This window comes from Brienomyrus brachyistius, chromosome 1 (assembly GCF_023856365.1).
Source record: "Brienomyrus brachyistius isolate T26 chromosome 1, BBRACH_0.4, whole genome shotgun sequence".
Lineage (NCBI taxonomy): Eukaryota > Metazoa > Chordata > Actinopteri > Osteoglossiformes > Mormyridae > Brienomyrus > Brienomyrus brachyistius.
Window position 1 is genome coordinate 27,933,960 of NC_064533.1, and position 284,467 is coordinate 28,218,426.

A 284,467-nucleotide genomic window follows, 5' to 3' on the forward strand; every position below is an offset into this window, starting at 1 on the left:
TCTTCCTGTGTTTACGTGGGCTTTCTCTAGGCACTTCTGTTTTCCTTCTGCGTTCCTGAAGTTAGGTGAATTGGCGCCTCTAAAATGCCCCTAGGGTGTCCCTTGTGATGGGTTGCAATCCTGAGTGTTGCTTTGCTGCTTTGGGTTGGTGCCAAACTCATCACACGTAAGTGGCTACCGGGGACGGTTTAATGCATGGATTTACCTGGGTTTCAACCCAGGAGCCTCTGCTGAAAAGGGGCCTCAAATCAGCATGTTTAATAACATTTTAAACTATACCACTGTATGGCAAGGTGAGGCAAGTTTATTTACAGAAGAGCTTTCATAGGCTGCAGTCATTCAATTCGCTTTACCTATAAGAAAAATACAGAGAAAATCAAATTCAGATTAAAAATATATGAGAATAGAAATTCAAAGCATGATTAAAACATAAGTAAATCGATAGATTTAAAAGAGAAAAATATTAAATGTGGAAATAAAAAGTCACTATGTTTGGGGGGGGGGGGTTAGGGGGGATGGGCTCTGACAGCTCAAACAGTCCAGGGGGCTCTGAGAATGTTGAGATGGATATCACACAGAAAAAACGTCATTCTTCCATGTCACACAGGAAGCTATAGGAAGGGAGTTGGGGGGTTTTGCAATAGGAATGCTATATGCTATAGGAAGGGAGTTGGGGGGTTTTGCCATAGGAATGCTATATGCTATAGGAAGGGAGTTGGGGGGTTTTGCCATAGGAATGCTATATGCTATAGGAAGGGAGTTGGGTGTTTTGTTCACATCCTGGGAATGTGCTATAAGGTGTCATTAACAAGAAAGTCATGTTTATGAGAAGCATCAAGCAAACACTGGTTCTCCAGTGTCTATGCCATCTATTACATATGACCTGCAGATGGTTTGTGTCTGGATTTTCAATGTGATAATGTGAGAATGATGAGGTAGGGCTGCATTACATCTTGGGACAGTGAGTCGGTTTGACTGTCATTGTTCTAATTAATTGGTTCCAAATGTGGACTTTTATTCAGACAGTAACCCCAGACCACACCTCATTATTGTTGGACTAGAAACATCTGGTTTGAAAGGCTGGGTTTGTCTTTCAGTTTCATTCTTGCCCCTGACCTGCTTATGTCCACCAAAGTTCCTTGGTCAAAATGGCACAGAGCTGAAACACGCAAACCTGTTTTTCTCAGTTTAATAATGTTCCTGTACTGCCAGTGGGAAATCCAGAGAGGCTATAAGAAACCAAGCTGAAATCCTGAAAAACATGCAAAATGAAGAATGAGAAACAGATAACGTTCACAGTTCTAAGTACTGTAAGGCAAAGAAAAAAATCACTGATTTCAAAACAAACAGTTAAAAACATTTTCAAGGCTGGCCGATCTACACAAATTGGCTGTTCGGCTCCAAAGATGAACCATGCACACCTTGAGGATTAAGTTAGATCTGCCGATTTATTCATGCGTCTGAGAACAACGCATTAAAATCTGCTGCTGCACAAAAATGGGCTCCTGGAGAGAGCCTTTCTGTCTGCTTTCTATGGCTCCGGCAGGTTCTAATTTTGCATGCTTAAGGTGTAGATGGGGAACAAAATATTAAGCATCTCCGCAAATCATTTTTAGTTCTGATTCGCTGTATTTTGGATTAAGCTCTACCTCAGCGCAACCGTTTTGCTCCCAAAGCAAGTAAAAACCTTAAGCCATCCTTGTCCATCATGATTCACTTGAGTTACTCTTACATTTTATATGACCTTGGATCAATCTGAGAACTTCATTGGGTCACTAATTCAATAGTTCTTAACACTGATTACTCAATGTGTGAATGTCCATGCAATATTCACCTTGAAGTAGTAGAAAGATGATGGTTTTTTTCTGGATAAAATTGTTTCCTTTTTATTAAAATGTAGGTAAAATTTGATCATATCTGAATATTTCAATAGAGCGCCTACAGAAATCCTGGAATAAGCAAGCACTGCATAAAACACTGCATTAAACACTGGATTTAGAAATACCACTCTTTACATGGGTTACAGCCATGACAGTGGCACAGGAAAGTTCAGCTGGACCTTGGCTCCATGAGAGTAGCAGTGTCAAAAACAGAGCAAATGGCAGGATAGTAGGTGGCCAGTGACTGAGCCTTGATGTACACCCAAGTGAATATGAAACACTGGGTCCCTGAGAAAAACACACACACACACACACACACACACACACACACACACACACAGACACACACACACAAACACAGACAAATCTGGAAAGAAAAAGATGCCAGTAAATATTACGAGATTCCATGATCCCTTCTTGTAAAACATCATCAAAGGGAGATTAAAAGATAATAAATAATGGATCCTTAATGAGCAGTTTTTTAAGCAGACATACTTAAGTAGACAAAGGCTTCACTTAAGAACAGAGAAACTATTGTTTACTTACTTACTTACTTACTTACTTCCTAATGTTTAGTGCCAAAATTACACTGATAAAAAATTAAATGTAGGACTATGACAAATGGGATGTGCTTGTGTGTGTGTGTGTGTGTGTGTGTGTCTGTGTGTGTGTCAGTGGATGAGAGAAAATAAGGCTCAGTGTGAGCAGTGCAGATGCCATTAATACAAGAAGAGAAGTGGTTGTGAGAATGAGGTTGAGACATATTAGGGGTGCATTTGCTAAACAGTTAAATGAGGTTGTTTAGAAGTATTAGTAAGCTGCTGTCGGATGGATGATGGATGGATGGATGTCATCTTTGGGGAAGGATGTAAGGTCTGATGGGTGGTTATGGCTGAGCTGAGCTATGCTGCCTCATAAAGCCAAAACAAAAAACTACGCCAATACTGCAACTGAGGGTTAGGGTGTTTCGCCTTTGTTTTATTGTGGATTTTGTATTTACTGACATTTTTACACTCTGTTATTCTAAGATATTCTGCAGTGTGTTTCATTTACTCTTCTTTTTGAGTTATTGGAACAAGATCAAAGCTAATGGGACCTCTTAATCAATTTACAATTAGTACAATCCTGCCATCTAGTGTTGACAATTTGAAACTGTAATTCAATCCATTACAGGGCACACACAAGCGGAAATAAACACTGTGGGCAATTTAGAGATGGCAGGTAACCTAACTGCAAACTCAATACACAAATACAGAGGAGGCAGGGTACTGTACAGATGGGCGTGGGGTAACAGTGATGCCCACCGTGCCACCGTGCCACCCCATGTTATGTGTGCGAGATTGATTCAATGACGTTTTTTTAAGATTTTATTTGGCTTTAGCATCTGTGAAAATATAATAATAATAATAATAATAATAATAATAATTTCAGGTCCCACACCTCTGGGACCAGCGTTTGAGTCTCTGCAGGGATTCCATGTGTGGAGTTTGCATGTCTCCCCATGTCATCGTGGGGTTTCCTCCGGGTACTCCGGTTTCCCCTCACAGTCCAAAAACATGCTGAGCTTAATTGGAGTTACCAAAGGTGTACATGTTTGAGTGAGTGGTGCCTAGAGTGTGCCCTAAAATGGGTTGGAGCCCCATCATGGGTTGTTGTCTGCCTTGTGCCCATAGCCTCTGGGACCTCTGGATGTCCAGCGACTCTGAATAGGACAGTTTCAGAAAATGGAATAATAATCCATCCATCCATCCATTCATCCATCCATCTATTTTCCAAACCACTTATCCTATTGGGTCGCGGGGGGTCTGGAGCCTATCCTGGAAGCAATGGGCACGAGGCAGGGAACAACCCAGGATGGGGGGCCAGCCCATCGCAGGACACACTCACACACCATTCATTCACACATGCACACCTACGGGCAATTTAGCAACTCCAGTTAGCCTCAGCATGTTTTTGGACTGTGGGGGGAAACCGGAGTACCCGGAGGAAACCCCATGACGACATGGAGAGAACATGCAAACTCCACACACATGTGACCCAGGCGGAGACTCGAACCCGGTGTGAGGCAACAGTGCTAATCACTGCACCACCATGCCGCCCCCAATAATAATAATTAATAATAATAATAACAATAATAATACTGTGATGGGCTGGCCCCCCATCCTGGGTTGTTCCCTGCCTCGTGCCCATTGCTTCCGGGATAGGCTCCGGACCCCCCGCGACCCAGTAGGATAAGCAGTTTGGAAAATGGATGGATGGATGGATAGATAATAATAATAGACAATGTGCTTCAAAAGTTTGGGTACCTTCCAACACTACCTCCTAGCTAGCATTAGCATATAAAAATAATTAATATCAAATATAAAAAGCTATATTACTAACAATAACAACAATAATATTACAATAATAATCATCTTCATATTTTGAGTGGTGAAGGAATTTCAGGAATATTCTTCAAGAGAACTGAAATTCAGCCACTTAGATTAAACTTGGGAACAGAACACAAATTCATAGACCAATAGAGGGCAAGGTGCTTGACAACTGAAGGTACAAATCTGCCTGGAGTCCTGGAATCTCAAGGAGAAATATTACATTTTTCTTTGCTGAAACACTGAGGCAGCTGCCAATGAATAGGCTTGTTTGACCTTTTTTGTGTTGTCTGAACTTGTTCACTGTGTTTACCTACTGTGGTGACGAACCATAAAACTGTCTCATCACTCCCGATTAACCCTGTCATTTCAGACCTGTTGTAATATAGTTTAAGGTGGTTTTAAAGCATATGTTTGTTTTAACTGTCACAAGGTTTTTTTCCTGTTTATCTTAAGTTGTACTAAAATTGCAATTGTCTTATACCAATTTAAATTTTGTTTGCTAGTGTTAGTTTTTTGTTTGGCCGCATTCCCAGTAACTCACAAGTAAAGCTTTCCTCAGCACGTGATAATAGATTTCTGTTTGTACTGTAATAAAGTGCATGATGTTTATATATGCATCTCCCATACAGAGAAGCTCTGCAGTCAGGGATCATGTGACCAATGTTATTTACAAGCAATAACAGTTTGAGGTAATTTCGAAATTCAGGGAAACAGAAGAACACAAAGCACTTTTGTTGCGTTTTTACAATCACGTCACCACTCGCTTTCAAATGGTATGAATCTTGGCATTAAGTAGAAAACTAACATGCATCTAAAACCAAAGAGGTTTAACCAAAAAGGTCCGTTTTCACATTTTTGCATGTAAAACGTATGGAAATCAATATGCAAGAATAAGAAAATAACAGTTGGAAGAGAAGAGAATAAGTCTATTCCAGATGGAGGAAGGCGTGGCAGTTATTGGTTTGTTCCACTAAACACTCGTTTCCACTGATTTGTGTAAAATTCACAGGCTTCTGGCTTGGAAAAGCCGAAATTGGTGCCTGGGTGGCTGATGATTTTTTTATTCATATCATTGAACTAAGACAAAAAGAAGTCGCACTTTGCTTCAGTACAATTTTATTAGATGTCTTCCAATCATTGGCATGTTTTTACAGAATAAAATACATACACGTAAGTCCCTGGTCTGCGGTTAAATGCCAAAATCATGTGATTAGATTTGCAAGACACATTTATCCAAAGTGATACAGACTTGCGAAAGCAGCCGCATTTGTCTTGGGTCTGTTCATCGAGAAGTTGAAGCCATGCAACATTCCATTACACCAGCTTGCTAGGATTTGCACTGCGGTTTATAAATATAATTCATAAAATCCAGATTCTATTTCACAAATTAATCAAAAAGCATTATTCAATAATATCTTTTATATTGGTGTAAACATATATAACAAAAATGAATATTAAGCCATCCAATTGCCTGTGATGTACACGTAATATTATTCAACTTTGCTCACTGATAGGGATGGATGCCGATCCGCTGCTGAACAGTAGGGGGCGATGAGCACTACGTAAGCCAAAAGTAACCTTGGTTTCCTTACAGCTGGCAACGAGTCTTGCCAACAGAATGTGGCCGGTGGCCATTAATTGCCCCAGACAGGGGGTGAAACTGCCTTCCCCTACGCTGGAGAGGAGACAAAAGGGTTAGCAAATTGCTTATTATCTCTCTGATGGCAAAAGCGGATGAGCCTGAGGATGACAGCAGCCTGTGGGGGGGGTGGGGGGGGGTTCTTGTTTCCTGTTGGCACCACGTCTACCTGCTCGGGGAAAGAGGTGCTTCCCCTTCAGTGCAGAGCAAATTTCCAAAACTCACTCAGTCGGGCGTTTTCATCAGGAACTAAAACTCACTCAGTCCTCATCCAACAAAGAGCTTTCGTTGAGTTTCCAGAAGTCTTCAGAAATGTTCCCGACAAGATTTCCTTGGATGGACTGAGAATGGAAATTTGCTTTTCAGCTGGTGACGCCAGTCCCTTAGTCTCTATATTGTTCTCCAAAGAAATCTAGAACCATGTGAAGCATCTGCCCACACTTCCTGTGCATCATTTGCACAAAAGCGGGACCTAGAGAATGACCACAGAACTGAATCAGAACATCTGTGACTGAAAACAAGAATTTATGGTCGGATTGCCATTTGGAAATTGCTGCTATCGAAGGCCAGTGTCAGCTGTGACACATGCTGAGGGATCTGTAACGGTACGGCCATTTCTCGCGGGAGACATTAGGGACGATGATTGTTCTGCATGGCTGTATAACATCCAAAGAATATGAGGCTACTTTGCATGACGAGGAGCACTCATGTCGTATACAAACCGCTGAATAAATTCACAAGTGGTTCATGAACATCAGAATGAAGTCAAATGACTTCCATGGCCTCCCCAGTGAGCAGATTGTCATGCCCGGCTCGTACGATCCTCGTCTGTGCCTGATTATCCACGTGTGCTTCCCTGATCGTACCCAGCTGTACCTTGTTGTTTTGCTCTGTCTTGTGTATTTCAGTCCCTGTTTTGGCTTAGTTCATTGTCTGTCATTGATGTTAGTCGATGTCTGGTGTTTCCTGCTCCCCGTTCCTGATTAAACCCTCGTTTTTTTCCCGATCCTGCCTGCCTGCCTGCTTCTCTGCCCGCTCGCCGTAACTGATCGTAACACAGATCTAAATAAACTTTATTTTAGCTTGTCTTCTCTTCATGTGGAGCTTGTTCTTCTTGAAGAATGGGGCAATAACCCACTATCCACAGGTTTCATAAAGGACTGAAGGTGTTCTGAAGGAAGTGGGTGGTCCTAATCTTTATTGGATTCATGTGATTGAATTGGATTACATTTTTTTAAAAAAGACAGATACCACAAAGCATTTTTTTTCCAATTACGTGAAGGAAAACTCTTTAGACAAAACTAGGAAGCCACTTCTACAACTGCAAGCACGTTATAAAGTACAACTGACTTCACCTTGTCATGTAGGAAGCACCATCGATACACAACTCTAGCCACTACAGTCAAACATAAGGAGATGGCAGCATGCAGCCTAAGTTTTCTTATTTTTGTACAAACCTTACATATTTTGTACAGACACTGCTTTGTACAGTATCATCTACTGCATTGTGCAACACAATAAAAACAACATATATCAATATATATACAGTTTATATATATAGCCATTATTTCAACAACCATATGTTGTCAAAAAACTGTAAGTACTCTCTCATAATAAAACTGTATAGTAATTATACAGTTTGTATTTCATGCAAAATTTGTGCCCTATCTGAGGACAAACTACTATACATTTGGCACAAAATATAACATATCTACAGGGTGATACATTAATGACCTTTCTCAAGACTTGTCTTAATGGTTCTCACATCTGCGTCATCTAAAATATCTGCCTTGTAGGGATAAAGACTCAACAAATGGCTGGATAATATATCTGCGACCCAGGAATCCACTCTGTGCTGCTGCTTCGCTGGACGAATACCCATAACTCTCTCTCCTTGCCTCTGCCGGCACCTGTACAAATACAGGCACTTGGCATGTATCGCGTAATAAAATATTTTACTGTAGAGCTACAGAATGTGATGCAGCTTCAGGGGCAATGGAGTGGCTATGATTCGAAAGGCTTACTGAAGAGGAATAGATCTGATAAAGAAAAAAGGATAAAGTGACGTTTTGACTGACTCCGCATCTGTCTGCGAATCGAAAAATGATGAGCAGTGTATCACTAAATCAGTACTGAGCAGAGATGGATGTTTGTTCCATTCCTGCATGCTTCACTGAATGTTCATTATTGATTCAAACTAACAAACAAACAAACAAACAAACGTTTTCATCGTTAAAACGATTTTTTAAATAATTCATAAAACTTGTCTGTTTTGATATACAGTAATATTATGCCATCACTGTACCTCCAGTCAGCAGTTTTATCGGCCAAAATCCAACAGGACCTCCTGGATACTCCTACTGTATATGCATGCCCCCAAAAATACAGGCAACTTTATTCCATGGTTGCTTCATACCAAATATAGAAACAAGTATGATGTAACAGCACTCCTACGCCTAAACTTTCAACTTCCTTCCAGTGTTATTCTGCCCCCTTGTGGGCCCATGACTCCTAACGGCTCTCAGGAAACAAATGCAGTTAAATGGAAAAAAAAAACACCTCTCTGATCACACACATAAGCGCGTCTCCTGTAGGTCTGAAAGCCTCCTACATGTCCTCCTTTCCCTTTCGTACTCCCCTGGTAAAGAGTCACCCCCCCCACCCAGAGAAGGAACCAAAGAAAATCTAGGGCAGCTCAGCTAAACACAGTCATCAGCCCCCCCAAACCATACCCCCCCCCCCAAAAAAAAAAAAGAAAAGAAAAAAGATGTCACTGCTTGGCTCAAGTTCCTGCACCTGTGAACTTATACACTTACACACCGTTTAAAGATAAATGCAGAAAAAACAAGTAAAAATGTAAAATTTTCCCTGAACCACAATAACTACAAATTTAAATAATAATAATAATAATAATAATAATAACAATAATAAATAAAAAACATTTTCTTTAGTGTGTTGATCTTCTTTAATGAAATAGTTTAGGAACCACATACAATTAAATTATAACATTATAGCATTTCAAAGCCCAGTTCCTATACTGCATACCCCCTCATAAAAAAATAAAAAAACAACGATTTCTCACAAAGTAATGCCCTTACTTTACTCCATCCATCCATCCATCCATTTTCCAAACTGCTTATCCTACTGGGTCGCGGGGGGTCCGGAGCCTATCCCGTAAGGCAGGGAACAACCCAGGAAGGGGGGCCAGCCTATCGCAGGGCACACTCACACACCATTCACTCACACATGCACTCCTACAGGCAATTTAGCAAATCCAATTAGCCTCAGCATGTTTTTGGACTGTGGGGGGAAACCGGAGTACCCGGAGGAAACCCCGCGATGACATGGGGAGAACATGCAAACTCCACACACATGTAACCCTGGTGGAGACTCGAACCTGGGTCCCAGCGGTGTGAGACAACAGTGCTAACCACTGCACCACCACGTTCCTGTCAATGTCACATGGGATGTCCTCTCCCATGGGAAATACCTCGTTCAATGGATTATCCATCCATGGACTGCTACGCAACCAGCATGCAACACCTTCAATACAGACATTTGGCTTCAAGGAGAGTAGACATGGAAGAACTGCACCATCACCATTACATGTGGATAATGTGGCCCTCATGGACAGTGACAACAGCAGTGGATAGTGACATGTCAAATAAGGACAAACCGGACTGCCCTCTTCTGGTAAAATTGATATTTCATGCAGAGCTTCAAGAAGTCTGAAGAGTCTCTCTGTGTCCTAAAGTCCGACTTTTGGTATTCGGACATCAGTATTGGCAATAGCTGCACACGTGGCGATGGTGGGGTCCCTTTGACCCAGCACTGTAACAGTGACCCCCTGAGCAGTGATGGTTCCCATACGTCTCTATGCTTTAGGCTAGTGGCATTCAAACATTTTTTGACAGGGCCCCCCTAGGGCTGATATATCTGTCCTGATTCCACCCCCACCCCCACATACACACACACACACTTAGTGACCCCAAACAAACCTCAGAGCTCAATGGGAAGGATGTGCCTGTTTTGCTGCACATGGCTTATAAAAGTCAAAGGAATTTTTTGACTCCAAATCTCTCTCTTTTTAGTATTCCTGGTTCCGATTTCACTCCGGTTTCCCCCCACAGTCCAAAAACATGCTGAGGCTAATTGGAGTTGCTAAATTGCCCGTAGGAATGCATGTGGGTGTGAATGGTGTGTGAGTGTGCCCTGCGATGGGCTGGCCCCCCGTCCTGGGTTGTTCCCTGCCTCGTGCCCATTGCTTCCGGGATAGGCTCCGGACCCCCCGCGATCCAGTAGGATAAGCGGTTTGGAAAATGGATGGATGGATGGATGGGGTTCCGATTTCCCCTCACCTGCACACCCCCATAATTCCTTCACACAGAATTTCTCTGCTTTAGGGAGATAGAAACTTCATCCACATAAAATCCTTCCCCTTCCAAGGCCCATAACTCATAAAGAACAAAGATATTCATGAAGAAAATTATAGGTTGGATGAATGTGTCATACACAAGACTAGTAATTACAGTGACTAACCCTTACCTACACTCAGAGGCTTGCCTCCCTACTAACCTCAGGAACGTCAGAGAGCTGCTGACGATTGCAAAACTGCCCCATCTGCCCCAGTAGGCAAAACTGACCCTAAGCCATGCCTCCCTGTTTGACCACATGCACCTTGAAAAGCCTGTTTTGGGGAGGGGGGGGCAGTCGGCAGTCTGACCCATAACAATTTTGTGTTGGATTCCAAGCTACTTCTACAAAGAAAATAACCCAGGGTGGTGAAGATCGCAAGAACGATTGACCGTGGGGGGCAGACTTGGCGACGATAAAAGTTGCTTGTCAATGCCAGTGACAGTGTGGATGGTGGCGGCTATGGTGGCGGAGGCAGTGACGTTCTAAGGGGACCCCCACTTCACCCCAGGAACACATTTTTATCTTTTCTTCCCCCCACAATTCAAAAACTGTTTATAACTGTGTTTAAGGCCTCAATGTATTGTGACCAGTGAGCGCATTTTTAAATGGCTCCTGATCTACAATTATCGCTGCCTCTGACATTGCCACAACCATATCTACAATGACAGCCTCCAGTTCAGCGTCGAAGAGTTTTCACTGCAAAGTGAATACTGTAAGTAAAGCAATACCAAAGGTTCCACCCACCCATTTTCTGTAACTGCTTATCCTATTGAGGGTGGCAGGGAGCCTATCCCAGAGACTGCGGGCAGAAGGCAAGGAACAACCCAGGGCAAGACATCAGTCCATCGCAGGGCACACTCACACGTCATTCACACACACGCCATTCACACACACGCCATTCACACACACGCCATTCACTCACACGCCATTCACACACACGCCATTCACTCACACGCCATTCACACACACGCCATTCACTCACACGCCATTCACTCACACGCCATTCACTCACACGCCATTCACACACACGCCATTCACTCACACGCCATTCACTCACACGCCATTCACTCACACGCCATTCACACACACGCCATTCACTCACACGCCATTCACTCACACGCCATTCACTCACACGCCATTCACTCACACGCCATTCACTCACACGCCATTCACTCACACGCCATTCACACACACGCCATTCACACACACGCCATTCACTCACACGCCATTCACTCACACGCCATTCACTCACACGCCATTCACACACACGCCATTCACTCACACGCCATTCACTCACACGCCATTCACTCACACGCCATTCACACACACGCCATTCACTCACACGCCATTCACTCACACGCCATTCACTCACACCCCATTCACTCACACCCCATTCACACACACGCCATTCACTCACACGCCATTCACTCACACGCCATTCACTCACACGCCATTCACACACACGCCATTCACTCACACGCCATTCACACACATGCAATTCACTTACACATGCACACCTATGAGCAATTTGGCAACCCCAATTAGCCTCAGGGTGGTTTTGAAGTGGAAAATAGATGGAGAAAACCTACAGTACAACAACACGGGGAGAGCATGCAAACTCCACACAAACGGAGCTATGGTGGAGACTCAAACCCTGCTGCTTGGGTGAGAGGCAACAGCGCAAACCACTGCAGCACCATGCCACCTCGATGCTACCATCTTGGTATATTTGAATAATGTAAGTGCAGGAACCGAGGATCAAGCAACATTACTGTAGCTACGCAGTTTACAAACTGGCTTTGATTTTGTGCAACAGTGATTAAACTTCAAACATGATGACAGACAATCTAGCTTGAAAAAATATGAAAAATATACGGCAAAAAAAAATGTAACTGACCGTACCTGGTAGCAAATGTTGTATACTTAGTCTAAACATCCTTTGATCATGGACAGCTTGTGACTGATAAAATGGTCTGTTGTCGCCCAAATGTCATTAGGAAGTTCAGTTCTATTTGAACGTCCTCCCAGGTCCTCCAGCCAGGGTGCCTCTGCCACAACCTCTTTCTCACTCTCTCACTCTCATACCATAGAGAGATACTTGTCTTTGACCTCCTTGATCAATTCTTTTTGATAAACTATTGAGGTCTGTTATGGATGGATGAGAACTGGTTACTGAGTTAGAGTTCGTGCATATGTGACCTCACGTAGACACTGATTGTATCTGTATTTATGAGTATCATTTTTATATGAGCTGCCTCTGAACATTTTCAGTATGTTTTAAACAGTTTCCCAATGAGCTTTTAACAGTTTTGAAACATTTTACGAAAAATTATTTGTATTGAGTAAAAAGTAATTAGAAAATGGTAATACATTTCAAAGTGGAGACAATGTTTAAGTGGTTCCTAGTTTCACAGAATATGTTCTAGCAATCGGGATGTAATTCAATCACAAGAAAACGGTTTTCTCTGGAAATATTTGGAATAGTATTAATAGTGTGTAATGATAATGTTTCAGGAAACAAAAATTTTCACAAAAACAAGCATGGGAGCAAACAGGAACTCGTGACTTAGCTGAAATGACAACCACTATTGTACCATTTAAAAGAAAGTTGTGCTTCGACAAAATCTAAAGCACAGTGGGGAATATTGCAGTATTTTCAAATTATTACGGTCTTAAAACCAGGGGTGGGTTAGTTGTTTTTAAGGCTCCAATCAAAAAGTGACTCCGGGGCTCTTCACACATCCATAGCCCCCCCAGCGTAACGACAGTTTATGGCCAAGCGGGAGCCCAACCTCGGGGGGGGGGGGGTTGGGGGGGGGGGCACACAAATGCATGACTTGGGTGGTGGCAAACATCAACGTTGACTAAATGAAGATCTAGGGGCCAAGCACGCAATGGCAGTGTCGTGACAAATAAGCAAATGATAGGAAGTGCTGATAACTGCAACGACAAAAAGATTCATCAGTAGAATTCCTGCAGCAGAATGTCTAAATCAACTTAAACTCACACTTAACTTCAGATTGAAAAATACTGAGCAGTCAGACAGAGTGTTTTGCACTGTTAACAACCTGCAGCAACAACACTATTTCACCTAGAGTAAGTATGACTCCAGAAACAGGTGCCAGACTATCGTTTCATTTCGATCTTTATCTCACAGCCACAGGATGCCCACATCACCCTGTAGAATGTCCCAGCTGCCTCGTGGATTGGTGACGGTAGAAAAATGAGCCTAGTTAGCTGTAGCTGTTTTTCACACATTCGCTTTTCATGTTACTAAGAAAAATTCAAGTTTTTGCATTTTTAGTTTTTTCATTGCAGTCACAGATTTTTTACTAAATTGAGTTTCCCCTTAAGATGACCAGGAAACTGGTCCCCATAAGGAAAACAAATGGATATTATTCACGTTGTGGGGACATTTGATTGTGGGGACACAAGGTAAGGTATACCTGGACTGACTACACACACACACACATATACACACACACACACACACACACACACACACACACACACGCACACACACACACACAGTACTGGCAATTTATAGATGCCAGTTTATCTAGCAGCATGATTCTGAGTGTGGGAGGAAACCTACACAACATAGGAAGAATGTATGTCTTCCTCAAAAGCTCACTGACAACTCTTTAAATTGTGATAGTTTTTATACACTCACTGGCCACTTTATTAGGTACACCTTTCTACTACCAAGATGCACCCCATTTTGCCTTCAGAACTGCCTTAATTCTTCATGGAATACATTCAAAAAGGTGTTTAAAACATTCCTTAGAGACTTTAGTTCATGATGACATGATAGCATCACACAGTTGCTGAATGATGCACTTCTCCCGTTCCACCACATCCCATAGCTGCTCTATTAGATTGATCTGGTGACTGTGGAGGCCATTTGAATACAGTGAACACATTGTCATGTTAAAGAAACCAGTCTGAGATGATATGAGCTTTATGACATGGTGTGTTATCCTGCTGCAAGTAGCCATTAGAAGCTGGGGTCACTGTGGTCATAAAGGGATGGACATAGTCAGCAATAATACTCTGGTAGGCATTTAAACGATGCTGAATTGGTACATAGGGGCCCACAGGGTGCCAAGAAAATGTCACCCACACCATTATACCACAACCATCAGCCTGAATTGTTGATACAAAGCAGGATGGATCCATGTTTTCATGTTATTTGAGTCAAATTCTGACCCGACCATCTGAGTGTCACAGCAGAAATCGAGACTCCATTCTGGTCTGACCTCTGCCATCAACAAGGCACTTTCTCCCGAGCCGCTGCTCACTGGATGTTTTTTCATGCACAGAGATGACTGTGCGTGAAAATCCCGGTAGATCAGCAGTTTCGGAGACACTCACACCAGCCTGTCTAGCAGTGAGGTGGGGGAAGGTGGAGGTTAAATTCTGCTTCAGTATGTGGGCATGAGCCTGCATTCAATCAGAGACATTTACTAGACCTTTCCTGAAACTTCGTGCTGCGGCGGTAAGCTTGGAGTTAAGCTTGGGAACCACCCCTTAAAGGACACCGACTATGCAACCCTGGGAATTTCACCCAGGGAAATATTTGATAAAGTAAGTAAACTCAAAAGGCACTGAGATCCCTTATACCAGGCAGCGAGAGACGTGTTTCCATTCACAGCCTTTTATTAACAAATCAACAAACACAATCCTCAATAAAAAAAATTAATTAAAGCTGGTGCACACTGGATGAAAGATTGATCAGTCAGGTGGAGGATGGCATCCCTGAACAAAACACTACAATTCCAGTGCGCACACACATGCAAATCCTGTGCCGGACAACTGCACACAACACAACGTCCAGCCACATTAACAGCGAGAGATGTGTTTCCATTCACAGCCTTTTATTAACAAATCAACAAACACAATCCTCAATAAAAAAAATTAATTCAAAGCTGGTGCACACTGGATGAAAGATTGATCAGTCAGGTGGAGGATGGCATCCCTGAACAAAACACTACAATTCCAGTGCGCACACACATGCAAATCCTGTGCCGGACAACTGCACACAACACAACGTCCAGCCACATTAACATTCCCCTACTCCTTGGGCTCTCAGCTTCAATTTAACAAATAACACGTACACCATCAGAGGGACCACCCTCACATATCTTACAGCCAGTCACCTCTAACCACTGGTCATCAGCAGCACAAGGAATCAGGGGCCTCCCACTAGTGGTGTACAGTTCCAAAACAGAGAAAAACCCCAATCTCAAAACACAAATAAAAATACAAAACCCCACTCCATACAATTAACACTGGAATAACCCGTTAAAAGGATGAAATGCAGTCAGCAGATCCACTTGTTCACAGTACAGCAAAGAGGCAAAGCAGCAGCAGTGGCAGTAGCTGTAGAGCAGGCTGGCAAACCAAACAGCAGCTGTACTAGTAGGGCAGGCAAAGCAGCTGTGGTAGTAGAGCAGGCAAAGCAGCCGTGGTAGTAGAGCAGGCAAAGCAGCCGTGGTAGTAGAGAGCAGGCAAAGCAGCCGTGGTAGTAGAGCAGGCAAAGCAGCCGTGGTAGTAGAGAGCAGGCAAAGCAGCCGTGGTAGTAGAACAGGCAAAGCAGCGTGGTAGTAGAGAGCAAGCAAAGCAGCTGTGGTAGTAGAGAGCAAGCAAAGCAGCTGTGGTAGTAGAGAGCAGGCAAAGCAGCTGTGGTAGTAGAGCAGGCAAAGCAGCCGTGGTAGTAGAGAGCAGGCAAAGCAGCCGTGGTAGTAGAGAGCAGGCAAAGCAGCCGTGGTAATAGAGAGCAGGCAAAGCAGCCGTGGTAGTAGAGAGCAGGCAAAGCAGCTGTGGTAGTAGAGCAGGCAAAGCAGCCGTGGTAGTAGAGAGCAGGCAAAGCAGCCGTGGTAGTAGCGAGCAGGCAAAGCAGCCGTGGTAGTAGAGCAGGCAAAGCAGCCGTGGTAGTAGAGAGCAGGCAAAGCAGCCGTGGTAGTAGAGCAGGCAAAGCAGCTGTGGTAGTAGAACAGGCAAAGCAGCGTGGTAGTAGAGAGCAGGCAAAGCAGCTGTGGTAGTAGAGCAGGCAAAGCAGCCGTGGTAGTAGAGAGCAGGCAAAGCAGCCGTGGTAGTAGAGAGCAGGCAAAGCAGCCGTGGTAGTATAGCAGGCAAAGCAGCCGTGGTAGTAGAGAGCATGGCAAAGCAGCTGTGGTAGTAGAGAGCAGGCAAAGCAGCCGTGGTAGTAGCGAGCAGGCAAAGCAGCCGTGGTAGTAGAGCAGGCAAAGCAGCCGTGGTAGTAGAGAGCAGGCAAAGCAGCCGTGGTAGTAGAGCAGGCAAAGCAGCTGTGGTAGTAGAACAGGCAAAGCAGCGTGGTAGTAGAGAGCAGGCAAAGCAGCTGTGGTAGTAGAGCAGGCAAAGCAGCCGTGGTAGTAGAGAGCAGGCAAAGCAGCCGTGGTAGTAGAGAGCAGGCAAAGCAGCCGTGGTAGTATAGCAGGCAAAGCAGCCGTGGTAGTAGAACAGGCAAAGCAGCGTGGTAGTAGAGAGCAGGCAAAGCAGCCGTGGTAGTAGAGAGCAGGCAAAGCAGCCGTGGGAGTAGAGCAGGCAAAGCAGCCGTGGTAGTAGAGCAGGCAAAGCAGCTGTGGTAGTAGAGAGCAGGCAAAGCAGCCGTGGTAGTCGAGAGCAGGCAAAGCAGCCGTGGTAGTAGAGAGCAGGCAAAGCAGCCGTGGTAGTAGAGAGCAGGCAAAGCAGCCGTGGGAGTAGAGCAGGCAAAGCAGCCGTGGTAGTAGAGCAGGCAAAGCAGCCGTGGTAGTAGCGCAGGCAAAGCAGCCGTGGGAGTAGAGCAGGCAAAGCAGCCGTGGTAGTAGAGAGCAGGCAAAGCAGCCGTGGTAGTAGAGAGCAGGCAAAGCAGCCGTGGTAGTAGAGAGCAGGCAAAGCAGCCGTGGTAGTAGAGCAGGCAAAGCAGCCGTGGTAGTAGAGCAGGCAAAGCAGCCGTGGGAGTAGAGCAGGCAAAGCAGCCGTGGTAGTAGAGAGCAGGCAAAGCAGCCGTGGTAGTAGAGCAGGCAAAGCAGCCGTGGGAGTAGAGCAGGCAAAGCAGCCGTGGGAGTAGAGCAGGCAAAGCAGCCGTGGTAGTAGAGCAGGCAAAGCAGCCGTGGGAGTAGAGCAGGGAAAGCAGCAATAACTAACGCCGTTTCAGGATTTCCCCCCAACCAAACAGATAAACACCACCTCAAATCTGAATTTCCAACTGTCGCTTACAAGACAGTAGCTTCCAACGAGTCCATTTTACGTGGACCTGTGACCATAGCGGAATTCGGGTGACCGCAAGGGCAACATGCCAGCGTCAGGTGCCCCAGCCAAACGCTACCGACTTCTACGGGGCGCCGACCTCTAATTACAGCAATCGTACGGAAATTTAAAGGGACAACTGCCTAAAATGGACTATTCTGTGTGTAAGAATAGGAGCAAATAGTTGATAAGATCCCAGCAGGGTGTCCACCAGGAATGACAAGCAAATGTGTTTTGGGTCAGACATATAGATAAAATAAGCATTTTACCTCCACTGTATAGAAATGAATAAAATAAGTAGAAGTGTCGATTTATCCAGATATTTTTTAGAACACAATACAGCAGATTATACTTTTAATAGAAATAAAACATTATGCATATTAGAACAGATGCTTAGATTCATGATAAATCCTTTTAATAATATAGAATGATTTACGATGTACTTCACAACAACCCCTACTGCCTATATGGCCCTGAATCTTTGCCTGTAGTAATATTACTAATGACATAATAACAAAAAAATAACAATATAATATAATATAATATAATAGCACTTTTCCTTGACATATGGGGTAGTATTACAGACCATAGAAACTATGGGAGTCTTTTTTTACTGTGGTATTTCACCAGTACATAAAAGACCGCATCACTCTTGTAGAAAGGAGGGTTGCCGCAGTACTGTAGCTTTAGTGCTCCTAAGGCTGAGGGTCAGAATCCTGACTCCTGAGTCCTGCCTCTCAACTCTGAATGTAGAGTTTACATTTTCTTGCTATTTTGCAAAGACACTTCCAAGGCCGAAACGTAAACCACTCTTGCAAATCTAACTGAAGGAAATCCAAATAAGCATGTTGTGCTGCTCAACTCAACCTGCTAACCCACTCAGCCAACTCTGCTGAAGGCCTATCAAGGTGATAATCCTGTCTCTCTGATTCAGTTGGGTTTGGTTTCATTGCACAAGATCATGATGCTATAAATCATTTAACTCAGTGGTGTTTCTCTAATCTGTGCTGTCTAATATCGATGTGCAACTCAACATGATAAGATAGAGGAAACTGCAAAATGTGAAATGTGAAACACAGAAATTTTAGTAACTAATAAATGTTTAAAATATATGTACAGCGCTGGTCTGGAGGGTCCCAGGTGTGTTTACGATAACCTCTCACATCATACCTTGCAGCAATCTCACAGTGATCTTTGTATCTTGTGTTTCTCGTATCTTTTGCGCCATTTTAGTACCGTAAACTGTATTAAAATCCAAAATATCTCGCTCACCAAGGGGCCAAAAAAAATTCAAGTGTTTTTTCCAGATTACGGAGGGCCTGTGGTTAGGGAAGTGCACTTGTATTTGAAATATTGCTGGTTTGAATCCCCAACCAGCAAGGCACCACTGAGGTACCCTGAGCAAGGTACCACCTCCAAGCACTGCTCTCCGGGTGCTGAATTAGCTGCCCCCTGCCATGTCACATTGTCACATATGGGTTAAATGCAGAGGACACATTTCGTTGTTGTGCACTGTGTGCTGTGGTGTGTTAACAATGACCACTGATCACCTAATTCTAATGTACATGGGTCCATTGGGCACTTTTTTTATAATGCCTGATGACTGAAGCATAGATTTACAGGATAAGAGTTGGCCTGTGTACTTCATGGGGAAGTTGACCAGGTTGTATAAACATAGATTAGGCAGGTTGGTGAAGTCTGATATTTCAGGTTCACGTTAATCATATCACTTATTGCGCACGGCACTGACGGACGCACATGATCGTCGGCATCAGATTGGTTTCACACGTCAAGTGCTTCAATATGTGCCTGAGTTTTTTGCATATGTGTTATAGTGAAATGTCACGGGTCTTTTGAAACCCGACTTAAATTATCAGTTGTTTAAAAAATTCTGGAAAAAAAAATCCATGCAAGTGATGTTCATATTGACACACAGTGATAATAAAATCAAAAGGCATTATTGTAGTTGGGAGTATTTCCAGTAAAGCAGGTGATATGACCTTTCGACTTGTACTGTAACGTGAGTGTGACATCCGGTGGCACTTCTGTTCTTTGGTTTCCACATCCTGTTACAGGGCTACTGGCTGTTATCAATCTGAGCATCTCACGCAGCTTAGCAGCCCAGACAGCCGTACAATTAGAAACCCCCTCCCACGAAGAGGCGACTCAAACAGAGAACGGCGGAGGAAGTGAGACTTTGGTGCCTGTATCGCATCTGCCTGCGTGTGGCATGTATGCGAGCGCCTGTGAGTGAGCACGGTGCAGAGCTGACAGCCCTGGAGGTGAGAATCGCCTACTTCCTCCTAAAAAGCGTCAAGTGAGGAGGTGAAGGACGGAGTCAGCTTGAGCCACATGCAGAGAGGAGAAGCAGGGGGACGAGTACGTACACCGACATCGGCGTCCCACTGTCTGAACACCTTCGGGACCATGAATCTGGGCAGCACCATGAAGTCTGGGACACTTGAGGGTGAGTCAGGAGACACAGGACCGCAATGCTTAAGAGTCCATGCAGTCATGCGACATGTATGGATATCGCCTGCATTCACAAATGTGTTTCACAAGATGATTTTAATGATGATGATGATGATGAGGGTCAGCATATTAATGCATTACTTCAAAAAAAAGTAACAGAAATTCCTAAAGGATTTCTGTTGAGCAAATATTAAACAACATGAATATTATTTAAATCAAATATGTTCCTTTTATTTCACCACTTGTGAAACTTTTAACCGTATATTAGTAAATTTATTTTATTTAGATAATTCTTTTATTTGACTTTATAGGCCAAAAAATTGTTAAAATTATTTCATAAATGTATTCATTTTAAAAGGCAGACTAATGACATTTTCAAGCATGTATTAATAATGTACATGACCATTAAAATTATGAAACTAAAATTTTAGTGGCGCGCTCAAGAAATCAGGGTTGCGAGGAGCCGATCCACACGTTGGGATTTGTATCAGCAGCATTAAAGGGAAGGTTAGCCCATTGTCATTGTGCACTTACCTTTAAAAGAAAAAAAGGGAGTTGCGCATTTCCCTCACTGCTTATTTGAACTTCGTAATGACCTGCAGGTTTCTTTGCCTTGCGGTGAGAAGTGACGGAAGCTCTGTGTGGTGCAGATTAGCAAGTAAGATGGTACTGATGCGATCAAAGGGCTCCTCGTAGACTGATATGTAGGGAAACCGCAAGCTTGCAGCAACGACGAATGAAAGATGCGAACAAAAGTGTCATGAGCGTGACTGCAGACACGGCTTTCGTGATTGGCGATGGAAAAACATGCCGTTTGACGCTGGTTAAGAAAGACGTGTTATTTCTGGGGCAATGTCAGATGGAATATATGATACGTACGTGCAAAAGAAAATTCCAAGGAAAATGCTTTTTATCGCCGTTTATCTGACTAGTGTATATTCATTTAGTAGAAAACATACAATTTAACATTATAATATATGCAAATGAATAGAAACATTAAAAAAAATTCTTCTGTTCTCCAAAAAATGACATATATCACTAATTGACTGGGTGAACACCGCTTCAGTTCCCAAACCTCTCCCCAAACCCACCTCACACAACACTCAGTTTCTGAGGGTAAGGTAGTACATTTTTATTGATATAATGAAAAAAGTGCTGGCCTGCTTTACTTCTGTTCTTGGTAAGGCTCTTTGAAGTAAGTGAGCAGAATATGTGGAACAGCGACAGTTCAGGGTTTTGCAGAAGCAGGTAGAATGTCTGAAGGTTTTGTGGGAAACCACACTCATTCTGACCTGTTTTAGATGGTGGTTCCTTAGATGGTGCTTCGTCAACGCTAATATTATCTTAACGATACGTGCAACCATAATGAAATGGCATAAAATGGCATAGTGCATGACGGAACACAAAAAATTAGCACTTTTCAACAACAATATTCAATTACAAATATTAATCATAGTTATGTCTGCAAGGATACCGGCATTGATTGGAGATGCAGAAGAATGAGAGGCACACAGTATGCAGACGACTCTGTTATTGTCAGTCTGCTCCAGGATAATGAGAAAAGCCACGATCCAGTCCTGGATGACTTTGTTAAATGGTGTGATGAGTCCTACCTTCAATTAAACATGTCTAAGACAAAAGATATGTCAATTGACTTCAGAACATGCACCCAGAGGAGGTCTCATCCATTAAGGGTCAGATGGTGGAATGTGTTCAATCCTATAAATATCTTAGAACCATTATTGATTCAAAATTAAAATTTGAAGCAAACTCTGAAGTTGTGCGCAAAAAAAGGTCTCCATAGACACTCATGTCTAAGAAGGTTTTCTCACTTCCACATTGATAAGACTATTATGACTTTATTTTATCGTGCTTTTATAGAATCTATTTTACCCTTTTCCATGATGTCATGTTTTGGACATTTATCTGTAAAGAACATAAACTCACTCAGTAAGATTGGTGAGCCAGAGCTGAATACAGCATCCCTGCACACCAGACAGTTACAGCGGTTGGCTGGTCCAGTTCTTCTTGACATCTCACACCATCTGCACAGTGAGTTTCAGTTTCTTCCCTCTGGATGAAGGTTAATGGTCCCAAAATGTAGAACGAAAAGATTTAAAGACAGCTTTGTTCCAGCAGCCATCACTCTGATAAATAGATCGTAGCGTTTTTTCATCTGTTTTGTTGTCAGTTGTTCCTGTGTTGACGTGTGTATGTAGGATGTATGACATGACTACGCCCCAAATCTACCTACAGGTACAAATAAAGTAACCTGAACACAGTGTATCAGTATCTTTACAGCCCTGCTTCTGCTTTAGATATGTATTTTCCCAATGAATAATTTACAAAATTTTACCCAAAATAATCGGTGTTGGGGAAAAGCATGTTGATACAGTAGTTAGCACTGTTGCCCCCCCACCTCTGGGGCCAGCGTTTGAGTCTCAGCCAAGAGTTTGCATGTTCTCCCTGTGTTGTCGTGGGGTTCCCTCTGGGTTTCCCCTCATAGTCCGAAAACATACTGAGGTTAATTGGAGTTCCCAGATTGCCCATAGGGGTGAATGGTGTGTGATTTGTGCCCTGTGATTGGTTGGTGGCCCATTCTTAGTTATTTCCTGCCTTATGCCCATACATCGCCTCCATGATACTCTTGACCCCACCCCTACATGACCCTGAATAGGACAAACTGTTGCAGAAAATGGAAGGGTGCATGGATAATTTATATTACTGTATGTACTCAGTATTAACAACTCAATATTTAAAAAGTGCTGTTAATCATTGTAGTATGTGGACATTAATACTACAGCTTACATGATTAATAAATATTCAGGTTCAGGGGTAGATTTATTTTCAACATTGTTTGCACCAAGTCAGCCCCAAACTGCCCCACCCATGCATGATAATTACACAGTATCAGTGGGCACATGTGCCTACTGTACCATCCATACTCAAATCTGTGCCCTCGCGTTCAGGCTAGTAATAAATAAAACCTGAGCTATTTCCTTGCAGAAGTAAGGCAGGAGACACTGGACTTCACTGTGAAGAGCACGGCACCTGTAGGCCACGCCAACCAACGCACCCCAAGGAACATCACATACTGCTGCAGACCGCTGGCTTCCCAAAGCTCTGCATCTACAGATGCTTCCAAAATCCCTGGGGGTCACACAGATGTCGTCAAACTGGCAGGGACTCCCCAAGGTTCAGACATGGGAACATCCTCAGCACACTAACTGTGGCACATTTTCTTATGTTATTTATTCTATTCTGCTGTCATTTTAAGCATTATTATGTATAATTATTACATTATTATATGTGATTCTCACTTTCAAAGAGCGCTACCTCATTTCATTGTGCATGCATACAATGACATTAATAAGGTTGACTTTAATTTTCCTGCAAGAATGTTAACACCTAGCATGACACTGTCAGTCTAAGATTTAGAGGCATTATCTGAAAGCGAGTCGCAAATTTTAGCAAACATATCTCCAGAAAGGAAGCATTTCCTTTGTTAAAAGGAAGTTGCTGAATACAAAATTTCAGTTACGCAATCAATATATAACATGAAATCTGACAATTATGCTGGCCTCATATCCGGACCAGAAGGCTAATGACATTCAAAGATATCAAGTCTTCAGTAAAATGTATTTGTACTCTAGAAGGAATATTAACTCATAAATATATGTGCATCTTTCTCAAGATGTCTGCAAAACAAGCAAACAAAAAAAAAACAGTTTTTCACTGATTCCCAGATAACAATGAGTATGTTCTGTAATCTCGTCGTAACACCAACTGGACAAACAGTTAGTAATTGTGCTTGTAAGGAGAGACATAGAAATGTTTCTAATGCTTCTCCTATGCTGTTGGTGGTTCAGATGTGTCCAGAGGTGTGGGTGACATCTCGACTACATCAGCAAGGCAAAAGAACCCAGGTTTTGTCCTTAGGAAAAACCTTCCTGTGACCCAAAAACCAGGTGAATCTGCACCAAAGGTCTACAGTCCTCAATCATCTCAGACTCCAAACTCTTGGAATGGAGAGACCACTCAGGTTAGACCCCCTAAGCAAAAAAAAAATGTTTTTCTGTATCTTAAGGTAGTTCTTAGACATGATGAAATATTTAGGTACCAATGTGACTTTTTTGTCAGTTCTTCATGCTTAATTTTAACTGAGTCTGTAAAAAAATGAGTTATGGGCTAAATGTAATCGCAAAATATCTCAAGTTGTATTGGTATATTGTGACTCAATTACTTACTATGTATTCTTTCATTATAATAATTTGAAATTATGCTAGCTCATGGTCACCACCTAGTGGTTGAGAATTTTCATAATAACGGTCAAAATGCCTGCAAAGAAAAACACAAGCTATGGTAGAGCATTTTCCTCACCTGTATGACATGAAGCTATCAGAGGGACAGATTCATTGTTTGGTATAGTGAGTGTGAAATCACAATTCAAAAGATGCTGAAGATCTGTGTTGGCTTGAATGGACTGGCATCGTTTTCAGGAATAACTGCACATATCATGTCGATTTGTACAATGACTTTGGCAAAGGCCAATTTTTGGCCCGCTATGAATTTTTCTGACGAAGAAAACACAAAATATATGTGCAAGAGTTCTGCCTTGGTATAAAAACATTTTTATATGCAAGTAATAGACCAGGAAACTTTAAAGTTACATCTCCTAAAATATGCCGTGGTCTAATACTAATATTCTCTGAGAAGTTGGAGATTGAGAGTCATCTCAATCATATATTTTCATGTAAAAAGACAAAGAAAAAAAATTGAATTTACTTTCGCTGACTTCTTATTTATATTAACAGGAAATCTTACAAAAACCCGAGAAATATATAATGAAACAGGGAAATGCAGAATATCAGGTACCAGGCCACTATATCACTCCAGTCCGGTGAGTTCTCAGGTGAGATCAAATCAATATACATGTGATTTCCATCCATATTATTGTCATCTTTGTGGCATAAATATAATTTTTTAGCCTATTAAACTAGCCATACTGTGCATATCCTGTCTATATTTGGGTACCTTAAAGCAAAATTATGCCTATAATAAACCACAAATGACCAAATTAAACACTGAATTCAAATTTTCTTTTGCATCCTACACTCTCAAGTGAGAAACTATATCTTCAGAAAAATTAATTATGAATTATTCATCATGGTTATATGGCTTCTGTGGAATCTAAAAAACTTTCATTTTATACTGTATTTATTATTATGTGTGAATGGTTGTGTCACACTTCGCCGGGATCGCTGGGTGAGCGGGGGATCGCTCAGGCAGGGCGATCGGGAAAGGAGCAGGCAGACAGGCGGAGTATGGGGTAAATGGGGATTTATGAAATAAAGGACTAGGGAACATCTGACAAAGACTAACGTCAATGACGGACAAGGGAAACCGGGGAGACCAGGACTTAAATACACAGGACTGATCAAAGTAACTAGACACAGCTGGGTACAATCGGGAAAGAACACGTGGGTAATCAGGGGAGCATGGCACACACGAGGAGCGGACGGGCCGGGCATCACAGGTTGCTGTGCTACTCCATATTGCCCCTTGGAGATAAATAAAGTGATTTGAATCGAAGTGAATTGAACTGAATTTCTCATAGGTCATATTTTAACATACACTATATGGACAAAAGCATTGGGACATATGGTCATTACTCCCACAAAAATATTATTAACTTTTAGGGACCCCTGAATTGTGATTGGGGGGTTAAGGGTCATTCTGAGGTTAAGGGTCATTTGAGGTGGAGCACCATCCTGGGGGCTTCAGGATGCCCTTTATGAAGCAAAGACACTTAGACTGCATGCTCTACAGAAGTGAATTTCTCTGCAATGTCTATATCATGTTTAGCAAGTCCAGTCTTAAGGCTATACTGGAGGTAATGCAACATTCAGCAATCTAATTGGCTGAAGGTTTTCCTTATACTTTAATTTTGCACTCATGGTGTGTTTGTTACAAGGCAGAACAATAAAACCAGGCAGCAATGGGGCTAAGGTCACACTGCAAGTATGAGTGTGTGTGTGTGTGTGTTGATTATGTTTATATTACATTTTGTAGATCAAATGTTCCCCACAATGTAATAAAAACCTGTTATTTTTACATTGTGGGGACCATTTTTCAGGTCCCCACAAAGTCAAGTCAAGTAGGTTTTTATTGTCATTTTAACCATACACACAGTATATAGAGAAATGAGGTAACGTTCCTCCAGGACCATGGTGCAACACAGAGCAGGACAAAGACAGAGCAACATCATAAGTGCAGACAGGACAGCATAACAGTGCAGACTGACAAGACAAGACAAGATACAGTGCAAATTAACGGTGGTATCAGTCTGGATACAGTATTTGAGTCACTGTATGGTAGCAGCGAGGGTTATTCACAGCAAAGGCCTGTGAATGCAATCGAAAAACTAAAAATACCAAAAGTCTCGTATTTTGTTTGGCTGTTTATGATTAAGTTTAGGGCTGGGTAGGGGTTAAGTTTGTCGTGTTAGGATTAGAGATTTCTCCATAGAAATGAATGGATAGTCCCCACAAAGATATAATTACAAACCCGTGTGTGTGTATGTGGAATAGGTTTATATTACACTGTGAGGACCAAAAGTAATTAGATAAATTAGTTATAAAGTATCATTGCAAGGTCACAAAATATAGCTTAGTAGAGCTAATCAACTGATTGACAATTTTTACGGGAGTCTGTGGAGTGATAGTTTATAGACAGTTAAAATTCAGTTTTGTCCACCTTTGATGAAAACAAAGTTATTATATACAGCTAAATTTATTACATATTAAATAATGCATTAATATGTTTCATTTGAACCAAATAATACATAAACTGAAGTACAGTAAAAGTAGCATATTAGCCAAAGCAGAGCTATAAAAAGATTGTGTAATGCTGATGCTAAGAATGTACAGTAATGTAGAACTATTTGTGCTGTTCAGTAAACAGAGAGCGGCACCTGAAATGGAGTCTTCACAGCGTCACGTTGCAGATCGGTCCCCCATGGAATTCTACCCATATGCCTACAGAGATACCCTGCAGCTGTCCCTCCCCTTCTCAAACATGCCCAACCCACCTGTGGCCATCCCATACCCATATCTGTACCCGCACTTTCTGCCTTACCTCCAGCTACAGCCCTTCTTACAAAGGTAAATGTATTTTGTAAATCAATAGAATCACAGGGTCTGAATTAAATTGCGTTTCAATCCAAATCTGGACTGGAGTCCGCCGGTTGAATACTCCTGACCTAGACTGTCTGCACCAAAGACCATATCAAACAAGCAAACCTTTTGAGTACATTGCTGGCTGACATCTCAGAAGCTGAGGTCTACGTCACAGAGACAGAGACCTAAACTTATTTCCTGTTTACACTGTTTTTATTTTGTCATTTTAAAAACATTACTAAGACTTTTTCAGATTTTTTTTTTATTTAAAGAAGGTTGTATTTTTTATGTTTGTGTTGCCGTAACAGTTACCGGTCCTTAAACAGATGGATGAAGGAAGAATCACCAAGTCCTGTAGTCAGAGGGAGAAAGAATGGGAACATTACTCATTCAGCTTTGGAAAGAGATGTGTGCTGTGCCAAAGCTCAGCCCCAGAAGAGGGGCGGTCTAACAGAGCTCAGAAATGAGAAAAGGGGGGCATATTTGGAGAGTAAACTGCATGGCTTTTGCCAGAAGCCCCGTGTGAATGAAGAGAGCAGTGCTGGTCCCCCTTACTCATCAAGTCATGACCTCCACAAAGAAGAAGAAATTGACCTCAGGCCCTGGTTTGCTCATTCAATGCAAGGCATGGAGTCTTACAGTACAATATCTTTAAATGAAATATTAATATGTTTACTTGAGAGCAAATAATCTTTGATTGCTTAGGAAATTGCATTGCTGTTACTTAAGAATCTTTAGGCTCTTTTCAGACTTCATCTGTGAAATCTTAATCTTATTTCATATTGTTAATATTTTTTTTCCTGAAATGGAGAGCAGTCCGAGCTGCTTTCCCATTTTTGTACATATAGATGTGTTTTTCCACATATAGCTGGGTGTATTTTGAGAGGGGGTGGGTTGAGTGGTTCAGTGGGCTAAGCCTCTGTGCCTGTGACAGGAAGGTTGTTGGTTAAGTCCCTGGCCTTGCAGAACACTCACATGTCCATGGGCCCTTAAGCAAGGCCATTAACTCCCAGTTCCTAGGGTACCACACATCGGCTCCCCTTCATGCTGTAACTCCCATGCTACAGAGACAGTTCTGTTCCAGAGAGAGAAAATCTTTCACCAAATTTTGCCACCTCTTTTTTCACTGTGTGTTTTAAAAGGAGACCCAGTGAGACTATCTGCTCACCCCTGGGCTACGGAGATCAGTCTTATTTCTAATACGATAAGACAGCAGCATCCAACAAGGAGTCACGTTTTGCCGAGGAAAAAGCGAAGTGCAGGCTTTCCAAATAACCACAGTGGCAGCAGGTGTGTATGATGTTTCTGAGGTATAGAATAACTCATGATCCGTTTCATGATTTTGCTATAATTTTGAATATATTCATCTCTGTTAGCTCACAAAAGAAGACGAGAAAATGTTTTTCATTACAAAATGAAGCAGTTGTGTTAGAGAAAGCAGGAGAGGAAATCAGGGGGAAAAGAACAGAGTCACATTGCTTGGATTACAGTCAGAAAGGAAAGAATGAGATTCACTGGAATAGAAAACAAGCAGCGTCTTCCAAAATTCATGAGTCTCCCCAAATGCCTACATCTACAATGGAAAATCATGGGCCAACTGCGACACCAAACCACTGGCGACCCCCTCTGAAGCAAGAAAGACCACCATCAAGGTCCTTCCCTAATGAGCTGATCCATGCTGGTCATTTTGATATAGTCGATACTGAGACACCTCCTCCGAGAGAAATTTGCAGCAATATTCAGGTACAAAGAGCTCAAGAGTATGTTCTGCAGCCTGAAGCACCTGGATGTGCCACTAGGGGAATAAGAGGTACAAGCTGTCAGTGTCAAGGTCCAGATTCTAATGGAAGCTTGGTAACATCTCAAGATTCCAAGCCTGGTGGAATAAGACGGGCTGAAGAATGGAATCAGACAAAAACTTGGGTTCCACAAAGAAATAGGGGTAAGCATACCTTTCTGCTTTTTGAAGGGACATCTATACTTCCAGGGGTAAAATCTTACCCTGTGCTGCTTGCAAATTCTGCCTGTGTTGTGTGGGTTTCCTTTGGGTACTCTGGTTTACTTTTGCAATCCAGAGAAACGGGCAAATTGGCAGTTATCCTCCGCCTTGTCTTACACACACAATGGAAGAGTGATACTTTATACATCCATCGAGAAACTGGGAATATCTAAGATTGCTCTCTGTGAGACACAGCTATACACCGATAAGTCAAAACATTCTGAGCACCCCGACGTGAAGCGAATAATGTTAACTAGAATGTTGTGGGTGTGTGTCAATCTGAGATATACATGTATTAGACGGTATGCTAAATTTCGACACTTGTAGTGGACAAGCTGAGTGCAGGAGAAATGGACAGGGATAAAGATCTGAGCGACTTCGACAAATGTCACATCATTAAGGCTAGATGACTGGGTCAGAGCATTTCTGAAATAGAACGGCTTGTGGTGAGTACCTACTGAGAGAAAAACCATGAATCGATGAGCGGCTAAGACTCATCAATGCGAGATGCAAACAAAAGCTATCCCAAGAGAATTTGTGGCACAAATGGCAGATGATTTTAATGATGGCCACAGGAATACTGTGTTACGACACACAGGCCATCGGGTCCTGCTGCGTATTGGAGTGAGTAGCCAGAAGCCAGTCAGAGTGTATATGCTAACCCCTGTCTGGTACGTTCAAAAGTGCCTACAGTGGTCATGCACGCATCAGAGCTATACCTTTAAGTGACAGGAGAAAGTTGCCTAGTTTGGTGAATCCCATATTCTGTTGTATCATGTGAATGGCCAGGTGTGAAGCATTGCACAAGTGTGAGCAGCGGTTACACACTCTCATGTGCAGCAGGGCTCAATGGCCTGTGTGTCGTAAGGGAGTACTGCCAAAACGGTCATTAAAATTATCTTCCATTTATCCTATCACAGTAGCCCTTTTGTTTGGTCATACCACACAGGATAGCCTTTGCTCACGTCTCGCATCAACAAGTTTTGGCCGCCCAACACCCTGTTGGTAGGTTGGAGTTTATTCCAATCCTGACCACTCAGCAGGTACTCACTCAGCAGGTACTCACTCAGAAGGTATTCACTCAGAAGGTATTCACTCAGCAGGTACTCACTCAGAAGGTACTCACTCAGAAGGTACTCACTCAGCAGGTACTCACTCAGAAGGTACTCACACAGAAGGTATTCACTCAGAAGGTATTCACTCAGCAGGTACTCACTCAGAAGGTACTCACTCAGCAGGTACTCACTCAGAAGATACTCACTCAGCAGGTACACACTCAGAAGGTACTCACTCAGCAGGTACTCACTCAGCAGGTACTCACTCAGAAGGTACTCACTCAGAAGGTATTCACTCAGAAGGTACTCACTCAGAAGGTACTCACTCAGAAGGTACTCACTCAGCAGGTACTCACTCAGAAGGTACTCACACAGAAGGTATTCACTCAGAAGGTATTCACTCAGCAGGTACTCACTCAGAAGGTACTCACTCAGCAGGTACTCACTCAGAAGATACTCACTCAGCAGGTACACACTCAGAAGGTACTCACTCAGCAGGTACTCACTCAGCAGGTACTCACTCAGAAGGTACTCACTCAGCAGGTACTCACTCAGAAGGTACTCACTCAGCAGGTATTTACTTTGAGCACCCCGCAATCTTTGCTGTTTTGGAGATTCTCTGACCCCGTTGTCCGGTCATATTGATCTGGCCCTTGTTAGACTCATTCGGGTCTTTATCCCTGTCCATTTCCTCTGCAATCAATATGTCGAGTACGAGTACCACGGGTCAGCTTACCGTCTAACATATCTCAGTCCTTGACATGTACCATTTTAACGAGATAGTCGACATTATTCATTTCATGTGGGGGTGGTCATAATATTTTGACTTATTGGTCTGTATACAGGTGTGAACAAATTTGGGGATCACAGCACAAAGTCAGCCAGCATCCAGCTCCCCTGAAGCGGTTGGGATTAAGGCCCTTGCTCAAGGGGCCATCAGTAACCTTACTCTGCCAACCACAGGATTTGAACCCATAACCTTCAAACCACAATCAGTCCTAACCCCCAGAGCCCCACATACCATCCTTAATTTGCTTGTTTTTTTTTGCTTGTTGCTTCGCATAAGCTACATTACCCTATACTGGATAAGCTTTTAGAACTTGCATACTTCTTTCCCAGGTCTGTGTGAGCAATCTTCAGATCAAAACCTTTCTAAGGACAGTAATCCAAGAAGAGAAAGACTTATTATAAAACCATGGGCTCCTGCTTTGGTAAGACATTGTTAAAGGCAATTGTGAATGATATGGAGTAAATTATAGAATACCAGTAAGCATTTTCGAATTCGACACAGATACATGACATGGTACAGTATTACTGATTTATTGTTTGGCTCTGATTTTACATAACTAGGTCAATAGACAGAAACCAGATATTATAAATCTCTCTCGCTTTAAGGACAGAGAATTACCAGGGGAAATTTCTCGCTCTCAAACTCAAAACAAAAGCATATGGCAGGATATCCATAAAAAGGACAGAATTTCTACCCTCTTCGATATCAGCCAAATCTGTTCTGAGAAAGAAGGTAAAAATACTCTACTTTGAGCTCTTATATGGAATTTAGGGTAAAACCTTTTAAAATGAATTCTATACCCAGGGCCATCAGATGAGATTTTAAGAATGTTCAGAATATATTTTCAATTCTCTCATAGACAGTGGTAAAATCTCTGGTTCAAGCTCTCAGGCAGTAAGTGATCCCAGCTTCCACGGTGAGGATGGACCTAAATATCTCACCTTGGATCGTGGAGCTATATTCCGGCCAAAATGGCACGGTATTGAGAGTGTTCTGGAGACCTACATAAAGTACATGGAAGGTAACCTAACACACTGATAACATAATTACGTATTTATATAAAATAATAGACATTGAAAAATCATATAAAAAATCATAATTCACATCCCTCACTAGAGCTGTCAGTTACAAGGTCCTGTTCTGTATCCAATACTTATTCTTAATGATTTAATTTTGGCTCATAACAATATACCGAGAGTTTTATATGTTTGATGTATATTTTATATGTTCGATATATCATGTGTGCAGCAGCAATGTGAGAAATTATGTCTTCTATATTTTAAAAGAAAAGAAAATCGAAGAAATGGCTCTTCGAGAACAACTCAAACAGTCAAAGGCGATAAACGAACAATTGAATCAGACAGTACGACGTTTGAGAATTCAGCTGCAGGTGACAATTCGCTTAATTCTGTTGGTCGATATCCAAGAACGTGAATGGGCCTGATTTTTATCTTAGTTGATTCAGCATATGTTTTATACGTAAATTAAAATAAAGTGTAAACATTATTTGTTGATGTGCAATCATTTGTCATTTAAGCAGTTTCCACTAATTGCATTTATGAAAACATTTTAACTGTAAGAGTCTGAATGTAACTTTTCTTTCATAATATATTTTATAAATATTTCTCTATTGTTCTGGGTTCATAAAAGAGCAAAACAATGGGTAACACTTCAATGAGGGGACACAAATACTTAATAATAACTCAGTTACTACTGAAGTACAAATCATGAACAGATCATGATATATAACAAATATAGTCAGGATGAAAGATGTGTTGATTCATGAATGATGAATGCGCACAAGATCAGATATGTTATTCATTACTTGTTCGTTAAGTAAAGTGTTGCTAAAAATGCATTGTCAGTTAGCTCTAATAGGCAAGAGATAGCTGTGTGCATCTCAAGCTTTCTGATAGAATGGAGAATGAGGCAAAGTCTTGCTAACATCACCTGACAAAGACTCCTGTGTTTTATAGGAACTGGAAGCAAGTAAAGCGCAGCTGGTGAGAGATCAAATGCTCCAAGAAGCCGCACTCAGCTGTCTGCAGAAGTGCCTGGTCTTTGCAGTCTAGCTGCCAGAAATCATTGTGGGGAAGAGAAGCAGCTCCATTTCACTGCATTTACAGGGGAAATTAAGCTTCATAGTATAAGATTATTATCAATTGTAAAAGGAGCTGTTTTTAAAAAAACAATGTTTATGACATTAAATACACAGTTAATGAATGACTTTTATTGGTTTGTAATGAAGTGGTCTATAAAATGCCATCTTTAAAAACAGTTACGAGCTAGAGGTGTCAGTGGTATGCCTGGTTTGTGCTGTGGTTTTATACATGCACCAGTACTGGCTGATAGTAGCTTAAGAAGCTCGGTGTCGGTTGGTGTTCAAGTCTGATTGTTTGATGAAAAATACAGGAACTGGATGAGAAGCAGACAAACTATTGATCATGGCTGCCCTGCCAGTCAATAACTGTGGTGCGGCCGTGAGATGGGAGATTGTAGTAAAACAGACTGTACAGCATAAATAATACATGTTTATCAAGGCAGATGATGTTATATATGACATCTGATGAACCATGAGGGTAACTCTGCGATTGTAATACAATTATGAGGAAATACTTCTGCAAAAATGAAAACCATGAGAAAAAAAACGCTCTTGGTGCAGAACACAAACCATAAATAAACCAAAAAGGAGCCTAGATTTTGGTTTTAGGTGACGTAAATTATAGCAACCTAAATAAATAGATAAATGTGTCTAAAATTAATGTAATGCAACAGGGTAGTATAGTCAAAAGGTAACAAATTACTGAAATGTAAATTATGGATCCTTTATCGTGATCAGGTTGCCATGACTTTAATTAAATCTAACTTGCTATTTTGACTGTAACAATTCAGGTTAAGTACACATTTCCCAAGGGCAGGCAAAGACTCTCCAAAGACTTGAACCAGCAACCGTTTGGTTTTACTTAAGGACAAATCTATGTTCTCAGCTGCTGTTTGGCTCTTGTGACACCTAGTGAACAGAGGCCGGACCCTGGAATGCGGGCGAATGGGACTTTAATAGGGAAGGCGGTACACAAATAATCCAGGGGAGAATCCAAAAGAGTGGTCGAGAGGAAGGCAGGAGGTCGGGAGCCGGGGAAGTCACTCCTACGAACAGAGACGACACAGGGGAGACAATGAGGATGGGTCTGGAGGGCAGGCGAGACAGGCAGGGCAGGCAGGCGAGACAGGCAAGGCAGGGCAGGGCAGGGCAGGGCAGGGCAGGGCAGGGCAGGGCAGGGCAGGGCAGGCGAGACAGGCACAAGACAAAAGAACACTCAGTAAGGCTCATATACATGGCAACAATGCTTCGCAGTTCTGCTTTAAGTAGCGGAGTGATTAGTCGACGATTAGTTGCAGCTGCCCTGCCCTGCCCCTCTGGGTGTGACTGCTCTCTGGCCTAATTTTTGATTATAAAACCTTGCAAAAGGTTAGCTGTTGTTAAATTGTCCTTAACATCAGGCTTGGGTGCCCCCTCCACAAAAATCCCACACATGACCCCGAACCTATTCATACAAACAGCTTTTTCTTTCTGTTTATGCCTAAAGCATTACATTTCAGTTCTTGGTCAGTAAATCCTCTGAACAAAACAGGAAAATCATTACGTCTATTATACTATTATGCCAAACAACGGCAAATTCAAACGCAGATGGATCAAGTCTGGATGGATCAAGATTATTTCTTCTTTTTTTGTTGATGAACTTAGAAATAGAATCAAATAGAATTTCTGTATCGTTTTTGTGCATGCACAACACGTCCCACAAAGCCATAAAATAGAATAACATAAAAACAAATGAAAATAAAACAGGAAATTTTACATACATTATATAATATAGATTAATATATGGTATTAATAAGGGATATTAAGAATTAGTGATGCACTAAAAACACTCATGCAAAGACCATAAAAAATAAAATTTACCATCCCAGCCAGATTTAATTTCTACATTTTACACCTATTTCCCTCAAATTACTTTAAACATATAAATTATGCATACAGCCATTGGCCTCATACAACCTTGTCTTCCACATTTCCACATCCTTGAGCATTTCAGTGCCAAATGTAAAGTGGGGGGGCGGGGGGTCCAATGCCCAATCTGAGACCATGGAGCTCTCTCAGAAATGGATGGTGTGCTCCTTCGAGGTAAAGAGCAGGTGTGCCTTTAGTGAAGGAGATTAAGTGCCTTGGGAAGTGATGAGGTAAGAGGGAATGTGAGTTTGACAGGGGGGTCAGTTTGGTTTCCAGTTTCAAATTGAACTCTCACATGCATTGGGAGGCGTACAGTGAAATTCTAATGCTAAAGTTACAGGGGAGGGGACAGACAGCAGTGTAATACAGGACAGACAGCAGTGTAATACAGGACAGACAGCAGTGTAATACAGGACAGACAGCAGTATAATACAGGACAGACAGCAGTGTAATACAGGACAGACAGCAGTGTAATACAGGACAAGACAGTGCAAGACAAACAGTAGAATGAGCAAACAATAAATAAATATGCCCAACAAGGGAAAAGAAATATACAACAATATAGCAAAATGAACATTGGTAAAATGCAGTGTTTGGTGTTTTAACAGTGTGTGATACAGTGCATTGGGGGTATAGATGCAAGCCACCTGTTGTTAAGCAACCTGACCGGCGTGGCACATAGTGATGCACCGGCAGCTGTAGCTTTGTGGCCAGGTGTAGCCGTCAGACAGGGCGCATTGTTCACTGGTCTATCTAGATTCATATCCGCACTTATAGTCCTCAGCTGGGGTGACTGAGGGGTAAATTTCCAAAATTCACTCAGTCCATTTGCTCTTGTTTTTGAGATGAGATCGCCAACGACCTAGTCACGCTTCCTTATCATATGGGCACCAAAACTCACTCAGTCCTCATGTAATCCATGTTACAAGCTCCAGTCTAAGCTTGGAGCCCGACAGAAAGGAAAGGAGAGAGGAGGCAAGAACCAGACACAACCCCTGAAGCACTTACGGCACGTAACACCCCCCCCCCCCCCCCCCCACACACACACACACACACACAAGAGTGAACCCAGGAGGCGTACACAATTATAAACAGAAGTCACATAAGCGAAAATCCAAATAAACAAAAGAACAGGAGGAAAAAAATAGAAAACTACAATGGTGTTCAGTTCTGGAGAGGCCATCTGCCACAAGGTTACTGACACCTTTTGTATGCTTGATCTCTCAGTTAAAATACTGCACGATTAAAGCCCAGCGCATGAGAGGCTGGTTAGTGTTACACATGAGAGCTAAGAAAACCAAGAGGTTATGGTCGGCATACAGAACCACCTGTAGAGCACAATCACCCACATACACCTCGAAGTGTTGTAATGCTAACACATGGGCTAGGTCTTCTTTCTCAATAGCACTATATGCCAGCTCGTGCTTTGCAAACCTTTTAGAGAAGTAGCAGACAAGGCGATGAAGGCCATGACTGTCCTCTTGCAGGAGGATGGCACCGGCACCTGCTCCACTGGCATCCACTTCTAACTCGAACGGCCTGGTGAAATCCGGGGCAGCTAACATGCGGGAACTATTTTGCAACAGCTTAACAGGCTGACATGCTGAGGACCAAACAAATGCTGTGCCCTTACAAAGCAACTGGGTATAGGGCACCACAATATCTGAAACGGCAGAAGGATCGGTAATAGCCGACCATCCCAAGGAAGCGCTTCAGTTCCCGCGGCATTTGTGGAACTGGGAATGAGACAATAGCTTGGAATTTTATGTCCAGGGGCTTGACCACACCACGACCTACCAGTTTTCCTACTGTAAGTAGCTGCCCGTACCTTGTCCAGACTCACGTTTTTCCAAATTACGGACCAATGAGGCTTTTCGTAACCAAGAAAACTTAAACTTAAAACAAGAAAACTTGTTTTAGCAACCGCTTCCTATGAATCCGAATAGATTACCACATCGTCCAGGTAAGCCTCACAATTCTGGACATCACCTAGTACTTTATGCATTAGCCACTGAAAAGTGGCTAGGGCATTACATATCCCAAAGGGAATAATGGTATATCGTAGAAAAACATCAGGTGTAGTGAAAGCGGAAATCTCCAAAGCACGAGGAGTCAATGGAACCTGCTAATAATCCATTAACAGGTCCAATTTGGTTACAAACTTGACAGACCCGATGTGATCATTCCTGTCTTCCATGCGAAGGAATGGAAAGGCATCCGGCTTGGTTACTGCATTTACCTTTTGGTAGTCCGTGCATAAACGAAACATGCCATCAGGCTTGGGGACAAGCAGCCATGGAGAACTCCAGGGACTACAACTGGGGACAGTCCGGCTGGTTTTTAACAAGTAATTGGTCTCTTGTCACATCAGGGCCGCTTAAGCGGGCTGATGTAATAGGGATACTGCTTGATGGGGCCATGATCACCAACATCTGTGTCATGTTCCCCAATAGGAGTTCGCGAAGGGGTGTCTGTGAACAGAGACCGAAATCTTCTTACTAGGGACATAATGTCAGCTTGGGTTCTCCGAGGTAAGTGACTGAGCCAGCTCGAAAGGGTTTGAAGAGCGAGCACAAGTCATTGTCTTCCGGCGGGTACTTACTGATAGACACAAGCCCTATAGGAGTAGGGAGCGGAGCAGAGACGAGCAAGGGGTGTGAGACCAAGTGATCGAGGTAGGGCTTTAACATGTTTATATGAAAAATACAAGTTTTCCATCTGCGGTTTGGGGTCTCTATTACATAGTTGGTAGGGCTTAGTTTGGACTGTATGATATATGGACCTGAGAATCGAGCACGAATGGAGGAACCGGGCAACGGGAGAAGGACAAGGACCCATTTACCAGCCTAGAAACATCGTTCCTTTGAGGTTTTATCAAACTGAGCCTTCCTCTTTTCCTTTTCACAGGCGGTGCAGATGAAGCAGACATAGGAGGAGGCGCCACCGGACAAAGGTAGTGGAGCCGGAGTGAACACAGTCCTATGCGTCAACACGAACTCATCGGCAGGGCTGGTGGTTTCAGCTAGAGCAGTGACCTTCTGCTCGTTCAATATACGACAACATACTGTAGTCGGGAACACAATTCTTGAACTCTTTTAATAGCAACAGCTCCTTGAGCTGATCAAAGTCAAATACACCACTCTTCAAACAGCAATGATTTCTTCCGAGCAAATTCCATATAGGTTTGGTTGGCGGATTTACCAAGCTTCCGGAAATTTTGCCGGTAAACTTTGCGAACTAATTCATACGCCCTTAAGACAGTAGCCTTTACGATATTGTAATGCTCTGCAAACTACCTGTGCCCTACCCACTAACTTGCACTGCAACGGCAGTGAGCAAAGGTGCCTGGGCCAGTTCAGCGTCGTAGATATATGCTCGAAAATAGAAAAGTAAGTATCCACCTAATTCTCCCGAAGTCCGATGGTGGCTAACATCAAAACCAATTTCCTGGGAGACTAACTTAAGGGAGAACGGGGGCAAGATCTAGGAGCGTCTGGGGCACCAGCCCGGTCACGGGCGGACAGGGGAACGTACCCTGCGTGGAAGGGGTACAGGCTTTTGTTCACCCATGGTCGACTTCTTTAAGGCGACCTCCTTCTCAGCCTCGACCTCTACTGCCTGGAGACAGAGTAGCTGAACCTGATACTCCTGCCTCTTTATCTCCAGTTCGAGCTCCCTAAGCTGAATCGTAAGAAGGAATTCCTCCCTGGGCGAGCGAGGATCACCGAGATCCATGCGGGGTCCCAACCCCAGATTATCGCCGCTGGCATCCGCTGCAAAGAGACATCCGGACTGAGCTGGATGCAACATTCGGAGAACCACCAAACTCAGGTAGGATACCTTGCTGAATTAATTCGTCCAGAAGGACCTGTTTTATAGTTCGCTTGGAAGCCTCAGCGGGGACCAAAATATTAAATAATTCTGCTATCGTTAGCTGGTCATCCTTACGGCACCTATCGTATTGCTCCAGTGTGGGAGGGTAAAATCAACAAGATCGAACTGGGCCATGACCACACACTACCACAACACCCTCCCACACAAAAAAAAAATCTGCCAGACAGACATGCGAAAAAAAGGAATGGATGAGCCCCCAATTTCTGTTACGAGCTCCAGTCTAGGGTTAGAGCCCCGCAGAAAGGAAATGGTAATGTGAGGACCAGACAAACAGGGAACGGAAATAGGGAACACAAGTAACAAAGGGGTCTTTTTTTTGTAATTATTTATATTTTATTCACACTGCACAGACACTTCACAACACACCAGGTGCACCAGGACTTTGGGAGTTACCCACTTCAAAAAAAAGAAATAAAACAACTAACAAACACATCCAAAAACTAATTTAAACCTAAGTGCAATGAAAACAAGTGGAAACGAAACAACAATACTAATCTCCCTAAGCAAACAAACAATAAATCAACACGTCCAGCAGAACAAAAAAAAATCAGTCAGCCCCTATGCACCAATTTACAAAGAGACACAGCAAACACACAGTCCGAGGCAACAGTGTCGGAGGGGAGCAAAAGCGTAGTTAATAAAAAGGCGGGAGATCAAACCAGAAAAGCAGTCAAACCGAAGAAAAGGTACAGAGAAGGGCGAGACGAAAATCAGAAAACCAAAAAAAAAAAAAAACTGTCATACACGATAAATCAAACCAAGAAATCAATCCACAATAATCTAAAGAATGAGCAGAGCTCCAGGGGTGAGGAACAGCGGCCTTTTCTCTTTGGGAACCGGAAATCAGGACCAGCGCCGAAGACAAACGTGGTGTATCCGGAATCGCGCCGAAGACCCAGCCGGCAAGTGGAGACTGGAGGCAGGAACCAGACACAACTCCTGAAGCACTTACGGCACGTGACACCTCCCCCACACACGAGACACTTACGGTCCATAACATCCTAGAACAACTTTTGTTACATTTCCAAAACACAGAAATTTTCTCAAAAACATATCCTGTAGGCTGAGTGTGTTTTGGAAATTTGCTGTTTAGCTACATGAAGAAAAGGTTGCAAGTATAAATAGCTGAAATGAGGTTTATCCACAGGGTTGCTGAGTTCACAGTCACACTACCAGACAGGGTGAGGGGTTTGAGGCTCCGGGGTGACCTCAAAATGGAGTTTCTGCCCCTTCAAATGAAGATGAGTTAGCTCTCAAGGCACATCCTTCTGAGTAGACGCTGAGGAACATTCTGGAAGGATTACATTTCCCTGCTGGCCTGGGAACCTTTGGTATTGCTTTCCAGAATCATCCTGACCACTGACCACAGTGTTTGAACAAGCAAGGCTTCCTGTATAACAATGAGAGGCTCCCGAAAATTACATTATACCAGCATCAAATGACCAATGTAACTTCATTTAAGCATGATTATTTGTAATTTCTAGCTCAGCTCTCAGTGTGATACTTAAAAATAATCACACTGCATTGTGCCTTAGAAGTGGTTTACATTATTGAAATCCATCCATTAACAATAATGCAATACTCCTTTGACCTGCATACCATTAGTCTCACTCAGGATGAGAAATACTGTCATCTAAAGGCACAATATCTTCCAGCTAAACTACCTCCACAGGTCAATGTGAAAAAGCCAAAGTTAATTTGTGTTTCAGTCAAGTGAACTGACATAACCTCTGTGTGATTTGTTTTTATATCCCTGTCTGTTGTATTTGGAGGTTATTCATCCTGGAGACTAACCGAAACACCCTCCTCTGCCAGCACTGAGCTGTTTTTGCATCCAATGTCACATGCCAAGCCTAGTCACTCTTCACTTCGTCTTGGGCGCATTTCACTAATTACGAGTACATATAAATGACTGATTCTCTTTTCCTCATTTGCTTCTTTTTATTCCGGTTATGTCCTGAATCAATCACAAATGAAACAATATTATTATACTTCTGATGAAATATGCACTTGATTCTCAAAATGAGGTGGTCTCTCTTTTATTCTCCAGTGCTCACCCATGGTCAGTGTTGATGAGTTAATGACCACTCATGTCTCTCAGTGTGCTGTGTGCAGCCTTGCTTCACTGATTATTTCTTTTACAATGGTGGGAGGTCTATGTTTCACTGGCTCTTCAAAAGGAGCTCTGAAGTATAATAAGAATGTCACGCTTGTCGTTGTAGGTTATTACAGTACATGTATGACTATGTTCAAGCCTAAGAGCATAAATGTCTTTTATGTGTCTGCTGTTTGAATGTTATGCTGAGGATCCAGTTAACCAGGAACTCCATTATACTCCATTATTATTAAAAATGTAGTTACCCCACACTCATACCCATGTATTGTTATAGACTTCACTTTAATTTTCTATGGAATCACAATGCTGAAGCAGTTTTAAACACTCTAATACCTAAATATCAAGCTGGTAATGTCCTACATGGTACACTTTTAAGAAGCAGGACATAGACTGTTAAATAACTCTGACTGAAAACCTCAGGCCTGTGTTCTTTCCCTTCTAATCTTCTCCCTTCATCTCTTTGGATAGTTCAGTCAAAACTTGCTAGTAAGCTGAAGTCATCACCTTAATCCTGGCCATTGTACCATGAACCACCTGCAGTATGTGTTTTCAGAGAATCGGGAGCCGAACAGCTTATGGGAGTATATGTCACTCCTAATTGCTCTGGCAGTGGCTATATCTAGAAAGATTTGCTTTGTGAGTGTGTTTGCTGTTTTAAATGCTGAACATCGGCAGTCAGGATCACAGACCATTCAAGCCATCTGGAACCATTCATTCAGTGCATGGTTACAGCAATAGGTTTCATACCGGTACACTAAAGTGGTTTGTTTTTTACCTCGAATTTCAATTGCCTGGGTAAAAAAAAAAAATGTATATTGGTCTGTGCACTTGATGCGCAGATTCTGTTTAGAAAAATTTCATCCTCCAAATCAAACCAATGCCATTAAGATGAACTGCTGATTAAAATGACATTTTCTGTGATAATGTGTTTGCATGGGTATCGTGCAATAGAAAAAAAATCTTTGTATTCTAAAGCAGACAATGCATGTCTAATCCAAATTTGAAAACAAGTATCTAAACAGTGCTAGCGAATAAGTGTATCCATCCTGGAAATTACAGAATCCCACTTACTAAAAAACAGTAACTGATGGATGGTCTGAAAAAACTAATAGCAAGGCTACTGTTGAATGGTTGAATTTTCAGTAGAAAACTGCTGTGAAAGTCTTTACCAGAACAAAGAACAGATATATCTATGTCTTGTTGTCATGTTTTTTGGATAGAACACATTCAAGATGGAAAGTGAGAACGATAACCAAGATAAATTATTCTGGGTGAATAAGAGCACAACCTATGTTAATGCAAACACCAGTTCTTCATAATCGCTCTTCTAGTTCGGTGTCATGATTGGACTGGAGCTGATCCCGGGCTACCACATGTCACCAGGCAGGGGGTGTCCTGGGTGGATGCAAGTGCATCATGGGAAACCTGTTTGCCAGAGCGCATGTTCTCCATCCATCCATCCATCCATCCATTTTCCAAACCGCTTATCCTACTGGGTCGCGGGGGGGGCATGTTCTCCTACTACTAAAAGAAACCTCTGCAAACACAAGGAAAATCTCCACGTGCACATGAAGCCACAACCCAGGAAGAGTGAGTTTACTGTCCCTGAGTTTACTGTGTGAAGATTCATAAATATTAATAAGATTATTATGAAATGGAATCAGTGGAAGTGAGTTACATATAAGAAAGTCTTTATTACATCCAGAATATTGGTTTCGCTCATTTTACGCTTGCTGTCTGGTTACTGACCATTACTAGGTGGGTTGTCTTCCCGATTCAGGCTGACTGCCTTTTTTCTCATTTCTAGGTCATCCTTGGCATGTGGAGCATGATTACTAGTGAAGATCCAAAATAATAAGGTCCACAACATTATTGTGAGCCAGAATCTGGTGATGGTTCTAGAGGGAAGTATATTATTGATGAAAATCAGTTTAGTCAGGTTCTGCGCATGTGTCCATGTGTTTGCTTCTGTGTTAGAGTACCAGTGATGAAATAGGATAGTGTTCTAAGCTAATTTATCAAAACCAATTTGTATAGTAATAATAAAAAAGACGGACCTCCTTACAGTGTATGTCAAACTCATAATTAATAGCATAAATGAAGTGAAATAAAGTGGTCCACAAAGAATACACCCTTAAGGGACATAAGTTACCAGTGGTGGTGCAGTGGTTAGCACTGTCGCCTCATACCTCTGGGACCCGGGTTTGAGTCTCCGCTTGAGTCACAAGTATGTTGAGTTTGCTTGTTCTCCCCATGTCATTGTGGGGTTTCCTCCGGGTACTCCGGTTTCCCCCCATAGTCCAAAAACATGCTGAGGCTAATTGGAGTTGCTAAATTGCCCATAGGTGTGCATGCGTGAGTGAATGGTGTGTGAGTGTGCCCTGCGATGGGCTGGGCCCCCATCCTGGGTTGTTCCCTGCCTCGTGCCCATTGCTTCTGGGATAGGCTCCGGACCCCCCGCGACCCAGTAGGATAAGCGGTTTGGAAAATGGATGGATCACAATGCAAGAAAAAATAAAAGAGTTTAATTATTGACTTAAAGTCTGTTTGGCCAATAAGATTTGTAAACTGTCTTAGGTAACCAGAAATGAGATAATCACAAAAAAATGTTTACTTAAAAATTATTCTTTCTAATTTATTCCTTCTAAAGTAGAAAGGACCAGGCGACCATTGTTTGTAAGTAACCAGAATGATATTTATTATTTGTTGTTTATTTACTAATTTTATCCACATCATCATCATCTTCACTGAGTAAATGGGGAATATCAAATTTGAGATAAAATCCATGATATATATGTGTGTGTGTTTGTCATTTCAATTTAATTCATCTCAAAATATAATTTTAGCATAGATTTTAATGTTTATTGTATGTAGAGACTGGGGATTTAAACATTATTGCTATGTATATAATAATTTAATATTCATACCGTCAAAATACATAAACTACCTTACGCAGAAAAATCTCACTAGATAAATGTATAACACCTACGCAAGTAGCATTTATTTGCCAGGATTCTAAACTAAAATTGTTGAATTAAAAATGGTAAAATATGGACATGAGAAAAAAAAATCACAGTAGAATAGAGTATCCTGTTCAAATACACCTATGGTTCACATACGATGACCGGGTCAGTCTTCACTACGCAGATTGGTGAAGGAAAGGGGTGAGAATTCATATCCTGATCCTTTGTAGAATTTGTTCTGAAACTCAACCCTGGAAAAACAAAGAGAAGAAATGTGGGAAAACATCAGATAAAACTGGATTAATGGTTAAGTCTGCCTGAATGTACCCTCTATATGTAAGAAACATTTATTTAAGACGATCAGGCTATTTTATAGGAAATGGTGCTGTTTTTCATTCAATAGCTACTAAAGGAGCACTTTAAAGGTATGTTTACGTTTATCTTCTTTTTAACTTTATTCATGACACTTTTGTTTCAGAAACAAAATCTGAATATACTGATGGATAAGATCATTTCAAATAGCCAAAATCCTCCTTAAGACAAAAATAAAGTATTTTTCCATAGTCAGTACATCTGTTGGTCCATTGCTCAGTTTTAATACGGTTATATCTGTCTGTGGTGTTCCAGAGCCTGTTCCTTTAGGCACTGCTTTACAGAAAAATCCATTTCAGGCAAACTTCCAAAGGGCAATCTGCAGTCACCCATTCACTTGATCTGCATGTAGCAGGAAATTAGAGTACAACATGAGCAAAGTGGCCTCAGTGAGCTCGGCCCAGATTCAGACGGGCCGCCCCGGAGGTGTGAGGTCACCGTGCTGACCCACCAAGCTGGAATCACAGCACATTACAGAGTAGACCTTAACTGCAAGTCACTGCAAACCCAAAACAAACTTCTGACTACCCAGTATAATAAAAATGATCAACTTATTCATTAAAAGAAAGGAATATTTGGAATGCCATTCACCGGAATTCTGTATAAACAATATTAAGGGCAAGACTATTCAACTCAAAAATAAATAAAATAAAACGTATTAAATATAGCTTTTTTTACATCACCAGAACTTCAGTAAATAAGCTATTTAAGTTCATTGCAATTTTTTTTATTATTAATTAAACTAATATGAATAATTAATATTATTCATGTAAATAATATACCTAATTAAATTAGAATAAGGCTGAATCACTGTGTAGGACTGTAGGAGCATTTAATGTCTGTATACTTATTCTGACTTTTTCCTGCTAGCTAAATGCTATTTTCGTTACCTTCAAAGCATTAGCTATACTCAGCAATCTTTGTAGCTATTTATCACAGTGCTTTGCATTGCATTAACCTCATCTGAACCAGGAAAATTTAATCTATTAATTACCAAACGTACACAGTATACTCCACAGAAAGCATGCATTATTTTTTTATAATGGGTTGTTTAAATAAATCCCTGGCTCCACATGTGATCACGTATGCCACACCCCCCCAGCATTGAATGGATGCAGGTGCATACCAGTGCAAGCGAAGGGCGTGGAGGAAAGCTGAGAGACCTTCCATGATCAGTAGGATGACGACAGTGAGGATGGAAAACCCAGCAAAGAGGACTACCACCAGGACTGGGCCTAGTTCAGAGGTGATGGTTAAAGCCGAACGTAGAACCATGTTCCACAGCACCTCTGAGAGCTCTGTGTGTAGAACCATGCGAGAACATTGAAATTACAAGTTCTGGTTATGTAAGCACATGTACATGTATGGGTCTAAATTTATTAACAAAGATTTCATAATCTTACTTTTAGTACATAACTATACTATTCCAAAAGATGACCATGAATTCATTAAAAAGCCCTTAGGTTTAATATGGGCCTAAGTGCAAATCAGGGTCTTGGTGGAAATTTCAAGACCTTATTACACAGATAATATATGACATGTATCCAGAGCAGCAGTATGGAAGCCCTGTGATTGCAAGGAACTTCTGTCAAAGCGCTAAGACTCTAACTAGCGGAAATACATCAGGTGCTCCAGGCCCGATCCGTGTATTGGGGTCATTCTTTTGTTCTCATTTGGTGGTATCATTTGGTGGTATCTTCAGCTGATAGCTATCCTCTATCTTCTTTGTTTGGTCATTTTTCTGAAGGACAGGTGGGTCATTACAGTGTCCTTATTTGACGAAGATACTTTTAGGGACCATTTAGAGCTACCCACTACTGCAGAACTACATCATATTTTATATATATATATATATATATATATATATATATATATATATATATATATATATATATCTGATGAGGTTAGAGGGATAATAAAACAAGGAACTAGTATATGAACTATGACTCAGTCAGAAATGTTAATACTGCGTTTATTAAAAGCCCTCCTGGGGGAGAAGGTGGCTGGCAGCCTCGATGGAGTCCACGATAATCACTCGCTGTCTCCAAGGTCAGGATGACATTGACAGCTCGGACGAATGTGCCTCATGCTTCTTCTTATTAGAGACCGAATTAAACCGAAAGTTAATTGTAAGTTAAATTTAAACTCTTGATTAATGATCAGATTCTCTTCTTACATGTTTGCTTGAATAATGAATGTGACTACTAAGCTTTTACTTACGACCAGTACATGAAGAAAGAATAAATCTCAAATTCATATAGCGCTTAAAAAAACAATACTTCATAGAATTATATTTACAATTACTTATTAAGCAGAGACATTTATCCAAATCAACATACGACCGAGAGAGCAGGGTCAGCTTCATTAAGTAAATATTTTAAATTGCTTTATATTGAATTTGCAATTTAAAAAGGCATATAAAGAGTGAATTACCTAATCTTCTTTAAATGGGTTGTTAGAAGCTACACAGTAGGGTTAGGCTTACCAGCATGAGCCAGACTGAGAGCCCACAGACGCAAGTAGGATGCAGTGTTGGAGATACAGCCCAGGCAGAACTCAATGGTGTGGATGGCCTGGTACACGAGGACGTCCCCCATGCTGACCTGCAGAACCACACTGCTCAGGCTTCTGCAGCCAATGCCTTCACTGCACAGAACAGCATTCTCAAGGGTCTATATTATATGCATTAACACCATATACATATGAATATGCATACATGCTCTTTTTCTCCAAATGGTTATCCAAGGACATTTCTGCTTCCAGCCACTCCACTTTGTGTCAATTTTAATAGATATCTTCACCCACAGGAGACAAAGGACAAACATTTTCTGAAGTCACCAAAGCTGCAACCCTAGCACACCTATCCATGACGGCACATCATGACCAGGGTAACTAGACTTTATGTTTTAGCTAAAAGATCATGTTAATGATTACAGTTAAGGTTTGTTTTAATTGTAATAGTCTCACATGAAGGTCTGTTCTGATTATTGTGTTGGTGTGACATAAAAAAATATGTTTAACCATCTCATATGGATGGAATATAGACTCACTGTTTCTTTCATTGTAAGAAAAATTATGGAAGCTTTTACCTTTTTGCTACAAAATTTGTTTACAATTTGTAGGCAAAAACATCCATCCATCCATCCATTTTCCAAACCGCTTATCCTATTGGGTCATGGGGGGTCTGGAGCCTATCCCAGAAGCAAAGGACAGGAGGCAGGGAACAACCCAGGATGGGGGGCCAGCCCATCGCAGGGCACACTTACACACCATTCACTCTCACACACACACCTACGGGCAATTTAGGAACTCCAATTAGCCTCAGCATGTTTTTGGATTGTAGGGGGAAACCGGAGTACCCGGAGGAAACCCCACGACGACATGGGGAGAACATGCAAACTCCACACACATGTAACCCAAGCGGAGACTTGAACACGGGTCCCAGAGGTGTGAGGCAATAGTGCTAACCACTGCACCACCATGCCACCCCCTGTCACAAAACACAAAAGTTAAATTTGTGTTTAAGTCAAATCCAAAATTTAAAGAGCATTTCAATAGTCGGCTGATGCCTCTGAGGGAATGTCTCAACAGTAGTTAACATAAAAGAAGTGCAGAACATTCAGAACTGAAAATCAGATCAATGACGTGTGGCTCAGTGCAGTTACTAAATATTCCACAGCACTTGTTAAAAGAGCAGGGGGACAAAGTCCTTTCCAGGAAACCATGCGTAGTTAAACAGCCCTCATTTACACTGGCATGTAACTGCCCCTCTATTTTCCAACCACTTACAGTACACAGCTCTGGGCCACGTGTGGTTGTTTTGAATAAGTATGTGTCTATTCCGCATTACTATCAGCTATACTTTGTAAGTCCATAAAGAAATATACATACATGAATCTTTTTGGTATTCTTAATAAGACTACATACTATATACCAGGGGTGCCCAAAACGTCGAACGCGATCTGCTGGTCGATCGCAAAGGTAGTCTGGGTAGATCGCATGGCATAAAAAAAGAGGATGGACGACGCGATCAACCGCGCCAGCTGCTGCGAAACCCCAGCAAGCGGCCGAGTCGCCTCCAATTAGCCTCCAATTTAGTTCTACTAAACTTAAGAAAGGGTATAAAAATGAATGGGGGAGCTGGACCAAGTAAGAAGCCAAAAACCTGCCATCTCCATACGGAATGGAAGGAGGAGTTTTTTCAATGTCATATTCGAAGTGCATTTCCCTCATCTGTCAGTCTACCGTTGCTGTTCCGAAGACGGGAAATGTGGAGCGGCGTTTTCGGACTGTTCATAAAAACTACATTAACTTCCCTCCGAAAACCGAGCTGAGAAAGAGAAAGGTGAAGGAACTAAAATCCTAAAAATACTTTAATTTTCCCAAAGGGAAATTAATAAGAAGAATAGTAATAATTATTATTATAATTATTATTTTTATGAATAATAATTATAAAGAATACTCAATATTTTTATACATAAATATATGTTTTGCATTTTTATAGTAGGTAGATCATTTTGACTTGGTGATTTATAAGTAGCTCACAAGCTGACGAAGTGAGGGAGCCCTGCTATACACAATACAAATAATACATGTACTGTAATGATGTGTTTCCTACCTGGGGTATTAAATGGCAGATTCCGGGCCAAAACATAATGCAATCCAGACCTCACACTCACCCTGTCTTGCATACCAGGTCTATTAAATTATACCAAGGGAGACCCCCTATGGTCAGACAAATTGACCACCCCCCCCCCCCCCCAAAAAAAAAAACAAAAAAACAACTGAGGACCCCTATCTATAATATATACTATACATATGTACCATATTATTGTATCATCCCATTAAAAATGGTCTGGTCTTTATTAGCAAATTCTATTTATATTATTTTTTTATTTAATGTAGCAGAAAGGGATGAAAAGGGGAGAGAACACTGGTTGATCCACAGGACTTGTAACGGGAATGACTGACAGGCGTGCGTACAAGACAGAAAGAGCTTTTATGTCTCTGAACCTATAAGCCTAATGGACAAGTTTATTCTGTACAATGACTAGGAACGGATATAATAAGCTAGTGTGATGATTTGAAGCTAAAATTAGGACTGGAGAAAATATCCTACCTCCTCCAGGTGGTTATTATTGGATGTGAAGGTATTCGCTTCGGCAGCACATTGGTCATTCTGGGAACCGGAATATCCAGAATTCCGGAACACCTCCAGAGGGACCTTGTTTGTTAAAACCTTTAGCTGAAAAACCAGTAGCATTTGCATTTTGAAGATTAGAATACAGTGGTACAAGATTTGCCTAATCAGGGAACAATTTACAAATATAAAGTATCTCATAACATATCTGCATAATGTTACCCAATAAACTGTACATTTTTATTTTCATTTTGTCTATAATTGAATAAGCTGGCCTGGTTAACTATTATCTATAAACATTCAGGTATATTTTTGATTCGTTTAATATATTTGTCGCATGACTATTTCACTGATTGGTTGATTGATGCTTCTATCGCAACTCTGGACTAGAGGCAATGTTGACCTGTTGTTTTGCAGTCTTCTGCTCTCTGTAGATGACGAGGGGCTTCACCAGCAGGAGCCAGGGCACCATGAGAAAAGCCAAGACCACCAGAAAGATCTGAACAGCTTTCTGTAGGATAAAAGTCTTGAAGTGAAGAATCAGGGAGCAACTTCCAATATAGGAGTGCAATCTGAATAATATACATACTCTCCCCGGGGATAAGCCTATAAGCTCTCCATATGCTGACATAATGATGTTCACTTAGCCCACTACAAACTCGTAGGTGTTTTAATATAGAGAATCTAAAAGTGTAATATATAATTAAGGATTGATATGACTGGTAGACAAGTATGCGTTTGTGATACAAAGCAACTCATGTGGCAATTTTTTTGTCATAACAGCTAAAATGTACATAAACGCGTATTTGAGCTGGTACAAGAAACTGCATGCATATCACTTTATACGGTGAATGAGTCATATTGTATCAGTTACGTCAATCCCTCAGATCTGAATGCAAAATATACAATCTCTCAGATTTAAATGAATAAAATAATTCAAAGTAAGTTATTTATTTGCCAGAAGTCAACTTATTCCTGAATATATCTTCACAGCCATTAGGTCAGTACTATACTATTCTGGTATCACTACCCTGGTGAGGTAATGTAGGGTAACATACACGATAACAAATTAAATAATTCAGGTAAGTAGTTTTATTTGCCTGAACTTGTTCCCTTAAATATCATCACTGCCGTTAGATCAGTACTGTATGTCAGCTGCACAACACAGAGGGCAGACGACAAGACTAATTTGTTCTGCTTATGCTGGGATAAAGTGTTAAGGAGAAACAAAAAGGTTCTCATGCACAACGTACCTGACAATGGAAAAGCATGGGGCTGCCCGGTCCGTCGTAGGCAAAGAGCATCATGTTGATGAAGAGGATCAGGATGCTGGGTGCCGTGTCTGGCTGGAACACCACGCACCACTTAAAGAAGATGAGCACCACCAGATAGCCAAAGAGAGAGAGCAGGAAGACCAGCTCGGGAACGAACTGCAGGAGGATGCTCTTAGCATTCCTGAAATGTCTGCAATTAAGAACCTTCATATCAAATACTGAATGGTTAAATGAGAAATAATACTAATATATATATATATATATATATATATATATATATATATATATATATATATATATATATATTGTCTTTTGCTTTACTCCAAATCTGGAACAACATTAATTCATGTCAAAGTTCATCATGCAATGATTATGAATATGCTTTTATGATCAAATAGCATGGGATAAAGGAACAAAGACTGTCAAGGATAAATTCAGCACACAAGGTGGAGGAAGATATGCCAAAATGGATATTTAAAAGGGCACAGCTTGAATTGATTGCTCTCAAATGACAGTGCTGCCGACATGCAGTATCCATTCATAGACAAGACATGGGACACATAAAGCTTACCTGCCAGTATGGAAAACAAACAGGGAAAATACCCTGAGCTAAATGCCAAGGCCACTGGGGTGGCAAGTTATTTGGATTTATTGAAGACCGTTAAAGTTAATGGTCAATCATTTGGAAATTTTAAATGGCACAGGTGTCAGCTACTATGTTACTAATACAATTAACATAATCATCTCAATGTTTGCAATTTTAAGAATTATAGCTACCTACTAATATAACATGTTTCTCGCTGAAAAAAACCCTTCATTAACCCTTCATTGGGATTAGGGATTTCCAACCCATGGTCTATAGACCGGAGATTGCATACTAGCCCATCCCACGACACAGAATCGCACTCTACGGAAAATTTAGAGCGACCAATCCTTCCAAACTGCACATCTATGGTCTGTGGGAGGAAACTTGAAGACATATCAGCACACAGGGTTATGGAGGATAAACACAAGTGAACTCCCCCATGTGAGTCAATAACATAGTGTGCCATTTACTGCTTTATCCTATAACAGCACAGCACACTGACACATGCCTCCACCCTCTCCCGACCTCCTGCTCTCCCCCTGCACGTCCCCCTTTCCCATTTCACTCCTCAACAGCACAGCCAGTGCGTATGAGCAAGCAAATCAACCCCAGCTCTTACAGCGTGCACGCGCAATGGACATCAGACTATATTTTACAAGGATCGCAAACCATCCCAAAGAAACCACAGGTAGAGGTTGCAAATAGTAAACAGGCTGTGCGGCCCTTCATTTATCAGTTAATAAGCTAGATTGATGCTGTTTGCAATAACATTAGCGGTATCATATAATATTAAACAGTCCAGCTATCAATGCAAATACACCTCCGTGTGCTAGCTGGAGATAAACTGATCCATTTCCACACTGATGATAAAGGTGATTTGGTGTCAGTGGCAGTGCAGTCCTGCATGAATGCTTGGTACTTTATCTGCCTGTTTTCAATGGTGTATAAGGGTGTGTCCATAGACATATGTGACCCATCACCACGAAATGAGTCTTATGGGTGCAGTTCTACCAGTGCGACTTAAGACTCATTTTGTGGCAATGGGTCACATACATACTTTACCCACACAGGACATGGGAAATCATGTAAACGCAGTAAAGAACCATAGAAGGGCACGACCACAACCCTAACCCCCACCGTATACACTATACATGCATATTTCATGAGCATTTGTCCAGTACAAGGTCATCGTGAAGCTGAATCGTAACCAAAGAAGCATAAGCTATGAGGCAGTGGACACCCTGTGCGGGATGCCGCTCCATAACAGGGGAGGGACGTGCACAATGATGCTCTAAGCGCAAATCAGAGATACTGGTTTTACCTGAAGATGTCAGGTTGTAGTGACACTCACTGAGCCGCCATGCTGCCCAAGTACGATCACTCCACAGGTCATTATCAAGCCCTTTACTTATTCATGAACTCAGTTGAAAATGTCTATATATTTGATAATACAGCATCATAATAAATGTTATAATATCATGAAATAATAATATATTAGAAATGAAAGATAAAAAAAACAACAAATATTGACTTAGTTAATAATAACAACAGACGCTTTATTGATCCACGTGAGGAAATTGTCTTTATGCCTCCCTCTACAGGGCTTGCTGTTCATGGAGTAAGCAGTCTGTGAAGGGGGTTGAGGGCTTTGCTTAAGAAGGTGCAGCCACGCTGAGGCTGGGTTTGGACCAGTGACCTTCTGATTGCAAGAACACAGGCTTACCCCACTGGGCCACACACCGCCCACAGAAAGGCGGTGTTGATGATGGCATAGAACATTAAAGTCTTATCAAACTTTACAAAAGCTGTCAGGAGTTTTTTTCCTATTCATATTATTCCATCCATCCATCCATTCATCCATCCATCTACTCAACCCCTTTATCAGGAGTCTGGAGCCTATCCTAGTTCACACAGGGCTGGGGTACAATCTGGAGCATACAGACACATCCTCCCACACTACAGAAAATTTACAGATGACAACTAGCCTAGCTGCTTATCCTTGGTCTAGAGGAGGAAACTGGAGGAAACTCACAATGCAGAGCGAGCACACAAACTCCACACACAAAGAGGGGAGAAATAATGTGAGGCTCCATGAACGTAAAGTGTGACAACGGCATTCTGCTCCGTAACAGGTATACTTACATGTAATTTAGAAGACTGAGTGTGACCCCAAAGAGCATATGAACCACACCTAGTATGACCGACATCTTCATCTTGTAAGAATTCAGAAATGATAGCTTGTTTGTTGCTATACTCCAAATCTAGAACAACATTAATTCATGTCAAAGATAAAAAATATATACTTTGTCATAAAAATTAAGAGTGTTAGTGTTAGGGACAAACATGAACAAACCTGAACTTGAAGCTACAGTTGATTCAACCACTAATGAACTTATATCTCAATAGAAGACAACACAGAAGCAACATGTAGATCTACAGCCATCCCTTAAACGAAAATTTTGTCCACTTTATCATTCACTGGAATATTATTTCACCGACTACAAAACTGAAAAGACAGAGAACATTAATAGCTGCAGGCTGCGATCTCAAATGGATTTTCATTTCAGGGTATCTCACTAGACAAATCTTTGCTTGTGTACTTTGCTTCTGCATTATTATTTAATTTATACAGTATTTATGCATAACTGCAGTTGTGACGAGCATAATGAGAAACATGCCCCTCTAAGGCTCTTCTTGAACAAGTACGACAGCAGGTATCCAGTCGTAGAAAGGCCTGTATTGGCACTGTGCTTAATATATGTAGTTTTACTAAAAAAAATAATTGTCCAGACCAACTGAAATTGTTCAGTGAGCAGTTCTCATCACAGTTAGAATTGCAGAAATCTAATTAGCATCTGTAGACTGAGAAGTCAATGTGTTACCTACAGCTCAAAGGAATCAAATGATTTCTTAGAATGCCTGCCTCCAAGAGAAGGCTTTCTTCTAACCAACCTTTTCAATTCAATTTATTTTTTGATTGCATCCTTCTCAGCACAGTTGCCTCAGACTGCTAATCTCTCCGCTGTCTCGGGACTAAGGCAATGCTTCTATATTCGTGTTTATTAATAGGCAATTGACTCATAGCTAGTGTAACACAGCAGGGAACATATGACAGATCTGGTTATGGAGGGCAGCCTAGCGTAATAAAATGATGAAAAAACACTTGCTGGGTCAATTTGATAAAAAAAAATATATGGTGAACTTTCTATTTATTTATTTACATATTTGCCTTTTAGCTCACAAATAGCCAGTTACATACATACATACATTCATACAGTACATACATACATACACACAGCCGTGGAAAAAATTTAGACCACAGCAAAAATTTTTGTTTCACTCATTTCTCAATTTATGGTCATGTGTCTGTGAATAATAATAATAATAATAATAATAATAATAGTAATAATTGTGTGTGTCTGTATATATATATATATATATATATATATATATATATATATATATATATATATATATATTTATTTTGGTTCTTCTGTTTCTCATTAATGAAGGGCTTCTTCCCTGCTTTATGGGACTTCAGCCCTGCTTCTACCATAGGAGCCTGATACGATCCTGTCCTAGCCGTGCACTTCACACACTTAATGTTTCCCATTCCTTTTGAAGGTCACTTAATGTCATCCTACGATTCATGAGAAGCTGTCGGATAAGTTGACGGTCACCTCTGGCATTAGACAGTCGCTTCTGCCCTTTACCTGGCTGGTTTCTGGTCGTTCCCAGTGTCTCCTGCTTCACCTTTGTCTTGTGTACTGCTGTCCTAGAAATTGTTTTTCATTTCTGCACTTGGAAGTGACCTGCTCAGTGTACCCTTCCGCCAGCAAAACCACAATTAAACCAGGATTTAAAAATGCAGATTTGATTAAAAATGGTGGTCTCTTAATTTATCGCACAGCTATGTGTACACACACGCGCACACACACATGCACACACACACACACATGCATAGATATATACACATATCTATATAGTGATTTTTTTAAGTAGACAGTTCCACACTTTCGTCTCTCTCTGCTATCATGCTCTTTCAGTTGCTGCTTAAATGATCATAATTATTATATATTGCTGTAACGTTTGGGCAAAACAGCCTTGTATTTTTGGTATTACAATAAATGTGCTTTTCCAGTACTGGCTAAAAATGCAAGCAAATTAACTTCTTTCTGGTGTGCAGACCCAGCTTCCAGGTAAATCCAAAGCAATGATAACTTAGAAAAGGAAACAAAAACCCTTATTTTTCATATCTAAGGAAGGACGAGGGGTAAAGAAAAGGAGACTCCTCCCACAAACCGGGTCTATGCCAAAGGGGTAGGGGGTCCCGGAGTAAACCCCAGGCACCTGAGGGTCCAGCTGGAGATGTTCACAGTGAAGCAGCGTCTCGTTCCTAAGTAATCAATGACAAAAAATGCAAGTGTGTGTTGCTGCAGTCTAATGAATGACATGACATCCCAATTTATTCATCCTTATTTGCAAGGCTAAAATTTCATTAGGGCAGCCTACAGAAGCAAGCTTCTCTAAATTTAAATAATTGGCTAAACACATTTAGTCTCTAGATACTTTCCTAGTGCGTACTTTTCCCCATGTATAAAACTTATATTTAAATGCTTTATTAGCTTAATAGCTCTTAAAGTAATCCATACTAGGTCAGGATAAGATTACAGTTCAATATTCAGTTAATTAACAAAACTAGTAAGTACCGCAGCACTATGTCTTTGGATATACACTATGTGGCCAAAAGATTGTATCCACCCAAATTAATACAAAATAACTGCATAATTAAGCCACACCCATTGCTAACACAAATGTGCACACAGTATCACAATCTCCCGCAACAAAGAATAGCAGCAGAGTGGGTGGCTGTACAGAAGAGCTTAGTGACTTCCCACTTGGCACCATCATAGGACACCATCTTTCCAACAAGTCAGTTTGCCGCATTTCTGCCTGGTAGAGCTGCCCTGGTTAGCTGCAAGAGAAGTGACTGTGAATGTCAAAATGTATGGGAGCGAGTTCAGATACAACGTGGCCAGCCACAAGCTCACAGGCAGGCAATATCAACAGCCAACCTGAATGGCAGCAAATCACACCAGTGATGTTCCAGCATCTAATGCAATGTCTTCCCAGAAGAGTAAAGGCTATTATACCAACAAAGGGCTGACCAACTTCATACTAATACCCTTGGATTCAGAATGAGGTGTTGGATAAGCTGGTGTCCACATACATTTGGCCATATAGTGTACATATATAGGCCAGGTTACTCCAATGGACGTATGATCATAAATAGCACGCAACTCACGTCCATGGTCCAGAGGGTTCAAACATAGCATTGACCCTCCAGGCTGAGCCGAAGATGTTCAAGGACTTTGAAAAGCAGTCATTATAGATGAGACCAGTGTAGATCGAGAAGATTCCCATGAGCAAAACAATGTACCGCCCATTGACAAGGACACTGATTAGCTGAAAGGAAGATGAGGTATAAAAAAAGCATTATACATATTCACGTGTTACAATGATGGTCATTTGGTCAATTAACAGTGTTTGAGTTTTGCCCCTCCTCCCCAGTGAATAATTAAGGTAACACAAGAAGTTTGTGAGGTAATGAGTTCGCCCTAATATATATTTTTGCACAAAGAAAACAGAAATGTTCATATGTGCTTTCTTTGAAAAATGAATGAATAAGTTAGACAAAGTATCCAAAGGAAGATTGTACAGTCACATTTGCAAGGGTTAGGCAACGGAGAATCCCTATGAATGTGAAAATATGTGAATAATGCTTGGATCTCATTAAAAATGCACTAATTAACAGCACTGAAAAGATTCTTATAAATGATAGATTCCACAGTCATAAAGACATCTAACATGTTAGTGAGGCTGGTTAGCCAAAACAAAGATTTGTGGTGTACCCAAGCCAACATCCATAGATCTCATCCATCCATCTATTTTCTGTAACCGCTTATCCTATTCAGGGTCGCTTGCTGTGTCAACCTAAGTGCTGAAATTAGCATTAACAAAAGTTATATTTACAGTTAGTAAGATTTTATGATATTAACATGCATCTAAAAGCACCTTTGAGGTAGTTCTGTGCTCCTGTATCCAGGAAAGACACAATGTAGCTGGGTCACGTGTGTTCTGAAGCATAAGGGCACAAGCCAGGTAACAACCCAGGATATGGTGCCAACCCACCATTGGGCACGCTCACCCGCCATTCACAATGTGCTACCTCCAATTCACTTTAGCATGTTTTTAGACTGTGTAGGAAAACCGGAGCATCCAGCGGGAACCCCATGATGACACGGGGAGAACATGTAAACTCCGCACGCATGGAACCCTGGTGGAGACTCAAACCCAGGTTCCAGAGGTGTGAGGCAACAGTGCTAACATTCCTTTTCAACCAAAATAACTCCCATAACATCAAACTACCACCACCAGCCTGCAAGTTTGGCACATGGCGCAATGGTGTCATTTGCACTGCAAGCTAGTCCTTCCATCAGCAGAGGCAGGTAATTCAGGTTTGTTTCAACCAGCCAGTTGACTGTAAAGAGTCAAATTCACAGGGTATTCAACTGGTGGGTTGAAAGAAAATCATGGTCTGGATTTGTACTCTTTGGACCAGAACTACCGACCTCTGTCCATTGACATTTTTTCTCCCAGTCCCCCTATGTTCAATGTTTTCATTCCTTAGTCCAGTATACTGTATGATCAGTTTGTTGTTGTTTTTTTTTCTTACTTAAATAAAAGGGGGGGGGCCTCAGGTGATAATCAGCTACCTTACCCCATTCATAAAAAACCGTCTTGCTGGACTTAGGAAACCCACAGAGCACAGAGGGAACGCACAGCTTTTGATACACTACCTCATTGTTCAGTTCTTTAAACTTCTCCTCTTGGAAGATTATCCACATGGCCAATACAGCCATGAGGAGGCCATGACCACAGTCCCCAAACATGACAGCGAACAGGAAGGGGAACGTCACTATGGTGTACGGAGCTTCATAAGAGAGCGAGGGAGTCATTAACAGACCCCCACAGTAACCAATTCAAAAGAAATCAAAGGCTATTGCAACAGACAAATCAATGACAAATTACTGAAGCTGATAGCTGTTTTATAAATTTTAACACAATTTTAGAAATTCTTTAAAATTCATTATGTTTAATATTTAGAAATGAATACAGATACAAAACTCAGTACAACCCAAAAACAATAATCTCACAGTAAATACATTAATGATCTGTATTTAAAGCATGAAGAATGGTCACCTGGGTTGATCTCTTGGTAATCTCCCACGCCATAGGCATTGATGATGCTCTGAAAGCCTGCAGTGAAAGTGTTCACCCTGTTAAATGTAGGTGGGGTTTGCTGGGTGTGTATTCTGTTCAAGACTGGATGCAAACTGGATCCACTCTGCTTCTGTGTGAGCAGAAAATATGAACATGAATACAGACACACTCAAAACGGTACAATAGGGGGATGCACAAGACTGGAACTGACAATTTCATAGTAGTACAAGGAAGCTATTAATATGGATTCATATTTTAATCAGTTCTTTGTTGAAAATAATAAAATAATAATTTGTTTCATTTTTGTAGTCTATTAAAAATGTGCCATAAAAGCAATATAAACAGAATTTAGATTTACTTTACATTCTGTTTTGTATTTTTATGTGACCAAGATGAGCACAAAATCACAGTTTCTGCATAACAGTATGCTCACTGACCTACAAGTACATTTTTTTGCACAATCCCACTGTCACGATCGGTATGGCAGCGAGCGGCGATCGTGCGGGCAAGCAGGCAGGAACGGGCAGACAAGCCGTAATCAGGGCAAACACGGGGTTTATTCAGGAAACCGGGGATCAGGAAACATCAGACACTGACTGACATCAATGACGGACAAGGGAATATATTACCTAGTATATAAGGCTACAGACATAATTATGTGCTCAATACAGCATAACTTACCGATGCTTCGATTAATGCAGCCTGTACTTTGTTGAGGTCTGACACTGCACACCAGATCTCAGCCACAATTAACCTCTGAGTGATATCTGTGTTGCAGAGGTTCAGCGTGTAATAAATGGCCTTCATCTTCTTGACCTTAGTCCTCCATTCCTCTAGATGTGCTGCCACTGCAGTAAGGAGACTCTCCTTGTACTCTTCTGTCCTCTTTAAGACCTTTAGCAATAAAGGAGATACAAACACACAAACAACACAATGATGCTATTTAGTCATTGAATACACAGAAATTCATAAAAATAAAAGCATTTTCTGCTGGTAGCATTTAGTTTATCAAGTGTATTCTGGGATTACCTAGCTATGGATGATTAAAAGTATGTACTGTACTGTATATCATCAGTCCTAGAACTTTTCAAAAGGGTAACGAAGGAAGCATTTCCATTTCTAAGCAATACCTTCACATGAAAGGTGAGATTATGGAAACATGAAATGGGAGACACCAGTAATACTTAATATTCACTTGCAGTCAAACATTGATTTGTTTAAGTAGAAGTAGTCTAATGAAACTGCTGAAACTTGATACCTTGTTACATTGACCATTCTTATATATTCTTGACCAAGAATGCTATGGAAACAAAACAAAAGAGTGGCTCTGTGAGCACCTTGAGTTAGCATTTAGCACTATGGAAACTTGCCATTTGAAGATCTTCTATGCGTGTGTTGACATTGTTCCTCATGTCCTTTCGAGCATTTGCCGTGTTTGGACATGGATACATACTGGCATGAAACCTGCTCAAAAATGAAGGTTCAGAAGGCAGAAAATACATCATGTTACTGAAGTGTTACTCTTGACTTCCACATCACCCCTACTGTTCAACTCCCCATCACTAACCAGTTTGGATTATCCACATTATTTAAGGACAACGACAGATGACAATTTAAGCATATCTGACCCCTCATCGCCGTTGCTTCCTGATGATTTAGCTACGTCTGGAAGATCAAAGCACATCTGGCGAGTTTTTCTCGGTTTTCTTGTTACTTACCCATCACATATCTTTTTTATTTTTCCTTTAGCCTGGTCTCCCTGCACAAACACGATAAAGACGTCTTTCTTGACCAAATCCTCCTTGAAATGGAAAGAAAAATAAAAACATAGATATAGTAACTTGAATAAAATACAATTTCAGGCAATAATCAGGTACCAGAATTTTTTTTTTTAAGTGATTAATTTATTTTCATGTTCTAGGTGATGCCTTTGAGACTGAGGGCACAGTTAAACCAAAATCTGTATTGTTTAAATCCTGCTTTTTGGATCCCTGTGACTTAAAAATTAATTTCTATTTAAGTTTAGATTGAAGTTCTGTCCATTTGGTAGTTACTCCTTTATTCAACTTCGTTAAGAAAAGTGGTGTATTAAATATATGCTCCCGTTATTCCTTTTTTTAAATTTTGTTTCACATAACTGACCTTGAGTTTTACTAACTGCTCTATTCTTCACAGACATAATTTCAGTTAAATGCTTTTTCTGAGAGCTCAAATGAACAAAAGATTATTGAAACATATCTAAGTAGAATGGAAAGAACCCTTATTAAGAACAAAAACCAGAAACATCTCCTGGGATGGGGAAACTGGGGATACTGGAGTCCCATCCTGGTGCTGTAAGTCTGTTATTTTGAGGGTCCACCACCTATAGGAGGAGCCACACTGTAAAGGTTTGGTGCATCGTGGAGACAGAGGCCTTGGCAGACTGATTACCCGGCTAAGGTCACCTCTGTGCTGGGAAAGGAGCTTGAGGGAATGCTTAGGCTCACCTTAACACACAGGCTATGGAACAAATCTCCTGTAGAGTGGCAGGACTCCATCCACTCTGGAGTTGCCCCTGAAGTGTAAGAGATGTCTCACAAGTGGAATTTCACTCATATCTCCCCAATTAGGTGCTTGTATACCAGCGTTGCCTCTAAACTTCGAGTTTGGGGACAGGCTCTGACTCTATGGACTCTATCAATTGAGAGTATTCAACCTTTCTTAGAGACCATGGAGGGGTGTTAGAAGGTGTCCCTGTTGGGGACTCCATAGTTCTCCTGGGGGATCTGAACTCTCACTTGGGTAACGACAGTGAAACCTGGAAGGCTGTGATTGGAAGGAATGGTCTGCCCAATCTCTGTGACGCTCTGTTATTGTATTTCTGTGCTAACTAAAGCTTGTCCTTAACAAACACCATGATCAAGCATAAGGGTGTTTAGCACACCCAAGCTGGGCGAGCAGTTGTGTAGTTGTATCATCAGATCTGCGACCATAAGACTTGGACACTTGGGTAAAATGAGGAGCTGAGCTGCCAACTGGTCACCCTCTAGTGATGAGTCAGATCAGATGGTGGGGGAAAATGTCAGACAGACCTGGTAGACAGGGTATGCAGGGGGTATTCGGCAGAGGCCCCTGTCTGAAGGATTTTCAGTTCACACCTCCAACAAAACTTCTCTTCCATTCCACGGGAGGCTGGAGACACTGAGCATGAATAGACAGCGTTTTGGCATCCATTGCTGAGGTAGCTGTGCAGAGTTGCGGCCAAAAGATTGTCAGGGCACGCTGCAGTGGCAACCCCCAAACCCGGTGGCAAAAGTTCTTCAGACTGAAGAAGGCAGCCTTCTGAGCTTGGTTAGCTTGTAAGGTTTCCAGAAGCTGCGGACAAGTAGAGGCAGGCCAAGCGGGGTGCAGCTTTGACAGTTGCAGAAGTAAAAACTCAGGTGTGGGACAAATTTTCTGAATCCATGGACTGTCACACTGTTTATAACAGGAATGGTGGGAAGAGTGCTTTGTGGACCTCATGGATCCCACTGGTACACCTTCTTTGGAGGAACTCGAATGGGACGCCTCGCCCATCAGTGGGGCTGAGGTTACTGAGATATTCAGAATATTGCTAAGCCTGGTTAGGGACCATTTTCCAGGCCTCCATTGCTGAGGTGGCAGTAAGGTTGTTGATGCCTATTGCAGTTGCAGTCCCCAGACCCAGTGGTGGGCACCAGTGGTAAACCAATGCTCTTTACAGCAGGGATGGATAGCTGTTAACCTCACTGGGGATACAGCCAGTTGGTGGGAGGAATATTTTGAGTATCTCCTATATCCCACTGATATGCCTTCCTAGTAGAGTTTGAATAATATTAATCGATACTTTGTTGATCCCTGTGAGGAAATCATCTTCACGCCTCCCTCATCTTGCTCTTTTTTTTGTAGAGTAAGCTGTCCGCGAAGGTCGGCCACCTGTAGCGGCGCCCTGGGAGGTTAAGGGTCTTGCTCAAGGAGCCACAGACGTGCTAAGGCTGGGTTTGAACCAGCGACCTTCTGATCACAGGCACACAGGCTTAGCCCACAGAGCCAGACTGAAGTAGTGAAACACCTACCGGGGGTAAGTCAGACTCGTTCCCAGCAGATGCTGGACTGTGCCAGGGCTGCCCTTCACTGCCAACTCTGTTTATAGACATAATTTCTAGGTGTAGCCAAGGGGTGGAGGGGATCCGGATTGGGGGCTTCAGGATCACATCTTTGCTTTTTGCAGATGCAGGTTGAGGCCATAGTTCTTGATCAGATAAGGGTGGATTTGCTGCCTCAAGCGGAGGAGTTTACTGTAAGTATCTCAGGGTCTTGTTGACAGACAGATTGGTGCAATTTACTGGTCAATATATGTTCATACCCTAACCTATGATAATGAGTCTCGGCTCAGCCTTAGAAATAGGGTGAGGAACTCAGACATTCAGGAGGTGCTCAAAGTAGAGCCACTACTCCTCCACATCAAAAGGGACCAGTTGATGTGGTTTGGGCATCTATCTAGGATGCCTCCTGGATGGCTCCCTGGGAAGGTGCTTTCGAGCATGTCCAACAGGGAGTAGCCCACGGGGCAGGTCCAGGACATGCTGGAGACATATCTTATGGCTGGCCTGGGAATGCCTTGGTATCCTACAAGTGGAGCTGGAGTAGGTGGCTGGTGAGAGTGAGGTCTGGGCATCCCTGCTTAGACTGCTGCCCCCGTGACCCAACCCCAGATAAACGGCAGAAAATGGATGGATAGATGGATGTATGCTTAAGGCTCTAGTAAAGTTGTGGGATTGAATCCCTCTTCCCAGATTTCATTGTTAGTGATCTGGAACGTAGCCAGGTTGTAAAAGTACAAGTGCGAAATTTGCATCAGCTGCCTGATCAGCGACATGAGTATTAATACATAACACTTAGAAAACATTTTTTGAATTGGTTTCTGTATTACAAACCGCTAAAGGACAATTACTGTAACAAATGTGGTGGTCGGAAGTAATGTGTTTTGGGACTGTTTATCATCAAAAAATCCAAACGACTATGACCTTTAAATTTAATAGGAAACACCAAAACAAAACAAAAAAAAAAAGGAAAAAAGGATTTCTCCTTAATAAAGCCGCAGTATTACGAGCTCTAAAACATCAAAGCCGTGCCAAACACAGCAATTAAATCCTTCTTACTATCATGGGGGATTCTCCAGGGGGCTGGATCTCAGCATGTCGCAGGACAAAATTCCCATGAAACACCCGCCACAAGACCTTCTCAAAGGCAGGAATGCGCTCCTGCCTGATGACTCCAGCCACAAACCTCGCAGGGAAATTAAAAGGAAAGATTAGATAGATAGAAAGGAAAGATAGAGACTGATATAACACAATGAAATCTTTCCTCGGCATATAGTTAGACACAACCAACATACGTGGGAGCTTTTATACTAAAGATGTGCTTTAAAAGACACCACTGGGCAAATAAATTACTGACGGTTAGTCTTTCTGTTAATTTTTGCACTGAATTTGGTCCAAACTCTCTTTTGGAGCTTCGAGTGGTATGAACAGCAGCAGCCAATCCCTGCCTGCTGCCTAAGGCCAGCCCCCTGTCTGAGACAAGGATAGGATGGCTCACTAAGCTGGTACCCTGTTAGAAGATGGCGCCCAAGGCAGCCACCCATATCACATAAAGGGTGGACTGGCGGTAAGCATAAAACCAGTTTGACGGAGGATGCAGTATATGGTAATTAGGGAACATGACACCCCAGATAAAGTGAGTGTTATAGTTCAGCTGTCTTTATGATTTCCAGCAGCCACCATATCTGTCTAATACGTCTACATTTTGGAATTTCAATAATGGCACGGGCATTGTACCGTAATCAAACATGTGAAGAAGAACTCTGGAAGACTTTGTGAGCTGTGAAGACCACATTATTGGCCAAATGGCGAGAGGTGCATTATTTACCTAAGGTTCAGGGGACCGCTGGTACTGCAGCTTCTGGTACAGCGGCTGGTCACCCTGGGGTAGGTAGTTATGGAGTCCTCCAATGGGAGGTCAGAACAGGAGAGCCGGGACTGAGCCTGAAGTACAGCGGGGAGTGAGGAAGTAGGGAATGACACAATCCAGGCGAAAATTTCTGTTCATCTTGCGAGATCATAGATTGATTTTTCACAACCCCAGTTTCTCATAATTTTCAACTCCAGCGTCAGCTATATCTTCCATTTCTAATCTTTTGCGGTACATTTTTAGCGGTGCAGCAGATAAAAGGTCCCCCCTTAAACAGTGTCCAGCTGCGCCACTTTGCAAACGTTGTTTAGGCTATTTAAACCGGTATTGCAATATAAGAAAAAATCATATCATAACAATAATAAAAAACTGTTTTCGGTATGAAGCGGTATACCGCCCAACACTAGGGCATCATTTGGAAGATCCTTTCTTGTAATGCAACTACCTAACACTGAAATGTTGTCCCTAATTGAGGCACTTGAACATTAACAATCTATACACTGAAAATGGGGGGGGGGCGGCATGGTGGTGTAATGGTTAGCACTGTTGCCTCACACATCTGGGTGTTCCCTGCCTAGTGCCCATTGCATCCGGGATAGGCTCCGGACCCCCTGCGACCCAGTAGGATAAGCGGTTTGGAAAATGGTTTGGAAAATGGATGGATGGCTACACTCAGAATGGATCTCAGGGATAATCACTACATATCTTCCATCAAAACAGAACTTCTTGTGTTTAATGTGTGACCGTGTTTCTGAATGTATGCACATCAATGTGTGCATGCACTGGTGTGAATGCATTTCATGTGTGCGTGCATTTCATGTGCCTGCAAAATGCTGCCCTACAGTTCACTGGCATTTCCCCTAAAATATCACTTGCCTGATGCCTTGATTGAAAAACTGGGATTTCTTTCATTTAATCCTGGAAATAATCAAAGTTTTGGCATGGGCTAAGCCATTCCAGCATTTCACCATGAATCATCGGAAAAAAGTCCAATTTACTGATGAGACCAAGTTTGAGACTTTGGGCCGTAAAATGTAATGAAATTGAAGACCGAGAAAGTCAAACATTCGGTAACAACACAAGATTCTCTTTGTAACAGTCTCAAATCATGCGGGGGTCACATGGATCATCAGGTTTTGTACAGCTCGATGACACTCTGTCATTTAAGCAAAAGGGAGCATATCAAATAGTAAGAAATTCTATTCTACTATTCAACTAATATATTCTAATATATTATTCAACTAATCAAATTGTTAGGCTGATGATATAATTTGTAATGAACAATTTCACATTTAATTAGAATAGTAATTCATATTTAATTATAAAAGAATGCAGTGAAAATTTTTCACTAGTGGCCTGAGACCCCACTGTGCCTAATTAGATAACCGTATTTCAAATAGATGGAATATGGGGTAAATTCTCACTGCAGTACTGCAAAACATTCAAGCTGTTGAAAATGATTGCTAATCGACTGGTTTACCTCATCAAAGAATTCCTCAGTCATGTGCAGGAGATAGTTCATTTCCATGAGGTCCATGACGTTGTTTCGGAGAACCTCATGGTTTGAATTGATCTCTTTTAGCTCCTTTTCTAGCTTAGTAAAAATTGTCTACATCAAAAAAAATATATATACAGAATCAGCATTATTTTGAAGACAACTTTTATGTAAATAGTGAGGCCATAGGAAGGTTTAATTCGGGATTAAATCAGACTGATGGATGAACTGAACAATCACAGAATCTGTCCTCAGTTTGCCCATCATAGTCTGGTTCAAGTCAAGCACAAAAAATGACAAGCACAGGCTACAACAAATAGTCATGTCTGCGGAACGGATCGTTGGAACGGATCACCTGCCCTTCACCCTCCAGGAGCCGTACCCATCCTGAGTTAGGAAGCAAGCAGAGAAAATCACCACAGACTCCACACTAATGGGTCACAACCTCTCTGAATGTCCCCTTCCGACAGACTCTGCAGATCACTGTGCACCAAAAGATCTGCAACCCCCACTGTAACCCCCACATTCCCCCTGTTACGCCTCAGATTCAGTGTACAGTAACTGCCTTCTGCCATCACTACGTCAATAACTTACTGTATTTATTATATCTTTTTTACATATTGCACTTTTTGTCCTTTGTATACTGTTTCTACTACAACATTCTATGCAGTGACATGCACTTCTGCATTTTTATACATTATCATTCACACATACATATTGTATATATCAAACTGTATGTGACTCTTGTCTTGTCTTAACTGTGTACGTATGGTAGATACTGTAAGAATGATCATCACTGACAATCTCCTGTGTGTGTCAACAAACTTGGCCAATAATCCTGATTCTGATCATGTGTAACCTGCGCAATGTCACTCTATTGGGGATCTGGAAGGACCCCAACTGTCCCTCATCTAATCGCTTACTGTGTTCATAGCCCCGTAATGACCCTGAATGCATTACAAAGAGCAAGCAAGATCGGAGATGGATCGTTGGAATACAGAGAATGGGGTTCTCAAGCAGGTAGAAATGGCCTTAGAGAAGTGTTTTAGTAACTAGGATAAATATATCAGGCCCATTTTAGACATCATCCTTGTAACTTAATATCTTGTATATTGTAGTTTATATTGATATTTTGATATTTTTCTTCTAAAATGTGTATTTACTTATGAGAATATCTCATTTGAAATGAGCAACAGCAAGTTAAGAGCAGGATGTCAGAGTGGATTGATGTTCACTGTATTGATGTCCCTCCGCAGAGAGATAGACCAGAGAAAGGGCTCATTTTAAAATCATAACCAAGGGGGAAGAGTCTCACCAGATACCCCATGATTAATATGATGGCTTCATAATGCAAGATGTACATTATCCACATTCTGGAAGACACTTTAAGCACAATTCCTATTCTAAGATGAAGTCCTTATTCTGAAGTACTCCAATAACAAACCTCGAATACATTAGTTAAAAATTAAATCCAAACACAGCTTCTTCATTAGCGAATGAGATAACATTATGGATTGTTTTGTAAAAATGCAGAAATACAAATATATCTTGAATTGATGAATGAATTGATTTACTGTGTTCCTTATTCTACAAATATTAGCATGACGAAAGATTCTCATGCTTCAAGGGCTGTTGTTTGGAAATGTGTGTAACTTGATTTTTGACATCCTGCTTTGGCGTAACTTGGGAGAATATAGAAACCCTCAGATCTCCCATCAAATGCCAACCATGAATTTGGTATAGGTCGTCTTCCAGGAAAGCCTGCCCACATTTCATCCTGGATAGTGTGATTCCACTTAAATGAGTCCATCTGCCTCACATTTGCAGTCCCATTATAGAAAATCCTTTCCACATTTCAGCCTGCATTGCACGCTTCCACCTAAATGGATACATCTCTCGTGATTTGACTGCGTTACAGTGGCAGCAGATTAGCTACACTCAATTACCTGGGATGCAGCAGGGCAATTGGAGAGACACCTTGGACAGAGCTGTTCTTCATTAGTGGGAAGTTTGAGAGCGTATGCGAATCATCGTGGAAGTAGGACAGAGTTGGCGCGCCATCTACGGCAATCAAACCTTTAAGTCAGAACTCTTACCTCCAGCTCTACTATATCCCTTGGGCCAGGAACTCTGTCACTCTGCAATGCTTCAGCAACAAAAATGTTGGTCTTTTTCATTTCCTTTCTTAGAAACCCTATGCAAATTAAAAAAAAAAAACAATAAATAAAAAATTTATTTAAAAATATCATAATTTTAAAGACAACCAAATGACCCTGTCCCCATTAAACGGTTCCTTAATTTGGTGAATTAATACAAAGTGATAGCTGTACGGTAACGCGGTAGAGAACTCATGGAGAGGTTTGATTGATGTTCAAGAATACTCTAAAAAGAATAGTCAAACAGTAACTTGGAGAAATATATCCATCTTACAACAATTTCACTTGGACTGGGATAGGTGGTGGTGCTGGGGGGGGGGGGCTATAGACTATCATGGGCAGCATGGGCAGGGGTTACACAATTGACTTGATGCCAGTCCCTCAAGGTCATACATGTATATTATGGGCAATGTGGAGACACTGCTTAGCCAAACTGCATGTTTCTAGACTGAAGGAAACCAAAGGAGAAAACCAAAGGGTCACGAGGAGACTCCGGAAAGACAGGACTCGATACCTCAAATGTGGAGGAATGAGACAAGAGCATTCTCCAATCAGCTCCTAATGCGCATCATTATAGCCAAACAGCGCAGTGTGAGAGTGTAATCTGTCCTCTTAACGGTCCCAGAGAAATCAGCGTCAAAAAGAGGGCATTAGAGTAAAGCCTGATCAGCTCGTTCTTTGTGCTTTACAGCTTCTGAGAGAAAATGCCGGGAAACAACCAATCATTTCAGAGCCACAAATGCTACCACTGCAGATAAAAGACAAAATGCCTTCAGCTGTTTGATTCCATGAGCTTCCGTGACTTTTGATCTTCTTCTAGCTTACAGCAGTACACACAATTACTCCCAAGTTCAACAATTGCACCAGCGGATTTTTGTGTAATGTTGTGACTGTAGTTCATTAAGATACACAGAATCGGCATTATTGTTTCTTGGTGGTGGCTTGGTCTTAGAGGCTGATTAACTGGAAAATGCATAGCAACACATTATACTACTATGTTAGGGATCTTGCCCAGAAAGAATGAATTAAAAATAAAAAAAAACGATTGTAGAAATACACATTGTCCAGTGATCTTATGAATGATCTCCATTGAAAGCGACAAAACTAGGTATTTAACGCATACTCATGTGCTACATCTGTGACTCTCACCGGAATAAGCATTTAGAAGATGGATGGATGGATGGATGCATGGAAATTCTATGCAAAAAAAAAGTACTCACTGATTATTCTTTCCATATCTTCACATTTTTTTACTTCATTTACAAATCGTCTCTGATAAGAGGTTTTACCAGGATTTAACTGCAAAAAAGAAAAAATAATCCATCTCATAACAGCATATTACAGTATTTTTAGGCTGAATATAAATGGACATTAATAGTTGTTTTCTTTGCCAGAGAGAGTACAGATTTGCATTTTGTATTCTGTAAAGGTATCATAACACTAAAGTGATACCACAGAGAAATTCTTTTGATGGTGTGTCGACTATTTCTGGTGGGCACCATGATGCAACATGATTACAACAAATGTGACCCCCCCCCCCAAAAAAAAAGAAAAAAGTATATAGTAGTAATAAATAACTGTGGAAACAAATTTTGGAATTTCACTTACGAGTGACAGCTACCATAATTACCATAATTACATTTATCACCATATTTACATGAATAAACGAGCATATTGTCATAGTATTGCATTATAGGATATGTGACCATTTTAACTTTGAGTATAAAATATAACAAATCGTTATAATTTAAATAAAACATGAAGTGCAATGAAATTAACAAATAAAAATCAAATTACAAATAAAAAATTTCAAACTTTTGACCAAAATGTTCATATTAGCAAGTATGTATGGATCATATACAGTGGATGCATTTGTTGCTCCTACTGTATGCAGGTCATATCTAAACAAAAAAGGATCACGTAGTTGTACAATAGACAACAACAATGGCCATGATGACGATGAAGGCGATAATAACAATAATAATAAAGGTTTAATCATTATCGTGACTTCTGGACAACAGGCCTACTCACATCTTTAAATTGCACAAGTCCCAGATGTCCAAGCTCATTGATGCAGTCGTGCGCTGACTCCGTTTGGAAGAATAACTGCACCAGACACATCTCTTCACTGCGGAAACAGGAACTCATTCTGCTGCTGTTCACGCCAAACACAGCAGGCTCTTCTTTTAACAACTTAACAGCAGATTAGCAGAGACTCAGCACTGGTGCACCATCAAAGCAATGACCTCATGAATGAAAAAATAGTTACTGTATGCAGTGTCTCACATATTTATATCGGATCAGATACTTGAATATGATTCATTGGCTTCCTGTGAGATGCCCGTTAATTAATTGTGTCAGAGGGCTCATCACTCAGGAAATCAATTAACAGTGTGTGACAATGGATCAATATGCCTTTGGTACTATCTACTTCATACAGGAGGTCACCCAGCACTTAAAAAGGGCGCACAAGCCTGAATTTGATGAATGGCATACATTCAAATCATATTCAAAAATGTTATATGAATTTTTATATTATACAATCAGGTAATTTGTTTTATTAACAATTAGTTTTAAGGACTAACATATAGTAAACATTGATTTCTTTTTATTTTACTTTTTTAATAATTATACATTCTGTCCCTGTTAATTATTGCCTCATATGATCACTCATTTATATGCTGTAGAAGTTGAAATTCCCACATTTAAAATGCTTTCGTTCCCTGCAGCACATGATGATTTGGACATAACACGGAAAAATATGAATATCTGAACTTAAAAATGTGATTAATAAAATTTCGGTTTTATTACACAATATACATATACTTGTAGTGCCCTCTAGTGGTGGAAATAATCCATATCATTTTCAAATTATTAAAAAGTATTTTATTTATTTCGAAGCATGGAGCACGGGAAACAGAACGAGGCCATTATTTCTGGCTACTTTCTTATTTTTGTTTCCGTTTTATTCATTTTTTAACACAAATCCATGACTTTGATGTCCATCACAGCAAGATGCATATTCACATTCAGTAATCCTGTAGTAAAAACATAAATTTATTGAAATATATTTATAAGTGGTACATTAACAACAATGGACTTAATGAGGCCTATTTAATCAAGTGCATTTTTATTTTAAGTGCGTCATTTAAGTATGTAATTTGTGTATATTTCCCGATTATAGCAGAAAGGTCTAGGTTAATATTTTAAGACGTACGTTCTTGTTCTAACAAATAATGCAATGAGCCTTACCCCCAGTTTTCAATAAATCTACATATCACTTTCAATGTTTTTGCTTTGTTGATAAGAAGCTCGAACAAAAGTAAGAATTGCCTCACTCTCCCAGCCGATGTGTTTTGAATGAAGTCACCCGATTATGCAGGAATTTCATGGAATTGCTTCAGTTCCATCATGCCCCCCCTTAACATTTTTTATTTTTTTGTGTGTGTCAGCAAACATAACAAGGTACTGAGGCCAGGCGTGCTGCTAGCGATTTTGAGCTCTATGAAAGTGTATCATTTTGGGGCCCCTACCCAGACCAATCCAATTACGTTTCTAAATTTTTAGGGGCCCAGACTGACAGGGGCCCTAGGAATATTTCTAACTCCCCCCCCCCCCCCTTTTACAGTGCCCATGCTGGAGGCCAACGCCCATACTTCCAGAAGATGCTCTCTTTCTCTCTACCGGAGCCTGAAAAAATATATAATTTGTTCTCTCCTGATAGAAAATCAAATGGAAACTCATAGTAAAATGAGTACCAATGAAGTACCGTCGTCCCTTCATGTTAGCAGTGTAGTGATGTTATTAGTCTAGCTAAAGACCAAGCATATATCGCCGCAACCGTGAGACCAATGCCGAGTGGGAGGCTCAATGTCGAGCAGGAGGGGTTTATAACGAGGAGTAGGGGGGTTTATTACCGCGGTTAGGGGCTGGGGTTATTACCCCGCCCACTCGGCATTGCCCCTCCCATCCGATATTCGGCTTCTGGCTGCGACAATTTGCCTCTCCTGAGATCCGATACTTGATCATTTGAGAATATAACACTGTAAAACAACTGATCATATGCGTGATTAATGATCAATTTCAATTAATAAAAACAGTTATTTACCTAAGCTAGTATTAAAACTTTGAAATTGTGGGTATTTTTACTGAAGCGTAAAGAAAAAAAAAACAGTTTGTTACAGCAAGTCCAATTGGCAGGGCGCCTGATACTATAATGCTGCCAGGGGACGGTAATCTCTGTCTCTCTCTCCCTCTTTCTTTCTCTCTCCCTCCCCCCCCTCTCTCTGTCTCTACATGTTGGTTTAATAGTTTAAGTAAGGCAGACTTACGAAGTTCGATTAGCTAACGACATATATTCCAAAGTTTTTACTACTACTCATAATAATAATAATAATAATAATAATAATAATAATAATCGAGTTGTCGTTATTGCATAATAAGCTAAAGGAAGAAATATTGTATATTTATTTGATTGCTAGTACACAGTATAGTGCGATGTACGTTTAGGAAACTGTACAGTAATTTCAAGATTATTTTAATCATTATTCTGCTTTAACAGAGTCGTATACAACTGCAGTGACATTACGTGGTGCTAAGGTAACCAAACTTTGCATCGTCGCTGTTTAGACGGCCCTTCAGGGGCTTGCTCCCCATCCCTCACCCCCCCGCCAGAATAAGATACTGAGTACTCTGTCTTGTGGTTTATTCTGGAGCACCGAACGCCGGCTGCATCCTCGTTCCCTTTTCTATGGTTTTTTTTCTTTCAAAGAAACAAGAAAGGAAGAACTGAAGAAAATCCCATTGTGTTTCCAGGCAGGAGGAGGCATGGAGAGGGCAGGGTGGGAGAGGAGATCGGGGACGTCGCTGGCGGGGTGCTTTTAAGATCCTGGGAGGCGTAGCGAGCACAGCAGTCTGGTGGCCGGGCTTAAAGCAGAGAGGTGCCTGTCTTGCTTGCACGGTTCAAACGTCTCCTTTCCGCACCTGGACTGATGCATCTCTCTGCTCCGGTGCCTCCAGGAGCCCGTGGCGTCCAGCGCTGCACCTTCTCCGCATTTCTCTTCCTATAGTCCTACATTTATTTTACGTCACATTTTGATTTCAGTCAAAGAAGTTGGTAAACAGTTGCCTTGCCTGTTTTATTTGTTATTTTTCCCCCTTGCATAATGTTGAGGAGCTTGGTTCCAGCCAGGAGCGCTGGTCTTTTGACTGGCTGCCGTCACGTTGGACTCATGGTCTTCATGGTCATTGCGCTGCTACCGGAGCTCAGAGCATCGCATACTCGGGATAGGGGGAACTACACAGGTGTGTGGGCTGTTATTGTTTCTTTACCATGTATTTAACATCGATGCTGTTCATTATTCAGCTCAGTCCTTAATTATTTTGTGCGATATTTCACTGCCAGACGTTTTTATAGTCGCACTCCGATTTCTCCCATACTTCTGAAGAACTAAGCAAAGCGTCAGAAAGATCACGAATCGAGTGATCAGCATTATTGTTTCAATTAACTCATTATTTACCGGCAGTGGCGTGTTTACTGTTATATAGTCTAGCGGTGCGGGTTGGTGGTTTTTTTGTAGGTGTAAATGAAATAGTGCTTTGCCAAGCATTGCCGAGTAACTGCTGTATTCCAATACGAGCCTATACAGTTCTTTCTTATCCATCGTGTTTCTAACTAATCTCTTACTTGGTAACGATCGAGTCCCCATCGAGGCTGACTGTTTTAAAAGGGGAAATTCTGCACGAACAGGCAACATTTCACTTTTGGGAAGCATTATAATAAACCGTGAACAATTATCACGTATTGTAGGAAAGGCAGGCTACTACACATATTTATCCCTTCATCGAAGGTTGCTGTTTCATTTCTGGTGTGGCCATACCGGACAATAGCATCAAATAAGTTAAAATGTTCATTTCTCATTCAAAAAACATCGTGAATAATGCAATATTCCCAAAGACCTTGCTCCCGGCTAGGACAGTCTTAATAAAAACAATTCTTAATAAGTTCACGGTACAGTATTTCCCCCATAATTCTGGTTCATTGCTTGCGTTGGGTTTCATAAATTGTATTTGATTTTGTATAAGTCACTAAGTGGATCCGGTACACTGCAGTTATGTATTAGGCTACAGACGATCCTACTGAACTAAGACGTCACATTACCGTTTAAATGTCATAATAACGTAATAATATTAATTTTACAGCAATTTCATTTAACGCTTCTCTTGCGTTTATACACAATGCCGTACAAGTTCATAATTATTACTGCACAGCGTTTATTTGTTCACTTATTAAATTCTTTTAATTTCACAATCTTCCTTTGCCTGTATATGTGGTGTACTGCAGACAAGCAAGTGTAGAAATGGAATACGATATTGGTAGTTTAAATTCTCAAATAGTTTGCATGGCCGTAGTTCTCTGAAATGTTTTGATGCTGTATTTGCTTAAAATATAACAACATTCCACTGCGAAGATGGAAAAAGGAAACATCACGAAAGCTTGTACTCTACAGTATGTACTTTGGGAATTCATATACAGTCATGTCAAGAGAGTAGTTTGGTTTCATGTATTACTTCAAAAAGTCAAAAACAAGTATAGTGCTGGAACCTGACTTTGTCTTTCCATTTTCATTATTCATATACATTATGTTTCAATAGTCCATACCTTTAAATAGTAAGATGTCAAAAATCAAAGTATAAGATTTGAGAGTCTGCACCTTTCCCGGTAAACAGTGTATCTCTGCTTCTGCTGATGAGGACGATTTGTGGATAATATAAAATATGTTTATGATGTACATTGCTCAATGAATAAAATGCTTTGCATAAAATAGATCAGTTAATGTAGCTTGTCCATTGCTTATATATTGTGTTCTTCATTTAGGTAATCCAAGGACTGTTGTAAACTATCCTAAATGTCTATTCCTGGGGAGTTGCTTATGAATTCAAGCCCCACATTTCAATGTTTCTCCAATGAATCACATTGTCTATTTTTGCTTAATATATTGCCATGCTGAATAGGATATTCCTTCTCATTCCTTTTGTAATAAGGACTGTTTGAAAGACTTTTTAGCGCTGACATCACCTCATTTTCTCATTTTTCGATCTGCGGCTTTCTTAATCAGCTGCATGACTCATTCCATGCATCGCCATTGTTGCCTGTGTGTTAAGGTCTTACGGTCAGAGATAATTAGCTGCCTTTGCAGGTGCAGTCAGTCATCTCTACATGGCTGTGGTTAGCGAAGTTATATGCTTTCCAAAGAGCTGTTAGCAATTTGAAACCCAGTGCACAACAAATGTGAAAAGGTGTAGAAATATGAGTTTTTAAAAATGTTTTAATTATTTAGTTAGCAGATGCTTTGATCCCAAGAGAAAGCAGGGGTCAGCTGGTCCCTGGAGAAACTGAGGGTTAAGGACCTTGATTAGCAGTGGAATCACTGGGGTTTTGTACCGGAAACCTGAGGATCCTAATCCACTGAGCATCAAAGTGCCATTTCAGGTTCTAGTGACTCTGCATGTAACATATGGGGATGTTTTTTCTCATCAGATAAACTTGTTTGGGAAATCATAACTTATTTACTTTTTTTCCTATTGTCATAAACAATAAACTGCATATTAATTAGATATGTTTAGCTATACATACATATATAATTGTGTGGAATGTAAGAAACACATCTTCCATATTCCCAGATCAGGCATTTTAGTCAAGGAATGGAGTCAAGGAAACTTGTCCATCAAATACTGCTAAAGATGGACGTGCATGGAATTAGAAATGCTTTAAAAAACTGGCTTAATACAAATACAGGCCATTTTGCAGCTACTTGACTCAGATGAAGGCATTTCTGGTATACCTGTAAAGAAAAGTATTCACTTAATTCTTTTTGGTGAATTATTCCACATCTGCCGATGTTCTATGCATTTTATGTAATAAAAACCAGTTAAAATGACATGCAAAATGATGAGATATAATAAAAGTTTTACTCAAGCGTGTATTGCAAATATGACTCACCATATGTCTGAATAGGTCCCCAGTACAAGCCCTTGACAGGGAGCAATAATCTTCCCATGCATATTTAGCCCTGTCACCCAAGAGCACACTTCCGCTCTTTGGGTCATTTTTAATGGCCAGTATCCAAATTTTTTCATCGTTACAATGCAGTTCCCCATATTACAGTATCTATTACCTTCCAACCAAGTTACACAGAAATGTCTGCCTCCCGCCTATGTTATGGTAAGATCCTTTGTAATGCAAATGTGTATAAATATAAGATCATCTTTAACTGTCATAATAATACAGAAGTGTGATATTCATAGTAAAGCCTTGAAATCTACAGCTATAAAAATCAAACCTACCTACTACTTAGAGAAAATTATGCACCGCCAATATGTACTTATAATCAATTCAAAACCTCTCCTAAAACTACCCCAGTATTTTCAGTCTTCACCCAATATTCTAATTTATAGCACACAATGTCTAACTAATCAATATCTCATCGAGTTATTTGACTAATGAGGTTAATTAAGTGAGCCGGTTGCTGAAATTGAACAGATTTCTAAATGGAGCTCGTCTAGCTATCCAGTAAGATTTCAGTAACTTTTGGAAGACCAGAAGAAAGTCTTCTTAGCTTTGTCTTACTCTTAATTTGCACGTCCTCATCTTAATTTTTTTTTCTAAGCAAATTATCACATGCTATCCAGTCAAATAGGTTTAAATATTTTCTGTGACTCGCCAAGACTTTTGCTTGCTGCCCATAATTTGATATATATATATATATATATATATATATATATATATATATATATATTTATAGACACACACACACCGGGTTCATAAAAATGACTCACACTTTTAAATGTCTTCACAACTGCTATACAATTCATTGTGCCTGGCCACCAACCTACCACATACCTACCATACACAGATGTATAATACAAAAGGGTCATGCCATTTCTCCAGGGGAAAAGCTGGCCAAAATAACAAACAGAATCCCCAAACTGCCTCCACCCAACACACACTACACTTACCTACCAAAGGAAAGAGAAGAACTACCCCATCTCCCTGACTGCTCCAAAACAGGAACAAAAGAGGCATCCAAATGAAATGGTACCGTCCCCCTTCCAGCAGTGGTGGGCGAAAAGAATACAAACAATATTGGCAAATATGTCCCCCGTGTTTCCAGTGCGACAAACACAATCAACCACACAAAAAGACAGCATCACAATAGAGGAATATCACAATAGCACAATAGCACAGCACAGAAATATCTCTCTCCTCTCTTCTCTTCGGACTCCTCTTGCTGACCTTTATAACCTCCCTGGAAAAAAAAAGTCCACCTGACGTCATAGTGCCCCCTATAGAACATGAGAGTAACTATATATATATATATATAGATCGCATGTACATTTTGTCTATAAGACTATATATGGTAGGACGTTCTTATCCTCCTTCTAGGTATCAGACTGATTCTTACGGTGGCTAATGTAAGAACCTTTGGTGAGGGCCCGGTGCTCGGTCAGGTACGCCAGGGAATGTAAGAACCTTTGGTGAGGGCCCGGTGCTCGGTCAGGTACGCCAGGGAATGTAAGAACCTTTGGTGAGGGCCCGGTGCTCGGTCAGGTACGCCAGGGAATGTAAGAACCTTTGGTGAGGGCCCGGTGCTCGGTCAGGTACGCCAGGGAATGTAAGAACCTTTGGTGAGGGCCCGGTGCTCGGTCAGGTACGCCAGGGAATGTAAGAACCTTTGGTGAGGGCCCGGTGCTCGGTCAGGTACGCCAGGGAATGTAAGAACCTTTGGTGAGGGCCCGGTGCTCGGTCAGGTACGCCAGGGAATGTAAGAACCTTTGGTGAGGGCCCGGTGCTCGGTCAGGTACGCCAGGGAGCCGCTCCGACAGCTATGTCCTTTTTTTCATCAGTGAGCTACAGCTGGACCTACCATTCGGGCCAAAATGGCGCCGTGGGGAAAGCGAGTGGGAATGAGGTTTTGGAATAAGAGAGACGGACTTAAATGTTGCCTGCTCTCCGTCATCGCGGGCAATGTAAGGTCCCTGGCGTAGGAAACAGATGAGCGCTCTGCGATCGCCAGGAGCCGTGTTCAGGCACTGGCCTCGTGTGTTTTATGGAACCTTGGCTGGAAGCTGACGTTCTCATTTCCGCGGCGGCACTAGACCATTTTCATATTGTGCTGACAGAAATGCAAGAAGTAGCAGATGGTGTCGACTGGGAGATATTATTGTAAAGGCCCAGGTATGTGATCAAAATATTGAGGTATTAACTGTGGGATCATGGCCACATTCCCTGCAGCTACTGGTTTCACATGCCGTTGGTCTTGATAAGTACGCTGGTTATGTTCTACTGGTCTGTATTAGCCAGTAATTCACTGTACTGTGGGGAAAACCATCAGTAAAAGGCAGGAAAGGTTACTGAACGAATATCTCAGGTGGCTGACTCAGATACATGGTTGACTCTGTACACCCTGGCCCAATGGCAGTATTAGACATCTTTGCCGTTATTGCCCTTCCCCATCGTGATGCTATATCCATGACGCACTTTTAACTACTGACTCCTCTAGGGCCAGATGTAGCTTTTCAGGGCCCCTAGGCTCAGTTATACTTGAAAGTCCCCTCTGCAAAGAAAACTGATTATCATTTCGCTACCTCAACAATGCAGGTAAATTGGGAACCCTAGGGAGCTGCGTATTCTGCCTATAGTCAGAGCCGCCAACCATGTATATGAAATTTATATTTTTTTGATGATTTTGTCTGGGCCCCCTTGTGCCGACTGGGCCCAACACAGCAGCCTAGTTTGCCAATATCTGGATCCAGCCTGGATCAAGCAGGCCCACATTCATTCCTGCAGACTATAATTGGACAGCATTCTGAATTACTACCAATTTAATCAAGGAGCAGCCTATGAGAAACTATGCATGCAACAATCAGCAGCCCTACATGTCCATCGATCCATGCCTGTTTTTTCATGTTCATAGTATTTCCCTTATCCTTATACCAGGTGGTCTTTCTATAAATGCCAATATCTTGTTGAAGCAACCAACTAGCATCTCAGTTGCACACCAAGGAAGACAAATACCAACAGGAAAGGTAGATCCTACAGCCAGTTGCAGAACAGGTCATCTATCTATCCATCCTCTAACCACTTATCCCAGTCAGTACTGAGGGAACCTTTATGAGAAGCACACATTTACACTTAATGGGAAGGGTAGAGACACCAGTTCACCTAACTACATGTCTTTGGTAGAAGCTAGAGGACATGTGATACAGAGGCATGCAGACTCCACGCCCAGCAAGCAGAGGCAGGATTCAAGCTCCCTACGCTGGAGATATGATGTAGCAGTGCTACCCACTGTGCTGCTTTGCCATGCAAGACATCATGATGTCTTGTGTGTGATCTCTGTTGTCAAAGCTGATTCATAACAAGACAACTTTTTTGACTCAAATCTGGAGGGAGACTCATCAGCAACTTGGAATATTGTGATCGAACTAACAGCTGAAAATGAAGAGGATCTGAAGAAACTTATAAGGAAGGTTAAATAACGGAGTAAAGAGATGGGACTGAATGTGAGGGAAAGGCTATGACTGCAGAAACTGTGACATTTAGTGCTGATGATAAAGGTTTAGAGCTTATAGAAAGATTTTGGCTCCTTCGAACAATCAACAACAACAAGGGATCCAGCAGACAAGAAAAACTATGCAGGCTGCAATATAGGACTTTGAGATAAAGCTTTACAAGTGATAAATCTCCATAAAAAAATACCAGAATTGTTTAGGATACAGTATTTCTGTAGCTGCAGGGGTGACAACTGGGGAATGAAAAACAGACAGAAAGAATATTGATACTTTTGAACTTTGATGCTGGTGATTTTAAGAAAACCTTTGGCCTCAAGGAATACTAACAAGTGCATTTTTAAGCTGACGTGCAAATGAGAAGATCTGAGGATTTTATATGAAGAGCCAGCACTGGAAAAAGCAGAAGAGGACGACCAAAACCGCAATGGATGGACTGAATCATCAAAACATCGTTCACTATCTGCTTATACACCAAGTTGGCTGCATTTAAGATTTATAATTTTTTTCTGTATTGGTCCCAGAATGTCAGCAAACAGCCATATTAAATCTTGAGATATATTATTGGTATATTATTGATATTGGAATTGTTTAAATTTGGAATTAGTTAAAGCAGTAAATAATATAGTGTAGTGAAAGTAATAGTCATTAGTCACCAATCCTGGATTAGGGAAGTGGAGAAAGACCAAGTAATGAGAGAAACAGATTAATGGATGAAATAAACTGATGTAGGAAAAACCTTTTATTTCACTACTGTTTATTTTAGTAAAAAGTAATAAATGAAATAAACCATGGCAATATTTAGTTCTACAATCAGTAGCTGGATCTTGAATAATTCTTCAACTATATATAATCCTGCCAAGTTTCATTCCAATATGGATTCTGTCCCTGGTAATTTGTACAATAATCTAATACTAAAAATATTTCACTATAATTAAGGGTTCCATTCCGTGGGGACTATCCATCCATTAACCGCTTATCCAGTACAGGCACACAAGGAGCCTGGAGCCTATCCCGGGAAACAAAATCCAGAACGCTCCCTGGACTGTTAACCCATCACAGGGGACTCAGTCCAGTTTGCATAATTGCATGAGTTTGGAATGCCGGGGAAAAAAAGCCCAAATGTAGGAGAACATTCAAACTCAAGGCACACATTTTCTGGCTCCCATAATACAGTAATTATGGTAATTAAAAAAACTGCTTCCCAATGAAATGGTTGGTAACTGGTTTGTAAAATCACTAGGGTACATTATATGCAAACAATTGGGATGCCTCTTAGTGTATGTTGGTTGTGAACTACACCTCTCTGTGTTAGTGGTTGACAACAATGTAGAAGTGAATTATGAAGAGCTATCAGTTATTTTATGTATGATAGAAATATTTGTTGCAGGCCAATTCCAAGGATGATTCTTTGTAAATGACTGTCATCTTTGAGTGCGTTGTTGACCTTTGTAAGATATTTCATATGGTGGCTCACGATTATTGTATTTTCATGCTCTTAATGATTTGTGTGTCAAATATTAATTTGACTGTGATAAGCTCGTAGTTAAGTGTATCCATACAAGGGTTGTGTAGTTTCAGCTAATTTTCATAGCAGTATCTCATACTGAGCTTCAGAATTTTCATTTCTTTATATCAAAAATAGTACATGGATCAGACGTGCCACTAGAGATTTTGGTCCACATGAAAGAATATGATACTGGGCCACCAACCTAGACCAATCAAATTATACTCCAATTTTTTAGAACCCCTGTCTTTCAGGGACACTTGAGATGAGATGAGATGCCAATACATTTCAGGGCAAGTCAGAACTGAAAATTACAGCCTTATATTGATTTATTATCAAATCCGATTCCTATGGTGAAAATAGGATTTTGATGGACTTTATTAAAGTCTGTGTAAGCCCTTAGTGAGGCACTGTCTCCTTCTTTTGTTAGAACCTTACAAAGGTCTTATTTTAAAATACTTTTTGCCTTGATTTGTGAGATAGTTGACATTTGAAACTGGACCCGGTATTAATAAGCCAAGAAAGCCAGACTTTATTTTACCACTGTACTGCATGGCAATTCAGTGCATCTGTATATCCAAACCTTTTTGTTTCGTCTTGCCATAATGGCAGGAAGAGGGGATCACAATAGTTAGACCAATCATACATAACCAGTAAATATATTACTGTAATGTGTTATTTCTTTAGTATATTTCTGTGTTTAGTTTTGCTCCTTAAGCAAATATCACAGTATAATGAAAAAGTGAATTATTGTCCAAATATGAGTGTGTTTTGTATGCAATAGAATTTCCAGGTTACAGGTGTTTGAGAAGCGGAGGCAGAATTGCCATTTTTCAGACAGCTTCCTGTGGCGTTTGAAAGAGAATATCCCACAGATACCGCAGGCCCCTGAACTGGCTTTTTTTGCCTCATTTTCTTGTTTTTCCCTATTGTCCCTGGGTAACCTGTGCTAGACTTCAGCATGGACTACCTCTGCCATTCAGAAAGGTGCTCAGTGAGTCTGCCTCATTATCAAACCAGCCCCTGGGGGAATGAACATTCGTGGCTTCATAATGAACTGTGTGATAAAGCTAACAAATCGAACGCATTGCTGTGTTCTGCAGAATTATTGCACAATATAAAACCATATTGCAAAACGTGTCTACTACACTTCCATACATATCTGTGCATATAATAATAATAATTATTATTATTATTAATAACAATAATAATAATGACAGATTATTATTAATAACAATAATAATTGTTATTCTTATTATTTTTTTAACCACATGCTCATATATTGATTCAATTAATCAGGTAGGAGCAGCTCAACAAAATCATGCAGGCATAGATCAAGAACTTCAGATAATGGTCAGACCAAGCATCAAAATGGAGAAAACATCTAAGTGACTTATAACTGTGACATGATTGCTCATGCCAGACGGGCTGGTGTGAATATTTCTGAAATCGTTGATCTCCTGGGATTTTCACACGCAGCACTCTCTAGTTTACACTGAATGGTGTGAAAAACAAACAACATCCCGCCATTTTGTGGGTGGAAGCACCTTGTTGACTAGAGAGGTTGTCATGACCACACTAGTTTGAGCTGACAGGAAGGACACAGTAACTAAAAAAAACACTCTTTACAACAGCAGAAAAGCATCTCTTATTGCACAACCTGTCAAACCCTGAGTTGTATGAGTTACAACAGCAGAAGACTACATTGGATTCCTCTCCTGTCATCTAAGAACAGGAAGCTGAGGCTGTGGAACTGATGGCACTGGACAGCCTAATATTGGAAAAATGTTGCCTAATTTGATGAATCTCGGTGATCATTGTGCATCCCTTTACAGTCACAAATTACCCATTTCTAATAGCCAGCATTTGAATAATGTTCCTAATAAAGTGGCCGTTAAGTGTATCCATACAGTATGCTGCAAATGTCTTAGGCAGTCAATGAAAATATTTAAGGCTATTCATCTTGGTAACAAGTGTATATTTCCTCAGAAGAAAAATAAAAACTAACAATAAACATATGCAAATTAAGAGTAACAATGAAAAATAAACTAGAATTTCTTCTGTTCCTCATAAGTTATTTATTTCTTGTTGGATGGGTAGAGAAACATCACTCTGGGCACTCCAACCAATCCATGTGTTTGTAAATTTCACCACCAGCTCAATTAATTAACTTAATTTGTTAAACAACTCAATGAGGTATTGATTAGCCAAACAAGATAGATGCTAGTGGTCGAGGAAAAAAATACATGGATGTTTCGGGTGGTTGCTGAAAATACTGGGGTGACTTCAGGAAAGGTTCATAGAGGCCTCATAGTTTTACATCAACATGAAGATCATTTAAACATCATTTTCTCTTCCTAGGACTTTGGTACATTATAATATATACCGTACTGTGTCTTATACTGCCAAAAAAACATGTTTAAATTATCTTCATGTTGGTATAAATCTTTGATAATACAGTAATTGGGCAAAAGTATTGGGACACATCTCTTAATAATTCAGCAGTTTCATTACCACAGGTATATAAAATCCAGCATCTAACCATGCTGTCAGATTTACTTTTAACATTTGTGAAGGAAGGGGTCATTCCGAAGAGCTCAGTGAATTCAAGCGCCATTGGATGCCACCATTGCAATAGGTCAGTTTGTAAAATTCCTTCCTTGCTAGATAATCCATGGTCAAATGTGAGGTATTATGGCAAAGTCGAAGCATTTAGGAACAATAGAAACTCAGCCATGAAGTGGCAGATCAGATAAAGTAATAGAAGGGGGTCAGTGACTGCAGTGGCTCTGGCATTAACCTCAGCATAAAAACTGCGTGCCGGAAACGTCATAGAGTGGCCTTCTATGGCCAAGCAGCCACATGCAAGCCTCACATCACCAAGTGTGGCACCAGGAGCTGGATGGAGTGGTGTACAGCATGCTGCCACTGGAGCAGTGGAATCGTGTTCTGCGGAGTGACGAATCGCGCTTCTCTGTCTGGCAGTCTGGTGGACGATTCTGAGTTTTGTGGATGCCAGGAAACATTAGCAGCCTGACTGTTGATTGGTGGAGGAGGGATAATGTTACAGGGTTGTTTTTCAGGGCTTTGGCTGGGCCCTTTAGTCCCAGTGAAGGGAACTCTTAATGCTTCAGAATACCAAGATATTCTGGAGAATTATATGCTTCCATCTTTTTAAGAACAGTTCGGGGAAGGACCTTTTCTGTCCCAGCGCACAAAGCAAGGTCCAAAAAACATGGTTGGGTGAATTTGGTGTGGAAGAACTTCTCTGGCCCGTTCAGAGCCCTCACCTCAACCCCATCAAACACCTTTGGGATGAACTAGAACAGAGTTTGCAAGCCAGGCCTTTACATCCAACATTAGTGACTGACCTCACAAATGCTCATCTGAATCAATAGGCTAAAATTCCTAGAACCTGTGGAAAACCTTCACAGAATAGTGTCAGCTGTTTTAGCTGCAAAGGGGGGACAGACTCCATATTAATGCCTATGGATTTAGAACGGGAGGCCATAAAAGTTACTGTAGGTGTAATGGCCAGGTGTCCAGTAATTTTGTCCATATAGTGTATGCCTGTCAAAGCATGTTAACCCCTCCTACTGTCACCCCAGTATTTCCAGTAGCCATCCAATATACCCATATGTGTGATGACCACAAGCATACCATGTATGGCTAATTAATACTTCATCAAGTTAATTTCCTAATTAAGTTAACTTAGCTGGTGGTGATATTTGGCTGGGGTGCCTCTGAGGAGAGGTTTGGGAACTGAAGCGGTGTTCATCTAGCCATCCAACAAGCTGTAAGTAATTTTTTTGGAGAAGAAGTTCTCCTCATTGTGTTACTGCTCATTTACATATATTCAGATTTTAAATGTTGCTCTTCTCTGTACAATGATATATTTACTAGGCAGATAAATAGCTTTAAACACATTCTATTACTACTTAAGACGAATTTAGGCTTGGACGCAGTTTCATATTACTTACTTTCCTATTGCTTTATTTTTGCGATATGTGTTCCCTAAGGTTTCCATTAGATTGTAGCAGCGTGCTGCTGAATACCTGATACCTTTAGCAGTTTATAAAGAAAATGACTTGTCTGGTGCTTGAAAAGACGGCATTACCAAGTGAAACATTTCGTATTGTAATAATCTTTGACAAAAAAAATTCGACCTTGCACCTACAAGTTGAGCAGTGAATTAAACTCATATCTCTGGTGTGTCTGTGTTGTGAATTGGATCTAGTCTCTTTATCACTCCTTAAGATAAAGTTGCTATCGGTTTGAAGAAATAACTCGATTCATTTCTGAGCATGGTGCCCTTTGTGTCTCAAATAAATGATGGAATTTTAGCTTCATGTTTCAAAGGAGCAAATAGGAGCATCCCTATACCTCAGTGCTGCGGTCTTGCCTTCCTTTTTAAAATGTCTATAACATGCTTAAAGGAGAACAGAATTTCTTTCAAAATTTTATTCCATTTTCATTCTAATTTTAATTCTCAATTCTGTTCTAGTGCTGTAAAGTTTTTGGAAGCTCCAAATCTACAGAGAAACACAGTTATTTACTCTTAATAGTCCTGGTAGGTGTGAATTGCCAAAATATTTGATATTTTGGCTTGATATAGAGTTTGGGACCAAAACCTTACATAGTTATAGAAAATTACAAAGTGTATACATTTTCTATTCAGTAGAAGCAGGCATTTTTTCAGTGCAGTAAATGCAACCCACGTACTGTCTCCATTTGATTTGCTTAAGGCAGCATTTAAATATATTCTTTTCTCTTCCATCTCTCTCATATTGAGCAGTACATTTTGCAGGAATAATCTGTACTTGATCTAAATTAACTCACTGCAAAAGTAAATTACACTGTCACCAAACAGGATTATTTCATGTGCATTTTGTTTTCATTAAGTTGAATTGCTGCAGTACTGGGTCACTCAAACTATAAGAACCACAAATCTCGTTGCTGCCCCAATCATACAGTAATGCATTAAAATTTAAAAAGCAAGAAATTACATTTTAAACTGCAAGGTGATTCATCCAGCAGGTTTAGACAGGGAGTGCAAGTACATTTTTGAGGACTGCACTTGTGCTTTGATGTTTTTGCAGCTACGTTTTTTTTTATTTAGCAGACAACTTCATTCAGAGCTGCACACATTTCAGAAAGGAGGCTCGTATGGTCCCTTGAGCAATTGGGGTTAAGGGTCTTGCCCAAGGGCCCGACGGTGACATCGCTCTGCCAAACATGGGATTTGAGTGGGTGACCTTCCGATTACATGTTATATGCCAGAGATGAGTTGGTATGTTGTTTGGAATGCTTGCTTATTTACTCTACCATCGACTGGTAAATTACAATTTAAAAATATTTCAAGGGAAATGCAAGGCTTTCATAACGGTAGCTGAAAAAAGTTGTCTGTGGAGACCAGGGGTACCTTTGTGTCATTATAACTTTAATACTCGCTGAATAACATTGCGGCCTCATATCTTCAGGCATGGGGGTTTGAATTCTGCCACTGAATCTTGCCTTTGAGGGCATAGAATGTGCATTCAAAGTCAGAAAACATGTAGTTTAAGTGCATTTCTACCTATAAAATTTTCTTTAGTGTGATGGTGTGGCATCCTGTTTATATTTCCAATTGCTTTATACCCAGGGCATGATGGGATAGACTGGCCGCAACCCTGCACTGAAGAATTCGTTACGGAAAGTGGATGGAAATATTTTAACATTATGATGATGAAGTTACTTAGCAGGCACTTCTGTTTGAAATGAATCTCAAGCTTCCAGTTATGCAGTGAAGTTTTATTTTCATGTTACTCAGATGCAGTAGCAATTACCATCCGTTGAATGTAAACTTTTGATCGATTTAACCCATTTACACATAAGTTCAAATTGAAAATTATATTGAAAGAATAAATAACATTTTGGATCATCAATATACAACATGCATAATCGATGGCAGGAAACCTCCGTGCAGATTTGTTTATTATTTATATACAAGCAGCAGTTTAATGACCAGCAGTATCATTTTGAGCCGTCATTTAGCGCAATGTCATACTATCATAGTAATAACATTTTACTGTTATGGACAATGGATGCACTTACTTATCTGGACTGGATGAAAGAAGTTTGTGGAGAGTATCTATGATATGATAAGCTATGATATGAAATTTACTAGTACCCATCCAACAATGCATCTATCCACCTATCCATCCATCTTCCAACCACTTATCTAGAGTACAGTTACTTAGGGGGGGGGGGGGCTTGGATCTAATCCCAGGCATCAGAGGGCACCTTGAATGCAATTCTTGTAGATGCAGTTAGTTAACCCCCACAGTAAATATTTGGCCCTTGGCAAACATGCCCCTGCTTAATGCGTTTTCAGTAAAGATTCCCCCGTGGTGGTGGCGGGGGGGGGGGGGGGTATTATGGTCTCGACGAGGATGGGATGAGCTGCAGTACTTGAAAGGAAACATTTATTCCTGATTCATCTCGGTTTGCAAAGAGCTGGGGCTCAAAGTCTCCCCTGGCTGGGGCACAGTCTGCGTTCTGTCATGGTGCAATGCTGCTTTAGATCTCAGGGCCGCGTCCACGGGTGGATGACGGATGTTTCACTTCCAGCCCCTTCTCTGGATCGGTCTCTATCTGTCATTAGAAACAGCTCAGAGCACTGGGGAAGGGAATGTTTTGTATTGATTATGCGATGGCAAAGCAGGGCTTTATCGGAGTAACTAACTCCAGTTCCATCGTCCATTCCAGAAATTCCAAAATGCTGTGCCTTGTTTTCCAGCACTCAGCCTCACCCTCACTTACATTTTCAAAGCTAGGTCCAATGCGTGCGCGTGTGTGTGCATGTGTGTGTGTGTATAAGCCCCATTCTGGGTTGTTCCCTGCCTTGTGCCCATAGCTTCCAGGATAAGCTTTGGACCCCCTGTGACCCTGAGTAGGAGAAGTGGTTTCAGGAAATGGTTGGATATATATATATATATATATTTTTTTTTTTTTGGTGCTTAAATGAATTTATTACCAGAAATAATGTCAAATTATTAGTGAAATGAATTACTATGGTTGGAAATCACATGCAGTCATTTTAGCCAGTTCCTCATCAATTGTGTTCTGTTTGCACAAACTGTCTCATAGAGCTCTAGGTTGTAGGTCTAGGTGGTTGTGGTGCTGTACTGGATGACGGTGTAGACATTGACAAACTGGCACTTTCAACAGTTGCAGTAGACAAACTGTCACTTTCCTTAGTAGCAGGTTCACTTGCTTGTCTTTTTACTTCCCACTGCACTGATGGATGTACAGTTCTCATGTGCCAATGCAGGTTATTTGTAGAACCTGTTCAATATGAGATTTTAACCTTGCAAGCTCTACACTCTGCCTTAGTATTATCAATGCAATTGAAATGTATCCAAATTTTACCCGTTTCCTGCAGTCACTCATTTTGTCGCGCACATCTCCTTCCTTCCCGTTTCTCTGTGGGTGTGATTACTGTATTTGTCTATGGGTGCGTTCGACTTCACACAGTCATTTGCATCGCTGGAAAGAAGTGCATTCTAGTCCCAACGCAATGCATCATGGTTAGGTATTTTTTGTCCGACTTCAGCCGGCGCTGCAAAACGTCACCATCCGTGACCATGGTACAAACATGGTACAAAAACCTCACGAGAGCAAGACAACTTAAGACTTAAAGCCCAAGTCGAACGCACCTCGTAGCACCGTCCCCCCTGCTCAGAGCAGACACGCATCGTGTAGTTGACCAATCCGTGCGGGTGGAAAAAGAAAGAAATAAAAAAAAGCGGCTCTGACTCCTGCTCACAGGCAGGAGCCGGCTCCGATCGTTCACTTCAAAGAGCCGACTCCAAGAGCCATTTCGTTCGCGACCGACACATCACTAGTTCACGTGAAATATGAACGTGTTCAATGAGCGCCGTTCATGCGCAACACTGCATGGCAGAAACTTCAGCCGTGATCTCAGTGGTGTAAGAACAGTGATAACTACTGCGCCACCGCACCATCCGAGTTACAAGATTCAAGATTCTTTACACATGCATAATCATACAGGTACAACATGCAGTGAAATGTATCCTGAACCGCTCGTTTGACTGTGCAGCTAGTTACAAAGGATAATAATAAAAAAATTATAAGAAGAAAAAATAATAATAAAAAAGAGAAATAAATGATTTTTTTCAAATAGAACTTTAAATATAACACGGATTTAAAACATATTTACAGATGTGCAATGTGCAGTTATAAGTTATAAAGTGCCATGCAGTTGTGTGGAATGATGACAGTGAGAATGAGACCCTGAGAAGGTTGCTGTCCAGTATAGTATAAAAGTACTAATAAAATACTATAATACAGTGTACAGAGAGGGGGGCGTGCCCTGATGAGGAGTCCAATGGCCTGGGGATAAAAACTCCTTCTGAGTCTTTCTGTCTTAGCCATGATGTTGCCAAATGGCCCATTTGTGTCAGTGTTTACCCTGTGATGGGTCGGTGTTGTATCCTGGGCTGTTCCCTGCCTTGCACCTGTAGCTTCTAAGATAGGCTTTGGAACCCCGCAACTGTGAATCGGACAATTGGCTGCAGACACTGGATGGATGTATCATGCCTGTGATTTCCCCTGATACTCTGACTTCCTGTTTCTGATCCTTCTTCCTGGGTTTTCACCGTTTTTGGATTGTGGTCTGTGTTTTTCTGTTAAACACCTGCGTACTCTGCATCTGGATCCTGTGTCTATTCGTGACAGATTGTGTGTATTCTAGATATCAATTATGCGTATTTTCCTGTGTAAACTGAGATGGCTGAACAACAAATCTGTTTTGTAGGCTTTTTACAGTTTTCTTAACGGAATTGACTGTCAGATTCTGCCTAGTGTCCCGGTTTGGGACACTTTACGGTATGAAGAAAAACACCTTTGGAATGTACCATCGTACAGTAGGGAAGAAAAGAGTAAGACTTTTAGGAAATAATGCTCAGCCAGGCTGGACAGGTCAGACCGTGATTTGCTCATTTCACTCTCTAACAAACTAGTGCATGTCGCTACCATCTGGCTAAACAATTTTCACATGAAAATGTTTTGTGTCAATATTTTTGAGGGTTCAAAATCATTGTTAATAACATCCAAAACAAGTAAAGGAATTCTGTGCTGATGGATTATATTTTTGTTTAATATTGTTGTATTATGATGATGATGATGATGATGATGATGATGATGATGGTGATGATGATGTGTATTTTCATCAGTGAATTATAGTTGTAATGTGTGGGAGGAAAATGGAGAATTTTATTTTATGTCATATTTCATTAATATAAAGAATGATCATACAAGCACTTTATAACTAAAAGTGCACATTAATTCGACATAATATTTTCATACAATATAAAGCAATGAAAAGCTCCCCAGCCCTGCAAGACACCTGTCCTCTTACTGTATATGACATATAAGACTGTCTCTGAAAATAAAGCAAAGATTCAATTTCCATATAAAGTGACAGGGTTTGGTTTGCAGGATGAAATTGAACTCTACCTTTAAGTTATAGACTCACAAGCAAAACCAAAGTTATCGATACTTCGAAACGTCAACAGGTGTATGAAGCAGCAAGTCTGCCTATATGAATAACAAAGTAATGTTTCATTTTGAAATAATAATTTGTATGAGTCCACTGAATTCTAACATTTTATATTGCTGTGTATTATTACAGCAATGTAAAACAAACATTTTAAATCTGGGGTGGCCAGTCTTATCCGCAAAGGACCGGTGTGTATGCGGATTTTCGCTGCAACTCCCTAATTAGACTATTACTAATTAGAGGACTGATTGGCTGAAGAGTCCTCACACCTGGATTTAAACAGCTGACCTACAGGTTATCACAAAGCCCTGCACACACACCAGCCCTTTGCAGGTAAGATTGGCCACCCATGGTTTAAATTATATGTACATTGTGGAAAAATTTCCAATATTTTGTTGTTCCAGTTGCTTATTTAATCATCCAACATATGATATTTATAAAGATTCTTTAATTGTGTCTTTGAACATTACCGCCAATATTTGTGTAGTAAGTTTTATAGCGTGATGCTAGGTGTTCTCACAATTTTAGCCACTAGTTACACGCACACATCCATCCATCCACCCATCCATCTTTTGCCTTTCTTGTAGACTTCTCAGAGAAGAAGAGTGATCTCCGAGTTTGTGACGATTCCACATGTCGATATGGTGGAACCTGCAGTGATGATTTGAGGTGTATCTGCTCGTTTCAGGTAAAAAGCTTTTTTCATCGCGTTCAAGTCAGATCCTTTTATTGGTTGTTTTGTAGTTTTACTTTGTGAAAGTTTTGTTTGTTCTGAATTGAATTCCTTAACGTCCCCTTCAGCCTACAAATCAGATAAGTACACTAAGAAAATCTTATTTATGTACAGCACATAAAATAAGTACGCATTTGCAAACAAGAAATTGCAATGCAGTGTATTTTGCTTCATATGTTGCCCCACTTTTGTCAATCGCTGTATAGATGGCTCTTTTTATAGAGTTTATGCTTTGAAACATGTTACATGGCATTCAGTGTAACAGCTGAGCATGTAGGTGGATGCCTGAAGGTCACTGACATTATAGACGCAAATCTTGCTTAGTAGATCTCAAGGGGAGCTTATTATCTTCTTCACATTGTCATGCCAACCAAGGAGTCAATGACTGTTCATATGAAAAGATGATGATGACCATTTAAAGAACTGTACGGATCTCCAGACAGATGACAGAAAAATTTGAATGCTCTTGTGATGGGTGAAATAGCCATCCTCATAAATTACAATTTTTTATGCCTTCATTTTATGTCTTGTTTTTTAGTGCCTCAAACGCCATAGACCAGTGTGTGGGTCTGATGGAGATACCTACCGAAATGACTGTTATTTAAGACAAGCGACCTGTAAGCAACAGAAACATATCACCCAAGTTTCAAAGGGGTCATGCTACCATGGTAAGTGTGACAATTAGGCACCATCAGGTATTCCAGTTTTGCTCTTTGTGTTATCTGTGTCAAATAAGACATATTTGCATGACATCTAAGGGAGGTGGACAAGGGAACAGAAGCATTTAACAATATGTTAATAACAAGGACACTGCCTTCGCTACAACTGTAAAGATTTCTTGGAATGCTGATATCAATAAGAAAGGTTCTGAACTGTGTGACAACAGGGTAGTGGACCATTCTTCAAGAAGAAAAGTCTGTTTGTTTGAGTGATGAAGGTTTTGGAAATCTACTTTGTACTCTGTACTCCAGAACTTCCCATAAAGGCTCATTTATTCACTGGTCATTTAGCAGTATGTATAGAGGCATTACCATCTTGGAATACGATGACATTACGAGGAAATGGTGCTCATACCTTTAGGGCCATCTGGTCCAGTAAAATGGCCGAATGTTTCTTGGCCATTATACATCCTTGCAGCACAATCATAGTCCCTAACGACTCCCCCAAGATGGTCAAGTTGGCTGCCCATACTTCTATAACGCCCAAATCATGTTTACAGGCTGACAACAGACATGGCTTGAAACCATCCGTTGATTTTCGCCAAACATAAACCCATCTGGATGTAGGAAAAAGGATGAAATATGACTCATCAGACCAAATTACTTTCTCCCATCACTTTGCGGTCCAGCTTTGGTGCTCGTTACACCAGGTTTTGTATCTGTATTCATCAGTCTCTGATGTAAGTCGTCTCTGGCCCTGCCGTAAGTTCCAGCTTTGCAAAGCTCACAAAATATTTTTTTTCCCTCTGAGACCGGATCGAAGGTATTCTGATTACGTTCTGTGGCAATTTTTGAGGCAAGTGCTTTTGTGGCAGCTATCCTGTTAAATGCCTGTCTGTGAGAATCGAATTGCTATCATTGTTTCCCTTTGAGGATGGAGTTTGTCCACATTCGGCACATGCTGCCATGATCTTAGAGACTGTTCTTTTTGACACAATAACTACGTTTACATGCATACTAAGAAAATAATTATTGTGTTAATCCAACTAAAACCGGACTTTTAAAGTACATGTAAACATTTAGCCTGACTGAAATTGTACTAAATTGAATTTCTCTGAACTAAAGGGCGCACTGTACCAGATTCCGTACTTCTGGTGCTTCAAGAAGGTACCAAAAGTACAGTACTTCAAGGTGTTGGTTTTCTACTGGCATAGAAACTGTTACTGGTTCCGAATGACATCCTAGTGTCAGAGCCCGCGGGTGCAGACGAGCAGGCAGGCGGGTAGGAGGTAGGGAAGGAAGAGGCAGGCAGGCTGATTACGGGGAAAACTGCGGTTTTATTCATGGGACGACAGCTACGGGGAGAACGGGACATCGCAAAGATACTAACATCAATGACGGACAACAAGCGGGACAAGACGTGGACTGAAATAGACAAGACAGGGCGAAACAACAGGATACAGCTGGGTACGGTTGGGGAAGCACACGTGGATAATCAAGGGGGCGTGGCACACACGAGGATCGGAGGAGCTGGGCTTGACACATAGCGCGGGCCAGGGTAATTTGTACTGAATTTGAAAAATGTCTGTAGTGGAACAGGACAATATGAGACATTAATACCAACATCGTAAGCTATGCATATCCAGTTCTTATATCGCTACTCAGCTAGATTAAGATCAGGCTTTTTTTTACCTTCAATTTGGTTCGAATATTATAGCACAGGGAGTTTAAGTCTCACTAAAACATTTTTACTTTGTCAGGAAAAAAAAAACCTAGCAAGTTTTGCAGTTTCAGTGATTATTCGTTTACCTTCACTGCTTTTGCATGAAAGCTGCAAGTGTTCTGCGAAACAATCATAATCATTCTCATCCTTAATTGCTGTTTAAATCACTTGAACATGGGTACGTGAGAAATTGAGGTTGAACTCCTTTTTTGTTTCATAAATACCCCAGTATATATTACAACAATATCGCTCTGCAAAATTTGAAAAATTTTCCAATACTGTGCTGTCATAGTATATTATACAAAATACTTTATTTCTTGTTATGCTATCCTCATCTTGTTGTGTCTGTTCTTCCTACCAGATCACAATTAAAGCTTGTGTCACTTCATTTGTCCTCGGACCCATTAATATAAATTTTATTTATTTATTTATTTAATGTCAGTGGCTTAATATGTCAACCGGACAAAGCCCAATACTAAAGGAGCCATATCGCCACCTACTGTAGCGAGTTAGATATACTTCGGTCAATAAATCAATTCCCCTCCCCTGCATGTATAATGGACATTAGTCCGATTAAATGGAGTAGTCAAGCTATAACCGTAGTTCAACTTAGCTGTGCATGTAAATGTACTGACTGAATAATTTATCAGTTTCTCTGGCCTATGAACCAGCAATTCTGGCACCAAGTCTCTTGTTTCTTTGGACTCTGTTGTCCCAAGTTACTCTGAAATCTCACTAATCAAAGTACAGAGTGTCAGACCTCTTTTACAGCACATTCTCACAAATAAACCTAATCTGACTGATTTTCGTAGCTGTGTTTGTGATTTAGTTTCTTAAAATTTGAAGTGCTTTTTCTTAGCTCATGGGAGTTTTACTTACACAAAAATGTTCTGAGGGTAGAACAAAATTGATTGATTTGATGAGAGAGAACCAATCAAATTCTGGAGGAAGTCGGTCCAAGCAACTAGAGGAGGCAGGGCCAAGACATCTGATTGATTGGTCCCGCCTCCTCTAGTTGCTTGGACCCATCTCCTCTGCAATCTGATTGGTTTTCTCTCTGAACCAATCATTTTTCATTCGACCCTCAAAACATTTTTGTGTAAGTAAAACCCCCACAAGCTTTTTTTTCTTGGGGCACCCTCCCAGTAAATTACCATGGTTACTGGGAGACTAGTCCTTCTTGGTGTTGAAAAATATCAGTAACTCTCACAATACTCTGAGACAGGATATCATTTAAAAAAATCTTTGGCTTAAGCAGGCTAAGCAGGTAAACAATGGCCAGGGCTTATTAGAGCACTGAGATTTCATATTCTGTGCATTTCTTAAATTCTATCCATCCCTTCTGTTTCCTTATTCCATATCCACACTAACACAGAGTTCATGTTCACTGCAGTGAGTCAGTAAGCAGTTTCTTTTTTCAGTCACAATGCCAAGGTAGTTAGTTTGACTCTCAACTCTACAAAAGACATGCTGTTCAGTGTGAACTTAAGTCTCCAAATTGCCCTTTTCATGTGAATGCCCTGTGGTGGACTGCCACACCATGAATGGGATTCTCTCAGCTATATGCTAGAAGCCATTTAACATGAACACTGACTTTGTAAGGCTCCTATTTAAGCCAGAAAGGTCTTCTTTATGTTTAGCAGCTGAAGATGAAGTAGTAAAATCTTAAGCCTGGCTTTGAGTACAAGACGAGTACATAAAATAACCAATTTGTGTTTCATTTAAATCACACTTGCTTGTAGTTTTCATACGATGCATACTTGTTCTCGCTCTAATCCTGCATATGAATTAATTACATTTGTAATATGTTTGGATACAGAGTGTATTATTCTATACTAGTGTCTATCCATCCATCCATCCATTTTCCAAACCGCTTATCCTACTGGGTTGCGGGGGGTCCGGAGCCTATCCCAGAAGCAATCGGCACGAGGCAGGGAACAACCCAGGATGGGGGGCCAGCCCATCGCAGGGCACACTCACACACCATTCACTCACATATGCACACCTACAGGCAATTTTAGCAAGTCCAATTAGCCTCAGCATGTTTTTTGAGACTGTGGGGGGAAACCGGAGTACCCGGAGGAAACCCCACGACAACATGGGGAGAACATGCAAACTCCACACACATGTGACCCAGGTGAAGACTTGAACCCGGGTCCCGGGTGTGAGGCAACAATGCTAACCACTGCACCACCATGCCGCCCCACTATTGTCTATACTATTCATAATATGTTAGGGTACAGGGTATGCATAGTTAAATCTTTATTTCATTTACTAAATGTCGGTGTACAGGCCATGCACTAGAATGAATTTAGTTTATTTATAATGTATCAGTATAAATGGCATTCCACCCCTCTTGTTACACATGTGAAACCTTGTGGAGTGAGTCTGTAACTTGAAATGAAAACGCCCCAAGCTGCTGATCATTAGTGCTGACCCCAGATATTTATATCTGGCCCGTAGAGCATAAGGGGTCTTAGAAGTGTGATATTTCCAACGAAGCAGAACAGAAGCAATTCAGTTTGTATTGCGAGGCTGATCATTATGCGCTTCTCTTTTCATATGCAGATAATGGCTCTGGATCGGGAGACAGAGGTACGTTCTGCTTCGTATGTTTCGATTTGATGATTAATGCTGACCTGAAGCAGCATGAAGTCCTTGCATCTTCGCTTTTAAACTTTAATTCACCCTGGCAATTTATGTTGTGATCTGAGAAGTCAAATATAGGGAGGGTGATTACAGGCCTACAAATTCTCTGATACACTGACAGGTTTAAAAATCAATAGTATCAGTCTTAAGGTTGTTTTTCAGTTTGAATATGACATTGACAAAAAAGACAAAGCTTGCAGGATTGTTAACAAAGCTGCTTGTTGAAAATTGATAGTTGAAAACTGAAAAAGATTCAGATAAGCCCACAATAAGCAACGAATTTGATAATGGTTTCTTTGTGATGCAAGTAATTTCTTTAACTGCTGTTAAGATCTTTAAAAACGATTGGTTGCAAATCCTTCATCCTTCGGTTAATCTCTTGGAATTTGCCATAGCAACACTTGTGAGGAGTAAGGGAACCTGAGATTATTTAACGCGTCTCAGAGGCTGAACGCAGGTGAATTTCGGCAGCTCCCTACCTGAGTGCTGAGAGTGCTGTGAGGTAATGATGTCATTAAGCTGCATGGTTCGCGTCAGCACTGTGAGGTTGGCCACTGGTTGTGGGGAGAGCTGGGGTACACAGGTGTGTTTGGACAGAGCAGGTAATGAGACAAGCTATCACGCTAGCCAGTACTATTATTCCAATCTGAGGCACAGCCAGGGAGTGGAATGCTGTTTCAAACATGCTTATTCATAGTGCAAACTGCGATCCTACAAGTGTGCATCCTTGTCGTGTGCGTATCCTTAGCTCCAATCAATAAGAACCTTTGCCAAATTAACGCTGACGTATTGTTTATTAATGTCAGGTTTAATATTATATGAAGTTATATGAAGAGCTACATACATTATATTAAGAGTTATGTAAAATAATGTATGCTATATTAAAATCAAGTGGTGTGCTGTACATTAAAAGTAATCTCTAGTGGAGGTTTTATAATTGTTTTGTTCATGAGTTTTGACATGGACTGGTTGTTGGGTGGGGGGTATCTGGGGAGGGGGGTCTGGGGGTTGTAATTGTCAGGCTGAAGCAGACAATAGGACTGTATTATTCCTAAACGAGAAACCAAAATTGAGATATTGCCCTTTTAAACAAAGCAGACTCAAACAGCAAAGCCACTTAAAACACAGCTCATACCTGTATTTCGGACTATCAGAAGCACCCCTCTTATTGCCTTTTAAATCAGCCCAGCTGAACGTTTGCGAAACCCAGCGAGGGTGGCAGCCTAGTCGGGGTCAACTGGCTTTCATTACCTGAAGTGCTGCTTGACCTCGGTCAGGTTTTAATTGCTACAGTTTGTTCCACGTTCTGGAAAGTTCATACTGTTCTGTTTCCCGGCAACGTGTACAGATTTCAACTTAAATTTCCCTATAAGTTATTGCACACAAGGATCATTAAAATTGAATTTGTTGTCACAAAGACGGTATTAAATGTCTTCAACAGGTTTTTTTTTGTTGCTATGCACTTCAGTTCAAAGAATAGAATCATATGTATCTATAAGATATAATTTAAACATTAACTACTACTGTCTTACAGGATATGATGGATCAGGTGCGGATACAAGCAAGAAATTTACTAAGTGTGGAGAGTGCAGTTATGGGGCCGAATGTGATGAGGATGCTGAAGATGTCTGGTAAGTAATATGCCTTTGTAGGAAGTCTATATTCAGTGCTGTCAGCCAGCCTGGAAGCCTAGCATGCACTGTACTCCTTGTAACAGCCCCTTAAAGTGCCTGGTATGGCTGAATCTTGAGATTGGAGTACTTACAGTTGGGGGGGGTGCATTTCGCTTGCAGGTATTTCCTGAATCAGTAGCCTTTTTTCAAGATTGAAAAACTAAAATATTCTGGAGAAACCAAATGCATCACTATCCAGTTCAGTTATCTAAGAAATCAATGTATATTTTAGAACCGGAACCGCCTTAGAGAGTGCAGTTTACCTAGGGTTTGTTATACATACAGGTCTTGGACGAGGAAGACAATAATTTATTAGTATATTGTACTGTAGGAACTCTGCTTGCAGCCAATATAGCTTCAGCTCATCTTGGGAATGACAGATATAAGGTCCTGCACAGGGGCCAGAGAGATTTTGAGCCATTTCTCTCGCAAAACAGTGGCCAGGTCACTACGTGATGCTGGTGGAGGAGAAAGTTTCCTGACTTGCTCGTCCAAAACACCACAAAGTGGCCCCGCAATTTTTAGATGACTGTGCAGGTCATGGGAGACGGTGAACTTCACGTTCATCAGATCACTCTGTCGCCAGTCTTGCTGTGTGCATTGGTGCATTATTATCCAGATACACCTGCAGGGTATAATATTTGAACCACTGGGTGAGCATTGTCCTCCAGATAGTCCTCCAGAATGGTTTGGAAGTACTTGGTAATGACGTGCCTATCTAGATCCAGTACTGAGCCTGGGGAATCCCATGATGGTGCAGTCCAAACCATCACTGATCCACCACCGTGCTGTAGTCTGGGTTCACAACAGACGAGGTGGTACAGTGAGCCTCTGGGGGCGGATGTGGGAAGGACAGTGAAGGTGGCCTCATCAGAGAACAATACATGTTTCAGATTATCTACAGCCCAATACCATTGAATGTGATATTTGCCAATGACAGGAGTGACCAAAGGTTTGGCTATAACAGCCTGATCATGGATACTGACCCTCTGTAGCTCCCGACAAGCAGTTTGTGCGGAAACAAGAGAGTCCAGGTGCATATTTAATAAGAGTTGGGCAACTGTGGTTTTATGTTTTTTTGTATATGTTCTGGGTTAGTACCCAGACATCCTTTTCAGACAGCTTCCTCTCGCATCCACAGTTACTCCTGTGGAATGTGGTCCATCCTTTGTGGTGGTGGGCCGACATGACCCTGAATACCATGGTTCTCGATACACTACAAAGACTTGCTGTCCTGGTCACAGATGTGCCAGCGAGACGCGCACCAGCAATTTGTCCTCTTCTGAACTCTCATATATCTCCCATGTTGTGTAGATTGCAATATTTTATGTACAACTGTGCTATTGCCCTGCTAATTCAGGCTTCACACTCTGCTCTTACTGATGGATGCAGTGAAGATTGGCCACCAGGCCATTGATATATAGGTGTGAAACTTCAAGTACTATTTTGGCCAGAGTTTTAGTTTCATTGTCCAACCTCTTTATATGTCTGGTGTTATTTCCACACATGTGAGGTTCCACAGTATTAATGTACGTAAGATGAAATAACTGCAAGCTCCAGTCAGCAAGTAATGAAATGTCACTCTTATATTTCAAAGAATCACACAGAAACACTGTTGTCACCACACTATATGGCTTTTTTCTTTTGTTCTCCTTTTTCACGCACTACCACTCCACCGGCACCACCGATACAATCACTCCGGCATTACATAATGATTGCAGCACATTCTCTAACTCAATGTATCACCACAGAACAACAATAAGACCCTGGTGTGCAGACATAACAGTTACATTCGGAGCAGTTGGTTTTTCTTTCATTTGTTAGTGCAAGACAGAAACCAAATAGACTGGTTTCAAGAGCCCAAGAACTACGCAGTGGATGCCTACAGCTGGTTATTGTCTGATAGGAATCCACACTCATCCGGATGTTTCTGTAGCTCAGCAACTGCAGCCTTGTGTTAATGGCTGTATATACTGTAAAACGTAACCCTTTGCTCTTATGAATTCACGCTTCCTTGCTTAGCATTTTCATGGGCAGTGTGTGGCTGAGGATTCGTTGCCTGTGATCAGAAGGTCTCCAAGTTCAAACCCCAAAGTGGGCAGGATAAAGTCACCAATGGGCCCTTAAGCAAGGCCCTTAATCACAGCTGTTCCAGGGATCATCTAACCTTACTTTCAATTATATATCACTTTGAATAAAAGCATCATTTAAATAAATAGGTTGTAAAAACAATAGCTTTCCTATAGGTGACTTCACACTGTGCCCCTTTTTTACGAGTTGGACGCTTCTCTTGTTGCCTCAGGTGCATTTGCAACATCGACTGCAGTGGTCACAATGAGAACCCTGTGTGTGGGACCGATGGGAATTCATATGATAACCCCTGTTTGGTGCGAGAGGCGTCCTGCTTGAAGCAGGAGCGGATTGACGTTCAAACCCTCGGCAGATGCCCAGGTAAGTTTAAGATCGAAAAATGGTTTCCCAGGATGGGTAGAAGACTAAGTAATATATAAATAATATTATTAAGATTTTAAGCCTACAAGCTCTCTGACATATTTTTTTCAAGTGCTAAAAATACTATTTTATTATTTTAATGAATGTGAAACCAGTGCTTAAGTGTATGGAAACTTACAGAAATGGAATACAGAATATGTAGTTTCTCATAGTTCTCAAAGAAAAAGAATCTGTTGATAATTTTTTTTAGGTGTAAGTTTTCATGCAGATTATGTACAATACTTCATGTATGTAGTAAATGATATCTTTTGTTGACTAACAAGTTTTGTAAGTAAAAATAGTTTTTATTTTGGAATTTGGAGATGTCATGTAACTGAAATATCAAATACCCTATCTGCATGAATCTTATGGCATGATACAATTTCATATTTTTCTGAAAAACGGAGTAGAAATAAAACCTTTTAAGTGAGTAGAATATAACAAATACATGGAATGGCTGAGGTGCCCCTGAGGTTTGGGTACTTAAGTGGTGTTTATCCAGCCATCCAACAAGATATCAGTAAGTTTTTGGAGAAGAGAAGAAAATCCTGCTAAACTTTATTGTGTTACTCTAAATTTGCACATGTAATACTGTTAAAATGTGTTTTTTCATCCTGAGCAAATATATTACATATACAGATGCTCCTCTACTTACGAACTTCCAACTTACGAACTTTCAGACATACGAACGAAGAGGACTGTAAGTCCAAACTATGTTCATTGGGCTCCCGTTTCCTGTCCGCAACATCTTTTTTTTTTTTCTGCTCGCCAATTCCGCCGAGTACGACTTCTGGCCGCTACTCCCGCCGCACAGCAGCGTAGCGTGCCTACTCCCAGCATCCTAGTTCTTTGTACTTGCGTATACCCTTAAAATGATGTTGAATAACGACTTACGAACATTTCAAGTTATGAACGGCCGTTCAGAACGTATCCCGTTTATAAGTGGAGGAGCGTTTGAATATTATATATATTATACAGAACTTTGCAGTGGGTGTTTTGGTCAATTCAGGCTGTTCTTGCTGCCCAGCCAATTTCCTATAAAGTTCTGTGGATAATTGAATGCCTGAATATGAAGTGTTGGCAGGATTGTTTGTCCTGAATATATTTTTGCGGTATTAGCCATAGGGCTTGCCAGACAGAAGAATATTTTATATTCTGCATTTTATTCCTCCAGTGATGTGTTAGGCATACTGTAATTTTGCCCTTAGAAAAATGGACCCTATTGAACAGAAAAAAATCCATCAATCACTTATGAGATAATAATTTGCTGAAAATCGGGTGTGTTTATTTTGTGAGAGTGAACTAATTTAAAATAAAGGCCCCACTGCTAGTCTGGGGGCTCTGCACTTTCTGTTTTAAAAATCAAGCAGTGAATAAAACTGGGATCAGTGATTAGCATCACTCTTGAAATTTTTCAAACTGCACATTTAGTTGTGTTTTTCTTTGATGTGAGCTTTTATGTATTTACAACAAGGGAAGGGGTAGAGTGATGTTTTGCTACTTATATAGTGTCTCTGTCCCTGCAGAGCAAAGTCTGCTCATATTATAGCAGCAAGTGAGGAGATATCAGGTTAAGACATTGAAGTTCTGCTTGGGATCTTATGTAATTTTGCATTAGATGGGGGGCACAGTGGTGCAGTGCGCAGCTCTGCAGCCTTTAATTTGCAGGGCTGGGGAGTTTGAACTTTAATCTGCTCTGTGTGCCTGGAGGGTTCATGTCCCTCTGCTTTGTGTGGGTTCCTCTGGGTCCTCTAGTTTCCTTCCACAGTCCAAAGACGTGCAATTAGGCTAACTGCTGTCTCTAAATTGCCAAGTATGAAATTGAAAAAGGCAAGTTATGCAAGCAGAAAGTTATGTCTTAAATAAGATTTTTTTGTTTCTAATCATGTGACTATTTTCACATTTTTACTCAATACACAATTTGTTTACCTATAAAAACAAGCTACATGAAAATCCTGTCTGCCAAAAATTGGTTAGTCTTTGTTCTGTAAAATAATTAGTAAAAGTTCTCCTCATAAGATGGTTGTGCAGTAGCTTTGTTAAACAGGAAACATGCTGCAACTAAATGTCAAAGCTAGTCACTCTTGGACATGCAGTGTGTGTCAATGTTTGATCAGACTTGATAGAAAACCTTTATTTGCCTCTATCGAGAGATGTATTGATTAAATTATTAAGCAGTTTTCGAAGTGACAGATCATTTGGGATGACATTTACGTTAGAAAAATAATAATATTAATAATTTGAGAAGCATTTTCACTAACTTCCACTAGGGGTGTCCGTTGAGCCCACCCTTAATACAGATCTCATATTCTGAACCATTATTTTTAATAGTGGATAGTCATAGGGCCTCTGGTGGTAATCTTCTGATCGGCAAATGTGACATCTTCACTACTGTGTGTTCTTTTCAATGTTTTAAAGCTGCCATTTCCACTTAAATGTTAGTTCATGGAAATAGAAGAGCATTTCAATGTCCTTTATAGATCATTAGCTGCTATGGTTAAGAGATTTAATTACTTAAATTACCCGGCAAACATTTAGACTGAAATGCAATGTGTATATTCAAATAAGTATCTGTCCAGTCTCTCTCCAGCTTCCAAGCGCTTATCCAGTAAAGGTTTATCAGAGGCCTGTAGCTTTTCCCAGAAAGCACTGGGGCAGGGGGACACCCAGGACAGGATGCCAGGTCATCATGTACACGCACATGTACACATGCGCACATTCTATGGGCAATTTATAGAGACCAGTCCACCCAACTGCATTTTTTATGCTGTAGGGGGAGAGCCATGTAACACAAGGAGATTCAAACCCCCAACCCTGGATGTTCGAGGCAACAGCAGTTCCCTTTGGTAAAGCACTCATGTTCGTTATAAGACAACACAACACTCCTTGGGGGTACTGATTCAGAGTTAGAAGCTATATCAGTACCTGTTTAAGTAGATGCCAATTTAAGTGTTGATGTAATTTGAGCGTCATGCAGATTATAGGAAATTAAGCGAGCATGAAAGAAGCTACTAAAGTTTATAATGCATGTCAGTGTCTGAAAGTGAGACATATAACCTAATCCACAGATAGAGCTCAACTATAGTGCAGGCTCTCGGCGATAATTGATCGTATGTGATGAGAATGTTGTAAAGTCTGGAGGGAGTCATTACCATGTGATCCGTCAACAGCTAAACTGGAAATGTGAATAATGTACTGCATGATCAGTATTTCTAAGAGATCAAAATATTAAATTATAACTAAAGAGTCCAGCTTTGTTTTTGGTATTGGAAAGGAGAGTGAGTACGAGTTCCTTCGAGCCCGAGAGTGAACAGTGAGTCGTGTGAAGGGGGGTGTCTTCGGTGTCTGAGCCAGCCCACAGCTGCTGTCGTCTGTCCCAGGCAGGGGGGGATCAGATGGGCTGCCTGACCTCTAGAGGTGACTGTGGGCCTCTGTGATAGTGCAGTGCGGAGTCCTTTCATGAGCTGGGTGGACACTGCAGACACTGCAGACGGTGCCAGTAGGGTCTCCAGAAGTATTCCAGATATAAGGAATATCGCAGACTTCATCATTTTTTTTTATTATTAATTTAGATTATTTTAATCTTTTTCTTCATTGATTGATATCTTGAGAAAGTCATTATTGGGTTGCTCATCATGTATGTAATTAAACAACGGGCTACTCGGTATGCAGTGATCACAATCAGCAGCTAAGGTAACAAATAGAATATTAATCGTCAATAATGGATTTATCGGGGGGGGCATCTCGCGCACATGAAAACGGCTGCAAGGTCAATACTAACCCCCCCAAGGTGCCGACCTTCTTCTTTCTTATTGTAATCAGCTCAGAACACATGCTTACAACTCCACTAGCTGTGCTTCCTCATGGGTGTGACAATTTGAACAAGAAATGGCAGAAAGACAGGAAAAGAACACGCTGCAAAGTATATAAGAATAAAAAAGGTACTTTGGTTGGATGACGTTTCAGAAAATGTTTTTCTTTTTTGAATAAAGATTCAAGAAATGAGACTTTGCTTTTTATTAGATACATGGTAATGTGTTGCATTCATTTTAACATTTTTTCAATAAAACATATACCATACAGTATGTTAATGATCAACATTTCAAAATGTGTTATCCGTAAAAAAATAAAACCACTATTAATAAAATGTATTGATCTGGCAGCATGAATGACTAAGGTTAGCATTAATCTCAGCACTAACAAGTCAGAGAAGCAGTCAGTGAAACTGTCACAGTGGACTTATGTTACTGTGATGTATTATGGTAACATTTTAGATTAACAATTAGATTGTAATAAATGATGCTTGTTTTCAATGCCAATGCATAAAGGATTTATTCCACATAAGTGTACTATTGAAAAATTCATATAGTAAACAATTAAATTAGCTACAGTAAACTTGCAGTTGGAAAGGCAACGGATTTCCCTCTCCATCTTGTCATTCTTTGACCAATCTTTCTCCCATGTATCTCACACTTCCTCCTCCACGCTTGGCAGTTTACTGAAAAGCAGTTTTCAATAATTCTCTGTGTTGTTTCACAAAATCCCTCAATGATGCTTCCATGTACTGCACAATTATTTACCAGATTTAAACCATTATCATATCTTGAGCTTTACTCATTCCATTTGTTTTTTCTGTTTTTTTGCTTCATAAATTGTCTGACTTGTTTGAAAAAATGTTTAATTAATACTTGAATTGTGATTTAAACATTCAGGTTCTGGTGATGAAGAGGATAGGATGGATACAGGGATTCCCAATCCTTGTTCGGAAAGCTATGGAAGTTTCTGCGTTCACGGTGAATGCGAAATGAAACGCAATGTGGTCTCCTGCCGGTAAGACTCTCGGAATGTTTTACCTTTCTTTACTTTATATGACCTTTTGATTAGCACCTGACATTATGTAATTTTTTTCTATGTTCCTTCTCTATTTTCTTTTAACATTTCTTTTTTTCCTTTCAACCTTCAAATGTCTTATGCGTGTCTCCAGCCTCTCTGTTTGAGGAACGGTGTGATGAAATTGCCGAAAAGTTTGAGTATGGGGATAAACAAAATTGTTGGCAAAAGTTAAAATAGAAGGGAAAGTTGTTCAGTACTATTAGAAGGGGTTCAGTATTATTATAATGTATTCTTGTTTATCAAAGTCAAATGTTGGAATGCACAGGGGTTAAATAATAGCATGTTTGAGGTCTCACGCCTATATTTGCTATATATTCACTAATTGCACATTCCATCAGTAAGAGCAGAGTGTGAAGGTTGAATTAGCAGAGCAATAGCACAGCTGTACATAAAATACTGCAATCAACACAACATGCCAATTACAAGCATCGGTTTCAATGGTACCAACAGCGCAAATCTTGGGTTGTAGATAATGTGAAATATGTATTTTTCTCTGATTAGACCATTTTCACTGCCTTTCCCACATCCGGGAGATTTACGGTGTGGAGAAGCCCCAGAGGCTCACTGCTTTGACTGCTGTGTACCCAGAATGCAGCACGGGGGTGAATCAGTGATTTGGGTTGCAATATCATGGCATTCCCTAGGTCCCCCACTAGGTTGTAAGCGACAACGTCGGACCAGGAATTTGTTTGTGTTTGTAGTGTGACTGAAAGACAATGAACTGAAATCAAGGTAATTACAGATGGAGCGTCTTTCACACATTGCAGTGTCACAGCTAAACGTTCTTCTGTTCACCACTCCAAGAAGCATCTCATTATTTTGTCGCTATTGCTGTTTTCGAGTTTTTCATATTATTGATGTTATGTGACTGACACAATAAATTGATGACAAATATGCGTGTGTGTGCGAGTGTGTATGATTGTTATATATTTATATGATATTACACAGTTCACAAGTTTTTGTACTCGACCGGGTGTGAAAGTTAGACCATTGATATTATAAAGTTTAAATGTTAGTTTTTGCGCACAACTCTCCATGAGTCAGACCAATCTTAGCTCGAACCATTGTAGTTTGAACTATGGTAGTCCCAACGAACTAACGTGCTTCAAACTACTGTGGTACCATGGTTTTGGGAAACAGTCATACTTCGGATGTTGGTTAGTTTGAACTACCATAGCACGATGCATTTTATGGAATAATTATAGACCAACTGTTAACATATTTTATTTCCATGAGAGCTGTTTAAGTTTAAAAGCAAGCAATAAATTGTGTCTCTATGCCAGTTCATCACAGAAAAAGTATATATTCATCACAGAGCTAGCTGGCATCCAGCTGTGCTTTTGTGAATTCTAAAGCACACAGCACAACATAATGATTATTAGCTGGTATACAGTACTTATTTTTGTATTGCAACTCTTCTGTACTTAACAGACTTTATCCAAAGCAATGTACAATTCAGAATTATGATTGTCAGTGATGTGCTTTCCATGATTGATGTTTATTTTTATGTGCCCTTAAGACGAAACAACCCTGTTGAAGCACATGTGTCTGTGCATATGTGATTTTTGAATAGCATAAGTTAGTAAACTAATACTACGTAACTTTCTCTGCTTTTAAAATATTTGTATTTTAAAATATTTGTGTGGAATTGGCTCGCAGAAAAAAACTACGATGTTGCAGACAGGTAACGGGAGCCCAAGGAACACAGTTTGGACTTACGGCTGTCTACACACGCTTGCCATGCATACACTTTTATAGTAGTGATACTGGTGTCCGAATGCATGGTCTATTATCCACTAATCACCCATGAAACATTTTAAAGGCCTGGCTAAATGAGTCAACTAAGATATGGCTTCTCTACCAAGGACAGGATTCAAACAAGTTACCTTCCGACAGGCTCACAGGCCAACGGTGCTGAGCCACATACCCCCCCCCTCCCGAATTGTTCAGTGTGGCACATATAAGGAACAAGTCCCTGCTTTGGTATTATTAACATTACAATCCAACCACACTGAACTAACCAGCCAAGCGGCACTAGACGCTCCTCGAGATGTGCCCTCGGGTGGCATTGTTTTATAAGGAACGCTGCAGCCCTGACACTCTAATTATATTGTAGTAATAGAACTGGTGCGGCTGCTCTTGTGTTTTTGTGTATATGACACAATGCCTTCTAACAAACCCCAAGTTCCACTCTCTAGACAGTCCTCTCTGAGAATGGAAATCAATGAAAATTTCTTTCTTGCTGAATCTGAATGAAATTCAATGCTCCTCATTTCTGTCTAGACATGAATGAAGTCCAAGGATCTCTTTAAAGGTTTCTATGGCGGTTATGGAAGAAAGATTAATACTAAGTCAAAAAGACCCTGGAAGTGTGCAGGCTATTTTAAAATTCTTATTCACAGCAGCTTGCATTGTTTGCTAGGAGGTAGACAGGCAATCTAAAAAAAAATCATTTATTTAAGAATATAATAGTGGAGGACTTTGGCTAAAAGGAAAATCATGTAATATTTTCACTATCTAGAGCAGCTGATGATTCATCTGTCTGTTTTCCATTTATGTATCAGTAAAGGGTTGCAGTGAGAACAGATTTACATTCATTTAGCAGATGCTTTGGCTAAAAGTGACATATAAGTGAGAAAAACATGGGATCTCTGTGTTTGGTCACCCAGTGTCCCTGGAGCAGTTGGCATGTCTCATGGGGTGAAAAAATTTGTCTCTAAGCCATGAGAGTTGAACCCACAACCTTCTGGACACAAACAAGGATCCCCAACCCACTGAATCACACACTGATATTGATGATCACCTTATGCTAAAGTGAAAAAGCATTTCACTTCCTCAGAACAGAGCTAAGGTTTAAGGCATGGGTGTCATTTTGCACTTTTAAGAAGCAAAATTAAATTGAGAAAACACAGATGTAGCTTTGAACTGCATGTAACATGGTAGATGTATTTGTTTGAACCTACAGGTGTGATTCAGGGTACAAAGGACTACAGTGCGATGAGGCCAAGGATTTCAGCATCCTCTATGTGGTCCCCAGTGGCCAGAAGTTTCAGTATGTCCTCATTGCTGCCATCGTTGGGGCCGTGCAGATTGTTGTCATCGTTGCCATAGTGACTTGCATCACAAGGTAAGTTCCCGCAAACTATGTCTTGGTAATGTGCATCAGGTTTGCTTGTGAATAAACATGTGATTTAAACTGTTTTTCTGCTACACATTCAGATAATACTGTTCATATTGAAAAAAAATATATATTACTAAGAAATAAATTAACAAAAGTACAATTATTTATGTTAAAATTATATGGAATTTCTACATATAAACAGATTTGAGGTACATGATTTATGTGTGTAATATGGAAAGCGGTATATTGTTCCCTTCTAATAAATTCTACTGAGCAAGTGTTTAATGGGTGTTTGTCAGAGGTTCATTGTCCATAGAGATGAGTCATAAAAATTGAAATAAAAATTGAATTAATGATCAGGGGTGAGTTTCCTAAAGCCTTTTTAATGCTACATTATTCGTAAATTCTGTCTTCTAACCCAGAACTTATGAAGCCCTTGGGAAACTCACCGTAGGTTTCTTGTCATTTTCTAGGAAATGCCCGAAAAATAACAGGGGGCGTCGACAAAAGAAAAACACGGGACACTTCATATCAGACAATACTTCCAGGATAGTATAACCGGTGTTTTCATGTAACAAAGAATGACATTGTTTTATGTTGTTTTATGTAAATATCTATCTGTTTTCTGTTTTTTTTTCAACAATTCAAAAAAGTAAACACTTCAATTCAGCGATAAATGATGTTAATGATGAATTTATTAACTTTATTAATCATTTATCTCCTTTTTGCCGTTTATTTGAGAGGCCTCCTTCATATTTTGCAGTATGCTACAGTGTCAAACATTTTATTGTCAGAAATTGTCCCACTTTATTTGTTTATATTTTGTGTGATTCCTTTCTAGTTCATTTTAAAAGAAATGCATTTCAACCTTGAATTACAAACATCTACCAGTATCCCAGAACCCCATAGTTTTCTTTCTTTCCCAATTTTTCTATTCTTGTTGTTTCTTATTTGTCAGTTTTCACTTTTGTCCTGAGTACCAATTTTTTTAAAACAACTAAAATGTGAAGACCTTTAAAGGTTATTGTTAACAAATAATGTATTTCGAAGATATTTGGAAATATTTGTATTTGGAAAAATATACTTGGGGAAAAGTAAATGTTTTGTAAAATTTTGATGGTACATCATGTAATTCTCAACACATATCGCATGGCTTGTAAACTGTTCTGTGGAGTTGTTTTAAGAGAATTAAATGCTCTTTTTGAGAGAATTCTGTACCTTCCATCTTCTTAGACATTTCAATGGATTTTCCATAATCCCTGGTAAATATGAGAACTTCTATGAGAAACATGTTATTTGAAAAAGCTGATAGGTATAAAAATTGATTAAATTCTGCCGAAAACCACTGCATTTGTTGGAAGTTCTGTTTTAATGTGGCATGAATTAGATACCTGGATTTAAATATAATCTAAGATATAATTCTGTCATTTACCAATTTCTGGAACAATTTTGTGTATAATTGTTTCTGGGTTCATGCCTTAGGCAATACTATTTGATAGTCAAGGTCATATTTGACACCGTACAAAGCTGTTCTGCGTTGAAAGCACAATGAAAGAATTTCAGATAAATTTCTGATCAAATAGACCCACGGCTAATATTTCTTAGATTTCATCTATCTTGCAATACATCGGTCTACTTCCAGTGAATGAAATGTAAGGACTATTCAGTCATGTTTATTTTTTCAATTTATTTTACAGTAAAGGCTGCTAAATTAGCATAGGATCAACATGGTTATTTTTGGTGGCGGTTTCATTCTAAATCACAAAATGATTTCTTCAGTCAGTTAGATTACTGATTTATTAGCTTAATTGTTTGACTAAGCAGTGGGCTTTTCATTTTTTTCAGACATTGGAGATGCCTACCCACAGGTGCATCTGTTTCTGGATCAAGGATCAGTGGGTTTTGATGGGGTTCCACAGGTACAATGCAATTAAGTAGCTGCCTCTGTAATGACGTAACATACTAAACTATACTATACTGTACTATACTACAGAAGCACAGTACATTAAATAACTATGCTATACTATACAGATAGTACTATACTATACAAACAGAGAACACAGGAATACTGTATGTGTGTGGGAATTCACTTAGAAATATTTTGTAATAAGTGTTTTTGTTCTTGTCTGCTGATTTTCCGAAAAATCTTAATCAGTTTACTGAGCATTCATGATTTTTTATTAGCAATATAGTTACTTAAAAAATCCATAACTACTGCAGTCATGCAAGTCATATGTAGAGCTCTGTTTTTTCAAGAACATTCTGAGCTGAAGAATGATGAATGCAATATCTTTGTCCGCAATATCAAAGAATAGAATGAAAGGGAACTGCTGGTCCTATTGCATTGAAAGTATTTGGTTCCTTGTGTAGCTTGCGTCTCTTTGTAACAAACAGGTCTTCTGGAGCTCAGGCGCTCCAAATTGAAGGTTGAGCAGCAAAATCATTAATACGTTTTGCACCGTGTAGGAGTTTTTATTGATCACACAGCAAAAATGTCACAAGTGAGTTGCAGGCAGAGATCAGGACACATTAATATAACAAGTTTCTGTACATTCTCATGTTTAACGACGATTAGATTTGGTAAATATTTCTGCGGGATATTCAGATTAGGATCTAAGTTAGTTATGAGAAACTCATAAACCCAATGCAAAATCTTGACTTCTGAAGGCGGTTTGGGCAGATTGAGTAAATGGAAGAATCAGAGGCTAATGTGAATGAGCTGAAACGCTCGCCTGTGGCACTGGAATTATAGATACAGAGCTGGGAGTTTCAGCAGCTGCTGGCTTCTATTTTCAGGATCTGGGGGGGGGGGGGGGGGGGGGTGACTGCCACTCCGTCAAGCAGAATCACCTCACTGACGTTATTTGGGTGTCAGAGACCAGCTCGTTCTACCTGTAATATTACGAAAAGCCGTAGCACCGAAAGCTGAACGAAAATCACAGCGGCATCTCGGAGCCACTTGTTCCCTGAACACCTTTCCTCACTTTTACTTACTTTAATGAGTGGAATCGACGGTTCCTTATACTAAAACACTGGTAGAAGAGTAAACTCAATTTATGTGAATTGTAATTTTAAAAGATAAAATGGACCTGCACTGTGCATAGCAACAATTTATAAAGTTTTTGGAAATCAAACTTTTACTAAATACTACATTTTTGTTTCGTACATATGATGCATTTGTTTTTCTTATTCTTCCAAGTGGATTATGGGGTAGTTCTCCAGATTACAAAAAAAGGAGAATGTAAAGCCTTGAGCGTTGAAACCAAATAAGACCGAATAGGATGACTTTCCTAGTACTGCCCAATTAACCATGTACTGAAGGGGACACATGCTTATATTTCACATCCTGTGCAACATCTTTTCATTACAATAACACGCTAACCATGCTGATCAGTCACTACCTAAATATTCACAAAATGTTAGACATGTACAGATCTGAACATATTAGAATTTTCTTGATACAGCAAATGTTATCATGATTACACTTGATGATGATGATGATGATGATGATGATGATGACCTTCAAATAATTAATGTATAAGCTTTTGTACTGCTTTAAGTAAATGCCAAGCACAACAAGTTGAAATTCACCTAAAATTTATTGAAAGGTCATCAATACAGGAGAACAGCAGGTAGAACCGGCCGTATGTATAATAACTAAACTTATTACATATTGTCTTGCCACGACCTTTGTGATAAATAAGAATGAGGCACAGATTCTTCCATGTGTTTTATTTACATCATATTACTGTATCTAGGACATGGAAACTCCAGTTACTTCATATGGCTAATTTCATGCTGTGACAGTTTTAACCAGACATATTTTAGAAATGAATTGTGCGCCGTCCATTTCCAAAGTGACAAATGGCTACATTAAAATTAGCGAATCACACACAGCGGGGAGGTTATGACCAGGCAGGTGCGTCAACACTGCAGTGACCTCACAGGTCGGGCTCACAAGACCAGCTGCTTCTGCCTTTTAATAGACAATCATCATATCAACAATGCAATTCCAGAAACATTATGCACTGGTACTGAGATACGCTTGCATCTACCCTACATTTACCCTTAAAATCAGCACATTCTGACTAGCTTAGAAAATTATGGTATGTACTGGGCCGCTAATCACAAATACTGTCATTGTATTATTCAACATTAGTAATTCGTAATCAACAAATTAAATCCGTTTTTTGTTTGTAAAGTTACTATTTAGTAATGGTTCATATAACTTATAAAAACAGAAAAACAAGAAAAAAATCAATATACTGCTAACCTTTGTACCCTATACCATACCCTATAAACACATAAGCTAGTTTTTAAAATGCATTTGTTAGTTGTATATAGCTACATTGAATGGAAAAGGAATATATAAAGGTTGCATGCAACTGAAAGGGAATGGATTGGGGATTTCCATTATGTGAGCAATGCTTCTACCAAAAAAGTGTGAAGTGTCACCTTACAAAAGTATTTATAGCTGTGAAGTGTGTATCACTTCAATGATACCACCTTCCTCAGCTCCCTATTCACTGACCAGTACTACTCCCATCTTGGACTCAAGAAGACCAAGCGACCATACTTGGGGTAGGTGGAGTCTCAGCTTTTCCCGAAACAGATTCACATCTGCGCTGAGTGACAACGAGACTCTCTTTGGAAGTGACTTGTTTTGCTTGCAAGCTAGAGTCTCCCACAGATCGGACAAACTCGTGGCCCAGATTCAATGTTCTAGATAGAAGTTTGAAAAAGACAAGGCAGGTGACTCACATCCTTCATCAGATCTTTACACGACCCAGGAGGAAGACGGCTTATCTAAGCGTCTTGCGTTGCTCTTCACATGGATCCTCAGCAGTACCGCATGGCCAAAATGGCAGACAGACTCCAAGTGTCAGCTGCTGAGGAGGACACAGGTAACCCCAACAGCTCCCTCACTATCCTATCCCTGCTGGAGAGGGTTGCAGGTATCATTGACAATGTGCAGGCCTGCCAACAGCGCATGGAAGAGCGTCAACTGGAGCTGGAGAACACCGTCAAGATCATCCAGACTGATGTGCTCAAGCTGACCAAAGATCATGCCACTACCAGCAGCACAGTGGAGAAGTTGCTGGAAAAGACCCGCAAAGTCAGCACCCACATCAAGGATGTCCGGGTCAGGATCGAGAAGCAGAACCTGAGAGTAAAGAAGGTAGAAGAAACACAAGGGGAGCTGTTGATGAAAAACAAGTTCCGGGTGGTTATCTACCAGGTAAGTCAACTTGCTAAATCTGATTTCATTCATAAATGCATAAATCGAGGGGTGAAATGTGCTACATGTATTGGACAGATTGGAAATAGTTTGCCTTTGAGATTGTCCACTAGGCTTCAGTCACCTGTTACTTAGCATGTAACATGAGAATACCCTGGATCTGACAAATTGATTGATTTGCCTTCCATGTCTAAAAATAACTCTCCAGAAAATGTCAGCATTTGCCCTCTGTGCACGGGGTTTAGTTTTGAAAAACAAATATTCATGTTTCATTGGAAGAGACATATTGCCTTATTTATTTATTTGTTTGCTTGCTTATTAAGCTGCATAAGTCTACTGTAAGTATGTTGGTATATATTGATATTGTTGTATTTGTGAATTATGGTATTCAGGAAGTTTACCAGGTTTCGAGAACATGGTAGTACATGGCACTTGATGTTAAATGTGGAAATAGCTAATGTCTTTTAAGAAAAACAGGACATAAAATTTACAAACCTGTTAATTCCATTAAGGGATGATTTACGCATGAGCTTGTTTTGTGGTAGGAGCTGGCTTGGAGTTTAACGAAAGTAGGATTTGCCTGGAGTAGGATGGCTCTCTGCTCCAGAAAGTAAAGAGCTGATTGGCGGCAGTTTCATCCTTTAAAGCCAACAGCTGCCAACCCTCATCACAGCCTGATTATTCTTAGCATATGACTGGAGCTGATGGAAGTAAGGATATGAGATGAACTGCCGCCCATTAAAAGGTTATGCATCACACCTATGAAAAGCAATACGCAGCTCACAGCCAGTAGCTGTTCCACAGTAGGGGCCTGCCAATCAGCACGGCTCTGCTTTCCACCTGGCTGGCAGCTCGCGGGTCGACAGGAGCTCGGGTTTCACACTGAAAAAGCACAGCTCTCTGGGCGGGCAGTCAGCACCGAATTCAAATAGAAGAGAGCAAACTACTGTAGTTTTTAACAAAGCGATGAATGATGTAACCCGAAACACAATTAACTATGTATAAGAGTAAAATATATGTAAATATTGATAATTATGTTAAATGTGCAAATGTAAATTTATGCTAAATGTGCAAATGTAAATTTAACTTTTAGTTTAGGGATTTTCCCAGACGATGTCTGAAATTTCCAGGGAACTATTTTTAGGATAATCAAATAAAATGGTCTATATATTGTCTAAGATATTCCTAGAAATTAATTATGTGTTTAGTTATATTTAGGTGTGCATATTAATGAATATACATTATAAGTTGACTATATACCTGCAACATCTATAACTTCTTATGTGAGTTTTCAGTTTGTTTGTAGTTTCTTTTTTACAAACAAAGATAAAGAATTTTTAAAATAAAATTGCCAAAGCATCTATTTTGACATGATTAATTAGGTCATGCTCAACCCATTGAGCCACATGCAACAAGACTTAGCAATTATGAGAAAACTCACACAGTCCAAGGAAGTAAAAATGATACATAGTGCATTTACACATACAGTACTGCACTATCGACTGCAGTTAGACAATCCTGACATTTCTAGCCTAGCCATGTGAGGCAAACCCCTGAACGACAGCACAGTTTAACAGAACAGACTTTACACCATGTTTGCACTTTGCTTAAGCTCTAATCTGTGCAGAATTTTATTATGAAGTTTTGTTGTTGGAATGATTCATTAAAATATATTTCCTGCACCAATGCCAGAAAGTCTATATGCCTGATTATCATAACTTGATTAGTATAGCTGATTAAGTACCATTGTTTTGAAAGCATATATAATTATTATCGTTTTGATCCGATCCATCACAAAAATAAACATTTATTAGATGCCATACAAGTAAAGAAACGATGTGGTGTATTAATCCCTAATGCTGGTTATTGATATGTTCATTGCATTTATAATGTAGGGCTTCTTGCATGTACAGAAAATTAATGACCCATAATGTATGATTCGACTGCTTATCAGTGACTGTCAGCATGTTGGATTACAATGAAAGAAAAGAGCAAAAATTGGTTAAAAGAAATCCAATGAAAAGTATTATGTAAAATGCATATAATGCTCATTAAGAAGTAATTTTATGATGACAGTAATCCGTGCTCATTAAAATGTGTACTTACTGAGTAAATGGTCATTACTGCAATCTCAAACCATTTGGAACCAATCCGACATGTCCTACTGCTTTGGTGAATCATTTTATAATTAGTGTACAGTGTTGCTAATTACCTGGTTCTTTTACACCCTCGGCTTTTGGCTCTGCAGGAAAATCATTAAAAAAAAAAAAAACGGTCAAGGTTTACGGAAACATTATATTAAATTAGAATGATATCTGACTAATGAATCAATCCTAAAAATAGAATTTCATAAAAGTGACAGAAAAATTTATGGCGAGGACCATTATAATTTAGCAGTGATGCAGTGAAAATAACTAACCCAAAATCAAAAGTCCGCTTTTCATTTCCCTGTTCACTGCCGATTCGACACATTATAGTCCATTGTAAGTAATCTGACCTCATATATAAAATGCTTGGATGATTTTGTTTCCAAGTCTGGAGGAAAGCCTACAATGTAGCAATGGGAATGTGTAATGGACCAAAAAAAATCTATGCACTGTGAAGGCAACTTTTTCATTGGAAAATTTCATTTAATTCTATCCCCATTAAAACCTGGAAAGTTCCACTGCATTGAGCATTAAACACCATGCAGATTTTTCCGATATGTTGTTAAGGGAGGTACCAATGTCATCTTAAACACTACTAGTCAAACGTTTTTTGCACAAACTGTGATTTTCCACATTTGCATGCTACTCACTCAAAATGAGTGAGTTTAATAATAAAAAAAAGTTTAATAATCATTGCTTGGTAACAAATATACTTACGGTATGTTCACGATTTGAGTACCTTTATTAGGAAGAAAATGTTATATCTCTGATTCATCATAATAACCTCCTCTAGCAGTTATAACGGCAAATTCAAGGCATTCTTCCTGCAAGGGACATTAAATACTGCTCTGTTACATCAGTTAATTAGTGCATTTAAAGTCTAGAATTTGACAATCATCACACAACCAGTTAACACGATGTCAGACATGCACTGTTACATACTCTTTCCATGTTATAAATGACACTTGTTTTATTTGACTTAAATTTTCATTTATAGTTGTTCACTCGAGTTGCCTATGCTAAACAAAAATGAAAAGTCTGCATTTAACGCAATAAATGAAAAAGTGATAAAAACCCGTGGCCTTTGGGTTTGCATGTTCTCCCTGTGTTAGGCAAACTTTCTCCTGTATTAGTCGGGCGTGCCCTGATTTTAACCACCATGCTCACTGCACTAAGCTTCTGCCTTACAATGATCACATGTCATGTAAGCCGTTGGAAGGTGAATGGACTGCAAATTAAGACCCAGTGTCAAGAAAGTACAAAACAGAATGGTGACATAAATGGGGTGCAACAGGTGCAGAATTAAAATGAAAGAGGCAGAAGTCGATGTATTTCCAGGGTCTGATCTACCTTTTCAGGCCCCCTAGGCAAAGGCCCCCCCTACCAAGAAAACCACAAAGTCACTTTGTCTGCAATTCAGATAATTCAGGGGCCCCAGGTAACTGTCTATTCTGGTTATAGCTAGAATTGACCCTGTCTATAATAACTGCTAAAGATATACAATGACAATAGTTGTCAAAATTACACTGGAATTTATTTTAAATGCTTTGTTACCGTAGACTCCAGATGGTAAATATATCAAACTCAAACAACTAGCTAATTGTCTTTGACTGGACTCCATGGGTGCTTAATGACTGCCTCTCCACACGCGGTAGTAGCTGTCAATCTGTTCTCATTTACCGTTCAGCAACCAGCAGACATACTTCTGGTTCTGGTTTATGTGCGTGTTTAAGAAGAATCCCAGCGCTGAGCTTCATGTCACTGAGACGCTCTTTTCTTTGTGAAAATCTTTTGAAAGGTGCGAGCTGAGAGTGCCGAAGAGAGCAATCTGGGAACAATTCCAGTGCTACCAAAAGGAGAGTGAATACAAGGCATAGAAACCACACGAAATTTAAGGAACACAGACACACACATGCACACACACATAATGTATATACTCATATATCATCAAAGTCATAAAAATGCTAATTTTACAGTATGCCACATCATTTGTATTCTATTTCTCTTTATTTCTGAATGAAGTATGTGTCACTTAAATATAATGTGTCACATATATGTAGCAGTAATGAAATATTCAGTTCTCGTTAGGTTTATTTTAAGAAGGCCTGGGAAGACTGATATGATCTAAGATAAGAAGCTGCCAACTAGCCCTGAGACTGAAGGACAATAAGCAAGAGCTACACAGACTTATGAAACAGTAAAAAATGTGAAATCCATACTGGTCACTCAGTGGGGCCTGATTACCCAGAATCATATTATATCATAAACATTATAATTCAAATAGTGTTCTTACGTGTAAAATGAGGTTCGAAAAATGTCTTCCCAGTTAAATTTTTTGAAAGAGCTTTTTATCGATATAATAAATTAATTTTAACTAACTATCCTGTGTCCTGTGCATTTATCCAATTTTTAAAAAATAATAATTTGTAGATCTCTGATGCACTTACGTTGTACATATGGTGCGAGATCTGAGGCTACTGCGCAGCTCCACCTGAGTCCGCAATATCTAGCGTTGTTTGTAGCTGCATATTAGCTAGGTTTCAAGACTGGGGCAAGTTAACACTTGTGCAAATAAATTGTCTTTCCAGTTGCAGTTTTCTAAAGACTGAGCTTTGACAGGGTATCATAATAAATTAACATTTAGGACACAAAGAAGCATTGTTAGAAAAAATGTTTTATTCAAAAAACAATGGGCAGTGAACATAATTGCCAAGGATTTCTGATTTGTCTACAGTCACTACAACCTGTAGTACTGGTGCAACTCTTATTACTTATGCAGATATAATAGTAATAATAATAATAATATCATCATCATCATTGTCCCACATCACTGTTACATACTTCACTGACAGGTTTCTATATGCAGTTTCAGTGCTGCACCCACAATGACCCACAAATGGTTGTACACAGTAGTGCTGTACAGCCCCATAAGCAAAATCCACTGAAGCTGTACTAAACCGGCCTGGATAACAGTAGCTACTGCCTTAAATCATAATTATGTCATTATGTTACCCCTGAGTGTAAAATGTGCAATAAAATCATGAAGAATTATATGAAAAGTATTATTTTTTGTATATATTTTTATTTCAAGGACAAATAACACAAGGTGAGCAATGATACATCATGATATCATCTATAATATTTCAACATACAGTAAAATATAATTTTAAAAACCTATTTAGAGAGCAAAACTTTCACAATATTCTGAAGCAGCAGTCTAGGAGGTTCCTTATTCATTGTGTATTTCAGCTTCATTCTCTTTAACACATTTCTCGGTCTGCTCTTGGACCTTAGGCATGGGGAATGGATTGATAGTTAGAACAGCATGCGGGTAAAAGAAAGGAAAACCGAGAAATCCGTCTATAGCCTGTTCTTTGTGTTTTTGCTCTTTGCTACAGGGAGACAAGGAGGTCCCTGCAGTGGATGCTTCCAAGGCGCCGAAAGAGGTTGGATCATCAGGGACCGCCGTAGAGCCGGACACCTTTGAGGTCCCACCGGACTCCGATGAGGAGTATATGGTGGTGGAAGAAGCAGACTCCTCCGCTGCCGCCCGCATTAAGAAGACAGGCCTGAAGCGCATCGAGAGTCTGAAGGCCACGTTTTCCCGGGAAAACCTCTCCAAAACCAGGGAAAACCTGGGCACCAAGGTCAGCCGGCTCGGGGAGCGCATCGTACCTCCCGAGCGGCGGGAAAGGATACGGCAGTCGGGAGAGCGCTTCAAGGAGACCATCACCAAGACGGTGCCGGCCAAACTGAACCTGAAGAAGGAAAGGACCGTCGCTGAAGGCCAGGAGGGGGCAGAGGGTGCCACTGAGGCCACGGCACCCATCCCTCCCCCAAAGGGTCGCAAGGCCAACCCTGATGTCACCTACACAGAGGTGGTGACGGAGCCCAAAGGAGTCTCCATCTCAGAGTTTGGGGCAAGGAGGAGAGAGGGAGCGAGGATGGATTCTGGTGTAGCCTCGTCGGAGACAGGCAGGGCGGACGAGGTCGAGGTTCCTGTGTACGACATGAAGCAACTTTCTTAAGCTGCAGGAACAGCCGGGGGTGAAAGAAGATAAACAATTGTTTGAAGTTCAGATTTACACAGATTTTCATACTTTTTCTTTCTTTTTTTAATGCACACTGAATACAGGATCAAAGGATTTATTTAGATGTCTTCTCTGGGGTGATTTATTGGAGGAGAGTATAGAAGAACCAAGTAATTAGCAATACTATACAATTATTATGAAATGAAATGTTCAAAGGGGATTTGTTATGAAATATTTGCTTCTAATCTCATTAAAAAGAGGAATGAAATAACTGATGTTTTCTCTCCTCTACAATATGTAACACGTTACGTTAACATAAGGAATTTCAGTCAAATAGTAACCTGCTCAAACACTGAGGGACTTCAGATTTTATCTTGAATTTTTGGTGTAACTTGAACTGCCAATTAATTGTGCGAATAATGAAAGTAAAGACTGATAAATGTATGTTTATTCTGGTACTGCAATGTGGTTTTGTCTGGCTGTGGTGGAAAACACATTTTGAAGAAGAAAGTGATGCATGAAAATAGAAAAAGTGAAACATCTGAATACCATGTTAAAGTAAGTCTCATATTAAAATAAGTATACAAAGCCAAGGCAAAGGTTGATAAAAGTACTCAGTCAGCTGGTCTCTGAAGAGTATCTTTAATTTATTTGAATTAATGCAGAGTAAAGTAGGTGAACAGTTGAAGCAGTGAATATGTAGATCTCCATAAAGTTATTAAGAAGCAGGTTACACTCTGAATCTAAAATCATGCACAAGACGTGAGTTTACACGTTGATCCAGTGATTTAGTAATGTGATAAATAATAAAAAATTACTTGCAGTTATATTCAGATTTTAGTTGAATATTTATTAGTGCAAAGTCTATCATAGTCTTCAGTATTGCAAATTGATGGTGGTAATTTGCACAATATGTAAATGTTTATACATCTTGCTAAAGCTGCATGATATAGTTATATAATGTAGATTTATTAAAAATCTGTTGCGAACTAAATGACATCATAAATGAACTCCATAATACTGTACAGCTTAAGTTTATAAAAGTTCATTAAAAAAAAGAATTTGTTTCATGTGATTAATAGCTAAATACATTGTCTGATATGAGTAGTTTACTGTTGATGTGATACTGAACGGAATACTTTATCACTGATTTTAAAAATCATATTTCTACTCTGGGATGTTAAATTTATCAATCTATTTTAATTTAATGTTTTCTGATCCTTAGCTTGGTGTAACGTACTTGATATTCTACATTTATAATAGTTTAAAAATATGTAATATAGCAGCAATTACAGTATAACCACAGTAGACTTCAGTTTGACAGTGGTATTTATCATCCTTCATTCCAGCAGAACACAGAATTCTGTGCATACTCATTTGTATTTTTCACTTTCATGTTTGGAAATCTAAATTAAATAAAAGAATACATCATATTCTTTTATCTGATACTCTAATAGAATATTCTTGTGTCAACACCGTAGATTAGTGATAGATGATATGTTATCAGTTTGTATTTTTTATTCTTGTTTCTATACACAGTCAATGCATGAAATTTATTCAATTTGTTTATACAAATTAGAGTGGATGCATGAATAATTTCTTCTGGTATAATTAACAATAAAAATATGTTTCATAAATATATCACTGCTGTATTATGTGGAAAATGAGGGAAAAGTGTGTGTGTATATATATATATATATATATATAATATAAATATACATATAAAATATAAAACTGTCGCTTCACATTATAGAAGGTTAATGATCTAAGTACTGTTCAGTTTTCCCTTTTTATACCACTGAAATGTAACCCAAAAACATCAGGATCATTGAAATATTTGGAAATGAGAAATACTTGGAAATAAGAAACATGATTTTCAGGCATTCAGAATCAATATATTTTGTTTCTTGAAGTTCCAAAGAGAGCAAATTACATGGTACGTTTTTCCTTCTTTGCACAATACCTCGTCAAAATGTTTGACAAGAAGAATCAAATTACACTATTTTAAGTGCATCTGCAAAAATGGATCAATCACTGATTTAGATGACAGCATCATTAAAAAAAAAACACATAACAATAAAGTTTAGTAATCTAGCCATTCACCCATCTCCAGCCACTCATCTGGTGACAGAATACGTTAATCCATGCATTTCTTAAATGCAGGAGAAACTGAATGCAAAAATGTCAGATGCTCTCATTCCACATACATGTCACTATTTTGCTGATGAAGGTTTGATGACTAGATAGACCAATTTCACGAGACCTCTCTAAAAGACACAACAGGTCCTATCCTTAAGGATGTGACCTGGCTGACCCCTGATGTATCCCTCTAGAGTCCAGGAGGTGGCATTGCAGGACACGGCCTCTCATTTAGAGTCGCACAGAAGCGCCACACCGCGGAGCGTCCAGTGGTCCGGCGCCTTTGATGTGCGTAAGAACAGGGAGAAGATATAAGTGAGGTCAGTACGTCGAGGTTTCTTGTAGACAGGGCAGGAGTAGAGAGTCGCCACCTGCTGGTGTTTTGGATCCGGGGATGAAGCGGTACTGATAGCATAGACATGGACCACAGGGAGGGGAGTGAAGAGAACCTGTGGGGAAGCAACCACACATTTACTTATCAGAACTTTTTAACCAAGGCAACATACATTTTTAAGAAAGCAGGGTCAGCTGGTCCCTAGAGAAACTGGGGATTAAGAGCCTTGCTCAACCTTAGAAATCACTCTGCCAACCCCATGATTTGAACCGGCAACCTTCTGATCACAGGCACAGCATCCTAACACGCTCAGCTACACACCACTCCCACATGCGCTTCCACATGCAGTACGATAACGACTGAGCCAACTAGCAAAAAAACACTAGCAAAAAATGAGACAGGTAGGAAAACTGCTAGCTGTTCAACCCAACGAGAGCCCACAAAGTAACCCAAGGGAAGTGGGTTAAACTAACGAATCGAAGTCCATTTTCTCTCATTACTACAGTACTCTTCACATTTCAATGATAACAGTGGATTTTGACTCTGAACTGCCAGCTGGGATCAGTCTATTCATCAGGCAAGCAGACGCTGAATAAAGAATGTCAATATTCATTCTGATCTCGGTCTGGGCACAAGAGCAGTATAATCACTAAAATGGCATTAATTAGGAATTACACAAGGGTTCTAAATTTCTAAGAAAAAATTAGCTGAGATAATTATTTTCGCATAAATTATTTTTCAGCAATTTATGGGCTGTACTCTGCATTTTAGCTGTCCTAAAATGATTTTGTCATAAGTAGGTCTTCTGCGATTAGTCGACGTAGTTGATGACGATGACGCTGAAAATTTATCGACATCAATATTTTAAATCAGCGCTTAAAAAAATATATAATTGAATGAAATTACTTTTATGATTCCTAAAACACTTCCATTCATTTTAAGAAATATTTTTCTTCAATATCATTACACAATTATGGGAGTAGCTCAAATTATCATAAAACTGAAAAGGTGGTCTGTACACTGCGGAAAGTTTGATGGCATTCCAAGGCAGCACGAGTGTTATACACGAGAGAAAACGCACAGGAGCTACTCTGGATGATGGGCTGCCAAAATACTGTAGGCAAAATGTTTGTTAAATTTCCGTTAGTATGGAGAGCCTTTTATTATTTTTTTGTCCTTGTAGCTACTAAATACACTCATTATTAAAGCCAAAAAGTTGTCTGCCGACTACCTTAAAAATTCCATTGAATAAGTGTTTGAGAAAATGTTTAGGCTAAAATCTGGGCATATTTTCTTCATTGATTGACGGTGCTGGTTTGTGTAAAAAAACAGACCCCTGCTATTAAACGAACCAATGGCCATCTTCATGCTTCAGCCCTGAGCCACGTTTTCCCAAAGGCAGCTCAAACTAACCTTGGGGGGTGACTCTGTGAGCTTCGCGTTCCTCCTGTCCCACCCAGCTCCATCCAGGAAGAGACTGTGGATGTAGACGCCACCTACGTCCGCTGGCGGGGGGCCTGCGATGTCCTCCCTCATCACCTTGGTAACGTCGTTGTGCAGGATGACGGTGTCCAAGGCCCACCCCTTGGCTGCGTTCATGCGTGTGGTCTCCTGGCGAACGGCTGTCAGGAAACCCTTCAAAGCAAAAGAGGTTTCCTGTGAACATCCATCCATCCATGATTTGCATTCACTACCAAAGAAAAACAAGCAGTAGGTTCATATAATGGAAATATTACAGTATTAAATGTTGTTCAAGGCAATGACTATAGACACTTTAAAAATAGGACTACCTAGGAAAGCTGGGTTGCTGCTGGAAGAGATGTTGGTGCAGCTAACAGGTTACCACATCCTGTAGTCTATGTAGATCCCAATGCCCCAGTGCTGTAAAAATGTTGCTGTCTTTCAGATGCACATTGTGACCCTTTTAAATCTGGCCTCCTAATCAACTTGCAAATACACACTCTGTTTATACCAGCATTTTTGTTCTGCCCCCACACCCTGCATCCACCCACACATCTATTCAACCCACTAGACTTAACAGAATTTGGGGGCTCATCTGGGATAGTCTGACCCTGCAAGGATATTTGAGTGTGTGTGGCTAATGTGTGTGGTTGGGGTTTGCACAATGGCTTGGCTTGATTTGGTGCAATTCAGTTTGGACCCTACTCAGGAACAATTTGACCATTCCCAAAAGGATGATCTCCTAGTGATCACGGGGTTCTTTAACGTGGTGGCCCAGGTGGCACCACTAAGTAAGTGGTCAAGAGGGTCCTACAGGAGGAGCGTTCTGCATAGGGATCTTGCTCAAGCCTGGGTATTCCTTAGCTGCATTCGGATTGCTCCCGATGTCAGCTCACCCAGGGAGGACCTGCTCACTATCCATCTCCGGGAACTGGAGTTGTAAATAAAGAAGCAGGAGCACCGGGCCCAGTTGCTGCACTTAAGAGTGGTGGCGGTTGAAGTTGACAAGGAAATCGCCTTAAAGTGGCAGCAGAAACTTGAGCCTCTCCCACAAAAGGTGACCACTCCCATCATGGCCCCTCAAACCCCAGACCGGGTAGACCATGATGCAATCAGGGTGCCTGTGAGTACCACTTGCCAAAAGACCCTGGTAAGTTCCTCCGAACCTAGTGGTATTGGATTTGATGTAAGTCGCTATATCAGCCTGGTTCCAGTGTTCCATGAGAATGAGGTGGATGCTTATTTCCCTATTTTTGAGAGGATCACCACCACTCTAGAATGGGCAAAACACCTCTGGTCTTTATGTCTCTTGAACAGAGTATGAATTATGATATTGTGAAAGCCACTGTGTTAAGGGTGTACGAGATGGTGCCCGAGGCTTATCGGCAAAACTTTCGGGAAAAGATAGTGCTGTTCGAAAAGTGGTGTACCGCCAGTGGAGTCACTGAGTTTGATCAGCTCAAAGAGCAAATTCCTAGGAAGTTCTCCAGCAAACTGGTACAACCTTCTGGGGGTGTTTCGCCCTCCACTGAGGCCCCTGAAACTAGGGAATGTGATTATTGCCACGAGCTGGGACACATCGTATTTGGGTGCCCAGCTCTGAAGTGTAAAGAGGGTCATGAGGTATCAAAAAAGGTCCATGTACTTGCTCACTCGGGTCCCTTCGATCCCTTCGATCCTATGCAAACCCTCAGTGAAACATACTTTCCTGCCTTTTACATTCTTGGGGTTTGTGTCAGTAAAGAAAGGGGGACAGAAACTCCCTTGACTATCCTGTGTGGTTATTTCTTGTAAAAGATGTGTTACCACATTCTGATACAACTTATTGAGGCAGTGAAGAGCTAGAACAAGGCATCGTGTTAAGACTGGCTGTCGTCCCACTGCACCGTGTATACAGTACCTCCAAACAGAGGATTTCTTTGGTTACAGCCACAACTCCCTGTACGTTACATGATCTTGCAGGAGGACAGGTGCCCTGTTCCTGAACCTGAGCTGTACACAAATGATGTTGCTTAGGAGCACCCTACTGCATTACCAGTCTGTGTTTTTACTTGTGGTCAGTTTCACAAGCTCGCTGACATCGATCTATCAGATACTTTTATAATAGATACCATAAGTGTTGCCCTTGCCACTGGCTGCTCAGAGGGATATTACATCCAAAATCACTCAGTTTCCATTGTTATTTGCTGATGTTCCTTTGTGAACCCACGTCTGCGAGCATGGCATCGATGTTATTAATCACCTCCCCATTAAGCAACATCCCTATTGGGTTAGTCCACACAAACGTGCATTATTCTAAAATGAAACTGCGTATTTACATGAGAATGAGCTGGTTGTTCTGAGTTGTAGCCCGTGGAGTTCATCATGTTTGCTTGTGCCAAAGCCAGATGACACTGTTTGATTCTGCAGCAGTTGTAGAAGGTAAACGCCATAACTATACCGGGCGCTTTTCCTTTCCTTAGGACTGAATTGACTGCATCAGATCCACTGCATTTGTGAATAAACTGGACCTTTTGAAAGGTTACCGGCAAGTGCCCATGACGCCCCATGCAGCCAAGGTATCTGCATTTGTCACACCTGACACCTTTCTCCATAATACCATGATGCCCTTCGGGTTGTGTAACGTGACAGCTACATTTCAGCGCTTAATGCACTAGGTATTAGGGGGTGTACAGAACTATGAGGCATACTTCGACGATGCGGTGATCTTCTCCAATACATTGGAAGAGGACATAGAGACACTGGATCAGGTGTTCCTGCACCTACAACAGGCTTCCCTAGTGCTTAACCTGGACCAGGGTACTGTTACTTACCTTGGAAAATTAGTAGGTCAGAGAAGGGTCAGACCCCTAAACGTTGAAGTGCAGGTTATTGAGTATTTTCCAGTGGCCAAGACAAAAAAGGAGCTGAAACGTTTTCTGGGAATTTGCTCAGAAAAAATAACCCTGTTTGTGGGGTCTCCCTCTTGCCCAGTCTGCTTTAACCTCTGTTAAAGTGTTACTCAGCAGTGTATTGGTGTTAGCCGCGCCTCAGTTCGACAAACCATTTAAATTAGAGGTGGATGCCAGCGACTCTGGGATGGGGCTGTCCTCCTCCAAGAAAGCAATCGTGGAATCAACTAGCCGGTGTGTTGTTTTCCCTGGAAGTTTGCTTAGAGTACCATTAAAAGGGAAGCCCTTGTAATGCTGCCAGCATTACAACATTTTGAGACTTACATAGGTGACAGTACGTACCCTGTTGGTGGTTTTACTGACCAAAACCCCCTCAATCAAATGCGCAACACCAATCAGCGTTTAATTCGTTAGTTGTTGATTATTCAGGCTTTCAACCTCCAGATATTCCATAAAAAGGGTTTGAGTAACACCGTGAGTGATGCCCTCTCCTGAGCTTGATGTGTACTGTGGCATTGTGAACTCAGTAGAGGTTCACATTTGTGAGAGGGGGTGTTACGTGCTGTAAGGTTTTTGGGTTTGTGCCACAAGGGTTTATGTTTATTACGTGTTGGGCAGTTTGCATATGTAACGATCTGATGTTTCATTGGCTCTGTCCAACCTGGAGATCCACGGGTTTGTACTTTATGCTTTATTCTGTTTTGATTGGTTGGGTATGGCTCTGTTTTCTGGTTTATCGCTTTTTGCTTTTCCCCATGATTTCCTTTCCTGAGCGCCAATAATTTTGCTTGTGTTCCTGACTACAGGAAAGCCTAGTGCTTGGGGTTGACATTCTGAGTGTGTATCGTGTATGGTGAAAGAGTAACTGCCGTTTTCTTTGTTCAATTTATTTGTATATTTGTATAGGGAGATTGCCTTTTTTCACTTTTCTTTTGCAGGTGAGTTAGTTTGGGACTCTGTCAGTACAGTACAGTCTTTTGTTTGTTGTGTTGAGCTGGGTCTCTCTTGAAGTCTGTACCTACACTGTGGTGAGCAAACTTGTAAATACACACTCTGATTATAATACTTGTTTTGTGCACCATGTTTGTTCTGCCCCTACACCACGTGTCCAGTCAACACATCCATTCTGTTACTCCCCAACCCCCTAGACTGGGGCTGCTTCGAACCAAGTGGGCTGCTACTGCAGGCAGTTCAGACAGTGATGTTACATCTTCCCTGCCCACTTCGCACCATCGCTTCTGCCTTTGTTTGCAAAGTCAGTTTGTTTATGGTTTGCTAATTATCTTTCAAATGCTTTTTCTCTTAAAGGAGCCTCCTTCCACTGTATTACTATTCATGTTATACATTTGCTCTTGTGTTCTTGTATTGAGTTTTGAGTTACAAATTTGACATGAATATACCAGTAGATAAGCTTATGTTTATTTTAACCCTTAATAATAATAACAGTTATTATTATTATTATCATTTGCCTTTCCTAATTAGAGAGAGAACCATTAGAGCATAATGTACAGTTCATAAATAGTTCAAACATAAATTGAATGTCCATGTGCCTCCCCTATTTCTTTGGTTAAAAGCTGTTACATCACTGTAGTATGCTCCATTGTGTAAAAAACTGCCCACCCAAATCTTCTAAACCCCCCCCCCTCCCCGCCCAACTTGGGTAGTCTAGATCCGGGCCTGCCAGACTCTACCTGTGGGTTAAAGAAGCCTGTCAGCCAGAACTGATTGGGTCGGCCGCTGAAGAGCCATGTGTGGAACTGCTGGTTTCTCTCCAGCATCTCTGTGAACCAGAATCCTAGGGTAGCTGACTCCCAGGAGATCTTGTACCATAGCTTGGGGATGCGGGCATCATACATATTGTCCAGAGCATCTCTCAAGTCCTCTGACATTATGATAGTGCCTGATAAAAAGAAAACAGTAGGGTTACTCTGGCTGTAGTTGTGTGTCTGTGGGTTAGGATGCTGTGAGCCAAAGGATTGCCAGTTCAAATGCCAATGTAGGTAGAGATATTCCATTATCGACCCCTTGAGCAAGGTCCATAACACCCAATTACTTCTGGTTTCTCAATGGAACATCACTTTTAATAAAACTCTCTGCTGAATAAGTAAATGCAGTTAGTTGCAAATAAAATTACTTACTCAGAATAAATAAACCAGTTCTAAATGGTTATCCTGGTTAACACGCCAGCTGGAATGCCAGTCCATGGCAGATACAAACCCAATGGTCACTTCAGAAGCTTCTGAACACATGTCTTCGGACTATAGAAGGAAACCCAACAGACACAGGGAATCGCATGCAAACACCACACACAAGACGGGATTCAAACCCCCAAACCCAGAAGCTGTGAGGATACACCGTCACCCATTCAGCTACCAACCATCAGAGCATCTAGGAAGGTCATTTGTAATCGTTGAATTAATTTCATTATCATGAAGATGAATTTTTGCAATGAAAAAGGCAACAAAAAAACATAGTATTAAGATAGTAAAAAATACTGAGAAACCTGCCATTTTTGTTATGTATGGTCTGCTCCAAATGAAGGAGCATATAATAATCATCATTATTACGATAATCTGATTTATACGCCTCTTGAATACTATGCCGACAAATGTGAATGTCTTCCTCTGTCCATATTCCTACACCAATCTACCCTCCCTTGAAAGTTTGAAACTGATGCGATCCAGGACACTAACTGATACGTCATTAGAGAATTACTCAGTTCTGATGAGAGACCCAATTGAACTAGCCGGATCCGAGAAAGAATGACTGTGATCTCAGAAGCCACAGAAGGTCCCTACAGTCCTGTTCGATTCACTGCAATGAAGAGGTCAGTGTCCTCCCTTCTGAAACTGACAGGCTTGACTTGAAGATGACTTTAGAGCTAAAGAGGACTGTGCTGATTGGATGTTTCTAACATATTCATTAGTACATAAGCGGATGAAGAAAAATCACACAGATAATCAGACACTATGTCCAATTTAATGATGCCAAAATGCAGGTCTCTGGAGAGCAGCAGGAACCCAGAGTACCTGGATGAAACTGGAACTCTGGAACTGTACCGGAGGAACGTGCAAACTCCACACACACAGAAACATAAACACAGCAGATGACGCATAATCCCTGGAACTGTGAAGCAACGTTACCCACCGAGACACCATAGCATGGATGGAATAAGCTGACATTAAATATAATCTGTAAGCTACTTAAAACATGTAAAGCATGAGTACAATATTAATGATAAAAGGATGCCTAGAAAAAAATGTGACAAAGACTTTAATGGTATTAAAAAAAAAAGATTATGAAAGTTAAATTAAACTCAGTGGAACAATGCAACTATAATTACTAAATGACTTTTAAAATTTCAGTATATTAAAATGTACTTTTCCATTTTACGCTTGAAATGTCACCTTGTCTCTAAAGCATTCAATAATTAAACAAATGAATTGAATAGGTACACGGCACGTTTTAAAGACTGTCTGGGAATACAGGGAAGCATCTTTCAGGAACTTACCATCGATAGCTAGTTTGAGGTCGCTGAGGGTGCTCCGGACGCGCGCGATGATGCGCTGCATGCGGTCAATCTCCTGCCGCAAGAAGATGTTCATGGGCTGGAAGAGGCCCATCTTCTGAAGTCTGCCTCTGACCTGTCAAGGAAGCAAGGCGCCTTGAGTTTCACATTGCACTAGAATTCTTACTTCCTTCAGTTTAATCAATAAATGCTAAGTATTTTATAATCATAATTATGAGGGAAAAAGATAACATGGGGAAAAAAGTTTTAAAAGTTTCTAATGTGCTCTTTTCATGTTCTTCTTTCATGTCTGGTGGAGGGCAAAAGAAGTACCATGATGCACGGAGGGGGAGGGTAAGTTTTGATTCGCTGAGTGGCAGGAAAGGGGCACTCCGGTGACCAATCAGCTTTCAGCTGGGCCCAGTACCCACCCCTGGCTATTGAACATTTGGGCACCCTGAAGGAGTCGCTACCTCATGCGGTACGTAATCAGCTGGCAGCTTCTCCAGCATCTCATTGGCGAGCCTCAGCACGGCTGCCTCCCGCGTCTCACCGCCCCCGCCCCCACTGTCCTTCGGCTGGATGTTGACAATGGTGCTCAGTGTCTGATTGGCCATGTTCGTCTGATAGGTTATGTCAGCATTCGGATGGAGACCAAAAACCTGTTGGCAACATGCATAAAAAATAAGCATGCAGTCAGTTAATTCATGGTTGTATCCATTTAGATAACTGTAAGGAAATGAAGGTTGAGGAGATAATGGAATTTAAATTTTCATAGCTGATAGACCCTGAAATAATGAATACTTACTGTTTGAGAAAAAAAAGAAAAGTGTTTATCATGCATTAGTACTTAAAATAAAATTGATTTTAACATTTAAACCTTCTTAATGAAATGTTTTTCATTAAATGTTATTTATGAGCAAGGGACTGCTGATTAAAAAAAGGAATTGAATGATTAAAGTCACATATTAAGTGACCTCCATTACTGAAAACGAGGAAAGCATGATGGCTATGAACACCTTCTTTGTATGTAGGAAAACAAAAAATACTTGAGACGGCCAATATTGAAACGTAGGCGGAATCAAAGGTTACTGTGAATGGTGCAACCAGGAAATGAACCGAGAGCAAAGCTCATTAGGACAAGCTGTAGGTCTGTATACCAGCAAAGAAGGACAAGGGCAAAAGCTCAATTAAACATCTACGAGGAACTTAGGAAAAGCGAAAAGGCAGAAATTAATTAAGGGAGATCATCAGCCTAGGACGACAATGAAAATGATCACAGCACATGTAAATGGTAAAAGAAGAGAAGTTTGTGCAGATTATAAAGACTCTGCATGATATCGCAGAAGTAGCATTGGTGGGTGGAATAGGAATTAAGAGAGCAGGCTATTTGGCACACTTCCTTTCACCAAAATTGATGTAGAAGAATGGGTTTAAAAATTTGGAATGGCAAGGTAAAGGTAGTCCAGTCCAGCTGCAGAGGTAGCCCAGTCCAGCTGCAGAGGTAGCCCAGTCCAACTGCAGAGGTAGCCCAGTCCAGCTGCAGAGGTAGCCCAGTCCAGCTGCAGAGGCTGCAGAGGTAGCCCAGTCCAGCTGCAGAGGTAGCCCAGTCCAACTGTAGAGATAGCCCAGTCCAGCTGCAAAGGTAGCCCAGTCCAGCTGCAGAGGCTGCAGAGGTAGCCCAGTCCAGCTGCAGAGGCTGCAGAGGTAGCCCAGTCCAGCTGCAGAGGCTGCAGAGGTAGCCCAGTCCCACTGCAGAGGTAGCCCAGTCCAGCTGCAGAGGCTGCAAGGTAGCCCAGTCCAGCTGTAGAGGTAGCCCAGTCCAGCTGCAGTGATGGCTACAGCTTTCATACGCAAGATAACATCTGCATTACAATATCCTGCTGATCCCTCCACACTGGCCATCATCCAAAATATAAGTAACTGGACTTGATTAAAGTTTGATTAAATACTGCCTATAATCCTGTGTAACAAAGCAGGATGGATGATGCAAAAGGCAGCAGACAAACGAAATGGCCGACTCAAAAAGGCAATTTTGTAAATTAAATGATTTATGCTATTAGACGTAATAATAAAATTGTTAAAACAGTAAAGACACAGGCTGAGGGTGAAAGCAGAGGTGAAAGGCTGGAGAATAAATAAAAAAATGAAAACATTGAAGTTAAACAAAAATACTGTGCAGACATACTGAAAAAATTACACTACAAAACATAAGCGAGGACAAAATGAGGCAGTTCTTGGATCCCAGGAGGAACTGATACAGAACTGATGTAGAACCTGAAAGTCTGAACACTCAGCTGTACAGTATAATCAGCCACTTTAATATTATCTCCAAATCCATGTTTAGTGTTCGGCAAAGTTCACTTCATTCTAATGCAAAAATTGCAAATATATTAATGTCGCCTACCCAAATTAACCCTAAAATGGATGTATTATTTATTTTAAAAACTGAAATGTATTGTTATATAGGTCAGGCAAATATAGGCAAATATAGTGAAAAAGGATATAACGTGTGTTGGTTATTTTTAAATAAATTGTTGAAACCCATTTTTAAAATGTCAGGTCATAGTATGTGCATTGGAAGCAACTTGGAATTTAAGACACTAACCCAGCACATCAGTGGTACTGTACTGGGATTATCTTACTCCTGCTGACGTTACATTTCATTTACTGAGCAGATGCTTCTCTCCAAAGCAACATACAATGTAGAGGGTGGAGCCAGACAGTTGCAGGATCGGATGGAGGTTGAGGGTCTTGCTGAGGGTCCCAGCACTGAAATCCCCATAACATACTCCACCGTGAATTCACATTCATCCCCTTCTAACCCGTTTCCTTCTTTCGGTTCATACGCATACTAACCTCTGGTGTATCCACGAGTGGCAGTGTGTCAATATACTGCAGGTAATCCTGGACACTTTTTCCTTTAGGGATTATGTAGCCCTTGTAGAAGCAGAACTTCTCAGTGAACATATTTTCACTGAACCAGACCTGGGCAAAGGTGTTCAGGAGGTGCTTGTCCATGTCATCTGTGACCCTGCCTCCGTACTGGACTTCCCCAAGCATGTAGCGCAGGCAGATCCAATTCACCCCACGCTTGGCGTCCATCTCGTCCAGGTGGTTTTGCACAAACTGCACGCTGGATGTAAAGTCCGCTTGGTTAAACTCATATGGGATGTTCCAACCCAGGGGACCAAACTTACGCCTCTCCTGTAGCAAGAGGAAGGCAGAAGGAAACATCCATCCATTTTCCAAAGCGCTTATCCTACTGGGTCGCGGGGGGTCCGGAGCCTATCCCGGAAGCAATGGGCACGAGGCAGGGAACAACCCAGGATGGGGGGCCAGCCCATCGCAGGGCACACTCACACACCATTCACTCACACACGCACTTCTACAGGCAATTTAGCAAGTCCAATCAGCCTCTTTTTGGACTGTGGGGTGAAACCGGAGTACCCGGAGGAAACCCCACGACGACATGGGGAGAACATGCAAACTCCACACACATGTAACCCAGGCGGAGACTTGAACCCGGGTCCCAGAGGTGTGAGGCAACAGTGCTAACCACTGCACCACCATGTCACCCTCAGAAGGAAACATTCAGGACATGTCCAACAGCAGGAAAGGTTCAGTTTGGTCATGAAAACTGAGCTTTAGGTTCTTTAAAATGGTATTTAACACTTGACTGACACTGGAGCTGGTCTGCACTGCCCCAGGCTTAGCCTGACCTGGACCGTCGTGTGGAGAAAGGCCACAGCGTACAGCAGAGGTTTCCACTGGGGCAAGTTGCTGAGGTCCAGCTGCTCCTGGGTCACGGTGCTGTAGGTCCGCTTTAGGCCAGCTTTCACACCTGTAAAAACCCACAAATGCGGTAATATTAGCACAAGGTAGGAAGGGGTCAGAGAGGGATGGTGCCAGACCTTAACCACTAAGCAATATTCAGGTAAAAACCGCTAGCAAAACCCAACAAACATATGCCTGGACCTCGAAGCTAGGAAACACAGATGCTGGAGCCAAGCCTCAGTATTAATTCCCATAAATGGTTTAACCCAGTACAAGATCATGAACCTAAAGGCTCAGAGAATGAGGCAAGGGACACCTGTGCCAGGCCCACTGTCTCAGGGTGGCAGCAGAGGGCCCAGGTGGGAGGGACTGTGCGTCATTGGGACCCGGTTTAGATAATTTAGTCCCGGGTCCAAGAATTCCGTGTGGTGAGCCTTCCCTGGTTAAGATCCTCACTAATCACCGTTTAGACGCAAATTTATGAAACGGACAGGGAAGTCTCACAAGCCGACTGAAGAACCTGGAGCTACAGCCCTGCAGGTGCAAGCCCAACTGCCCGACCGCCCTCAGCTCATCCATGACGGACAAAATGTCATTTTCTGCAGCTCATAAATGTAACCTGAAGCAGCTTGTACGCCTGGGTTTGTTCAATCCACCACTTCAGAGCTTTGTCGGCATGCTCACGTAAATTCAGCTAGAAATGGACAGCTGCCACTTACAGAGACCTTAGTTATACAGAGCAACGTCTTTTTTCCTAATTGTAATTATAAATGACTTGGCATTTCCTGTACTGATTATAATAAAAGCCCTAGAAGAGGAATTGTATGATTGATATTCTGTGTTAGTGAGTCTCAAATGCAACCTGTTGTCACCCTCTCATCTATAATACATATCCATCCTTTTTTTCGTGCCTTGAAGTGAAGCAAAGAGCAGATACCCCAGGGCATTTTTCCGATAACAGCAATGCTGCATATGAAATACCCAAGGGCTTGGAAAACATAGTATGTGTTCACATTTTAAAAAAATATGTGAAATATGAACACAAATAAATACCATCCAGCCGTTTTCAGAAACCTTATCCTGTGCAACGGTGAGGGAGAAAATATATTTTTTACTACAACCAGACTCTCATTTAGTAGTCAAAAATAAAACTAAAAGCCAAAAATCCACAGTATTTAATGCTAACTTACAGTATATAACCATATACTGTACATAAATCATCTATTCCTCGGTGCAAACTGGAGCCATTCATCAGTTGCACTTTCCAGTCATTTTCAAGAAAATTCTGTTTAACTCACCAGAAACATAGTATTTATTTCAAACAACACTGGCGACCTATAATTAGAAAAAATTTAACTTCCTCTTCATTGAATGAAATAAGACGCAGAACTGACTTCTCAATAAAACGCAAATGGAAAATAAACATCAGCAGCTACATTTCAGAGAGAATTATTCAAATCAGTCCTTCCTGACTGAATTATACAGAATGTTTTCACTCCTTATAATAATGGGTGATTAAAAATATATCCCAAAATGTTCCCCATTACCTTTCTATCAAAAGAAACATCTGCCTGAATTTTACATTATGCCACAGAGGCAAATCCTCCTGCACACTGACACACGGTAAGAGCACATTGTGCATATAAATAAAGCCTATAAATTGTGGAATTCATTTCATTCTTTATTTATAAATATAATGTATTTACGATAAATTCTTCGGCAGGATTTGTGATGCTGGCAGACAGGCTTATAAATCTCTTGCAAGGTTATATTTAAAATTTACATTCATTTAATATATTAAGAGCAATGAGGTCAGACAGGCCTAGAGTTAAGGGCCAACGGTGAAAATCCCACACCACCAACTGAGGGATTTGAACTGGTGACCTTTTGACCACAGGTTCAGCATCCAAACCCGCTGACACACCCAACTTGCACAGCTAAAAAGACAAAGTCATGTGAAATGGATGAGCTGAAGGAGGATGACTGATGCATGGCTTGGGCTGATGACGTTCCATGTGCTGCACAGCTTGGAGACGCCGGTGGTGTGAACACTCTGGTGATGTTCACTGAGGCCTACCTTGCGGCGGCTCATTGGTGAACTTGATGGACGACTGCAGCAGGTTGATGGGGAACCTGGGGTGCATCTCCGTGGTGATCCATACCCTGAAGCCATCGTTGATGCCATCGGCTGTCGTCACTGTCTCCAGCAGCTCATCCAGAAAGTCGAGGCCCAGGTGGCAGTTCTGTAGTAGCAGCCAGCCGCCTTCCGCCATGCTCTGGGTCAGCAAGCGGCGAGCATGCACTTCCTGGCCCTGGCCCATGGATATGGCACGGCACTGCACATTCTGAATGGCGGCCATGACAGGGGGAGGCGGAGTTTCAATTATAATACCGACCAATCAGAAAAAAACCCTTAACATGTATACAGTAACTGCTTTTAAATCAGTACCATAGTGTAAAAATCTTTGCATGGCTCTGAAAAAGTTCAATTTAAAACTAAGAACTCGCCAAAGGAAACACATTTTTTAAATAAAAGAATAATTACTGTAAGTTAACAAGTGAATGAAAAGTCTTTTAAAAATCCATTAATAAAAATGCATATATGATTATATGACCATTATTCAAACTCAATATCACAGTGTAAAAATCTCAGTCGTCTTTTCTTAGCATAGCTTTGGAAACATGTAGAGTTTAATTTGAAACAAGGAAGTAGCCCAAAAAAAACAACTGAATTGTTTTAGAAATAGTAAAATAGAATAGTTTAAGAGCAATTGAAAGAATGAAAGGCTTTTTAAAACTGTTTAACAAAGATGCATATCTGATACCTGTGCTGTTAAATCACTATCATACAGTAATAAACGTCTTTTCTTAATAGAGCTCTGGGAAAAGTAGAATTTAATTCAAAACTAGGAACTGACCAAAGGAAACAATTAAATTGTCTTATTAAATAGATATACAGTAATTGTTCTTGACTGAATTAAGCCCCTTTAAAACCCCTTTAAAAAGATGTGCATATGAAACATTTAAATTGTCTTAATTGTTAGTCAATAGTAACTGAGTGCATGGCCATGAGTGTGTACCTTTGTTTTGGCTAGACGCTCTATATTCTCTGTGGGATCCGAACCCATGGACAACAGGCAGACCATGGGAGTCCTTTTGTCGCTCTCAGCCCACAAGGCCTCCATATCCAGGACGACGCCCTCGGCGTACCGGCTTCCCAGAGAGTCGGCGATGTAGTGCCGGGCCTGCGAACCGAGACACCCTGTGACTTTAGCATTTAAAACGGGCCACACAAGAGCAGAAATGGACCCCTGTGCTGCCGTCAAGCCTGGTCTACACTGTGTGCAGAATTATTGGGCAAGCGTGTATCTTACTTGTATCTTCTCATCCGTCAAATACGTTCAGTTCAGATGAATCTAATTAAGAATCAACTGTTTAAAAACAGCAAAATGTTCAGTATTTGGTCCGAGCACTTTTTCTTTTGATAAAAACAGGAAAACATATACTTTCCTGTGCAATTAGTCGCAGGAATTACTAAGCAAATTATTAACATTCTGCGATGGGCTGGCCCCCCGTCCTGGGTTGTTCCCTGCCTCGTGCCCATAGCTTCCGAGATAGGCTCCGGACCCCTCACGACCCAGTAGGATAAGCGGTTTGGAACATAGATGGATGGATTGTTATTACTATTAAAATGGGCCAAAGAGGACCTTACAGAGAGTAGGAAAAAAACCGAAACAATGCAGTGCCAGTCAGAGGGATGCAAAACGATCAAAACTGTCACTAATCACTGTACAATCAAGTGTTTTGTTGCCAACAGCCAAAGAGGACTGAAGAAGCATGCAGAGAGAAGATGACACATATAAACTGCCAAAGTTCTGTGTCAAATTAAAGGGGAGACTTCTTGAGTATCAAATGCCATAATTTTTCAAAACTTCAGTCTCCAGAAGTACTTGGTGCAGTGTGGCGCGTGACATTGCTAAGGTCATAAATGCTGGAACATGATAATAAGGCATGTAAGGTATAACATTAAGAATGGACGGACACGTCTCAGGACTGATGGTACAAAGGTTTTGCGGACAGATGAGATGAAAGTGACTCTTGATGGAGCATATGTATGGGCCAGTGGATGGAGGTCATCTTCAAGCACCAAAAAGGAGGAAAGATGACGTGGGCTGCAATTATCAGTGATGAACTTGTCAGACCTTTCTGACTTGCAGATGGTGTAAAAATTAACCGCAAGGTCTACTGCCAATTTCTAGAAGATACCTTCTTCAAACACGAGCACAAGAAGAAGTCAGCAGCTTTCTAAAAGGTTATGATATTCCTGCAGGACAATGCCCCTCCCTATGCATCAAAGTATTTCATAGATTGGCCTAGAAAGGCTTGAAATGTGACTGAATTATGACCTACCTCCCTTCATCGCCTGACTCAACCCCATTGAGAACTACTGGGCCTTACCAAAGTGTGAGATTTACCAAAGCGGCAAGCAGTACCCTTCTCAGAGCAGCATCTGAGAGGTGGTCCTAGCTGGCTCAGCTAATATAAGACAGGATCAAATCAAAAACCTGACCGGTTAAGTGGGCAACAGGTTCATGATGGTCATTGAGAGGAAAGTTGGCTATACTGGGCATTAAACTGGGTGAAGTGGGCTGTACAGAACGACTGATAGCTTGTTATTCCTAATATATACTGGATAATAAAAATTCTTTCTTATTATTATTCCTGTTGATGGTGAAGAGAGTAGAGTGTTTCTGATTGCCTAATAATTCTGCACACTGATAATCAAGCATTGTTCTTTTACTTTTGTTTGCGAAAGTCAGATGTAACATTTTCTCTCAAAATAAATGTACTTGGTGCACAAGAAAATTTCGGAAGTCTGCCAAACTTTTGCTAAAATATATGTTCAGGAATAGTACTTGCCTGCAGTAATAATTCTGCACACAGTGTATAGGAATGATGCATTCAGTCACTCCTATCAGAAAACACAACCACTAGCAATAAAGCTCATGTTTTGTTGCTTGGATTTGCCCGGCAGAACGTGTTCTGCTTAGATAGGCACTTGTGCGACACCAACTATCTTTATCAGTGATAGCTGGCTCCTCTCTTACATACTCGAGTATTTTTTCTGCTATTGTATTTCCTTTATTATATGTTTGTGATTGACAACTTTGAGACAGTTGGCCTTTTCTATTTCAATGTTAATAAATATCATTCAAACATAAATCTATTTGCAGTAACAGATTATTCACATTACAACAATATTCAGTTGCTAAAACTTCTAATTCTCTTATAAGTTCAGACTGAGGTAAAGTACAGTGCTGCTGCCAAAACATATCAGCCTGCGCTACCTTGATGACTCATCGCTATTCAGGTGCTGTTCTGTGAATCGGTGTCCTCTCCACTGCTATATTTTAGTGGTTGTAATGCCAATGGGCTTCCAGAAAGCCTGTCATGGTAGCTAAACTCTGCCTTTAAAGCTTAGTCTGACTATTCAGAACTGGAAAAGTCATTCCCTAAGATATTATTCTTGGATGATAACTTCTTCACTCCTCAGCTTATTTGCTTCTCTGAATTCTGCCCAGGTGTCTTTCTCTGTCCCTTTCTATCATCCTATTATCCTTTTGTTATCCTGTCTGTGTACAATTTAGTTGTTGCCTAAAGACAATAGAATGTAAGTGGCTCAGTGGGCTGGCATCCCACAGGTCCTGTGGTTGGTCGAGTGATGTCACCGTTGGACCTTTATTATTGATGCTCTTAATGCACTATCAATCAGCTAAAAATGAACTGTAAACCTTCTAGCAGCAGGCTTTCAATGGATTGACAACCTGACATGTGCATTTTAGCAAAAACAATCAAATGCATTTTTGGTATTTGTTACCAGTGTTTCTCTTGTTTTATTACTACATAATTACATATTCAGGATAAGGTCTTAATGACTGAGTTTATGTACAGACGCTCCTCCCTTTACAATGGTTAAATTTTACAATGTTGCCATAGTGACGCACATTCTGTAGCCTGTAAAGTGTCACCAGGCTAGCGATATACCGTATGATACTGTCGACTGTTGCCGGATGATGGCAGCACCCACCCAATTCATCCAAGTGTGAATAACTCATGCAATTTTCAAACAATGTATTGTAATGTGTTTTTTCTGTGTTTGCATAACTAAAATTTCCCAAGCCCATTATGTCTGCTAAATGCCCAAGTGCATCATGTCATATTGACAGCTACTACATGTGGTATTTACCACTACTACAAACACAGCTACAAGAAATTATCATGCATTTAAACCTCTATACCGCAAACGAAGCACGAATTAGCCTATAAAGGTTAACATGCACGATAATTTCTTGTCGTATCGGCACCAATGCATATAAAATACATACGCATTAGCGATGTTACAACAATCGACTGCCGGACGCACCGTTTTTAAATGAAAGCGTACTTGCGTACCAGTTATGTCAATCCCTGCGTATATCATACTCATACCTATGATATATTCACAATATGACAGGTTCATCAGAACGTGACCCCATTGTAAGTCAAGGAGCATCTGCATATGCTGGCAGAAGGTGAACAAAACAGTGGAAACACTACAGGAAATGTAACTTTGAATTTGAGGTATCCAACCCACTACTATAGACACAGCTAGGTAAGTCATATTAAATGTCAGTTTAGGTGTGATTTTCAGCTATAAACAGAGTCTGACAATCAGCACTTTCACATGAGGAAGACATATCAGAAAAATGGTCAAACCGCATTGCCAAAGAGGAACGAAGGCCAATGCTCAAATCCAGAGGAATACATTGGCATGTGTGGAACACCACAGATGCGTATGGCCTCAAATATTTCCACAAAACCCCTGTAAGCCAGTCTGACAAATAAATAAACAAACAAATAAATAAATCCTACTCGTATCCAAAGGCAACCGACAAAGAAGGACAATCGGCTCTAAGAAGCACAAAATCTGGGAAGTATCCTGGTACCCAAGCAGTGCCCAAGCAGAACCCACTTCTAGGGGGTTCAAATCCCATTGTTCTTCCCATACTCCAAAGGCATGGAGGTAGGTGAATTGGCTGTTCTGTGTATATTTGCTGTGATGAACTAGTGTCCTGTATAGAGTGTACCGCAACCCTGAAATAGGTTTGAGCATACCATACCACCCCCCTCACCCCCCCCCCCCCCGAACCTGTACAGGTTAAGTAGTTGGAAAATGGATGGAGACGGATATCTAACTGATCCAGCAGACTCGTAACACAGCACAAATTCTGCTTGAGGCCTTAAAAATCCCACAAATTATCAGAAACGCTATGAATTAGAGGTATAAGTGTAACCAGCACAAGAAAATAGGTCAAGATAAAAGTGAGCTCCAATCCTTGACCCTCAGCTTTCTTTATTGGGCTGAAGTCGCTATAAGTAGAAAAGTTTGTAATTAACCCTTTGGGGTCCAATGCATCGTACTTTTCATGTCTATTTCAGTTTATATCTCGCTGAAATCTTTATGTAGAAACATGAAAAAAACACGGACTAAATCCGTAATCATGTCCATAGGTTGAATGTTTACCTCACAGCAATACAGCCATAGTAAATATAAAATCTACATATTTAAAGACGCAAATGGCTTTATATGGGATTAATTGGATAAAAAATATTTAAAGAAGAGCATGGTCTGCATGATCATCTGACCTTTGCCCCATTGACCTGGGGTGAAACCGGTGGTTGAGCTCTCTAGCAGAGAGCTTTTTATTTAGCCAGGTGATGTTTGCCATTTGTTTAGTATTCTTGCTTAATCACCATTCTGTAATGTTTTTTATATGTGCCACCGATTGCGCTTGAACTGCACAATAACACAGGAAACTCCAAGTGTTCAAAACCTTGTTGAGTAGCAGAAGGATGTTTTTTGTTTACATTTTTCATGCTTCGCAAGCATTTTTATCCACTGTACAACCGAGAAGGCGGGATCAGCAAGTCACTGGAGCAATTGGGGGTTAAGGTGCTCAAAAGCCCAATGGTGAAACATTTCACCACCTATGGGACTTGAACTGGTCACATCTTAACCACAGACACAGCCTCCCAGCCAGGTGGGCCACATGTCGCCCCTGTTGGCAGTTAAGACACAGCTTACCTGTGCAATGGTGCGATCTGGACACCAGCACCGAATGAGCAGTAACTTCCTGAAGGTGTCCATGATGTTGTCATATCCATCAGGGACGGTGACCTCCTCAGGGGCTTCGGAGTCATACCAGGCTTTCCAGGCCCGGTCATTGTGGGCCACCTGGACCAGGAGCTGTGTGAAGGGGTGCAGGCCAGACAGCTGCACCAAGTTCAGCCAGGTCATGTCCAGAATCCAGCGCTTTGGCTTGGGCTCAACAGAATTGAGATCCAAAGAAGCCCCACCTGAAATCCAAAAAACCAAAAAACATATTAAAATGAATATAATTATCAATATATGACATTAATACATAAATAATATTTATGGACAATAAACAATACTTACTACTTTCTTAGAGAAAAACTGAGATAGGTGCTGAACACAACTGAGCAAAGTACTGAACCCCACTGAGCAGGGTGCTGAACACAACTGAGCTAAGTGTTAAACAAAACTGAACTTTGTACTGAACAAAACTAAGCTAGGCACTGAGAAAAACAGATAGGTGCTGAATACAACTGAGCAAGGTACTGAACACAACTGAGCTAAGTGTTAAACAAAACTGAACTTTGTACTGAACAAAACTAAGCTAGGCACCGAGAAAAACAGAAAACCTGCAAAAGGGTGAAAAGTTTAAGTTGTTTTGCATAAAAAGCACCAGCTAAGCACCTTAAAGGAAAATGAACTGTACAGTAAATATGTTTGACCTAGATAGATGTACTGAGGAAAGTGACAGGACTGGCTTCACCATTATGTATTTGATCACAGAAGATTCTGGAAAGCAAAGGTTTTGCATTATCGACTTGAATTAAGCTGATGTGTGAAATCTAAAACCACCCCAGGGAAGTTGATGTGCTGGGAATTGGGAATTTCTCTATGCATAAGATACAAGAGACATGGCAAAAACAAAGATGGCACTCTGGGAATCATCAAACAGTTTCTCTTGTGTTGTCCAAGACTTTGCGGGCTGTCATTATTATATCATGTTCAGTCGAGTATTAAAAATAGACTTTATTGCTGGTTATGTACGGGTAGGGAGGAATTAACTCCATTAAATAACAGGCAACATTCCTTATACACTACACCGCCCCAGTGTTATGCTTGTCAAGTTAGGACAGAGACTTACAGTACAATGAAGGTAGGGAGTGTAAAACCCAGCCTAGCTTAACCTGCCTGATTATAATCTAGATATATTAACCTAGATAGACATAACTTATAGGTGTCGCCACTTTTTTGTTGTTGCTAAACGGCCATAAAAATATGTAATATGTTATATCTACAGCCTTGTGTCGACTTTCATTTGCATTTGCAACTGGGACCACAGGGCTCAGGTCAGTTGGGGTGCATCTTGATATTGTGGCTGTCCATCACATACACATATATAGCGCCTATATGCATACTGTACTACAAGTTATTGTTGATTTCTTTGTTTGTGTGGATTACTTGGGTTGTTGCCGAAATTTGGCGTAAATTTCATGTCAATAGCCTCAATAGAAATACATTTACTTATTTTCCCCGCTGTAGATATGGACAGTGGGTCATTAAACGGCTAGTGGCGCTACTCATTCTCCTGCACCGGTTACACTGGGCAATATACCCGCTAACATCCTGCTACATCCGCTTTCAGGCATCTCTCCATCAGTGTATATTATTAACTACGGGCACACAAATATATTCTATCCATGATTAACTATGGGCACTATATCACACGTGACTTGACATAAGACCGTATGTATATGCATTCAGTGGACATTTTATGAGGTAGATCTATCTACTACAGAATAGGACCCACTTTTGCTTCCGGAACCTCATCAAGGGCCACTGTTGGACTGAGCTGTTACTTTTTTTTCTCTTGTGGCCTTTCTGTTAGCTTTAATGTGTCAGGTCAGACTTTGACCTCCCTCATTAACTGCGCTGAAAGGATACTTTTCAATTATGAAACCATTCCCTATAAACTCTAGAAACTGTACTGTTTGAAAATCCCAGAAAGGAACAGCAAGTCAAATCCTTGCCCCTGTCTGCATGCTGTATGCATTCAGCTGCAACCACATGAATTGCAGCATGTAGGAGCAGGCTGGTTACATTAGCAAGCAGGTGTAGCTAATAAAATAGCCACTGTGTGTATGCATGTGTGATATATCAATATTTGTATACATAATAGATAATGTTATATGTAAAAACCAAATGTAACTAGTACTGCAAACTGTACTGGCTACTAACTTAGCATTTGTCTTTTTTTAATGAACTGGGCTGAAAACCATTCCAGTGCATCATTACTAACCTTTGATAAGGGCCTGGAACTCATTGTGTGATATTTTTTTCGCCTGCAAGTCTATCTTTAAGGCCAACAGCAAGGTGAAGAGGAACTTGTGATCTTCATAAAGACCCCGGACCGTGTACAGGAAAACTTGATAAGTGAGAAACTCCACGATGTTGGCGATCCTCTTGGAGGTGATCTGCGTCTTTGCGGAGCCTTCCATGGACGTGTCGAAAAGCCCAAGGAATTGCCGGAGGGAAGTCTGATACATGATGTTGACGAGACTCATTTCCACGATCAGGAAGTAGAGAATGCTGCCCTTTGTGGCCACTGGTCGGTACTCCTCCCTGGCCAAGTTTATTTTGATCTCAGTCTCAGCAGCAACTGCCAGCTTTTCGCTCACCTGGAAAATTAAAAACAAGGGCGAAGGGGACATACATAATGAAGACCCTCAGCCCAACAGCTAGCTTAAAGTAAAATATTAAACTATGAAATAAAATTTTAATAGCAAAGTTCTGGCCTGAATGGTTTTTTTTTCAGAAGTGCACAGTGAATACCGCCAATGAGTGTCCAACAAAAGCTGAATGCACGTGGAACATTATATCCTTTTCCCCAAAAATGATAACGGACTCATCTTGATGTAATTGAATTGACTGACAATGCATGCATTGCATACTAACAGTCAGGGCGGGCCCATGGAATAGGCAGTATAGGCAAATGCTAGGGGTGCCATCCTTTCAAAGGGGATATTCCATTATTATGAAATAATAAAAAGCTTATTACCTATGCAAATTTTATTATATAAGCAATATTTTTTGGTTTGCGTGGTGCCCCTTCCCCTCCGGATCATGCACTGATAGCTTCTTTAAGTGATGCCGATAGTACATGTTTGTGGAGGGTGTTTTGTGACAATATTCAATAAATGTCATATAAACAGTTATTAAAGTTGTCAATTACATGATTATTTATAGATATACCATTTAAATGATTATTTAAACCATAATTTTTGCCTGAAATAGGGGTGCTGGCTGTGATGCTCGCCTAGGACGCCACATTCGCTAAGACCAGTACTGCTGCCATTCACACCACATCTATCATTTACAGAAATGTTCTGAATGAAAAGGGGAAAAGTGGAAGCATAAGGATTCATTCTTAAGCACAATGTGGGTCATTTGCACAAACTCATTACCGCAACATATCAATTCCCTCTAGTTTTGTAGTTTGACAACAGACTCACATTATATTATTGTCTGAAATGTCGATTTTGCATGAATTAGGTTCACAATGTAAACTAAACAGTCCATGGTCCACGTTTTACTTGTTGTCAATATCATTGAGGGCGTAACCCCCTTTTCTTGCTTTATTAATTTAAGTTTATAAATTAAGTATTAATTATACTTCTTATACGGCTGCGCCATGTTGTTTAGGTTAAGTGTGGTGGGCGTGTCCACATTGCAGAGGGGAGAATATCTCAGAAGCATGTAACTTTTTAAGCTCTGTTCGGACTTAAGTGCTTGATGGGGAGAATCAAACCCCTATACATGTTTTAAAATGGGCAATAAAGTCGAAAAGTCCCAACGGCGTTGGTGACCCACACTGCCTGGAAATATGCCCAAAGAAGGCATTTCTGCATGGCGAAAAGATGCAAAAGAACAAAATGAATGTTAGATTTTTCGTATGAAATCCATTTGTAATCGCCAAGATTACGGTTAGCAACTGTCATTTTATTACATATTTTTCTCAGTAACTGTAACGGTTTAGTTACATTTATGTTTTTATTTCATTACATCACGCCGTTACATGTAATTACAGTAGTTACTCTCCAACACTGCTCATTTGTACAAAATGATGCATGAAAGAAGGACAGAAGGGAAAGAAAGAACAGTAGACGATACTGGAGGAGAGGAACTAAAAACTCCTAAGAGGGAAAAAAAAAACTCTGGGGGTCTAAGGTGAACTGGCTGCCCAGCCCCCCCAGGCATGCTAACATTATAGGACACAGTGGACCTGCTTTAATAAAAACAAGGTGTAAACTGTGGCCAACAGTGATGGATAAGTAACGTTTCTGCAATGAGGCTCCCCGCCAGCCGACTGACCTCCTGTGCTGTGCTTTTGGTGACCCTGAGCACCTCGATGAGGGACTCATCCTCAACGAGAGAGCCCTGCGTGCTGGTCAGTCGGTACAGCAGATTATCCTCCAGCTCCTGCATCTTCCTCTTGTTCAAGGTTACCTCCTCCAACAGCTTCACGCGCTCCGATTCCAGCTCCTGCGAGAGGCGTGGAGAAACTCCGTGTCTAATCGCTCTTTCATCTTAACTTGATAATTACAAAACCTGATTTATCGATCTGAACTTTGCATTATTACATCTAATTCTGTCATCCAGAGGATATAGACAATAGAGAAAATAGAGAGAACTCTACTCTAAAATAGATAGTTTTTAGAAACTCTAAAAGTAATCGGAATGACACTAGAACAAATTCTGTGGAGGTGACAGAAACTCAGGTGTCACAGAATGAAGTCCAGTGCTAGAAGTTAATGAGACAAGGCCTAAGTGCTCAGGAATCCAAATTAAAATGGATCATGCTTGGTGAAATAAATGATTACAGTACTGCAAGGTTAATTAACAGTCAGGCACCGACGACCTACAACAGCAGCTGGAAAGATTAGAAAAGCAGTTAAAATATTCCACAGTTAATGCCCATCCCACACAGTTCATAAGCTTAATAGCCTTTTTTTTTGGTGCTGAACTTACTTATATGCCTTTATTACGGAATGTAAGAAAAGAAAATAGCACACAGCACAAAGGAGGCAGATTATAATTCTTGTTTCACACAAGAAACTGTCATGCTTTGCTTAATCATGCTGTCATGTGTGAACATTGAGTGTAAATGATGACTGCAAGGGTAGCCATGGGGGCTCCCGGCTAGAAATGGATCTAGTTATAGCGACCAGAATGGTAAATATGAAGCAGGATCCACTGTGGGTGACTTATTAATTCGTTTAAAGTGGCTTATTTGATAGCATTGTTGTTTCCGATCTGCAGGGCTGATAGCCTGAATCTTGCGTCTCTATTCATATTTTCATGGTGTTTATGTATGAGTTTCCTTCTAAAGCCTATTCCAATCATTCTCAGCCCCGCATCTCATACAGAGAGCATCCCCGCGTTATAGGCTGTGCTTCCAGATTCCACTTCATATCTGCCTGAACCGTCCAAGTGCATTTAAAACTGGAACGACGGGAAAATGCAGAATAGATGCGTGTCAAATGTTGCAGAAAATGATTTTTTTCATTCAGCTCCAGAAATTCCTTAATTGCTTGCTTGACACGGAATGGCGAGAGACATCAGCTAAATTTGCCATCCAAAAGCAACGGCTAGACTTCCCTGCTGATCCCATGGCCGAGAGAGGAAAAGCAGGCATTCGGCATTGTAAGACTCATTATAGGATGTCTGCTAAAGATTTAAAATGTCATTAGCTGCCAGTAGAGTTCCATCCCCCCTGCAGACGGCTGAACAGTTCATTGAGCAGCTCTTTATTTGCAGTTACGTACAGTTTACTGCTAAGTAAGCTGGCTGATGTCAAAGATGTGTTACACTGTCAGACGCATTTTGACCTGCTGTGCTTTAAATCGAGCACAGTATAACTTACAACTCGAATTCCACGAAGCCAACACTCAGAAAAGGTTTTTTTTTTCTAATGTATTTTATCATCGGAGGGGGAAGGGTGGCTGTGTATGCATGGATTTACGATACAGTGATGCCTTTAAACCAGTCAAGGTTCAAGAATAGCACAAAGGTTATACTGTCTGCATTTCGTGTTTTCTTTGGACACAAAGCGAAGTGGGACAATCTGTATGACCATATTATATATGAGGTATAAACTAAATATAGTTTATACAGAAGGGAAATATATATAAATATAAACTAAAAAATAAGCATTTATGAATGTAATTCTGGGGTTTCTGATCAATCTACAGTTATTGTTCTTGTTTTCATTAGACTAGTAATGCATTCACATTTTTACTTATTTAGCACCATGGATTTTGTGAGAGGAGCTTCAGATAATCACTATGGGATGTGAACCAGCAGCCTTCTGATCACAAGCACAATGTCTGAACCCACTGACCACACAATGCCAGCCAAAAAGGGAGGTGGGCATCAACCGAATGGCAAACATTCAGGCTGCATGGAGCACAGCATGATGTAAAAACTGGGGACCAAACCCAGGAGTTCCTACATTCAAAGCATTTACTCTGCCACTGAGGCAAACCCACCTTACTGTACTTAGCCACATCATATTTCATAGTTAGCACTGAGAAGTATTTTTTGAACTACAACAAATATTAAAGATATTAAAGGGATAACAATTGCTCTGATCATAGGCCACTGGTAATGCACCGAGGAATCATTTTGTTGCCCTATAATAGTTACCCCGAAAATGTACTGAGGAGTAATTCAGTTATACCGATAACATTTGCCATGATAATGAATTAGTACATGAATGAATTAGTAATTTTGTTGCCCCGATAATGAACTGATGAGTAAATTTGTTGCCCTGATAATGAACTAAGGAATATCTCAGTTGCCCTGATGACAGCTACCCTGGTAACAGTTGCCCGAATGATGAACTAAGGAGTAATTCTGTTGCCCAGATAACAGTTACCATGGTAGCAGCTGCCCTGATAACAGTCTCCATGATAATGAACTGAGCAGTTGCCCGGATAACAGTTACCCTGGTAGCCCTTGTAATAAATTGAGAAGCAGCATAAACACAAACCTGCTTCTCCAGTAGAATGACGCGGCCCAGCAGCTGGTCCTCAAGCCCCTTGACGGTGACAGTGAAGTCGATGACAGCGGTCCTGGCACTGATCTCCGGGGTGTAGACCGGGTTGGCCAGCTTGGTGGTGACGTATAGGGTGAACCCCTTCATCACATCCACCTCTTTGTCCCCCACCTTGACCTGAGGGAGGGAGCAGTAGCTGAAATAATGACAGAACACTGCACTGCACAAAAAATAAGCTAAAAAAAAACTATGGAATGCATTCAATCCAAGATGCATGTATTATATTATTATATATTTAACTAGGAGTGGCATGGTGGTGCAGTGGTTTGCACTGTTGCCTCACACCTCTGGGACCCGGGTTCGAGTCTCCGCCTGGGTTATATGTGTGGAGTTTGCATGTTCTCCCCATGTTGTCGTGGGGTTTCCTCCGGGTACTCCGGTTTCCCTCCACAGTCTAAAAACATGCTGAGGCTGATTGGAGTTGCTAAATTGCCCATAGGTGTGCATGTGTCAGTGAATGGTGTGTGAGTGTGCCCTGCGATGGGCTGGCCCCCCATCCTGGGTTGTGCCCATTGCTTCCGGGATAGGCTCCGGACCCCCCGCGACCCAGAAGGATAAGCGGTTTGGAAAATGGATGGATGGACATATTTAACTATACAGCATGTAATGCTACTTTTAATGCACATACTAATTATAAATAGCTGTAATTCCTAATGGGCAGATGTTTTGAAGCACACAATTTGAATGAGAGGCTAAATTCTATGTCCAAATTTTCCTATTTCACATGAATATACACTGCTCAAAAAATTAAAGGAACACTTTGAAAACACAGATCTCAATGGGAAAAATCATGCAGGATATCTATACTGATATGGACTGGGTAATGTATCAGGGACAAAACGATGCCACATTGTTTGATGGAAATGAAAATCATCAATCTACAGAGGACTGAATTCAAAGACACCCTGAAAATCAAAGTGAAAAAATGATGCAGCAGGCTAGTCCATTTGGGCAAAATTTCATTGCAGCAACTCAAAATCGTACTCAGTAGTCTGTAAGGCCCCCACATGCCTGTATGCATGCCTGACAGCGTCGGGGATGCTCCTAATGAGACAAGGGATGGTGTTCTGGGGCATCTCCTCCCAGATTTGGACCAGGGCATCACTGAGCTCCTGGACAGTCTGAGGTGCAACCTGGTGGCATTGGATGGATGAAACATAATGTCCCAGAGGTGTTCTATTGGATTTAGGTCAGGTGAGCGTGAGGAGCAGTCAATGGTATCAATTCCTTCATTCTCCAGGAACTGCCTACATGCTCTTGCCACATGAGGCCGGGCATTGTTGTGCACCAGGAGGAACCCAAGACCCACTGCACCAGCATAGGGTCTGACAATGGGTCCAAGGATTTCATCCTGATACCTAATGGCAGTCAAGGTGCTGCTGTTTAGCCTATAGAGGCTCAGAGCCCCCTAAGTACCGCAGAAACATATGCGTGCACACGATAAACTTAAATGAACAGCCTTGAATTGCAGACACTCAAGACACATAGGGGAGTCTTCTTTTTCACTTCAGACGTGAGTAGTGCTCTGTAATGCAGAGAAACAAACTAGACCACATCAAGAAGCAAAAGGTTACACTCAGGTAGACTTACTCAGACTATTAAATGCTTTTTGCATTGATGATATTAACCTTACACTTCATAGTCAAGCCGGTGAAGTAAGTCTTCAGCTTGAGCACCCAAAACCTAATCAGAATCTTATTAAAATTAATATTTGTTAATAATAAAAAAATATTAACAAACGTGTTGATTGTTCAGTGCTTCTTAAAATGCATACATATCCAGAGTCAGCTTACTTTATATGTTGAGCCAGATTTGATGAAATTCTTCTCCAGAATATTATCCAGTGCAGGATCAAGCTCCTCCCCAACATCCTCAATCAGTAGGGGGCGCCCAAGAGATAGGGAATCCTCAAGATGAGTTCTGAAGTACTTGTGGTTTAAAGACGTCACCTGAAACCAAAATAGATAGATAGATAGATAGATAGATAGATAGATAGATAGATAGATAGATTGATTTTTGGTCAAAAAATGATATATGTATGAATTTGTATGACACAAGACAAAAATATATTTTACCCAAAATGAACATATAGGAAATCATTTAAAATCAGCCATCCTCACACCGTGTCTACTGGTAAGAGTTGTGGTGGCAGCAGCGAGCCCCCTCATCTCGGCCACTTGTACTTGCCACCTTGTTCTTCTTTCATTATCCCTCAAAATTACTCATGAATATTTATTCAGAAATCTGGAATTCTCAACTAAACATCTTGAGAGTGCATATGAATCAGCTCATACACAACCACCAACATTTCAATCCAAAAAACATCCATCCATCTAAAAATATATATACAATGTACATTTTGACTCGTGGAGTGATAATAATTAATAACCATCAACCTGTAGTTCCTTTGTTTTCTCCCTGTTCTTGATCCAGATTTTCCCTTGGCCTTGAGGGTCAATCAAGAGAGGGTAGCGTGAGGCCTTGGTGACAATAATGCCATTCTGGATGGACAGATCGTCACTAGGCAGGCCCTGAAGGTTCCACTCCCCAATGGTGGCATTGTCAACCAGCATGCTGATCACATTTAGATCCTATAATGGCATGAATGTGTCACTGATATTACAGTTATTACTGCTGTATTCTATTGAGAATAAGTCCACTTAAAAAAAAACCTTAGCTAATAATATAATATAATATAATATAATATAATATAATATAATATAATATAATATAATATAATGATATATTCACTCCTTCATTTATGCAGAGGTTACTAGACCAGAGATATCTTCCCATGTTTTTTATTTGTGTTAAATGTCGTACTTCAGCCTCTGAAAGCAAGGCAGACATACTGTATATGGACGAGGCAGGACAAGTACAAGGAAAAGACATGGACAAGATAAAGGACTAAGATCAAAGATAGACATGAGAAGAGAATACTGATGAAGTAGTATAGCGAAAAAAAGTGCAGAAGAGACACATTGAAGAAGTCAGAGGGGTCATACTTCACTGTAAGGGATGTGCTGCACACTCATCTCCTTCCTCCACTCCTGCAGAAGCAGGTTCCGGAACTCCTGGTTGAAGGGGCCAGAGTAAGACAGGAAGCCAGTGGCTAGGAGCACGTCCCCAACAAGGCACTTGATCTGATTCTGGAACTGGGCACTGCTCTCGGTCCAGCGGACCTAGTGCAGACATGCAGGAAGAATACATGATGGCTAACGGCAAAGCCATTGGGTCTATGATCAGAAGATTGCCAGTTCAAGCCCTGGACTTGGCAGAACAGGCACATGTCTATGGGCCCTTGAGCAAGGCCCTTAACCCCCAGCCCCAGGGGCACTGCAAGCTGGCTGACCCTGTGCTGTGACCCCCAAGCTTGCACTCACCTGCATATGTGTCTGTGTGTCTCATGGAGGGTGGGGTAGGAGTTGCCTAAATGCAGAATTCAGTCTGTAAAAGCGCATTTTATCGAACTCACCTATTCAGCAGGAGAACTTGAATTTGAATTGAATGTTTTTATTTCGTTGTAGCTAACTGATACTATTCAATGCTTAGCTACTTAGCTAGGTAGCGATATGTGCTGAAAATGACTGGAGGAAACCTTAGGGCAGACCAACGAGATACTGGATGAATGGATGGATGGGTAAACTGATGGATGGATGGATGGATGGATGGATGGATGGATGGATGAGAAGTGCATGCAAAGGCTCAGTAATTTAATTAGGTTTTGGAATGTAAAGACATCAAAATAACCAAGAACATTCTATTAGTCATTAATTCATATATGTTATATTTTTATCATATACGCAGACATAGATTTACATGCTCAAAACACTTTCACTACATGTGGGTTATATTGCCATTTGAGGTTCATGCAGCAATATGCTCCTGATAATTATTTTGTCACAATAAAACTTGCCCCAGACTATGTACTAAAATTGCATTTCCATTTCACTAAATTAAGCATCACAAATTCTCATGTTATACTTTAAACTTCTAAAGCTCTGAACAGGCAGCATTCCAGGCTCTGCTGCAAAGTAAAATTTTATTTGAACAAGTACATTAAAAGTAAACCTGCTGGGTTTTGCAATTTGCATTTTAAAAGGCACATGCAAAACACCTTTCTGAAAAAAATGTTCAGTAAAAAAGGTATACAGGCAGGGCAGAGGCATCATAACTAAATGAAATACTGTACTGTATATTGTAATTTTTATGTTGCATTGTACATTTTACTTTACATTTGTATTCTGCTTTAACATTTTTGCACTTCTGTTATGCTGACACAAACACTATGCTCAAACACTTTGGTTCTGCTTAATAACAGAAAACTTTTGTATTCCATATTGTACTCCACTGTCTAATTTCAGGTACCTGCCATGTAGCATAAAGCGTGTGGTTTGTTTTAGTTTTTGTGGTTTTAGGGATGTATATTAATCAATTAAACGTTTTAAATTAAGTGGACTGTTGAGGAAATGTAACAAATACATGGAATGGCTGGGGTGCCCCCAAGGAGAGGGTTGGGAACTGAAGCGGTGTTTGTTTAGCAATCTAGCAAAATATCAGTAACTTTCTGGAGATCTCCATCGCAGCCTCACCTTCTCCCCTCCCAGTCGGCGTCTACCATCCAGCCCCTGCTGAGATCTCCATCGCAGCCTCACCTTCTCCCCTCCCAGTCACCGTCTACCATCCAGCCCCTGCTGAGATCTCCATCGCAGCCTCACCTTCTCCCCTCCCAGTCACCGTCTACCATCCAGTCCCTGCTGAGATCTCCATCGCAGCCTCACCTTCTCCCCTCCCAGTCATCGTCTACCATCCAGTCCCTGCTGAGATCTCCATCGCAGCCTCACCTTCTCCCCTCCCAGTCACCGTCTACCATCCAGCCCCTGCTGAGATCTCCATCGCAGCCTCACCTTCTCCCCTCCCACTCACCATCTACCATCCAGCCCCTGCTGAGATCTCCATCGCAGCCTCACCTTCTCCCCTCCCAGTCACCATCTACCATCCAGCCCCTGCTGAGATCTCCATCGCAGCCTCACCTTCTCCCCTCCCAGTCACCGTCTACCATCCAGGCCCTGCTGAGATCTCCATCGCAGCCTCACCTTCTCCCCTCCCAGTCACCGTCTACCATCCAGCCCCTGCTGAGATCTCCATCGCAGCCTCACCTTCTCCCCTCCCAGTCACCGTCTACCATCCAGCCCCTGCTGAGATCTCCATCGCAGCCTCACCTTCTCCCCTCCCAGTCACCGTCTACCATCCAGCCCCTGCTGAGATCTCCATCGCAGCCTCACCTTCTCCCCTCCCAGTCACCGTCTACCATCCAGCCCCCGCTGAGATCTCCATCGCAGCCTCACCTTCTCCCCTCCCAGTCACCGTCTACCATCCAGCCCCTGCTGAGATCTCCATCGCAGCCTCACCTTCTCCCCTCCCACTCACCGTCTACCATCCAGTCCCTGCTGAGATCTCCATCGCAGCCTCACCTTCTCCCCTCCCAGCCCCTCGATAAGTGCTGTCGCGTTGGCCATCTTGCGACGACAGGCTTGTGCGTCGTCCAGCAGCGCCTGCTTCTCCGTCATGGCGGCATCATACAGCGCTTGCACCGCGTCCAGCTCCCGCTGCTTGGCGTCCAACTGCTCCTGTGCCTGGGCCAGCTCCCCCTGGGCCACCTCCAGCCGTGCTTCCTGTAGGGCCAGGTTGGCCTGCCACGCGTGTAGCAAAGGGTCATCAAGTGGGGCATCACAAATAGCCAGCGGACCACGGGGGGTTCTCCATAGCTGCTTATGAATTCGTTATATTTGCATTTATGCAGCAGATGCTTTTGTCCAAAAGCGACACACAGCCGAGGAAAACTTGGGGTCAGAGATCAGGGTCAGTCAGTATCCAGCCCCCCCAGCAGTCGGGGGGCCTTGCTGAAGGGCCCAGCAGAGCCATGATTTGTACGATGCATTTTCTATGCAGAAGGATTTTTACTGTACATTTGCATTAATTTTATTTAGCAGACGCTTTTGTCCAAAGAGATCTGCAAGTGAATTTTTATTACAAGGTAATATATAACTCTACAAAATACATATAATATATGCCAAAAATATCCATCAGATAATTTTTAGACAATTTAAGGTCGATTGAGTTTTAATCCCGATAACTGAATTGTATTTTTTACTTGCCTAACTAAAGGTGCATATTGCCAAAGCCATAGGATGAATAATTTTTCTGAGGTTTACATGCATGCTTGATTCCTCATACTGGGCCTTGAGTAATAGTAGACATCCTAATTCCTACTGAGGTTCTATAATAAAAAACTATATTATGTTATATTATATTATATACTGCCTCCTAGTTTCTGGTATTTCTGGAAATAGGTTGTGTTAATCTCTCTGGCAGATTCTTTCGTCTAATGTGTCACATATATCTTTAGCTGCACGTCCTAAGTCAGGAAGCAATCATTGCTAGTTATTTCTTTTTTATGATGATACTGACAATGGATTTTTGGATTGTCCAATAAGATACCTTCATTTGTGGGTTACGACTCATGTGCTCATGATTGGACGCTTGCCAGTTTGTGGCCATAAGAGTGATTTCAGCACTGGACCCAGGTGAAGACCATTAGCCCCAGTCACCCCAAGGACAGATGCTGCCGTCTAATAAACTGTACAGCACTTTCTATAAAAGTATCTGCAAATTAGACTAAATGATACATTAACAACCTGGTGGCATAAAGTAAATTTAAAAGTGTACTGGTGGAAACCCCAGGTAACACGCAAGACACCCTGAAGGGAATCCCACTGCTTGACTGGGGTATCATCTAGAAGACATCTCTCACTATGAAAATGGATCTCTGTGTTGCATTGTTCTGCCTGCTGATCCTACAAAGCTCAGTGAGAGAATCACGTGCTAAAACTCACTAGTTTAATTAGGGTTTGAATCGTATATATATATATCAAAACATTTGGTGGCATTCTAGCAGTAATCAATGGAAATATGTGTCACAACTTGCAGAGTTCAGGTCTATTGCTAAGCTTGCATGGTAGCACACGGACGTAATGAAACATACCTTCAGAGGCAGAACTTCTTTGTTGATGCCAAAGAAATCGACCATGGCTTCGGTCCACGAGCAAAGGCCGGCCACGTTGCCACAGATCCTCTTGGCGGCCTCCAGGTTGTAATCATCCATCTCCAGGTACGGCGTGAGAAGCTCCACCACCTCTTCGGTGATAGTATCCTAGCAGTTTGTAAAAGGCATTTTGTGATGAATTAGAAAAGTCGACCCTTTAAACGAGATCCCGTACGAGTCTTATCGCGAGAATATTACTGGTCAGGATGCATTATCCCTACTGAATCAAAGTAAATTAACTGGATATCAAATACTTTGTCTCGGCAGCAAATGTGTGACATTTTACAACAAAGCATTGCTATCATTACTATATTTTATTTTGAGCTGTCAAGAGTACTCAATTAAACTTGAGTAAAATTTTCCTTCTCGGTTACTCGGCAACATGGCACAGGAGGGACGAGGGTCTAAATGAAGAGCAAATGCAGCAGCTGTGTGGAAGCGCTTCACATTAAAAGTGAATGAAAAACGCAGCTGACTTGCAAACCACAACTTAAATATCACAACAGCAGGACCGCAATGCAAATGTATCTCAAAAGACGACATTCGGGTTTGACAGACTCACCCAATAATGCGAAGCTTAAATTGTTTCGCTCAATTAACTTTCTACGATTCCTGTGTGTTATAATAATTGCTGCTAAATCAACGTTAGCCCCGTTGGTTAGCCGCATCGTCTTACATTAAACGGAACATATTACCCACATCATATAAATGATTTTTTTGTAACTATATTGGTTGTTGAAGGATTGATCGATACTAGGAAAAGTTCACATTGCCATACTTGATGTTTCTGCGATATTTGGAAGCTGAAAATAAACTATATGTAGTGCCAAATATAATCTACTAACACAGTCTGTCAAACATGTTGGTGGTGCAATGAGTTGTGCCAGCAAACATAAAACCATATTTTTTCATTTCAGAAGTAGTGTTTAATAGGCTGTTGACTTAAGTATTATTTCACTGACTGATCTCCTTGAACTAAACAGATCAGACTACCACTAAACAAATCAGATTACCACTAAATACATTCATTGCATTACGTTGATTTCAGTGTTTAGTAACTACTCATTCAAAAAGGTTAATATTATATGTAATATGTAAGTCTGGCTACAGAATTATTCTGTGTCTCAAAATTTTGATGATACACAATTAGGCTTTGCACACACAATATGTTGTCTTTACCTTTTCATAAAATGCTGGGAAACAATGCTCATCTTAAGCATTATTGTAAAATGTACACAGAAGTATGTCAGGGTCATTCCCTGCATTTTTCCATTGTGTTATTGGAGTTTTTCAGAGCAGATGTGCTTCAATACTAAAACTAACACATGTTTTGTTAATCTGCTAAAACAGGTTAGAACAGAAATTTTTGTTAAAATATGCAAATAAGCTTGAAATGTATTCAAACTGTCAAAAGAATTAATTAAGAGACCCTCTGCAGCGTAATTCATGGTTGGCAAATAAATCTGCTGTCCTTTCATCCTCTCTATGTATATTACTGCAATGATGTGAACAAAAAATAAAACAATCTTCAATGGTCTATATTTACCAGTGTCACAGTGGGAAATATACAGACCGGCTTCCCATTTCAATGTAGGGCAAAAATGTATGAATTTGAATGTTACATATCAGGTGAAGAAGAAATAATGTGTGTTTTTTTACTGGAGCCCTCATATTCCAGAAAATGCCCTTCCCTCAATTCTGCCTGTCTAGTTAAGGTTTGTAATTCCTACATTTCTGTTAAAACATAATTCCATTCACCGCCTGACTGCTTATTAATTACTGGAGGGGCTCTAGGTTCTGTAACAGAACATGGCATAAGAGGAGGACGTGATTATTCTGTTTCGCAGTTGAAATATGCTACCAGCACATTAACATTATTCTATGTACTCTGAACCCACAGCACGCTCTTCTAATCCAGGCCCAAATCTCTGTGTTTCTCCACAGATTCGTACTTTCAATATATTGAATTTCCCAATACATCTGTCAGTCTGTCTAATTGCCCCCCCCCCCCCCCCCCCCCCCAAAAGAAACACACTGTGATGGACTGCCAATCACTGGTACTATCACCAAAATGTCTGCATTTGAAAAAAGAATCTGAATATTAAATGTTTTTATATGTTCTTACACAAATTATACAAGAATTTCCGACCAGCAAATCTGATTGGATAGAATGCATTCTGTGAGTATGGTTATCAGAGTATAACCGCACTCGGACAATTCACACCAGCTGTATCACTCTGTTATACAGGTGTATCTAAAAACCGGTACTTATGCCTCATTTCCACCAACACGCAGCCGGTAACGGGCTGATGCGCTTGGTGCTTTTTGAAAACTGGCTCGTGTTTCCACCGGTTTCGAACATAAATGTAGTCGGAAGTGAGAGTAAAGTAAAGGTTCATATCTATTCCATTTTGTTGGATTTATTCTGATGTTTCGGATTTTAAGTTTTAATAAGTTGCCGAACCGAAAATGAACTCATTATGCTGTGTCTCTACTGTCTGTATCCACTTTTATTTCCTGTTTAAGTGACTTTATTCCTTATTCTCTCTCGTTGTTTTACCTCTGTCCTTTTAAGGACCGCGCAATAAAAGAGTCTGCTAATAACTGAACTTTGCTGTCCACCTTATGATCTCTTCGCCACTCGAGCGCCACAATATTTTATGTATTAGACCTGCGGCATGGTTTAAATTTACAATGCAAAGTTATTCCGCTAATAAGCTGGATAGTTGTTTCACTGCTGGCACCAGTGATATTAGACAAAACTATATCAGTCATAGACTGAATTTTCTGAGTATGAATAATCAATACTTTATTGATCCCTGTGGGGAGATTCTCTGTATGCCTCTACCCATTAGCTCTCTATAGGGGAGAGTAAGCTGTCTGTGAAGGGGGCTAGGGGTTAAGGGCCTTGCTCAAGGACCCACAGATGTGCTAAGGCTGGACTCAAACCAGCAACCTTCTGAATGCAGGCACAGAGGCTTAGTCCCCAGAGTGACACGCTGCCCTTGTGTGGAAGGTTTACATGCCATCAGCCTTGTGTCTACGACCGAATCACGGCCATGATTCACTGGAGTACAAGCCCACCCCTTCTTACTGCCTAATTATCATTTCCTAAGTACAAAATACTTACAAAACTTAGACGTTTTACAGTAGGGACTTATTCTGAAAGACCAGCATGCATCCTGTCACTTTTTATATATAGACAGGATCTCAAATATTCGTAATCCTCGGAATAATTCCAAAAAGCATATTAATAGATATAATTATAGCAACAATTATTTACATTTTTTTATTCTTTGTGGACATTTCACCACTGTGTGAATATGTCACACTGGTTTGACAAACTTGAGGTGGCAAAAGTAACGGTAAACCTTCTGTGCAGATCATTGGGACAGTTTATCCATCAAAGCTTCTCACCTCATACGTATAGCATGTGTCCCAAAGGTAGATTACCATCAGCATCCCAAACAGCCAAAACAACTGAATACCACATCAGTCCTGTCATATCCTGTTAGCATTGATATTCACTATTGTGCTGCCATTTGAAAAGCTACATTACTCGAATGAACATGAGCAAGATCCATCCAGAAAACTCAAAATCAGAACACAACGTACCAGACTCCCACAGACACACCTACGCCAGTCCCTGAGCCGTCAGTGTTTGCCTCTTTTCATTCCTTTGCCTTTCATTGCTTCTCAGTCTGACACACGGCGACATTATACTTATCAGTCGTCAGAAATTCTGTAATAGACACAGTAGACTATCTGCTTCCAAAAATAGGCGTCGACATTAAAAGAAAGTCCAGGAAAAGAAAACGGCAAAGCTACTGGAAATGATTAAAGCACAGAATTGTAAATGTATTCCATTCTAAAATATCCCTCTTCCCACCGAACAGACCCATCTGACACAGGTGCTAAACGTAAAAAAGAAAAATCCATTTTGCACTTATACAAGACTTTCATTTTTTTTTTTTTTAGAAATCTTAACATAAATCTCCATTTAAATAAGCTCGACTTCATCACAATAAAAAAAAATCATCTGACTTCAGAAGATTCTTTCAACGCAGCTGAACAAACGTTAACTGAAAGGGAAAAAAATGTTTACACGAGGCAAACAGGAGTAACATACAGTAGAGTGAAACATCCCAGATGAAATACATGTGTAGCTCTCCACAACTTTATTTTTAAAATGCATATTTTATTATCTCCTTTAACATTTATTTTAGTCTCTAGTCTGTTGTCATCAAAGGTTGTTTATTTTAAATATTAAAGCTGGAAATTTAGTACAGAAGCCTAAGATTCGCAAGTCAGGCAAAGTCTTCATTCTGATGTGACCTGGGAATGTACCTGCCGATCATGAAACATGCTCTCAAAAAACACGGAATTTGTCATGATCACATCCATTCTCATCCTGTCATTTCTTATCATTTACAGAACGGTCAGCGGTTTTCTTATGTTCTTATGTCTATCATCCTCTTATGGGATTACCTACTCCGGGAACCCTCTGGCCTCCTGCAAAACAGGCTACAACTGTGCTTACAGACATCACAGCTTGTCTGCCGCCAAACAGCAAAAATCTGGAAAGTCTCAACCCAGACGCCACCTACTGAAGGCTGGATTATCTGATGATTGCTTTATCTGAAACGAACACCTCTTTTCAAATAGTATCTGTGAAACATTTAGGCCGTTGATCTCTGCGCTCAGCGATCATCCAGAAAAATAGCAGCGTAGGGTTACAAAGTCTGTTATCTTAGCAGCACTCAAATGAGGGCCTGTGGATGGCCTGCAAAGCAGATAATGTTTGGTGACTGAAACGTGGATCAGCAGGCAACACCATGGAGGTCTAGGTTAGTATCAGGACTGTCTTTCAGCTCTGGAGTGACATAATACAGACCATCCTGGGGGGAGGGGAGTCCTCCATAGTGCCAGCACAAGAAAAGATACTACTAAACAAGTTACAGTTTCAGAAAATGAAAGGGAATATATGAAATCAGGCCTAAGATTCCAATTGGTAGCAAACACTTTCAAGCAAGAGTATCAAAGTATATGCAATTAAACAACTACTAAATTAACCGAATATTTACGCTACATATTGAAATGATAATCAGTAGTGGTTTTGTGTTGTCTGAAAGCTTAAGAATATCAGACAAAGATTATGCCTACTTAAAACAAGTATAGCCTGCTTAGCAAGTCACTGGTCTCTGCTACCTTATTTAAGACCCCATCAGTGCCCAAAGACATAAGGCATAATACATCAGTATCAACTTTGGAATGAGGTGTGTCTGTACAGTAGTGCTAAAACATTTACATTTACGGGCATATGGCAGATGCCCATAGCTAGAGCGACTTACATGCTTAGAAGTTTCGTCAGTGAATACATTCTGATACTGGTTGAACAGAACCAGGCTAAGACTTTTATCGCTCTAAAAAACGCTGTTGGCAAGTAATACATTTTTTTTTTTTAATAATAAGTATAATCCTGGAAATGCTAATTCAAATACTTCTGAAAGAGATTGGATTTTACTCATTGTTTGAAGGCACCCAGTGACTCAGCTGTTCAGACATCTTGGGGAAGTTCATTCCACCACATAGGTGCCAAAACAGAGAAGGGTCTCGATACCTTTTTAGATGGTGGGACCAGCCGGGCAGTGCTGGAGGATCGGAGAGAGCATGGGGCAGCGTGGAGAGAGATAAGTTCGTTTAGGTCGGAGGGTGCTGGTCCATTTTTGGATTTATTTGTGAGCATTAGTGTTTTGAAGCTGTTTACTGTAGGCAGCTACAGGAAGCCAGTGGAGTAGCGTAGCAATGTTGCGGTGTGGGAGAAGCTAGGAAGGTTGAAGACGAGTTGGGCATCTGCGTTGTGGATCAGTTGCAGAGGACGGATTATGCACAGAGGCACACCGGCTAGGAGTGAGTTACAGCAGTCTGGTCTCGAGATGACAAGAGATTGAACAAGTACCTGAGTAGCCTATGAGGAAAAGAAATGGACGAACCCTTCTGTTGTTGCAGAGGAGAAATCAACATGAGTGGAAAACAGTAGCAAAGTTAGAGGAAAAGGACAGGTCCATGGTTACCCCAAGGTTACGGCGGTGACTGAAGGACAAATCAGAGAGCTGTCCATGGAGATCGCAAGATCCTGGTGTGGGGATAGACCAGCTCGGACGAATAGTAGCTCAGTTTTGCTGGATTTATGTTTCAGCTGATGAGCTGTCATGCATGATAAGATGTTTTCCAGCCCGGCCAGACAGGCATGCTAATCCCTTTTTATTTTTTCAATTAGGAACAGCATGGTAGAAGCCCAGTGCTTGTAGGCGATATGACTGCCGGGCCAATCGCATGTGTCAGCTAGTTGCTAATTTTGCTGTCACCTTCTTATTCCAGCACGTTTTCCGCTTCATCCTTGGTTTCTCAGCACTACTTTTAATTTTTCTTTTCTGTTTGCTGCCCATTGCAAAGTAGGTTTGTACCATTTCAGGAGGGGCGGCCACCTTGTCTCTGAGTTGGACGCATGCCTGCAAAGTGGGGTCATACTGCTTGGGGAGATGCCATCTTTTTCTTGCTATATTACATACATGTGAATTTATTTACGAGAATTTGGAAGGATGTGCCCTAGAATTGTGCAATATGACAATATTATCAGTGACTGGCGATATCAGGCAAGTAACCCGGAGTTGGTATCTGACAGTGAATTACTGGCAATTATTTCCCTTGTTGGGGAAATAGACTCAGGCCACACAAAGCAAGATAAGAAGATTTATGATTTGACTTTTAGTTCAGCCTTCTGGTCTGTGTTTGCAAAGCAGTTTTTAAAGAAAATACATCCATCCATCCATTTTCCAAACCACTTATCCTACTGGGTCGCGGGGGGTCCGGAGCCTATCCCGGAAGCAATGGGCACGAGGCAGGGAACAACCCAGGATGGGGGGCCAGCCCATCGCAGGGCACACTCACACACCATTCACTCACACATGCATGCACTCCGACGGGCAATTTAGCAACTCCAATCAGCCTCAGCATGTTTTTGGACTGTGGGGGGAAACCGGAGTAAACCCCACGATGACATGGGGAGAACATGCAAACTCCACACACATGTGACCCAGGCAGAGACTCGAACCAGGGTCCCAGAGGTGTGAGGCAACAGTGCTAACCACTGCACCACCATGTCACCCCATACAGTGCTAACCACTGCACCACCATGCCACCCCATACAGTGCTAACCACTGCACCACCATGGCGCCCCAGGTTGGTTATCAATATGCAAACCAAATGCGAATGACTGCCTTACTGAAAAGGGTCATTTTGATTATTTGGGGGAAAACCTTGGTGCCCTGTCCCCTTCCACACAGCACAGTGCCCCCCCCCCCCCCAAGCTGTCAAAGTCAGCTGTGTGTCACACCCTGGTCCTGGGGGAATGTTATTTCATGTCCCTGTATACCTGCATACAGATGGCATGTTAAAGTCCACCTGACTCACCTTCTGGAAGGACAGCAGCATGCTGAGGAAGCCAGAGTTGTTCATGAGCTTGAGGGCCTCGGCCCAAGAGGGTCGCACGCTAGGCCGCTCAGAGTCCATGGTGACGGGGTCCACCCTCCGCTGGAAGAGTAGCAGCACACAGTCCATGATGCGCATGATCAGATGGGGCGGCTTGCCCAGCTTCCGCACTGTGGCGATGTCGGCCGGCTTGATAGTCTGGGGGGGGGGGGGGGGGGCAGAAGATATCCTCTGTAGCATTTATCTATCGACATGCGTTGGTATGGAAAAGTTCAGCATTTCAACATGTCACTTATAGTGATAATACAATCATGCGATTGAATGTCTTTTTTTTTTTTTTTTTTTTTTAAAATAGCTGTAAATCTATTTCAGCAGCTTGAATGGCATTACAATGGCCTAAAGCAGTGGTTCTCAAACTAGAGCACGCAGGGCTGGCGCAGTTGCACTGTGATTATCACTGTTGCCTCACATGTCTGGCACCAGGGTTTGAGTATCAAACCTCGCTCTAAGCGAGCAGAGTTTGCATGTTCTCCCCATATTGTCGATGAGTTTCCTCCAGATACTCCGGCTTACCCCCGCCGTCTAAAGCCATGCTAAGATGACTTGGAGTAGTCGAATTGCTTGTACATGTAAATGTGCATGAGCCCTGCGATGGGTTGGCACAGCCTTTCTGGGTTATTCGCTCCCTTGAACCCATAGCTTCTGGAACTCTTTTGCAGAACCCCGCAGCACTGAATAGGACAGCAGGTACAGAAAATGGATGGATGGGGTATAGAGCAGCCCCCTCTAGTGGTAGGCAAAAGTATCATTCATCCATCCATCTTCCAAACCACTTATCCGACTGGGTCGCGGGGGGTCCGGAGCCTATCCCGGAAGCAATGGGCACAAGGCAGGGAACAACCCAGGATGGGGGGCCAGCCCATCGCACGGCACACTCACACACCATTCACTCACACATGCACGCCTATGGGCAGTTTAGCAACTCCAATTAGCCTCAGCATGTTTTTGGACTGTGGGGGGAAACCGGAGTACCTGGAGGAAACCCCACGACGATATGGGGAGAACATGCAAACTCCACACACATGTAGCCCAGATGGAGACTCTAACCCGGGTCGCGGAGGTGTGAGGCAACAGTGCTAACCACTGCACCACCATGGCGAAAGTATCAGTGAATTTACATGGTGACCATAATGGTGGCTGATGCCTGCAGGTGGGTCTGACTGGTGCCACTGTGAAGTACCATGTTACCCTTGTTTGTTTTTCCCCAACTGGACTTACTCTATACCAGAGGTCACATACAGACCAAACTGCAACCGAATCTGAACTAAATCTGAATATCATCAAGACGCCAAGATGAAAAAATGTAAATATAAAATGAAAATAAGACGTTTGCCATAAGTACAAGTACATATTGAAGCTTGGGTCCCACTTACAAATTAATTTTCCACTGTGACTGGCTAAATTAATTCTTCTTTGTTAGTTACTACTATGAAAAAAATCACCGTGGAAAGCATGCTTAATGAGATGAATTGATATCAACTCTTTTAATTGGATTTGTGTAGCATTAATTCAATTTGTGTAGGCTCTGGTGTCTGGGAAATCATTTTGTTTCAATTACATCATTGGGAGTAACACATTTCTATCAATTATATTGTTTTTAGATAATTAAACTCAGATTTCTACTACTGATTAGGATGATTTATTAAGGTTTCCACCTGTTATAATGAATGTGGTTAAACTACATCACGGCATCTTAATCAGTTTTTTTTCCCCTACGTGTGTGTGTGTGTGTGTGTGTGTCTTTGTGGATTATGTTTATATTACATTGTGGGAACCAAATACACCCAACAATGTCTATTTTGACAAGTGAGGACCATATTCTTTATACAATCAAAAAACAAAAGTGTCAAAAGACTTTTTTGTTTGTATTTTGTTTGCTTACTTATGGGTTAGGGTTAGGGTTAAGGTCGTCAGGTTGGGATTAGAGTTTTGCCCCCAAAAATGAATGAAGATATAATTACAAACCTCTGTGTGTGCATGTGTGTGTCTGTCTGTGTGTGCGTGTGTGTGTGTGTGTGCGTGTGTGTGTGTGTGCGTGTCTGTGTGTGTTTATCCCATGTACTGAATTCTAATCGCCCTGGTTCTTTATTTGGCCGTCAGCCAGCCCCCTCCATGGCAGGCATCACTGTGGGATTCATTCGTCGTATTTCGCAGGTTATCATGAGTGAGATAGAGACCATTTGGTCCCGAAAGGCTGGCGTGATATTCACCGAAAGGTCACTTGCCAGAGCCGGCTGGTGCAGGGCACAAACCGAAAGGCTGCATATTGGACAGGCTGAGACGTGGGACTTTTTTTTACGTTTTTTATTTTCTTATTTTGCCGGAGCTACTTTCGTGGCTGAATGAGTGTATTGTCCTCTAGGTGGGCTGGCATTAATAAATGATGAGCATACTGTGTCCTCACCCTGCCGGGGCTATGAGCCCTCTCCCCCCACGGATAACCCCCCAGGCTTAGTGTGACCCCACACTGCATTACCAAACCTTGCAAATCCTGTTTAAAGAAATCATAGCTTTGTGCCTTCGGTGCCTAGATCACGTGTATAGAGGCTCTGCTTAATGGCCTCATTTTAGCCACACCTACCAATGCTAAAAACCAGTTTAAATGGTGAAAAAAGAAAGTCAATTACTAAAACATAGTTAATACATAAAAATGTACACTAGATGTAGGGTAGACATCTTTGGATATTTGGATGACATTTGTAAAAAATGTAGTGTTTCATTTCTAAGCTATCATATAAATAAATGATGCTAGACTGTCTATCTATCTTCCTGAGACATTTCCAGTACAGAGTCTGGGTGGAATATGAGTCAGTAATCATTACGTGCAGTGCCGCCTCGACCCACCCGCCTCTGAGTGGACAGAACTCACCAGCTTTGGCCCGCCCACCTCCAAAGGGCCAATGCTCACCAGCATCCACCTGCCCACCTCTGAATGGCCAATCCCCACCAATCTTGGCCCGTCCCCCTCCGAGCAGCCAATGCTCACCTGTAATGCCGCCTCGGCCGCAGCCAGCGCTGGTTTAGCCGCTTCCAGTTTGGATTCTGCTACCACTTTGTCTGCCTCAATTTCGTCCACGATGGCCTGGGCCTTGTCTTTCACCTTCTGCACCTGTGCCTTGACTTTCTCAGCCGCTTGGGCCTTTACGGTCACCTCCTGCAAGACGCCATCTGCCTTCTGGGATGCTACCTCGAGGTCTTTCTCCTTCAGGGCCAGCTCTTTGGACAACTGATTTACAGACACCTCAGCTTCCATCAGCTTGGCCAGACCTTAAGAATATAATGTACATTCATAGAAGGTCCTCATTGTGTTTCCATTCAACCTACTTATCTTCATACTGGGCAGCTGTTATTTTATTGTCATTTTTGGACTTACATATATTTAGCAGATATTTTTATCCTACGCTAAGTACTGTACAGCATATAAATCAGGGTCAGATAGTCCCTTGACCTTTTGGGTTTAAGGGCCATGTTCAAGGGCCCAAGGACGGAACCAATCAGCTGATCATGGGATTTGAACTGGCAACCTTCTGATCATGGGTACAGAACCACACATCTCCCAGAAACCTGGTTCACATTTGTAGTAAGAGGACACAAGACTGGATTGTGCCGTAACTTTCTCACACCAAAGCCCATTCTCATGAAGGGGCAGAAGGCAATAACAGAAAACCACAAGTCTGAGGAACATCTGCTGTCACAATGTTATAATGGAAGACTTTAAATGGATGAATTTAGATGGAGTTAACGTAGGATGGTGATACTAATGTGAAATAATGTGAAATATTCTTCACAAGTAAAATATTAATACATCATATTTATTATACATCTGTTGTGAGTCTTTTTGCCACAGCTAAATAATACATGTGTCTTTTTAACATTAAATAAACTTCATACATTTTTTGTAACATCCGTAAATCACTATGCACATTTCATTCAAGGTTATTTCCATCCATAACTGTTGCCATACCTGTTTTCATACGTTCTGCAAGCATTCCAACATGGGCTATTTTCTCAGAGTAAATGATCTTGTAGCCTTCGATGAAGGACAGGTAGGATTTGGGAGTGACGTACGTCTGGCGCCGGAAGCGGTCGAAGTACTCAACGCATTTCTCAGCTACCAGGTCGTGGAAAGTGCCCATGGTTCCCACAGTGCTGTGCTTCACTTCGTCGGAGCACTCGACTCGGTACTGGGCCAGGAAGTGTTGGGCCACGGCCACTAAGGCGTCCCGGGGCCAGCGCTGGAACCAGTCCATGGTGCAGCCCGAGATCAGGCCCGGGAATTTCAGCGCTCGGGTTCGGAACTTGTCCCCCACCGGCGAAAAGCAGAGCACCACGTGCAGGTTGCTCCGTACCCGTGACAGAAAGTAGTCGTAGAGGTTCTCGGGGGTGGGCTGGCGGCGGGGCTGATCGCGCTTCATCACCGGGATGAGCTCCTGTGCGATCTCATCCACCTCGTCCCGGGCAAACAAGTTGGATACTTCTCCGGATGCCAGCACGTTGTTCAGGTACTCTAAGAAGGACTCGTCCTTTATCTCATTGTCTGTGAAGATAAAGGTGACGCCCTTCCCTTTCTGACCAGCAGTGCGGTAGAGGAACTTCAGGTCATCCATTAAATTGCTGATGTTGTACGTCCTGACGGTAGACATTAGAGTGTCAACCAACAAGTGTAAAGTAAATTTATATTACTCTCTCATAGATGTATTTGCAGTACATAATGGAGTATACTACATTAAGTGGGGTTGTATTTTGACAAATTATTAATAGTATTTGATTTAGAATGGGATGTCATAAAAGTTCCTGTATGTGTAATGGCCAATTGTCTCAAAACATTTGTACAAATGGTGTATGCATTTTCCTATTTTCCAGTTAGGTTATGGTGTGATGTTTCTAGGAAATAATATATAAAAGAACCTGTTGTTTACTTAATCATGATTTTTTTAGAAAAAAAAAATCCACAGGCATCAATATGGAGTTGGTCCCCCATTTGCAGCTATAACAGCTGCCACTCTTCTGGGAAGGTTTTCCACAAGATTTAGGAGTGTGTCTGTGGGAATCTATCCTGCTGAGTCCCGGTGAGCCGCGCTGTACCTGGTGAGTGTGATCTGATAGCTCTGGTAGCCAGCGATGAACGAGGCCAGTCGGGTGAGGCTCTGTTTGCCGGAGCCGCCCACCCCCACCAGCAACGCGTTTCCCTGTGACGTGCTAATGATGCGGGAGATTTTCACCAGGTGGATCATGGCGTCCTGTCGATGGGAGAGAAAGCAGGAGTGGTCAGCTAGCACCTGTTGGCCCTGCATCCGCACGGCCTTCTTAGCAGGAAGGTACAGTTATCCTCAAATATCACGGCAATATTACACCAGGAAAACTAAAATTCATGTATAAAACTCTTTCATTATATCTTTTATTAGTGTTTTTTTTTTTCTGTGGCAGCACAAAAACGGTTTTATTATTGTCATTTATTGTCATTTTACCAACCAGTATTTATACCAGTTCATACAATTTTGCATTTCTCACTTTGTCAAACTAATTAAATCAACTCAATCAATGCTAATTTCACAGAAAATGAAGTGATTCATGTTCCACATCCTTCTTCACTGGTTACTTTTTGGTTGTAATCATCCTTAATGCCTTTTTTAAAATTTCATTTTATAATGGGATCCCTCCGATACAGGGTAAGAATCATAACTGGGATCTTTGCTGCCACATTACCAAGGCCAGTAGCAATTTGTGTTGGCACAGCTTGCTACTGTTGGAGGCACCATGACAACCATCAAGTAACAATCAGGGCACAACTCAGATATATAATAAATCCAAGATACAAGATACAAAACAGAGAGGGATAAATGCAAGGTAGGAGATAAGTACAGCAGTTTGTGCAAAAAGGTCGCAGAATACCTGAAGCCCCTACTGAGAATGTATGAGGCTGGGGCACTGCCTGGATGGGGCCGCAGTCCGTCGCAAACCACACACACACTCACATTATGAGACACAGAATGGGGGTGGAATTACGCCGTCCAGCCTGGGGTGTGTTTCCCACTGAGCCTCTGCACCACACTGCACAAAGGTCGCTCATCCTAACCAGCAGGTCTGATCACTTCAGGCAAAACACAGCCCTCTGAAAGTATACAGGGCCTGTATTTGCCTGCAATTATAGGCGATTTACATTTTTATAGCACTGTTGGAGTCAGACTGACACTACATCGGTTAAGTCCATTTTTTCCATTTTCATTCCATGATCAAGCAGCGGGTACCCAGAGGTGGGAAGAAGCCCAGTTACTTTCATCCAGTTTTTAGCATTGAGGTTAATAAAACAATATTCTGATTAAAATTTATATGCTACATCCAGTTACCGTACAATATTTTATAGTTGCTTCTGGAAATTACATGTAATTTGTACTCCACAGAGTTCCAGTCCAAACTAAATGCATTGTGCAGGAATATCTATAATGGTACAAATATTGATCACCGTTTCAGGCAGTACAATGCACACTGCACTGCTAGTTTAGTTCTGGCTGAATTTCTGCACAGTACAGCACTGTACAGGCTGTGCATTCTAAGGCCTCCCACATCAAAAAGACAACGCTTTTCATAAACATCCAGTCCTGTTACAACCTGGAAGATATTTTATTAATGTAGAATGTTATTTTAAATTTCATGGTGATGCATTCTTCTGAGTAGTGTTGTACAATGTTACCAAGACAAACTCTGGCAGTGAACATTACCAAGACAAACACCTTTCCCAGTTTGCCTTAGTATTCTACAGTACAAAATAACTCAGATGTTCCCATTACATAAGGTGGTGCTCCTGACATTAAACCATTCTGGCCTCCCCCCAATTCCCACACCTGAAACCCCAATTAGACGCCTTATTTTAGAATCCCATTTTGAGCACACCAAGCAAAAAATAACCTGACGGCAACTCAATAAAAACAAAGCGAATTTCGGCAGCATTTAAAGAGATGCCAAACAGCTTGCGAATTAATCAGCCCAAACTGAATATGGATTCATATGTATAATGTGCCCCTGACAGCATTTAAAGCCACATGTTCTGGCCCCAATCAAGTAGCTATTAAAATCCTGCTGGGTTCTTCCACTCGAGACGTAATTGGGGGGGGCTCTATAATGTATAATCCCTCCCTCCGGGCATCTGCGTCATACGTGATCGTTGTCACCAGCCTGTTTGATGAAGTTGTTGTGGAGAAACTGCCCTCTCGCTCAGGCAGAGACCCGGGTTTTGTTCGTGTGGTGAGAGGAGGATGATGCATGAAACAAACAATATTAAACGTTACCGTTTTAAGAAATAGATGATCACTTCACAGAGAATTACCCCGTATAATAAATATGATGTACTTTTTATGCTTTGACCTTGTGCTACCTATAAAAATACTTCACATATTATTATGTTAACATGTTCCACATGATTAATCATTTAGCTTTGACTGCATAACTTTTAAATTACTGACAGTTTTACTTTGTCTTCTTTTGTTTACTCTCTAGTTGCTGAAATGAAATATTCCCATTGCCGCTGCAGGCTATTTATCATCTGATATAGCTGGGTCCACAGCACACACATTTATTTAATGAATAAATCTGACACTTGGAATTGTTAGTACAGCATTCTGCATGTTGAACGACAGGAGCTGTAGCTACACGCTGTACACCCTTCTGCACCTCAGAGGGCGACTCGGAAAACCTAAAGGAGGTGGTGGAGTCTCACCCGGAAAAACACGAGGTCCACGTTGCTGCCTCGTACCGCCTCGTTGTACTGCTGCAGGAACAGGCCCAGGCGGACCGACAGGACGTCGAACGACGGCACGGGCTCGTACACCTTGGGCGCCTCCAGCTCAGCCTCCTCGGCTTCGTCTCCCGTGGCCTCAGGGGCGTCTCTGAGGAAATCCACAAAGTAAGAGTCCCTAGGAGAGTCTGCGGCCAGCGAGGCGCCGTGCTCCTCTCTCGCTATCTGTAGAAACAGAGGGTGAAACAAAAACGACATATCAGAGCTGGAGGAATGCTGTGGGAGTCAACAGCAATCGAGTAATATTAAACCAAATACGGGGGATTACTTTCCATTTGCACAAAACTCAATTTGTTTTTCAAAACAGGTAGAAAAAATGTAGGTTTTTTTTTCTAAATTAAATATGATTTACTGTACACAGATATTAGTAATTGAGTTTCCTTCTGCAGTCCAAAGACGTGCAGCTAGACTAGTTGGTATCTTTAACTTGCCTATAGTGAGAGTGTGTGCCTGTGTGTGTGTGGTGGGCGGGTTACCAAATGTCCCCACAATGTCACAAAAACCTGCTATTTTTATGTTGTGGGAACCAATTTCTCAGTTTCCACAAAGGCAAACTCAATTATATTAAAATCTGTGACTGCAATCAAAAACTAAAATTGTCAAAAGCCTTGTATTTAATTTGATTGCTTGTGGCTAAGGTTCGGGCTGGGTAGGGGGGGTCAACATTTTTTGGATTAGGGGTTTTCCCATAGAAATGGATGGACAGTCCCCACAAAGATATGAATACAAACATGAGTGTGTGGGTGTGTGTGTTGGCACACGCGCATTTGCGTTTGTATGTAGCCGGCCATGGACTGGCATCCCATCCAGGGTGTCCACAGCACTGTGTCCTATGCTGCCTGGGATAAGCACCAACCCCCCACCAATGTGACCAGGATAGGTGATAAGATATAAATAAAGACCTGCTTACTCCAAATCAACAGCAAAAGATGTAAAAAATGATCAAAAAATAATATGTATACTGTATATAACCAAAGCAAATAAATAAAAATATACACGTGTCACTGCCTACATTTTAATTAAATGTGCACTTTTTATCTTTATCTGTTATGCTAAAACACTTTTGGGGTATTTTCTCACCCTCTTGCCTTGGGTGTTCATTAACACTAATCACTCACCTTCTCCGCGGTAGCATCAAACCACTCCTTGTCCTGCTGATTGGTGAAGCGGTCGGCGATGACCCGCGAGCACTCGTGCTGGAAGAGGGCGAAGAGCACCTCTGGGCTCTGGCACACCTCCGCCGTCACTTTCAGGACCCCCTGCCAGATGCGGCTGAGGTCCCGCAGGTTAAAGATGTAATGGAACTTCGCAGGTGTCGGCAGCATCTGTAAGGCAGATAGCTAGACAGTCATTAAATATCCAAGTGATCACCCCCAATGCCAATGGGCCGGAAAAACTCTACAAATGAATTTCACTCTGAAGGCATCTTGTACCGGTTTATGCTGGGGAACCATGCTGTTCTTCACCTATTAGCTAAGATTTTACTGAGCATTGCCTGCTTGTTAAGCTTCACATGTTTGTACTTTGGAATATTTCTTCATGCGCAGTCAGTTCATTTCAATCTTCCCAGAACGATATGTGTTTGATGCCACTTCACTGGGCGGTAGGGGGTGACTCAGTGGGTTAGCATACTGTGCCTATGATCAGGAGGTCATTGTTTTAAATCTCAGGGTCATGCGGCATGTTGTCTCTGTAAGGAAGGACCAAGGCCCTCAACCCCAAATTGCTCCAGGGACCCTAACCCTGCTTTCTCAGTTGTTCATTAGTTTTGGATGAAAGCATCTGCTAAATATCTAAAAATGTTAAGGGTTGCAGGGAGCCTATCCCAACCACAAAGCCAGATTTCTTGCCGAGTTGGATACTGTGCATTTGCATGTAAGGTACCCTAGTTTACATAATGTTGATCTTAATTTTTCTTTGTGTTAGGTTTTTCGTTTTTTTGGGTGTAGAAAGCATTTCACTCCACACACGTAGAGTGCATGTTAGCGTATGTAACAAATGAAAGTCAAATCTTGATCTCGACACTGAGGCCTCACGATCAATCTCTTCCACACTATTACCTTGCTTTTGACGGCCTGCCACACCTTCCTGGTGGTGGGCACCAGCTTCCCCGCAAGGGTGCACACGTCAGGTGGGAAACCTCTCTCGGGGCAGAAGTAGCCCTGAGCGACCGTGTGGAAGATTTTGTCTATGGAAGAGTTGGAGGGCAGGGTGCAGTTAAAGATGCTGAATTGCCGTTTGAGGCGCTGTGGGATGTCGTTACGACCCCCGCCTGGGTGGATCATGGCCGCCACAAACTGGATGTCCACCAGGCTGGTGAACTCCCCCGGCCGGTCGAGGTTGTAGAAGCCCCCCTGTTCCATCAGCTGGCGGACGATCTCATTGGTGATCTGTCAGGGGGCAGGAAGCAAAGAGAGCCAATGAAGATCAACACGTCAGTTCCCAAAACTATCCCTAACCATTTCACCAACAGCTCAATTAATTAATAAAACAAAATTAGTTAAATAATGTGGTATTGATTAGCCAGACATGGTGTGCTAGTGGTTGAGTCAAAAGAATACATTGGTGTATTGAATGAGATTCTTCACTGGGTCCCTGGGCCAGGCTCAGAGACAGGCTGAGGAGCTCGGACATCCAGCAGGGGCAAAAAAGTGAAGCAGCTGAGGTGGTTCGGGCTAAGGTGCCTCCTGCGTGTCTCCCTTGGGAGGTGTTTTGGGCACGACCACCCAGGAGGGGACCCCAGGGCCGACCCAGGACATGCAGGAGAGATTATATCTTTCGCATGGCTTGGAAGCGCCTGGGTCTCTTACTGGAGAAGCTGGGGAGAGAGAGGTCTGGGCATCTCGGCCTGGATTACTGCCCCTGCGAGCTGCTCCCAGGAAAGCAGTAGAAAATGGATGGATGGATGGATGGATGGATAGAATGGTACAGGAAGAAATGGTACAGCAACAAATACTGGGTTGACTTAAAGAGAGGCTTTGAAATGCCTAAGCTGACCCACTTTGAAAGACATAATATTATAGTTTTACACCAAGATGAAAATAATTTCAACGCCATTTTCTCTGATCGCCTTAGACTGCTCTGTACTGTTTATAACGTTCTAACACCATTCTGGTATCAGTATGGGGATAAAATTGGACAACATTAAATGTAACCTGCATATTATATAACTCCTATAAATGTATAGTGCAGAGAAGTGTCATTTAAGTATTCCTGTTCATCACAGTAAGTAAATAAATGAATAAATAAATAATTCATTGTTTATCTACTTTCAGAACATGTCAATCTTGGTAGCACTAATTCCACACATGTGTTTCCCCAAAGCCTAAAGCAGACAGATTTTCCGGATTTGCACTGTAAACAGACTAATATTATGTAGATTTAGAGCATGTAGCTTGGCTGAAAAATGCATACCTTGTCATCCCTTTCTGTCTAGAAACATGTACATTTGTCATGTGGTAAATTTTAAATATAATAATTTGAAGGTAAATATTCCACTTGGTTGAACTCATCCACTAGCCTTCAGTGAACAAAACTGTTGCCTTTCCCCTTCATTTACATTATTGTTTTTCTGAAAATAAGTCCTATAATTTGCTCATAAAATAGCAAACGGTTCCAATTTGCAGGTTTTCACCACATTTCAACTTGGGATTCTCAAAATACGGTGCTACAGCAAAGGGCGAGTATATTGTATAAGGATGTTGAGAATATATTTTGTGTAAAGATGCTTTAAAATTTATTGGAATGATGGCAGTATTTTACTTATTAAACCCATCCATCCTCTTCCTATACCCACCTGGCCCACACAGGGTCACTGGGGTCCAAAGCTTAGAGGCACAAGGCGGGGAATAGCTCATGACAGGGCACCAGTCCTTTGTAGGGCATGCACACCATTAACAGCCACAGGCAATCAGGCAATTACCAGAGCATGGTTTTGTACCAACGAACCCACAAGAAACCCCACAGCAACACAGGAAGAACATGCAAACTCCACATACGTGGAACCCTGGCGGACACAGACAGAGGTGGGGCGGAGACTCGAACCCCAGTCCCAGAGACGTGAGGCAACAGTGCTAAACACTTCATCAGCACACCACCTGTTACTCATCCAAAACTGTATACTTACTGTTATCCACAATGGACAAACCTTATGTTACCTTATAAATTACTGTAGATTTTTTGCTCACCTGGTCACCCCATTCGTTGATCACGGGCATGTTGATGTCATCGATGAAGACAGTCATCCTCTTACCCGCAGGGGGCCCATAAGTGGCACCCATGCGCTTGTCAACGTAGCTTTCGATGCTCTTCTGGAACATGTTGGGTAGGGTGGCCGAGGAGAAGCTCAGGCTCTTGGTCAGGTGAGTCTCAGGGTCGTATTTACTCATATAACCCTAAACAGGCAAAACAAAATATCCAGCTCAGGCACATTTTTAAATATTACAGTATGGTGTGGAGAATTTTGTCCAAGACAGTGAGATGATGGTAGAAGCACCTTGATCATGACCGTCTTGGCCGTGCCCTGCTCTCCAATCAACAGGATGGCTTTTCCCTGCTTCATTATCATCTGCATGAGGAAGTCTGTGCGCACATTGTCCACATTCGGGACCAGGATGGAGGCGTAGTCCGGTACTGAGTCTTTGGGGTATATATATTCAGGGACCTATGCATGAGGAGGTACAGACATGCCTTAACTCTCTGCAGCTGGGGCAAATATACCCGTAAAAGAATAATTCTGCTGTACAGTGACAAGTATTGAAGACTGTTCATTAAGAACTGCAGTAAAGGGATTAAAACACATTCTTCCACTGCATTACCGAATATATAGTTTTTTTTCTGGAGCTTGTGAAATAAATGAGGCTGTAAAGTCACGCAGTGACTCCCTCTGCTTCCTTGGCTACGTTATGGGGGCTCATGTCCCGATGATGAATTAACAAGTTATACATTTAAACTGTGCCATGCAGTGAGTTTTCGAGGGACAGGTACCCGACCGGGGAAGTGATTCAGGGGGAATGTGCTCCTGGGTAAATTTACAATGACTGTCAAAGATTGGTACACTTTTCTGACTGGAGGAGAGGAGAGATCGAAAAATGGTACTCAAAACCTGAAAAAGGGACACCCCCGTCCACCCCCACCCCCTTGCCTGTATTTAAAGTCTGTACAGTACGCAACTCAGTTTCACCACTCTCTATAATATTAAAGAAAAAAAACTCCAAACATCACCTTCATATATCTTCATATACAGAGCCAGCTCAACCCTTTTCAGGGCCATAACCAAAATTTGATTAACCTGGCTGTCGTTTGTCATCTTCCTTCCCATTCTGACAGGTTGATCACACAGAGATCCCCTTTTGGCCACTGGGTCTTAAGCAGCTGCTTCGTCTTGTACAAATCTAACCCAGTCATTCACATTTGTACGTAATAACAAATACCTCAGGCTAGCCAGAGAAACGCATTATTATCAGTGCATTTATTTTTTATATATTAACAGAGAGCCTATGTATGTATGTATGTATTCTTTCAGTTCTGGCCAGTCATACCTTTCTGGACCAGTGTTCCCATTCTCCGTGCTCATTCACCACAAACTCAAAGATGGTCTCGTCTCCTTGGGTTTTTGGGAGTTCTGGGAAGGAGGAGTGGGACTTCAGGAAGCTCTCCATCCTGGACCGGTCCTCCAGCTCCAGGAGGGCCCCCACGGACCACATGATGGCGAACACGAAGAGTCGCGTCACGTGCAGGCGGGCCGCGTCACCCTCCTCCGCCAGTGGGGGCAGTAGACCCTGCAAGCGCACAATCACGTCTGCCTTTCATAATCCGTGCTCTCATTTCCATAAGTACCGCATCTTTACCTATTAAAGGTGCCATAGAATGAAAATCTGACTGTATTTTGGCATGGTTGAAAAAGGAGAGTTCGGTACATGGAAATAACAGACCGTGAATCTCTAACACTGTTTTCCCCTCATTCAAATAAAAGTCCTGAATATGTAAAAGAAGGAGTGAAACGGGCTGTTTCAAAATTCCTAGACTGTTACATAACAGCCTTAACCACGCCCGTAAAGACAAATCCCAACTCACTTTCAAGCTAATTGGACATGAGCATTCGGACTTAAGCAGTTCTGCAGGTACGGTGAAATACAAAGCGGAGGACAACAGCGAAAACAGCAGCCTGTATGCGTAAGTCTGCCTTTGGAGGCTGGTGACGGGGATGTCGACACTCTTCATACCCTTCCCAAGAAACCGAACTGTCAGCAGGCATGGCTGACGTTCATCTTTAATAAATAAGTCAGGGGTACGTTACTGTAAAGCTCCTGTTAGCAACTTGTGATGGAACCGTTCAGTCGCGCGGTTCTAACTGTGTAAGTTGCTAATTACGTTGCTAGCAACTATGCTTTGGAAAAAATTCCCCAATTTAGCAGGGGAGTAGTAAACAACATCACGAAGTCTGCGATTATGACACTGACAAGAGGTTTCTGTACTTCCTGCAATGCACTTTTGGTTAGCTAAACAAATATGTAATCAATACTGCAGAAAAAAGCAGAACTCCAAATGAATTACAAACAACACATTTACAAGCTGTTCAGCTTGCTGTTTGAAGTTCCTAATAAAACTGGCACGACGAAACTCGCATCATAAAATTATTTGTGACATGAGGCGAAAAATAATTTCATTGTTTTTGTTACAATGTTGAAAACAAAGTTATGATGCTAGCGTTGTGTCTAAGCTGAACTGGGATTGTTATAGTTACGTGCTGCAAATTGGTTCTGTGTGAGGCATCACAGTGCCTCACTGTAAACTAGCCAATCAGAGCAGAGCTCATTATCATATTAATCAGCCCACCAAAAAAGGGAAAAAAGCCTGTTTCATCCATCCATCCGTCCATTTTCCAAACCGCTTATCCTACTGGGTCGCGGGGGGTCCGGAGCCTATCCCGGAAGCAATGGGCACGAGGCAGGGAACAACCCAGGATGGGGGGCCAGCCCATCGCAGGCCTGTTTCATTCTAGTGCCAAATAATCAGGTTGTAAATGGGCCTGTAAAACCACTTTTGGACATTTATCGACAAAACCATATTCACATACCTTTCATGTAAACATCAGAGAACAATTTGAAAATAAAAAAATAAATGCCTTCTATGGCACCTTTAATTCAGTGTCATATCTTAAATTAGATCTATGCTCAGTAGTTTGAGGTAGTTCGTTATTTTAAGACAATATGGAAGGAAGAACGTCTATTAAAGAAGGACTCTGCTTTCAGATTCATGAATTTTCACAATTCTCCAATCCATCACCTCTTGCCCGTGCTGTAAAAGCCCAACGGGAAGCATCGCAGCGGTGCTCACGGTGCCTTCATATCAGGGTGTATATTTCACTTTTAATATCACACACTGGCACATTTTGTTATGTTTCCTATATTGCTGCTGCAAAAATTCGATTTTGTATCATTACCTGCCTTTTCCACTCATTTTTCTGACTTGAGGTGAGTTACGTGAACTTAATAAACTAGGTTGAGATTCGAATTTATACACCGTCTAACCACTGTTGTTTATATAATTCCCTATGGCAGTGTTTCTCAATCCGGTCCTCAGGGACCCACAGACAGTCCACGTTTTTGCTGCCTCCCAGCTCCAGGGCTTGTTGGACTGTCTGCTAAGGAGCTCGGAGGGAGCAAAAACATGGACTGGCTGTAAGTCCCCAAGGACTTGACTGAGAAACAATGTGCTATGGTAAGCAGCCATTTTCCACAAAGCTCACAACATTAAATTGCATGAAAAACTGTTTGCCTTTGAGAAATTCATATTTTTATACTTTGTAAATCTATTGACTCTATTGAAGAATACCTGATTCGTAACAGCAGTTGATAAACCCCCCTCCCCCCATAGGAAACATTGGCAGGTTTGAAGGTAAAACAATGATATATTTAATAACGCAACATACAATCATCCCAGCAACGTTCTCCTAAATAATAATGTCTTGTGTGGTCAACATCCGTTTACAGGATTAGCAGCTTCGTCTTTTACAAAACGAGGCATCCGTCCCTGCTCAGGAATTTGCTGCCAGTGATGAAATGACGAAACATCTCCCTAGCAACCGTCTCCACAAGAGCAGGTGCTGTCTTTCTAAATGGATCAGTCAAATTCAATGTGCCCTCCAGCCAAAGGGGAAATGTCAGTCTGTTCACTTACTTGCAAAAGGTCAATGGCTTGCTTGATGTACATACACTCCAGGATGTGCATTTTCGGGGACACGGCAGTGGAAACGAAGTTGATTAAATCCTGTGTAGACAAATTAGAGGGGTTTGGTTCCGATACCAATTTCCTGCTTTGCTACAATGCTGGTGTGTGGTAATAGTGTCCAAGAAGGAGGGCGATTGTATCTAATGATGCTGCAGAGGCAGACAGGCACCTACCAGGCAGAAAACAAGTCAGCTGCCGGACAAGTTAAAACCAAGTCACCCTGTCCTGAGATAATTAGACTACAAATTACATATCCATGTAGGAAGCGACACTTTATTTGTCATTCGTACATGTACTGTGGAAAGTTTGTTTCACATCTTGCTCTCCGTTGAGAGATACACAAAAAGTGGGGTTCGAATGCAAGGTCAGGTCATTTACTCAGCACCCCCCGGCCTTATTGAAGGGCCCAACAGTAATGAGACTTTTTTGCCAAGCATGGGATTCAAACCGGTGACCTTCTGATCACAGACACAGAGACATAACTCAGGAGGAGTTTCTACCCCAAGTCACCAGACTACTTACTACTTAATCGACAGCTATAATGTAACATTCATTCTTTATTTATGTACCATACACTTGATTTGAACTCTGTTGCACATCTCTGGTCTTTTATTCTCCTGATATTCTTTTACTTTGTTATTAACGGTAGCATGGTGCTGCAGTGGTTAGCACTATTGCCTCACACCTCTGGGACCGGGGATTGAGTCTCCACCATAGCTCCATGTGTTCTTTCCATGTTGTCGTGAGGTCTCCCCTGTGTAATCCAGTTTACCCCCCACAGTCCATAAAAATGCTGAGGTTAATTGGAGTTGTCAAACTGCATGTGTGGTTGTGCCCTGTGATGAGTTGGTGCCCCATCCTGGGTTGTTCCCTGCTTGGTGCCCATAGGCTTTGGACCCCCTGTGATCCTGAATAGGACAGGTGGTTTCATAATATGGATGGATAGTTATTAATGCTATTCTTAGTGCTGGATAGAAGAATGACACATTTAATCCTATTACAGGTTTGGATAGATAGATACAGATATCATTAATATGAATTATATTGATTCTTTTGGCAAAGGATTTGCACACACTGCACATAAAAGAGAATTGAAACCTTTTAAGTTCTGGTATTGTGTCAGGTCATGTCTTTGCATTTACATATATTTTTTTTCTATCACTATTAAGTAATGTCCTCAAAAAATTTGGCTTCACATTTAGATCTGAAATAGTCGAACATGAAGAATAAACACTTTAAGGAGCTGGTGGTAAAAATTAGGTGAACATAAATGTATTTATAATTAAACAAAGGAATTATAAACACCTACAAAGCTGAGCTGATCTTCAAGGAAACTAGTTATTGTAGCTATTTTCGCATAAAACCACACCAAGGCCACAAAGTAAGAAGACCTCCGTAAACAAAAGATGATTGTTAAAATGTTTCTTATAGGGACTATAAGCATTTAAACGCACAATATATTAGTCAGATTTTTACATGTATTTATGAGAAAAACTACAATCAAATGAATAACAGTTTATTTGACAGGGAGAGGACAGCTGGAGAGGTTCTAACCTGGAAGCTCCTGTTGAAACAGCCAGACAAAGTTTCAGCCTGCAGGGCAGGTAGCTTCAGCAACCAGGCCTGCAAGATGGGCTGCCAGTTCAGCACTGAGGAGCTCATGAAGACCATGCCATTCCGAGAGACTGTGGCTGGGGAGGCATTGTCGATGTTATGGGGCTCAAAGACGATCTTGCAGTTGGGTGCCATGGGGATGCGGTCACCGTTTGCCAGAGTCAGGGTCTTATTGTCGTCCAGCACGGAGTTCAGGTTCTCTATCCAGATGGCATCCACAGGACCATCCAGCACTATCCAAACATGATCCCCCTGGAAAAAGGCAGATAGATCTCTAGTGAGTAATCTATATTTCCCATAAACATGTATCCCTTCTAGTGCTGAAGCCACTTTGGAGCCTCTCCCATAGAGCACCTGCCACAAAAGATCCTACAGGAGATGCTTGTCCATCACGGAGCACAGACCACCCTACAGGAGCTGCCTGTCCATCACGGAGCACAGACCACCCTACAGGAGCTGCCTGTCCATCACGGAGCACAGACCACCCTACAGGAGCTGCCTGTCCATCACGGAGCACAGACCACCCTACAGGAGCTGCCTGTCCATCACGGAGCACAGACCACCCTACAGGAGCTGCCTGTCCATCACGGAGCACAGACCACCCTACAGGAGCTGTCTGTCCATCACGGAGCACAGACCACCCTACAGGAGCTGTCTGTCCATCACGGAGCACAGACCACCCTACAGGAGCTGCCTGTCCATCACGGAGCACAGACCACCCTACAGGAGCTGCCTGTCCATCGTGCAGGCACAAACACACACACACACAGCAGTACTGCCCGAAGCCCAGGTGGCACCCTAGGCAAGTTTCAGCGCTGCCCCAGACCCCCAGCAGTCATTGCAATTGACTGGGTGCAGGGGTGTAACGGCGTTAATTTTAGGCCAGAAGGGTTTGCTATATCTATTCCCCCTTAGAAGATGCCACTCTGGACAATTTCCCATCTTGCCCTTGCCAGGAACTGCCCCTGACACAGACTATGGGCAAATTAGACATGCCAGGTCCAATTTGGCAGCAAAACTAAACTGATAGCAATTCTGATATGATTACGATTATAATTACGATATTATGAGAAAGAGTGATGGGAAAATGAAATGGAGAGTGTTACATCTTTTTCATAAGTTTACCATAATTACTAAGGAAGCCTATTTTGAACAGTCAATGAAAGGCAAAAACACAGATTTGTTGATAAGCAAACCTTTCATACAATGACACACTTTAAAATTATTTAAGCTGGCTGTACTTCCACAATAAAATACATAAAAAGAGCAGATCATCTATAGATGTATAAATGTGTCAGTTCTGAGCTGAAGAGTTTTAAAGGGGGAACTTAAACAGCCATCAAACAGTAATGTCACCTATATTGTGGAAACACTGGTTATAATCCACGGATGACGGTGCAGCTCACAGTCAAACTTACTCCCCAGTTGGAATGACCTACTGACACCCCCGAAATAGATCGACAATGGCCAATAAAAAGAAAATCTCCTGTAGCAATTTCAGCCATTCAGCTGGATGTAAAATTCAGGTGCATAAAATATCAGTCAGCAAAGTGGACCAGATGGCCAGCCTCCAACAGCAGCATGTTTTTAACCATAATTACATGCTTTGCTAAATGCCAAACATCCCAAACTGGTGCAGAGTAACTGCTAAGCACATGAGCTCTATAACGCTTTGATTTGCAGCTTATAGGCAACCATCAATTTGTGTGATATCCAGACCTTCTGAATGACCCACAAATCAGAATTCATTGCTGTTCGACATCAGCCTCTGATGAGCTCTACAAGAATAATGAGAGCCATCATTCCAGCGTTCATCCCAACCTTCTTGGTTTTCAGCGTCTTCCTCCACAGGGTGGAAAACACGCCATCTGTCCAGTCATTGGTGGCCACATCCAGTGTGCCAAACATCTGCGAGGCGGTGATGGCTTTGGGATTCATGCGCATTTCTCTGTGCGGTGCCCCGCAATCTGTCATGGCCTTCATGAGCGTGTGGATGCAGCTGCTCTTTCCTGCTCCACTAGGTCCAAGGGTCATCATACCTGAACAAAGGGCACAGGACATCTGTGGCTATAGAGATCCTCGGGCACATGGAGGAAGGGAGTCTGAGCAGCTGCCCCTTTTTGTCTGGATGACTGAAAGTGCCCCCCCCCCCCTTTGATGCTCCAAGTGCCCATTTTTTTCAATAATCCATGATGATGTAGTATGAAAATGTACTTATGAAGAATCACCAAGAGGCACCCCCTTCGTGCCCCCTGTCCTATGTCAAAAAAAGTCATAACCAAAATTACACCCATGGTTTACAAGATTAAACAGAAACAACGAAAAACCAACCTGCTTCAAAAGTTATACGTATTTGCATTAGTAAACTTAACACGCCACCTGTAATGGTTCTCAGGCCATTCTTCCAAAAGTTATATATTGATTTCATACTTTATCCTTGTACATTCTTCCAGGAACACAATTTTACCAAAGAGTAAAATTCTAGGTAATCACACTGCAAGGACAATAGGTAGTTCTGAAAAATCCACAAAAAAATTATTTTTTTTTGGCTGAGCAATAAAAGGCAGATATAAACTGCCAGTAACCTTAAGTTTTCTGACATTAACAGCTTTTTTGTTTGCTTTTTTTGTGTTTATTACTTGCACATATTAGGATGTAATGTACATATTTTTTATTTCTTCATTTTATTTCTAAGTACTGTATACCACTGACATTTCGTACCCTTTTGTCATTGTATTTGCCGCTATAATGCCCAAATTTACCCCTAGCTGGTCTCTCTACCAATCACTGTTCAGCACCTGGTCTTATTTAAAAACTCCTGATATTAACCATTCAGTGATGCTATACCCATTACAGTCATTTACATTGTAACTATCATGACCTTTGACCTTGTGGCCACGCCGGTGAGGCTGCATCACCCATGGATACTGACCATGCCGGACCCGCTGGGTCTCATAGAGTTGCACCATCTTCAGCACCCAGGGCGGGTGAGCGATGAGACCAGCTCGCTCTGTCTGCTTGCAGATGGCCTCCTCGAGCTCGGGGTAACCGGCCTTGTCCAGGGTGATCCCCGGAAACAGGTCGTCGATCAAGCTCATGAAGAGAGGCTCATCCTCATCCACCTGAGAAGGGCACAAAGCAGCAGCCCATCAGGAGAAGCACCTTCATACCATGCTGACATTCGTGGATAACTTACCCACCCAAGTAACTGAAAGCAAAACATATAGCGTGATTTTATGCTCGTCCAGGGATCATCAACTGGTCTGAACAGAGACACACATGACTGTGACAGCGGTAAAATATAAGCTATGTTTTTAATACCATGTCCATGATAAAAATTGCATTTTAATCGAATTGTCCATCAGGATTCACCACGGCAATGACTCCCTGGTTCCTTCAATACAATGTAACCACCAAACAATTATCCCTTGGACATACAGGTACCAGGTGATTTTTCTGCCCAAAAAAATCCTTCTAAAACTAAATAAATCATTTCAGTAATGTAATTTCTTTATATATCTAGATTTCACCAAGCCAACCGAAAATATGCAAAGCAATCTTGTTATGAAAAATGCACAATATAATTCAATTTCCCGCGAAACAGAACGCTCTTCCCAGCACATTTCAATTCAGTGAAATAATGGTCTGTATCACAAACCAAACTGGAGGCTACAAGAAAAAAAATGTTTGGACTCTGCCCTGCAAAGGAAAGGATTCTGTCTGTATTCATGGGCTTTTCATTGTTAGCGATCGTAACCTCCAGAGGCAATATGATTTAAAATCCCCAAGACTTTAAAAAGACAACCACATTGCATTATCAATGGAACCTCCGACACCAAACATGGCAAAGCAGTGTACTGTATACACTCAGTGGCCACCTCATTACATTCAGCTGCCTAGTGCCAGACAGGACCCCTTTTTAACTACAGAACAGCCTGAATTTCTATAAGGCATGGATTCAACAAGATGTGGGAAATATTCCATTTCTGCACCTAAAGAATTCCATTTTCCACTGACCTTTTTCATTAACAATGGACTTTCGTCCACTGAAATAAAGCTGACTGTATGTTTCTTCTTTTGTTTGTTTTGTTTGCTTGTTTTGTTTTTGTTGTTGTTATAATTTTTTTAAATAACACCAATATGTGCAACGCACAGCACAACATCCCAAAGCTTTGTTAAACAATAGCTGGACCTCTTGAGTCTGTCTGCATGCTCTATGAGTCATCATCACAAGCTTGTCTGTCTGTTGGAGCAGGCTGTTGGCAGGTATACCTATTAAAGTGCCCCCTAGGTGTACATATGCCAACTTCATTTTCTACACACACAGTGAAATGTGTACTTGGCATTCTTTCATTGTTTTTTTTCTCCTTGTCGTTTCCCTATGGGGCAGTATCATAGAAAAGCATCAAAGTTCACCTCAGGAGTGGGTGACGTGTCCAATGATGGGTACCCCAATAGACAAGTTTCACAGTACATGAGAAAAACGGTGAGGACATCATTTGTTAGTTTAGATTAATAGTTTCTTACTATTATTTCCATCCATCCATTTTCCAAACCGCTTATCCTACTGGGTATCCCAGAAGCCTATCCCTGAAGCAATGGGCACGAGGCAGGGAACAACCCAGGATGGGGGGCCAGCCCATCGCAGGACACACTCACACACCAGTCACTCACACATGCACACCTATGGGCAATTTAGCAAGTCCTCAGCATGTTTTTGGACTGTGGGGGGAAACCGGAGTACCCGGAGGAAACCCCACGACGACATGGGGAGAACATGCAAACTCCACACACATGTGACCCAGGCGGAGACTCAAACCCGGGTCCCAGAGGTGTGAGGCAACAGTGCTAATCACTGCACCACCATGCCGCCCCTTACCATTATTTGTTAGAATGAATTATGTGGTTATTATATTTTTAGTAGAAAAGGGGAGAAGAAAGAAGAAACAGACATATTTGCCTTTTGTTTAGCATGCGATATCACAATAAAAGTCTGCATATTCATATTCTGAAAAGGCACAGGAAATACGCCTAATGTAAGCCTTAAACAACCCAACTCAGAAATTAATCTTTGTACAAAGTTTCCCTTCTACAAAGGAAAAGGCCTTCTTTTGGCTAGAAGCCGAAACATGCTTAAAAGTCTTACACGATGACTGTTGACAAAGTTTTATAACGTAATAACGATTAATCCGCTCCGGCTGATTAATCGACTGCTGTGTAACTGCAGATTACATCACGTGCTAAACAACTTCATCTGTATTCAAGGTACAGCAACAGTCTACCTCTGACATGCTACTTTGTTTCAGAAATGCAATGATTGCTAAGTAACCTCTAATGCACTGCAAGCCAGAACAAACACAGCAGGCCTGTTATACTTATATCTAATATCTGTGTGTGTCAATTACTGAAGTATGCATTGTGCATTTTGCTGCTGTTATTATAAATGATTTTTTTTTATTGCTGATTTTTATTTAAGATATAATTCCCTTTCAGACAAATATTTAAATATATTGATATCTATTAAAACAATCATAAAATTATTATCGATTTATCAATTAATTTGCGACCCCCCAGGCAGACACATGGTCCAGTCCCACCCTCCGTAAATGGCCATCTATCTGCTGCAGCCAGGTGCTACGTGGGCGTCCCCTCGGCCTGATCCAGCCGCTCAGGTCCTCAGCAGAAGTCAAACGCTTTATGGAAATTGACAAAGGCTGCAGAGAACCTCTGCTGATATTCGTACTTGTGCTCGATGAGAACCCTCAGTGCCAGGATGCAGTCGACGGTAGACATCTTAGGCGTAAAAGCCAAGCAATACTTACCTTATAAATTGTAATAAGCAAATTAGGCAGGTGTGACTAAGCAGTCAAAGCAAAATACAAACCTAAAGTCCACAGGATGTTATCTAAGCAAAACTAAACAGTAAATTGAATTTGTTCGTACCAGTTTAGAGAGGTTCATATCCCGCAACACCCTCATCACCACAGTCTTCTCCGGTTCCTCGGGGTTGGACCTCTTCACTGCTCCCAGCGTCCTCAACACAGACAGGATGTTCCGTAGACCAAAGTCATAGTGAACCTAGAGGTGAGCAAGGCGGGGCTTAGACTACTCACACTTGGCCACTGCCTGAGCACTACTGCCCCCCTGGCCTACGCTTACATTACACTTAATCCTGGTCCAAGCACACTTTCGTCATCACCCGGAGGAAACCCCACGACAACATGAGGAGATCATGCAAACTCCACACACATGTGACCCAGGCGGAGACTCGAACCCGGGTCTCAGAGGTGTGAGGCAACAGTGCTAACCACTGCACCACCATGCCGCCCCCCTAGTTGTTGTTAAAAGTGTAAAATATTTCCAGATCGTCACTGTCTTATCTGATGTTCTTATGCTCCTCATACTGCGCACATGATGTCATAGCAGGCGCAAGTCACTTGGCTCCTCCCATTGAGTGGAAAAACTGAGAGGCAGTGTTAGCGTTCAGCTTGAATGCTGCAAAAACATATGGGGCACCAAGTGTCAAGCACTCATTTTCGTGTATAATATATATTCTGTGCCTCAGAAAGCATTATTTGATGACAAAATCAAGTAATTTTTTTGCTGCCATCTGTCCAAAAAAGCGAAAAGACTTCACTTTCTTTTATGCACAGAAATCAAAAGGGATGTTTCATTTTGTGAACAGAATTGATATCAGCACTTTGCATTTCGTGGGCAGAAGGAAGTCATTCCTTTAGTAAATGATACACATTCATTTTGTGGATGAAAGCATTTTGTGAATGAAAGAAAGTAATTTAGTGGACGAAACCCATTTCATGAATTAACGAGTCATTTCATGGACAAAATGCATTTTGTGAATTAAATAAAGTCATTTTATGGATGAAATGCATTTCGTGAATCATGCACAGTCATTTTGTGGATGACATTGATTCTGTGGAATTACGAAATGCCTTTCATCTTTGGCTGAGTCAGGAAAGGTACGTAGGGGGAAGGGCTTATAGTGATCATGCTTATAGTGATCAACCACTTATATAGATCAAAAAGCTTGGGACAGAATCATTCCTGTACAAATACCGTACATTTGCTTACAGTAATCAAGTAGTCCACTTACAGTGTTCATTTAGGGTCTTTTTAAACATTACAACATGTGGAAAAAAATGCAATCTGTGGTAATTCGTTTTTTTACTTTACTGTTTTTTTTTTAACTTTCCCTTTTTTAGATGCCAACAAAAATATATAAACATAATATAATTTTGGATCTCCCCAAAACCTTCAGTGTCCCATGATCCACTGGAATACTGACCGGTACTGATCAAGGTACTGCTTACAGCACGAGGTACCGCTTAGAGCACTAATAACTACTTAGAGCACTAACTACAACTTAGAGCACGAGGTAATGCTTAGAGCACGAGGTACCGTTTAGAGCACGAGGTAACGCTTAGAGCACTAACTACCACTTAGAGCACTACACACATCAATTTCTGGTGCTTCCTGCACCATGTTTAGTAGTTTTGTGGGATCAAAGGCCAAGTGAAATATTTTGTACAGATTATCACAAAGAATATATACTGAACAAAAATATAAACGCAACACTCTTGTTTCTGCTCCCATTTTTCATGAGATGGACTTAAAGATCTACAATTCATTCCAGATACACAATATTACCATTTCTCTCAAACATTTCTCACAAATCAGTCTAAATGTGTGATAGTGAGCACTTCTGCTTTGCTGAGATAATCCATCCCACCTCACAGGTGTGCCACATCAAGATGCTGATCTGACATCATGGGTAGTGCACAGGTGTACCTTATACTGCCCACAATAAAAGGCCACCCTGGAATGTGCAGTTTTTTGCTTTATTGGGGGTCTGGGGACTCAGAACCGGTCAGTATCTGGTGTGACCACCATTTGCCTCATGCAATGCAACACATCTTCTTCGCATAGAGTTTATCAGATTGTCAATTGTGGCCTGTGGAATGTTGGTCCACTCCTCTTCAATGGCTGTGCGAAGTTGTTGGATATTAGTGGGAACTGGTACACGCTGTCGTATACGCCGGTCAAGCACATCCCAAACATGCTCAACGGGTGACATGTCCGGTGAGTATGCTGGCCATGCAAGAACTGGGACATTTTCAGCTTCCAAGAACTGTGTACAGATCCTTGCAACATGGGGCCGTGCATTATCTGTCTGAGTGGCTGGTCTCAGACGATCTTGGAGGTGAACCTGCTGGATGTGGAGGTCCTGGGCTGGTGTGGTTACACGTGGTCTGCGGTTGTGAGGCCGGTTGGATGTACTGCCATATTCTCTGAAACGCCTTTGGAGACGGCTTATGGTTGAGAAATGAACATTCAATGCACGAGCAACAGATCTGGTTGACATTCCTGCTGTCCGCATGCCAATTGCACGCTCCCTCAATGCTTGTGGCATCTGTGGCATTTTGCTGTGAGACAAAACTGCACATTCCAGGGTGGCCTTTTATTGTGGGCAGTATAAGGTACACCTGTGCACTACCCATGATGTCAGATCAGCATCTTGATGTGGCACACCTGTGAGGTGGGATGGATTATCTCAGCAAAGCAGAAGTGCTCACTATCACACATTTAGACTGATTTGTGAGAAATGTTTGAGAGAAATGGTAATATTGTGTATCTGGAATGAACTGTAGATCTTTAAGTCCATCTCATGAAAAATGGGAGCAAAAACAAAAGTGTTGCGTTTATATTTTTGTTCAGTGTATATTAAGAAAAACACTGCTTTCTGAGCGCTATATTAACAAATCAATCAATGAACCATCCTTTTTATTGATTAATCAAATAACTGCTGTACAGAAGACTTAACTCCATCCACAGTTTTGCACATTCGTTTATGCAGACAGATGAATGAACATTAACCTGAGCACGTATCTTTGTAAACAGACCACTTCTCCAGTGTTTTGTAATTTGTCACTACACTGTTTTATTTGGCTGATCAATGCAGGTCTTCTTTAGCACAAAATTGACTTATGTACCTCCTCTGTACTCTGGGGCAGGTTTGTTGTTTCTATGATTCCATTCAAAAACTCAATTCCATCTAGTGTAGTGACTGTTTGTGGCCATCAGGGGGACCCATATACTTTGGAGACCAAATGAAAGGTGTGAATGGTGGTAAACATTGTTTCTGTCGGTACCCCTTTTGGATGTTACACCGCAGGGTAGAGTTACCTGCTTCGAGAGTTGCTCTTCGCATAGCTTGTAAAGTGTATAGAACTTCCTGCTGAGGACCTGGTTCTCCCGAAAGCCGGCACTGGCGAGTTTCACCCTCATGATGATAGCTCGGTCCGGAACCATCATGGCTACCGTACGGAACTGAATCTTCAGGTTTTCTGGAAGCTCCTGGCGGCCTGCATAGCCCGGGTTCTACCGAGAGAAGGATAACCGTCAACCTCGAAAATACAAACCACAGATCAACACAAATTATCAATTTTAGCTATGCAGTTAGATGTTTACAAAAGATTTACCATCGGAGATATCATGATAAGAGATGTCACTATGGATTATATAAATAACTGAGTAATGTACCATGTAATCTGACCTCATAATGATAAAAGGCAGTCTAACGAAAAAATCAAATGCCGACTTTTATTGGTTGAGCAGTGTATGTACCATTTAATGCAAGATGGCACAGCTATGTGACAGAGCTAACTTCTGTTTTAGCATTGAGGAAGTAGAAAGTAACTGAAGCAAAATAATTTAAAGAATACTAGCTAATCCAGGAGGCTAAGTAGCACAAGTCTATGGCTAACTTTGCTTTATTGGGTGAGTCCATCAAGCCTAAAAGGCTTAAGATCCATTGCAGTCGTGCTGCAATGATATTTAAGTTATGCTCTGCAATACTGACAGACAATTGCAACTATTGCCAAATAATTTAGAAGGAAAATTTTAGTCAATGCTTTTTAATAATTGAAGAATCGAGTCAATCGAGTAATCATGACAGCTCTAATCGATATATATATATATATATATATATATATATATATATATATATGAGTGAAGGGAATATTCATATTAACAAAGTGCAAAACCAGTGCAGAAATCCTGCTGGTGCCGTCCAGTTACAGTGTTTACGCTGTTAGGCCCTTGGGAGGCTGAAGCTATTTTTCTTGTCCCTCTTATTAAGGTTTTTATCATTTCTATCCGTCTGATCCTCAATTTTACGCTGCTTTGGACAAAAACATCACACAAATAACAAAAATGTAACTTTATTATTGTATTGTAATGTAAGTGCATTATTATTTATTGTATCATTATTGCTTATTGCTTAGAGCTGCTTGAATCTGGTTTTACATACGGCATTGAGCTGTCTTTTAGCTGTTAATGAAATTAGATTAGGTGAGACAGACAGATGTTTAAAAATGGCTTGAAGTAACAGACTCCTGTAACTGCATCACGGTTTGAGGGTTTAAATACACTAACAGGGGAAGCTGACATTCTTTCATAAAACCTCCAAAACAATGCAGCCTCTGGGCACCTGGGAAACACTACTGGCAGCAACATATGCCAGTTGTTAAAAAAAAAATGTCAGAAGACCAGCAGATGGAGATGTGTGGACATGGAGAGTGCTCGGGAGAAGATTCATCATCGCCGAGCGTCTCTGCGATCATTACTGCTGATGCTAAATCATACTGATTGAGCATATGGGAAACAGAGGGGTAACACAAAACTGCGGAAATTCAGAATAAAATGCTGAAAAGCAGCGTGTCTGTAAAAGTACAGGGACCCAAAAATCCAGCCTCAATGCCTGCCCAGTGTTATACTTCAATCAGGCCTTACTTGTGAATGTCTGAGCCTCCTGAATATAATGTTAGTCTGATTAGACTGTAAGGAGGCACTGGAGGGAGACAGAGTCGTGGTTAAGGAGTCAGCTGACTGCATGACACAGCACAAAAAAGATGCATGCTGACAGCTTCCAGGAAGGAAGGAGACGACCGCGGGATGTGTACAAGAACCACCTGGCAGGTAATGAGCTGCCTGATAAATATGTATGAATTTCATGTGAAATTCAGCAATCGGCACCGCTGCACTGGAGGAATGATTAGGGGATGGGAGGATGGATTTGTGAACTGTGTGACTGGAAAAAAGAATGACAGGACAAAAGGAAGACACAATCGATACGTAATAAAGTGAAAACCTAGACGACGACACATAAAATCAATCGAGTTGAGGGACGCTAGCCTTTTCACATAGATTAGATGCTTATTGGCTAACACAGAGCACTGACAAGAGTGGCTTTTGAAATGATCGCTGAAAGCGATGAGTATTAAACATGCTCTCTTCTCACCATGGTTAGGAAGATGCCAAACTCGCTGTCCATGTCGACAACGTCGCCGTCCGTGAACACGAACGTGGCCTTCTTGTTCTTCTTGGCCTGGAGCACTATGTAGATCTGCTGGGCCGCCACCGACAGCACAGGCAGCTCGATCCGATTGAACTCGTCGAAGCAGCCCCACACCCCAGCCTGCGCTAAGCCTGTCGCGACAGGGCCAAGGTCACAGCGGGGTCTACACCATGCATTCATTCTGGGTGACCACTTCCCCCTTTGCTTTTTGAGAAACACACGTAAACTTCAGCATCTTCATTTTTGTCTAAGTTGCCAAAGCCTGTTCACGTGACGATAAAGTTGTTTGCACGTTTGATGCATGTTGAGACTCAGTTGATGCTGCCGATGTGTCATTAAATATACAGATTGTTCCTGACTTACAGCCTATGCGACGTATGTCACTTAATACTTAATATTAAGTTACTTTTAATTTCATTTTAATAACTCTCTTTTTTTATTACCTTCTTACACTTTCTGTTGCTTATTGTCCTTAAACAAACTAAAAAACTAAATTAAAAAAAATATTTTATTATTTCTTGTATAAAATGAAAGTTAATTTATGCAAAAATAAATAAACTTCAGGAGACCACACACCCGACAGTGCTGTATCACCTAGTGTTTGCTGTACTGCACAGTATGACAGTGTTACCACGACAACCTGCATCTGTCTCCCAGTCTCATTCTCACACCTAAAAGTCATTATAATTATCCAATATATGTCCATTTCGACATGACCTGTCTGCCAGAACGGAATCCAGTCATAAGCCAGGGACAGTCTGTACAGTCTAAAAATCTGATTGGTAGATAACAAACCACAGCACTCGTGAAGTAACAGGTATCATTTTTTACTCACCTAAAAAAAATCACATTGTTTAAAAAAGCCCAGATGTACTTCCAGCTTTTATTAATAAAGTATTATCGGTTTGCATTAAATTTTTTTATTGGTAATTTTTTCGTGATTATTCCTCACTGCATTCTTAATGATGCTCCTAAAGTTACCCCCCCCAGCCCCCCCTTCCGTGAGCCAGACTGCGCCTGCCGTGTAATGTAGCTGCTGACCAGGAGAAAGGAGGCTTATGCTGTAGCAAAGGATCTGTCTGTATGTATAATGTCATTATACAGGACAACGTGTCACTGTGATTGGCTCTCAGTAGAGTGACGGCTATCTGCTGATTCCACCTTGATACTTTTATAATAAGCAGGGTTTCTAACGCGATGCAGGACGATGGTAGCCTGTAGGTCGGCTGGCATTAATGAGCTGAGCAGCATAGTTCTGCGTGATATAGGCCGAAATGGGCAGCGAAATGAACCCTTGGAGACCGCGTACACACAGACTCTTCAGTCTTAGAGGTGCGTGCCTGATAGTCTTGGTACGATGGGGCACAGTTTCTGTGAAGATAATGGAGCAGCTTTCCATAACAGGCCAGGGATTTCATACTTAAATCGGGAATGCATTAGAAACTGGAATGAATTGTTTGCATGTAACTTGAGTTGATACTACATTGAATTTCTTTGTTTCCCTACAATATTTTCTGATTTCTGCTTGGATAAGTAAATGAGAACTATGAAAGCACCGTACGACTTCAAATTGCCAAAGCCCTCCAAGCAGCAAAAATGATAAAGTGATCAGGAATGCCACGGACATTTTAACAGATTTCTTTTTAATAGTCCACTTTAGCTGCTCTCATTGCGGGTGACACATATCATGCTTCATAAATATTCACCCGGTTGTGCTGTATCCCTCCAGTCTATCCGTCATACAGAACATTATGGCAGTTGCCTGGTACGAGACATTCTTCTTCTATATACGATTCTCATTATATGTGGCGCTCCAAATCTAACGCGGATAGGCAGTCGTACCTTGTGCAGCCCCATGAATCACGGATTGTACACCAAATGACACGGAAGGACTTTCACACTATCCATCTTCCTCCTTCTGCCTCTCAGTTTTAACGGCACAAATCTCCTTCGGACCTCTTTATGTCTCCATTCAGGCCACATATCAAAAAGCAGAAGATGATTTTTCTCTTTTTCCCAGACAGCCAATATTTTTCTGAGCTCTGTTCCTCCTTACATTGTGCGAAATATCATTTGTTTGATCTGCCTTCAGAGGCTCATCGAGCAACAACCAGACCAAAAACTGAGGCTAAATTGATGCGACTACATGCACTTTGGCGATGTAATGACCCCTGCTGGATGCTGAACCCTGTCTGTACTGTATCTCCACTACACGATGGATGACATCAAAAAAAGTCCAGTAACAACTTCGAGCGTATTTTTAGAACCAATCCAATTATGACTCAGTCACTGGGGTGGTTAAAAAGGGTAGGTAATACTTAATCAGTCCTATTTAAAAGTAAACAATAAGAGGGGCTGCTGTGTCTCAGCAGGTCAGAATGCTGTCCGTGGGATAAGGTTGCGGGTTTGAAGCCCATTATTGATCGAGCGGTGCCACCGTTGGACCCTTAACCCTAATCACACCAGGGACTGGCTGACCCAGCTTTCTCAGCTGTATGTCACTTTGGATAAAAGTGTCTGCTAAATTAACGTAACGCAGAATAGCACTCAGTCCTATAATTTGGGACAGAGCTCACGCCTGTACTCTCACCTCATCAGCAAAGCCCCAGATGTGTATATTCTGAAACAGACTTTGTATGCGGGGAAAAAAACTTGTCAATTACCATTTCAGTTTTTTTCTTGGAATAAAGCTGCCATTTCACATTTCTTAACTGGATACCAGATCTGTACAATAGGCATAATATATCTTCCTTATTTAAAATTCCCTTTTTAAAACTTAGTAAGCTTTGATCTCTTTCTGCCGAAAGGAAATGGCAAAGGGAGTCATTTCGCAGAAGTCGACTTATACGACTGGTAAAGGCACCTTTGTAAATGCGACCGAGTCCCCTGTAGTCCATCTGGTCGGAGCAGTTGAAGACCACCACGTACTTCCCCAGGCAGCGGCCCATGTCCTTAGTGGTCTCCGTCTTCCCAGTACCAGCAGGGCCAGCTGGAGCCCCGCCCATACTCATACCCAGGGCCTGGGACAGGGTGATGTAGCACCTGCACACAGGAGGACAGCAGCTTAAGTCCCAGACTTCTTAGCAGGATCATGTTATGGTAACACAAGAGCTGCCTAGTGAATACTATAATAACCTCTGAGGTTTAGATGTAGACAAAGACATACGTGTTAACGTTTAAGTTTCAAAAGGCAGGACTTTTTTATTTATTTATTTTTTGGCAGAGTTGGATAAGTAAATGGATAGATAAGAATCCCTTTATTTTCAGTAGTCACTTGTCCTATTCAAGGTCACAGGGGCCCAGAACCTGCAGGCGTAAGGCAGGGAACCACCCAGGATGGAGTGCCAGCCCATTACAGGACCCACTCACGCACCATTCATAATTTCATAGCTCCTATTCCCTTCAGCTTGTTTTCGGATTGTGAGGGGAAGCCAGAGCACCCTGACGAAATACTGTCAATGACAACCCTGAGAGAACATGCAAACTCCACACACACAGAGCCAAGGCAGAGACTCAATCCCAGGCTCCAGAGGTGCGAGGAAACAGTGCTAGCCACCGTGCCGCCACCAAGATAAAGACACACAGTAAATAATTAGAATTACATTTTCATTTGTACTTATGTCATGTCGTAAAGTTAGCTAATTCATTCAGCATTCAACTGGCCTGCACTGAGAACACACCTCTTGAACTGGGTTGTGGGTTGCCAGGTTGTGGTGATAGATGGTCTTAAATTGGAAGTAGTGTGTTAATTGTGTGTGTATATCGTGTTTCATAGACAATCTGGCAACTTGGGTAGTGTCAGCCAAACATACAAAACTTACAAATCCATGTACGATGATTATTCATAATACAGTTTGAGGGCTATGGGAATTATGGGAGTTTCCTGGGAGAAACAGGTGGGTGATGGGACATTGAAATACGTGGGAAAAATGGGAAAAACGAGAGTGTTGGCAGGTATGGACGCTTATAAAAATGGTTCTGCTGTTCAGCCACAGGTGATCTGTCAACAAAATGGCAGCAGGACAGATAAACATGCTTTCATACAACAAACCCTTTTTAACAAAATCCTTTTCGTTTTGAGCCCAAAGACTACTTGATCCCATCCCCCAAAGTTCTCTTCTGTGTTTTATTTATTTATTTTTCCTTCAGTGTGAACTGTTCTTCAGCTGGAGATGGATGGAGAACGACTCAGCGAGAGGTGCCTGTAATCGCCGGTTTAGAGTTTCACAAACAACATAATTGGAAAGTCATATTCAGGCAACACAGAAAGCGTGCCGTTACTTTGGAGAAGCACTCAGAAAGCCGTAAATCGAGGACAAGAGGAGGAAAATGATAATGCTTATGTTTTTTTTGCCCATGCTGTGCTGCTCGGCACCTGTTTTCTCTAATGACGCTTCTTTTGAGCAGGAAGAGCTTTTGTCAATCACCCTTTTTATTATCCTCATACTTGAGGTGTGAAGGTACAGCGTCGGAGGAAGATCGATGTGCTGTGAAAGGACATGCCGTACCATAAATCCACACAACCTTCCCGTTTATGCTTTTCAGGTCTGCTCACTTATAGTCCCAGTTTCCGAGACGCTTTTTAAACCCATCTGGAATGTTTACAATTTAATACTTGGCTGGCATATAAATGTTTGCCATTTTCCTGCATTAAATGGGCAAAGCTAAATCTGTCTGATGAACACGGTTTTTTTAATTAAAACTACAAAGAGCACTATGCATTAAAGCACGAGTTTTCCCCTCTTTTTAATTGCAATCACTTAGCAAACACTTCTATCTGAAACAACATATCAGTGAGAGAGCAGGGACAGCCAGTCCTAAGAGTAGCTGTGGATTAAGGGCCTTACTCAAGGGTCCAACAGTGACATCACTCCACCAACCCCAGGATTTGGGCCGGCAACCTTCTGATCCCGCGTAGATCATCCTGACCCACTGAGCCATGCACCATTACACCTTCTTCCCCTTCAACATGAGGGATGCACTTTTATCCTCTACCACCTTTCACTGCTATCAACCCAACAGGAATCAGCACATTCATCCTGTACAGACTGTCCCCAATTTACAATGACTCACGTATACCAAATTTTATCTTCATTTTCTTAAAATTAAATAAATGAATGTGCAAATAAATTTCAGGCGGCTATTGTACAGTCGCATTAAGGGCCGTACAATAGTTGCTGCATGAAAGTACTATATTGTATGGCAACGTGACCATCCCAATCTCACACGCATATCCCAGTCTCAGTCTCACACGTAACAGTCAGTGTGATTATCCTATTCTGACATATGTCCATTTCGATGTCTGGCCTGACTTTCAGTATGGACCCCAGCTGCAAGTCAGCGATAGTCTGTATTTTCACAGATTTCCTCTGCATAGTCGGGTTTTCTCCCAGAATCTGTAAATATGCAGTAAGCCAAACCAGCATCTCTAAACTGTCAATACCAGGTGTGCGAATGCATGTTCTCTAATGGACTGGTGCACAAATCAGGTTGTTATCCCGCCTTGTGCATTGTGCTTACTGGGATAGGCTCCTGGCCTCCTGCGACCCTGTACTGGTAGAGTGGTTGGGAAGACGGAAGAATATGAGAAATCAATATGAGAAATCGTCAGGATTGCTGTATTCAAAGGCAGTATCTTTGGTAATACCGTGAAGAGGCAATCAGTGGTCTGGTGGTGAGTAATTCTATACAATTTCAAATCCATTCTAAAACCAGTAGAAAGAGAATGTATGTCTTTTCAGCAGGCGGGACACCATGTGGGTTCAGCGGCTCACACTGCAGCCTCACACCTCCAGGGCCGCTGGTGTGTGAGCAGCTTGCTTGTTCTCCCCGTCTTTGTCTGACTTCCTGCTGGGGATTCCGGGTTCTTCCCAAAGCCCAAAAACAAGTGGTCAAAGTGAATCGATGTCTGTGAATTGCCCTTAGCGATTGTGTGTGTTTGAGTGTGTGTCCCCCCCCCGAGATGGTGTCCCCGGCCCTGTTCCCTGTGCCTCCATAAGCTAATTTGATGTTTGCTTTTTTTAGGGGGGGGGGGGGAGAAGACTGCGTCTTGCTTACCTAATGTGTTAATGTATAGATCTGATGCACACATAACCTCTAGGGTACCAACAAATTGCTTATGCAAAGGTACAAAGCCCCCCCCCCCCCCCAAACTCTACCAATGTGTGCCTCCTGGGACAAGCTGCAGGCTCACTGTGACCCTAAACAGCAGTGTTTCTCCACTCGGCCCTCAGGGACCCCCAGACAGTCCATGCTTTTGCTCCTTCCCAACAAAAACGTGGTCTGTCTGATAGGGAGCTGGAAAGGACCAAAAACGCGGCTCGACTGTGGCTCCCTGTGGGCCAACCTGGGAAACTGCTGTACAGGATAAGTGGTGCAAATGATGGATGGGTTTCATCAACCTACCTTACCTGTTGCATTATCTGATATATGGAATCTAGGTTCCTGGCTTCATATTGCCTGCACTGAGGTGTTATAAACTTTTATGAATGACTCATGTTATCAATATAGTTATGGAGGTATGAGGGGAAAACTTGATTTTGATGAGTGAGTAAAGGTACCTGTCAGTCAGAGGAGTGATGACCAGGCGGTCTGTGCAGCCGAGATACTCATTGCAGTAAGCAAACTCCACGTCTGTGATTTGGATGACACACCTATCCGTGTCCTCGATGAAGTAGAAGCGTGACTGCTTCTGCCATTCAAAGTCACTGGTGGAGCGGATGTTCATGCGTACCTGGCGAAAGAAGGGGGGTGTGTCCCATGTGTTACAGACTGCCAACCACACAGGACACTGCTTTAGTGTAGCAATTGTTTTTGACAGTTTTTTTGCACTCTTGTGGTAATATGGGACTGTGGACAAGCTCACCAGGTCGTCAAAAATGTCCTTCTGGTGCACATGGATGGTGATCAGTGTTTCGTACTTTGTTCGCTCTATCTTGGTCAAGTCCTTGGTTGTCATGTCAATTAGCTCATTCAAGATATCTAAGAACTTCTGATTGGTGGTCTGCATGATCTGGATTTGATAAAGAAATATACATATATATTGAGATTGATACCAATCTAAACAGACCTACTATCTAAACAGAAATTTTAGAACAGTGAACATCATGCATACCTAACATTTCTTTAATGTGAGTCCATCAAGGACTATAAATCTATATAGAGTAAGTATAACAAATGTATTTATAACTGAACTTCAAATTCAATTTGCAGTATTATATTAGAGATATACTCCAGGATAATTCAGTGTTTTGAAATAACTACATGTACATGTATAACTGAAACAATGTTGCCAATTCTGGGTCTGGGGTCTATGCTGTACGCTATTTTTTTCTTCTGAGTTCTTGATTAGGCTGGATTTGATGTAATCATTATAAACTTGTTCTTTGTTTCCCAAGTCAACAATTTCAAATAGACGTAATGTGTTTTCATATCTGATTGAGCAAAAACAGTTTAGCAGTTATTTAGCAGCTACCTGGGGTGGAGAAATTTAACACTAATTAGTATTCTGCAGCAAGGAAGCCAAGCCTAATTATTAGTATTTTGGTATGAATAATGTACATTTATTGCCCCCAAGACAATGCTAAAAAACAATGAGTTACAGCTATGGTTGTAGTGGTTTGGGGGGGGGGGGTGTTTCACCTTTTTGTCCACTTTGGCAACACTGAGGGCCTCCTCCGAGTCCTTTGTCCAGATCATCTGGATACCAAGCAGGCCGACCTGTGCTGGGAACACAGACTCGAACTCCACCAGCTTCAGCCCAGGGTCACTGATGGCCAGGTGGGCCTGGCGGATGATGCTGTGGATGGTCTTCCTCACACCATCGAGTAAGAGCCCAAGCCAAGACTCCACATTTCCCTACAACAAGACAGACCACGGCTCCCTCCTGACCAGCAACCTCTACTGAAGTACCCATGTCCAATTCCACACTTTGAAAAATGACAACGATTGTTTTTCTGTATTGTGTTTGAGCAGCTTATAAAAGTACACCTTCATAAAGATACTAAATATAGTGTTAGCTTATGCTGAGGACGAGTCTTCTGTTTTCTGTAAACAGTTTAGTTTTTGCATATAATTTCATTTGAAAGTAAAATTTCAGTCTCAGCAGACAGACAGATCCATATAGTGGACATTAAGTATCACAGTCCTTTAAGGATGTCCATCCATCCATTATCCAAACCGCTTATCCTACTGGGTCGTGGGGGGTCCGGAGCCTTTCCCGGGAGCAATGAGCACGAGGCAGGGAACAAGCCAGGATGGGGGGCCAGCCCACCGCAGGGCACACTCACACACCATTCACTCTCACATGCACTCCTATGGACAATTTAGTAACTCCAATTAGCCTCAGCATGTTTTTGGACTGTGGGGGGAAACCGGAGTACCCAGGGTACTTGAGTACCCACGACGACATGGGGAGAACATGCAAACTCCGCACACATGTGACCCAGGCGGACCTTTAAGGATGTTACACCCTAATATTCTTTATTTATTTATCGTGAAACATAGTTACGCTGGAGATTCTCAGGAGTAACATTTTAAACTACAAAAACTTTTGGAAACCATTCATTGTCCGTGGTGTTCCAGGTACAGTGAGATAAAGCATTACGTATTTCTGAAAATGGAATCCATTAGGTTTTCAACAGCAGGGGAAAAGGCTGCATACCACAGTGCTACCTATTCAGGGGCGTACCTGTGCCAGGACCGGCTGGACGAGATCCACTGACTCTCCTTCCTGGGACTGGAAACTAAGGATCTGGTCATAATTCTTCTCATGAAAATTGACTTGACTGACATTGTCAAAAAGACTCAGCAAATGGGGCTGTGCATGAAAAGGACATTTAAAAAGACACAGATAGCCATGCCTCTGGTTAGCAATAGTCAGCACAAATAGTGAAAAAGCAAGCTTATAACACAGTCTATTTTGCATTAATAGTAAAGCTGTATAATAAGTACCATGACCAACTGCATAATATAAATCTAAGTATAGCGAAACTCTCAGAAGTAATACCCCATAGCATCCAAAACATAGCAGGGCAGGGATATCACAGTGTGTGTGTGTGTGTGTGTGTGTGGGGGGGGGGGGGGGGGGGGTTTGCATGAGCCTCTGTTATGAAAAGGGTAATTCACCAGGGGGTGGGGGGTTGAGGTCCCCTGCTTCACCACCTCCTCCACTACTGGTCTTGGATCTTGAATATTTCTTGCATAAGTCTGGGTTTATGGTTTTGCATATATTGAGAGTCTGATATGGATGTGAAAGTTCTTCGCACTCTGAGAGCATCACATGGATGGCGGGTCTCACCTGGATGGTGTGGGAGTCGGACGCCTGGCCGAGAATCTCCAGCAGGGCCGGGTCCGACACGAAGAAGAAGCGTGGAAAGAGCAGCCGCTTCTTCTCCAGGTAGCCGGTGAGCGATTTCTGGCAGAGCTCCAGCTGCTCCAGCAGGTGGGGCAGCAGCTGGCCCAGGGTCTCGTCCCCCACGCAGCACTGCACCATGTTGGGCATCTCGTGCGCCCGCTGCATGATCTTCTGCCATGACTTGTCAATGTTCTGGAACCTTTTTGCCTCCTACAAATTCAAGCCCATAAAAACGAATGGCTGTAAAAATAAATCTCAGGGGGCCATACGCCCAGCAGTGCTATTTTACCCAATGCACACTGCACGCCATACTATTTGCTGTGGGAAAGAACTGTACTGTATGGCAGTATGACTATCCCAGTCTCACACCCATCTTCCAGTTTCATTCTCACACCAATATGTCAGTGTGATTATCCTATTCTGACATACATCCATTTTGATTTGACCTGTGTGATGGAACGGAACTCAGAAGTAAGTCGGGGACCATCTGTACTGTAATTTCCTAGATCTACATATTATTTTCACTCTTGCCCCTGGTACCATACAGACAAAACCCAAAATGGTTTCAGGTCTGGGCTAATCATCAGATATACAGCATAATGACATCTTCATTTGGGCTTCAACCTGAGGTAGCTGCTTGGCAATATCTCCTCCCACAAAGACGGCCTCCAGGTAGATCCACAGGTTCTGCACGGTCAGCCACTTCTCGATGATCTCGGTGGTATTGGACAGCTTCTGCACCCACTGCTGGATGGAGGCTTTGAAGGGGGTGTTGTACCTAAAGAAGATATGACAATCACCACAGAAGATCACAATACAGTAACATCATGGAACGACAGAAAAGCATGCTGACATGGATTCCAGTCAGGTGAGGTCAGTGGGGAAAAATATCTTAAGATATTTTAGCACTATTTAGCATCTAATAAGAATATGATCTAATCCAATGGACATCAGAAGCACTTGCAGATGGAGCCCAAAGACACTTTGTTTAAGCTGGTAGCCAGATGTTGCAGCTGTAAAGTGTTGTTTAACCCGCCTGTGTTATGTTGTATGCATATGTTCTATCTATCCTTGTAATCAATTACCTGAGTGCAAAACGTATAAGCAAACAGGTCAGCCTACTGAGACAAAACACATCAGCAAATAATACAAGCCCTACATGTAATGCATGTCATTTACATACGTTCACATGTTCATGTACACCTAGAGTTACAGTAAGAAAACAGCATAAATATCGCTGCCATATGAAACTTCATCCTGCCAGATGATTCCCTAGTACCCCTTTACAATAAGGCTCCGATTTCCACTTAAAAATGGTAGTAACTCCATCCATCCATCCATTTTCCAAACTGCTTATTGTACTGGGTCGCGGGGGGTCCGGAGCCTATCCCGGAAGCAATGGGCACGAGGCAGGGAACAACCCAGGATGGGGGGCCAGCCCACCGCAGGGCACACTCACACACCATTCACTCACACATGCACTCCTATGGACAATTTAGTAACTCCTATTAGCTTCAGCATGTTTTTGGACTGTGGGGGGAAACCGGAGTACCCGGAGGAAACCCCACGATGACATGGGGAGAACATGCAAACTCCACACACATGTAACCCAGGCGGAGACTCGAACCCGGGTCCCAGAGGTGTGAGGCAACAGTGCTAACCACTGCACCACCATGCCACCCCTTGGCAGTAACTGAATAATAATAAAAAAAAACTGTTAATTTAACTGTCCATTAATGAGTCAAAGTGTTACAACCTAATGAATAATCTGATTATAAACCATTCATAATCACATTCATAAGAGCAGTCTTATTGTAAAATGGTACTGATTCATTACACTAAAATAACCCTGTTTTTCTTGTTTTTTGTATCATTATTTTTACAAAATCTGAGCTATTTTTGTAGAAATAAACTAGTGCAAACACTGATGCTCCCCTAATGATGAAAAGTGACCCTTTTCAAGCAAGCAAACATCCACCCATTTATCAGTTATCTAATGAGGGCTGTGACAATCTAAGATCCCAGGGCAGGCTAAACCCTGACATATACATAACTGTTCATAAATCTAAAATTTGTCTTGAAATTCAAGTAAACTGGAACATAGACAATGGGACTAGTACATGTATGCGATATAATATCCAAAGACTGTCCTCTGCTGCCACCTAGTGTAGACAAGGCAAACTGCATTAAGTCGCCCACCTGTTGCTCATGAGCGACGCCAGCACCATCAGACTGTCCTCCATGAGGGACACCTTCTCCGCCGTGTCCGAACCTTTCAGCAGCAGCTCCCCACGACTCTTGAAAGAGGCAAAGACAAACAGGTGGCTGCTCCACTCGGCCACCACGGCCCGCAGCTTGGCTTCAATATCTTGCTCCTTCACAGCACTGATGCAGATGTCCTGTCCAGGGTGAAGCAATACACCGACATTAAACAGCATGACTCACAAAGCAGCACCCAGCGAGCAAGAACCTCTGGGAACCTTCTCATAACAACAGTCAACATTACAATCCCACAACAGATTATTATATAATTACAGTTTCTGTCAATTGCACATTTCACAAATGACAATTAACATCTGCAAAACAGCTAATCTAAGCTAATCTAAGGAAGTGGGAAATGACTCGTTCAAAATTCTGGCGCTCCGGAGCGTACTTACACTGACATTCTGGCAATATATCTAAGCATTTTGGGTCTCGTGGTGAAAACAATGCTGAGGGCATGTTTCATTTTAGTAGCACTGACTAATTCTTTGATAGAATTTTCAGCTTTGGAGACATGAGTTAATTGTTTAAGTGAGTCTTTTGCAGCCAAACCACAGTGTTGTGCTATATGCATAAACTGATCTGAGAAATGATCGAGAAAAACTAACACACAAACCATAACAATGAATAAAGGAAATTAATAATACACTAAACTACCTGTGTAGCGTAATCAATTAAATTAAATGATAAAAAGCAAGTATACGGATGACGGCTGGATAAATGATAAATGGATATTCATTATTCATTCATTAGGAATATACAGTACTTATGTACAAGGAATGTTGTACAGTATGTGTTACGTAAATAGCTACATGTGATGCAAATTTCATACAAATGCCTAAATTTCATATTTGTCAATGAATTCCCAGTGATCGTTTAATCACAGACTCCTAGCGTGTTGCTTTGGTGAATCACAATTTTCAGAATAAAACCCAAAATTGATTTCAACAAAAGAGGAGAGTTATGACTAGCCTAATGATAGACAACACTGATGTGCAATAAGTAGTTACAAGTACATATTTTTTTGAATACGACAAATGGTGAAAATGGGCGACAGTAATTTATATATTTATATGCCATGCAGTGGCTCTTCAGGAAACAGGACACAGTGCCTAGAGCTCACAATACCTCAATGTCCTCTTTATTCTTCAGGAGAGGAGCCTGCATGATGTTCCTGAGGGTGAAGTTCTCTGACTCCACCTCAAATTTGTGTCCTGTGACTTCTGAGAGCCGCTGCCAGTGTCTGGGTAACATTGCCTGCACAGTGTGCAAAATGTCAGTAATTTTTATATTGTAGCTCATCTAAATAAGGTTAGCAGTTCACTCTGGCAGATTATCGCCCTTGTTACTGACCTTGTTGGCCATCATGTCCAGTAGAGGACAAGTCTCACTGAAGTCATCGATTTTCTTCTTGAGGTCATTAAATGCTTGCCACTCCTTTAGGGCTTTGGGAAGCTTTCGAATTCTTGCAAAACAATGACAAACATAAAACACCTATTTCCAGCAGTCATGTACTGAAACATTGTGATCATTTGCACCAAGTGTATTTTAACTAGTATTTTATTTTTGAGTTTCCCCTGTTTAATATAATTATACACTATGAGCATACGACATAAATGAGGGGGAAATGTATGCTGGATACATACCGGTTCTGAAAATCGAGCAATTCACTGTTGATCTTCTCTGTATCAAGGTCACTCCACTGTATATCATAGTAGCCATTGATGCTGTCAATGACTGAGTTATAAAGGCTGTAGAGTTTGGAGAGCAGAGCCAGCTCACGTTTTATTCTCTGAAGTTCAGGATACTCTGTGTGAGACAAACAGACAAAATACACAAAAAATGATATTTGTTAACAGACTGGATACACTCATTTATACCATATTAGCTATACAAGTTATATTAATTCTAGAAGACGGACATTTTTTGTTAGCTATGACAGGACACAGGGAACATGAGTACTTGACGTGACATGGTGTACACTGTACCGTCATCTGGATGTCACTGCAAAGTTATGACAGATTTTGTTATTTAAAAATGCATTATGGCTGAATATGAGATAGATGTCCGATTTTTTTTTTTTTTACGTGGGGGGGGGGGTGGGTGGGCATCAAGTGCCAAGGCCCTCAGCCACATGTTAGAGGAGAGATCCGGAGTGAAGGTCCAGCTTCCTTTGCAGGGCCGCTTATTAAACAAATGACCCCTTTCCTCCCCTCGGTTGTCCCCCAGCTGCCTATCCAAAGAGGCAGGTTTACCAGAAGCTTCCACTCAGGATCAAGTGTACGCATTCTGTCCTTACTGTGTACCTTATTAAGATAAGAGAGCCGCCACCTTGCGTTTCATGAAAATGACAGTGTTTTGTGCACCATGGTCCAGGCTGTATTCCGGCTTGCGCTGTATGACTACTGGGGTTCATGGTTACAGAGCTCTGGTGACCCTGAGCTCAGCGCAGCACTTCAGCTCTCCAGGCCTAATAGGGAGTGGCGCGTGGGCCAGCCCGTTACGATGCCCTGCCTATGATTGGAAGGTTGTCGGACGTCAGAAGATTGCCTCTCCCCACCACCACAGTTGCCCACTCTGACAGGTCTTGCCCCCTGAATCCCACCCACTTCGCCGAGACCCTACCTTTCACGGTGAGTCCGAATAGCTCCTCGCCACCAGAGTAAGTCACGTATTTCCTCCAGAGCTCGTCAAACTGGATCTGAAAGGCCTGCAGTCGGTCGCTAGCTTCACGGGGGGGCAGACCCTCCACCCCAGGGCCACTAGAAGAGATCGGGGAGAGGGTCTCATTAGGGTCACAATATAACATTCAGGTACTGTACAGCTGGAAACGCAAGCTGATGGCAGCTATTACTCAGCTATGACTGCATTTTGTGGCGATATTTTTAACAGGCTGAGACCGGCAAACACTTATTTCAGCCACAAAGAGATCGCTGAGAGTAGTAAATGTGGAATGTTTCCATGAGAGATCTGCCAGAAAAAAATTAATCTAGCACAAAAACCTCAAACTTGTGAATCTGTTTTTTTTTTTACAAGAAAATAACTACCATCCTCAATATGGTAATATTAAGGTTCCATCCTAATAGTTATGACCGAAAAATGCATAATATTTTCTAATCAATTTTAATTAAAGACTTCAAGACTCATATTAAGATTCATTTTAGAGTAAGGTTTTTATAGACGTAACAATTATTCTGTACGTTTAAGTGGCATCAAATCCAGGGTTTACCACAGCCTTGTGCCCTATTCTGCCTGAGAGAGGCTCCTGCCCCCTCCACCCACAATTAAATTGGCCCCCTACTCCCAACCAGTCATTCACCCTGACAACTAGCTTCCTACAGCTCCAACAGTATACTTAAGAAGCACGGTGTTTCTCACAAGGACAGTTACCCTGGCGAGACAGACAGGCCGTACCTTGTATCATAACTTGAGTAGAAGGTCTGCACAGAGGTCTGGAATGCTTCCACACAAGCCAACAGGTCAGCTTTCATCGTGGGCTGAATCCTCACCAGAATATTCTGGGTCTGCCTGACCTGAAAATATGCATATTATATTTCTGAGAAGGCAGCGTCATCCTTAGACCAGTGGTTCTCAAACTCGGTCCTCGGGATCCAGGGACGGATTATGGGTTGTGTGGGCCCCTGGGCAAAACGTTCGCGAGGGCCCCCCCCCCCACCACCACCACCACCACCACCACCACCACAATTCAAGGGCCCTTGGCAGCCAAACGCCCTCCCTATAGGGTCAGGGGCCCTTGTAGGCAGAGGATCAAAGAATGTAGGCCCTCTAAAATAGACAAACGAAAATACATTGTTGATAAGCGTTGCAAATTGTTTTGGGCTAGGGGCCCCACGGGCCCCCTGCACCCCAAGGGCCCCTGGGCAGCGGCCCCACTGGCCCGGTCCATAATCCGTCCCTGTCGGGATCCACTGCCCTGCTTGTTTTCCAGCTATCCCTGCCCCACACACAAGTCCCAGCTGTCTTTCAGCTTCTGATTGACTGAACACACCTGATCCAGGTAATCAGCAGTGTGTAGGGTAGGGATAGCTGGAAAACAAGCAGGGCAGTGGGGCCCGAGGACTGAATTTGAGAACCACTGCCTTAGACACAGCCATGCGTCACCTTACCGGAGGTGGACAATAAAAATGCAAACGCCGCGTTTTTCTGTAAGATGTCACTACTCGAGCTGTCGAGTAAGTGAATTTCCAACAAGTTGAGAAAGTTAAATTGGCAATATGATGTTTCTGTAAATGAATTGCCATTCGAATAATACTTGCCACATATCATCCTGCCAGATTAAGATCCCTATTTTTTGTACTTCGACACGGACTGGTCTTTCCATAAGTTAGCACCTATAGATGAGCTAATTATCATGTCTCACATATCTACTAATTAGCACATTCTGATTCTGTTGCAGTTTCCTCAACGTCGAATCTTTTTTTATTTTTATTTTGTGATATCTGATGGTTTATTTTGCACATTACAGTGTTTCCATTGCCGATTTTTCAGTCTGCATCTTGAAAATGCACAGACCTCGGGTCAATGGAAATGTCACTATAGACTGTACCCCACAGTTTAACACACCTATTTTTGTTTTAACCTATTTAATTCCCCTGTAACAGAAGCAGCAGATGTCCAAGGCTTTTCAAATACACTCTGACAGCCCTGCACAAGGAAAGACAGCCTTAGGTAACAGTGCTGGATCAGACCTGTTGTGTATCATCAGATTCCCTCTCCTTCAAGAAATGCCTCAAGACCCATCAGTGTCATGAATACCACTAGCGTCCACCCTCCATGTTGCCTCACTTGTACGTCGCTTTGGACAAGAAGCATTTACTAAATAAATGCACATAAATGTGCCCATCTTGCATATGCCCACCAGTGAGTTGAGGTTTCTCCAGGCGTACGCCAAGCCATCCACTTTTTCCGCATTCCCGTCACTAAAAGAGAGCTCGTGGCGGTTGAGGAGGGCGAAGGACTCCTCCACCGGGCCGATCATCATGTCCATGCGGATCTCCGCCTCCCGCACCTCCCTGAGGATGGCCATGGCTCCTCTGACGTCCTCCAGATCTTCGACGGGGCGTTGGAGCCGTTTACTCATGCTGTCCACGAAAGTGTAGATCTCGGCCATGTCGGCCGAGGCCTGGCGATTCAATGATGCCCCAAACGCCCTCTTCCAGGCTCGGCACTCCTGAGTTAGGGACAGTTTGAGCTGCTCTGTGTCAAACAGGACGGAGCCCACGGTGCAGTTCGCTGGCAGATCTTCAATTTGGGCCTCCAGTTTCTTCATGGAGAAAAAAAGACAGACTGAAATGAACAATTCAGCAATAGCTGGGGCTATTATTACAATCTAAGACTAATTTATTTAGAGATCCTTAGAAGGAATGCTCCTTCAGCGCAACAAGAAGAGCATTGCACTAGCAAGGTAAAGGTTGTAGGTTCAAATCCCAAGCAGTACACATAAATTATAACCCTTTCCTTAAGTGTAAAATTCTTTGGATAAATAAATAATATGAAGAATTAACCTTATCCTGTTGGTGACCCCCACCCATCAAACCATTTATTCTAGCCTGGGTTACAGGGGGCCTGGAGCCTATCTCAAATGGCAAAAGGATGCCAGCCCATCACAGCATCTAGAGATAGACTATGGTCAATACAGAAATGCCAATTAGCCTTTGAGTCTCTGTAGGACAGAGTAGTGGGCGCATTGAAGATAATTTATATAGGTCAAAAATGCTGTCAATAAATGTTATTTCAGAAAGAGACCAGACATTCACCAGTCAGGCAATGACAACGAGTAACAATTATCCATAATTAAATGCCTGCTGTGTTTGTTCATATAGTGGAAGACATGTCCAATGATTGTTTACACATAGCACCATACTGCCACAAAGCACAAATGAACATATGTCCATCATTCAACTCACTTTGCCACAATCTATTCCAGGTGTCACCCCCATAAACCTTGACACCCACCAATTTTCTGGTACGCCCCCCTTTCAACACACCCAGAAATCTTTTCACACACCCACAAAGTTTTTGGCACGCCCTCTTTTGACACCCCCCCCCTTTCAACATGCCCAGAAGTATTTCAACATGCCCAGTACTCCAGCCTGTAGAGACTGGTACTGGCACTGCCTGCATTTGGACTGGGGAAGAAGCCCACAACATGAGGGAAATGTGCAAACTCCACACAAACAGAACTGATGGAGATTCACAACCTCAACCCAGGAGACATGAGGCAACAGTGCTATCCATTCTCTGTACTTCATATTAGTGTTAGTACTACACAGAGTAACTGAAAGCATGCATCTTCCAACACCTTCTCTTGGATAGGGTCACGGATAATACTCACAGAGTAGAAAGTTATCTGAGCATTAAATTCTGATAGAGAAGGCTGGCTCTCCAAAAATATTTTCAACTGTTCTTCTGGATCCTATAAGGAAAGAATGATACAAATCAATTTACACGTTGACAAAATGAAGACGTAAATCTACCCTTTCATCCATCTCACTTATCCAATACAAGGCTGTGAAGATCCTGGAGTCTATCGCAGATACCGCAAGGTACAAGGCAGGGGATCAACCCAGACAGGATGCCAGTCCATCAAATAGCATAAATACATATACATATACAGACCCTCCTCTACTTACAAACCTTCAATATACAAAGTATCAGACTTATGAATGAAGAGGACTGCAAGTCCAAAGGCTCTCATTTCCTGTCCGCAACATCAAAGTTTGTTCTGTGTGCCAATTCCACCTAGTATGAATTCTGGCCGCTACTCCCTCAGCGTAGCGTGCGTACTCCCAGCATTCACGAACATTTCAAGTTAAGAACGGCCATTCGGAACGTATCTCGTTTGTAAGTAGAGGAGCATCTGTACAGCCAAAATGACACATACAGGGGCAATTTACAGATGGCAGTTCATCTAACTGCATGCCTCTGAACCTGCAGGATGGAACCACAGAACCAGGAGGAACCCAGAGAGAATATGCAAACCCCAAACACAGAGTGAAAGGTGGGATGCGAACTCCGAGCCCAGGAAGTGTGAGGCTGTTGCTAGCTATAGTTAAGAGGTTACATCATCAACCAGCGACAGTGCACCTGATTCCACAGGGCCGAGAAGTGAGCAAACTCCTCCAGCACGTCAACGGCATCTGTCTTGAGTGACGAGACGATGGAGGCCAGCTGGACCACCACCTTGGAGATGTCCTTGTGCTCACTCAGCTGCCGGTCCAGAGGCTTCAGCAGGATCTGCTTTGTCGGCAGGTTGTCATCACCAGCATCTCTGACGGCGTTTTGCTCGGCCTGGGACAAATTAGGGACGGCAGTGAATTCCCAAGTTGGATCATTCTGTGCTGAGACTCTGTGATGGATGGGGGTCTGCACAGTATTTAATCAGTATTCCAATAATGCTGAATTCCAATAATATACAGCAAGAAAAATAGGTCAGAAGACCTAAACATTAAAATATGGTCACCGACAAAGCAATTAGACTGAATTCTGGAAATGTATCAATTTTGGTTTAAGGTCAAGTAATGTGCCCGTGTTAATACCCAATCAGTACTACAGTATACGTATGATGAAGTAAGATGAAGAGAAAATATTGTTTAACCTGGTACGTTGGTGCACTTACCTGCAACTGCTTGTGATGGAGATGAGAAAATGTCCACAGTGGAATATCCCTCCCCAAGGACAGCACAGTGTTCACAGTTTTATTAAGCATACTCTGAAATGTATAAAAAAGAACAATATAGATTATCACAAGCTAACCAACTCTTGCATACAACATTATTTCAAGACACTGACTCATTTTATTCAAACTTAGGCTTGATAGCTACAGTAAAAACATGGCACTGTTCAATGGACCAGGGGTGATTGTAGGATTTTAAGGGGGGGGGGGGGACACAAGAGGGGCCATAATCAATCACCGATTCTTGAAACTTTGGCAAAAAATAAATTAATAACATTTTCATGAATAAAAAGAATTAAGGTTATAATTAGGGGGTCCTTTTATAGGTTCTTTTATAGGCTTATTTTTTATTTTTATCAATTTAATGATTATATGCTGGCCCATTGCCTACAAAATCAGATGTCCTCAGATAGGGGATAATCATTTCAACTTGATTAAAAAAACACAAAGTAATAATTAAATTGAATAATATCTTTACCACATGAAAGAGAACATTGTAATATGTATGAAAAACTACAAACTGCGTTTTGAACAATATTTACTATTACTTTGCGGTTGCTCAAACTGTGTCCCACATATTCGTCACCACCATTTATAAAAAGCAATAAAATCAGGCAACTACAAGGCCAACTACATTCCTGAGGACCCCATTTTCAAACCTTCAGCCCTACTGTATGCTTCAAGATCACTCAAGCTCCTGTACAGTAAGTTTACTATTTTCTCTTAAACTTGTTCATTTTTTGGACACAGCTACTGTCACAAATATAACATGTCAACACCGTCTCTTTTGTAAAAAAAAAAAAAAATTGATTGGATTATGACATAAATGTATACTTTTTACGAAGAGGTGTGAAGTAGCCAGCAACAGAGAGGAAACAAAATGGCTATTGTGAACAACTCATGCATATCATGTGAAAGAGTAGGTTTCTGTCACCATCATCGGACGTCACCACTGTCAGGTTTTCTGTCTGTCTGGTGAACAAAAACCTCCAAATGGTCCTCAACCTGGCTAGAATATAATTGTTGATCACAATAAATACCAATATGACCTGCAATGTTTCATTAACCTCTGTTGTATGTTTTATTTATATAATTCCCCCTATATTTCCTCCATATCGTCCAACCCTAGGGGATGAGGTGTGCCTTCCCTCTCACTCTCAGTTTACTATTATGCCATGTTCATTTGGATTACGTCATCCAACATTCACAACATTCCTTCATATTAGACCAAATAAAAAATAAAAAATAATTTGCCTTTTATTGTGTCTGATGTTGTTGACAAAAACAAAGTAATAACTGGAAAAAAAAACGCCGATTTTATGAAAAAAATACAAAATCAGGAGGTTGCACCGGTACATTGCTGAACAGCCAAGACCTTGGTCTATAATGATATACCTTCAGATTCTGTCATTTAAGTAACTTTTCAGAATTAAAATATGTTTTATCCAAATTCCCAACAATCAGTGCAATATAAATGACTCAACTTTTCAATAGCCAATGTTATGATTTGAATTGGTGAATGACAGAGGAGAGGACACTCTCAGAGCCAATCAGCTTTCAGCTGGGGCCAGTGCCCCTGTGGCCCCGCCCCTCTATCCTCCTCATAGTAGACATGATTTGAAATTCTCTAAACTTTTCATCCCTTAAACAAAGTGAATACCAGATTACCTGGATTTCCTCCAGACTGGGCCTCATGACAATGTTCGGAATTGCCAGCTCGATGGAAGCCCTGAAGAGAGGGGCTTGGGCGGTGGACCTACTCAGCCGGGAGGACATCTGATACTTAGAACTGCTAACATGGAGTCTTTTCTTTAGTGCATCCAGGGACAATTTTGTAGCTAAAATAAAAACGGAAATATCAAAAAAAAAAATAAAACCTGAAACCACACCTGAATGTCCCCGAACCTTATATAATAAAATATTAATTCTAGAGTACATATTGTTGGAAACCCGCCCGGAAAATGATCATCATCAGGGATCAACCACTGGACTTTAGTAGAAAATAGTAGGGGGCCAATAATAGTAGGGGGAAAATAGTAGGGGGCCAATAATAGTAGGGGGAAAATAGTAGGGGGCCAATAGTCAAAGCCACAATCATTTGGTTATAAATGCAGCATTTCTGTTGCTGACCTTTGACTAAAGCATCCGTGTTCCTTTGGCAAATTTGGCCCATCATGTTGTAGAATTTACAAGGCAGACAACACAGGCATCGCACCTTTGTCTTGGCATCGGGGTGCAGACAGGGGAAGGTTTCCTGACAAGACAAGTGAGTCACAGGCCGACCATGTGAGTGCAAGCCAAAAGCATAAGTCCTGTTACTTAAGGAAGGTAAATAACGCTAATTAACAGTGCGATAACACACCTCCAGGTTCACCTTCTCCTCGGGTTTCATTTTGCTCTTGATGCTCTCGATTAGCAGGTACATGGATCTCTCCACCTGTTGGCTTTGTCTTGGAAAAAAGAAGAGTCAATTACATGAGATATTTATGATGTCTGACTGAAAATAAAGCCATTAAAGAAGGACATTAGTCCTGACAAACAGACCTTGTGAAAAGACATGCAAAAATAATATTCCATAATTATTAATATACTGTACACACAAATCAGACTAATAACGGAACCAAAATACACATAAAAATCACATAATATTCATCACTCATAATACACAGATACAAATATAAAAATCCATCCATCCATTTTCCAAACCGCTTATCCTTCTGGGTCGCGGGGGGTCCGGAGCCTATCCCGGAAGCTATGGGCACGAGGCAGGGAACAACCCAGGATGGGGGGCCAGCCCATCGCAGGGCACACTCACACACCAGTCACTCACACATGCACTCCTACGGGCAATTTAGTAACTCCAATTAGCTTCAGCATGTTTTTGGACTGTGGGGGGAAACCGGAGTACCCAGAGGAAACCCCACGACGACATGGGGAGAACATGCAAACTCCACACACATGTAACCCAGGCGGAGACTCGAACCTGGGTCACAGAGGTGTGAGGCAACAGTGCTAACCACTGCACCACCATGCCACCCCCCCCCCCCCAAATATAAAAATAATTAAGTTATTTGCTGAAATTGCATGTTTTTTGGAGACCACTGCGCCATCCACTTCCTGTAAGAATATTACATTAATTCATATAAAGGAACATATAATTGAGAATGCAGGGTCAGTCAGTCGAATTAGCTGTCTGGGGTTAAGGGCCTTGCTCATGGTTCCAATGATAAAGCCACTTTGTCGACCCTGGGATTTGAACCAATGACCTTCCGATAACAGACACAGCATCCTAAGCCACTGAGCCATACATAACCAACAAACAAAGAGGCCCCCTAGTGGCATTAGGGTAATACTCACGATCTGAGCCTCAGAGCCGCAGCTGTCACTGTGCCCTCAGCCAGCCCCTGAAAAGCAGAAGGTGCCACAGGCTCCTGGAGCAGCACCAGCAGGGAGCTGGAGGACATGGCCTGCAGGACCCGATCGATGCGACAATCCAGGATATCCATGGCCGTCTTCCCGATGTGCCCCAGCTCAGTCAGCACACTGTACACGTTCTTCACAACTATGTGAGCAGAAGGGTAGCTTTTCAGTTACTCCGTCTGCTTTTTTGCTGAAGTCCAACACACCAAAGAACCCTTTAAACCTCTTGCATGTCTCGCCAAGCTAAAATATATATAACACATTGTTTAAAATTTATAAAAACAGGAACATCGAAATTATTTTTGAAATCATTTTGCGATTTCTTTTGTTGTAAATGTTCTGCCTGCAACAATTTACTATTCATTGTTACCTTCTCATAAAGCAGTATTTCTCTGCAAAGCAAAATGCTTAAATAAAACAATATTTTATTTGTGAAACCTCTCCAAAAATAACTAAACATTTTAAAAAAGGTCACTGGTTTACCACCAATAAGTATGTAAAAGGCGCATTTCCAGTAAGGAACAATAGATTCGAAATTAAGCAAGCTACAACTTCTGTAGCTTGGGCACTGTTAAAACAAACAAAAAACAAAACAAAAGTGCGTGAGCCAAGACCCATATTTCCTCAAAGCCACAGGCAGTGCCAAAATAAAAGCCTGTAAAATGTATTTGCTATAAAGCACTTTAAGTACTGGACCAAAAACTACGCGCTTTGCATAAGCAAAAAATGCTACCTTTTCCTACTTACAAAATAAGGATATGATGAAAGTGTTACCGGTACAGCATGACTTACATTTCTCAGTGTTGGTGGAGCTCCAGGAGAGCATGGTGAGCCCAGGAGAAATGGCCGCATCAATATGACTGTGAAACGGCTGCATGAGCGGCTGCAGAATAGCGGGAATCCGCTTCTTAGCTTCCTCCATATCGTTCAGCATCTCGTGCAACCTGGGAAGTCAGTGAGCAAACATATCCAGTCTGGCACGGGTTCCAAGCATAGTGGTGACAAATTATCATGACATGCGGAGTTCCGCACTACAAAGATACACACGTAACTTCATTAAGCAGACACATTTATCAAAAGTGAAGTATGATTAAGTGAGCAGGGTCAGTCCCTGGAGTGATTACAGATTAAGGGCTTTGCTCAGGGGAACATCAATCACATCACCCTGGCAAACCTGGAATTTGAACTGGCAACCTTCTGATCACAGGTACAGATGTTAATGCAGAAATGTTAATGTTACAGAGAGGTATCGTGATCGTGTGAATTCAAATACACACGGTCTTTAAAAGAAAACTGCAAGTATTCACAAAAGAAAGAGAATATAACATAAATCAAAATTAAACCAAATCAGCAATAGACATTTTCAACAGAAAAATGTATGAAATAGAAGAAGCCATGTGATGTTTCTTATGTCATTGTTATTTTCGCTCACATGATTTGCTTGGATTTCAGTTCAGCCTCATTGACCTTGAAGACCACTTCTGGAACCTCAAAACCCATCCTGTGCATGTGCTTGGATTCTTGCAGCACTTCAGAGATCATCGGGTCTAGATTGACGTACAGCTCCTACAGTGGAGAAAGAATAAGACAGACTTGACCATTTATTTAGGAATTACTTTGAACAGCAACATACATTTTTTTTTTCTAAAAGCCGGGTCATATAATCCTTGGAACAATAGAGAATTAAGGGTCCAAACAACAGAACCACCTTGCCAACCCTGGGATTTGAACCAGCAACCTTTCAATTAGAAGACCAGCATCCTAACCGGCTAAGCCAAAGGGTCCCAAAGAAGAACTGATAAAGCAATAAGCCTTTTGCGTGGATTTTGCTATTTCTGTACGGCAGTACCTTGGTTTCAGAGGATCTAACAAGCAAGGATGCACTGAGGCAGCGCAGTCCGACTTCCACGGTGCGGGACCAGCCCCGGTGGTGTAGCAGCTCATACTTGATCAGGTCGGCAGCCATCTTGTTGTAGTTCCTGATTACCCTCTTCATCAGTGGCACCTGTGTCAAGGCAGTTACCATAGCAAGAAGTTTACTGCATCAAGAAGATCATGAAAGCCGTGTACTTATAAAAATAATTTTAAAATATACAAATATTGTACTTTTTTTAAAATATCACTGAGGATAATTTCAATTAAGTGAAGTTAAGTTACAATTTCTTAAAAAGGTATGATACTTCAATTTGCAGTACAATTTTTTTTCTTTTTAAATTTTGCAAATACCTGTAGGACATCTACTTTGTTCTTCAAAACTTTCATGGGTAATTCAATTTTTCTGTAGATCTGACGAGACCACATTATCTTTCCGGCAATCTGTTCAAAAAGTAAAGCATAAAGAAACAAGATCAACAGCAACAACAGCAATGATAAGATGAACAAATGAATGGATGAATGAATGAATGAATAAGTACTGTAGCACCAAAAAGACAGATTAAAAGCGGCAATGGATAGATGTATAACTAAATTTTATCTTAATTCCTATCTAGAAACCATATATTTCAAAGTTATCTTTGATAATTTATTGATATTTCAAAATACTGTAATTGCCATGTGTATTTCCTTGTTATCTATACCCAAGAAATTACACAAATAATACGTCTAAAACTATAGATAAGCTCTTATGATTATGATATATAGCTCTGAAACATCCCCATGTTTGCCATGTAGCATAACTGGTGAAGCAAAGACGATGCTTCTACATCAGAGGCCCACTCTCCGAAATACACTAGGCGTATTAACTCACTGGGGGCACATTGCGTTGGATGGGGGGATCAGCCCCCTGCTTCTGGAACAGCTTACGCATCAGCTCCAGATCTCTGCCATAAAGTTGCAATACTGCCAGATACTTCTCTGCCAGGTCAAGCTGGTCCCCAATAACATTCTCGAATTTGGCCAGTAGATCTAGCTTTTGCTCAATCTAAGGGAAATCAAATAGAAAAATGTTCCTCTTGTACAAATATGATTCAACAATCTTTTCAGGATGAAGTTTGCATGCAATTTTTAAGTCTTTATTTTTAGTCTACAGGACAAGTCAAAGGTCTAGACGCACTTACAGAAAATCATTTGCTTTTCAACAAGATAAGGAACCTAACTAAGCACATGTCAGGTTTTGTAAGTAAAGAGATGGAGTGCAATGCTAGATAACCATACCCCCACAATCTCCTGACCTAAACCCTACAGAGCTGGTTTGGGGTGACTTGGATTGAAGAGTAAAAGCAAGGTAGTCAACTCTTGTACAGAACTTTTGGAAACTCCTTCAGGCCTGTTGGAGAAGCATTCCATGTGGCTACATCTGGAAGCTGGTTGAAGGAATGCCAAGAGTCTGCAATGGTGTCAGTATACAGTAGCAAAAGGGGGCTGATTTTGAGTTGTTGAATATTTATCTTGGCCATTACAATATTTGATTTCTTTCACTTGCCTCAAGGCCTTTTATTATAAGGTGAATAACATAGGCAAAATAAAGAAAATTACATTAAAATCAGGTTGTCTGGGTCAGCGCCCGTCCATCCCCGCCCTTTGTGCCCCTTCCCCGCTTGACCAGCAGGTGTTGCTAGCCGTCCTGTTCCCTCCTTTGTCTTCATGCTAGTCCCTAATGTATCTTCCCTATTTCCCAGCCTGCTGCACAGTAGGATGAGTGTGTGGGCTAGATAGTTAACCCTACAGTCATGGGTTCAAGGCTGGCTCGACTTATCTGTTTTGTATTTATTGGTTTTTCTGCTTCCTCAGTGTTTATTAGTTTCTATTTCCTGCCATCTGTTTGCCCATCTCATGTTCTGCTCTGGTTTTTATTTTGTACCTTTTTGTTCCGCACTGATTAGCTTTGCATTGTGTCTGGTTTGTCTCCCAGTTTTAATGTCTGATAAGCTGTCTAGTTCTATTAATTAGCCCCGCCTGTTGCTTGTTGCCTGTGCTTTCATTGATTGGTTATTTGGGTATCGTTCTCACATGTCCTATGTTGTGTCTTGTTAGTCTTGTGTGTTTTTAAGTACCTTCTCCTACTCAGTTCTCCAGTCAGTCATTGTATGTCGTGCTCTACAATTGCTCTCTACTTGTATTATTCTGTGGTGTTTTTAAACTTCCTCTTGTTTTCCCTGTTTGCCCTTTGACCCCTCGCGGTCCCTTTTATGTTGTGCCTTCCCCAGTGTGTCCAGTTTGTTTAATAAACCCCTTTTGTCTATAGCCGTAAATGGATCGTCACCTCATTTCTGCCTGCATCGTGCCCCATCACCATAACACAGGTGTGCCCAGACTATTTGGCAGGTAATACACACTACATTGGGCAAATTATTGTAAATATAAAATAAAACTTGGACTCACCGATGGCAACCGTTCAAACCAGGACTCAAGCAGCATCTGCAGTGACTGAAAGAGTCCATCAACCTGATACCTGAATTCCTTGTAGTCATTCTCAAACTGTGAGAGACGCAAAAATGTATTTCAGTCACTGATACTTCCCATTTTATTATAAATAATTAGGGACCATTACATTGATATTAGAACCTCAGGCTTTCGGTGGTCAAGCACGTTGTAGGCCTTGGACTTGGTGCTGGTCACTATGGTCTGATAGCGAACGTGTATCTTCTCAATGCCTTCAATCTTTATATGCTGTAGATTCGAGAGAAGTTCCATCATGTCGGCCATGTCCGCAATCTTTTCCAAGCGCTTGCAGAAAGCATCAAACTTCCCGAAGATGTAGTTCTCACTAAGGTAAGAAGATGAGACAGACAGACTGTGATCGTAGGCAACCTTACTGGGGGGGGCGCAGGGTGCATGGCGTCCAGTTGGGTCCTGCATTCAGATGAAAATACTCTTTGAACATTTAAGTTCAATTCAAGTTTAAAGTAATTAAATTGTATTGTAAGTTTGCATTTGATAATTTGTCCTGTTAGTCCTATCAATTTCTAAGAAAATTTACTTTAAATGTATTTACAATTTTGTTATATAACTTTATTTGGAGCATGCAAGAGTGTTGGGGGGAGGGAGGGCTTAAGTGTGCCCCTGTCTGAGTTCACCCCTGGCTGGGTGAACCCCTGTCGGAGTTCACCCCTGGCTGGGTGAGCCCCTGGCTGAGTTCACCCCTGGCTGGGTGAGCCCCTGGCTGAGTTCACCCCTGGCTGGGTGAGCCCCTGGCTGGGTGCGCCCCTGGCTGAGTTCACCCCTGGCTGGGTGAGCCCCTGTCTGAGTTCACCCCTGGCTGGGTGAGCCCCTGTCTGAGTTCACCCCTGGCTGGGTGAGCCCCTGGCTGAGTTCACCCCTGGCTGGGTGAGCCCCTGTCTGAGTTCACCCCTGGCTGGGTGAGCCCCTGGCTGAGTTCACCCCTGGCTGGGTGAGCCCCTGTCTGAGTTCACCCCTGGCTGGGTGAGCCCCTGGCTGAGTTCACCCCTGGCTGGGTGAGCCCCTGGCTGGGTGCGCCCCTGGCTGAGTTCACCCCTGGCTGGGTGAGCCCCTGTCTGAGTTCACCCCTGGCTGGGTGAGCCCCTGGCTGAGTTCACCCCTGGCTGGGTGAGCCCCTGTCTGAGTTCACCCCTGGCTGGGTGAGCCCCTGGCTGAGTTCACCCCTGGCTGGGTGAGCCCCTGGCTGAGTTCACCCCTGGCTGGGTGAGCCCCTGGCTGAGTTCACCCCTGGCTGGGTGAGCCCCTGGCTGAGTTCACCCCTGGCTGAGTGAGCCCCTGGCTGGGTGAGCCCCTGGCTGGGTGCACCCCTGGCTGAGTGAGCCCCTGGCTGGGTGAGCCCCTGGCTGGGTGAGCCCCTGGCTGTGTTCACCCCTGGCTGGGTGAGCCCCTGGCTGTGTTCACCCCTGGCTGGGTGAGCCCCTGTCTTGGCACCTGCCCCTGTCTGTACACGCCGCTGATCTAGGTGACTGCTTGGCCTCTCCCATCCTGTTCACTCTCTCCTAGAAGCCTAGAGTCACCTGTGATGTTGCATGAGTTAATATCAAAGCATCTTATTTATCTTTCCTTCTTAAAAATAACCAGTTTACTATAGGATATATCACACGGATCCTCCCTCATTGCGTTTACTGATGTTTAGATACCTGAATTCAAATTGCCGGTGTTCTGGGTTGTCCCGGATCTTTTCTCGAACTCGTTGAAAGCACTGCTGGTACTCTTGGTTGAGCTGAGAACATTCCTTGATCCTCTTCAGCAGCTCAGTTCTGAAAATGAGTGTCGTAATCAAAATATTTATATTAAATACCAATTAAGCCATTTTATATGTAGGTGCTTTGCAAGCATTGTCTCCCCTTCCGAGGCTGGGAGCTCATTTCCTGCACCCAGCTCTGCATGTGTGGATTTTGCATATTTATGTGGGTTATAACACGACTCCCAGATTAGTGTGTACTGAGAAATCCATGATAATCCACATAGGACATAAACACGAAGCACTGAGCATACATCTGATATCAGCCAGGTGAGCGTGGCTGTGGATGGCATACCTGCCGTGCTCCCACACTTTGGACACACCCTGGCAGAGGTACGTTTTGCAGGTGCTCATCATCTGGTTGGTGATCTTAATGAAGAGTGACGTCATGCGTTCTGAAGTGTTGTAGTATTGCGACACGTTGTGGATCAAGTAGATGCAGTTCATCAGTTTGGGGATGTGCTCTAGCAAGTTCATCTAAAAGGCGAAAAAATCCTCGGTTATTCTCGTGTTTACTCACCGGCAGCTGAAACTGACAAGAAGCAAAATCTAAACAGAGTGGAAAGTGTAGTGCAAGTAGAACTCTTGCATTAAATCTTACCTTTCCTATTAAAGGAAATAGTAATATTTATTTCAAATAATTCAAAACTACTAGCAAGAATGTGGGCTTTTAATAAAATATTTAACACCCATGCATGAGAAAAATGAAATACGTCATATAAACATAACTATAAGAGTTAATTAAAAAATTACACTTACTACTTATGGTATGCTCATTGAGGGAATATTTCATTGTTGCTTATGATAAAGGAGGGCAGGAATATTGTACTTCAGGTGATTCATAATCGCTTACCGGAGTGCATTTTCCAAGCGGTTCAAAGAACTTCTCCAGTGTGTACAGGTATTTCACGTTGTCCTTAGCCTCATTAGCAGCATCCGTGATGTTCCAGTCCTTTGATCAATATCATTTTAATTAGAAATGCACCCAGCTCACACCTGGCATTTTTAAGCTGTTTTTGAAAGGTCTGATTTGAAACACACCAGTTGTTTCCACCTCCTCAGTGTCTTGGACTTGGCCACCTGCAACAGCCCCACAACCTTCTTCACAGGGGGGCTTTTAATCTCATCTAGGATGCTGATAAAATTAATCCAGAAATGCTATTTAAAATATGACAATAGTAAGAAATGCATCCATCTTTCTTCTTATGCGGGTCAAGAATTACAGTAAAGTTAGTATGTCCGGGGGGGGGGGGCAGTTGACATTGGACCCCCAGAGGTTTTTTTTCTCCTTACTTGGGAGTTTCTATTTTACAACACATCCATGTAAAGCACCTTGGGATGACCCTGTTGTGTAAGGCGCTATATAAAAATAAATTGAATTTAACTTTGAATCGGTGAGTGACAGGGAAGGGGGCCCCGATGACCCCGCCCCTGTATGCACCTCTATTTGACAGACACCACATTATCCAATAAGTTTGTATTTATGTGAATGGCAGACAGATATTTTGACTTCTGTCTTCTGCTCTGAAAGAGCCTCGCCTGGCTCACTGGGGTAAATCCCTGTAGACAATGATTACCTGTTGAAAGTGACCGTCCGGCTCTTCCAGTGCTCCAGCTCAGCCGAGGGCCCGATATCGTCAGCCTCCTTCCTCATCTGCTCGCTTTGCGTCAGCACCTGCTCGATCTGCTGCGCCCAGGTCAGGAGAACTCCTTCCAGCATCTCCACCAGCTCTGTGTTACTGGCTGGGAGACAGAGAGACCCAGTTACAGCGTGGAAGCTGTAGCTAATTGGGTCTGGTGAAGCAGACGGTGGCCTCGTACCTGCCGCAGTGTAATCTGAAGGCTCGTGCAGGTTTTCCAGGTTGTACTGATTTTCCGTGGTATGTAGCTGAAACTTTCCCTCCAAGTTCTGCCTTGCCGACAGAAGGCTAGAGATGAATTTGTCCACAGACGCGAGGAAATCCTGCACCTGAACATTCTTCAGCCCTTCCTTCACAGTGCCCCAGTTCTATGGAATAACACAATAAAAGACTTAATAATTCTTAAGGACTGCAGTTCAGAAGTAGCCATCTCTTCACTTACAAAGTCTGACTGATTATAGCTTCATTTTACCTTAAGTGTAAATTATATATACTGCATTTATTAAAACAGAACTTAAGCTGTAATTATACCAATATGTTCCTAGTCTAGGAAGAGGAGAATCATACAAAACACAAATACAAGTCACTGAGAGGAACAAAAACGTAAAACATTGTTTTCTCAATGTCGGATTTTTTTTGTAATGTTTCTGATTTTTTTGCATCTTCCTTTTTCATTTTATTGTATTTGCTTAATTTTTTTGTGGGCACAAGGTCTTATCTCCTCTTCTTAATGTTTTTTCATTTCCTTCAGATATTACAATCTCTTCATGGAAATACAGAGAGGGGAGCATAAGTCTGTAAATTCCTACTGTGTAGGCTTGATTTTTATGAAGACCAGAGCAAATAAACATTACATTTAATTAGATGGGCGCCCTTCTCGATGAATATACTGTAAGGGTATAATACAACCCTAACTCACGAGGTCTGGAGGGGGTCAATGAAGCTCGTTAGCATATCAAGTTAAGCGAGCGAGAAAACTTCATGCCAGCTGCTACATGAGATTTTAATTTGCAGTCTGTTTATGGGTAAAATGGATTTAAACTACTGTATGGGCATGAAACTCACCCACTTGACCACACAATCATTAGTTATATAGCAGTGTTTCATATGTCATGACTAATTTCGATGGTAGCAACAAATTAATAGAATTGTTCCTAAAAACCAACTAAAGCCCTGAACTATCCCACTGTATTCTGCCGCCAGTGACCCAGAGTACTACAGAGTACTACTTCCAGCTAGAAAACTTTAGTCCTCTCCAAATCCAAAGTGCCAAACGCAACGCATTTCGGAAACAGAAATATTAAATGCAATATATTTTTTAGAATGTTAAGAAAACTACAAGACAAAAATCAGGACTATCTTGGGTGTTTGAATTATCTCAGTGTTTTGTGATTTTCTTATTTTGTTTTTTTTTTTTGGGGGGGGGGGGTATATATTAGAAAAATGTATATACAGAGTTTAGTTTCTTGATATCAGATACCTCTTGAGACTTCAGTGCAGGCAGCATGACTAAGGAGAGAAACTTTTCCACACTGTGGAGAACGTTTCCACTGGAGCAATCGAACATCCCGAAATTCACCTCCTGTAATGAATAAAAAGCACAATCTCTGCTGGCACTCAGTCTCTGAAAAGCGGCTGTATGCGTCCAATTTCAGTCCTTGAAATGAAACTGACCTGAGACACGTTGGAGGTTGTTATGGCCTTGTCTGTGGTTCTTAGGAAAAACAAGCACGTTCCGACCAAACCCTTCAAGAATAAGAGAAGACATTTAAATGTTAATTGCCTCTCAACATCCCTGAAGTCTCATATTTCCTTCACTTTATGTGCTCTTTAGGAAGATGGTGATTTTCCATGAATAAATACAAAACAAAAAAAGAACATATCTTATTTTATTTATGATAGCTGTTGTACAGTATATTATATTAAAACAAATCTTTTAAAAAAAAAACATTTAAATTCTTGGATTTTGTATTAACCGAAAATCTTCAGAGATGTATGACTTGAGTCAAAGAAATTCCCTGAATAATAATTAAAAAATTACCTCTGCTGATCCAGTGGTGATGAACAGCTTCTTCTGACACTGGGAAGAACTCACCATATCGGACCAAGACAGGTGGTGGTTCTGTCTCTGAGGATGGTGTTGGGAACAATCAGCTTGTGTTCCCAAACATTCTATCTGTACCCATTCAATGCTTGGTGATGTATGTAGTATGTAACATGTGATTGGCATGTGAGACCCCTGCAGTTGTACGTAACAAGGATTAATACTAATGTGTTAAACACATACAATATATTTAAGATGGATTACCAATTTCACATCTTGATAGAAGAAAATCAGCTTTTTTGATCCATTCGCTGCAAAAAAATCTTCTATTAAGTTGAACTATGATATGAAAAAGAAATGAAAAAGATTGTCATTCAAGATTCTTTGTTGTCATTTCTTTCATACAGGGGTGAAGAGCTAAATAATGTTCCCCTAGGTTAACGCGCTTGTACAAGGTGACATACATTAAATATACACGGTAGATTACTGCAAGAAAATGTATAAAATATCACAGATGAGCTACTTAAAGAATACATCTAAAAATGTGTAAGATAAGTTTATGTATGACATCAAGCATTCTGTGAAAGGCTTGTAAATTTACGAGATGTACCAAAAAAATTGCAGGAAAGATGGCACCTACCTTGTCGTCAGATATGAGTGTCTCCTCCACCTCCACCTCCCCTAGATTTGCACCGTCAGCCAGCTTGGAAATCAGGTACTTGTGCCGCACGTCCAGCAGGGCGCGCCGTTCATCTCTGGCAGCCCTGGCCTGCTTCACCATCTCCTTCCTGGCCTCATTTGACAGCACTGCCGTGCGTTTCCCTGAAGCCTGTAATATCGTCAAAATCACAAAATGGCATTGCTTGCTGTTTCCTTGTAAACTAATGCAGTAACTTAGCAACACGGATTAAAACTATTTGTTTCTTTGGAAAACTCTTGCCTTGTATTTAATAGGTGCCCCAATTTATTTAATTAATCAACATAACTGTGTGAAATCAGATCCACTTAAAGAGCAGGGGATGAAATAGTAAATTGAAACATCCATCCATTTTCCAAACCGCTTATCCTACTGGGTCGCGGGGGGTCCGGAGCCTATCCCGCAAGCAATGGGCACGAGGCAGGGAACAACTCAGGATGGGGGGCCAGCCCATCGCAGGGCACACTCACACACCATTCACTCGCACATGCACACCTACGGGCAATTTAGCAACTCCAATTAGCCTCAGCATGTTTTTGGACTGTGGGGGGAAACCAGAGTGTAAATTGAAACATTTTGACATTATTGAAGAGCCAGTTAAATTGACCTGAACAGATTTCACAGCAAATGAGTCCAATTTCAAACCCAGAACACTGAAACTGTGTAGCAACAAAATTATTTTTTAGACACTACAGCATTTCCTTGCAGTTGCAATTTGCATTAAATAAGTAATATTTTCTCTCAATTTTGCCATCACAGCAATCATTTGTACCTATACCCTGGTTTATTTGAAGTCACCCCACCCAGTCGACAAAATCGCACAGAAAATCTGGCTTCCAGCTAGAAAGTAGCTTCTAGCTACGCTCCTGATTACACCCAGTTCTATGTTGCTATTCTGATACATACATAAGCCCAGCTATACTGGAAGCTGCCATTAGTTAATACGTCAGCATTTAGTTTTGGTGTCCTCAGGTACTCACAGCCGTGGTGGCAGAGGGGGACGACACAGCAGAGTGGGCTACGGGGCTGGTGACTTTCGGCTTGTTGGTACCTATGCGTCTGTGTACCCTGACACCAGGCTCAGCTGATTGAGAAAAAATGCATTGGCATTATGTCAGAATCACACTCCTAGCAGTACACATTTAGAATTAAGTAATCAGTGTTAACACACCACAACAAAATGTGTCCTCTGCCTTTAACCCATATGTGACATAACATGGGTCTGCTAATTCAGCACTCAATGCTTAAGGGCTGGTACCTTGATCAGAGTACCTCAGTGGTATCTTGCTGGTCAGGGATTTGAACCCGCGATCTTTCGATTACATGTGGGCTTCCCTAACCATCAAGCCACCACTGCCCACAAGGAATCATTTACTCTAATCTTCAAAACTCCAGAATTCCAAAAACCAAAAGAGTGCTAATTATGACACCTTGCTTGTCATGAATGAGGTGGGGGCATAGGAGGGGCCATAATTCATACTGAAGGGCCAACATTTTAGTTATCCAACGATGTGTTTTGAATCGGCGAGTGACAGGGAAGCAGGCATTCTGGGGGCCAATCAGATTTCAGCTGGGGCCATTGCCTTTGTGGCCCGGCCCCGGTATACGCCCCTGGAATATGGGCATAGTGAATAAGCTTTAATGTGACACAGATAGCAGTAGTATACCGTTGTGTCCGCTGATAAGTGGAAGCTCCAGCTCTTCACCGGCATGTAGTGGTTCATTGTCTTCGCTGTCCTTCCTTTTCTCACCCTCAGCTTCACTCTTCTTCTTTTCTGCCTCGTCTCCTTCGCTTTTCTCTGGCTGACCCCCAGAATCAGCGCTCGCCTCCTGGGGGCTGCTACGCCCCCCCTCCCCGGAGTCAGGTTTCTCAGGGTCACTCATCTGCACCAGCACACAGATGCCGCATCTTATCACTCTAGGTTTTTAATAAAGTAATTGAAATATACTGTGTCACACACAGTAACTTACCCATACAACAAATGCAGGAATATAGAGCAAGATATAGTTCGCTCAGCCAAAATGTAAAAATCATAAAATAAACTTTTTACAGAGAATTAGTTGCAAAGGTCACAAAAAAATGCTGCCAAGGAAAACAGTCATTTAAACACATTTCAACAGAAATAAATCTTTTCTAATTATTCTAGATTTTATTATTATTGTTGTTATTATTATTACCGTAAATCTTTCCGTAACAGAGCTTCTGCCGTCTTACTAAGAGCAGCTTTTGTAGTTGGCTAGTTGGTCCTGCCTTCTTTAACACTTTGTCAAAGTTTGGGTGCTGCCATGGTAACTGGTCTGCTTGGGACCAGAGCAATTTTCCAACCTGTGAACAATGCTCAGCTTATGTTTCTGTACACAAACCCAACATGCTGCTTAGTGACAATAGAAAGTGTGAGATATCATGTTCGATCACCTTCTGCTGCAAACAAATGGTTTTTTATTCTTGGTACACCAAAAACATTGGCAAGAGGGGTTAGCTTAATATAGTTTTGTTTATATGCATATACATAAAATTTTGTTATATTTACATTTATTTGTACCTTACAGACAGACAGATGAGCCAGTCAATGCACACATGAGTAGAACTGTAAGAGTTTAGAATACCATACAAGGCAGCTACTAATCGTAATGCTAATTTTGTGAAGACAAAATTTGACATATTCAAACAAACTCGTCAGCGGCACTATACCCTTTGCAGTTGGAGGAACATAAGAACATCAGGTTACAGAAGGTTACCAAATGTAGAATATTGTACTTTCAGATCAACAACAACTAGCAGTGCAGCGATTTGCAACCTTTTTAAAAACAAAATTTTAAGAGGTGGATGCAACTTTAGTGGAAATTGTGCAACACAACGTGAGTAATATGAAAAAAGCATTGGATGATTTAGGAATCGCTAGCATAGGATGTAGTGTGCATTTGCTACAACTTGTGATACACGAGGGGCTGCAATTGTATATAGTGAAGTGTGAGTGACGCTGAAGCCAGTGGGAGAAAAATTGTGGAGCATTTTAAGGATTCACCACTTGCATATACTCTCATGGAAGATATTCAAATTGAACTACAAATACCACAAAACGCTTGAAACAAGATGCACAAACGAGGTGGAACAGTGCATTATGTACGTTTCAAGTAGCCTAATTAAAGATTTTTTGGCATTCATTTTTTTTCATTTGTATTTCCTAGTTTTTCAAAATATTAATAATATTCAAAAGTATAAATATTTATATTATACATTTATTATATTAAAATATTAAAGAAAAATAGCTCTTGTATCAGAATCTGTATTGGTATCAGCAGTTGTGCACTGGAATTGAATCAGAGCTGAAAACATGTGGACTAGCCCATACCTAGATGATGTAGACTTCATCTTCCCCTGCCATCAGTCCTGACCCCTCAGCATGGTAGATACAGGTTCTCACCTGTATGATGGGAAGAGACTCCCACCTTGTCACTATGACGACTGCTACCTGCAGTCCAAGCTTGCGCGGTGGAGATGTGTCGCATTTGTCCAGCCCATTTAAGAGTAACGTTGCTACCAAGGGCTACACTAAGCTGGAAACCCATGGAATGGAGCAGCTCAGGCTGATTGGACTCCCAGCATTGGAGCCTTCGTTGGCCTACCACCTCCACCCGAACCGCTGTTCCATCTGAGCATCTCACTCATTTCTCAGCACAATAAAACGCTTGATTGCATCCACTTGCCAGAGGATGTATATGTATGCTGCACAGTCTGGGTGTTCTCTGAATGCAGTCGCATCATTGTCAGCATGCCAAGCAGAGATCTTGGAGGAAATGGGCCAGCAGCTGGACTCAGGGTTGCTAAACCTGGTCGTTTGGGATGAGCTCTGCAGGGTGAATGACCTGCTGCTGAGCTCCTCCTATGCCAGAGTACATGGCTGTGGCTGGGTGATGGGCTTAGTCCTGTCAGGGAAGAAAGCCCTCCGGCTGAACTTGTCTGCCTTCAGGGATGCCCAGAAGGAGGAGGTCATGAATATAGCCTATGATCCCCACCAAGGGTCTATTGGACCCCGCCCTGGGTAAGAACCAAGCTTCCTCAGGAAACAGGAGAATGGGGCTTTCGAATCCCTTGATTCGGATTGTGATTAAGCTCCGAGGGTGTTCAGCAAGTTTGTGGAGGTGGCTCCGGTGCAGTTGAGAATCAAGATCAGTATGGAAAAGCGCTATCTGACCTTTTCGCAGTTCATGGAATATTTGGGTCTCTGCATAGACTCCCTCTTGTATCAGGTGACATTATGAGAGAGGAGAATAGTGTCTTTTTCTACAGTCTCCTGCTTGCTTTCAGTTAGCAATCGTGAAATCCATGATGCATATGTCTTCTCATGATGAGGGACTTTGAGTACTGGGTTGCACAATTACATCTTTGCCAGCTGGTGATGGTAACTTTGCTGTGAGGACACTTCAACAGTGGAGTACTTCAACTGCTCATACATTATGTACCCCTTTAGGAGCTGTGTCCTCGAGAGTGATGCGAGCAACAGATTCATCCCAGTCGGGGTGGGGTGCACCTATGATGGACAAGGCTTTGAATGGCACGTGCCCCCCTATCTAGGCCAGAGGCGCATAAATGACAGAGTGAGGTGTTTCACTTCCCTCCTTGTGCAGACAACAAATCTAATGACTTTCTCTTTGAGTGATCATTTGACATGTAAATCACAGCATAGCCATTGTCTTTAAATTATGTGTGCGGTGTTTTTGTCAAAACGACATTGTGGTTAGAAAAGCAGAATTGTAGCAGTGTCAAACAGCTTGAAAATCTCTAGTCTTAATGGGCTGTGTTTCACTCACATTTTCATACTTGCTCTGGGTGCATTTTAATGCAATGTTAAACTGAAACTCACTCACCTTGAATTCAGCTACCCGTTATGGCACCCAGGGAGTTGGGGGGTTAAGGGTTTGTTCAAGGACCTGCAGACACGCCGAGGCTAGGTTTGAACTGACGACCTTCTGATCACAGGCACGCATGCACACCCCTTAGTTTTCCAGATCTTTATCACAAGAAAATTATAATTAAAATTTTGCATATGCACTTCATGTGCAATAGCTGTCGCTATATCTATATATAACAACATAATTTAAAGCCATTATTTCCTTACTCCAAGGATCCATTTTGTTGCTCAAAATTCCCTTAAGAAAAAAAAATTAATAAAAAAAATAATCTTTTTGCCATAGGGTGTAAAAATAGACAACGCTGATAGAATGGTATGTCTTTGTACTTGGATTGGTCCTCGTCTTGCCTCATTCAGTCACTCATTTCCCCTTTTGGCCAGTAGGTGTTGCTGGCGATCCCATCTCCCATTGTTTCCCAGGTAGTGTTCTGTCCCTAGTGCAGTATGTTTCCCTGCTCCCTGGGCCCCTGTGTGGCCGAATGAACCGAGCTTCCCTACCATCAGTCAACTTTTTTGGTTATTTTAGTTTTGGATTTTTCCCCTTGTTAGCTCTTGATGTTATTTCTGTCTTGGTCTTTGTTTTTGTATTTCATGTCTAGTTATCCTTGTGTGTACCTAGTTATCTATTTCACCGGCGTTCCCTGTCTCTTGTTACACGCATTATCATGTGTATTTAGTAGGCATGTAGCAATGAATCGCCAATTGGGTAAAAATTTATATAAATGTGTGACGATGTGATGTGGAAAATGAATAACTATTTTAGGAGTACTTCACGGCACTTTACATAAGACCTGGTTAGGGGATGTTAGGATGTAAAGGTATACATGTATGATGTTTATGAATGATTTCGGAATACTTAATGAATACATTATGAAGGTGTACTGAACGTTTTATGAATGCAATATAAAAGCATTATGAAGGTGAAGTTAATGTAAAACGTTACCGTTTATTTATTTGAAGATTTTTTTTTATTTTGATTTGGCTTTTTTTTTTTAAACAGTACTTTATTGAATTTCAGTTGCACTGTTAAGAGGACACGTTTTGCACAGTTTAGAAAGATAAATGAAGGATATTTTTGAATAAATTTGTCTGCAGCTCATTCTGTTAAAAAAATCGTGAGAAAATCATATTGTGAACTCAGAATCGTGAATCGTATCGAATCGTGAGTTGAGTGTATCATTACATCCCTAGTATTTAGTTTCAGCCCTTACACTGTCCCCCAGTCAGTCATTGCGCTGGCTCCTCTGTTACTCCCTCATTTAGTTCTTGAGTTCTACCTGCCTGTGACATTGCTGGCTGATTTGTTGCCTGTCCCATAATGAAAAATATAGAGCCATGTCCCATTTTGAACAAATGCAATTTGTTGCGTATTTCTTCACATTGAAAGTCGAAACTCTAACTACCACATTGCAAACAATTGCTATAATTTTACAGTAAATAACTTTGTTACCGTAAATTACACTGTTACTATATTTCGCTATGAATTATGGGAACTGGTGTATTATTAGCAGTTGACTGTCTAATTTTACTGTAACTTCATGTAAAAGAAAATGTGTGCTAAGACATGCTTGTGGAAGAAAAACTGAAGACTTCAAACTGTGCCGATTTCCATTTGTGTAAATCAGAAACGTTATATCTTACTAGAATTTTTTCGTGGCTTACAATAGTATTCATTTAATGAGACATTTTAGTGCAGTAAGTTAAGTTTAGCCCTAGAACACTGACGGGTCACGTAAGATTTAAGCGATACATTGCTATGCAAGGCATATTTATAATTAAGTTATAAGACGATAGTCACTAACTACATATGACACAAAACAATTGTGGGCTTTATTTCTTAATGAGGTGTAGAACAGTTAAAATCTGGATAAAAATTACTAAAATCGACATATTTAGCGTACCATAAATGTACTTGATTCTGACGCCACCTGTTTTGCATGCTGTCATTGGGGTCCAGAGCTGCTGCATATCTGTTTTAGCAGAGGAAGCCAAATATCATGGATTTCAAGATGTTACCCCCACATATTTGGGCAAAGAAGTATGTGAGATGGCTGGACGTCATTCAGGTACATGACTACATGTGCAAAAACCACTGCATAAGGGAAGCAATTTCAGCTTAAACTCATTTTTAGAGGAAATCAGAAAATCAGTTCTAACTAGTTTGAATGCAAATTCCTAATATCAGAAATTCAGCCATAACGAGTTATAATGCTGGTGCTTCATATTGGAAATCGTATTTTACCTAGTAAGATTCAAAATCTTTTTTTAAAAAATTCATTTCAAAGGAGATCTTCATTGACTTCAGGAGATCGCACACCAAAACCCCCCCACTGACCACCATGGTCCCCCACTTTTACTACCATGGAAAGGGTGAGCAGCACCAAATTTTTGGGGGTGCACTTCAGATGAGACCTCTCCATGTAAAAGAACACTGCATCACTGACAAAGAAAGCCCAATAAGTCCTCTATTTCCTCTGCAAATTAAAGAGAGCTAAGTGCCCCGGTTCCGATCATGGCCTACTTCTATCGAGGCACCACAGAAAGTATCCTGGGATCACAAGCATACCACAATAGGGCAGCACTTCATGAGAACACGACATACTTACATCTACGGAGATTACCACATATCACGGACAGTATATTTACCAAACTATCTACACTATTTGTATTTTATTTTTTAACTATTTATTTTGGAACAGTAATTAAACTGATGTGCAGTGGTTAAACATCGCGGCGTCACAGTATAACGGTTATCGGTCAAATTTCCTGACGCAAGCAAAAAGGTATTCATTAATGCATTAAACACGACAGATACAAAAATGATTTTATCTACTCAGTTTTTCTTCCACTACGTCCATCTGTTTCCTCCGCACTTCCGTGTAAATACCAAGCTAGCCAATGCTTGTGATCAACCGATTAATGCCATTTTCATGCCAAGATTCCGTCGCCTTCTCCTTATCACAGTAATGATAGGGTCATATGAACCTTTACTTTGAATATTCATATTATTAAGACAGCTTTTACTGCAATACTGATACTGACATCTAGTGGGGATCAAGGTGCCACGGCAAGCTTTCATTGTATAGGTTTATAAACGTGTGACTTTCTCTAATTTTTACTGTGAAAAATGAAGTAGCCCTTTTTGCGATGTTACTTCTCTAAACCACTCCCAATTGTTATTTCATAAATTTAGTATGATATATGGCATAGTGTATATAGCGTACATGGAAGTACCGGTGGGCAGCGTGGCAGGATAGACAGATGCCAACCCTGTACGTAGTTCTCCGTAGTCGCTTGTGTTGCAATGTAAACGTGCTGTGTTGTTATGTCACGTATAGTGTTGAATGTTTATTGTCGCAGATTTCGAGTCGGTGTGTGTGTGCGCGCGCAGGCGCGCGCGTTCCGGTTTTAACCACTTGGTGCCATTCATTGCAATGCATATATATATTGAGTACGAACGGTACAGGTGGAATAAACGCCACGGCGACCCACTTTTAAAATATTATTTGTAGCAAGTGATTGGTGATGCACAATGTTCTGTGAACAAATCTGGATATTCACTGTGTGATGATATGATGATGAGTAAGTGGTTACTGTACATAGCGCCAAAAATTTACAGGTATCAGGGATCTCCTTTACTGAGGTCAATGCGATACACATCTAGATGCATTGTTACGATCTGATACATTAGAGATACATATGAAGCAATTAAGTGTACTGTGATACGATATAATTCACCGCTACTATAAAGCAGTGCAATTTACCAGGATTTGATTCAACGCGATACGATGCGATGCAAAAGATTATGATGCTATGCAATTCTATATGGAAAGCTACAGAATGGTGAGAGACCGAGAGAATCAATCTAAATATAAAATTATTGGTGCACACTTTTTAAAAACAACGCAATTGAATCGTATAAACTACTAAGCCGGGGCAGTGATGTGAATTGGTGAATCATACAATCCCAGATAGGAATACAATTCACCTTCCTCCATGATTTTCAAAGAATTTATAAAACATTTCACTCACGCCTTGATCCATGGTTTTACTATTCCTAAATGAAAAAATTTAATGAATGATGTAACTGTTGTTTTAGGTTGTTACATATTACACGGAATATTATGGTAAATCTCCCAAATGTCTGGACTTGGTTTTGGGTTTGAATCCCAACTCTGCTCTCTCTCTCTCTCTCTCTCTCTCTCTCTCTCTCTCTCTCTGTGTGTGTGTGTGTGTGTGTGTGTGTGTGTGTGTGTGTGTGTGTGTGTGTGTGTGTGTGTGATTGTGTGGTGTACAACGGGAATGGTAACTCTGGTTTTCTCCCACAGTCCAAATCATGCAGTAAAGCTAACTGGTGTCACTAAATTGTGTAAAGAGTACCAATGTGTGTTGTGTGTGTGTGTGTGTGTATCCAGTGATGGACAGGCATCCCATCCTAGGTGTACCCTAGCAGTAATCAATGCCACTCCAACCATGCATTTGCATGGGGTCCCTGGGATCAGGGGGCACCCTGCTACCCACAAACAGTCAGCACACTCGATATTAAATGAACGTGTTCCTTATTTAGGAGACGTCGAAGCAGCATGTTCTGCTAACCAGCTACTGTATCATCTTCTGATTCTGCTCTATAGCCAGACCCATCATTTTTGCAAAAAATGTTTCCTTCTTCTGTGCATAAGCTTATATTTAAATAAAATATTCTCAGACTCTGTACCTATCTACCAATTAACATCAGCAGGAAACACCCAATCAGTGCAGAGACCTGTGACATTTGATAATGATTATGTGACCCATCATTCACTTAGTTGCCAAGTGATTTTGGGTTTGTTTTTCTGTAAAGTCAAGTATTGTTAGTAGGGGGTTGTACGGTTTTTTGGGCTTGTTTCTAAAGTGTAACTGCTTATTTGTGCTTGTTCCCTATCTACTGTCTCTCTCCACTATACATTTAGACATTAGATTGAAAGTTCACTTTATTTCACACATTAATGAAGTGAATGATGTATTTAAGCAGCGTTACTATAACAAAGACAACATAAAGATAAGATCTTTGGAACCCCATGGAATATGAATTAAATGTTTTATCTAATAGACACACACACACCAAATAAATAAATAAAAATCTTCCAGGCCGACCTTGTTACAGGGAGCTGTCTTTTTCATTTGGGTCCCGAGAGGAAATAATAAATCCACCCCTGACCCCAACCTTCTGCCCTTTCTTTGGCTCTGGGACACCTGCAACCCTGACCAGGACAAATGGTTAGAAACTGGATGGTTCTGCAACACAGTGGAGAGGGAATGAAGGACTTCATTCCGAGGTCTAATGGAGTCATGGCAGTTCAGCCATTGCCTAGCAACGAGCACATCGCAGAATGCTATTATGTAATTCCCCGCAAAGTCATGACTTTCGACGTCTTATGGAATTTGAAATACTTTTGCAGTTATGTTTCACGCTACTCTTACATCCTCCTCTGCCCTTTCCAGATTTGCTGCCCTTTCCTAAATGGCCTTGTGACACCCCTGACGTCACATGCAGCGCTGAATAAATCCCTAAAACACAGGGGCTTTACCTCGAATCACAAACGTGACAGATGGACGATCCGGCTGCGTGTCAGGGCGGTGCGTGCACAAATGTATTTTGGGGACAACTCCAACAGAGAAAATCTGATAAAACGCTGACAAAAACTCGGCTGTTTTGTCTTCTAAAAATGGCATCTGTGGTTTTCTCGCCACAGGAGCTATGATCACATCCACTGCCTGTCTTGGGTAGAGGTGGTGGTACCAGTACCTGCTAGGAGTGACAATAATACCCAAACAGAAAATGTAAGAGCACAGCACAGACACTCCCCACATTTCTCTGTCTGATTTAAGTGTACAGTATAGTTTGTATGCAAAATAAAATGGAAAGAAATGTCTTCTGTGAGCCTTATTTGTTTTGTTTAACACTTGTACATCGTCAAACCAAATTAGGTAACATTGGAAATTTAAATGACTTAATGAAATTAATTTAAACATTCACTTTTATCCATGTTCCTAACCTGGGTTACACAGAGACTTATGGGAGCAGCTGAAACTCGACCCAGTTTTTGTGATGTTATCACAAGGCAACGCTTCTAAATATCAACATCTGCACCTTTGATCTGTTGTTGTTTGATGAGCCTGAGAGAGACTCTGTTATGATGGGGCATGACACAGAAGGCCCCGCTATGGCATGACATGGCGGGAAAAAGGTGACGATCCACTGAGGGCTCCAAGACAAAAAGGGGTTTATTAAGGAAACTAACAAAATCAGGGCAGGAACAAAATAAAGGACTGGGGAGGGTCAGAAAAAACAATGGAAAAAAACAAGAATAAAGTACAAAAACCATAAGGGAGCAGGATTAGGCACCAGAACAGAGTAACAACAATGCAGTAACTTGACACAATAACTGACTAACAAATGGAGTGATGGCAGGGACTTAAATACAAACAGAGAATCAGAGCAAATAATTAACAGGTGTAAATCATAATCAAATTAACCAATCAAAAGGACTCAGAACAACAAGAAACAGGTGAAGAAGATTAAATTAACAAGCACTGGAGCTGGATTCTGCCTGTTCCCAGGCCTATGGAGGACAGGGGGGTTTTCCTCACCTCCTGCAAGGCCACACTTGGCAACTGTTCCAAGAGGAGAAACTAGAAGAAGCTAACTGCACCCACTTCAGAGCCTGGCCCAGATGGAACCGCACAGTCTGAGTCGTCGGTCACTAACTCAGATGGGGCTCCTCAGCCCCAGACTCCAGAGTCCGTCCCACAATGGTCCACTCCACCCGAGCCATCCAGAGCCCAGCCCACTTCGCCCGAGCCATCCAGAGTCCAGCCCGCTCCACCCAAGCCTCCAGTGTCTTACCCAGGAGGGGGGGCTGCTCTGCCCAAGCCAACCACCAGTTTAGCCCGTTAAACCACACGGCAGCCTGGTGAACAGAAGACCACACAAGGAACTACATGTAACAACATGATGGCCAAATGGGGAACTGACATACAGAAGGGACAGGACTGGGACCGATCCTAATACACATTACACTTTACAGAGCATAAAAAGTGAGTGAAATTCTCGTGTTTTGAGCAGCAAGCAGCAGTGAGGTAACAGCACCCATTTAACCATACAGTATCTTATTTAGCAGATGCTTTTGTCCAAAGCAAAACGTGATTAAAGTGATAGATATTAATGGTGCAATGGTAATTATGTATAAATATATCCATCCATCCATCCATTTTCCCAAGCACTTATTCTACTGGGCCACAGGAGGTCCGGAGCCTATCCCGGAAGCAATGAGCACGAAGCAGGGAACAACCCAGGCCAGCCCATCGCAGGGCACACTCACATACCATTCATACCTACGGGCAATTTAGCAACTCCAATTAGTCTCAGCATGTTTTTGGACTGTGGGGGGAAACTGGAGTACCCGGAGGAAACCCCACGACGACATGGGGAGAACATGCAAACTCCAAAGAACATGCAGACTCGAACCCGGGTCCCAGAGGTGTGAGGCAACAGTGCTAACCACTGCACCACCATGCCGCCCTATGTTTCATAACAGTCACTTATAATTGTTCATCCATCCATCCATCCATCCATCCATTCATCCATCCATCCATCCATCCATTCATCTTTTTAAACCTGCTTGTCGTGGCGGTCGAAAGCCTCTCCCAGAAGCTACAGGCAGAGAATAACCCAGGACAGGGTGCCAACCCTTCACAGGGCCCACATGCTATTAACACAGCATTCACACCTATGGAAAATTCGGCAACTTAACCTCGGCATGTTTCTGGGCTACGGCTGTAAAACCCCATGGCAACATGCAAACTCCTCATATTAATTGCCATAGCTGTTGTTTTCTTTCCCCATTATTTTTGAGTTAGTAATGTAGAACAAACGTATCCTTGCTCATTCATACCCATGACATTTTCACAGAGGAGCTGAGAATTATTCTACAGTATTATTATAGTGTTTTGTTAGCTTGTTTTGGCTTCTCCGCTACATTCTGAGAAGTGTTTAGGTTTTGCTAAGTAATGAGACAGAGGAATGGTTTTGAGGTTTTATATGAAGAAAATGTCAACAGTTAACTAGTAAATAAGAAGCAAACAGGACGATTGCTATGCGACCTTAAGACATCCGGGGCTTAGTCACGCAGACCTAATCTGCCTGCGCGTGCTCTTGCTTATAGTTAAGCAAATCATCCGGCGCTAGTTCAGGTGAAGCCTCGAACGCCCCAAAATAGTCTGGATACAAACATTCAATTTTTTCATTTCCAACCATCCATTTTCTATACTCGCATGCAAATTTATATGTTATATATGGTACTGTGGCTGGAACTGTTTCTGTTTGTATGAATGAAAATGACATTTTCAATATTGCATGTGTTCGTTGTTATTTCTTGTTCCAGTATTTAATGGAAGGTACCACAATAACAGGATTAATTATGTAAACTTCAAGGGATTAAAAAGCAGTAAGTTTAGATATACTGCTAACGTTTAATGGGCTGTGGAACTGCAAACGGGAACGTGTGTAACCTAATTATTCAAACCCGCTACAACCAGTGATTTAACCTCTTAGTAAAGATGAAACAAACCTGCGATGTTTATAATTTGGCGATGTTACTGTATTATAATTTACCGGTAAATTTATTAAATTGTGGTTCTATGGGACCTGCACGTGTTGCTTTAATGTCACAGCTTCCGTGACAGTGTTTTAATGGGTGTGGTACTATGACAAGTGTCATCTTAACTTGTCTTAACCAGACATGTCTGCCAGAAACGCCATTACTACGCTATGAAGTTAGGATGAATGAAGTAATCTGACTTAAAGCGAGTAAGTATCAGCTGCATTTTTAAACGTAGTTAAAACAGGACAACTTATGTATTACACAATTAGAGTTTATTATTATTATCGTTGTTATTACACTACACACATTACAGCATAAGACACGCATTATTTGTTGGCTCCAAATGTCATGAGATATTTCAAGACTACTTGAAGATGAATCCTCTTAGGTTCTTCAACAACCCCTTTCACGTTTAAACGGTTTACTAAACGTGAGTTACATTTTGTCACAGTAATAGCGAGGTTGCCAACTTTGCTCAGCGTGCTGGAGTGAGGTTTTCCATTCGAGACAAGTCTGTAGACGCATTTTCGTGTGTATAACAGTTTTATTACCTGGTAAGTAGTCGATCGGGTTTGCAAACTACCCTGCGTTTTTGATGCAGCTAATTCCAGGTTTATAATCGGATAGTACAGATTTGCCGTAAGATTTCTGGCGTTAGCGTGAGTGTCGCGCCAAATGCGTGACCTGGCAACCATATAACTAACAGTAAGCGAGAATAATAAAAACAGGAAAGTACGGTACTTCGGAAAAAAGTGGCCATAAAAAGTGAAACGTGCTTGGCGTTGTAGAACTTATGTCAGGTGAATAATAATAGAAAGAAATATAGATGGGAAATAATAATTCCCTTGCAGTCACTGTGTGACTTTTTATCACAGCAAATATTAATGTATGAGAGAGTGTGTTAAATATTCGTTATTTAGGTGGGAGACTGAGCCTCGGCGGTATTGCATGATGCATAGCGCTTCCTGACACAAACCGCACCAGTCTCTGAACTCGGTACATCTGTGCAGTTTGTTTCTTTTCCTTAGAAACGAATAGAAAACAAACCGTTTCCTAAGACACGGCTGCTGTGGTGCTGCGAAGGAGCGTCTGATACTTAAGATCAGACATTCACAGGCGTGCGTGGTCGCGCTGATAGGGAAGCCGAGCTCCTGCCTGCCCATGCTTGACCTTATTAGCCCTGAAATATTCTGCATTTCATCCTTCCGTGAAACAGTGCGGTGTATTTCAAAATATTTCCGGGCTGATTGTATTCTTTTTTGTTTTCGATGGTAAATCTTAGTTTCACAAGGTACAGGAATAACATTTCAGTACTGTTAAATGTAACGTAGTTGTATAAATTCAGTAGGTACACTTGCTTAGATTGCTCTCTCTTCACATTATTAATTTTGTTATTATGGCAGGATACCTCTATTTTAGCTAATTCCAGCAAAAAAAAGTTGCAAACAATTGCAGAAGGTGCTGTACTCCAGGTATTGCTCAGTGTTAGTAGTTGCAGGGTGTATTATGTTGCCTCATGCTTCTTGTCAAAGTCATTTATATATTACCCAGGGATTGATTTTTGTAGTTTATTGATTCAGAGTAATGAATGGAATTGCATAGATTTCCCATTGACTATAACCACATAGGTATCATAATATTAAGACCATACTGTATGTATTGAGAAAGTTACTGTTAATGTTATATTATCTGGGTGACATTGTGGTTTAGTGTTTAGCATTGTAGCCCACTGATAGACACAGGGGGGAGGGGGGGACCAGTGCCTCTGTGGCTGAATAAATGCTGCTTAGGTGCCCTTTTGGGTGGAAAAACACCGCTTTTCGCTGCTCTTCACATGATTTTGCCTTCTTCATGTTAGGAGATGTGCCCTATAGAGCAACAAAATATGATGAAGTGTATTAATGAGTGCCCTTGTAATGGAGATAATCTGATACAGTGCCCTATAAGGTGCCCTTACGATGGAAAATGGTGCAGTTATGAAGTGCCCTTGTAATGGAGAGAAAAATGTGATGTGGTGTCCCACTATGAGATGCAGATTCCTGTACATGCGATAAAAGTAAATGAATAACGTACCGTCTATGTGTTCCTCTGTATACCAAAATGCGATATCTAGGTTGCCTCTGTAGTGCACAAACATTATCTTAACAATCTTAATCAGGGACTACTTCACCAAACATAGTGTACCATTCTACTGTATATGTGTTTGGGGGGGGGGGGGGGGGGGGGGTCACATGTCATGCAATATGTGCCCTTTTCATTTTTTTTCCCTATTTCGTCTATTTGTCCTGTACTGCACTGCTGTTTTTCCTGTCCAGCACTGGTGTTTGTCCTGTACTGCACTGCTGTTTGTCCTGTACAGCACTGCTGTTTGTCCTGTATTGCACTGCTGTTTGTCCTGTACTGCACTGCTGTTTGTCCTGTATTGCACTGCTGTTTGTCCTGTACTGCACTGCTGTTTGTCCTGTCTAGCACTGGTGTTTGTCCTGTCCAGCACTGGTGTTTGTCCAATCCCCTAATACAATACCCTGAAACTGTTGTTTCTGACTTTCTCTGTGTTCCTTGAAACAGATGTGACAGTGAAATCTAGAAATCTACTTTGCTCCAGCTCTTCTTATGAAGGTGTTTGATCTAATGTTCATGACGTCACACTGATTTGTTCATCAGTGTGTGTGTGTGTGTGTGTGTGGGGGCGGGGGGGGGGATAATATAATAGGGGAACCTGGTCCTGTAAAATTGTCTAATATTCACTAGCTGTTATGCCACCATGCAAGCCATCATGGGACCTAATGTCTCTCATGAGACAGCTACCCATACAAACAGACACTGTAGGTTCAAGGCATCCTTTGGGTTTCATCAGCCATAAACCAATCTCTCCTGCCTGCCCACCCTTCTGCCTGTGACGTCTCTCCTGCCTGCTCACCCTTCTGCCTGTGACGTCTCTCCTGCCTGCTCACCCTTCTGCCTGTGACGTCTCTCCTGCCTGCTCACCCTTCTGCCTGTGAAGTCTCTCCTGCCTGCCCACCCTTCTGCCTGTGACGTCTCTCCTGCCTGCTCACCCTTCTGCCTGTGACGTCTCTCCTGCTTGCTCACCCTTCTGCCTGTGACGTCTCTCCTGCCTGCTCACCCTTCTGCCTGTGATGTCTCTCTGGCCTGCTCACCCTTCTGCCTGTGACGTCTCTCCTGCCTGCCCACCCTTCTGCCTGTGACGTCTCTCCTGCCTGCCCACCCTTCTGCCTGTGACGTCTCTCCTGCCTGCTCACCCTTCTGCCTGTGACGTCTCTCCTGCCTGCTCACCCTTCTCCCTGTGACGCCTCTCCTGCCTGCTCACCCTTCTGCCTGTGACGTCTCTCCTGCCTGCTCACCTTTCTGCCTGTGACGTCTCTCCTGCCTGCCCACCCTTCTGCCTGTGACGTCTCTCCTGCCTGCTCACCCTTCTGCCTGTGACGTCTCTCCTGCCTGCTCACCCTTCTGCCTGTGACGTCTCTCCTGCCTGCCCACCCTTCTGCCAGTGACGTCTCTCCTGCCTGCTCACCCTTCTGCCTGTGACGTCTCTCCTGCCTGCTCACCCTTCTGCCTGTGACGTCTCTCCTGCCTGCTCACCCTTCTGCCTGTGATGTCTCTCTGGCCTGCTCACCCTTCTGCCTGTGACGTCTCTCCTGCCTGCTCACCCTTCTGCCTGTGACGTCTCTCCTGCCTGCTCACCCTTCTGCCTGTGACATCTCTCCTGCCTGCTCAACCTTCTGCCTGTGACGTCTCTCCTGCCTGCCCTGCTGCCCTCTCCTGTCTGCCCCCCGTAAGCATCAAGGAGATGCCTACAGTCCAATCATGTGAAAAGTAAGAGTCTCAGCTTGTGAATTTCTTCTGCTTTAATTAGCTTTGTAATTCAATGACTTAACATTCCTGTCCTCATTGGCTGTTAAAATTGTGTGTCCTTTCTTTTCAGTGCAGTTTCCCTGATAACACTCTTTGCCTTCATCTTACAGCGTCAACCTGGAGTAAAAAAGGAGATGCTTACAGTCCAGTCATGTCAAAAGTAAGAGTCTCAGCTCCTGAATTTCTTCTGCTTTCATTGGCTTGGTAATGCTGATAGTAACGATATAGGTGTCGCAATTGTTTCAAATAAAAAAGACTCGATAATAATGGATAGAAAGATAAAATTTGTTAAAACACCATGTTACTATATGTTCAACAGATCATCTGAACTGAATCCATAAGAAATCGTCAAGTAATTTTATTTATTTTGTATTATTTCTTCATTATTGAAAATTATTATTATTATTATTATTAGCTGACAGACATGTTATAGTTTCCCATACAGACTGAAAGGGGGCACATTAAAATGATCTTTATCAGCACAAAACCATTGAATGGCCCTTTATTTTGCAGCCTATCCCCAATATCACCTGGGAGTTGTGAGGACCACCTCTCTGTCAGCTCCTTTGCGGAATCTCCAAGCTCCTCTCGCCGTAGCACCCGCCTCCTCACCAATGGCTACTATGTCCTGTCAGACGACAGCATTCTGTCCGAGGACGAGGGAAACATCTCCCCCTCTCCCTCCCAAGCTAACATTTCCTACAAGGAGAACATGGTTCGGTGAGTACCACCTTGGTACGATACCAGACTTTGGACCACATTTCCCAGTGGTCTTCATTTCTCCGACATTTTCATCATGTCTAACAGATTCACTGGGCAAGGAAAGTTATGGGATGAATTTTGGAAATTGTATTTGTACTCTCTGCAAGTAATAGGTGATGAATTGAGCCAACAGGTAAAATTCCTGTTTTGCTCCCTAGTTAAAGTGAACAAACTCACTCCCACACACAGATCACACTTATTTCATTACTAATTGCTCAATTTTACCCAAACCTCGGCCCTCTCTGGCAAGATGAGCTTGTGTTGACGAATTTTACCTGTTGCTCAATACACTATTATTTGCACTCTAGGATCAATAAATGATATCTTACAGTTGTGCAATGAAAACAAATATTTTCTTATATAATTTTTTCCTATCCATTTTTCATGACCATTCATGCAATCCTCCATTACAGTTAGAGCAAACTGCTCCTTCAGCAGGAAGCCAACCTACCATAATGCAGATGTATTATCCATCCATCCATTTTCCAAAACGCTTATCCTACTGGGTTACGGGGGGGTCCGGAGCCTATCCTGGAAGCTATGGGCACGAGGCAGGGAACAACCCAGAATGGGGGGCTAGGCCATCGCAGGGCACACTCACACACCATTGACTCATACATGCATTCCTACGGGCAATTTAGTAACTCCAATTAGCCTCAACATGTTTTTGGACTGTGGGGGGAAACCGGAGTACCCAGAGGAAACCCCACGACAACATGGGGAGAACATGCAAATTCCACACCCAGGCGGAGACTCGAACCCAGGTCCTAGAGGTGTGAGGCAATAGTGCTAACCACTGCACCATCACTGCACCACCACCACTGCCTGCGGATGTATCAAATATCCCCAATTCACACAAATCACATGTAGCCTGCAAGCTCTGCTGCTACTTTTGAAGGGGGCAGTTACAGGATGGTCTGTGTTTCATTTTGCACTCCTTGTAGAGTGTTTAATAGACGCAAGAGGAGGTCATTCAAGTCACTGGCCAGTGTGTTTGACATGAGCCAATCGCATGAGTCCTTGCTGCAAGGGAAGGTGCCTGATAGGACGCCCCAGTCTCAGCTTACTCACACAACATGGATGAAGGGCACTGAAGAGGGAGATGGTGACTTGACTCGAGGTGGGTGAACAGGCATGTGTTCATGTTATAAACCAGCGGTTCTCAAACGGTTCTTAACCTGTAAACTTCTCACCACAGGCACAGAGACTTAGCCTGCTACGGTTTAGAGCCACATGCTATCCCCAAATTATTATTCATGTTACTGGAATTTTTTCACCCTCGTGGTATTTCACTGCTCGTGGTATTTACCCAAAGTGGTACCTCGCCAAAAGGTTTGAGAACCACTGTTATAAACCACTGCTTTTGGTTATGTTGTGCTTTTCCTATTCTTTATTACTTGTACTTTTAAGGCTCATAATTTTGCCTTAATATCTTTTTTTCATAGAAAATTGGAAACAGTATGCTTCAGCAGGAATACATTAGATAGATTTTTAAGTTTTTCCAAATGTTATAGGAATATATCTTGCATCGCCTCCGTAACTGTAGAAAGGCGAGTGAACAGTGACCCGTGCCTATGTGTCATCCAGGTCATGGCGCAATTCCAACACGTCCAGAGAAAACTACTCCGCAAACTCACCAACAGGGGGAGCTACATGATTTGCCCCTGGACACCGAGGCCTGCTTTTCTCAGGAGCAGTTCAGTCATTCCCTGGGCGGGTTCCTGGACATCGCATCTCAATCGCCATTCACTGCTGCGAAGCTCCGTCATATGAAACTGCTGACAGGTGAAATGTCAGGCTGACAAACGCAGCTTGCATACTCATTCATTTTGTACTATACTGTAAGATTCAAAACATTTGAATTGTAACAAAAATAAAGTATTCCCATAACAGTATGAACACTTCATGATATTTTATAAGCCTTATTAATAAATCCTCATCCATATTATGAATTAGTAATGCTGCATAATGTGAATTTCCTTTGTTTATGTGGAAGTAAATGCAGTTACAGTGCAGTAAAATTCGCCCTGCTTTTCAGGCTCTAAGACCCAGAAAGTTCTTTTCTTCATCATCATTCTGTTGGTCTGTCTTCTTACGGCAGTGTTCTCTTGGTAAGACTCCCTGAAATCTCACATACTTAGTCTGGCTGATAACTAGCCAGTGACTTTATGATCTAACTGAGCTAAACTTGCCATCTCCAACAGCCTTTACAGCTGTGGCTCTGTTGGCTTATTAGTGTAAAGCTTCTACACATTTATGTCTCTTGAAAGAGTGAACTATGCGCCCTGATGTTACATTGTGTTCACCAAGTTCTCCTGGAAATGAACTGGCATCTCATTTTGACGCAGTAATTTTAATTATGTATGTCATTTACCTTACAGGTGGATCTTAGGGGGTCTGCTTTTCGCTTGTGTTACCTTTACATTGATATTGGCTTCCTATTGTAAGTTCTTTTTCTTAAAATAGAACTAATGACCACAAAACGTTTAAGTGTTTTTTTCTTCTAATTCTCCGTTTCAAATGATAATTTCTCACAGTGCTTACAAATACAACACTTCAGACCACAAGACTGCATAAAACAGCGGTGAGTGTTTCTTCTTCATGTTTTGATTATAATATCCCCTTAAAATAAGATTTTGCTTAACAATGCTCTCGTAGTTCTCTTCTAAGAAACATTTACTAATTAATTATCACTGTTGCATTACAGGGAATCACCCCCAAGCAGGAATAGCAGATTGAAGGGCAAAAGAAGACATATAATATACTATATTTTTACAAAACATACATTTTATTATGTACAATGCGATAAAACAGCCAAATATTTTGATGTACAGTTAGTTTTGGAAAGTTTCAGAGCGATCAATTTTGTCTGACGGCGCACATATAGTATTTAAGTAAACAAATAGCTACTTTTTAAATAGTGTTAAAGCTATAATTGATTGTGATGATATGGGGGGTTTGTGACTCTGCTGGCACCTCTGGAGTGTAGGTTCTCCTCTCCTCTCTCCTCCTCGTGTTTCTCCTCCTGTCGTATGGTTTTCCTCCCTCGCATCCCATCTAGGGTGTAGCCCAGCCCCATGCCTCATGCTGCCAACCCCCCCATCACCCCACAGACATACACATTACGCAGGGATTGAAATACTGATCAAATTAATCAATTATTATTTTGAATAGGTTATGTGCTGTTGAGTTTGCGTATGTCACCAGCTAGTTGTTCCATGAGGATTGCAGCTGGTATATCATTTTCTCACTGAACATTAATGAAGTGTTTCTTTTTCGTAAATAGCAAAGCTGTTATGGGACTTGCACAAAGGCACACATCTTGAAAGAATGTAGAAGAGTTATTTTAAGTCCAGACGCTCGTCTATTTATGAATGAGATACGTTCCAAACGGCCGTTCGTGACTTGGAATGTTCGTAAGTTGTTATTCATCATCATTTTAAGGGTATACGCAAATACAAAGAACTAGGATGCTGGGAGTACGCAGGCTATGCTGCTGCGCGGCGGAAGTAGCGGTCAGAAGATCTACTAGGCGGAATTGGTGTGCAGAAAAAAAATTGATGTTGTGGACAGGAAACGGGAGCCCAATGAACACAATTTGGACTTACTGTCCACTTCGTTCGTATGTCTGAAAGTTCGTAAGTTGAAAGTTTGTAAGTAGAGGAGCATCTGTATTTGGTTAGTCCCCTAGTAACTGAAAATTGTAGAAAACTTTCTTTGGAGCAGTATACCAGCAAAAATGAGCCGCTACAGGGCTAACTTTGTGTTAGCTTTGACGCACACTTTTTAAAAAATATATATTTTTTGTATCTTTGTGACCAATAATTAAGACACTTTAAAATAATTTATTAATGAATTCACTTACTGGGTAGTTTGCATATTAATTCATTTGTGTGAACCGTATTTAACGACTTAAAGACGTGGCACCATAACATTAATAAAAACAAACACAAAACCAATTTGGTAGCTGCAATTAACATAAGCATATATCTGCACCATGTTTTCAGAAGAGCCATATACTGTGTTGCATTCACATGCTGCATCATGTTTGTCTTGTATTAGAAGCCTCCCATGGTGTGATCAGTTTATTTCATGTTATATTGGCAGCGCGAGGACCTGTTGATGCGTAACACCCCAAATGTGAGGTACAGTGTTGTTAATTGACAGTTAATTACATCCATATACCATATTTCCTCTTTGAGGCACACAATGAGTGAAGGTCTTACATTGATTAATTTAGCTGATAATTGTGCAAAGAAAAAAACAAGTGGATGAAAGCTTGGGGGGTAGCTAGTAACCTGGGGAGTTGCGGGCCTTGCTCAGGGTCGTGACAGCGAGATGTTTACTCTACCAACCATACAGCTCGAACCCACAACCTTCCGGACATGAATTCATAACAATGGATAATAATAAGTAATAATGGATTTTAAAATAGGAGATCTGTCTGAATTCAGCCTTATTGCCAAGTTATCTGAAATGATATTCCAAATACCGTCAAGATTAAAAAAAACCATTACAAATTCATTTTGCCATCTACCAAGCTAAAATATGCAAATAAATTCTGCTGGCTGACTAATAAGAATATATCCTTGGCTAAAATGTCTCTGTTATTTCACCATCCAACGAGGCTACAGTATGTATTGAACTCACACATGCTGTGTATATACATTGTATGCTGCTTCAAGTCCTGCTCGGAATATCCGACTAGAGAGTTGGAAAATTGTAATTACGACATGACGCATGTTCGGGTGGTTAGGTCTGAGCAAAATGGAGGAGATAAGAAAGCAACTTTTTGTTTCCCCCCACAGTCAAAAAACCACGCTAAGTTGAACTGCTGCCTTTCTTTGTAAATAACTTTACCTATTTTGTGTCATTTGTCATAATAAAAAAATCATAAAATATATATATATTTTTTAAATGTGCATGCACTTTTGAAATACGTGGGCATCCCATCTCGGGCTAATGTCTGCATTGCGCCCATGGCTTCCGTGATCAGGGATGGAAAATGGATGGATGGATGGATGGATGGATGGTATGTTAATTTATCAAACTTGATAAACTGACATGAAAACATGTGCAGTGCCCATACAAGTGCAATGTGTTGCCTAGCAGCTGTAAGCATTAAACAAACAAGCTTTTTAGTCTATATTTTCATTCAGTATTTTTAACACAATTTTGGAAAACACAGAAAGTAAATGTCAGGACTCTGTGACCATGATCTGAAGGTTCCTGGATCTAATCCCATAATCAGCAGAGTAATATCATTGTTTGGGCCCTTGAGCATCTTCCAATAGCTGTAGGGACTGTCTGACCTTGCTCTCTGATCCTCACTTTTATGTTTTAAACAATAGTATCTGCAAAATAAATGTAAAGATTTCTTTATCTAAACAAACAACATAATATCATCTAATAGCCCATTGTGACCCTCCATTGTATAAGCAGTTGTAAGATGGGACTTCTTGAATTTCAGCCGATCACAATTATTAAAAGACCATCAATTGAAAATATGTTGAAAAAGAAAGGCAACAGTGCTTAAGAAAAAAAAACTGTTTCAATTCCATCCTTGGCATGCCTTCCTTTAAAATTCTTGCATTTGCAGTTTCTTGATACTTCCAGAAGAGGGCACTGAAAGACACCGAATTCTCTTTCTGGAATCTGCTGGAAAAGCCAGAGCGTACAGGATACTGAATCCTCATTTGCTAAAAGACAAATGTCTTCAGTAATTATCATCTCAAGTGACTATCGTTAGTCTTATGAGAATGCTGGCACCTCTCAGGTTTTTTAGGCTTGTCTTCAAAGCTTCAGCAGTGCAGCTTTGGCAGTGCAAAGGAGGCAAAGCCTTAGCCTCAGCACACAACTGGAATGCAGTGACACACGACTGCCATTTTGCTTTAGGGTTGAACATGAATGCCCTGTTTTCTAAATCTTCACATTGAAGCAACAATTAAACAACATGAAAGTTGTATTAGGCTTTGATTAAAAACATACTGGAGGTCAATAATACATAACGTTTGGCATATGGTTATGTATGCAAAGTCCTGCCTGTGAATATGCTATTTGATATTAAAACAGAGCATATCAGTGTAAAAGATGCAGGCACTACAGGGCGCTGGCAGCACCCCTGAATGTAATTCCCTTCCAATCCTAAAGCCTGAGATCAAACAACACTGCTAGACACGAAAATGTAAGACAAAGCAGTAAGATCATGTCTCAGGGGTGTCTAGACCAGTGGTTCTCAATCTTTTTTGCACTGTGACCTACTTTTTACCATGCCAGCTTAGTCTAGACACTATATCAGGTATAGGCTTAAATTAACGCTTTGATCAAGCACAGTGAACACTGCAATTTACACCAATCAATGCCTATTGCACAAGTCTAATTGGATGTGCCAGTGAATTTTAAATTAAGCATCTGTGGTTTGATTTCTTGGATTGGTTGTGTTCGCTAATTTTGTGCTAAGCAGTCGCAGACCCAAGACCCATTTATATAGGTTAATTATAAGATTGAGGCTGGGAAATCTGATCGTAGATCAGTATAAGAGCGTGCTGGTTTCAAAATGCTTACATTTACAACTCTGCCTCACGACCCTTTCAGAACTTGAGTTGCGACCCATGGGTTGAGAATCGCTGGTCTAGACCACTGACCCAGAAACGGTCCTCACACTGAAACTCCATGTGCTGTAAACGGTCACCACAAATACAGAAAGTAGAAAACTAGGCAACATAATAGGCTGGCCCCCCATCCTGGGTTGTTCCCTGCCTCGTGCCCATTGCTTCCGGGATAGGCTCCGGACTCCCCATGACCCAGTAGGATAAGCGGTTTGGAAAATGGATGGATGGATGTTAATACTGCAAATGACAGTAATGCTAATATAAAGGTTTTCATTATCACTTGCAATTTGATTCCAACTTACCACTTTTAAAAAAAATTGGGATGTGTTCAAAACAGTACGGTTTTACAATGTATAAAAGAAAAATATATATAAATAACCAACTGTTCCTTTACAAAACAGCAAAGAGCTTGGCGCTCCTTTAGCACCCTCAGCTTTCTTGACTGGTCTACATATGATAGGAAACAAACGCAGTGTAATGTTTCACACAGAAACCAGAAAACCCACTTGATTCGATGAGATTCTCGTAGGTTTCTCCCTGGTGTTTAAACAAGGCAGAAGGGCAGTAATTCTGTCCAGAATGGGTGATATTGAGCTGGGTTTAACACTGTCAAAGAATAAGCACAGGACATGCTTTACAGAAAGTTATTGATATGAACGCTACCTGTCTGGAGTATGGGTTATCAAGGATGAATATAATAACAGGAAAGTTTAGCTTTTAATTTTATTTTTTAATAAAATTATTTCACTGAACATGCCTCAATTCAGTCTTTGCAGGTTTCAGAGTTCGTTGACTAATGTTATACTTAAAAAGAAATCTGTAATATAAAAAATTTTATATCTGAAGAATAGACACAAGATATAAATACAACAAACATGCGTCAAATTTATCATCACACGAAAATAATACATATACTAATTCTTGAAAGGGTGGTTCATTAGGTCTCTGTGCCTGTGATCGGAAGGTTTCTGGTTCAAATCCCAAGACTCAATTGCACATCACTTGAATTGTGCAAAGGATGAAAGCATCTTCCAAATAATGGAATCGTTCGTTTAATTATTCATATATTCATATTGTTTTACAGTGCCTGTTTTAGTTTTTTCCTGTACTTTCTTTCGGTATACTCTCAAGAAGAATTATCCTCTGTTTGATGAATGATGGAGAATGATCCCACAGCTGGGAAAACGTAAAAATTTTAAGCCTGGGAACTTTCGGCCTAGTTGCCGGCAGCTACTTGCAGATTCCTGAAGGGACCTGGGCTATAGCTTTCTCCCCTCATGCATATTAATTTGAGCAGTAGCGCATTTCCATGTCATTTTCACTGAGCCAGCATAAATGTGCGTGACCAATGGGGAAATCCGGAGGTAGCTTTTGGAGGGAAAACGATGTGACCCTCAAGCTTCGGCAGAGTCGTGCTTTTGAATAGTCAGCAGGCTCCGTGAATACCTCTTCACTTACCAACACTGTGCTCCTCTGTCATCTCCAAGGCTGAAAAATGACTTTACAGTCCTTTCCAACCTTGGTTCCCTAAACCAATTTGTTCCACTGATGTCTGTTGTTGGGCTGGTTTCCAAGACAGTCTTACACTCTGTCTTCTACTTTGTTGAATATGCTATGGACTTGGCGACAGTTCCTGGTTTTAAATGTACATAGAACAAGAAAACGTATTAAAAATAAGTCCAAGTGCCAGAGGATCCTCTTACTTACCCCTGATACTAATGTGTACCACTTTGTAAAATGATTTTGTTACACTATCAATTCTCCTAGCATATTCAGCTTGCTACATGTTGATCATTAATCTTTATTAAAATAAAGATTGTGCTATATATCTTAACTGCAGTATGAGAATGAAACATGCATATCACATAATTATTATCGCATTCAGCTCATCAGTTAGCTGTTTTATGGGAGGAAATCAGATGGGCATTAGTATAATCATTACTGCCACTGTCACTTATCTGCAATCTGCATTAGCTGTATTCTTACTGAACTTTTCCGAACTAGTTAATAAGCAACAGTTACAACCATGAAGCCGAGCTTTTTCATTCCACAGCTCATCCATCTGGTTTTCATTTCAGTCCCTGTTGAAATGGTAGGTGCACTGAGTATGTGAGTGGGCATCTCTAAATGCTCCGTGGCGTGTGATTGTGTGTGTCTTCTCTGCGATCTGGGGCGTAGCCCAGCCTTTTGCCCTATGCTGCCTGGATTTGCCTCTACACCTCTTCACGTATCATTTGTTGGATGAGCAGCTGGAAATTGAATGGATATATGTACTTAGCTATTTATTGCATTGTACCTAGTTATCAAAATTAGTTATTTCATCTATACTGAACCCACAGAAACCTGCTGAGACTGTAATACCCTCTAGTAACACATGCAAGTAGCCAATTCAATAGTCATGATCATTTATAATATGGGTATGCAGTATAAAGAACAGTGAAAGAAGGGTATCCATATATATTTAATTCCCCTTATTTAAGATACTTACCGATAGAGTGTGTCTATGATTTTTGTATAGGTTTAAATATGCATAAATATTTCAAGTCAAGGTAAAAAGCTACTTTGCAAAACATATTTATTGCATTAGCAAGTGGCCTATTTGTGTCCTAATGGAATCATAATCACAAGGGGGCTGATTTACTGGAACCCCCACATTTCCTCTCACCTGTATGGGGAACAAGACAATGAATCCCCACAGGGATTAAAAAAAACGGTCATTATTCCATTCTAGTCCAATGGGCATCTTAGAGGTCCTCGTGGCGTGTGTCCTGTGATGGACCAGCATCCCATCCAGGGGGTCCCCCAGCTTAGACGCCTGTGCTGCCCGGACAGGCCCCCTGTCAATCAGACCTGAGTGAGTGGCTGGACATTAGATGATGTTTAGCTTATTCTCAAAGAATAGATTACATGAAGCTGGAAAAGTACAGAAGTTGATATAGTTCAAGCCTGTCCTTATAGCACTCCTTGTGATTTCTCGTTTTGAGTTTTCCTTCCATCCGACTGAAAACTGTGAAGTACATAAAGTTATTTGAAGAATAGTTCAGTGAATGAAATTACTTTATGGGAAAAAATACTATTGGCAATTTAAATCTTGTTATTGACCAGAGCAACTTCAATGGGAAAAATAAATAAGCCAGGGTTAGGGTCAGAGAGAGTTTGGAGCCATTCCCAGGATGTACAGGGAAAAGGCAGCGGAACACCGTGGATGGCATGCCAGTCCAACACAGGGCATTTCTAGAATTATATTTTTATTTTATTTAGCATTATAAATCCGTAACAGAACATACTTATAAATAAGTGGTTCTCTATATTCCTGACACAAAATCTGGAGTTAATAAAATTAGATTTTCCTTAACCCTGACTAAATGGTACACCCAGATCCACATTCACCCTCATTGGCAGGCAGGCATCCTGGATGTCAGACCTTTCATCAGCTGGAGGGCATCCGCATATTCGGGACTGACAGGACTGCAGGCACGGACTGAGATGCATCCAGCTAAGACCCCGTGTCCAGCTAGGACTCAGACACTGTGTTCCACTGGGTACCACAAAGGAGGGTGCTGAAGGACAAAGCGAGGTCAGGAGGTATGCAGACGGTATCCGAGAGGCAGAGCTGCACCAGAAACCAGAGTGCAAGCCAAAAAGTCAAAACCAGGACCAAACTAATGAATCGAAATCTAAATAGATGGAAGTGGACATCTAGACAAAGCAAAGAGGCATCGATCAGGAAGAGCTTTGAGTTCAGATGTGGGTGATTGTCCATTGAGCTCATCTGGAGGTGGGCGTGACCGCAATGAACAACCAGGACAGTAAAAAGTAAATAGCCAACTGAATTGTGGACCGGATATGATGATTCTAGTGAAGTATATATTATATAAGAGGTTTCATATTATTCCAGGGAAAATGAGCGAATCCCAGATGACATCATATCAGCGACGAGATGGAAAAACATACCCAAGCAGGAAGAAAGATGGGCATGATTATTAAGGAAGGAAATCAAAAGCTTTACTCTCAAATAAAATCATGCAATTTTAAAATACATTTAATATGAATGTAGCGCATCACACTTCAGTTCCCATAACTCTTTCATTGATTAAAAAATAAAAATATGTCAAAATCTGCTTCAAATAAAGGCAAACTGGATTCACTTCACTTCAAATCAGTACAATGCACTTTCTAAACAAACTCATTTTCTACACGATTGTTCCTATTTGACAATGTCACATTCTAGGTCTCCTTCAGAAAGGGTTAGTACCTGTATATAAAATAAAGTTGAATCAGACTTAGATAATTTTCAGCATCTTTTGAAATATGTTATTTTGTGGCTTTACACACACACACACACACACACACACACACACACACACACGCACACACACGCACACACACACACGCACACACACGCACACACACACACACACACACACATATTTATATGGGGGAGGCATGATGGTGCAGTGGTTAGCACTGTTGCCTCACACCTCTGGGACCTGGGTTTGAGTTTCCCCCCACAGTCCAAAAACATGCTGAGGTAAATTGGAGTTGCTACTGTAAATTGCCCGTAGGTGTGCATGTGTGAGTGAATGGTGTGTGAGTGTGCCCTGTGATGGGCTGGCCCCCCGTCCTGGGTTGTTCCCTGCCTCGTGCCCATTGCTTTTGGGATAGGCTCCGGAACCCCCACGACCCAATAGGATAAGCGGTTTGGAAAATGGATGGATGGATGGATGGATATATCCATCCATTTTCCAAACCACTTATCCTACTGGGTCGGACAACCCAGGACGGGGGGCCAGCCCATCGCAGGGCACACTCACACACCATTCACACCTACAGGCAATTAAGCAAGTCCAATTTGAACAAATTATTCCTTTGAATTTCTATTCAGTGAATTGGTCGAACTGGTTTTCAAATATAGAGTAATCGAACTTTTTGGAGATACACGTCTTAGATTTTAAAAATCTAAAAATATCACACAAATTAGCATACACTCAGTGACAAAGAAAAGCTAAAGCCCCCAGAAGTAGTGATCCAATTTGGATGTGCTTTGGTGCATGTGCAGACCAGCGATTGGTATGCTAATGCTTTGATTTGGAAGGAGCTGACACGTCTAGTCACCAGACACCGAGATGCCTCGTAGACACATTGTACAGCACTGGCAGTACTTAACGGAGTTTGATAGGGGTCACATTGTCGGTTTGCATGAGGCCAGGTGGTCGTATTGTGCAATTGTGGGTAATGCAGATGTCACAGCTGCCCGATATTGGAAGCAATGGGCAGGTGAGGCACCCACACACGTCGTGAAGGTTCCGGTCACCCAAGACAGACCACAAGCATTACAGAACCCTATGACATCTGCCCCTGCCATCCGGACACAGGTATCAGACTCTATACAGCACCCCGTGTCATTCCGCACTGTGTCCAAATGACTGGCATCAGCTGGACGTCGGGTTCACCGTCCCATGCACAGGCTGTCACAGAGACGGTTGTGTTTAGAGTGGTGCCATGACCAGGAGCCATGGACTGATAACGAGTATCATACCATGTTCAGCAATGAATCTCGGTTCTGCATTACCACGGATGACTATTGTGTCTGCTACTGGGGGTGTTGAGGGGAAAGGACCAATCCTGCCAATGTTGTGGAGAGACACACTGGCATTACTCCTGGCATCATGGTGTGGGGAGCCATAGGGTATGACATCATGGTGTGGGGAGCCATAGGGTATGACATCATCGTGTGGGGAGCCATGGGGTATGACACCTTGGTGTGGGGAGCCATAGGGTATGACATCATGGTGTGGGAAGCCATAGGGTATGACATCATGGTGTGGAGAGTCATAGGGTATGACATCATGGTGTGGGGAGCCATAGGGTATGACATCATGGTGTGGGGAGTCATAGGGTATGACATCATGGTGTGAGGAGCCATAGGGTATGACATCATGGTGTGAGTAGCCATAGGGTATGACATCATGGTGTGGGGAGTCATAGGGTATGACATCATGGTGTGAGGAGCCATAGGGTATGACATCATGGTGTGAGGAGCCATAGGGTATGACATCATGGTGTGGGGAGTCATATGGTATGACTTCAGGTCATCTCTGATAGTCAGTTTTTGCATTTTTAAAATTTAATTATTTACCTTTTTTCAATTAACTCATTTTTTCTGTCCCTGCCTTTTTCACTGTCCCTCTAAGAATTTTATAGCCCTCAAACTCTATTTTTATGTCCCAACACCAAGAAAATAATTGCACAACATAATAAAAAAAACGCTTCCATGATGGGCTCCGGACCTCCCGCGACCCAGTAAGATAAGCGATTTGGAAAATGGATGGATGGATGGATAATAAAAAAACATGCATTAGGTCTACAACAGTGTAGACAGCAGTGTGACTTAACTTCAAGCTGACGACTCCACTGACTCATTTGCATTGTCGCACTTTGCCATTGACGACGACTAAGAGCATATGTACATTTACGAGCATTTTCAAGTAGTACTTAAGTTACAGTGCTTTTGGGAAACTTTCCAAAAATCTAAGATGATTTGTAAGAGGGATTTTACAAACTACTTAGGCTTACAAAGCTTCTGTATGGGAAACCCAGCCCCAGTTAGTAAATGCGCCAATTCCAGTAGTCTTTGCGAACAGCATGTGTTATGTTCTGTATGTTGTGGCTTTGGTGTTGGTTTTTATCCTTTAATGAAAGCATTGTAGATTATAAGCTTGCAAAAAAGTACTTGAAATTTTATCAGGCTTTTGGAGATTGGCTGATTGTTTACATTTAAAATGCCAAAGCCTGTTTACATTTTTCATTTTAATTATACCAGAATTGATTGATATACATTCACAAGATTCGGAGATGGCCAATATTTTAATAAAAATAAGACTTTAATAAACATGTTGTTTCATTGAAAGTAACTGAGCTGAAGTGCAGCAGTACGCGCTGCCCCCCCCCCCCCCCAACAGCTCTTTGAATAGAACATTTGTTTCACTTAAATAAAAAGGACAGTAGATCAGTTCTATAAATTGAACCAAAAAAAAATCCTCATTCTTATTTATGCAACTTATTCACTTCATAATGGAGTTCTATCATAAATTGACTACATGCATTATGTGTATAAGATAAATGTTCAAGGTATGGGTGCCTCGTTAGCAGGACAAAGTTATCACATTATACCACAAACCCCAGTAAATTTCACTGTTTCCTTCCGACTCCACACTATAGGCTTTGATAAATTAAGACGCATGGACTTCAGGCCATACTCAATGGGATACATTATCCAAAACTTTAAAAGATAACAGCTTCATGGATCATTGGCTGCAAGATTAAGGTATCCGTCCCTCATTTTTAAACAACTTTTCTTATTTTCCCATTTAGTTTCTGCACATTATGAATCACGAACAGCACATATTCACTATATAGCCAGATCTTTCTTGTCAGAAATGGTGAGGAAAAGGAGGCAGTGTTTTGAGGAAATGAACTCACAGATTACATCCCAGCTGCTCCAGCCTATACTGGATGGATGACATTTCAGATTATCCTTGACACAAATCTAAGTTTGCAGACCAGGTAAATTGTGTCCAGAACTTCTGCAAAAAAACTGTAAGGGCAATTTTTAAAAGTGATGTTTTCAAATGCAGTGCCATTCAGACGCCATGTGGCATCCCAGGCAAGCGTCACTGCCGACGGTCCCCATCAGAAGCGAAGTAAAATCAACCTGTTACAGTACATCAGCCCACAGAAGACAGTGCCCAAGGTGGCCAGCTATGCTGCCAGATGGGTTTAGGTGCACTGATCACATGTCACGTGATGGCAAGCAGTACAGGTGCCGTATAGCTCAGAGTTTTGGGGCTTAAATTTGCTCCATTTTCCTATCATCACATCAAGGGCAAGGACAGAGGCGAAGGGAGACGTCGGTGGAAATCAAACGGATAACAAAGGATCCAAACGGAGAGATTAGGATTAGGCAGGATCACAAGGCACAGGACGTACTCAAGAGCAGAAGCTTGTAGTAACATTAAGACTGGGGAGCACAGGACTGGGAGACACTCTTATACATCCCTGATGAGGAGCAAACAAGAGGCATCTGGTGTGATCCACACGAGGGCTGAAATGAGAGGTAAGAGAAACGATTGACAGGGAGAGAATGAGGGGGCAGGAATGCAGGGCATGACACCTATCTTGGACTAGGGACGATTCAAAACACAATCAAAGATGATTAAATGCAGCATTTTTAAGTTTTAAGGTTTAATAGAAAATGCATAATTCAGGTAATGCTGATAAAATATTCAAACAGGTAGCAATCATCTATTATTACAGTACTATGTATCTTGACACCTTGCTTGTTTTTCACTACTGTAAATGCGTGTTTGTCCGTGCTCTATGTACATGCTATGCACACGTACATAGCTTCCCTCTGGTATCAAAAAGTTAATCAAATTTAATCTAACCTAATAATAATTTCACTAATGTTCAATAATAACTATTTTAATAATAATTAGAACATAAGAAATTTACAAACGAGTGGAGGGCATTCGGCCCATCAAGCTCATTTGGGGAGAACTTAACTAATAGGTCAGAGTTGTTCAAATCTTATCTAGCTCTGATTTAAAGGAACCCAGGGTTTTAGCTTGTGCTACACTAGCACTAGACTATTCCATACTCCAACTACACGCTGTTTAAAGAAGTGCTTCCTCAAATGTTCTCCCGCTAATTTATACTTATGGCCGCAACTTCTAGTATTTAAACTAATATTGAAATAGTCATTTGGCTGAACAGCATCCAAACCTGTTAGAATCTAATATATTTGGATCATATCCCTCCTTAGTCTTCTTTGCTCGAGGCTAAACAGATTCAGCTCAGCTAACCTCTCCTCATAAGACATTCCTCTAAGACCAGGAATTAGCAAGTGTCATTTTTGTACTTTTTATATTTTTGATGTATGTGGTTAAGATATTTAATGATATTTAATTAGAATGTATGTTTATGTTACATAACACAGACCTGATTAAAAATATAGCCAGGCAGGTTTTTGGGGAACAACTTACTGTTAAACAATAGTTTACATATCCATCCATCCATCCATTTTTCAAACCGCTTATCCTACTGGGTCGCGGGGGGTCCGGAGCCTATCCCGGAAGAATTGGGCATGAGGCAGGGAACAGCCCAGGATGGGGGGCCAGCCCATCGCAGGGCACACTCACACACCATTCACTCACACATGCACACCCACGGGCAATTTAGCAGCTCCAATTAGCCTCAGCATGTTTTTGGACTGTGGGGGGAAACCGGAGTACCCGGAGGAAACCCAACGACGACATGGGGAGAACATGCAAACTCCACACACATGTAACCCAGGCGGAGACTCGAACCCGTGTGAGGCAACAGTGTGAGGCAACAGTGCTAACCACTGCACCACCATGCCATAGTTTACATATCATGTTTCATATTTATTTGCATATGTTGCGCATTCCAGAGATTGTAACTGACACAGCAGTTCATAAGCTACACGATCATGATGATTTAAAAAAGACAAACCTAATATTTTCATAAAGAAGGAACTACAGCTAAAGTTAAAATCCAGATACACTGAGCAATCAACTATTAGCAAAAGCAATTTCTGTTAAACCATTAAAATGTAATTCAAAACCACTTCATGAGACTATTGTGAAATACCCACCAATAAATGCCCATTCTCTAGAAAGCAAGACTGTTCTACTTAATGATGGAGTGTTAAGAGGAAAATCCCTTTTCTGTCTGCTTAGAGATAACCTGCTTAAACTTTCATAGAGAACCTGCAGATGACTGGGGCTGGGACTGGGGGCGGGACTGGGGCGGGACTGGGGGCAGGACTGGGGCGGGACTGGGGGCGGGGTTAGGAGGGGGATGGGGCTGGACAGGGCATCCATAAACACAGTATAAAAACCTTAAATTGCAGTTCTGCAAACATAAAGGATAAATTGAGAACCACAAGAATTGAGTCTGTATCAGGATTCTATGGATGAACGTCTGTGAATAAAAAACATTTTTTATGTTTTTTTTTTCAATGCATGCAAAAACGACCATAATTTTGAACATTTAATTTTCAATTTAATTATATTCTCCAATTAAAATATACAGGACTAATGGGAAGGAACCTAATTATTGTTATCATTATTTTTGTCAGTTGAAGCCAAATTGTTAATGTTTATTATTTCTTATTTTAGAAACTTTTTTACCTTGATGTGACATTGATTCCAAGAGGAAGCACATTATATAAAAATGTAAAATCAATTCATTTGAATTTACTGACTGGATATACTGACTGTTATTATTATCATTCTTAGTGAAAATGAAAGAAAAGCATTTAAAAAAACATTTATTATAATTTTGCACTTCAGTATAAAACGTGCATGGTTTTCAAATGTCAGCCTCCTGTTTCTACCAGAGTTATACGGTCTTACCTTTCAATCTATCGAGTCACAGCAAGTAGGCACCAAGGAAATAGGGAATCTGCGTATTAAAGGACAATAAACCTCTTTAGGCATAGTACAAAATACAGTATTGTGCAAGTCTTAGACAGACAAAGAAAATGTTTAAGGTGATATACAATATCTTGGCAGTAATTCCATGTTTACTCACAAAAAAAAAAACAATTGCACTTTATAAAATATACAAATTCACAAGTAACACAATAAAAAACAAAGAATTTTGTCTGTTCTCCAAAAAGTTACTGATATCTTGCTGGATAGCTAAATGACTTGCACTGTGGTTCCTAGGGGCACCATAGCCATTTTGGATATTTGTTAAATTTCTTTTAATTCTTTAAATTATTCGTTAAAAAAACTAATTAATTTGATTTGTTAAAAAACTCAATGGGGTATTGATTAGCCAAACAAGGTGGGGTAGTGATCAAATCAAAAGATACATGGGTGTATTGGACAGCTGCTACAAATACTGTGGCCATTTTAAGAGAGGTTTTGAAATGGCTAAGCTGTCAGACTTTGACAGACATGAAGATTATTCAAACATAATTTCTTGTGACTGCCTATGACTTTTGCACATCCCGGTAAAGCCTCTAAGGCCAACAAGGGACCACTGATGGAAATATGTAAATAAAGTTGGAATCTTTTGAATTCAAAACAAAAATGCAAAAATAGTTATACATATACTCTACCAGTCAAAAGTTTTTGCACTGAAATTTTCTGCATTTGCGTGTTACTCAGTATTTTTTCTAACGCATAAATTTACAGTATGCTCACCATTTGAGTACCTGTATTGGCAAAAAAAAATAAATAAATCATGTCTTTCATTCATCATAGTAACCTCCTCTAGCAGTTATAACAGCAGAGAAAAATCGAGGCATTTTTTCTACAAGGGACATTGAATACTGTTCTGTTTCATGGGATTAAACAGTTAACTAGCACATTTAATGTTAAAGGACAGCCTGGAATTTGACTATGCCTTCAACATACAACCAGTTAATAGAATGTCAGACATGCACTAGCTATTACATATTCTCTCCTTATTATAAAGGGAACTTGTTTTATTGTAACAATTTTCGATTGTTCACTCAACTTTCCAATGCTTAACAAAAATAAAACATCTGCAGTTTATTTATAAATAAGTGGAAAAGTGGTAAAAACTCGTGGTGTGCATAAACTTTTGATTGGTAGCATATTACAAACTCGAATAAAGCAAATCACATTAGAAAATAATTTGACAGCACATTACAACAATGGCTTAGAATATTAAACTAGTTATGTGAAATAAGAAATTAGAAGTAAAATAATTCTTGGACATTTTTAAGATGTAAAAAATGTACACAAATAGACTAATGTCAGGACTGAAAGTAGGGGGTTGGGGGCCCCTAGAATAAAGTAATTGTTGGGGCCCTGTATGCTGCTGAGGCAGAACTATAAGGGCATTGGGCTACAGCCCAGCTTAGCCAATGCATTCATCCAATCTGTAGTACAACCTTAACTTCACATTAAAGAAACAAGCCATGGTCCCAATGGTCAAGGACAGCATCGTAATATTCATAAGTTCATGTCCCAACTGTACTTTTTACTTGTAATGTGTATTTTCAGAGCCATTCCTTACATAGGTGTCAGTTGCCTGGCATCTTACACCAGGTTTCTTTGGGTACAAACTACAGAGGATCAATTATATCTTGCATTTCCACCTTTTTTACTGCTCTTTAACTTTGTCATTTCATTTACAAAAAAAAATGCAATAAACATATTGAAGAATAAAATGTGCAACTAACACTATCCAGTCATTGATCAACATGAGTCTGTAGAAACCCATGAGCTCCGTCACACTCTTAAGCTGGTTAGGAATCCTTCTTGGGTGGGATATTCCACTTCATATAGAGATACCTGCAAAAGCACGGGCATCTGGAATTTAAAGTATGTGTCTCAGTAAATGCATAGGTGAACAAATACAGACCTCATCATAATACAGAATTAAACATGAGACTTTCCTGTGAATTTTAATGTATAATGAAGTTTTATTGGCCCTTGCATTTTTATGCTGAAGTACCTCCATAGACTAAAGTCACCTTGTAAGTGGTCAAATTGTACAACTTCAGATTTCTTCAATTTTTCACTTCCCTTGAGGCCGCAACAGGAGCTAATTGGAAATTAAGCTGTGCATAGCAGAAAAGGGATATCAATGAATGCAGGCATTTGTAGTTTACTTTTCTTGCCAGAGAACTCTGTGTTTCCCTAAGTATTCCGGCTGCAGCAGGCTGTTAACTTACTATTCCCTAACGTTATAGAAAACATATCTCTCCAAAAAGCTAATTTACTTCCTATTGTTATTGTTCGGATTCCAAGTAATGGGCACAATTGGTCTGTGTACTGCCAAAATTGCCTTATTGTCTTCTCATTGTCAAATCAAACACAATACAGATCCCCAGTGACAGAAGATGAAGTCTTTCTGTATTAGTCTTCCCTGATCATTTCAAGGTTTTTCCACAGTGGAATTATGTAAACATTTATTTTATGCTTATATTAATCACCTGTTCAAAAACTATCATGAGAAATTGTCGCATTGAGCCGACAATGAATCCCACTATATCTCCAACTATTTGGGTTTAACCTGATATCCTGCATAATTTTATGCATCCACTTTTTGTATTGTTTTTACACCCTACCATTTTTTATAATGTTGCACTTATATTTAACAGTTTCTACTGGTTAAGCTGAAGGATTTCTGTCAGGATCAGTTCCTTCCCTGACCTGATTCGCATCTTGACTTGGCCAGTAGGTGTTGCTAGCTATCCCTAGTGTTTGAGTCTTGAGTATTTAGTGATGATGACCCTCACCTGTACCTAGGTGTTCCTAGCCCCAGTGATTAGTTAACTGTTATGTCCTTCACTTGACCTTTGTTACAGGTGCATATATATGCTTACAGTGAGGCCGGTGTCTTACAGACATTGAATCATTTTAGGACCTACAAGCTTATGGATTCACTCATCGAAATGAGCTCATTTTCACAATGACTTTAATTATAAGCTCTGAGATCTGAGTGCAGAGCTAGCTAGTGCAATTACTCGCGAAGAGGAATGACAGGCGCTGAAACACAATCTAAGAATCAGGGCCAAAATGCAAGGAGAGAATAAACACCCACTGCAGAGCAAGATGAGAAGTCAAGTCATAGTCAGAGAGGACCCAGTACCTCACAGAGCTCTTACTTTAAGGAGGTCCTTACTTTCCCCTAATCAGGGGTGAGATGGAGAGTGGCCTGGATGGGTGTGGGTGCAGGGAGTGTTGACTGAGGTCAGGAGTATGTCCTGCCAAAAGGTCTCACACAACACTCAGCTATACTGGAATATACTCCACAATGACTGATTAAAATAAACAAAAAAGATAAATCCTTTATTTGCCATTCACACGTGTACAGGTACATTGGAATTCTTCTCTTAGCCTACCCCATCTTGCTCTCGATAGCTTGGGGGGTCACAGCCAAGTCAGCCAACATGTGGTGCCCCTGGAACTGAGAGTTGAGGGTCTTGCTCAAGGACCCATGGAGTTTTTTGTGACTGTATTGCTGAGGCCAGGGTTTGAACAGGCAATCTTCCAATCACTGGCACTCACCACCCCCACCCCCAAAAAAGCTCAAAAGTTGCAATGCAGAAACGAACATTAAATTACAATAACATTTTATCACATATGATTTGGAAGAAAAAGTAATTATAAAGTCTGTAGATTTAAAATCTATTGCAGAAGAGTTGCGTCAGATGAATCATTTATGGAATTAAGTCATTTATGAAATCTGTAAGTAGGGAAAGAGGCGATTGTTACTCTTCTGTAAAAAGACTGGAACACAGAAGCTCAATGCAACATAAGGTTTAAAAGAGCAGGTTGTGAACAAAGGGAATAGCTGAATGGACGTTTCCATCATTGACTGCTATACCCCCCTAGTGGAACTTCAGCATCTACACATGAGGACATGATTGTTGGTCCAATCAGGAAAACTGCAGATTCTCCCAGCAGAACTGGGCATGACATTTTGAAGGGCCCCGTGGAACAACTGCAAGGTGTGACACTGACGATAGGGCAATCTCAGCTAATGGTGAGATGAAAGCATTTCATTAAAAGCTGAATTCTCCACTTCTAGCCTGAAGGAAACGGAGCATTTTTTCCCCAATTTTAAATAGAAAATAGAAACAGTTTTATCTGTAGACCTTGAGTCTAAAAAGATCTTGAATGGTCTATGACAGTGTATGGGTCTTGAGATCACATATATGAAAGGAAACATTGATGGTCTTGAATTGGATAATCTATCATGGAAAATGCATTGATGAATGGATGGATGGATGAATATGAATGGAAGATGTTGCTTATCCAAAGCAATTGAGCATGATGACCAAGCTTTTACAATGTACAAATGTAAGGAAGGATGCTCTGCTGCTCATTACACTAGACAAAACAGCCTATCGGCCTATCATTTCATATTTGCTACATAAAATTTTTGACCATTTTTAAATGATTATAAGCTGCATTGTGCTTTATGCTGCCTACATTAGACTCCGCTGTTCTATCTAAGTTTTTGCAAGACAAACGGATGGACGGATGGAAAATGTTATATTTCAGGTCATGTGTTGCTTTTTGAATACCTCTAAGGTCTGATAAAGGACCTGGGGAAATGGAAAAGATTTCTAACTTACAAAATCCCACCAAAGCCAAAGAAACAATAAGGATGAAGTGTGCAAGCATCAAACACTACCTCAGGTATTCCTTGTCTATGCTCCCAAAAAGATTATGTAGTTCTCTGATTAACTGTGAAAGCATTACCTTGGTAAAAAAAAAAGTTTATAAATGAGTCATTCTATTCAGTTGTGGTCTCTTTGTTTATGGCAAATGCCCCTCTTTCATTGGAGCAGTGCGTTTGTGAAAATGGCTCGGCTCTGTGCCCAGAACCCATGTTCTGCACAGGGGTGCAGAGGAAAACACATCATGATTAACATTGTTGGAGCAAAGACAACGTTGTTTCAAGGATTGCTGGTCCTAGTTTGTCCTTTGGGCTTTCCACATTATTAGTAAGTGTCCACTCATGAGTTCATTTCAAAATAAACCTGAGCTATTTTTAACCTTTTAAGTGATTTCTTTGTTTTCTTAATTGTCTTTCACTTCTGGTCTGACAGCATCTTCTTTGTGCCGAACGTCGACCTGTAATGGCTGCTTTAATCATTTTTAACTCTTACGGATTATCTCTGAAAATTACAAATATGTACCTCAATGTGCAATGAAAATGAACGCATGCCACGGCACTGATCCTTAAGTGACTACTCATCAATTTAAGCAAATTTACATCTGATAAACTGCAGTCCCTTTACCTCTCACACCAAAACACCCCCAAACACAGTGTTTTAACAAATAACTAATGCCAAAATCCGTCCATCCATTATCTTCCGCTCATCCGAGGTCGGGTCGCGGGGGCACCAGTCTCAGCAGGGAAACCCAGACTTCCCCCTCCCCGGCTACTTCATCAAGCTCCTCCAGGAGGCATCCTAAGCAGATGCCCGAGCCACCTCATCTGGCTCCTATCAATGCGGAGGAGCAGCAGCTCTACTCTGAGTCCCTCCCGAATGACTGAGCTCCTCACCCTATCTCTAAGGGAGAGCCCAGCCACCCTGCGGAGGAAACTCATTTTGGCTGCTTGTACTCGCGATCTCTTTCTTTCGGTTACTGCCCACAGCTCGTGACCACAGGTGAGGGTAGGAACGTAGCTTTGCCTTTTGGCTCAGCTCCTTCTTCACCATGACAGACTGATGCAGCGCCCGCATCACTGATGAAGCCACACCAATCCGCTTGTCGATCTCTCGTTCCATCCTTCCCTCGTGAACAAGACCCCGAGATACTTAAACTCCTCCACTTGGGAGAGGACCCCATCCCCAACCTGGAGAGAGCATTCTACCCTTTTCCGGCTGAGGATCATGGTCTCAGATTTGGAGGTGCTGATTCTCATCCCAGCCGCTTCACACTCGGCTGCGAACTGTCCCAGTGAGAGCCAAAGGTCATGGTCCAATTTAAGCCAACAGAACCACATCATCTGCAAAAAGCAGAGACCTAATCCTGAGGTCACCAAAGCGGACACCCTCAACGTTCTGGCTGCGCCTAGAAATTCTGTCCATAAAAACTATGAATAAAATCGGTGACAAAGGGCGGCCCTGGCAGAGTCCAACCCTCATCGGAAAAGAGTCCGATTTACTGCCGACTATGTGGACCAAGGCCTGACACCAGTCATACAGGGACCGAACAGCCTTTATAAGGAAGCCTGGTACCCCATACTCCCAGAGCACCCCCCACAGGACTCCGCGAGGGACGTGGTCGAATGCCTTCCAAGTCCACAAAGCACTTCAACTTTCGCGGCTTCACTCTTTCGCGGTTTTTTGTATATTCATTAAAAAGTTGATCGAGACAGTGAAAATGATACATTGTTACACATTGGAAGCATCTTTGCTCTTCGTAATTAAATGTACTATAATAATATGATATTTCTAACGTCTAATATGTCTTATTTTCTCTTATTTTGTCTAATATATTGGGAAATACGAGTGTAACTGTCATGACCTGCCTGTAGGATCCCCTTGTGTGCCACGCCCCCTTATTAACCACATGTCCAGCCCCGATTGTGACCAGCTGTTTCCTGTCAGTTTGATTCCTCTGGTGTATTTAAGTTCACGTCAGAGTCTGTAACCCCAGGTCTGTCACTGACGTTTTGATGTTACATGTTCCTGTGTCCTGCATCTGGAATGATTCCAAATAATCCCTTCCATCCTGATTCCTCGTCTCCCCGTTCCTGCTTCCGTGTCCAGCAATCATAACAGTAATGGTGACTAAAGGGTGTTATTTTATGTCTAACAATGTTAAAAACCGTATTTAGACGGTCGGTAACAGGTTGTCTATGCTCTAACTTCGAAAATATTCGACTTATAAATAAAGAATCCTACTTTATGGAAATTCACTTATCGTGGTAGAGTCTGGAACGGATTAACTGTGAAAAATGAGGGCCGACTGTATATGTAAACCAGAAAAAGCCCCAGATGACAATTCCAGCAATGTGGGTCATTCTAAAGAGTTCATGAAATGGCTTGGATGATGTTGCATGAAATTTCCAGAAAATTATATAATGACACAGCATATACTGTATATGTGTGTGTGTGTGTGCATGCGTGTGTGTGCAAGCAGGTATACCTATCCTTATGGGGACACAATGTCCCCATAATGTGGTAAATATCCAAAAACTCTATTTTATAAAAATCAATGACTGCTATGAAAAAACTAAAAATGCAAAAACGCTTGGTTACTTATGGTTATGGTTAGGGCAGAGTGGAGTTTAAGGTTGTCATAGTTAGCGTTAGCATTATTCCCATAGAAGTGAATGAGCGGGCCCCATAATGGTAGGTATAACCTACATGTGAGTGTGTGTGTGTGTGTGTGTGTGAGTTTGTACACTATGCAGTGCTGTCTCAGCTTGGGGTCGATCTGTCTTTGGGGAGATAACATCCAGTTTGTCACCCCTACAATGTGTCTGTAAAACCTGAAAAAGAGCTGTACAATATTTTTAGCGTTACTGTATTCACAAGACAAAGTGTGATAAAACCATATGTATTCCCCAAAGGCTGGGGAATATATTTCTTACGACAGTCAGATACAGTGAGGACTTGATGGCAACAGACAAAATGAGGTTCATGAGATTCACTGATTTGACTCATATTTCTCAGATATTTCTTGTGTAAAATCACAGAAGCCAGGGCTTTCTTTGAAGATGTCTTGCTTTATCTCCACTGCAGGTATTTCAGGACGTCTCGGAATCAGAAGCAGGGAAAGAGCCTCTCGTGCTGTGCTCTCCCGCAGAGCTTTATCTCGCACATGCTCATTCGCTCACAGCTTCTCCTCATCGTTTGCTCCCCCCTGGATTCCTGCCGCTGCTCTGAGAAATGATAGTAATTCTTTGAAAATTATAATACTGAAAGAGATAGTTGTGGTTTCCTTTTGTATCCTTGCATGATTGTCTGTTTTTGTTTTTGCTGTTTTTGAGGGGTGGGGGGGGTAAGTGCTGTGTGTGTTTTTGGCTATTTAGGGTTGCAAGTTTGCCATCACTTGTTTATTACCACAGGCCACTAGGATTGCCATGCAAAACATCGTGTGTAAATCTTCCAGCGAGGTCCTACTGCTGCACTACATTTCAGCAGGATAGTTCCATCGAATTTCTCCAGTAATATATGCTACTGCGTAAAATGGCAACAAAATAAAATATAAATGAAAAATGTAAGCTTCGTGAAGCCAACAACAAGCAAAAAAACCTGACGTGTAAATTTCAGCTACAGCCATGATTTAACCAATGAGGTGAGACTTACTCCAGGGCACATTTCTGGCTTATATCAACCTGCTTCTGAAGTGTGTTTTCACTGCGAGCTCCCTGGCCACCTGACGTAATGGAGAAGCTCGTTTTTACAATGCAGCACAATACTGTACATCCATATGAAATATGCCCGTCCTGTTTTCAGATTTTAAATATACCGGCAGTATTTCTTACTACATTTATATTTAAATGTAATCTGTTTAATATAATTATTTAAGCTATATATACAGATAAAGGGCTGGACACAGCTACCCATAGAAAGGTTTATTTCTACTATTCTCTACAATTTAGACTAATTAAAAAGATACCAAACGAATAAAATAGCACATATGGAACTATACACTGACCAAGAAGGTATTAAACATAAAAGGAATTAATTTGTTGATGGAGGGGGGCAGCTCTGTGGGTGGGGTCAGCAGACTGGTGCCACCTTTGGGCCCTTGAGAGGGGCCCTTAACCCCAGTTGCTGTAGGGACTGGCTGACCCTGCCTTCTCCTCTATGCCAGTTTCATGAGGTGGCCTCCTGGGATGCTTTTCCAGCTGTCCTGAAGGACATCCCACATATGCTGACCAATGATGGGCCACTTTTCCTTCACTCTCTGGTCAACTCTGCCAAAACCGATTCTACTGTGTTTAGGATAGTCAGGTCATGTGATGAGACTCTATCACTCTTTTGTAGGCGGCTTGGCATGTCCAGACTTGTGTCTGGAGCTGTATACACAACACCCTCATAGATATATATATAACCCCCTTAGCCTACGTTTTAGCCTGCATGGTGCTGATCGCCCCCTGCTGGTGCATGCTGAACAGTCTGCAACATAGGCTCCTCTGCGCAGCAGATGCATAATCACATAGACACGTGAAGAGGTTCACTTACTATTCAAGCAGCATTGGAATGACCATGATGTCTGACCTAAGTGATTCTGAATGTGATATGATCAAGTCAATGGCATTGCTGTGGCAAAAAGCACCTTCTTAATGGGATAGGCGAGAGGAGAATGGTCAATGTCATTAAAGCTAACAGCTAAGAAATATAAACCCGCTAATTGAATAAGAAATGTTGGTCCAGAAACTGCTAACACTGGCCCACAATTTTAATAATAAAATGACTGGCAGCGTAGCATGGTGAAACAGTGTAATGCACCATGGCTTTACACCTCCAGGGTGGCAGGTCTGATTCTCTCTCTCTCTCTCTCTCTCTCTCTGTTTTTAATTTCTGAACCTTCTCCTTATGCTCATCCATCTTCTAGCCCAGGGGTGGCCAATATCATTCACAAAGGACCATCATGTATGCAGGTTTTTGGAGTAAGCTTCAAGTCAGCAGTCCAAACCCGGGTGTGAGGACTCTTGAGCCTTGCAGTCCTCCAATTAGTAATCTAATTAGGGAGCTGCAACAAAAACCTGCATACACACTGGCCCTATCTGCATAAGATTGGCCACCCCTGTTCTAGCCCCTTCTCCGGGTTGGGGCAGGAGGTTGTCTCAGGCACCATGGAGCTGGGCTAGAGCCTGGATGGAATGCTAGTTTCATTTGACTTTTGTTTAGATTTTTTTGGGGGTACTTTGGTCTAAAGGCATTCCAAAGGCATGAGGCTTGGTAATGTACCCATTAGTGTGTGACAGACCAGCATCTCATCTGAGGAATACCCTGCCTAGTGATCTGTGCTTTCTGGGACAGCATCCCTGCACTGCATAAAGCAGTTGCCGAAGATGGGTGATCGGGTTAAATCACTGGCAGATCAGTATAACGGCATCACTGCTGCGCTTCAGCACCAGGTCATCACTGTCATGCTGGTGAAGAATTTATACACTAATGCACTCGGTCTTTTTCCTGGATAGCACCACATGATTGATGTAATCCGCCCTTATCCAGAGATTCATCAAGCTCACACTCTGCATGTATCAGGGGACATGTTTGCCAGTGCCACTTATTATAGTTGACATTAATCAGTCATACATTCCAACAAACAAGAAACTACTGCATGTATAATACCTTCTTTTTATTTTCAGAATTGTGTTGCTTGGCCAGTGATAGGTTTGTATTATGTGTTTTATGTACAGTATTATGATTTGTAATGGTGCGACATGGCGCAGGCTGAGAAAAGAGTGACGATCCACTAGCAACTGCAAGATAAAAAAGGGTTTATTAAAGAAACTGAGCACACAGAGGAAAACTAGAAAAGAAAAGGACCACAAGTGTTCAGAAAACAAACAGGGAAAGTTATTGGAAAAACTAAAACCATGAAATAAAGCACAGGGAACGGAACAGAACTGGGCAGCAGAACAGAGGAACAAACACACTGTAACATTTATAACGGCAGACTGAAGAGAAGGACAAAGGTAGGGACTTAAAGACACACAAGGCATCAGGGCCAGCAAAGGACAGGTGTAACATGGGAAGATGATAAACTAGAAACAGGTGGGGTGGATTACAATTAACTAATTAACAGAGAACACTATGAAACACTGAAAGCTAACAGTAGGAATAACTAAGAACCAAACAACTCACAGACATAATAACACAAGACACAGGCAGGATAAACCAAAACAGAAGCACGAGGGTAAACCGTAAAAGATAATGAAAAACCAAAAATTAACAATAGAATAAAAGAAACAAACAGTGAGGTAAGCCAAAAACCAGCCTTGAACCCATGACAGCCTTAATGCAACACACTCAGCCCTCAGAGCTATGCAGCAGCCCAGAGAACCAGGGAAACACAATAGAGGGTAGTATAATGACAGAGGGAGCAGGACGGCCAGCAACACCTGCTGGCCAAACAGGGAGGTGACGCAAAAGACCAGGTCAGACAGTACAGACTCTGATAATATTAGGGTTACAAATGTGATTCATAATTTGAAAATCTTAAGATTTATGTCTTTTGTGGTATTATGTTGTTGAAAAGTAATTTTAAAAATATGAACTTGTTTGAATTGAATTGTGCTGAATTTTGTAGTTTCACAAATGATGCCATATCTGTATTTGCAGATTACCATTCATGCATTAATATAAAGGTTAAAATGTAAACATTATGACCTGCATGTTTTAGAAATTTTTGCATGTAAGGTTGATGATGTGGCTGATAGAAATAAAATAATATTCTTAATTTGCCAGTGATTAAATTAGAAGCAGATAGTAATGTTTTTGGTTTTTCACTATACACTTACATTTTAGTTAGCACCTTTTGGTTTGGGATTCCTGTAGCATTTATTAATATTGCACTGTATCTGAATAAAAGTTTTGAGACAGGAAAATGCAAAACTGCAAAATGTATTAATATATACTGTGTATACTGTATATACACACATGCATAAACAGGCTCATATATATATACACATCTATTTATGATACATATGCATTTACATATATATACATATTTATAAGATACATGTTTTACACATCCTCCACCCAGACAGATCCTTCCATGCATGAGCCTTATTTTCTCTCATTCACCGCTCTCTCCAGCCTGGACATTTCTAATCTACTCACCCATCGGCCCACCACTCGTGTCATGGATCCTATCCCTTCCCATCTTATCCAGGCCATCTCTCCTACCTCTACCCCTGCACTTACCCACTTAATTAACACATCCATTTTGATTGGCACATTCCTTGCCGCATTTAAGCAGGCTTGGGTAACACCGCTTCTTAAAAACCCTCACTCAGTTCTTCATGGATTGAGAACAATCAGCCAGTCTCCCTCCTCTCATTCTTGTCCTAAACTCTTGAACATGCTACCCTCAGTCAAATCACTGACTTTCTTGCTAAGAACAATCTCTAGGGCCCTCTCCATTCTGGTTTTAAACCTGGTCTCTTGATTGGGACTGCCGTCCTTGCTGTTGTGCATCCCAGTCATCTACAGTACTAGACAACGCTGCAACTTTTGACACAGTTAATCACCAAATCCTTCTGGTCACCCTTTCTCAACTTGGCACCAGAGAGACTGCCCAGCACTGGTTTGACTCACACCTGTCAGACAGAACATTCCAACTGTTTTAGGGTACAGAGGTGTCTAAGGCACTTCACATAACACCCAGTGTTCCATACAGCTCTGTACTTGGTCCTCTCCTTTTCTTTCTTTACATATCTAGGTCAGATGATCCAGTCTCACGGCTTTTCCTACCACTACTACACCTACGGCATGCAGATCTACCTGATGACACCACAGTGTCTGGTCAGATCTCTGCATGCTTGGCTGCCATTGCATCTTGGATGAGAGACCATCATGTCCAGCTTGACATCTACTGTATAATGCAGCTGGTGAGGATGCTCTTGATTGTACCCTCCCGCTCATTCTACCGGGGTACAATCGAGAACGTCTTCACCAGCTGCATCTCTGTGAAGTATAGAGGCTGCACTGCCTCCGGTAGGAAATCCCTGAAAAGCATAGTGGATACAGCCAGAAAGGTCATCAGTACCCTGCTGCCTTCCCTGAAGGACATATTCCACACCCTCCTCACCCACAGAGCCATCAGCATTGCCGACGACTCCTCTCACCCCTTACACTCCCTCTTCAGCCTCCTCCCCTCAGGGAGAAGGTACCAGAGCCTCCAGGTTCGCTCCACAACACTGTCCAACAGCTTCAGGCACCAAGCTGTCAGGAAGCTGAACGCTGTCCACTACCACACCCCCCCTTGCCCCCTGCCCCTGGACGATAACTAGTCACTACCTACCAAGGTACTACCTGCCAACTGTCTTTTTTGCACTCAAAAGCTGCTCTAGATCACTGTGACTGGTTTTAATGCTGTTCGCAGTACTGACTGTATATTGTATATTGTACTGTATAGTGTATGGAGGTTTGCTTATTTATTATTTATTATCGTATTTATCTTACGTCTTATATCTTTATCCTTTATACTTTTTTTATACTGTATTACAAAGGTGAACGAGGAACAGCATTTTGATTCCCTTGTATGTTATGAACATATAAGGAATTGACGAAAAAAAGCATTTTTGATTTGATGTGGTTTGATTTGATAAGCTTAACCCTAACCCTAACACTTTTTGTCTCTTCACTGGCTCTCTCTTGGCACTCACATTAAGTTCAAGACCTTGGTGCTGCCTTATAGGTCCATTAGTAGACAGGCACCCATCACCATCCAAAGGCTCCTCACAACCTACAGTATATGCCATGTCTCCCACTTCGGTCAGCAAACCACATTGCCTCTTGAAGCTCTATTCACTACATTTGAAGTGTCACTCCAGTTGATTCTCTTGTGTGGATCCTTGATTGTGGAATGAGCTGCTGAACCATGTCCGGTCAACAGATACCCTCTCCACCTCCATGAAACACCTTAAGACCCATCTGTTCCATTAATCTTATACAGGAAGGGCCATTCGGTACAGTATGTAGATTTTCACTACTACTCCCTAATCCATCCATCCATCCATTTTCCAAACCGCTTATCCTACTGGGTCGCAATGGGCACGAGGCAGGGAACAACCCAGGATGGCGGGCCAGCCCATCGCAGGGCACACTCACACACCATTCACTCACACATGCACTCCTACGGGCAATTTAGCAGCTCCAATTAGCCTCAGCATGTTTTTGGACTGTGGGGGGAAACTGGAGTACCCGGAGGAAACCCCACGACGACATGGGGAGAACATGCAAACTCCACACACATGTAACCCAGGCGGAGACTCGAACCTGGATTCCAGAGGTGTGAGGCAACAGTGCTAACCACTGCACCACCATGCCACCCCAACTCCCTAATTAGATTACTAGAGGACTGATATATTATGGCTGATTTAAGACATGGGTCAGCACTGACCCATCTAACATAAGAGATAGGAACAGAAAACTAACATGGGACAAAGAATACGTATTGGTTTCGATAATCCCACATCAGTAATAAAATCAAAGTTCTGTTTTAATATAAATATATATAAACTTATCACAGGGGCGGCATGGTGGTGCAAATATTTAATTTGAGATGTCTGCACATGTAACAGTTCTTACCTTGTACATGTGACGTTCTTATTTTGTAAATAGTCTGCTTTTATATTTAACCGTGTAAATACACTTTTGACATAGCTAATTTTAGGTTTATAATGGAATAATATTGTTTTGCCGTTAGATTTCCTTTGTGAGTCTGACAGTGTGAGTCATGCCAGATGCTTGAGATTTGGCAACTCTGAAAACTTATATTTTTTGTTTTACCTGAGTTGATTTATCTAACAATTAACTGTTACATACTTTATACAGTTGTTAAAAAGTGGACATTTCAACGAACATTAAATCACCTGAAAGAGAGGAGAGTTGCTTTTTGGCTCTATACACTAATGGAATTATAGCCTTGAGGAAATTATTTTGATGTTGAAAATGCTAAAATAAAATGGTAGCACTTCCTGCTACTGATAGCCATTGAGAAGTGTGTTTTCAATATTTGGAACTTTTTTTCTTGATAATGGATATAAATCCCTGATACTATTATTGGTCTTTTTCTTTGAACATACAGTATTTGAGAATTTCATGTGAAATATTTAACAGCGAACAACAGCAACTAAACATGTTAAAAATATTTATTTTAATATTTTTATTTTAATTTTCAGAGCGCAGGCCTAGTGGCATTATAGCCTATGCACTTTTTCTTTGAGGGGATATTATTTTTTCACTAATGGCACTGCTGATATCACAATACTCAGTTTCCGGGTAAATAAACATATGTTTGTATTTCAAATAAGAGTGAAATCTGTGTATTTGTGTACTTCACAGTCAGACCTTAATACCATTCCATAACTTTGGTTTCATTTCATCTTAGTGAACATAATGACTTTCAGAAATCGAAGGGAAACTTTAAACATTACACTTCGCACTTTTAATTTTAGTCGACTAAACTGTAGTTTTAGTCGACTGTAGTCTTATGATATTTAGTCAAATAAAACTAGACTAAAACTAAAATAATTTAGATGACTAAATTTTGACAAACAAAATAACATTTTAGTCTAAAAATTATGACTAAAACTAAATAGATATTTGCTTTCAAGACTAACACTGCTTGGAACAACAATATGTAACCCAAGATTGTATGGGGAGCTCATCAGGTGCGGTAACCTTCCCAACTGAGCCAGTATTCTGGATTAACCAATGAAACAACAGTACCAACACCCTGGATTTACCCACAATACAACCACACCTACCCCTGGACTTACCCACAATGCAACCACACCACACCTACCCCTGGACTTACCCAAGATACAACCACACCACACCTACCGTTGGACTTACCCATGATACAATCACACCAAACCTACCCCTGGACTTACCCAAGATACAATCACACCAAACCTACCCCTGGACTTACCCACAATACAACCACACCACACCTACCCCTGGACTTACCTATGATACAATCACACCAAACCTACCCCTGGACTTACCCACAATACAATCACACCACACTTACCCCTGGACTTACCCATGATATGTTATCACACCAAACCTACCCCTGGACTTACCCACAATGCAACCACACCACACCTACCCCTGGATTTACCCACGATACAACCACACCACACCTACCCCTGGACTTACCCACGATACAAAAAACACCACACCTACCCCTTGACTTACCCATGATACAATCACACCAAACCTACCCCTGGACTTACCCAAGATACAATCACACCAAACCTACCCCTGGACTTACCCACAATGCAACCACACCACACCTACCCCTGGATTTACCCACAATACAAAAAACACCACACCTACCCCTTGACTTACCCATGATACAATCACACCAAACCTACCCCTGGACTTACCCAAGATACAATCACACCAAACCTACCCCTGGACTTACCCAAGATACAACCACACCACACCTACCCTTGGACTTACCCAAGATACAACCACACCACATCTACCCCAGGACTTACCCATGATACAATCACACCAAACCTACCCCTGGACTTACCCATGATACGTTATCACACCAAACCTACCCCTGGACTTACCCAAGATACAATCACACCAAACCTACCACTGGATTTACCCACAATGCAACCACACTACACCTACCCCTGGACCTACCCACGATACAATCACACCAAACCTACCCCTGGACTTACCCACAATACAATCACACCACACCTTCCCCTGGACTTACCCATGATACGTTATCACCGAATTAGTGTCAACTCTGGGACCCCACTCCACTTCTTTATTTGCCCATTGTTAAGCATTATTTCCTCATAAATGTCAGCTTCTCCTAGCTGATTCTCATGAAAGATCCATTGTGTGCATGTTTATTCTGATATTCCATCACAACTCAGTGCACAAGGCGCTGTGTTAATGACTGATGATCCTGCAACTTGACATAAGGACAAACACCAATGGATAGAAGTAAAGAATTTTGGGCTGTCCTACACAACTAGTCATACCCAGTTCTCCAGCTCCTGGCCGAATGCCACACACAGCAACATGAAAACATAAAAGCTACTGAAAGCTGGAAAATTCTGCCTTTCACACTTTTCCTTTAAGAAATCTTCACAGTGCTTGCCTGCCAGTACTACTCGTCATTTTAGCAATAAGATTCATACGAACAGAAGAGCCACATCTCACATCAAAGTGCTTTGTCTTCTGTGAAGATGCACAGCACTGACAGGCTTCTAATGAGGGAGTTCAAATCTGAAGTAAACATCCCTTATAATAATATCATCGTTAGCAACGGAGGAGGGAACTGAAGCCTTGGCTAATGCAAAAAAGACACAAATTTTGACCTTTTACGTGAAAGTAATAATATTTTATGCTATTTTACAGACCCTGCCTCGTGCCCATTGCTTCCGGGATAGGCTCCAAGACCCCCCGCGACCCAGTAGGATAAGCGGTTTGGAAAATGTATAGATGGATGGATGCTCTTTTACACATCCAGATATTTTGCTGAAACACTGAGGTGTGAGAATTGATTGACACCTCACATAAAGGCCATTTTGCCAGTGTAAAACTGTATTATGCAGCACAATGTCGTCGCGGGTGCGATGTAGGTTGTGGTTTGGCAATCCAGTGGTTCGTTGCACTTCAGGCTTTGGTTTCACTCACTGCACCTGGCCTGGGTGTGTCTAAATCTCTCAAACAAGGGCAGAATGATAATTAATGCCTCCATGTATAATGCTTACGGCTGGATAGGATTATTGTTATAAATTAAACATAGAAATAATTCTTAAAATGTGCTCTTTAATTACATACATTCGTTTTCTACATAGTCACCAGAGAACTGCATACACTTTTGTCATCGATGAACTAGTTTTGGGAAGCTGTCATGTCACTTTGCTCTCAGCATCTTCATTAGACACGTAGCAATGTCCATGAAGGTATTCTTTCCACATGTTATCATTTTTACTCTTTTTTTCATTCTCATTAGCTGGTGTCAGGTTTCCAAGGCTAGGGATCTGTGCAGCCAATCGGATGGTTGCCGGTTCAAATTCCATGAATAGCAGTGATTCTACTTTGTTAGGCCCTCAAGCTTCAATTGCTTCATTCTGGGTATGACGTTAATCTACATCCAGCCCTGCAAGTAGGTCCTCCAATTTACAGGGAAAATCCGTGGGTTGGTAGCAGGATTGGCACTTCACCCACCGGAAAAAACTTCATACTGTTACATTCCATTTGAACTAGTGTGGTGCCGGACTCAGATTCTCATTGCTGAGGTGGTTTGTCGTGTGGTGGGTGCAGCAACATGCTGCATCGGAGTACACTGCTTATCTCCGCTCTCTCCGTTAGCATCCACAAACGCTGCTCCTCCCCTCATTGTCTATAGTTGCTCTTCCATCAGGTTTTGTGCTTCATTCCTGCACTGCTTGGGTGCCAATGGCTCTGATGCTTTGCCAAAAAAAAAAGTTCAAAATATTACTCCAAATATCTTTTCAACATTTTCCTTTAATTACTTTGCTGTAACAACCTGGCGTGTATCCTCGTCTATTCTGGTGGCCAAAAAGTGGATTTCTCTACAAGTGCATGGTGCCGTTTTTCCCCTTCAAATTAAAAGCCCAACAAGCACAATATACTTATTTAGGTAGATATATGTAAAAAAAATCAATACAAAGAGTTGTAAATATACATTTATTTAGCTAAAATTGTTTTTATTCCACCGCGACGGTATGGAAAATGGATGGATGGATGTTTTTATTTTCATTTCATTATATTGGACGTAGTGTTTGAGGGAACGGAGCACAGGCAGCTCTAAGCCAGAGGTCCCAGAGCTGAACTCCAGCACAAATTAAGCACTGGGTTCCTGACTCGCTGTGACCTTGCGCTGATAATCGGTCATGAAAGATGTATGGCACATTGCAGCGATACGCCTGGTACAGAAATAACCTCCCATAAAAATGGAGGGGATCTTTATCGTCTCTCACTCACCAGCATGAATACAACCACATTTTAACATGAATTTGCATTCAGCAGATGATCTTTGGGAAATGCAGATGACCTACACACTGGCATGTCCTCCTCATATCTGTGCAAGAACAGTCGATTATCTTAAGCTGGCTTAATTAACCCTCTTCTTCTCTCTGTGGTGCTTTATTCCAATCAGTTTTTGTGCCTAATTCATCATAGGAGAACATTGGGTCTTGTTCATATTGTCATATGTGGCAGAAAGCATGTATATCTAGTAGTGAACTACAGACAGTATAGCAGCGAAATTATGATCCTAAATTGCTCCTCTTGTAGCGAAAGCGCCTGTCTATTTACGACGAGGCTGACAGTCGTACAATACACTTCAAGACACATAGCGATATCTGCCCTTCAGTGATTGAGGTCTTTGACTAACCATCAGTTATTTTCCATAAAACATTACAGTACTGAAGTGCTTCTAAAACACCTCGTACTAATCATGCCGTATCTTTAAATGAGGGTGGGGTGTTTTTCATTAGCATGGGTCCTCTGGGAGATGTTGGAGTTCACGGTGATTCTGAAGGAGTGAAGACTGTGACAATTCAGCCTGCCAAGACACGATGACCCAAATCTTCTTTTTTTGGAGTGGGGGGCGGTTACATCCTGGGACATATTCCATCTGAAGGAGTCATTGGTGAAAGCATCACACTCTTATATCCAGAGGCTGCTAGAAACCACTTCCTGTTTACCCAGAGGGAGACATTGTAGTCTCACTCCAGCATGACAAAAAAACGCCTACTCAGTACCACAGTGCATAAGCAATTAATATATTGTTTCTCTTTAAAAAGCAAAATATGACTGTTTTAACCTTGCATATATTTTTATTTGTTCCACATATGAAAGATTTACTACTTAATTTTTTTTTCCACGAGAAAACTCTTCCAAATTATGGAAAGATGCACCCTGTCAACTTTGACATTGAGGTCCATCCATCCATATTCCACATCACTTTCTATTTCATCTAGGATATCTGATTTACCTAAGGCAGCATTTCTTAATCCAGTATTTGGGGATCCCCAGGATGTCCACATTTTGGCTCCCACATCACCTCCGAACACACCTGTACCAGATATCCGGTGTTCTTAATTCTTTGGTTTGTTCTTGATTGTTTGGTTCAGGTGTACTGGGAGCTGGGAGTGAGCTAAGATGTGGACTGATTGGGGGTCGCCCCGGGACTAGGCTGAGAAACACTGGTCTAAGGTAATCGATGGTGGGCTGTTGTCCACTGTGCCAAAAAATGTTAGGCTCACAGAAAAATCTGCCAAAAATAGTATGACAACAACATCACAGCGCATTTATCACTAAATAAATGGATCACCTTTATTCCAGCTCATCAGCCAGAAGGATAGTGTGCGTGGGAGAATGGGCAGCTGGGTCTGAGGCGTCAGAGAGAAAGAAAGCAGATGTGACCTGAGATTAAGCCAAAGATCTCCAGCTACAATTGTTCCAGAGACTCGCTGTGAAGAGGTCTCAGGATACGCTTACTTAGGTTTCCCTGATGTGGCTAACAATGCTAACAGCCAATGATGACTATGATGTTATGCTCAGATAGCTATAGAATGTAGCGACACTTAAAATATTCATTTATTCAAATGCATTCAGTCTTCCCTCAGATTTCATAATACTTTTACTGATTTAAAAAAATGCAAAAGTATAAATGTAGAACTTTAAATGTATGGGTGTAAAATTCAGTGCTTAATCAAATATCTCAACACTTGCTCTTTCATCATGTGTTCATCCTTCGCAAAGGATAAACCCCTTTGTGTGGCACTCATAAGATTTTTATTGTATAGACTTGGTACAGTAACGTAACACATATTGTAGACCTGCAAAAGCATGTCAATGTGTTTCTTGCAATATGCTATTTAAGGTCTGCATGTATCTTTGTGGTGTATCCAGTATCTCTTCATACTGGGCGAAATTATTGTAACCAGCTTTAGGTTAAGTTCATTGGGTGTCGGACTTCAGCAATGGTGTCCTAACCGCGGTCCTATTCTCGATTTTCATGGATAGGATGTCAATGTATAGCAAAATTATGAACAGGGTCTGGAACCCTCTGTCATTGAGCTGTGATTTTTTGGCATTTACTGGAACAGGTACAGAAGATGGAACAGTGGAGAGATAGACAGCTCAGAAGATGGGTGAAAGAGTATTGAATTCAGAGTTTGTTCTGACTTAACACACATACTGCGGAAAAAAAAACCGAAAAAGACAATCTAGTTTTTGATTGGCCTACTTGTGAAAGAAAAAGGACTAGTGACACTGACCACAGGGTTTATATAAAACCTGAAATGGCCACATCCACTCTGTATTCAAAGCATAAATATATATGCACATATATAATCCATCTATTTTCTATACCGGTTTGTCCTACGCAGGGTCATTGGGATCCAGAGCCTATCCTGGAAGCTATGGGCACAAGTTAGAGAATAGCCCAGGATGGGGCACCAACCCCATGCAGGGCACATGCACCATTAAAATCTATGGGCAATGTCCATCCATCCAATTTCTCAAACCGCTTGTCCTATTCAGGGTCATGGAGGTGTCCAGAACCAATCCCAGCGGCTACAGCCGCAAGGCAAGGGACAACCTAGGATGGCACACTAACCCATCTCAGGGCACACTCACACGCCATTCACTCACACGCCATTCACTCACACGCCATTCACTCACACATTACACACCTATGGGCAACCTGGTAGCTCCAATAAATCGTAGCATGTTGGTTTATTTTTCCCTTAGTACCTGGAGGAAGCCCAGTGATTACATGAGAACCTGAAAACTCCACACATGTAGAGCCAGAGGAGTGAGGCACCAATAAAACAGTGCCCCAGCATACCGCCTTATACACGTACATACATACATACATACATACATACACAAAATCACAGTGTCAAAAATTTGTCTCCAAGGTCTATGCACGGTCTATGCTAGGTCTATGCATGACCAGTCATTTTTAAATGCATGGCTGCAGTGGTGACGACTTGCTTGGCAGACTTGGAGTATTCATTTGTGCAATATTGCAATGATACAGGCACTTTCCTACATTCCGTGATGACATTCATCTGATGACATGTGCATCGTTTTGTTGGTATTTATTTACTTACGAGGGTAGAAACAAGTTACGCACTTAAATATTTCTATGTCTAATGCTGCAGACCTTGGTTACCTTTGGTTCAAACTATACAGTCATTGAAATAAACAAAAGCGACCTTCTGCTACAGGCCCATGCAGAAGCACCTCCCTACATGGCTGAAGCGAGGAGTTACAAACCCGGCAAATATTAGCTATTCTAATTATTTGCAAATATTTTCAAGTTCATAGAGGTAATTAAGCATGCAGTTTGCAGTTATTATTTGGATGAAAGAGTCAACATGCTGTTCAGTGTGATTTACAACAGACATTTTAACCTGCTGAACGAAGATAATAGAATAAATCTTCATTATGTTTTTAATTCTGATGTCTGTTATTGAATTTGATATGCCACGCAATAACTATCAGATTAATGGTAAGTTATGGTTGGGCTCAATCAGTAGCATTGCTGTCTCACACCTCTTGGGGTTGGGGGATTGGTGTGTGTGTGTGTGTGTGTGTGTGTGGTGTTCACATGTTCTCCCTATGTTCCATGAGTTTTTCTCTGGATTCTCAGGTTTCAATTCACAGGCCAAACACATGCAGATATGTCTAACTGGTATCTTTAAGTTACCCACAGTGTTTGCTTACAGTGCATGTACCCAGTGATGTATTGCCACCCCACACAGTGTGCACCCCAGCGCTGTGCTGCCTGGGATAGGCTCCAGGTGACCCAGACCAGGTGGTGAGAACATGGA

The 284,467-nt window shown here is 41.5% G+C and overlaps 6 protein-coding genes and 1 long non-coding RNA gene across 17 annotated transcripts; 5 read left to right on the plus strand and 2 right to left on the minus strand.

The window, feature by feature from the left end:
* The first annotated feature begins 19,708 nt into the window (after nucleotides 1-19,708).
* LOC125747194 (uncharacterized) lies at nucleotides 19,709-33,278 on the plus strand. Of its 3 annotated transcripts, none has more exons than XM_049022125.1 (13): nucleotides 19,709-20,025; nucleotides 23,037-23,225; nucleotides 23,900-24,072; nucleotides 24,845-24,930; nucleotides 26,987-27,193; nucleotides 27,517-27,833; nucleotides 28,351-28,498; nucleotides 28,585-29,150; nucleotides 31,382-31,473; nucleotides 31,658-31,784; nucleotides 31,912-32,073; nucleotides 32,339-32,442; nucleotides 33,029-33,278. In XM_049022125.1, the coding sequence occupies exons 1-13, from the start codon at nucleotides 19,911-19,913 to the stop codon at nucleotides 33,122-33,124; spliced, it is 2,382 nt and encodes a 793-aa protein (XP_048878082.1). In that variant the 5' UTR covers nucleotides 19,709-19,910; the 3' UTR covers nucleotides 33,125-33,278. The 3 variants fall into 3 exon arrangements, with proteins under 3 accessions (XP_048878082.1, XP_048878073.1, XP_048878063.1); XM_049022116.1 differs by having other exon boundaries at nucleotides 27,535-27,833; nucleotides 31,613-31,784; XM_049022106.1 differs by having other exon boundaries at nucleotides 19,710-20,025; nucleotides 31,613-31,784.
* LOC125747209 (uncharacterized) lies at nucleotides 30,010-31,307 on the plus strand. 3 transcript variants are annotated; one of them, XR_007399253.1, is made up of 4 exons: nucleotides 30,010-30,310; nucleotides 30,581-30,625; nucleotides 30,656-30,670; nucleotides 30,791-31,307. It is a non-coding gene; the product is annotated as an uncharacterized LOC125747209 (long non-coding RNA). The 3 variants fall into 3 exon arrangements; XR_007399247.1 differs by lacking the exons at nucleotides 30,581-30,625; nucleotides 30,656-30,670 and adding an exon at nucleotides 30,401-30,415 and having other exon boundaries at nucleotides 30,010-30,325; XR_007399242.1 differs by lacking the exon at nucleotides 30,581-30,625 and having other exon boundaries at nucleotides 30,010-30,325.
* A 10,826-nt stretch (nucleotides 33,279-44,104) lies between the features above and the next one.
* Nucleotides 44,105-70,459, minus strand: si:ch73-173p19.2 (V-type proton ATPase 116 kDa subunit a 1). The gene is made up of 19 exons (XM_049027419.1): nucleotides 70,343-70,459; nucleotides 69,532-69,610; nucleotides 68,252-68,349; nucleotides 66,141-66,269; nucleotides 64,619-64,734; nucleotides 63,850-63,976; nucleotides 60,409-60,491; nucleotides 60,061-60,154; nucleotides 59,372-59,584; nucleotides 58,670-58,820; nucleotides 58,267-58,400; nucleotides 56,712-56,872; nucleotides 55,709-55,802; nucleotides 53,549-53,667; nucleotides 50,800-51,010; nucleotides 49,950-50,057; nucleotides 46,892-47,009; nucleotides 45,533-45,704; nucleotides 44,105-44,285 (listed from the first exon to the last, which is right to left on the minus strand). Exons 1-19 carry the CDS (start codon nucleotides 70,457-70,459, stop codon nucleotides 44,201-44,203), a joined length of 2,409 nt encoding a protein of 802 aa, XP_048883376.1. The 3' UTR covers nucleotides 44,105-44,200.
* Nucleotides 70,460-73,097: 2,638 nt separating this feature from the next.
* tmeff1b (transmembrane protein with EGF-like and two follistatin-like domains 1b) lies at nucleotides 73,098-110,102 on the plus strand. 2 transcript variants are annotated; one of them, XM_049025044.1, is made up of 9 exons: nucleotides 73,101-73,615; nucleotides 91,539-91,639; nucleotides 92,223-92,352; nucleotides 96,635-96,661; nucleotides 98,250-98,346; nucleotides 100,691-100,839; nucleotides 105,591-105,708; nucleotides 108,737-108,898; nucleotides 109,366-110,102. In XM_049025044.1, the coding sequence occupies exons 1-9, from the start codon at nucleotides 73,477-73,479 to the stop codon at nucleotides 109,448-109,450; spliced, it is 1,008 nt and encodes a 335-aa protein (XP_048881001.1). In that variant the 5' UTR covers nucleotides 73,101-73,476; the 3' UTR covers nucleotides 109,451-110,102. The 2 variants fall into 2 exon arrangements, with proteins under 2 accessions (XP_048881010.1, XP_048881001.1); XM_049025053.1 differs by lacking the exon at nucleotides 96,635-96,661 and having other exon boundaries at nucleotides 73,098-73,615.
* A 3,302-nt stretch (nucleotides 110,103-113,404) lies between these two features.
* cavin4b (caveolae associated protein 4b) lies at nucleotides 113,405-121,950 on the plus strand. Its single transcript, XM_049025031.1, has 2 exons — nucleotides 113,405-114,131; nucleotides 119,677-121,950. The coding sequence occupies exons 1-2, from the start codon at nucleotides 113,724-113,726 to the stop codon at nucleotides 120,304-120,306; spliced, it is 1,038 nt and encodes a 345-aa protein (XP_048880988.1). The 5' UTR covers nucleotides 113,405-113,723; the 3' UTR covers nucleotides 120,307-121,950.
* dnah5l (dynein, axonemal, heavy chain 5 like) lies at nucleotides 121,145-229,997 on the minus strand. Its single transcript, XM_049025218.1, has 78 exons — nucleotides 229,945-229,997; nucleotides 228,770-228,917; nucleotides 228,259-228,475; nucleotides 227,572-227,675; nucleotides 226,535-226,723; nucleotides 226,159-226,233; nucleotides 225,892-225,978; nucleotides 225,525-225,596; nucleotides 225,331-225,432; nucleotides 224,032-224,218; nucleotides 223,788-223,953; nucleotides 223,252-223,345; nucleotides 223,064-223,162; nucleotides 222,506-222,687; nucleotides 222,107-222,226; nucleotides 220,572-220,773; nucleotides 220,389-220,484; nucleotides 218,815-218,988; nucleotides 218,295-218,384; nucleotides 217,918-218,073; nucleotides 217,501-217,634; nucleotides 216,861-217,012; nucleotides 216,006-216,210; nucleotides 215,011-215,098; nucleotides 214,779-214,902; nucleotides 214,317-214,486; nucleotides 212,592-212,684; nucleotides 212,060-212,263; nucleotides 211,308-211,388; nucleotides 209,832-210,236; nucleotides 208,367-208,485; nucleotides 207,578-207,714; nucleotides 206,599-206,761; nucleotides 206,306-206,417; nucleotides 206,081-206,209; nucleotides 204,890-205,089; nucleotides 203,315-203,468; nucleotides 202,634-202,900; nucleotides 202,025-202,153; nucleotides 200,977-201,192; nucleotides 200,201-200,347; nucleotides 199,896-200,068; nucleotides 196,199-196,377; nucleotides 193,279-193,466; nucleotides 191,163-191,357; nucleotides 187,905-188,039; nucleotides 184,894-185,083; nucleotides 183,783-184,000; nucleotides 181,902-182,213; nucleotides 180,297-180,386; nucleotides 177,656-177,895; nucleotides 176,611-176,778; nucleotides 176,303-176,509; nucleotides 174,176-174,505; nucleotides 173,234-173,440; nucleotides 172,038-172,280; nucleotides 169,409-169,563; nucleotides 168,288-168,952; nucleotides 167,310-167,590; nucleotides 164,246-164,461; nucleotides 156,713-156,880; nucleotides 155,142-155,360; nucleotides 152,673-152,849; nucleotides 152,064-152,258; nucleotides 151,461-151,616; nucleotides 149,602-149,784; nucleotides 146,922-147,092; nucleotides 144,850-145,228; nucleotides 142,545-142,816; nucleotides 137,500-137,664; nucleotides 136,497-136,764; nucleotides 134,365-134,486; nucleotides 133,502-133,849; nucleotides 131,116-131,304; nucleotides 130,646-130,778; nucleotides 128,826-129,034; nucleotides 124,196-124,417; nucleotides 121,145-122,897 (listed from the first exon to the last, which is right to left on the minus strand). The coding sequence occupies exons 3-78, from the start codon at nucleotides 228,473-228,475 to the stop codon at nucleotides 122,676-122,678; spliced, it is 14,031 nt and encodes a 4,676-aa protein (XP_048881175.1). The 5' UTR covers nucleotides 228,770-228,917; nucleotides 229,945-229,997; the 3' UTR covers nucleotides 121,145-122,675.
* A 9,713-nt stretch (nucleotides 229,998-239,710) lies between these two features.
* Nucleotides 239,711-269,858, plus strand: LOC125748658 (transmembrane protein 71-like). Of its 6 annotated transcripts, none has more exons than XM_049025125.1 (9): nucleotides 239,711-240,352; nucleotides 244,095-244,179; nucleotides 244,533-244,739; nucleotides 245,726-245,901; nucleotides 246,369-246,566; nucleotides 246,820-246,892; nucleotides 247,163-247,224; nucleotides 247,319-247,365; nucleotides 269,673-269,858. In XM_049025125.1, the coding sequence occupies exons 2-9, from the start codon at nucleotides 244,154-244,156 to the stop codon at nucleotides 269,814-269,816; spliced, it is 933 nt and encodes a 310-aa protein (XP_048881082.1). In that variant the 5' UTR covers nucleotides 239,711-240,352; nucleotides 244,095-244,153; the 3' UTR covers nucleotides 269,817-269,858. The 6 variants fall into 6 exon arrangements, with proteins under 6 accessions (XP_048881082.1, XP_048881067.1, XP_048881090.1 ...); XM_049025110.1 differs by having other exon boundaries at nucleotides 244,130-244,179; nucleotides 269,673-269,846; XM_049025133.1 differs by lacking the exon at nucleotides 269,673-269,858 and adding an exon at nucleotides 247,489-253,065 and having other exon boundaries at nucleotides 244,130-244,179.
* Nucleotides 269,859-284,467: the final 14,609 nt, after the last annotated feature.

Bases quoted from the DNA above. Each gene is read 5' to 3' on its own strand.
- LOC125747194 (XM_049022106.1), top strand. From the start codon at position 19,911: ATGCAGAGAGGAGAAGCAGGGGGACGAGTACGTACACCGACATCGGCG. The intron at 20,026-23,036 runs GTGAGTCAGGAG...ATTTCCTTGCAG, and splicing joins GAAGTCTGGGACACTTGAGG to AAGTAAGGCAGGAGACACTG. The intron at 27,834-28,350 runs GCATGGAGTCTT...GTGTTTTAAAAG, and splicing joins GTTTGCTCATTCAATGCAAG to GAGACCCAGTGAGACTATCT.
- dnah5l (XM_049025218.1), bottom strand. From the start codon at position 228,475: ATGAGTGACCCTGAGAAACCTGACTCCGGGGAGGGGGGGCGTAGCAGC. The intron at 218,074-218,294 runs GTATTTGCAAAA...GCCTTGACACAG, and splicing joins ACAAAGTAGATGTCCTACAG to GTGCCACTGATGAAGAGGGT. The intron at 173,441-174,175 runs GTAATAGTGTGG...TCTGCCTTACAG, and splicing joins GGCAGGCCGTCAAAAGCAAG to ATGCTGCCGACACCTGCGAA.
- si:ch73-173p19.2 (XM_049027419.1), bottom strand. From the start codon at position 70,459: ATGAGTTCCTGTTTCCGCAGTGAAGAGATGTGTCTGGTGCAGTTATTC. The intron at 66,270-68,251 runs GTAAGAGTTCTG...TTTTTGATGTAG, and splicing joins GGGATATAGTAGAGCTGGAG to ACAATTTTTACTAAGCTAGA. The intron at 51,011-53,548 runs GTAAGTATACCT...TCTTAATTGCAG, and splicing joins CTCAGTCTTCTAAATTACAT to ACATTTCAGGAATGCTAAGA.
- tmeff1b (XM_049025044.1), top strand. From the start codon at position 73,477: ATGTTGAGGAGCTTGGTTCCAGCCAGGAGCGCTGGTCTTTTGACTGGC. The intron at 92,353-96,634 runs GTAAGTGTGACA...TTTCATATGCAG, and splicing joins AAAGGGGTCATGCTACCATG to ATAATGGCTCTGGATCGGGA. The intron at 96,662-98,249 runs GTACGTTCTGCT...ACTGTCTTACAG, and splicing joins CTCTGGATCGGGAGACAGAG to GATATGATGGATCAGGTGCG.
- cavin4b (XM_049025031.1), top strand. From the start codon at position 113,724: ATGGATCCTCAGCAGTACCGCATGGCCAAAATGGCAGACAGACTCCAA. The intron at 114,132-119,676 runs GTAAGTCAACTT...TCTTTGCTACAG, and splicing joins TCCGGGTGGTTATCTACCAG to GGAGACAAGGAGGTCCCTGC.
- LOC125748658 (XM_049025125.1), top strand. From the start codon at position 244,154: ATGCTTACAGTCCAGTCATGTCAAAA. The intron at 244,740-245,725 runs GTGAGTACCACC...CACTCCTTGTAG, and splicing joins TACAAGGAGAACATGGTTCG to AGTGTTTAATAGACGCAAGA. The intron at 247,366-269,672 runs GTGAGTGTTTCT...TCTCCACTGCAG, and splicing joins CAAGACTGCATAAAACAGCG to GTATTTCAGGACGTCTCGGA.